Source organism: Scaptodrosophila lebanonensis, unplaced genomic scaffold (genome assembly GCF_003285725.1).
Source record: "Scaptodrosophila lebanonensis strain 11010-0011.00,11010-0021.00 unplaced genomic scaffold, SlebRS2 tig00000024-arrow-pilon, whole genome shotgun sequence".
In the NCBI taxonomy this organism is placed as follows: Eukaryota; Metazoa; Arthropoda; class Insecta; order Diptera; family Drosophilidae; genus Scaptodrosophila; species Scaptodrosophila lebanonensis.
In genome coordinates this window covers 15374242-15645029 of record NW_022060538.1, presented here as the reverse complement: position 1 = coordinate 15645029, position 270788 = coordinate 15374242, and the positions used below count along the sequence as shown (strand labels likewise).

Below are 270788 nucleotides of genomic sequence, written 5' to 3'. Positions count from 1 at the left end.
TTCCAGGCTATGCTTGTAGAAATTTGATACAAAACCAAAATCTCATTTCGTTTTGCGGCTTTCGCTGTTGTCACTAATCTCTCGGCTGACACTAGCGGATTATTTTCATATTTCTTTGTGCATAGTACCAGGGCATGGAAAACTAACTGGCGTAAAAATGTATTTTGTGCTACGGCATGCGCTCACTAAAGCGAATATACAAGTAGTTGGCTTCAGAATGTACGAGTAAGTACTAGAACAGAATTGTTGACTATCGCAAAATAATCGTATGTACAAATATTTACTGAGTATTAAATATCACTGAATATATGATTGAATTGAAGTGTTAGCGTGCTCAACACATTTTTGCTTAATCCACTAGCCAATGGTTATTGGGTGACTGATAAAGAATAGCTATCTATCCATAAGTATAGGGTACTAAAAATACGTAATACGTTTTTATATATTAAGGCAAAATCACCAATGGTAGACACTTAAACAGTTTTAAAGAAGTTCCAATTGCTTATTTATTTCATACTTGTTTATTTATTTGATGTGTCACATGAACCAAAAAACTAGACAACGAACTCATAAGCCTAGTACTCTTAGCACATGCATATACCATATTAACTAATTATGCAACAAAAGCTTCGGTTTCAGTTGCCCACCCAACACATTGCTATGGCTTCCTTGCAACTAGAACTGGTTGCCACGCTTGACTTGGTACAGAAAAGCAGTTGTCAATAAAATCAAAAATACATTTTATCTTAAAAAAAAATTGTTCGTGAAAAAGACAAGACAAAAACGAGAAACGATTTTAGTTCATGCAGCGGAAAAAGCAAAAACTACTCGTATCTAAAATTGCCTCGAACATCTTGTCATTGCTCAGATTTTCCAGAGCACAAAACAATTGCAGCTGACAGCAACAAAATGCAGGTGCAGCTTATCTATGTGATGAGATGACAATGGACAAAGCCTTTTTGTTGATAGGACTGGGCAAAAATTGAACTATGAGATGCAATCGGCCTGAAGTTATCTTTGGTTTCAAGTGGTCTGGCAATAAAATTGCCAATTTGCTGAGTCAGCCGTGGGTGCTACGGGGGTAAAGCGGTACTCACTGTTAGTTAGCATAAAGGTAACATACCAAAACATATTTAAATTAGTTGGAAGTGGCAATAAAGTTTTTAAGCTTCAGCGTTGATGGGGCTCTGTAGCAGTACAGTAGTGTTACTGTTAGTTAACAGTGGGTTAACATAGCTGACTCTATTTAAATCAATTGAGTGGCAATAAAAATCCAGCGAGCTTGGTAAAAAATAAATAGGCGAGGTTAAACTCACTTGACATAAAATTTATTGCCTTTTTTCTTTTGGGAAGTAAAGTGCGAAATGGCGGCTGTTGACAGAGCGTACATTTAGACTGAATCAACCCCCCGCATTCAATTGCAATATCAATACAAAGCCATAAACTAGCACATGACTTGCAAAATTGATAGAAAATTGGCAAGCAAACTGTTTTTAGTTTGCAAGTATTTTTATTTTGTATTCGGTATTGTTATTTCGAAGGTTCGTTCAAACATAATGAAAAGCGTAACATGCGCGCGCTCAAAGTGAAATTTATTGTTGCATACTTTTCGGCTCAGCGCGCGCCGGCGGACAAATGAAAAAAGCTGTACTGCACGTGATTGTTTATATATACATGCATACATACGAGTACATATAGGGCTTTGCATAAATGCATCTGCAATACAAAATATAACAGGCATTTAAATGAATCCTTTTGTATTCACAAATAGCTCAAATAATAATAAATACTATTATTATTAAATACTATAACAACATTTCATCCACTGTGTTATTTTTTAAAAGTACATATAAATATATTTTGCGGATTTTGAACATTTAAATACATATTTGTTTTGTTGATTTCATCAGAACAGATTCTTAAGAGTCTACTCGAAGAAATACACCATACAATAGACAAATAAATATATTGAGCTCTATTTTATTTATTACGGCAATGTTTAAAAAAATGACCAATTTGGTTCTGTTTTATGCACAATTTCCAATTTTTAAAAAGGATTTATTCAACAAGCAAACATTTAAAAAAGCCCTGACCTTCGTGATTTTTTTTTTTTTGTGACTGTTGATAGTGCCTTTATGAACTGTCGTTGCACTTGAATAGTATTACAATATAATATATACCGAATGAAGCGGTTTGTGCACAGGATCACTCTGAGTAATATTACACATTTGATTCAGTCCCTTTCCGGACAGTGATATCGTTTCCACATTAGCTTTTACGTATAATCGACGCAACTTTGAATTGTATTTATGCACGGCTCTCATACATTGGCATGTTCATCACGGCCTCTTTTGTTTGTGCGCACATCTAGATGTCTGCCTGCTGGAATTTTTGTTGCCCTTTTGTTTGTCGGTTAAACTCAAATATGCATTTTTCATGGACTCCTGCACAACCAAAAAAATTTCATTGTGGATTTTTTTGTGTACGCAGATTCTTCTTTTAATTGTAATAAAATTTGACTAGATAACTTAAATTGCATTTATTTTTGGCAATTAGCGTGTGCATTGCGCAGCTTTTGTGTGTTTTCTCTTTCACAAAAGTTGCATACATAGAAATAAAGCTTACGTCCCAAACACATGGTTCGCCCCGCTGTGTTTGCCTTGGAGCTGGCTTTCACTTTCCTAAATCCAATAAAACGGGACGCCAGAAGCATCAGTTGATGGACAGTGCAGGAAATAAATTAAAAGCAAGGGAATACATTTCGCTACTGCTGTTTGGCAATTAAATGAAAAACTTTGCTTTTAAGCAAAAGCATTTAATTGAATTGCTTTACAGACTCGCACGCGTCACTCGAGGGCCCGAACTCAAATCAGGGCAATTGCAAATGACATGAAACTTCCACTGAGTAAGCAATTGTTTGATGACTAAGAGAAATAAAACATTTACACGTATTTCTCTTTAAAATGTGTCGTAAAGGTATTTATATTTTGCAAATGACGCTGCATCCGAAGCCTTATTGTATTCGTTCTCTTAACAGACTGTCTTTCTTTTACAAATCTTTTGTTGATAGGTTGACATTTCATTATGTATACGGTTGCATTTAAGAAATGTATTCTTATAGTACAAAGCTCTTCTGACAACTTACATTTATTCAATCCATTATGCATGTACACATTAAGACAATTAAGGAAAAATAACTGACAACAACAACAACAAGCTGCAAGATGAGCAGGTAAACATAAATTGACAATTAATCAAATTGTTGGTATAATTAATTTATATGATATTGGTTATTTAAGATAGGCTAACCACGTTTGGCACCTGAAAGACTTAAAAACAAATGTTCAAGAAAAAGAAAGGCAATTTCTTAGTGCTGCTTTAAATATAAGCATGTATGTTTATACACATACACGTATAAATTTCTAGATGCTGTCTACAACAACTGTGTTTAGTTGAAAGCTTGTGACAGTTTTGTGAAAATCTTTGAGTGAGTTTAAGCACGGGGAAGCGAGCTGGTGGCCAAAACTATTCCAACAATTTTAATGTAAAATGCCTGCGTATATAGTATACTTATAGTTTGTCTACATAAGCCATGGCCATTGTTGCTGTTGTTGTGGCGCCATGTACTTTCCCATACACAAACACCAAAACACACATTTTTAATTTAATTAAAATTTATTTTAATTAAACAAGCGTCGCAAATGTCTCATTTACGCTTCAATAAGATGACAGGAGGTGGCTGTCTAGGCCATGACGGAAAGCGCCAAGAGCATTCAAAGCCACGGGGATGGGAGTCGCTATTTTTGGCATGTTTCCGTTGGCAGTGCAGCTTTTTTTTTGCATATTTGTGGCATTCTATTATTTTTGTACATCAGCCATATTTTTGTTGGCTTTTACGTAAGAATGTTGGCAGTACATCTTAGGTTGTTTGAATACCCCATACTTGAGAGTGAGTAAGTAGCAATGTAAGAACATGTGGAATCGAACACATGAAATCGCATCTAATCTATCTAATAATTTTATAAGTAGAGAGAAATACAAAATTTATTAAAATCGTTGATTCTTAAATGCTTTTAAATATGTTTTAATAGAAAAATATTTTAATTCTAATGATATGTTTAACGAACATGATTTTAAATGACTTAGAATTGTATAAAAGGTTCCAAAATGTATATTTCCACCATTTTAAAATACTTGTATAATGTTTCACATATTAAATGCAGTGAGTATTTATAAATATTTGTACGAAACCTGCACAGTTAACATTTTTATTTTCTTGTATTATACATATATACATTTATTGCTTAAAAGATGTTAATGTTATGATAAACGTGTGTATTTAATTTTTATCTTTAATGTTTATTTAATAATGCTTGTAATAATTTGAAATGGTGTACATCAGTGGTCGTTTATAACATATATAATATAATAATAGTAAGATTTTGAGAAGTTTAACTTTGTCGAATGAATGAATAATAGAACAACTTCATATCCAATAACTTCTCTATATGTATTCTATTAAAAATACCGTGAACTCGTATGGTGGACTCAAAAATTGTGATATTTTTAAAAAGACTTTATTTTAATAATACGTCCTCAGTGCAAAGACAGAGAATATTATGGTCGAATAGAAGGACTATAGCGTTGCTTATTATTTTTCGTCTTTATCTTTTCTCAGACCTATGTAATTGCGACATACAAACAGCTGTAATTACAGTGGAAACTGTAACAGAAATATGAGGTTGCAAGCTTTTCGTGTGTGTGTGTGCGTCAAGCTAGCGCTAGGCATCATTAAGTTGCACATAAGCCGCGTTTAAGCGCAACTAATTAGCCTAAATTTGCTGCCATTGCTAGCCACCTGCAAAGTATGCTATAAAATGTTGTAGATGTTGTAGTTGTTTTTGTTGCTGTTGTGTTTTGTATAAACAGTTAGCTGCGTTGCATCTACCGCAAAGCGCGTTGTCCAAAAACTTTTGGCGCTGCAGCTTAAAATGCACGACAGCTTCAGTGTAGCAAACGTGTTGATTGTGTTGCTTTTTCTGCTTCTGTTATTATTGTAACGGGTACTAGAGCAGCAGCTGAGGCTGAATGGGTGTGGGTGCTTGTTGTATTTGTATTTGTATTTGTACTTGTACTTGTGCTTGTTATTTTATTTTATTTATGACTCGCAGACGTTTAGACATGAATTTTAGTTAATAGTGGACGCAATCCTACAAACTTACAGTAGCAACACCTGCAGCACCATAAAGTATTCAATGTTATTTTCGTTAACAAGTGTAAGAAAAGTTTGCAATGCAGGCAATTAAATGAAAGTGCAATAAAGGAAATTCACGTGCGAGGCTAACCAAAAAGAGTATAGCCATAAAATGAGCACAAATACGGGCTCCCTTTTAAGGCTTCCTAGAGTTCGTTATAGAAGTACTGACAAATTTTTTATATTGGAACCTAAGCAGCCATGAATTGTTTTCAAGACTTGATGAAATTTCCATTCTGATTACATATGCATCGCCAAATACACTGAAGAATGGAAGTGAAATTTGTGCAAAATGTGCAGTCGTCCAAGACGGACGTCAGTGGTCGCCATCGCTGCCACCGCCCTACGCATTGGCAACTAAAATCAAACAAAATAGCAACTTTGTCCAGTGTTTGTCGGCGACTATGTCCTGGACAAGGCTAAGTTTTTTGTGTACGCGCACTCGTGCATGGCGTTGCATTCGAGCCACGCCTTCAATCCCGACCCCATACCTCAAGCTAGCTGGCTATGCAGCAAGCATAAATCACGTTCGCGCACAAGAAAGTTTTGATTTGTGAAATCAAAAGCTATTTGCTGCACTGCAATCAGCACAAACATTGTATGCACTTGCAGCAAGCCAGCCGGCCAGTCAGACAGAGAGTGAGACAGTCGGTCAGTCAGTGAGTATGAAAAACTTTTGCTTTTTGGCACTCCTCAGATATGGCGACCATGCCACGTTCCTGACTGCATAAGCACAACACAAAATGTCTTAAAATACCAGTTCTCTTCCATACCCCCTCTTTTTCGATCTCCTTTACAGAGTAATGTGTGAATCCAGTTCGCAGCTCAGAACTATGTCGGCAAATGAACTAGTACAAGTATGATAAAATACTACCTTGTTTATACCAACATATAGTTATGTTGTTATGACCTTTTAATAGAGGACTTAATGTGAATTAAATTACATTAAAGATGTCCTTGTTCGTGTAAAACTCGGCAAATTAGTTAAGTTTCCAACGATATTCAGGTCCTCCAAAAAAAAAGAGAGATAGTCAGTCTTTCAGAGGTCATGACGGGACACTTTTAAGTGTTTATATATAGCATTAATAAATACGATTGCTAAGCTTATTGCAATACCGAAACGAACCACCAGATGACACAGTTCTGACAAATATCCACATATATCTACAAGTATCTGCACAACATTTTATTCTTACTACATATTTCTTGCTGCAAAGTTTTTAATAGTTTGTTGGCGCTTTCGCTGATTTTGTCCGAAAAACTTTTAGCAGGGCTTTGTTGGTGCTCTAATCTTGCTTTCCTACTATGTTTGTATTTATTAAAATGACTTTTACTATTGTACCTATGTACTAAGTAAACTATGATTCAACGAATTTTCTGTACGAATGTATGTACAGGGGTAAGTAGTAAGTAAATATTCAAGCTTAGTTGCTTACTTAAAGAATTTAAAACTAAAATTTAATTGACAGGCAATTTAGGGATCAAAGGTATAATCTATATATATATATATATACAATGAAGTATATGTGTATGCATGTATGTATGTATGTATTTAGTGGCAATATTCAAAATAATCCAATCAACCATCGTTTTCTGGCTTATTTCTGCTCATTTTAATATGTTTGACAGCCACTTTTTACTCTGTTTGTCAGTGTTTCATTCGTAAACAAATAAAAAAGTAAAATCGAATTCAAAAAAATGCAGCTGAAAATGCCGATGAATGTGAATATTGTTTGCAAGGTCTTTGCGAAAGGGCATCCACATCTAGAGCCATCAAAACGGAACAAGAACGGAAGTAAAGGCTTCGGAAAATGCGCGAAATGGCATCCACATCTGATCCAAGAAACACTAACAGGGGGCGATGGACATCATTTGTACAGACGACAAAAGGTGGACTTTATATAAGTTCTTTACATCAATTTTTTGGTTGCCAATAAATGAATTACTTATGTTTTTGCAATTTTCTTTACTGATTTGTGACACAAACTTTTTAGTCAAAAAAGAAGAGAAAAAAATCGATGTTTTGATAATGCAAACAAGCAATGAGAAAAATAGTTAATTTTCAATTAGTGAATTTTAATATTTGGTTTTGCTTCACACTTCTGCTTCAAATATCAGTTTAAGAGGTTAAACTTTTAGATTTACTTTCAATAATTCAGTATGACTGTCTTTGTATAAAATATTTCACCAGAAAATTAGCTTCAAGGTTTATGGTTCAATAAAGGAATGTCAACTTTATATTTGCATGCTGGCTTTATTGTATGATTTTTGGTTATAAAAAATTGACATAAAAACAACCTGTCCGCCATAGCTTTCAACTTAGATAGAGGATATGCTGTGCCTACAATTTGGAGCATAAAGAGCACTGTGCTAACCTAGATTGGCATTAGAATACGAAAAACTAAGCGAGCGTGACTTTATATTTAAATTGCGCCTAATTCAAGTAGTTGCGTCAACTTAAGCTGAATTCAGCTTTTGTGCACCGCCTTTTTCCATGACTTATAATACACTACACTCCCAGAGTATATTAAGATTTGGCAATGTATGTAACAAGTATGCCACAATCCATAAAAACTATCTGCATATAAATCGCTCTACCCTCATTATCACAATATCTGTATTTAAGATAACAAATAATTATAATGCATAAATAATGACTATCGATTATTAAATTTGAAAGATGAAAATGCTTTGAAATTTCAACTCCAATTAAGGTCATAAATAAACTGTACTTCTTGAGCAAAATATTTGCCTCTAGATATGATTTGCGGACAAAAAGCATTCATACAGAAAATGTTACAAAATACAGAATACATATTTTTGTAAAGAACCGAAATGAATTGAACATCAATTCATTAACTTAAGGCATCCCAGAACAAATACGATATAGTAAGATAATAAGATCGGACTAAGTTGAGTCTGAATATGAAGATTCGCTTTTGTTAGAAGATACACACATAAACATTTTTCACAACTTATATTCCATTTACAAACTTACAGTTTACAACAATGAATAGTGATGTACGACCCTTGGAAAAAATATTACTATAATTTTAAACACCAAATGTGCGAAAATAAGTAAACATTTCAAAAGTCCCCAAGCATTGTCTGTCAGTTCATATTTATTGTATGTAGTTTTATTATTTCTTTAGAAAAACAAAGCTTTATTTCCTTATTCCTTATATATTAATTGATGTAATTTTGAAAAATCGCAAGGGAAAACAAATTATCAGCATTTGGTAAAGCGTTACACTTTTTATTCGGGATGTCACGTGAAGAATCTGACAAATCTGCTAAAGTTCGAAGACCACCTAAATTGCCTGTAATCACACACGCCTTTCTTAATGATCTGAAGTATGAGAAAAATGAAGAGTTTTCTCTGCCAATTGTGAAAACTATTGGTAAAGTTGCCGCCTCATCTGAAAAATTACAAGACGGACTTAATACCGATTCTCCGATGGACGGCAGTGAACTTAAAATGCCTAAAAAGGAGGAGGTGCATACTGTGCAAGCTAAGGAGACAATCCATTATTTATGGAACCAGCCGTGTCTAATGATTGTTTTCGACGAAGGTGATACCAACAGTGCTCGACATCACTTAGTGGAGTCACTGCACAATCCGTTTGCAGCCAACTCCGTGGCCACGGTGGTTATCCAAGAAGGCTTGGCGGAGCCATTTATGGAGCGAACAGTTCATCGCATGAGGCGATTAAATCCTGCAATAGCCCAGCATCCTGCGTATATGGGCACATTGACTAGGCTAAAATACCTCAAGGGTAAAATCTACACAGGAGATCCAAAGCTGGTGCCTTCCAGTGCCACGCCCATGGTGGTGTCAGACTTCACGCATGGACATATTGCCAACGGACCCACCGGCGTCATTACAATGCATACCTTTCGCACAATCCGAGAGGCGTTCCAGATGCATCGAAAGGAGATCAAAACGCCATTCAAATCCGTCAGCATTTGGAATAAGAGAGTGTCCTCTGTGTACGATATTGTAGGAATGACACCCTACGGTATTATCCTAATAAATTGCTATAATGTGGATCTGGGTCCAGTCATGCCGTTGGTCCAAGCGCAGCGTAATGCAGCGAGAGTTGTCAATGGCTATCACTACGAAACATTTTCAATTAAAAAGAAGCGCAAGATTGTCGTATTTCCGGTAGGCACCATTATCAATTGAATGTAATTTTACAAAATTCTATGAATTATATTCTATAAATAATACAAGAAAATGTGAATAATTTTGGTAACGTAGCATTCCAATTAAAGTCTTCTTGAAATCAAGGATTCACTCGTAGCAGCAGCAGCTTAGAAATAATTTAGAATCTAACTAACTAAAGAGCAGTCCACAGTCGGAGGAGTTCGCTCATAACATTTTTATTTGTTTTGTTTGTGCTTGGCCTCAAGGCACATATTCATAGAGAAAGCTTGGCACTGCATACAGCGCGTGTCCACAATAATTTGGCTTTATTTTTAAGTTCTTTTTTTGTGAGCTTGGCGTCGCACTGCGCAGCGAATGAAAGTATGCTAAAAGAAACTAAATATGTGTCACTTGGTCTGTTTTCCTCTTACTGCGTCGCATGGGCAGGCATTAAGCTCCGCTGGCCGGGCAGCTAAATTTGTCACATTTTGTGGCACTTGGCATATTTGTAGGCTGCACCAAATAATCAACTAAGCCAGGGTACATGGGCACCAAGGAACTGCGACAAATGAAGAAAGTTTCTTGAGTTTTTTATTATTTTTTTTTTTTTTAGGGTTTGCAAAAAGTCGTAGAAAAGTAGTTAAAGTTTAACTTTAGCTTTGCCTGACATAATTTCTGCGTGCGATGATATAACTTCCAGTAATAAATTTCCACGGCGACGTAGAAAAGTATGCGAAAGTTTTTCGAAAAGAGTGAAAAAGAAGTTCTCTGACACATATGTATGTGCGGCCAGAGTTGGGTCAGGCCCTAAGCTAATTTGAAATACTTGTACCCATTAAAGTACACTTTCCTCTGCTCTAGTACTTATTTAAATTAAACAAACTGAAAGAAGGGCATTGTATTAAGTGTAATGTAGGGAAGAAGAAATTAAATATTCGTTTTTTGATCAACGGATTGAAAGATTTTTACACTATTAAAATAATATATATTGTGCATAGACAGAATATAGCACAAGATAACGAAAAATTGAACAAATAAGTATACTTGAAGTTTAAAATATAAAGGTTTTTTGTACTACGATGTTGCGTATACTTCTTTGCTAATTTAGTTTTCCTACAATGAGATTCCATTATCAAATAAGACTGATAAGACTGATTCGACTACATCTAAATTATGATTTTAAAATCAAATAAATATTTTCTAGGCTGGAAAAACTTACTAATAATTAAAACACTGTAGGGCTTGTATACTTTTTAGGTTGATGAAAAAACATATTAAATCTGTTGAGTTTCCGTATTGCTGACGTGTCTTTGCCTCAAATTTTTTGAAAGCTTATATTATTAACAAATATTATGTTTTATTCTATTTTGCTTGTATCCCTTTTAAAGTAATAACTCACTTAAATGTTCAGATGGGGTACACATACATACACACACATGACTCTAAGCGTTTAAGCAACATTATACACACACTCATACTCTGATGCTAAAATACAATACAATGATCCATCCTCCTTTTGCCATCTTCCCTCTTTAGCACGTGCTGCTCAGATTCATCTCAGTCAGCCACAGCATTGCAACATTTTTCCATCTAAATGAGAAAAAATTGTGTAAAATTTGTAACCGAGGCATTTTGCTTACTGGCATTGTTGTTGTTGATGCCAGTGCTGGTCACGAGCTGTTTGTGCAAAATTCAAAGCTTGTGAAGTCAAGCCAAGTAAACATGATGTGCAGTGTCTAATTTTTTCTTACTCTAACCCTTGCCCCATGCTTGATTTTGTGATTGTTGTTGTTTGGCTTCACATCCCCAGCCCCATCGCACTCTACATACATGGAGTCGCACAATTTTTATGCATGACGCGTTTAATCACGTGATGCATATGATTTTTCTCCGCTGCTGCTGCTGCTGCTGTTGACGTCAGGATAGCACGGTCGGTGGCTGATGTCCCGAAGAGGGGGTGGGGGAGGGGGAGAGGATGCGGCCAAAACAGCTAGCGCTTCATATATTCATGCATACAATTCCATCAGCATGAATTATGTTTTGCATACTTTTTGCTTCTGATGTTTATGCTGCTGCTGTGGGGGTAAAAATTCGTACTCGTGCATACATCCATGCTTACCAGTTTATGTATTTTTCTTGTTGCTTATTTTGGGCTTGTTTGGGGTAGCAGTGTCTGCAGGCGTAAAAGAGAAGAACAAGAAGAAGAAGAAGAGAAATCTACTGGCTGCCGCCTGTTTGCATGTTACGAAATGTCGCCTTTCAAGTTTTAGAGAGGAATGGTCTCCCCATCTCGGCCATTACTCAACTAGACGCGTTTTTTTGCGAGTTCTAAAGCCCACAAGCCCACTCAAAAGTTGTGGATTAGAGCGTGTAATTTTACTAAAAAGAGCGCTGCGCAATGCTCGGCTGGGCTGCTCTTCATACACGCCACCAGCAGTGCCGACGTCTAGAGTGCACTCTGAAGGACGAGCGCCAGAGGTGCATGTCTGTTGGGATGTTTATGCCCGGCACTAACCTCAATTTTTAGACATTGTACGACTTTGGCAATCGAAACAAATCGTGCAAATCCTAAAAGATTTGGAATGGAAATAAAAGAAAGCAGCATTGCGGAATTTTCTTTCCTAAGATGTGTATACTATTTGTGGCATAGATTTACCACATATTTTCATTTCGCGAAAGCGAATCCAATAAACCGTGCATCCATTACTTATATGCTATTATCGGTGAAATACATTTCATACTTAGGTATGCATTAGAAAGAGAACTGGGAAGAAATCTATGGAAGGCTGTTGATATAATAATAACTGTATTTGCATGCAATTCCTGGTGCGTATAAACGGCTCAGCATGTGTCAGAAGAACGCCTGATGAGTGTATGTGCGGCTGTAAATATGTTTGTTTGCTTGTGTGGGTGCTATATTTTAAGTGTTTTGGTTTTGCAATGTGCTTTTAATTTCTCTACAGAAAATTCGCACGTAATTTATGAGCACACCCACACACACACACACATACACACAACACCAAACGCATTCACATCCACAGAAAGAGCTTCGCGCGCTTAACTTTCACAGTCCGTTGGCCACAGCCACGAAAAATAGTCATAAAAATGCTGGACGCTAACGCATTTGGTCCTTTTCCGTGCCCCCCACATCCCTGCATAAACCCTTACCACCTACACTCACAAATTTGGAACATTTTCACACTTTGGCGCCTTTTGCCTAAAACTGAAAATGAAAGCGAGCGAGTGGGCAACAATAAAAGGAACAAAAGCCAAAACTCGAAATATATTCAAGTGAATATTTATGAGCGACAAAAGTAGCATTTGTGCTTTGCATTTGCTTTCAAAATGGCGCGCATCTGCTGTTGTTGTTGCTGCTGTTGCTGCTGTTTCTGTTGGTGCTGTTGTTATCCTTACATATCTACAGTAAGCAACAGTCGGCCAAGCATCGGCCCGGCGTCCAAACTGTGGCTCGTCGTCGTCATCACTGCTTGGTCGGTTGCTGGTAGTTTTGTTTTAGCCGCTGTTGCCATTGCGAGGCTTTTAGTTTTCCGTCTCTTGTTGTTGTTTTGTTGTTGTTGTTGGTACTGTTGTCGTTGTCAGCATTTCCGACGCTGATGAGTTTATGCTTTTGGGCTATATTACTTTATTTTTGCTGTATACGTACGTATGTGGGTGTGTGGTTGTGTGTGTGTGTGCGTTTTCGCATCCAACTCTGCGGTTTCTCGGTCACACAGACGCCCCATTCATGACTGTCATGAATTTTCCGCAATTGATGGTCTAATTATGCCGCCAACACTAAATTTCATGACTTTTGTGGCCATGCCGGCACATAGTTCCTAGCGAATTGGTTCATGAGGCATAATGAGAGTGGGGGCGAAAGATGGGCGTGACAACCGCCTAGCCACATGTAATTTAATGGAAAACATTTGGCATTTGAAGCAAGAGGACACGATATTTGCATACCTTGTTTCAGTTTAGTTTTGTTTTGATTATGTGATGCTTACAATGTGTCGTAGATATGTGGAATTGGAGCGTATGTCAGTGACACCCATAAAGAATACAACTAGGAAGCGATCAAGTAAATTTAGCCTTGATTCCTTCTTGTAGAAATGTTCTTATTAGAGATAAGAATATTATTTTTTAATGCAAAAACATTTAATTTATCAAATGGCAAGATTTCAAAACAAATTCCAAGATTCCATAATTTGCCTGCCTGGCAGAAGTTATCAAATCAAAGCGGTGTAAGCATATTGTGTTTGGACAGACTGCCAAATTTAAGAAAAGAAAATCTTAGCAAATCTTAAATAACATTCTGAGTTACTCAATGGTGCGGTTCCCTTACAGTTTATTACGGGGTGTGACTGGTACATTCGGGGTACAACACTGTCCAATGATCTTAATCTGGCGATCGTTGAAACGGAAATCAACCGTCATACTAGCCGCTACAACGACCGGTTATTGAACCACCGCAACGGGCTGGCCAGGCCCCTACCTGATGAACGCTCAATAACTCGGCTCAAAAGAAGGTTTTAAGATTGTAATTGTTAGTATTTATATTTTGTTTATAAGCTTGTTAAGTTTGGCGTCCTTGTAGCTAACTGTTTTGTAATAGCCAACGTTGCAGGACGATTCCTTGCATAAATATATTAAAACACAACTTTAGATCCTTTTGGAAATAGCTTTAAAATGATTAAAAATCTATGAACAATTAGCAGCTCTCGCGAAAGAACTCTTGGAGTAGTATGTATTCAAAATAATTGAGCCAAGTAAGTAACGAAATTAAATAATTATTTGTTGAGCATTAGAACGATCTCCTATTTTTTTAGTTTTATTCGTTCGGTCTGATCCAACTGGCAATCAAAACAAACACACCCCGCCAGAGTTATTATTAGATACTTTCGTACATTTTTTATTGGCTTATGAAGTTGAATTTATGACGTATGTTTCTATTTGTGTTGAAGGCAAGTATTGTTAACACATTAAATAAATAAATAAATCCAGTTCTTCACACAGTTTGCTCGCTAGTTCCCAATGGAGCAGAATTTTGTTAACTATCTTGCTTTTTTATTCTCCCCGAAGAATAAAGCATTGACAATGTTTTCCCATTCGAAATATTTCTATAACTTTTTAAATTTTCTGCTTAGCATGTGGCTAAATCTGATTGGTTGCTTTGTTTTAACATGGAAATATGAATTTATACCATACATTTGTCGAGTCTTCTGAGTATGAACAAGCATAAAACACATTGCGACATGACTTTGTAAATACTCCTAATATGTTTTTCCATGCACAAAAATTTCAATTTTTTATATAGTTCGCAAGTCATTCAGTTAAACAGACAATTATTTGTATTTATTCACAAGCGGGTTTCTCTGAAACTCAAGTGTTACGCAGACAATAAGGTGCTAACTAATGGGGCTGTTTGGTTTTTTTTCTTTGGAGAACAAGTTGTGAAAATATAAAGAGAATATAATAAGTATTATTGCGGTCTTGGGGAATCAAATTGCTTTCTGGGAATAGCCCTAAAATTGTAGTTTGAATTTATTTGAAGAGTTCTTCAATTAATGCAAGGAATAGTTTTAAGTGCCTTACGTATACGTGTACGTTAACTAAGAACTATTTTTATACCCTGTACTAGAGTTGGGCACGGGTCGTGTTTTTTGTCGTGGCACTTCGTGCCACGCGTGGGCCCGCGTATTCGTGTTGTAAATACCGATTTCGTGCGTGGCCGTGCGTGTTCGTGTTGAGCCAAAAAGGCACGACAAAACACGCACGAGGAAACACGAAAGAACACTAAAATCGATGCTAGATGAAATAAATGATAGCTTAAATAACGATTTAACACTTGAATCAGAAAACGAAGCACCCAATAGTCAACACGACTTTTCTGAATTTTTGGACACTAATAATTCAAAAAAAAAAAAAAATTAAATTGGACAGGTCAAGAATGGATATTGAAATAGATGTTTATATAAGTAGTGTTGTTGATCCATGAATTTGTGTGCTAACATTCTGGAAAAAAGCAACAGAATTTAAAATGCTAAGGCAATTATCAAGGCATATACTCAATATCCCTGTCAGCTCTGCAACAAGCGAACGAGTTATATATATATATATATATATATATATATATATATATATATATATATATATATATATATATATATATATATATATATATATATATATATATATATATATATATATATATATATATATATATATATATATATATATATGTTTTTAATTTTTATATTTAATATATAAAAAGTTCGTGTTGGGCCGTGTTGGGCCGTGTTAAGAAAAATTTTCGTCGTGCGTGCGTGTTTCTAAAAGTTAATTTCGTGGCCGTGTCGTGTCGGGCCGAAAATAGTCGGCCCGTGCCCATCTCTACCCTGTACCCGAAGGGTAAAATTAGTTTTGTGCGAATGTAAATGTAACACACAGACGGAGGCATGGCAGACCCCACAAAGTATATATATTCTCGATCAGAATGACAAGCCGAGTCGATATAGCCATGTCTGTCTGTCTATCCGTCTGTCTGTATGAACGCAAGGATCTCAGAAAGTATAAGAGCTAGAATAACTAAACTTGGTATCCAGATTTTCCTGACCCCGAGAAACGGCAAGTTTGTTCATTTTTCGATACACCGATTTAACCATATGCTAAAATTGAATTAATTAATTAAATTAAATAAATTTTGTTAATAAATTTTTTTATGTGGTGGTACAGGGTATTTAAGAGTTTAGCCTGCTCGACCTTAGCATTCCTTTCTTGTTATATTTGATGTCAGTTTTGACATGTAAATTTATGTTAAGAGTATTTAAGAGTCATTCGCTAGCTATGGTAAAAGCTCGCCAAACATTGTACACTTTCGTTTTTGCCTATTCATGGTAAAAAAAAGTACAACTGAGTGTTTTTGGCTTCGTTTTGTCTGGTATATTTATTACCAAAAAAAACCGTCATTCTGTTTTGTCTGTCTATAACAAGTTTCCTGAGAATCTGTTACCAGTTCAGCTGATGACGACGATTTTGAAAAAAGCTTATCTACATATATTGTTTGTTGAAGTTAAGGTTTTAGTTTGTTTTGAAGTTTCTTATGAGGCGGTAGGAAGCTCGCTACTGGTGTTCGAATTAATAAATATGGATTTGAGTTTAAAATGTTTGCTTATTATGTCTATGATTATTTTATGCCATTTAATGACTGTGAATGAGGCGCAGGAGTTTGAAACGCTGCCTAATGCAAAGTAGGTCGCTCAAATTTATGTGAAGGCCGTGAAAAGTAAACAAAACTGGTTAACCCATTTTGATTTGTTTCAAAATACCCACAGTGCTGGTGTTCTATATAAAAAAACAACAATAACAACATATACACCAGATGGCAGTGGAGAATTGGTAACGTCGGCATCGCGGTTGATGCCATGGCAGCAATTTCAACAAAATCAAGCGCCAAATAGTGTCGTGAGCATTATTAAAACGGAAGCACAGAGGGTGCCAATACAAATCATTGAACCGGCCCAGCCACAGCCGGATCAACAACAGCAACAACACCACCAACAGCAACAGCACTTTGTGGCAGGTGAAGCGTTGAGGCCATTGTTGGAGCAATTGGTGAAGCAAACTGTGCCAAATCGGCAGCCAACACTACACCGCCAACAAGAGCAGCAACAACATCAACAGCAGACAGCCCAACAGCAGCAACAGCAACCGCCTAAAAACACTCAACTACAACAGCAACAGCAGCATCAGCAACAGCAACACTTTTTTGTTTTTGCCAATCCACAGAAGAGTCAACAACCTCAAATATTGCCCGAGTTCATTGGCGTCAACTTGCAACAGCAGCGGGCGGAGCAACAACAACAGCAGCAACATCCACACGAGGTGATGGCAATGCCAATTCAGCCGCAACAACAGCAGCAGCAACAACAACAACAGCAGCGACAACAGCAACACCAACAGCAGCAGCCACAACAACAACATCATCACCAGCAGCAAGGACAACAGCAAGAACAACAGCAACTATTCCAGCCCTACTCACCATTCGCGCCAAAAATCACACAAGTCGCGTTAAGGGCGCCTATACCAACAACAACAGCAACTTCAGCAGCAACAACAGAGCGCGATGACGATCTGCAGCCATTGCTGCCATCGTATGTACTGTAAGCATATTTGAACTACATACTATTTGCCATTGTTCTTATTGTTTTTAACAAAAACACTCCCTCACTCGCTTACCTATTTTAATTAGTAACCCTCCATCGTCGACGCCTGCGCCACCGGAAGTCTGCGTGCGTTGTTGTAATGCGGGAGATGTGGTGCCCTGCCGAGGAGACTGCTGCGGCACCAAGCCCCTGATTAGCTCAGCAGCTCTGAAGACAACAGTTGGTTAGCTGTCGAGCCGGAGACGCTTTAATTGTTTTATAGTAAAGCTTCAGCACAATATAGTACTAATGTCGAAGGAATAGTTGGATTGTGTCTCGACTAAAAGTGAAGATGAAAACCAGTTTATGAACCAGTATTAACCAGTAGCGAAGCGGTTTCCAAAACGTGATGAGTGTTTAATAAGTATTCAATATTTACATATTTATTTATGGCTTAATTTTTTGGTATTAAGTGTTTTTTGGCAATCAGGAAACATTTCAGTAATAGAGTATGTGCTGAAATTGTTTTTGCAGCCCTTAGAGAGTAGGCTGATATAATATTTTATAGTAAAATTCGAATATGTGTTTAAACAATTAACTTATAAAGTGGTTAGTACAATTGTGGTTGATTTAAAGGTTGTTATTTTAAGTAGCCTGTACAACACGAGGCTTTAAATGTGTATTTTATATTGCCTTTTGCGGTAAAAGGGTATAGCCGGTTGTCCATTATTAATGCATCCCTGGAATGAAGCATTCTTAAGTTTACATTTCTGCGCCTTCCCTCTGGAAAGAGGTCTTGAATAATCTGCCAAATCAAATGTGTAAATATTAATTGCTGGAGATATTTTACAGCAAACTTTCCTACTCTTTACAATTCATGAAAACGAAGGGGTTAGTTTAAAGATTCAATGACATTGTGCGGTTAATTAAAAATAAATTAAACGCAACCGTTATTAATAGGGGCAACGTGAGTTGGATAAAACGTGCTGCCTGGGGGTTGCACTGCAAATGTTCCCTGCCGATAACTTGAGAATGATAACGACAGCGAGTTTGTTCATGTGCGACAACTTCAGCTGCAATTTTAATTTAACAACAAGCTGTCGCATGTAGACAAATACACATCCACACCCACATCCTCCAACAGCCTGCATCAAAAGTTGTGAGCATGTGTGTATTAAAACGCAAGCAACAATATGTGTCTTATCTGTCATCGTGGCTAGGTCCGATGTCGCTGGAAGCGTTGTACTCCTTGCACATGAGCATGCTATACTATACTCGTATATGTTTGTTTCTGTGCTTGTCTGCGCACAACTTCAACACAAAAGCAGCAACTAAAAACAATTTCTAAAAATATAAAACAAACCACAAAACCACAACACTTCATGTTGAGTGTGGCATACACGTTGTTGTTGCTGTTGCCGCTCCTCAGTCACATATGAAATAATAAATAAAAAATGTTCAAAACCTCATAGCAATGAGTCTGCATGCAGTTTCTATGATGTTTTAGTTCATCTATGTGTGAGCTCATGAGTGTTTGTGGGTGTTTGCGTAAAAAATGAAAGTGTTGAAGTGATGGCCATTGTTTGATGTCAACGCTACGGCGGCATGCCAGTCGGTGGTAATGACTTCTCGTCCGCTACGATAGATCGTACATTGGTTTTGGTAAATGAATATTTAGATGTACATAATCCAAACGCTTTTTTGATCTGGATGTTTTGAAAAGTACATAGTATGTAGCTGTAGCTTTAACAGCTTATGATCTCATAGTAATACAAACGAGAGCATCTTGATCCATTTCAAAAAGAGAAACTTATACTTCTTTATCAAAGGTATTCAGGTAAGATAGAGTAAAAGAATTGAAATAAGGCAAGGTTGAAGCATTTATTCAATTATTAAAAAAATGTGGCTCATATACTCGTATATGGAAATAAGTTAATCATCTATTTTTTTAACTTGCTTGTCTTATGAACGCAATTTGGAGTGTGTTTGGAAGTACAAGTACAGTTGAACGAAGCGCTGATTTATAAAGATAATATACTTATCAGTATGGATCTGTATAATAGAACCCTAGTTAGTAGCAGAACATTTAAGCAAGAAAGAATAATAGATTAGCGATTTTTGTTTAAGCCCCAATAAGATGTGTGCTGTTGATTTAAATTGGCAATTGCATACAATATTGCATCGGGTTGTGTGCAGTACAGAGTTGAATCAAAGTGGCTCCTGGCAGAGCATGGACAGGGATTAGATGAACATCTATAAATTCCTTAAAAGTTGATCTATCAAAGGGGAATTTTACTCGTAATATAGGAAACCAATCATAGCATTCCATAATGGGGTGTTTAGAAGAATTAAATACCATGAAAAAAAAACATTTTTGAGGTAAACTCTTTACAGCCATGTGATTAATTTCTCTCATTTTAAGAAATGCATCTAATTCATATACTTACACATTTCTTTATAAATATACTATAATATTTGGATTGACTTTTAATGAATGATGTAATAAGTAGCTAGCAATATATGTTGGACTTTCCTTCCAAATGGATTTCTGATTATTAAAATGATTAATTTTAAGCATTACATATATTTTTTTAGTTTAGATTTAAACATCAAGTAGTTAACGATTTAACAATCACCTTAGAAAGATTGAACAATGTAAGTCAGTCATAATTTTTAATATTACTGAACAAATTCAAAACACCCATCCCATTTCGGTACACGTGCTGATGATATATATTTTTTTTGAACAAAGAATGGCAACTGTTAACTAAACTATAGTCAACAAAATCCAATTGAACTGTGCCAATCGATAACGTAAGACGGACTATAGCTAAAAAGCGTTTTTAGCAGTTGCTTGCACGTTGTGTGTATCGATATATTTATATATATATACATATATACTTATATACGTTTGGCATTTGGAGGTAAGTGGATTAAGGTGTTTACACTATAAGCATATTACTGCTGTTGCCCCAATTTCCGTGCAATTCGCTTAATAGGTAAATCCTTTATGCTGCCAATGGGCAATAATCAGCAAGCGTTGCTAATTAAATTCTAAACATTTGCCAGCAGCGCTGAAGAAGCAAGCACTAAAAATTATTTTTTATATGTATAAGTATTTGTATGCGCCAGAACCAGTCATGGAATCAGACCAGAGGCAGCAGCCCCTATATATCGCACGTACGTGTACATGGTGTGTATGTGTGTGTGTGTGTGTGTGTGTGTGGGTGTCTCTGTTTATTTAAATGGGTTGAGATGGCAAAGAAGTCTCATCTTGGGCTGACGGCTTTTGAACTTGCCTGTTGTTGTTGTTGTTGTTGCTTTGGCTCTGTTGTTTTGTATTCTAAATTAACCGTTTCGTTACGTCAGAGCGCGAGCTGCTGGCTGTGTGGGTGCCTTTTGTGCGTTGACAGTTGGGAACGTCGGCAACGTTGATGGCTGTTGTGTTTAGTTTCAAGTTTGTATAAGTCAGTCATGCGTGCCCGAGCGGTGGCAATTGGCACAATCAGCCGGCGACAACAGAGGCAGCAGCAGCAGCATCCAGCTTAGAACGACTGTCGGCATAGTCGCCTTGCCCGTTGCAAGTTGCCAGTCGGCAGCTGGAAGTTGAAAGTTGGCTTTGTCTTTTAGTTGCTTCTGCTTGCTGCTCTCCCTGATTGGCATTTACAATTAGCGCGCGGGTAAACAGAAAATCGCATGCCGTTTGTTTAAGCCGTTTGCCTTAAGTGCTGTTGCCAGTGCCTCTCTGTGAATGTTTCTAATGAACACAGCTGTTGCCAATGCCGGCCAACTTTCTGTGTCGCCTGAAAGTATGCAGCGCCACCACTATTTTCTAATTATCTCTTAAACTTGTAATGCGAAAAATCGTATTTACATATTCCATTTCAATCATGTTATCCTATGCTTGATTAATAATACCTTGCCAATCTCATACTCTTATCTTTGACTTTATTAAATTTTGACTTGACCTGCTGATTTATTTCTGTCAACGGGTGGTCCACACACGCACTCCCTTGCCTTTCAATTGACTCGATAACTTTCACTTTATCACTTTGCAATTAACTGGTGTTGTCAGAAAATTTTGCATTATTATTATTATTATTAGCTCGCTTGTGATTTATTTGTGTACCTGCTTGACTGCCGTTTGCAGCTTGCATGTCAGCCCGCCCACCCGCTGCTTAAATTTTGCAAAACATTTTCCAGTACACGCCTTGTCAACTGCGCTCTCAGCTGCCACTTAAATTTTCTTGGCCTTTTGTGTAGTCCGTTCTCTGTTTTGGTCATTTCAACGACAGCTTTTCAATAATTGCACAAAACTTGCATGAAAATGCTGGCACATGCTGTTGGAAAACTTACAATTAATTATGCTTTATTGCAGTTTATTATTTTTGTTGCTCTTGCTGTTGCTATTGGTGGTTTTGTTGCCTTATTGCACCTTTTCATGTCAGCTGGGTGCGCAAGCGTGAAGCTTAAAAAGTCTTCGATAAAATAAAAGTAATTAATGGCCATTAAGTGAACAGGCGTTATAACACTTCGATCTCTGCCTGCTTGCGCTAATGACCCACAATATGCAGTTGCAAGTATGAGTGTGTGAGTATCGGCATGTAAATGGCTTGCTTGCAGTTGTGTTTTTTATGACTTTTTGCACATTAAGTTATTGCAAAGATTAAAGTTGCCAATGGCCTGTAAACAGAATCAGAATCGTGTGAAAATGGGCCAACAAGCAATGTAAACTGGCAAATATGTTCAATAGTGAAGATATGTACTTGAAGTACAGAAGCAGAAATATGCTAGATGCACAGATATAGAGTTTTCTTGTTTTGAGAATCGAAAAAGGTGTGATCCATAAAAATAACGCTTCTAAAATTAATTAAAAAATTAAAATATTACAAAATGTTGTTTTTAGAATATTACTAAATGTTTTCTTTTCTTTGCCCTCCATAGTTATTATTAACGTTTGGGTTCAAGGTTCAACGGAAAATTTCGATCAAATATAAATATAAACGAACAGAAAACTGTAAGTTTAAGATACTTCCCCATAGACCTGTATTTATTTATATCATATTCCGTCTCCCCACAGTTCTAAAATGGTTGCTCGAGAGGGCTTTGCATTTGTGGTTCTCTATGTGTTCTTAGCTGGTGCCCTCGTGCGGCCTCAAATGAACATAAGCATTGTGGTGGACTCGTTGTTCTTTCAGGCCAATTATGCAGCTGTTATGGTGCTGACATATAAGTTTGATTTCTACATGCTGCTGGCTGCGGTTCCGCTGTCCGGACTCACGGTCTTTGCATGCACTAAGTGGAATATGGAAACGGAGCATCAGAATAGCATTCGAGTCTTAATCGGAGGCATGATCATGTGCTATTTTGCAGCACTCTCGGCCAATGTGGCCGCCAATGGGATGGTCATGCAATATGCGTTGGCCAAATTCGGGCAATGTCCGGCCAAAGCATGGCAAATGTATGCCGACCTGCAGTTGGCTTTTTTGCAATCGATCCCCATGAATGGGAAGAGTCTGGTCATGTGTCAGCCAAGGCATAGTGTTCGGTTGGTCTATCCACTATCCACCAAAAGCTAAGAAGGTGGGGTAATGAGGGGCATGGGAAAAACTGAATCAAATGAAATATGTATTACTTGGCATATACAAAGAATTAAATTAAATATAGCAGTTTGACCGCAATTGAAATGAACATCTAAAGCATCTAAAGCGAAAACCAATTCTGATATACGATGGTGATGAGTATTACATTTTGAGCAGCACAGTAACAGGTTTGGGTTGTTTTCTTCTATTGTTGTTATTGCTTTTACAAAAGATACAACTTCATCAATGAGAAATTGTTTGTTGCGTAAAGAATTTAATTAAATTGCATGCATAATCAAATCAAATTGCTTTCGCACTTTAAGCTTGAATTATGTTTATTGCAATGGCTACTTGAAAGCTTCTCATCTCCGTATGAGTGTGTGTGTGTGTGTGTGTGTATGTGTGTGTGTGAGTATGTGCTGTACTGACACTCACTAATGAAATTAACTGAAACTATTGGAACTTGACTCGTTAGCAAATTAACAAAAAAATGTTTGGTAATCATTTTTATTCGCTAATGAGAAGATTGGTTTTGCAAAAATTCTGAAATAGATAAATTGCTCTGAATGGCTAAATAAAAAGTTCCATTAATTACAAAATCGCACTCTTCTTTTCCTGTTGTGCCAAATAATTTTATGACGTAAGACATACAGTTGTAACACCGTTTCTTGGCAATTATAATAGAGATAAATGGGAAGGTTTTTTCGTCACGGCCGAAGCTACATATATAGTATGGCGCCTTCGGAGTTCGGCTCTTAAAAGATATCTCTAGAGCAGTGGCAGGAGTGGCGTTTAGGATTCATCTCGTTATGGCGATAATAATATAGTATCTAATATGTATATATACATATATATACATTGATCATATGCAAAATGAAATGAGTGATTTAACACGGTTTGAAATTTAAAAATTTTATATATTGTTACAAGGCTTTATTCCATTTAGCACGATTCATTTTGAATATGATCAATGTCTTTTTTGCACGACTTTTTTAGGAACCAATCTACGGTGTAAAAACAGAATCAGGTGTATATATATATGGACTTCCCCGGTGAAGAGAACTAAAATGCGTAAGAGAATATCTTTAAAGCTGTTGAAATTTTGGATCAGCGATTTAAATGCTTACTTTCCTAACTTAAAAGTTTGGCACGTTTTTCATTTTATTATGCACCAGTATTATTAAAAATTCACAATCACAAACTTAATGGGACTAGACACAATATTTAATAATTCTTATAAAGCTGTAGCTTTTAATAACATTTTTCTTAACAAGCAGGATATTCTTTGTTTATCAAATGTTGTTGCTTTCATAAAAATTGCAATTTGTCTATTGTTACATTTTGCTATTTATCTAGCATTTTGTAACAAATTCGTCGACTGCACAAATATCTCATGAAAATTTGTATTATTGTTCCGTATTAAAATATTATACAAACTTTTTAGGGATTAACTTGTCAAACCGCACTTGTAAAATAACACCCCTAGCTTTAAGGGCTCAGTCATGCTGTTCTACTTAAAGATTGTATAGTAAATGCAATATATATTTGTACATATGTGCGAGTACGTATTTATATATTTCGTGTGCAGGCAGACCACTTTATAGCCAATGTTTGAGACTAACCAAGCTGAGACAAGCTGACAAATTATGCGCTCAGTTAGTTGCGGTTGAATTGCATATTAAATTTAATGCGATTTACATTTGCTATCAAGCTGTTAAATACAAACAGCCGTACACACGCATTCTTATATAGGAGTATGTAAGTAAGTAAGTATGTATGCATTTGATAATGATTTGAGGCGATTCAATGACGCGCCGTCGCCTGGTGGGTTGAGGTTTTGGTTTCTAGTATAGCAAACGAAACCGCATCGTTGCAGTTTGGCCAACTCAAATGGGTTTGTATCTGTATCTGTATAGTATCTGTGCGAATTGTCTGCCGAATTGTTGCAAGTAATTTTGCGGTTACATTTCGAGGCACGTTGCTTTGAGGCCGGACTGTGTGCGGGAGTGTGGTGTGTTGGGAAAGCGTGTGGGATTTGGATTGGGACTGAGCAAATAGTTCGAGGCGGACAGTTAGATGGACCCGCTTTGAAATTTTGCAGCTTGAAAATAATTGAAATTGTATAATACCTTTAACTTTTTGCACACATACGCAAAAAATAAAACAAAAATATATATTTTTTTTTATTTTGGCTGCTGCTGTTGGTTTGTTTGGGCTCCTGTCCTTTACAGCAGCGACTTGTTTTGTGCCGTTCAGACGTAAATTCCCGCAGCAGGCAGTAAAATATTTTTACATATTTGTTTGTTTTTTCATTCTGGTGCTCAGAAAAACATGTCTTTGATCTCAAACATGCGCGGAACCTTTTTGAATGCAACAACAATAACAACGAAAAAGTTTTATAAAACAACAAACACAGCTTCAAATATACAAAAATTAACAAATAAAATGTAAGTACTTAACAACAATGCAAAAATGTGCGGTATTCGCCGCTTAAAATTTTGTTTTTATATTTTGGATTTTTCTGGATATTGCGCTGTAAAATCATTTACGTAAGCAGAATTGAGGATGATGAAGTTATTTTCAAAAAAGGGGGAGGATTTCGGGGAGAACGATTGGAGGAAAACTTGTACCGTTTGGCATTAAAATGAAATTCGTTAGGCCTGTGGGGAAAACTGCGCTAATTAACAAAAGTTGGGAGTTCGGCGAATAGTTTAAAAAACAGTTCAAAAACCAAATAATGTGAAATTTATTATATATTTTTATATAAAAATCGTCTGGCCGAAGTAAGAAATTTATAGGCTACACACACAAAGTGAGATTTAAACTCACAAAATGTCTAATGTCTAGATACATAAGTATAATATCAGATTTCAATGTTCGCCCGGAAGCAATATGTCGGATTTATCTATTTTCAGGAATGTATGTAGCAGGAATGTATGTACAGGGGAAAACATATATTAAAGAATTTCAATTACAATTTCTTTGTCATAACGCCTAACACTTTTCTTTTGAATAATTCATTTAAAAACAAATGCAGAAATATAGCCTTTCCATTCCACGACGTTATAATATGTCTTTATATACATTAAAAAGCGTGATAGGAATAATCGAATCAAATTACATTAATGTCTAATGAACGGCTCTGACTCAAAGGGGGAATTTTATTGGCCATATGGCCGGCTATCCATCGATTCAAAGGTATTTGTATTCAAAGGCGTTAATAGACCTACAAAAGCTTTAAAATAAAATTTCCCAATTAAAATGTTATCACAGAAATGAAATTAAGTATTAATTAATAAATAAACAGTAAGAAATATAGAACTGAATTATAGCCAGTCTGGCCAGCTATGCCTCCCAGCCGCGAGCAGTAAGACATTCTACTTGTACAGGAGGAAGCTGAAAAGAAAAGCTTTTAGAGAGCTTGGCCGAGAACAGGTGGAAAATATCATTGTACTATAATTGAAGTATAAAGCCCGAGAGTGATTGTGCAATACTTTGTCAGTTGTGCAGCTATTCAAGAGAGGAGAAAATTAATTTCTTGTTGGAGGAGCTGAGAAATAAAGAGCCATTTTTAAAAAATATTAGGCTGCAATATTTGACTATATTACAAATCCATAAACAGCCAACTTTTTCAAACATAATGTCCCGATTTGAATATTGTTTAATAATCTCTTAAATATGGCAAAAATGTGCCAATTAATTCTTTAAAGATTGCCACATGTGTTACAACTTTACAACCATTTTATTGCTCTTTGATCCTCTCAACAGGCACACAGAGTAATTAAAATGCCATCTTTATGCATTTCAATGTCATTTTGAACTTATTTATGTTATGTTTTAATTAATTTAATGCTTTTCACTTATCACAACATGGGACTTTACGGGTTTTCCCGCCATAAATACAAATTTATGGCACCATTCAAATGGCTTTGCTAAAGTGTGCAAAATGCCAATGAACTGGGCCGTGAATGGTCCAACTAAAATGTGATGGCTGGCAATCAGCAATCGGCAACAGAAAACAATCAACAACAATCAACTGACAAAATTAAATCAAGCGATCAGCCGGCCCTGCTATAAAAAAATGATCGATATTGCAATTGCAAAATGTACATTTGGTGCATATGTAATTCGAAACACATGTAAAAGCCACAAAAGCACACACTTTTTTCGAGCGGTATGTTTAATTACACACACAAAAGTTCAGTGGTACAAAGTGAGGCAGTAATTAATATTTTTATTAACATTTAATGTATACTAATTGGGTTATAATGAAATTACAACAAGCTGGCGATTTACTGTACAGTCGATGCCACAAATTGAAAATATGCAAAATATAGTGCACAACACTCGTAAAAAGAAACAAAGAAACAAAAAAAACAAAATAAAAACAAATGCATAGACTTAAAAGGCCATTAAAATTGAAAACGAATTCAAATGAATCATATACATACATGTACATATACATACGAGTATGTTCACGAAATACGGAATGTGTGTCAAAATAAGGCGCAATACATAGTCGCAACAAAATACAAATGTTGCGAAAGAGAGAGAAAGAGAGAGTCGAGCAAAAAATTTCAAATTTCAATTCATGCATCTGATTTGTTTTGTTTTGTTACGTTTCGGGAGCGTTCGTTTTGACGCAATGAACTTGACGGGCTGTGGGGAAACTTGTTGGTTGGCTTGGCTTATTTTTGAATACTCATATGCCAGCTCCGTCTTCTCTCCATACAATTTTTGGATGCAACTGCATGTGCCTGACCTGTGCCGACGCGACGTTTGCGTTTGCGTTTGCCGCATGTGTCAGTCACTCGCTCAATCGATTGGTCGTCAGTCTCTGACAGCAGGCGCCGATCAAACGGCGTCGTAACGACACGGAGTTGGCAGAGAATTCATTGTATTTGTTGTTTTTGGCCAAAACAAAACAAACCCAACGAAACGAAAAATAAAAAAACCCTCCGAACCGGATTTTGGAGCACGCAACGCTAAATTCTTTCTTTTTTCTGACAGCTTTCGTTCGCCTGCAATTTTTGGTTAAAATATAAAACCGCAGCGCACAGAACATTAGACGTATTGGAGAGCTCAAGCCAAACGGAGCAAAAACCGATTAGAATTTTCGGAGTGCAAATACTATATAAAATACAACATATTGCCAAATTAAAATTGAGTTAAGTCACAACATCATTCCAGAAATGTCTGCCAAATTCACAACTGAAATGGTAAGTTATGCATTCTAAAGTGAATCTCTACATGCCGGATAAATGAGTCACACAAGTCCATCAATAAACACATAGGAAGTTGCTTGATTCGAAGTAAATAAACGGTTTTCAAAACTAGGAAATGGAATGTTTTTAATGCCGGGTTTCCTAATTATTTCCATCTTTTAAATGTGAATGAAAACTGTTTATTAATTCTGAGCTCTGCATCAGTTTGTTTTTAAAATCCAACCTGCCAAGAAAATTTTGTGGAAAGACCAAAATATTAATTTTTGGAACCAAAACTAAAGTATAAAACCCAATAAGAACTGCTGTAAAAGAAGATTTCTTATTGGTTTGGAATTATAGTGCCCTTTGTTTTAAATAAAACAGTTTCGTTTAGCTCCTTTTCAGTAGCATTTTACTTAATACAAAAATATCTATATAAATGATCATCGTTATCGTAAAAATGTCGCTTGTTTTGACCCGTTTATCAAATTTTCGCTAACGTTTAAAGAAAAACTGAAATATAAAAGCTAACTTTTATTTTTTATTTCAACCCGATGTAGTTGCTGCTCAGCTGTTGCCTCAGCGTGCTGGCCAGTTGCGCCTTGGCTCATCCTCGCTATGTCAGCAGGGATTCTAAACATCGAGGTCGCTTCTTCGACTTGGAGGGCGCTGCCAGTGAAACTAGGCTGGCCTATGCTGGTCGACCCCAACAGCCCTTGCAGCTGAATGACAACTACAATCTGATCATGCCCGACTACTATGATCATCATCCGGCCGAGTCGATGCAGCTGCAGAACTTCGCCGATTTCCACGATGTTCAAGTGGCACCCGAAAATGATCTGGGCATGGATGAGTCACAGCATCAGCAATTCCTGCAAAGCACGCCGGTGCGCGCTCCCATGCCATTGAGTGCTGAGGAGCAGCGCATCCGTCAGCATGTGGAACCTGTTGATCCGAAGCGCGAGAAGAAGATGATGCTGAAGCTGAAGAAGGGCAATACAAAGCCCCGTGGTCCCGAATATCAGCAATGGGATCAGTTTGACTATGACCTTTATAGTGCTAATCCGGGTGATAGCAAGAAGTACAACCACGCCGGTTAGAGTGAAAGGCTAAGCGGACCTTGCTTGGCTATATTTTGACTTTAACAAGTTGTTGTTTTTTGTTTTGCTTTAACTTGAAATTGTGATATGATTTTAAATAAATTATTTATTTATTGTTAAGTTTATTTGTTTTAATAATTTGGAGATTGCTTCTGATTACTGCTTCGGAGTTGATTATATTTTAATACGAGATTGGCGCCTGTTTTCTTTTTTGCCGTTATTCGTAGGCGCCAGTCTGCCGCTCATCATTGTTTTATTTTATTCTTAGCAAATTCGTTAAGTTAGCTAATTGCTGACATAATTTGCTAAAGGCATTTTTGGTAGCTCCGTCATCTCAGTTAACAGCAGTGCGCTTCAATCCATTTCCAGATATTTACGGCTATGCAAATTTATTCGGCTTGCTCAGACGTCAATACAAATTTTGTTGGCAAACATAGCGTATGCGTCATTGTTTACTTATAAAAAATCAATTTAAAAAAGATTTGAAGACTTTTACCTTTTAATTCTGATTTACAAAATTTCTTCATTCCATTTAGCACGAATCAAAATAACACAAAATAAATAAATAAAAAACACACAGCTGACAAACAGCTAGAAAGGGGAGGACTTAATAGGATTTAGAGATGAGGAACCCTTTTTTGCATATGATTAATGTATTTTTTACACGGTTTTTTCTAGAACCAATCTAAATGTTGAAATTGCAAAAGAAATTTAAATATATTTTATATATGAAATCGGATCTATATTGATTAAATTAGTGGGTTATTACTATGGGTAGACAGAGTCAAAATATTAAGATTGGTTGCTGTGAATTGAAATGATTCCGAATTGCAGACGGAATTGAATAGTCCTACATGCTGATCAATGGTGTGTACACTTTGTGGATATATCTGTTGTTAGTTCTTGCATTGCCTTAAGTTTGATATTCGTAGTATAGCTTTGGGTATTCTGAGCTCTAAAAACATAACATCACTCACCCGGCATTCAAAGTGCTGGGTATAAAAAACGATGGCATTCTTTATCGCCAGTTTGAGTCACATTCACCGTTTTATTCACAAGACTAGTTTGACTACCAAATAAGTTCATATCGCCGTTTTCTCTGACGTCTTCGCATTCTGTTATTCCAGTGCCTGTGCTGACAGTAAAACACTTTTCAGCTTGTCAACTGCCAGCGGAGATGGCTCGAAATAATCGCTGCCCACCTGAACTTCCGTGTAAGGTGTAAGGCGCCGGTCCTTGGGACGTGCCGTTTTTAAAGCTACCAGATAGTTGGCGTAGATGGCCTTTGCTTTGTCAACATCGTCAGTGCAATAAGAGTTTTCTGTCAGGTGTGCGTGTCCCTTCGGCCTTACAACGCTTCCGCGCAGCTTATAGCGCCGGGTTGTTCCCGACTCCTGGTGAACGGACGCTGCCGTCGTCGACCGTGTGGGAAACGTAAATGCGACTGCTGGACGCTCGTAGTGGTAACGGTCGAGACCATTGGTGACAGTTAGCGAGAATGTGATGATTACCAACACCTACGAGAAAAATTGTTTTTTATTTTCTCCCCCTTTTATTTCAGTTTAATCATTTTTGCAGGCTATTTACCAGCAGCGTCAAAACATTATAGCGACTCGTCATCTTTGAGGTCCGTTTTTGTTGGATTCTAAGCACAGACTAAGTTTGCTGTTTGCCAAGAACATGGGGAGGCTGTAAAAACTTAGGCCTTGCTACATGTTAATCACATTTATGCGACGTTTCGAAAAATATTCTGCTAACTTCATACATAAACCGGTATGATTAGCTATTAATGAGTATAGAATGCACTGCAAAAAATGTTTATCTGAATGATAATAGTTCACAAAAATATTTGTATCTCTACTGATGGAATGAATAACTCTGGAGCAATAATGAAAAAAATCTCTAAGGTTGTACGTAATTATCAAAATTTATTGATTAATATGTGCGTCATAAGCCTGGCTGAAAATTATGACTTCAAGCCCCTTAAGTTGAACGTGGTTTCGGCCAGAGTTCGAGGTTCGGTTTTAAAACTGGTTCCTTGTATTTACCATGCCCGAGTTCGAGAACATTTTTAATGTCGGCTTGTATTTTTTACTCAGTTATTATTTTGAAAAATTATCGAGTAATTAAAAATGGTTGCTAGTTAATTTACATATGTCTTACACACAATTTAATTTAAGCTAATTAACATGATATGTTTTCATTTTGATAAATCTCAAAATCGATTAAAGGTCCAATAAATCAACGTATAAAATAAAACATAACTTGTTCATTCAGCCAACCATCAACATATGTATATATATACTGCTATATACTTTACTATACAATTTTATTAAGCAGCATTATTTCTTACAAGCAAGTGTATACGTAGTCTTGCAGTATATGTATAATCAAATCAACAAGAAATTGTTGAAGTTAGCATATTAACGGCTCTTTTTATTAAAGGTCTCAGAATGACCTAAGGACAGAAACGTTATGGCCAAATGGTTATTTCCACTAAAGCTCTTCTGATCAATAAAACATTTACGTTTAGACTTTGAGTTTTCGCTTAGCCACATTAATTGAAATGCTTATTGGATATTCAAACTGTTTATGTAAAATAGGTGACTGATAAGGAACGAAAACATGGCAATTGGAATGTAAAGTACGAGTATATGGATATATCGTAAAGTTATCAATTGTATGCATTGCATCGACTACGAGAATAACATTTCTATCCGACTACTACTTCTTTGTTTCGGTATATAAAAGCATAACAAACCTAAAAGCGCTGACGATGCTAAGAAGATAAAACTGTCAAATACTCAATATTAATTTGAATTATATGCAATTCTTTTCTTTTTCGACAAAGTAAGTTTGGTTATGTTTCGATCTAAATACTAAGCAAAATACAAAACTGCAATGAGAAAAATAGTGCAGCAGCAACTAAGATGGGATAGATGTATCAACAATTCTATAGGTTTATAACTGCGAGAGAATGAATAGTTTTTAACAAATGTTGACTTTTCATTTTAATTAAAAAGAAAGTGGCGCTTTAATTGACGTCCGATATTTGCAACTATGTATAACCACAATGTAAATGTAGTATAAGAGAAAGTTTTATTACATTTTGAAGAGTTTTTTTGTTGAGCGGTCGAATTTATATTTTCCGCTCCACAAGATTATTTTATAATGTCCACCTTCCGTGGGTTCTTTGGCGAATGTAAAAAAATGATAAAATTATATAAAATCAAAGGTCAACAGTGAAAGAGAGCAAGTTGAAAAGTTGTGCAACATTATTGCCAAAGTGAAATGTTTTGCCGCACGCGAGACAAATTGCCAATATTGTTAATGAGTGCTATAAAAAATCGACACTAGTTTATTACCAAAACTTTAAAATTAGTTAATAAGAGCTAAAAAGTTATCTTCGTCTAAGCCGAAGCTATACTATATACCTTCACAAACTTTATTTCTCCCCGGTCAGAGGTCAACATTTTTCTGTCATTATTCCTTCTGGGTGTTACAAGCTATACACCAAAAACACTAGACACTTATCACTTGATTGGTGAAGGGTATAACAACAAAAATTCGTAAGAAATGCGAGGAGCTCCTTAATTATAAGGATATCTCAGTAGCTGCGATTCACTGTAGCTATAGGTGCGCCTATTGCGGGGACGCAGTTCACCCTTCGCATTGACCTCGGTACCTGGGGGCTTGTACGAAGCAGCAATGGCAGCGGCTGCTCCACCACGATGATATGAGCCACCAGCATAGGCGCCAGTAGCTGTGCCCGCGTGCTGGGCACAAACATCCTGGGCAGGCTGGATGACGGCGCGGGCTGCGTGCACCAGTTGCTGATGACTTCCGTCCACCTGTCCAGGATTTAGAGTAAAAGGTTGGCACTGCCCATTGGGCTGGCAGGTGGTGATGAAGCGCTGGAAGTTGCGCGCATCGCCGGCCACATACTGTTTGTAATCAAAAACATCCAATTGGGCCGCTTGCGACTGCGCAAAGTAGTCGCCGACCCGGGCTCCAACAGCATGACCATTCGCAGCGAGTTGCTGTTGTTGTTGCTGATGTTGCTGTTGTTGATGATGCTGTTGTTGATGATGCTGCTGTTGCTGCTGGTGCGGGGGCCCGTTGCCATGACCGCCATCTTGCGTGCTTTGGCCATTGGACAGTTTCACGATTGCGTAGGGCTGTGGATTGTGAGCGGAGCTAGTGGAGGCGTACGACAACGCCGTGGAGGAGGATGTTGCTGCCGAGGCAGATTTTGCCGCTTGTGGTTGCGCGTAGTAGGACGCTGGCAGCGGCGTCTGAGAGGATTGTACTTGGTTATAGTTGTTGCTCGGCAGGAGAGGATTAACGTGACTAGTCGTCGGCAGTTGCTGCAGTTGTTGTGGTTGCGGTTGCAATTGTGGCGCCTGGTAGAGCTGTTGCGGCGCAGATTGCACTGTTAAAGGCGTCGCTTGTTGTAGTTGCTGTTGAGAATAGGGCAACCGATTGCTCTGCACACTGCTCTCTTGATGCGACACATAAATAGCCGGAGACTTGTGCATTTCCAGCTCATAGGCACGACCCTGCGGACCCAGAGTGTGGACAATCAACTTGTTCGGCTGCTGTTGCTGCAAAACCTGTGGTTGCTGGTAGCTGACCTGTTGTGGCAGTTGCAGTGGGTGCTGTTGGGGCTGATAGTCTGATGCCAAGGTCGTCAACTGCAGACTGCCCGTGTGGAAAGGTACTTGTGGACGAATATACTGATATTCTACACCAATAGTGGGAACCAGCAGCAACCCAATGGCAGACTACGAACAATTTTAGATAAACATATTAATTTCATGTACATGGATTGCGATTTTAAAATAATTTATTCCTAATATCACGACTATTGTTGTAAAATATATAAAAATATTTCTTCAACTGAATAAAAAGATACCCACTTTAAACAAGAAACTGATATACGAGTATATGAAAGTAGGAAAAATTTTGACCTAGCAATGGAAACTCTCACAACCTGTTTTATGTTTATAGACACTCAATGTATGTATGTTGGGCATGTATAGTATGCATTTTAAATTAAATCGGAAGTGCTTTATATAAACGTTCAAGCTAGATTGTAAGATGTAAGGTTTCCCAGCAAAACGTAAATATTTCAAACACATGGAATCATTAATTTTGAAGTCATCATCAGTTTTCAATAAAGATTTTTATGCGAGTAGTTTCTGTAAAAATTTGTGTAAAGCGAAACCGACAATGTATGTTATTTTTTGATTCATTAAAATGATTTACTGTTCCTGGATGTGCATGAGAGTGTTCGATATATTGAACTAAAAAGAAAAGTTATCTTATTGTTCTTCAGACTTAAAAGTTTATTCATTTTAAAAGTCATATCAAAATAATTCGCTTCTATTTCGTTTAATCTGCAAATACAGAACTGCTATACAGAAATGAAATAAATATATTGAAATGAATTAAATATTTAATTTGAAACAGATTTTCTTCCTCTCTCTTGTATAATTATTTAAAACTGCTTTGAATTAAGAAATGCTCCGAGACTTGTTTGAAACAACTTGGTTTAGGCAACAACAATTACCTTTGTGTATATTTTACAGTCTGATATAGATTAGTAAATGTTTCTATATGTCACTTACCATTAAAACAAATAACAACATTTTGTAGTTGTAGGAGAGAGCTCGCACACCAAATGTTTCAAAATTGTCGAGCGTTGTGCACTGTTTGCCAGTTGATTTTAAAATGAGGCATGCGACGCACAACTTGAACAGTTGGACTACGTCTCCATGTCACATGGAAATCATGTAAAGTTAAAGAGGAGAGGAAACATCGATGGTTAAACGTTGAATGCAGAGCCGGCGTTGGCATCTTCTAAGCCAAAACTTGTTTTGGGCCAAGAGATTTGAGTGTGTCGTTGCCTGAGCATCTCCGTATTTGTTGTTGATGTGCTTTGTTGTAACCATTTCCAACAATTTCATAATTTCTTTTATTTTGTTTTGTTGGTTTCGTCTGCTATTTTATTGCTGTTTTGGTTGTTTTTTTGTTGAGCTGTGAACACTTCAACGTTCGTTCGCTTGCGGCATCATTTGGCTATCACTCACGTATACGAGTATTTTGTCATAATTAAAGTGGCAACTTTATAATACAATATATGTATATGTATGAGTGTATTTGTTTAATTTTGTGTTTATTTTTTTGAAAACATCTTTTTGTCTTTGTAGACTTTTGCGTTTGTTGTTGCGGATTGTTAATGTGCGTTCGCATGTGCTTTTACTCACTTCACTTCTTTCACTGAACTTCAGTTGGCTCTGGCTTAATTGGATTTGTCTTGCATGATTTTTGTAAATTTGTCGGCAATATTATTGGAGCTGTCTGTTTGTGTGTTTAGTCGGGTCATCAAAATCTCTTTATAGAAAGTAAAAGTGCGATCGATCTTGCTATAAAGCTGACATTGTTTGTCTTAGATGGTCATTGTTAATTTAGTGTAAAAATTTGCATGAGCTTATGCATATATTTTAATTGCCAAATAAATTTAACAAATGTTCATCTTCATTTCACTTAGTAAGTAAGGTCTGTGGGTGTTGATTTGTGGCCGACCAGATAATAAAACATGTGCCGATGGGCTGTCTGATTTAGCAATTTAGAGGCCATCAAAACCAATTGCCTTTAGTCATCTAATCAGCCAAAGACCGATCTCCAGTCAGTTATATATATTTAATTTAATTTGCTTAAAGTTCTGTTTTCTATTGTTTGAGAGTGAATTTCCAAAAAAAAAATCGATGATATAGACGATTGATGTTGTTTATTTAGTACGAACTCAATTTCTCACCTTAAAAATCAATATTGCTTTAAGCAAATACTTAGCGCACACGACCCTGACACTGATCTTGTTAAGTTTTTGAAAATACCATCTCTGAACAGGTGCGGATTATATCTCATGTGAATTTTAACCAAAAATAGTTTTTTTTTCACCATCATTCACCATTACGCACTACATAAGACCATGCGTATAAAGAGTGGAATCATAAAAACTGAGGCATCGTTAAGCGACAAACCAAACCGGTACACAGAAGATGAGGTATATAGTAACTTTGATCCATTCATTATTAATCACGTTGGAATACCTTTTGGCTTTATGTAATCGAGTTCAGCGTAGTCTTTCGAATAAATGTTTGTTATAGGTAATAATATATTTAAATAAGCTTTTTCTCAAACATGTTTGCTGTTTTTTTTCTTTTTCAATTTACTCGTAGTAGTAAAAATTAAGTAAGTAAATTTTTTTTAGGCCAACACCTAACGTCAAGCTACGCCATGACACCGCACAAGCTGCCAGCGTTGGTCTGCTGTGGCATGAATGAGCTTTAGCTTGCCCGACTTCCGTTGAAATTGACATGCACGCAACAAGAGAACTGCATGGCATGCAATCAAAGTAAAATGCACTTGAAAGCCACTTGGCAAGCCGGGCCTCGTCTGCTCGATCGCCCCTTCAGCCATGCGTTTTTACAAACAAAACACAACAACCAAGCAACTGCCAACACTTGACATTCACAATACGCATAGAGAAATAAAAAAAGAGAAGGAGGGCCATGGCTCGTCATGTCACGCATGGGCTTATCATTGCACGCTGCACTTCATAATGCCAAAGTGGCCAATGTTGCGTATACGCAATATACGCCGCGACTTTCTTCAACTTGAGCAGGCAGTCACGCGCGGATGTTTGAACGCTCCCGTTTTCCCAACTCTGGTGTGGGTGTGTCTATCCGTTGTCTGCATCGTTGCTGCACGATGCGTGCAACTGGGCTGCATTCATACATACATTCTCAGGGTTAGAAGCCGCGTCGCGTTGTATGCAACACTGAAATGAGATAGAACACGTGATATGCGCGCACGGGCCATTGAAATTCCGTCTGCAGTCACATAGACTGTAATTGTACACTAAGAGAAATAGCAATATGAATGAACAAAAAGGTAGGCAAATGCCTGCGAAAGTCACTACGAATGTATATGTGGAAATGACCGTATCTTCTAGAATTTTAGTACTAGAAGAAACTCACCTTGTTTTGTTATGAAATACCCTTCAAACATTTTTTAAAATAAATACATTGTCACTTTTTTTTTTTGATTTGTAGACTTGAAATCTTCGTTGTATCGAACTAAGATATGACTCGTCGTTTATGCCATATGTTTGTATCTAAAGTATAGTATGGGAATCTTAAAACATAATCTGATGCATTTTGCTTCATTGCTTAATATAGAGAGATTTTTTTTGAAAGATTAATTAAGCAGCAACGGTTGGTTGGATTCTTCTTATTATAGAAAGAAAGGCAAGTCAGTCCAAGGAATTCTTTTCGCTTTGTGTATTAGCGTGTTTGTGTGTTCGCTTCAAGCTTTCAAAGGGAGAAATGCAGTTTGTTTATGTGATTTTGCACATGAAGCGTCAGTTTAGACACCTTTTGGAGGCACACACATCTGCATTCAGCAAATCAGTTGTTGGAGTAATTTTTGTAATGAGTTACTACCTACTTTTGGGCTTTGACTGCAGCTTAATTAGGCACATGTGCTAACTCAAATTAGTCTGCTGGAAGGTGAATGAACCCGCTGCCTGGGCGCTCAAGTTTCCGCTGCTACAACCCTTCTACAGTTTCAACACCCACACAATTGTGATGTAAAAAATAAATGAGAGAGTAAGAGCTTTAAAAACGTTGAATCGCAACAACAACAACAACGCAGGCACAAAAAAGTGCTAAAAAAAGAAAAATCAATTGCATAATGGCGCATGTGTTGCACAGCAGCAACAACAACAGCAGAAACAAATCGCAACTCTTTTTTTTTTTCATTTACACTCTGCTAAAAATTCAACCACCGTGCTCTGCCAACGGCCGCCACTCGACTTGCAACGATTTTTGTTGCAATGCTGCCATATTTTTTTTGCTACTGGAGACAAACAAACACAGCAATGACGTTGATGTTGAAGTCGACGTTGACGTCGACGTCGAGGTAGAGCGACCAACGAATGAGGCGACGTCTCTAACGAGAACTCTGGCTTAATTATTAACAGAGGCGCAGACGTCTGCATCGCACATGAGCACATATACCCGCACACACACACACACATAGCCAAGCATTCAAAGCAGCTCCAGATGACAGCTTAACTTTGTTTTGGGCCTATCCATTTCTAGCTGGCAACAACTTTTTCTGCAGCCCGAGAAACCAACAAAATGCTGGCAAAGCTTTCAAGCGTTCAAAACGTTTTAATAGGCTTAGAATCAGGAGCTCTACGAGCTGATTGCAAACTATCAAAACAAGGCCGATAAAAGTTGTGTGCAAAAGGCGGGGGAAGGAAATGTGGAAGGGATAAAAAGGAGTGGGAATAGAACATGGGCAGGGCAGAACAGAGCAGACAACGTGGCGAGACAGATGATACGCGGGAAGCAATGGCTGCTACTTTGCCAACAAGTCAGCCGCATCAGCACAAAAAGCAGGACCACAATAAAAATTTGTTATATGCAGTAAGTGTGAAAAATATGTTGACAAGTAGTCGTATTGCATGTGTGTTTATTACAAATATTGTAGCTTGATGCTGCAAAGAAAATTGCAGTTAAAGAAGTTTTATAAGACGCTATATTACAGAGAATCGGAGTCTTCTTAGCCAGCTAGTAAGCCTCTTTTAGAGAAAAAATTAAAAATGTAGAGAAGAAATTATTTCAAAATTTACTAGTTTTGTGCGAATATATGTAACACACAGAAGGAGGCGTGGCAGACATCACAAAGTATATATATTATTGATCTGGATGGCAAGACGAGTCGATATAGCCATGTCCATCTGTCTGTTCGTCTGTCTGTCTGTATGAACGCAAGGGTCTCAGAAAGTACAAGAGCTAGAATAACCAAACTTGGTATCCAGATTTGTGTTTTTTTCTGATACACCCCCCCACTCCCCCGCAATTCGTGTTTTTTCCATAGCTCCCGTAATTTTTGGCATTTTGTACTCTGATTTGACAAATACCGAAAGTTGTAGCCATAATAAATTAATAAACATTTTCTCTGCCGAAGTTCTTTCCGCAGCTGTTATTGTTGTTGCTGCTTTAACATAATTATAGACGCATAGACACGATGAATGCATGCTGTTGAAACTGTACATAAAAATGTCTTCACTTTTATATGTAGGTATGTATGTATTAAATATATTTAATCTAATTTAATTAAATAATTGTTTTTTTTTTAATAAAATTTGTTTCCCCTTTTTCGTGGAGAGTACAGGCTATTTTATTGTCGGGCGTGCTCGACTGTATCGTTCTCTATTGTTATTTATCAGAAGCTACTTTTTTAGAGGTTCCAATGATAAATTATTGAAATCAGCTTCTCTTAATCCAAACACTTTTGCTACTGACTGTACACCATTTTTTGCATGTGATACGCTCATGCTCTATATGACACGCAAAATGCTTTGTCAACGTATAAAAATACACGCTACGCACATAAATATGGGGAGGGAGGGGTACTTTGTATGTGCGTGTGTGTCTCGACTGGGCGGCCAGAGTTTACGGCACGTTTATGTCTGGGCCTTCATTATGCGCCTGTACAACTACGTGCCTTGGTCTGTGGCGCAACCTATGTGTATGCAACGCTTTTTACCAGAGACGTCAAGAACTCAACGACTGCGGCATAGACTTTCTGCTTCTGTCTGCTGCCGTCTGCAGCGTCTGTTTTGTGGCTGCTGCTTCTTTTGTTTGTAATTTTCTTTTGATTAATTTTTGTATTTTTATTTTCGGTCATACGCGTCCAATACGACTAACGAAGCTGATGCTGTTCGTGGAACTCTGCTATTGCTGCTGCATTCCGTACAGGGTGCTGCACAAACTCCATGTTGTTGCATTCACTTCAAGGTCGATGGCAGCGCCGGTTTTCTCCGCGTCTCTATGGGATTGTAGTTTGCAGTCGTGCACCTGCCTGTGAGCTGCAAAGTTCCATGCACTCGTTCTGTGGTCCTTTAGGCGCATCAATTGTTGCTGATGACGGCAACAATGCCAGCGGGAACAACAGCAACGGTAACAGCAGCGGCAACAACAACTGCAGAATGGTTGGTCTGCAAATCAGCGACCGAAGTTTATTTGCATATGTCGTCATCATCCTCACCCTCATCATCACAGTCGTCATTATCAGCAACGGCAGCAACGGCAGAGGCTGCAAAATCAACGCCAGCAGTGGCAGCATCGAGCATGATGAAGCACAAAATATGCGCCTAGGCGCAAAAAAAATAAACTGCCGTCGTTCCCTTTGCGCCACCGTTATGTGCGATGCAAAGACGGGGACGGCCACTGAGGCAAGTTGCGACCAAAAAAGAAATTAAAATAAAAAAACAACACGGCACGTAAAAAAAATGAAGAAGTATTACAGGCGAGACAAATGAGGACGGCGGTGACATGATAGCTTGCGAAGTTGTCTGCGCGTTGGCCGCCACCGCCAGCGCCAGCGCCACCGACGCCGCTGCCAACGCTTCCAACGCTGCTGCGGATGTTGCCGACGCCGACGTTCCTGCAAAATGCAGCGACATTGCCGTTGCAAGCGTTGCATTTTACGTCACTTTTTTGTATACTCCTTTTTTTAGCTGCTGTAGCTTTTGCTATATTTAAACACGGTGCGGGTTGTAGCTGCTTACTATATATACACTACATACATATATGTATGTATGTACGTGTTTGCGTATGCCTGGGTTAGTGTTAGTGTGTGTGTCAGTTTGCATTTTTTTGTGTTCTGTGTTTTTGTGCTGGCAGGCAGCAGCTCGTCAACCGTAGCACTTCATTTGCTTCACAACTCATTCATGTTTTGTGTCTTGTTGCAGGCTAGCGAGCGAGCCTACTCGCTACACCGAGAAAAACAATTGCATTTTAAATGAACAAATCAATCAAAAGCAAAACAATTAATTAAATTATTTCATTATGAGGTTGAAATTTGATTTTTGCCATTCTTGTATTTTAAAGTGCAGAATATTTTAAGCTCAGAATAAATAGTACCTCGAAAGGTTAAAATAAATAAATGCACTGAAATTATGCTACTTATTGTTGTGGCATCTGTTATGGTTGGTTTTTTATGGTTGATTCACCCGCCTGCAACACCTAAAACATAAAATTTTAATCTGTGTAAGAATGGTAAATAAAATCTCATTTATCTTACAAGTTTACTAAATCTAGAAAGTTTTTTCGTCACTTTTTTTAATCAGTGTAATCAAGCGAACAGGCAGTCATTTAGTCAGTCATTCAGCCGACTAGTCATTCAGTCCGCTAGTCATTCAGCCGACTAGTCATTCAGTCCGCTAGTCATTCAGTCAGTCATTTAGTCACTCAGTCTTTCATTCATTCAGTCAGTGCCAGATCGTCAGACATTGCCTCTAAGCTGAGGTAAACAGCAACAACAACAACAACAACAAGAGAGTCGTCTGTCACTTGTCTCGCTTTGGCTCATGTGGCCTCTGCTCGGCCTACCAGTCTGCCTGCCTGATTGCAAACACTGCACCGCACCAGCCGCTCACCTAGTTTCGAGCTCGCCACTGCCTCCACTGGCTGGCTGCCTCACTGGTTGCCTGGCTGAATGCACTTAGACATGTTGGTGGTGGTACTTCTGCTATTGCTGTAAAACCTCCCCAACTGTGCAATAGTTGTTGTTGTTGTTGCAGCTCCCTCGCGGCGGGTATCGCTTACAACAAACACTTGCAACGTTTGCAAAGCTTCTGCTCCGCTGCTCCGCGCTCGTTGCTCGGTCGTTGGCTGCTGCTGCTGCTGCGGTGGCGGCAACGGTGGCAACGGTGGCAACAGCGACGGCGACGGTGGCTGCTTTTCCTCGAGAACTTCTCGGCGAGTTCTCGACTGCGTGGCAGCCAGCAGGCCTCACAGTACGTTCGCGTGCTTTGCATACTTTGGTTGCGTTTTTTTCCCGTATTGTGCGCGCGCTTTTCACTGCAACGTGTGGCAGCTGCAACAACACATCGCCATTGCCTCGTTCACCAGCTAGTCAGTCAGTCAGTCATACCCGTACATACGAAGTGCAGTTAGCGTAGGCGCGATTTTTGATTTGTGTGTAGGCCTGCATTTAGTTTGGTTTGCTGGCTTTCCTTCGTTTGCTGCCGTTGTTTTATTTGTCCTTGATTATGCATTTATTTTGCTTGCAATCAACTCGTCTATGCGCTGATTTATAGGAGCGTGCAAAACGTGACGCCATCCGCAAATTCGCGATCTCCCGCCCACATCCTGCGAGTGTCTGCCAGGCAGTGTGTGTGCGCTTCAATTTGCATTTTCGCGGCCGCAATTTGTGAGAGCGTGGAGCGAAGCAAACGTTGCGTTTCCGCAGTTTTGGTCATTTTCGCGCCATTTTTTCGTGTTTGTCGACATTCGCCATCGTTCATTGTTGCCATCGTTGTTGTTGTTATTGGCCGTCTGAGCCGCACTAAGCCGCCGCTATTGCTGTCCTTGCTGGCCCTGCTGGCGTTGCTTGTTTGGCTCGTTCGCGCGTGTTGCATGTCTTTTTGGTTTTGGACCTCGCCATCCATAAATCAAACGGCATAATTGTGCGTGTGTGACCGTTGGTACGAACGAATGAACGAGCATCCTGCCCCGTCGGCCCCTCGCAACACACCGCTTGAATCTGAGCCCCTTGGTTGTCATCGTCGTTTGGTTGCGTGTTTGTATTGGCACCCATAGCAACAACTACATTTGGTAGGGGCGTGTGAGGCAACAACAAGTGGCGGGCACACCATGTAATGATTATGTCTTAATAGCGCCATCAACTTACCCCCGAAAATCTTACAAATGAAGTGTAAAAGCATTTGATTATAACACGCCCTTCTGCATCAAAGCCGCTTAACTTTGCGTATTGTGTGCAAGGATTAGCAGCAACAACAACAAAAGACATAGCACATACACAACACTCGACAAGTGATACATTGATTACTACACACATATTGTAAGTATATTTTCAAAGATTATGCTTGAAAATCAGTCTAAAGTATGTCAGTAAATATTTTAAAGTAGAAGCTGTGGCAGTGCGTCTTATTATAAAATGTTTCTGCTTATAATACATAGAATTGATATATTCCTTTTTAAACTGCAATTGGTTAAATATATGCACGTTCGTTGAGCTGACAACTGTTATGAATATAAGCTCACGGGAAAATGTATAATTCAGGCACGGGAAAATTTAATTTCGCATAGAACTTAGAACTTACTTAAATGTGGAGAAAATGTATTATAGTTTTGTGTTATTGTCATTTTGTGGTTAGAAGCAAAAGTAAACTTTATATAACCTGAGGTTTGTGCGAATTCTCTAAATGGCAGAAGAGATCCCCTGCGACACTACAGGTACATATAGTATAATATATGTATATGTCATAGAATATGGCGAGAGTGTTCTAGAACCTTAAAGGAACCTTCAGAAGGTACAACTATTATAGATCTGACTGTTTATGGTCGATATACTTTATATATCCTTGAATCTGTGGGTGAGCTGGTCTTTTCAACTAATTTATTTGTGAATAGACTTTTGGGCTTGATTATATAAATTAACAAAATGTGTCTGAGAATGTGTATTAATTAATCTTTAGCGCACGTCTTGCACCTTTCGTTGTCTTAATGTTGTCACATATGTACGTCTTTAGCGCACATGACCCCTTTCGCCTGCTTACTTTCCTCTTCTTTCCGAATCTATCGATAAAAGTCTGTGTCGGGCTGGCTGTGCATCGTTGCCACATCATTCCCACATATACTCGTATGTTTCATACCATATAGCTATCATAATTTTTATACTCTGTACATGAAATGTACAGGAGTATATAAGGTTTGCGAGAGGTGAAAAATGTAACAGGCACAAGGAGGCGTGGCAGACCCCACAAAGCATATATATTCTTGATCAACATGACAAGACGAGTCGATCTAGCCCTGTCTGTCAGTCTGTCCGTCTGTTCGTCCGTATGAACACCTGGATCTCAGAGATATATATAAGAGCTAGAGAGACCCTATGGGGGTTTTCCCGATTTTCCATTCGTATAATCGCCTATATCTCGGAGACTATAAGCCCTAGAAAGATTCCTTATAAGATTTCTTTTAGTTTCATATATTCGATCGATCCCTGTTTGAATGCTACCTATTATAAAAAATTGCAATTAAATAGTCAACTGTCTTACCTTTCAAATAGGTCAGCAATGAGTGATATAGTTTATTCCATTGAAAATTAATTGTCAAGTAATTGGGACTATTAATTGCATTTCATGGCCCCTTTCACAAAATACTTCCAAGCACTCTTTGAAAACTGCTTTAATTTACACTGCGAATGGCAGTTTTACATACATATATATATTCGAATATATTGTGCTGTTTAAGGTCATATATACTTATATTTATAATACATATATGTATATCAGTTATAGTCTACCAGTGTGTTCATATGTACATACTGGTATACCAATATTTGACATTTGTCAGAAATTATTTGACACACATTTGTGAAATTATTCGATGAGAAGAAAAGTCATCATATTAAATTTGTCAATGTTGATCTACATGTATTGGTCGCAAAAAGCTTTGATGGTCTCCCTCTAGGTTTTCTTTAGTTACATACAAGTATAACGCCACTGGAACTTATGATTGGCAGCACAATTTCATATATAGAAAGCATGCATATTGTTCCACGTGCAAACAAAATTTGCATTCCGAAACAATTAAATATATACATATTTTACTGTACCACTTAATGAATGTATTTTTATTATAATGTATTTCGTTATAAGATTCTTTTTCTGATATATGAATAGATGTGTATGTAAGTATTTGTGCAGTCTGTTCGAATACTCAATGAACAACTCGAGACACACATGCCCCAATTCTATACACTTTAGCAAATACTCTTCATCACATACATAAAAAGGTTTTTTTTCGCTTCTGAAATATTTTTTTATATTTTAAAGCAATAATCTCTTTCATCAGTTTACTTGTCGGCTTGAAAGCTTCTATGCAAAGATTTGTAAAATGCACGTTCATTGCACCAAACACAGGAAAGGAGGACAAAAACCCTCCATAAAAACTTCGCTTCTCGTCTTTGAGTTCCTCAAATTTGCATAAGAGGCGTGTGCACAAGTCCTATTAAAAATTTCAATTATGTGCAAACAAATGGAGGAAATGCAATTTCAATTAAAAACGACAACGAAAATATGATACGACTCAAAGCAACAGCAACAAAAATAACAGGAAGGACAACAGGAGCAAGAGGAAAGGCAAGCAAAGGAATAAAAAAGTGAAATCGAAGCCGTTAACATCGCACGCTTTGTTAAGCAGCCGAGGGCTCGGCTAGCTGGAGCATTGACAGTGGTAGGGGCGGACGAAGGATCAAGGGGTCCTGTTTAAATACTCGTATATGTGCGTGCATGTACTTGTCGCTTAGAAGGCTTCCATCAACCGCAAGTGCCTACCAACTGAGGTTGGGGGGCTGCATTTGAGTGCCGACGACTGCAGCCGACTGCAAATGCCAAGTGCAGACAGGTGCAGTGGCATTGACAGCAGACACATATAAACACACACAGAGAGACATATGCAGCTACAGACTGACAGATTGAGGTACGCATTGCCAGCTGTTCGAAGCAGTGCCGCCTGCATATGTAATTTTGTAGCCAACCTTGAGAGCGAGCAGTCAGCCAGGTGGAAATTTTTATTAGACATACAGTCTAGCATTTTCCGCATTTCCATTTTCTGTGCGCCTGTTAGCCTGCAGCTGTCGATTCCGTGCACTAAAGTCGGCCCCAAAGCTTCATATAATATTTGTACCCTGCATCCAAAGCAACGAAGTAGTATATAGAATTATTGTCAGTGAATATAGGGGATGATCAGTGTAAATAGGAAATATATAATGTTTCAAAATGAATTAACAGTTTTGTTTTTAATTATAATGTAACATTATTTAATACTCACATGTTTTAAAAAACTTGTAACTTCCAGTACAAATGCAACACAGATGGTTTAAAAGAAAAAGATACATTAAAAAGAAAGGAACACGCGGCTATCTAATTAGGGGAATCCTCAAATCTGGTACAAATCATAAGTTTTTAAGCGTATGGATGGATGTATAAAGCTTTATTATTATGGTTTTATTTTTATTGTATAAGTTTTAAATTAGTTTTTTTCTAATTAAAATTAACATTTACACGAGTATATTTATTTCATACCTCAATTAATATAGGAATCGAATTAAATTTATAATAAACGCTTCTGATTGCCTTTCGGCCAACTATACCTCGTTTTACAGACGTGAATAGACCTAATTAGCAATCTATAGTTAGAAAAATAGTTCTTAATGTTATATCTTCAGATATTTAAGTCGTTTAATCATCACCCAACAAATTATTTGGATTTTTACAAATTCAATAAAAATTAATTAAAAAGTTATCCTTTTCTAAGACGAAGCTATATAGACTGTTTCATGCAACAAACACTATTACTATTTATTTTTGTGTTAGGCCTTAAAGGCGTTACAAGCTTACACACAGCAAAATAATATACCCTTACATCTTTAAAAATTGGAATTAACGTCTGGAATGCTTTAATTACACAGTCACATTTATTTGCTACAAATATAGCTCTCTGATATAATAAGAAAAAGCTGCTATTTATATTTTTTACGGTCGTTATTCAGGCTAGGTTTTGAATTGGCTTACAATTTATGAGGCATATTTTGCAGGGTATTCCATATCCGACTTGAACACTGTGACTTGTTGTTTTTCCCTCCATTTTACATGCATTGCATTTGCATATATTCGTGTGTGTGCTTGTGTGAGTGTGGTTTGTCAACATGCTCACCCGTTTATGCATTGTGTGCCTTTTTTGTGAGCCTGCATTGTTGTTATTCCTGCTGCCCCCCGTCGCTGTTGCAGTTAATTGAAAATACTAAATTTCCACTGTCTAGACGGCAAATTATATGACAATTGTGTGCGTGTGTGTGTGTGTGTGTGTTTGACTTTCATATTAAAATTAATTACTTGTGCTGTTTGCCAAACTCACATAAAAAAATAAAAAAGAAAATATAGTAAAACATGCACCCGTTGCTATGCAAAAGCATTTAAATTTGGAAATGTGTTCAAAGGCAGGTGGCAAATATATGAAATGTTCACACCTCAAAGGCGTTTGTGAACTAATAATAACCTGCACATAATCAATGTCTTAATTAAACACAAACATATACGCTCACACACACTCAAAGGATCGTGCAGCCGGTAAATACATGAACGATAAAGTGGAAAATCTCATAAACCCGGTAACCGGAGATTGCACAAAATTTGCACAATAATTACAAACGGAAATCGTGCGCAAGCAAAACACCTTTTGACAATTGCCACAAGCTGACACGCATACGCACATACATGCAAATTATACAAACATTTACACACACACACATACACAAGCACAATTATTTAGCACTTAATAAACAATGAAATTGAAAATTTAAGACGCTTATCGGGCAATGCGACTGGCTACCTGAGGATACATCCGCATGTGCAAGCACACACACACATCTATACATGTACTGTTAGGCAGTCATGTAATTACACTGCGCGCCTGTTTGTATGCAACCTTTTATGCAGCTTTGGAATTGTTGACTCTGTTTGTAAGATCAACTTTGGCAGTGTAGCATTCATTAACTGTGCCTGCACCTTGTAGTTGTGGTTCTGCTCTAACTTCTTGTCGTGCTGCTCGTAAATATAGCAGCTGCAACTCTCCAAACCTGCCCTGCCCTGCCTTGCCCTGTCGTGTCCTGGCTAGTAGTGTCCTTTCAGCCTTGTAGTATGCAAAATATCTTCAACATTGACTTTACTGATTTTGCCTTATGCATTTTATTATGTGTTTATTATGCTAACAATGTGCGGTAGCTGCAAAGACGGGGGTGGGCGTGCGCATGACATGCTGTTAGGCAGCGGCGATGTCGGATGAGATTTGCAAAGGTTTGTATTCGACTTTTGTGTGTGCGAACAGCCGACGAAAATGCATTTGATTTAAAGAAATTAATCAAACATTTGAAGTTTATTCAAGGATTTTGAAAATTAATTCAACAAGAGTATTAATATTCTAACTTAAAAGAGAGGATGGTTTTTAGCTCAATTATTTATCGATTGGATACTGGAATTGGAAATTTAGTATTATTTAGAAATTTGTTCGTATTATTTCATAAATATATTGTGGATATGAACGTCAGAATTAAGACTGGCAAAAAATTCAGATTGAAATAGAGTTTGTGGTAGTTAGTTTTGAGCGAAAGCACGTGAGTTTGCCGGTAATAAGAACAATTCAATTATGACTTCAGCAAGTGGAGTCGCATAAAATTTCCAATGAACTAGCAGCACTATTTAATCGAACATAGGATGATTCGTCCATAAGAAGATCATTTTATTTTGAGATGTGAGGTATGCACAAAGTACCAAGTGTTGCGAAACTCACCCCATCACCTAGTACTTTGTTTTCTTAACATAAACTAAATATAAATATAGAGAAACAAAAAATACATTAAAACATACTACTATACATATGTACATATTCAATTGTTTTGTTTTTTTTGTGCATAATCAGGCAAAATTGTAAAAATTCGAATAAATGAAAAATATGTTGTACGGAGACAGTATGGTTTATATTTAATTCGCTGACTAGTTAGGTTTTGTAGTAAATTATTTAAAAATATGTAAATAATTATGATGGTTTAGAAGGATCTCAACTGAGCTTCAAGAGCTCCCAGGTACTTAGAAATACACTTAAATAAAATATCACACATCATGAATATCTTTATTAAATTTTTCTAATCTAATAATGGACTGCAGACTAATTTCCCCATTTTATAAAGTGCTATTATTAAGCGACATTAGTTATAAATGAACTCGTCGTCGGTCTTGTTGTCGCCTGCCAATTCATGGTGAAGAAGTTTATTACCCTTTTATAGCTGAAAATTCATAAGCCCTGCTGTTGCGTCCCACAAGAATGCTTTTTCCTTTGGTATTTTGCACCGCATGTGTTTATCAATAAGAAAAGCATGAAAACCAAAGACAATTAGTGCTGTCTCACTTGCTCGCTCACATTCACACACACACACGCATACACGTACACACAAGTAGAAGTACAGAGTCGACCTAGTGCCATGTCAATGCATAAATCAACGCCCAAGAGTTGTCTACAGAGTAGGACCTCTGTCCACCCACTTAATGACGATAACAGCTATGCGTGCTGGAAAATGGCATCTTCCAAAATGTAGCCACATTATTTTCATTAAGGCATTGTTTATGGGATTCTGAGTGTGTGAATGTCTGTGTCTTTGTTTTTCCGGTTGGCATTTACTTTAAGTTTGCTGTAGAGTACTGAGCGATGTCTGCGCACGAGTGGACACCTGATGTAAGGCAGACGAATGCGTATAGGAAATAGCATCAAATATTTTTGAGACAACCGCAACAGCTTGCCCTTGAGTGTCAAAGGGCACTCTGGGGCTGACTTCAAAACTAAAGGCTTAAAATTTGAGTATTCATTGATTTTTTTTTTAATATTATGTTAGGAGGAAGGTCCAACAAATTGTATTGGGGGTGTTTCTTTGATATATATAATTATTTTTATTATTCTTGAAGAATTCTGAATTCATCATATGAAAATTTAATTAATAAACCAAGTATGTAAAAAAACACATCGCTAATAACATTTTTGTTTGTGCGCCAGAATTGATTTATAATTTTTAAGAATCTTTTAAACAAGGCAAAGATATCCCGATTTTGTATTGCTTGAGCTTAGATTGCAATATTTGGGGTCTCGTAACACAGCTTACCTATTTAAATTAAAACATAATTTTAAACGTGTAACCAAACATAAATATATATGGACTACTGTGAGCTGGCTGGATTGCAGTGATATTTGCATTTAGTTTTTGACAAGCAAAATATTTTTGTCGAGGCCCAGCTTGGACTGTCTGCTCAGTCATTGTAAATAGTTAGACGACTTCCTTTTGTCTTTTGTCTATTGGCCGGGGGCGCAACGTCTGCTCATATGTCTATGCCTGTCGGCTGATTGCAGGAGTATGTATGTGTGTGTGTGTGTATGAGTGTGTGTGTTTAGTTCATCTGTCATTTTAAGTGGCTTATTCATATGCAAGTGGCTTCCGGGGCTAAACGTATTCAAGTGTTCTAGTAGCTCGTGTACATGACCGAGCATTATCATTAAGTGCTTATAGGCGACAATGTGAATGTGTGTGTGTGAGCTTGAACAATGACTGCTATTAACACAAATTGATATGGCTGCTGCCCAGTCAGTTATAAATGCGTTTTATACCTGCCTATGCATAAGATGTTCCAGGCCAAACAAAGCTATTCTCGTAGCATACTTATATGGGCGCCGGAAGTGCCAAACCGAATTAAGTATCAGTATCAGGCCTAACACTTAACCATAAGCCGGCTTTCATTCTAACTCCTCCCTTTTCCTTACTCTCTCTCTCTCTGTCTCTCTCCATTTACTTGCAGGCCATCAATAAAAATAAAAACAACCACCCACCCACTACAAAGTGTACAAAACGTTGCTATGAAGGCAACGGCCAGCAGCAGCAACAACAACAGCGGCAGCGCAGTCAGCGCCAGCAGCAACAACACCAGCGGCTATCCACTCAGCCACTTTGAGCCGCCAACGGGTTCAGCATCTGCAGTTGGCGGCAACAACAACAGCAGCGGCAGTGCCAGCTCAAGCTCAACATCCGCCTCCAACATTTCAAAACCCATCAAGCCCGCTCTTAAACTGCCAAAAGTCTCGTTTGCACCGCTGGACATTGCCGCGCCCTCTGCGGTGCTGCCCCACGCCACGTGATACGCGAATATGCCACATCACAACATCGTCTGCGAATGGCTGCGCACCATTGGTCTACCGCAGTATGCCGAAAGTTTTTTAGAGAACGGCTACGATGAGCTGGAGATATGCAAACAAATCGGAGAGATCGATCTGGATGCCATTGGTGTGGACAGTGCGGCGCATCGTGGCAAACTGCTGAAGAGTGTGCGCACGCTGCGTGAGAAGGGTGCTGCCATTGTCTATGTGCTCATCAACGATCCGAAGGCCTTGAGCAACAGCAATGAGATTCTCGCCTCGGACTGTGATACGCCTGTGACCATGAAGGAGCTGGAGGCTGTGATGAAGCGGCATTTGGAGGCGGACGGCATACGTCTGACAGCACATCCTTACTCGACACCGGTGAGTGTGACTCCCCAGGGGCCCTGCATAGTTGTTAGCTACCCTCTCTGACCAATGGCAAGCTGCTGGTCGCATGCACACTTATCTTGGTCATTTTGTTTAGCGGCTGCATCGTTGCGGCAATCCTCATGTGCGGGCCAATTAAACTATCCAACATGATTTTAATGCTTTAAACTATATATTTTTAAAATATAACTACCGCTCATTTTTAGAAATAAAGTTTCACATTTTAATGAACTGCCTTGTTCTGGCTTTTGCCGTATTTAATAATTAATTTGTATTTCAAAATTAATTTTCTTTCTGTTTCCCAGTTTTCAAGCAATCGTTGAAAATTTGTAGAATACATACGGGTGTCCATTTAAAATATTTTAATTTATTTTAAGAAACATTAAATAACAGAGCATTTTAGGTTTTAGAAATCATCAGGAATTTACAATACTTGTATTTACTTCACATTATAGCACATTTGAAATGCTAATTTGAACAAAATGCTTCTTGTTTCTTATTAATTTTATGGGCAGTGTTGCTATTCGGGTATTGTTATTGTTGTACAGTTTATGGTTGTAGTTGCAGTTTTTGTTGCTGTTGTTGTTGCTGCTGCTGCTGTGGCACAACGTGTGACAGTTGCCGCTTGTTTGTAATGGCCACCGTTTGGGGATTTCCACTGTGTGCGCTCTAATGTGAAATTAACACGATTTTAATTTAGTTAAACCGAGTGGCCGCTTGGCTAGCCACAGGCCTCCACTAACCATATACCAACCAACGCCCTACGCCCAACACCCTCCACTATCAACCCGTTAGTTGCTGGTGACTGTTTTGCATGGTTGTAAAGTTTATTTTATTATATGCCGGCTGCCCACCCAAATGTTTTTACATTGCGCTAATTTTGTTTATTTTTGTGGCAAGGCAGTTTAGATAAAATGAGAGCGCAGCGCGCTGCATACGAGTTAAAGGCCCCATAAAAATTTGGTAACTATTTAATGGACAGTCAATGTTGTGGACATGCAAAATTGGCAGCCAACACCACCAGGGACGCACCTAGATATAATGCTGAGCTCTAAAGTCGGTATAAAGCATGAGTTTTGCAAACAGTGGGACTAGTTCACCACAAAACAGTATTGTTATGAATTTATGATAGTACGTACTCATTTATTATGCCAAAAAGGCCAAAGTGCTGGTCAAAATGTAATCGAACAATGTTGCAAGAGTAACTTCATTTCTGTTTTTTGTTGTTGTTGTTTTTTATATATTCAATTGAAATTTATAATTTTAACAATAGTACGAGTATATATCTCTTATGATATTACTATTATGAGACTTTTTCCCATACCTACAATTTTATTAAAATCACATTTGAGAGACATCTGTTACATCCTGTCGAAATCATGCAAGTCGTTTTTGTTTCCTTATCTTTCGCTACAAGGATGCAAATTTAACGTTAATGTTCATCAAAATATCGTAACTAATCCTAGAGATTAATACTAATACAGTATTTGGCAGGGTTTTCCATTTACGTTATTCGACTTGTTCGCTCCACTATGACGCTTTGCAGGGACGCAATTGAAAATACATTTCGTTCATCGTCAGTTGCAACTTTTGTGGCTGTGATGAGCGCCACAAGCATGTCAAGCGGCGCATTCGATGTTGATGCCGCTTTTTTCCATGCCCAGTTTATTTGCAGTTTCATGCATTTTTTGTAGCTGTAGTTTTTTGTGTTTGCGACACAGAAAACATGTCACTGGTTCAGGGCCATTTGCATTCAAAGACTCGGAGAGAGAGACATAGATAAAAAATAAAATGCAAAACATATGTGGCTGCTTTATTTAAAGTTTTCTAAAGAGGGGCGGGGTGTGCTGACTGTGGTGGCACCCGGCTATTGAGCACGCGTACTGTTGACACTCTTTGACAGCCACCACACGCATTAATGTGCAACGTTCTCAACGACAGTTTATTATGCAGGCAGGCAACACTTCCGCACATGCCTCAAAAGTGATCGAGCACATACTCGTAGAGCAGGATGAAGTGCCAGACAAAGTGTGTGTGTGTGTGGAAAGTTTTGCAGAGGCTGCAGCTTTGCATTTTAATTAGGAATTGTTATGCGTATACTTTTTGGGGGCAGATAGGCGGCAACGCACTTAACATAGTTTGCTACCAAATGTTGTCAAATATTTGCCACTGCCGGCCATATTTTGTGTCACTTACCGCACCACATGTCGTATGCGCAATACCACGTCTGGAAAATTGAAATGTAACTTAAATGCAAGCAGAAAATTCTATGAAATGAAAATGCAGTGGAGTAAAAATTTGCCCGACAGGTGTCTGCACTCGTGCGCAACTACAAAGCGGTTAGAAAAGGTCCAAAGGATTGCAAATGGATGGGGTTTTGGGTTGGGGTATGGGACTTGTTAGCTTCTGGCCGCTGTCTGGGGCAACTCCAACTAATTGCACTTTGTGCTGATAAGGCAGACATACTATATATGAGTATCTACACACATATATGTATATGTGCGTGTGTGTTTATACTCTCCAGACAGTTGCCACAGACGGCATGACGCGGCACAGCGCGACTTGACTGACTGACAGTTGCAGACAAGTTGCATTTCAGCACAAATGTTTGCATGTGAATTACATGAATGCGACGCTAAATGAATTTGTACACACACATACACACACACACACTACATTCCTCAATGCAGTTGTTTGCTGCAAGCATTTGCAGAAGGGCTGTTAGAAGGATGCATTGCATCTGCATCTGTGTTGTCGCTTCAGTGGCTGCTTTGAATATCAAGCCGGCAAATGGAGAGCGACAGGAGGACGGACAGCCGCCAGCAGTGCAGACAGAAGCATACGCACATATTTAAGTGGCAACCTTACGCTAATTACCGGAAGATATTAACACTTGTGCAGCAGGAAAGACACAACCACAAAGCACCTCTATTCGAGCTTTAAATTAGAGATGGCATCGTGACTGATTTTGGTTTTATTCACTTAGTTTGAAATGGTTTTATTTATCGTTAGGTCGAGTATATGTTTCGAGGCAACTAAATTAGTTAGTTAATAGAGAATGGGGCATTATTTATCAGTGGGTAGATTATAGGTGTTATTGCTTTCCTTTCCTTTTAATTGCATTTAATCTCAGTTATATAGATTTCTTTTACGAGTTTTACGAATTCCCGTCCGTTGGCAGTTAAATGTGAAACTGATCTGGAGAAGCAGTATTTGCTCGTTCATGCATAAACTATTTAAAATATCGTTTTCATACACTTCCTATCTTCCTTTCGCATTCTTCATATATAGGAAGGCAAGCGCGGCTATTTGGAAGGCCTAGCGGCACATTACAGCAAACAAATCAACATGCCTTACGAGGATGTCCTGGACGCCATTGAACAGGTGCGCCAGTCCAAGTGGAAGGAGCGTCACGTGCGCATCTCGACGGGCCATACGTTGACGCGACGCTCGGCCGGCACCAGCAGCGCCGGTGGCCTCATGAGCTCCTCGGTGATGCCCACCAGTCATAGCCAGCCCTTGTATGTGCCCGGCAAGTATTTGGTAAGCAGCTAACGGCAATCGTGCACATTTATGACCCAGTTGAACTGTGACTTTATGGTCGAGCACAGTTTACGAGTCGGCCCCGCGTTGGGTCAATCCAATCGTTTGCCTCTAATGCGTTGCATTTGTTATTCATTCAGCCATCCAGTTGCCTGTCCAATCGGGAGGAGAATGAGATCTATAGCTACACACAGAACGATTTGGCCAATCGGATGGCACGCAATGCAATCGACTCCAAGTCGGCGATGAATTTGAATGGCATGCAGCACAGTTATCCGGGAGCGCGCACCAATTTCTTTTACGACTTCTCGGCAACAGGTAATTGGCAATTGGGAGTCGGCACTCAGTTGAGGATGCGGATGCGGATATGCAGGCAGTTATCTGGTTTTTCGGTTCCTTGGTTTTATGGTTTTTAATTCAATTACACCGGTCTGTGCTGAAACTTTGTCTACCCACCGTTTTATATGTCTATTTATCTATCTGTCTATTTGTTTGTTTGTTGGTCTTATGTATCTTTTCCAGAGGGGCGCAACAAAAATAAACAGCGACGTACAGTCTTTGCACGATTTCTGAACGGATTGCGCCAGAGCGGAGACGAACTGAATGCAACGGAGGGTATGCAGCTAAAGGTGAGTTTGTAAAACAAATACGAAATATTTGTCATTTGTCTCTGCTGTGATTATAAGCGGCGAGTATTAGGTTTCCATTTATTCCCGGTCATCAACTAGAAACATAATTGGAATATGAACGGTATGGTCTCTCGAAACGTAGTATACACAGAATATTTTTAAATTGACTAGGATAATAGTATAATTTGATATTATTGCATAGTTAGGGCTGTTACTCTATTATTATAAGGACTTATGTATTTGCTATTGGGAAAAAATAATGATACAGCTCTAGTTTTTAGTTTTTAATTTTCTTTTTAAAAACAAATTCTACTCATGTACCTACAACTTGTGCTTATTACATTTAATTAAAATATAAAAACTGTGCAAACCTAAAAATAAACAAACTGGGAGGATGACACAACAGGAAAACTTCGACATCAGGACAACAGCAACAACAGGAGCAACGATAGCCACAACGACGACAATGACAACAACCGCGATAACAACAAACACAGGCACTGTTGACTAGTACTACACGTAGAAAAAACTTTGTCGAGGCTAAGCCGATAAAAGGCAATTACCGTTAATTGCGTTGCTGTTGTCGTAGCCCTGAAACAAGCGTTCTCGGTGAGATAGAGAAACGCCTACAATGCGGACACGCAGCTCAGAGCAGAGAAGGACAAGGCATGAAGGGGCTGGACAGGGAAGGCTGGAAGAGAAGTCGGCTTGGTCCGGTATGTGTAAAATTGAGGCTTAGGTGCAGGATGCAAATGCTAGAGCGGCAGTAAGAGATAGGAACTGTCAAATGTATTTCAAGAGCAGGAGACTGTCGACTGGACAACGACAACTGTGTTGTGTAGGCGTTGCTAACCTTTTGTGCGGATGTCCTCACAGAGCATTTTCCCACTCTTTCTCCACTCTAGATCTCTAGTCCGCTCGTTCATTTGCACCTTTTCGCGTTTGTTTTTTGCGGTTGATGGCTTTGCCCCTGGCCTCATCGTCCTCAGGAAGGATGTCGCCCACTTTTGCAGATTCCCTACACACGATTGCGCTTTTTTCGGCACCCGAGCGCATTTGTTTTTATTATTTCAGCCGTGCCAAGTGTTTTGTAAGTTTTTATGCAAGGGCTCCACTCGCTGCCCCTGTCTTTGGTTTCTTTTTTCACTCCAGCTCCCGAGAGTTTATAACTTTTCGTGTTTTACGGTTGCTGCTGCCCATGGCTTTTTTGTGGTCCGGCTGCTGGGGCTTTCCGGACAGCCTCTGTTGTGTTGTGTTGTGTTGCGCTGTCGGTGTTCATTTAATATTTAAGCGCAATTTGGCACTGCGCGCGGCAACGGCGACTACCGTCTGGCCATGGCTTTAGAGCGGGTCCTGCCAGCCGGCGCTACTTTGTTTTGTGGTCAATTTTCAAAATGACTTCAACTAAGCGCTCGACATGAGAGTGTGCAGGCGACAATTGTAAAACACGGCTCCCTTCACAGTCCTCAATCTGTGAGTCGTCGTCGAGTGCTTTTGTGCTTAAGCAATTTTGTCCTTTGGCACTCATTACCTTGTTTTTTTCGTTGGTGTGACTGGTCCAGTAGTCTTGCATTAACTGGTAGCAGCTGTCACACACACACTTACATAGACGAAAAGGTCAGGTCAGCACGCATACTCGCATTTAAACATATTTGTGCATATTCTAAACTTGACTTGGCCTGTCGCTCATTATGCGGTCTGTTGCGGAAATGTTGCTTTAGGGAAATTCCGTGTTGCTCTTTCATTATGTGTATTTGCTGGGTGGGGCCATTTCATTTGACATTTTCATTTTGAACTTTTGTTTTTAAGCTCCGGCAATGACGATGACAACGACAATGACGACGACGACTTGCTTAAGCTGCTTTTGTTGTGAGGTGTCGATTTGTTTTATGTGGTTAGATGGTTGTGGGCTGCTTTTGAAGTGGGAACGCTGCTTAAGTTAATGAAGTAATCAAAAGCACAATATGCCTCCAATTTATTATGCTTCTTTCTGCTTTACAGACCAACGAACGCCTGAAGACCTGCGGCACCATGAAACGTCCGGAGCCTCATCAGGATTTTGAGAAGACCATACAACGAGTAAATATATAAAATGTTCAACAACTATTTCGCTTCATCGTAGAATTGGTTATGATTGTAATTACATTAGCTTTTTCAAGAAAGAAAATATGGAGGCCACATAAACATGTTGGGTCTTGGTACTGTCAGATTGTGAAGATCATATTACAGGTCCATATTTTGTTTCTTTAGATTTAATTGCATAATAGAAACGATAATGTGATTACTATCTTTAAACTTCCAATTAATTACTGCACTGCGTTTAGTAAATTTCACTTAATTTTTTGTTCGCAGCTGAAAACGCAGAAAGCCGCACAGAAGAAACCCGCCAGTGCACCGCTTGACATTAGCATGCACGAGCGCAGCAAGGAGGTGGCACATACGCATGTCAACGAAATGCCGTTAAATAATTATACGAAGCATCCCTAGGACACGGCCACCAGCATTGATGCTGCATAAGATTTACACATTTAAAATGAAAAGGAAAGGAAAGAACGCATATTTATTGAAATCTATATAAGCATACATATACGAGTACATATTTATACAATAATTAATGCAACCAGTGATACACCAGTTAAGACAGCAAAATGAATTTAAGCAGCTAATTAAACTAGTCCATAGTACACATTGAATTCAGTGAATTCAAGTGATAAGCAAGCACGAGCTGGTTAGAGAAAGAGATAGAGTGAGTGGGGGAGTAATCTACACATGCACACACATGCAACGAAAAACAATCAACGTGCACATCAAACTATAGCATACCACACTTTTTTGGATGCCGAACCAAATGCAACCGTTCTCGAAATTAAAATCAATCAAAAACTCTCTGTAGAATGTTGACAAAATGCAAAATTCCAACACGAAATTAAACAAGCTTAACGTTAAGCCAACACGCACGCACACAGCCACACACATACATGCACATACGCAGAGCGCGCATCATGGGGGCTAAGCGCATAGTTTTTGCATTAGAGAGAGAGAGAGAGAGAGAGAGGGAGAGAGTGAGAAAGTGAGCACCAATGCCAAACTTCCGTTAACCGCAGACAACGCAGACAGTGAAGCGCAGTCGGCATGGCATTTCCGTTTCAACTTTGCAATGCGCGCTGGCTACGTGGCTAACTGAACTCCACACCCGCTTCGCAGCCCCCCTCACCCCAGCAGTTCCATTCGGACTGTTGCATCGATTTTAGTCTTTGGTTTTTGAGGCTGCGGGCGCGTTGCACGAGTTCCTGCTGCCAGTAGTCTTTTTTGCATTTTAATTGCATGTTGCGCTCAAAAGTATGCAACGAACTTTTCGCACAGTCGCGTCTCAGCAAATGCGATTTGCATTTTTGTTGCCTCCTGCCTCGACCTCGGCAAAGCATTTCAAATTGGCTTTTAATGTTGTTTGCATTTGCCAAAAGGCGCAAAATGTCGATAGTTCATCGTCGTGGTTAGTCATGGCGCCATTTGCATGACCGACCTGGAAGCAAAGGCCAACCAACCATTCACACAGACACAAAAATGTGTGCAAAAACAAGTTTATTTATTTATTTGCAGCAAATGCTACAAAAATACTTAAACTATCAGCTGCATTTATTATTAAATTCCTTGTGCGCCTTATTGAACAGCCAAATTGAAACAGTTAGATGTTACGTGAGCTCATTTGCCACAACAGTCGAGTTCAACTGCAACGACATGGCCATAAAATGCTTCGAGGCTATGCGTGCGTGCCTGCTTTTCCTTTTCCGTTGCCGTCACAGATTTACACGCACACAGACGTACGCATATACGCGCATACTTACACAACCGCACAGTCGCGTTCATGCTTGGCGAGCGACGCATTAAAGTGTTGCCAAACAGCAATTAGCCAAAGTAGTTAGCTTTTTGTGGCAGCCAAAAAGTTGATGTTGTACATCCGCGTGTTGGTCTGGTGCCAAAAAAAAAAAAAAAACAAAAAAATCCAGACATTCCATGCATTTGAAGTAGTGTTGTGCAATAATATTTGTGCTGACTCTTTGCTCGTATTGTTGTAACAAAATAAAATACTCACTCACTGCACTTACAATTTTTGATTTACATACTATGTGTATTTTGTCTACCTTTAATTTATTTCTGAAATTGCTATTTATTTTGTGTAGGCTTTATATCCCGTGACAGCTTACGAATAATGTTAAAAGAAATAAGACTAATTTTGTAAAGCCAATAAAGACAAGTTGAATCTGATTTTAAATGAAATAACTTAAAATAAATAGAAATATACGTGTGTGCTTAGTTTTCCTGCTGCTTTTAGATGGGAAACCAAGGACTTTTTTGCAATTAATAACTTATAAAAATTAGTCAAATCGACTAGCGAGAGTTAGCTTCGAAATTTCATTATAGTTATCTGAGTTTGTTTATGGAACCAGTTATTTGAACCAGAACAAATGCGTCTGTGTGTCTATGTATGTGTGTGTGTAGTGCTTTATCGTCATTTTGCAGTTGCTACAAATATCACACTTAAACGTTGTAAATGTTTTATTTTTAAAGCTTAATGAATTTTTATTAAGGCCCCTTTTTGTATTCACTAGTACCCCTTTTTTCAATATTATTTTTATGCAATTGCCTTTGCCTCACATTGTGTGCCAAGCTTCAATTATCACTTTTTTTTTTAAATTTAATTAAAGGCAATAAAAAAATCTTTCAAAAATCAACCAGCAATAGTGAAAATAGTGCGCAAACAATGCGCAAAAAATAAATAACTAGTATAGACAACAACAAAATGCAAACAGTGAAAAAAGGTGAAATTAAATATAGGCGAAAAATAACAAAAATAATAGACAGGCAGTGAAGTGTAAAATTGTATGCCACTTTAATGTAATTTTTTAACTACATATATAAAATACAAACACAGACCCATACACTTACATATTTACAGGGAATCTCACACAAGTACAGAACAATAAAAGCAATAAAATGGCAGCTATAAAGTGTAAAATGTTAAATGTAAAATGCAAAGTGAAATTTAGTTGCACGCTCCTGTTTTAATTCCAACAGCAGCAGCAACAGTAAAAATTGTTTGAAAAATATTACGTATACGCATATGTATTTACAAAATATATTAAAATGTTTGCAGTAGGACGTGTGGCATGTTATATGACATTCTATATTTATCTACATATGAAATATGCAAAATATAAATGTATAGGAGAAGAAATGCCCATACAGCCAACAATCCGGCATATGAAAATTGACGGTAGCTGAAATGTATGGCAAGCAACTGGGCTTTAATTTAATGAAATATTAAAGTGCTGTCGCATTTGACACAGTTATAGGTGTGCGAATGTTAAGCAATTTATATATGTAAACCATAAAAAACATAAATCAATATGCATAATTATTGACATATATAGTTTGAAGTAGACATAAGAGAAACCCATTTGCAGAAGCGAAATGCAATTTAAATTATTATACCATATGTAGTTTCAAATTGTTTAGGGTTTGTTAGCTTAGGAATAAACTTGAGGAGAATGTGACTCCAGAAAGAAAGAAATATACAGGCTTATACCAGTATCCAAATAACAAAATATTATTGCTTATGCATTTTATATATGTATATTTAAACATAAAAAGTAACATAAAAACACGATTTACTTACTTTAATTTAAGCTGAATTAACGGGAACACCAGTTTGCTTTATAAAAAAATTACCCAAATTGTTCGTACTTTTATTCTATTTTTGTTTTTTTCTCACAATATGCCGCGCAACTATTTCCTAACTCCTTACTTTTTATACATCCGCGAATTAGTTGGCTATTTCAGATTGTATCGCCTAATTGTTACTAGAAATTTAGCTATGATAAGTAGTCTGATGGCAATCAACTTTGAGCTCTGGCTGATTTATGTAAATTTGACAGCCAAACAAATTGCTCAAAGCATCGTAATGAATGAATTGAAAATTTATATGGCCTAGTGCACATTTGGCCATAACGAATCATATTCAAATGGGCAACAAACAACAATAAATACTCAATACGAAAAGGCTATAAAAGTGTGTTCAGCAATTAAACATAAAATCAATATACAGTATACAGAGTATATACAGACAACATATACATAGATATTTCTATAAAGACATACATACTCGTTGCAAGTATAGTATTTATTTATAAGTTGATGGAACATGGATATTGATGAGTCACAATATTTACATTTTCAATAAATAAGCCGTGCAAAAAGGCAAATTGATATTTGCATAAATGCATATTTTAATTTACATATGTAAGTGTTTAAATAAATGCCAAATCAAAAAACAAAATGCCAATATGACAAATATTCTTTAACAATAATATTCGAAAAAATGCTGCAAGCATGTGTATCGAAAAGTAAAAAATATAAATACATTATAGAATATAAGAAGAGCATGCCAGCGACTTACATATATGTTGAAAAAATTACGTATATATTGTACACACTTTTTAAATAAATAAGCATTTCACAAACATACGTTAGTGCAGGGTGGAGATATTAGTACATACGATAGTTGGTTGGCAGCCGGTAATTGCAACAAAATGTGTATTAAGTATAAATTTGCATGTTTTAGGGCTCTTTCGCTGAAAATTTAATCAAAATCTTGTATGTTAAATATAAACAATTAGTGTAAAACAAATAAAGCATTTGAAAATGTTGTATTAGTATGTGTAGAAATATTTAACTTTTTCAAAATTGGGACAATTTGTATTTTTGTATAGATTTAATTTTTTAGTGCTTCCTAAAGTTGGAGTGAGTGTCCTCAAAGGTTGAAGTTAATTCAAAGTCTAAATATGAAGTATAGATGTGAATAAATATCTCCAGCTGAGTGTAAGTGTACACCAAATGATTTTGAGCACTCTTCAGTGGCGATCTCCTGATCAGTCGCAGTTAGTGGAATGTGAGTGAAAAAAGCTAAAGCCATAACCTATGGCATAAGAGCGGTCTTGGATAAGAACCGACATTTATGTATATACATATGCAGTTTTAATGTCTAGCGGTGTGCTACTAAAACGTGTACCTTGTGCTTTGCTAAGACAAATTTTTAAGGGTAATATTTTGTTTTATTTATACTCTTTAGATATATAGATAACAGGCTATAGGTACACACTTATATGATCAGTATGCCTAGACTACTGATCCCGCATCTTTAGAGCTATGGTACTGAAATTTAGTAGCGACGATATTTCTTGATGCACACAAATAATACATATCGAACCCATCCATTTCAGATTACTATAGTAATCATATAGCTGACAGGAAGGCAAGAGAGAACGCTAATTGTTTAGCTAATAACTATTCTTAGAATTTACAAATTTGTTTGAAATTTTAAAAGTAGATAATTGTATCGCTTTTGAATTGTGGACAATATTGACGAAATTCCAGCTTTTATCATATCTATATTGATTCGTCTTGCTAATTAAGAATATATATAATTTTATATTTGTACTTGTGTGTAAACTTTGAGTATAAAAAGGAAAGTTTTTGTTATGAGATAATATTGGGAAAAGATAGATAACTAGAACGGCAACAGTAGAATTTATAGTTCTCTATGGGGGAATTGGTTTTTATGTTGGGCTTAGTAAAGGGTATATAGTTTTGGCGCAGACAAAGATAACTCCATAGCTCTGATCCTTCATGGGCATCTTATCACTTCGTATATTTCGGTGCAACACGGAGATCATTTTGGATTCTTTTGTTCGTGAACTCCAAAAATTAATGTTTATTGTCTTAACTCCTAAACCTAGCTAAGTCGAGAATGTTGGAAAATCTTGGAGTTACATTAAAAAAATGCATTAACACGCAATTGTATGCACCCTTTTGTGCACTAGTTTCATCCAATAGGAGTACATGGAATTCTCGTGAACAACATAATATACATAAGTACTATATGTATGCATAACGAGATGCAAGACGACACTTGACTAGAAACTCATTTAAATTAATGAAAGCAATTTGTGAAAAACTAAAACTAAAGAGACAAAAAGTTCAATAGCGCCAGCAAACAAATACTATACCTACACATTAATATTCGTACATACAAGAGTACCTGCATATGTATATTGTCATACCTATAGTCGCCTCTACATACATTTGGCAAATATGCATGGATATGATTTGGGAGGCGTTCAAACGTGTCAGTGTAAGTTCAAGTGTAGCCTCATTGCGGGAAATGGGAAACTGAGAGCTCCAGTGTAGTTCAATGAGGGATAGGAATGGAAGATGGGAGCGGGGGACGAAGAGGCAAGTGGTCGGGAGAATGTCGAGTGTTGATGCCTGCCTGAATCTGGATCAGGATGGCTGAATGGTATGCGATGGGCACAAATGCCAACACCTTATGAAATATTCATGCTTCCTCATATGTTTTATGGCTTGTTGAATTTTGTTGTTGCCTCCACTGTCCGTTCCCGCCCCCGCCCCCTTTCCGTCCGTTCGTCCACCACTCTTCAACCACCCGATGTTGTAGTTCAAGTTGTATTCAAAGGCGGAGCCTGTTAAATTAATAAAGGGCGCTGCGAAGGGCCGATGCATGACAAAAAGTTGTATGATTGTTGTTGTTGCTGCTGCTGGTGGAGCTGAGGTTTGTTTTTCAACAGCTGCAGCCTCTCCACTAGACTGGACCCCATGTGAGTCCTGAGTTCTGTCAAAAATGGCTGGCTGGTTGACTGGCTTTTCGGCTGAGGTAATATGTTTAATTTTCTTTTGGTTTTTTTTTTTAGCTGGAGCATTATATTTTTTGTTTGTAGCGCGCATTTGCTTAACGAACTGTAAATTTTGTTGCATATTAGTTGTTGTTGTTGTTGTTTTTGCTTATGTGGGTCCATTCATGTAATTGTGTGTGTGCTTTGCGGCTTAAAACTTTTTGTTTTGATAAATTTTAATTTCCGTTTGCATTTTGTATGTTTTTCATAATTCATGCCTTCAAGTAACTAGATTGATGAGGGCTCTTGTGTATTTTGGCTTGAGATTTGGCCTAGCGCCTGTTTCAATACCGATACATATATATGGACACTGAGAGAAAATTATAAGCTACTTCGACGAAAGATACTAAAGTTGAAATGGCTTTTGAAAAACGAGAGTTTTTGTTTGACTTGCCAACTGATTTGAAACAGAACTGTGTCACTGATCTGTTCAACATTGATTTCGTTTAAATAAATGCACAAATTGATTGACCTGCCGTATTGGGGAAGGATTCTTCAACAATACAAAGGGTATCGCTGGGAACAGTGTTCTGCAGTATTCGATTACTTTGTAAGCAGATTGCTATTTTCATCAAGATGTATGACAAATTTTAAATTCAGTCTTAAAGAGGAACTCACTATTGTGCTCTCTTTTTGTTTGACTGCACCGTTGCTGCCACACACACACAGCCATACATGCTTATAGATATAATCGTGCGGAAATACCAGACACACTAAGCTGACCTCTACGTGGGCTACAGCGTCACATGAGCAGTATATACTATACCTACCATATATACCGGCAAACATATACTGAGTACAGAACCAAGCCACCCAATTGCCACAATCCCATCATCACCACCACCATTCCCTCTTTAGGACGGCCCTTTGCACATTGTTAAACAGCTGCCGTTGGCTCGCACCCTGTACCTTGCACCCTGCATCCTGCGTCCTGCGTCCTGCACCACCACCCCGCTTGCCTTGCATCCCCATAGGGCCATTGACTAATAGGATTTGAAGAGCGTAAAATTGGTTCGTTGTGAACATGAAATATGCAGTAAATCCTTTTGCTTGCTCCCGCCAACGCCTCAGTCTCAGCAGCAGTCTCAGCCTCGACCGCCCTTACTCGACACTCCACTCCTGGTCGATCGACAACAACACAGTTTATCTTTATTTTCACATGTTTTTCTTTAATATTTTCCCGAACTTTGCTGCAACGATGGAGCTTAAATATTTGTTGCAGCTTGCCATATTTCTCGCCAGCCAGAGTTGCCATATTTTCTGCCTTCTACGGCTGCTCTCCTGCCACTGACTTCTGCTGCCTGCAAGGCCAATGCACGCGCAGTTTGTTACAATTTCGCGGTTCGATTTCGCGCCGTCCCCGTCCCCGTCCTCAGCTTCTTCCTCGTCCTCGTCCTCGTCCTCGTTCATGAAATGTCTGCCAATGCTGCTGCATGGTCCTCTGCCTTGCGCTCGATGGTGTGTTTTATTATCACAAATAAAGCGCAATCACTGTTGTGGCACATGCCAGCGAACTCCGACAGCAACAACCCCACCCATTCACTGCCATTTGCCACTTCCTCACCCACATACATACACACACACACACACACACACACATACACACACTTCCACATCCACTTCTACTTGCCACTTGCATTGCGTTGCATTTTTCATGCGCTGCACTGCGAGTATTTCATGGTGGATTTTCCTCATGCGGCAGCGCTACATGAAATATTGCAAATAGTTTTATTCATACTCGATTGCGTGAAATATGAAAAATTCAAAGAAATTTGTAAGAGCACGCAATACACTTACAAAGGATGTGCATGAATGAATGGCTATACTTATACTCTACTCAGTCTGTATGTATGTATGTATGTATGGATCTGTATCTGTATGTTACTTAATGCAAATAAGATTTACTTTTCATTTCATTTCGCTGCACTCGCCGCCATTTTATGCATTTCCCTGTGCGCCCCATTTGCTTTACTTATTTACTTATTTGCTGCTACTCCTGATATTGTTGCTGTTGTTGTTGCTGCTGTTGCCTCTGCTTTAATTGCGATTCTTGTGCTAATGTGCCTGCATTTATTTTCATTATAGTTAGTACTCGTATTGTCCCTCCACTCTGGCTCCTTGCAACGGGTCATTTTTAAAATGGCATTTATGCGGGCGAGCGCACTCCAAAGCACGTCTTTGGCTGCCCGCCAGACAGTGAAAATTGCCAACAATATTTATTTAGTTGCGACGTCTTGCCGCTTTGAAGCAGTTGCCGTTGCCATTTTCAGTTTTTCCGCCAAATGTGACCATTATTCGGCGTCTGATAATGCCATCTGATATACACAAATTGATGCCAGTTGATGGGAAAATCTAATGGCATGAAGAGTTGAAGAGTTGAAGACACCCAAAACAATGAACATCAAACTTGCCTGTCCTTTCATTCAACTTATCAAAATATAAATATTTTCAGATTTGCAGAAAAAGCGACTTAAGTGCTTGTAAAGATTGCAGAAAAATCAGGATTAAAGGATTAAATATAGGATATGTCTTAATAAATAGTTAGCCTTTAAAAAACTTCCGTCGTTAGGTCTTACTATAGTTTTCAAGTTTCTACTTTTACTTTTAAAGATCTTTCTCACCTTTCTTTCTTTCTGTTCTATAGCATTCCATTTAAACCATTACCGGAAAAAAAAGAAGATATCGTTTTTCCTTATGAATAGATCATTCTTTTAACTTTGTATAAGGTATGTATATTTCATTCCCATACTAGTTTCGATCGACTGTATGTAAGACATGAGGTATATATAGAATTGTGCTATACTATACTAATCAAGAGTCGATATAGCCATGTCAGTCCATTTGCAGAGCTAGTATATAAGGACAAATCTATGGTTGTGGCTGCTGAGTCAACTTTGTATTGCACAAATATACTATAGAAGTATTCTTATAATTATGAGGCAGACTGAAGTAAGGCAAACGAATTTAATGTCTAACCATCTGACTGTTATATTATTTCTTGGCTTAAGTAAATATCTAGAATCAGTTGGTAGCATTTGGGAATATATTTGACTTTAAATATTGTATCCTAGCATACCGTCCATTTGATGTGTGTAGAAAAGAAAATCAATACCCCAATAATCATGTAGATTATAGTAACTAAAGATTAAATTAAAATCAATAACAAGATGTATGGTCAAATGATACCTGTTTTTATTTTGATAAAGCTTCCTTTTATTCCACTTGGGGATATTCAGCATGCATGTTTTGCTTTTCCATTTGCTTTCACATCAGACCATAGACAGAAACATTATAAATATTTCAAATAGCCAACGACACTTCAATGGCTGCAAATCTGTTGTAAATCTATTGAAATCTTAAGACTGACACCTTAAGTCTAAGCCGCTTCAAGACATTGCCTGTTCATTCAACTCCTAATGCGACAGGCGATGTTGGGCCAATGGCGGCCCAAAGCTTTTCTGACTTCCGGTGCTGCTTTTTATGATAAATTGAAACAAATAGCCACATAGTGCAACGTGGAGTTGGCCGTGTGCTTATCAGAAAATTGCGCTCAGCTGTTTATGAAAGCATAACAATGTTAGCTGCTAGCTGGCTGACTGCCAGTCTGTCCTTAAGTCCTTCAGTCTGGTTGGGGCCATTACAGCGCAAAGAAGCCAACATCAACATGATCATCAAACTGAATAGCTGCTGCTGCTGCTGTTTCTGCCTCTGCCGCTTCTTCCGCCTCTGCTTCTGCTTCTGTTGCTGTTGCTGTTGTTCACAACACATAATTCACAAGTAGGATAAACAATTTACTTATCGCTGCAGCAGGCCAGGCACAGGACACAAGCTGCACAGGACCGTCTTGGCGTGCCACATCAACGCGCCACATTGGCAAATAAATCATAATAAATAACTTGAAAAGCGAAACACCTTGGCGCATAAAAGTTGCACGTTGCTCGCATCGGAGAATCTGTGGCTGGGCCCTCGACTTCTCTATAGATAGATACACACAAACGAATATTGGTGTGCGTGTGTGTGTGCGTATGTCTCTCACTATACTTCTCGTATATACCGAACAAGTTTTGTGTTGAAGTAATTTTTATCAGGTGTCTGCGCCGGCGTCTGCTTACAGTTTAACACTTTGCCAACAACAACTGCGGCGCTCGGCTCATTTTTGTGACTGGTGATAAAAATTGATACATAACTTGCATAAATCAGGCACAAGGTGGCTGCGCCTCTGTGAGTGTGAGTGTTTGCGTTTGCGTTTGTGTTTGTGGATTTATCAGCGATGCTTGCCACGCATTACGCATACGACGTGTGTGCCGTGCAGGCGTCATTTATTAAATTGCTGCCACATAAAATTAGCCAACAACACACACAAAAGCGACACCCATGGCGTTGAAGTAATTTGTAAATTTCTGACAGACGCGCTGATAAACTCATTTCACAGATTTCTTTCGTCCCCTCGCCACCCGTCTCCCGCCACCCGCCACCCAATCTCTTTCTCTGATTTATGGCTGCAGATTTATGGCCAGCTTATTATTACGTACCACCAAAAAAAAAGAGGAGGAAAACACTACTTGTACATAATACTTGAATACGTATGTACTCTTTATACTTAACGTAGCATCACAACATGTAAAATCTTGTACAATTGCATCGAAAAAATGATGATGATGTGGATGGGTGCCAAATCGATTGTCTGCTTCAAGGCGCATACGCCTGCTGATTCAGTTTCGCCAGCTCCGGCGCCATCTTGCCTGTTGAGACATCCACCGTGTCCGCATCCTGTAGAGCTGCAGGCGCTTTTGGCAGACTGAAGAATTTCTGTAAATTAAATTTAGCAAAAATGAAATTAGGCTCCGGCTGCTGCTACTGCTGCTGCTTTGCATAATTTAAATTATAAATTAGTTGGGCCATCATCACTCAACCTACATCATTGCGTCCAAAATGTTCCGCCTCCTCCATGGTGTCTGGCAGCTTCTTGTGCAATGTCTCGGGCAGGAAGAGCGCCCCAATACCGCCGAGCAGAAAGAGGGTTCCCAATATATAATAAGGTGCACGAATATCTACCGTAGTGCCCAAGTAGACCAGATACGGTGCCAGCACGCCAATGGCGTTCGCCACAATGGTGCCCAGAGCAATGCCCGTCTGTCGCATGCAGGTGGGATATATCTCCAGGCACTGCAAATTAACCGTGAAGAAGGTGAGCGCATTCAGAAACTTAATAAAGGCACTCAAGTAGGTCATTAGCGCCTCGTACTGCTTATCGGAGGCATACATTATGATGGGCAGGCAGGTAACCGAAGAGATGAGGAAGGAGACCGAGTTGGTGAAGCGACGTCCATAGGTGTCACCTGCAAAGTGGAAAAATATTTAAGCAACAGTAATTAGTCAGCAATTTTATAGAAAATTATTTATTAACAAATTTGGGAGCCATTAAAAAGCAGCGCCTTGAAAAACCGTTTACCTAACTTCAAATCTTCAAATATTAGTAAATAAATAACGCTTTACAATTCCCTGAATCCTTTTACTTTTCTATCGCCAATTGTTTCTAGAACACTTATATAATCAAACTGATGTTTATGATAATTGTATATTAAAATATAACGGAGGTCTACAACGAATAAGTACAAATACAATAATTAATTAATTAACAAAATTTTTGGAGTTGTAAAGTTCTCAGTAACTACACGGGTGAACGAACAGATGAGTTATTTATCTCCGACATTAAGAAATATTTCATCTTTCGCATTCTAGAATTATTTATATTCTTCGATTACTTATCGATTGATGTATTTTTCCCCAAAAGATTCTGTTAAAGTCGGCTTAGAACTAAAAGCGATTAATCGACAACAAGTTGCTTTTGTATTTGCCGGAAATACTCACCCATGTATTTGCCCACAATATAGGCGGGAATTTCGACAATACTCTGAAACAGAAAGTTCAAAAACGGATTGCCCGCCATACGCGAACTGAAGAGCACCAATGTGAAATAGGAAACGGCTACGACACACCTGAAATGGGAGAGAATTGTTTGAAGTGATTCGAGTGCGGATTCATCAGTGCGTAGGTTAGAAATGCAAATTGCTTTTTGGTTTGCGTTTTGCGTTTTGTGTTTCACTCACCAGCTAAAGCCCATGATGATGGTGTTGCGGGCCAAGCGCCAGCCGCCAAATAGCGAGGCAATGCCGTAGGTAACATCCTGTGTGTCCCGTCGATAGATTTCCGCCAGTTCCTTTTCGCTCACATCGAATGTCCGGCCATTGAATTTGGCAATCTTCTTGAACTGGACAATGGCGTCGCGGAAGCGCCGCTTGCTAATCAACCAGCGCGGCGATTCAATGACATATCTGTCAGAGGTCATAAAAAAGGAAACGAATCAAATTGGAGGCAGTGAACAGTGCTTGAAGAATGGGCCGACCACAAAACTTTGAATTGAATTTACGATGGCGGCATTGATGGCATTGGCTTACTCTTACTTGGAGAAAATTAAAACCAGCGCTGTGGGCACACTTGTCAGCCACATAAAGGAGTCCCAGTGGCCCAGCCACCAGTAGAGTAACGGCATTAGAGTCGTGCCTACGGACCAGCCACAGCTCTGAAAGAAGGCAATGCGACTGCGATCCTGCCTAGGCAGCACGCATGTAATGATAGTTAGAAAAACTTCGCCATCTTAGCCGAACGACTAGGACTTTGTGCACTCAAACTTACTCCCGTGAGATTTCCATGCCAATAATTTGCGGCGATTGAAACAAACTATTTACGGTGAAGCCGACGATGCCGGACATGATGAGGAACCAAGTATACGAGCTGGTGCACACAATTGACCAGAGGCGCCCCACAGAGCAGAAGATAACGCTCACATAGTACACCGGCCGACGTCCAAATCTGAAAACGATAGTGGGAGTAGCAGAAGCGCAAATTCAATTACCATTTCTCTACTTTTCCGTTTCATAACTTAGTTTCTTCTACCCTAGACAGAGGCAGAGGCAGAAGCATAGCCACAGCCACAGCCACTGCCACTATTACTTTAGTCTCGTTCTTCGACTTACATGTCGCCCATTTGTCCAAACACAAATGAACCGACCACCTCGGTCACGCGGCCCACAACGAAGACATTTGTTACGAACAAATCCTTGGCGCACACCCAATGCTGGTCGGTGGGAATGCTGCTCTCGTACCAGGTCCGGTCATAGCTCCAGCCATTCTGGCAAGCTGTGGGCGAGAGTAGAAGTCAGTTTGAGGGTGTTGGTGAGGGTAGAGTGGAAACGGATGCTTCCCAAACATTGTGAGCCATGCAATGCATTAAAGTGCAAAGTTGTAAAAATTTATAAGCCTGAAAAGCAAATACAGTCGAGCTTCTCTAAAGCCAATTGCCACCGATTATCTTGCTATCCTGCATGAAGCCTAACTTCAATTTTTGAAAACATTGGCGGAGAGTGGGAGCAACATTTTCAAGACGAAACTTGTCACGTCTCAGTTCAGAGGACAAACAATATAAATTGAGTAAAAAATTGATAAGATCCACTTAACCAATCAGTTCCACATCAGTTTAAACAACGTTTTTCAACTGCTTGCCTTAAAAGTAATGTCTCGTATTTTAAAAACTTCACATAAGGCTATGTTTGAAGAACTAAATAGTGTAGCGTTTCTGTATTCTGGTTTATTTGCACTAATTGGAACGCAAAGTTTGATTTCCAATAATATCTCTAAATAAATAATTTTCTCTGAAATAATTTTAAAAGAAACAAATCATTTATAATATACTTATGTACAAGTAGTTACATAAGGCTATGTTTGAAGAACTAAATAGTGTAGCGTTTCTGTATTCTGGTTTATTTGCACTAATTGGAACGCAAAGTTTGATTTCCAATAATATCTCTAAATAAATAATTTTCTCTGAAATAATTTTAAAAGAAATAAATCATTTATAATATACTTATGTACAATTAGTTACAAGAAAGACAAATCTCTCTAAAGATCTACCTGAACCTGTGAAAGCTTTTTCCTGCGAAATAGTGCTTTAAAAAATACATTTAAAAGATGTATTTTCTTTTGTTTTCGTTTTTCGTTTTCGTGAATATTTCTTTTAACTATGGAATTGAAAAGCGCGCAATATTGTTATAATAAAGCTGAGTTCCACTGTACTTGTGTACATACGACCGAGCAAGTTGTATACATTTTCACTAAGGCAGCTAGATAGAAGGACCCTTCATGTCCATTGACCATTGTCTGTTGTCCGTTGGCTGTTGGCTGTTGGCTGTTTTCTGTTGCCTGATGTCACTCACCTGTTGTTTGATTCGTGCGCTGACTGACATTCCATGTGGACCAATCGTCCACCCCTGTAAAATTCATGTCGTACATCTCGCAGCTGCTGAATTTTTCGAGGCCTCGATTGTCTTTTTGGCTATTGTGTTGATTGTATTGGAAACGTTATCAATAAGTCAAACATCGGCGTCTCCCCCCCACCCCTCGGCTGCTACTCACTTGGGCAACGTGATGTGCCTCCATTCGTCTAGCGTGTAATTTGTGAGTTCTCTGCCCGGGACGGTGCACCAATGGTCTGGTATATTCAGGGCCAGAATGATGTTCATGTATACCAGGGCGCCGGCGAAGGCCAAGCCGGCGACAAACACATAGTTGTAGAGCGTTTGGTAGCGACCATGATTGCCGGCCTTCTCCATGAGCGCCTGGAACGGATCGTTCAGTTCGGACTCGTCATCGAGGTCCATTTGAAAAGAGGTCGCCGCCACAGAGCCAGCCGCCGATGCTTTCCTATTGTTAGAGTCCAGCTCGTGCATATCTTTCATTGTTTTGTTGTCGCCCATTGTTGTGTCAGATTGTTCGCTATTTGCGATTCTCCCTGCATAAAAATAACAGTGGATAAGGTATATTTGCATGCCAGCCAACCAGCATTCCAGCATACTCTATCTTTATGGCATATGGCCGAGTCGAGGTAAACAAACCATAACACTGTTGGTTGGGGGTGGTATTCTGTTCGCGCCAATTTTCAAGCAAATTCAAGATTTCAGCCTATATCGTATTGCTAACTCTTAAATTGATACTCGCTTTTTAGGGTCGCCTATAAACTATAAACTAATTTAGGTAGATTTGTCTGTCGTAAAGTTAACAATAACTGTAATTGCAGCTGCTCAAGATTAGACATAACAAGTCGGTCGTGGACTGATACGGGCATGGTTCTAAAAATATTGAATTATCAGTGCACGGCACGTTTCAAAACAGGGCAGATATTCTGGAAACTGAAGTGCCTGTATAATTGAAATTAGTCAAATGCTTTATAAGTAGTAGTAGAAAGTCTGTTCTTCAAAATATTGTAGACCTACGGAATGTGTTGTATTAAAAAATTATGTTTAACTAAAAACGTTCAATATGGCAAGCTCTATATAATCGAGTATGTGTACTAAAAATTATCACTCAATTAAATCACAGTGTGTGCAGCTGGCCATCACGTAAGACGTCTTATCTGTTGAGATTTTATTAACGATGCGATTTTAAATGCCACAGAAGTAGTTAATTTTTGTAATTGCATTCCTTGTCAGTGATCGGAATTGCCTTTTACTTTTCCACAATATGCGATTGGCTTTATTTAACGAATATTCTTTGAGCTTTGGAAACCTGCAGTTTATTTCAAAATAACATTAATTTGGAAAATAATGCAGAAGAATTCATTGCACTTAATAGCATATTTGTGAGCTAAATCGGAAGAATCAAAGCCTGAATTACCATTTATTCACTCCGTTTCTTGATTTTTTCTAACTCCCGAAGTTTATAAATGTACACAACTGTATTTGTTTTGTATTATTTATATACGAGTATTGCATTAAAATAGGCTTTTGCTGGACTAAAAATGTCCTGAACAAGTTTCTCTTTCACCATTCTATTTTTAGTTTTTGTTCCATTTTTAACGAAAGGGTTTAAATACTTACCTAACTTATTACTAATAATAGTTGTATAGTGTGTGCAGCGGCGTTTCACTTTTTGGTATTTTGGTAACCAGCACCGATTATGTTCTATATAACTATGTGTTGTGGCTGATGACGAAATCTAGATATATGTGGTGTATCTACAAATTTTTGGTTGCTATTGTCGATAAGATTCTAATTGATTTTGAGTTGCCTGATTAGGGCCAACTTTGGTTTCTATATTGCGTCGTTGTTTCCAACACGATTCACTATTCTTCAGCTCACATCTCGCATGCAAGGTGAAGTGGATCAGAGATCTTCGAGTTTCGCGAGCACTCATCAACCGTCGCCAACACTTCGCGGTGTTCTGACTGTTGTCCAAAGCCAGACCCGCTGTTAAAAGTCAAATGTGTTATGCTAGGCGGCTTATCAGCATATGAAGAAGACAGCGGGTATGAGCCATTGTAAATTAAATTGCTGATAACAAAGGTCTTTCTAATTACCTCATGCACACTTGTCTGACAATCACATATAAAGGAACACGTCAAACAGCCAAATGTTTGCCAAAGTGCATACAGAAGTTGCTGGATTTCGTGAGCGTGGCCCAATGCAAGTTCTTGCCAGACAGCCCACTACTTCTTACTATACTCGTATATGACAACTATATAAGATTAGAAATTGAGCAGGTTGTGTGAGTGAAGAGCGTATTTCCTTATCAAATTTTCACACAACGTATACGAGTACAGATAAGCCGACTGTGGTGGGTCAACATGCTAATCAGCGAGGCGTTGGCGCAGCGTGCGGGGGTTAATGGATTCATTAACCGGTAAACGGCTGCTGGTCACTCGGTTATTGGCGCGTGGAAAGTCATAAATATGAATAATTCTGAAAATCTGGGTACACAAATTGTGGCTTTGTCTAATCTTCAAAGCTGGTTGAATGAGTATTTACTTTACTTGATGAACGGATATTATGGGCATTAGAAAAAGTACAGTATGCAAATATTTGAGGGTATTTAGACGATAAGGCTGATAACGCTCGATTACATCTAAATACATCATTTCCGCTTGATTTAAAATTTACTTAATAGACGTTTATTCAAATACTCTATTTTATAAGGGAATTATCAGCTCTTTCAAAATGAGACTTGTAATAAATTACGAGATGCATAGAATAATCCACTATATACCATACTGCATTAAATATGCCCGATCAGCATGCAGTAATATCACGATAGTGCTCTTCTGCTGTCCATTAAGCTGCCTTTTAAAATACAAGAGGTGGAGAAGTACTATCTTAAATAAGAAATAAGTGCCAAGTAGTAGTATGCAGTGGTAAGAAACCACACATTTCTGCATTCAAAATTTCTGTAATCTTCGTGTTTGATCCTTGATTGTCGTGGCCTACAAGCGGCAGGGTATTGTTCTTGTATAAGTAGCATTCTTACTTGTTTGTTTTCGCCTTTATGGACAGTCTAAGCTAAGTGCAGCATGCAGTACTCGTATGTGAGAGCATTTATACGATAAGCAAGATACCACTAATTCGTTTCGTGTCGAGACTACGGGGCTCATAAATTTGATCGTAAATGTTGAAATACTTTTCCACTCTACTCGTACCTTCAACACAACTTTTCACACATTACTTAGGTCATTTTCTTTGATCTTATGCTGAATATTTCTGCTTGATTTATTATTAGATTTTGGAACCTAATATTTATGAGCTTTGCTTCCGCCGACTGATCATCTGGACCTGCTCATGCGCTGAAAAGCACGCGGAAACTGAGCGAAAAGTGTAGCGTTGAAAATGAGATAAAGTCAAAAGTATTCGTTCTCGTACTAGCAGTCTACGTAGTTTGTGCAAATGCAATAATATCAATTTTCATATTTTCATTTGCTTGTTGAAGAAAGACAAAAGCAATTTAACAATTTACTAAGGCACTTAAGCGAAAACTTAGTGCCTGCCTGAGCAACGTTCATAAACACAATCAACAAAAAAAAAAAAAGAAAAGTAGATTGAAAGTAATACTGTTTGAGACAACAACAAAAACAAAAACAGAAACAGCAGCAACAACAATAACAGAAACAACAACAGAAACAAGTGACAACGGTCGCATTTGTTTTAAGCGGTTGAGCTATGAATAAACATTATCTATATGCGTACTATATACGTTTGCATATTAAAGAAGTAGATCTGTTCCATGAGTGCTATAAATTTAATCAGCGTAGACTATAACGTCTCATGCCAGTGGCATCAGACGGCATCAGACGCCCCAACCCTGGAAACAGTCGCCGTGGAATAGTAGCGACTATTGCTCGCCTTCTCATGATGAATTGTCTTCTTTTTTCTATTCATTTATTTTTTGTGTCTCAGCATTTTGACATGATGGTGCCAAATGTATAGCTTATGGAATTAATAGATGAGTGTTAGGGGTTACCCTGACCGGTGCCGGCAATTCAGGGTCGGACCGTTGGGCAATTGATGTCAGCATAGAGCTTATGTACATTCAATGTCAGTGAAATTGTGGGAAAACTACTGAATTATAGCAAACGGAGAAATGGCGGTTTCTTTTGTGTGATCAAGGCTTCTCCCGACAATGCTATTTAGATATCAGTAGTCTAAGCTACATAGAAAAGGCCAAAGAGTTATGGCATTTGATTCGTGGCAACTTATGCTACACGTGTTTGTACAATTTCGGGATCATCAAAGACGAAACAACAGCGCTGGAGAGCGAGAATTGTCCCGGTTGAAGTAAACGGTTTTTAGTCTTAAGTCTTATTTCTTTGAGATAATTTACAAATGACACCCTAAAAGATTTAACGTCGCTAAGCAAATCAATTTATTCGTTATGCTTCGATGCTTAAATATTAGTTTATAAATAAAAATTGTAATTTCAGTTGCCCTTTAATTGACATGTTTAAGGCTTACTGGTATGCTGTCCATAAATTCAAATGCGTCCCATCTCCACTCAATGTACTATATTATTGAAACTTTGTATCGCTTAAAGTCCAGAGCGACAATGAATGAGTAAATGCAAAAAAAAAGAAGTAAGCTCGAATATAAATAGTAGGCTTTATACTTATATAGTTAGCGTCCAATGGCCATGCAGCTATGTTTTCTTGTAATACATATACATAGTCAAGGGTACAAGCTCAGACAAAAATGACTTGTTATTGAACTCCCAATGGCAATGAGCAGAGCAGAAAGATTCATTTGGGGGGGGTTTCGGAGGTTGTAGTGGCTAAGTTAACCAACACGATGTGGGGTTCATTATTATATTAGATGGGGATGAAGGCACGTCCCCTATTGAGGTAGAATATTTGAATTGAATATTTGGAAAGAAACCTAAGATTAATAAAGCTGTATAAGCTCATCATAAACTTCTATACACTATCACATCATATGCATAGTTGTAGCTACAAATTATCTTTTTATACTCTGTACATGAAATGTACTATACAAGAGTATATTAGGTTTGCGCGAGCTGAAAAATGTAACAGGCAGAAGGAGGCGTGGCAGACCCCACAAAGTATATATATTCTTGATCAGCATGACGAGACGAGTCGATCTAGCCCTGTCTGTCTGTCTGTTTGTCCGTCTGTCCGTCAGTCCGTCCGTATGATCACCTAGATCTCAGAGACTATAAGAGCTAGAGACACCAAATTTTGCACAAAGATGCCTTATGTGTGTACGCTATACGAGTTTGTTTTATTTTTTTGATTTTCCCCCCACTTCCCCCCTATGGGGATTTTCCCGATTTTCCATTCGTATAATCGCCTATATCTCAGAGACTATAAGACCTAGGAACACCAAATTTTAGTCCAAGATGCCTTGTGTGAATACGCAGAAATTGTATATTTTGGAATTTCCCTCCCTCCCCCCTCTCCCCCGCAAATGCGATTTTCTCTAAATCCCGCAATATATTTGCTGCTGCAGCACTGCTCAAGCGCCGCTCAAGCGCTGCCCAAGTGCTGCCCGCGGCTGTTGTTGATGCTGGTGCTTTGGTTGACTGCACATATGTTTACACAGACATGAATAGATGCGCGTAGGCATACATACACTCACACAGACGCAATTGCTATGTAAATGTGCAATTATACACCCTTTACGTGAGTTCGAATACCAAAAGAGGTAAAATTTATCAAATTTTTTTGTATTTTCCTAATTTTTTTTTTATTTTCTATAATTATTGTAACATATGTACAGAGTATTTCAAAGTCGGGACACCCGACTTTAGTTTTTATAGCCTGTACCCAAAGGGTGAAAGGCTATACTAGTTTTGTGCGCATGTATGTAACACACAGAAGGAGGCGTGGCAGACCCCACAAAGTATATATATTCTTGATCAGGATGAGAAGACGAGTCGATATAGCCATGTCCGTCTGTCCGTCTGACCGTCTGTCCGTCTGTCTGTATGAGCGCAAGGATCTCAGTAAGTACAAGAGCTAGGATAACCAAAATTGGTATCAAGGTTCCTATAAGCCCTAGGCAGAACGAGTTTGTTTATTTTTTCTGATACACCCCCCCACTCCCCCGCAATTCGTATTTTTTCTTATAACTTCCGTAATTCTCGGAATTTTGAAATCAATTTTGGTAGGTACATCCAGTTAGTACTAATGTGTCCGTGTGCCAAATTTCATCATGATAGGTCAATTCTGAAGAAAGTTATAGCCATAAGTAAAATCGCTGCTCATGCGCTGCCTCTGTCGGCAGCGCTACCCGCAGCTGTTGTTGTTGTTGCTGCTTTGGTTTAACTTTGTGCTGCATACATACACGCATATAAACACGCATATAAACACGCATAGGTACGTGATGTAAATGTATGCTGTTTAAACTGAACATAAACATGTATTCTAATTTAATTTAATTAATTAATTCATTCATTTTTTTTAATAATTTAATTTTTTTTAATTTTTTTTTTTTTTTAATTTTTCTTTTTTGTGGAGAGTACAGGCTATTTTACTGTCGGGCTTGCTCGACTGTAGCGTTCTATCTTGTTTTACTTGTTTACTTGTTAAGTTTGTCTGATGCCGAGCATTTTTATATTCCTGGTTTGGTGTGATATCCGTTCTTATTTGTGCTTTGTTCGGTTAACAATACTGTTGAGTTTTTTGAACAGTATTAGCTTACGAGCTTCATACAGTTTGGAATACGTCCTTCCCAATGCGGACCCCGCACCCATTAAGTTTCACATTTGTTGTACTTTTAAGATATGTTCATTTTTATTTGAAAAGTTTTACTTGATTTATGCATTAAATATTTCTCCATTTCGGTTTTGTTTTGCTGGGAAATTGCATCTAAAATGTACTGAACTCTGAATAATTAATGTGGCGGCGCTTCACGTGGATGTTTTGCTTTGCTTGTGTTGTCATAGGTTTTCAATTGTTAATTTTAAACTTTAATATTGCTTATAATATTCAGTTAAATTACATAATTTTACAATGTTAATTGGAAAGTGTGGTAGCACATGCTTCGTGTTGTGGTTTGTTGTTTGTTGTTGGCTTTCGTGCGTTTGCGCTTTCAATTACAATTTACAGTTGAAACACTTAATTGTATTTTGCTTTAAATAAATTAATTTAAAAATGCCTACATAGAAATATGTTTACTCTCTGGTTTAACACGTGCGCTTTGTTTTACTAACTCTTTAAATTTTATTTAAGTTTTTGGAGTAAAATATACAATACTTTCTAATTTTATTTACTTTTATTTAATTTAATTTTTTTAAATAGATATTGTGTCTTATACATGTATTTTATTTGAATGCTCTCAAAATATGTTCAGGTTTAAGTATGAATAAAAGCGGTTTGGAATTGGTTGTACATGAAATAAATAGATATTCGATATTTATATAGTCGCTATTCAATATTATCATATTTCTATATAATTTTGTGCTTTACTTTAAACTCCATAATGATATTTGTTTACCTAAGCTATAGAAATTAAAAAAAACGTCTGCGTTGTCTGACTAATTTCATTGTCTGTTTTTGATTATCGCTAAATAGCTGGCTAGTTGCTAATAAGTATGTATAATATATATGTATATATATATATATATTTATATATATTTATATAAAGATCTGTAACGTGTTGATAAATGGCATACAAGTAGTTCGCTCTATGCTATGTACAAGTCGCAGGGATATGCCAAATCTTTACACGAGCTATATTTCATTATAGGCTACAATTTTCAAAATATTGCTTAGCGTACATTCTCATTTTCATTTTCAATTTCCCAAATTTCCAATTTACAACTTTTGACGGATTCTCATGGTTTGCTTGCTTGTTTTCTTCTAATTTATACAATTGTTGGTTACATACAATATTCAACGTAATTAAAATTATTTATAAAATGGCAGTTTGGTGTTTTGTAAATATTTCTCTGCTCTCGCTTTTCATTTTATTTTATTTTTGATTTTTCATTTGAAGTTATTTTTGCATTAAATTGGTCTATTGTGTGCACCTCATGTGCTTTAAAATAGGAATCAACTTGAGTTTTGGTGGCCGGCCGGATGGGGGCCACAGGTAAAAATTTGTACAGCAACAAATGCAGTTGAAAATCAAATCAAAGCATATATATATATATATATACGAGTATATACGTAAAGAGCAATTCATGTTGGACGTCTCGCAATATCACGTTAGAAAAACAATAGAAAACAAAACAAAACGAACACAAAAGGCATAATAAAGTCATTTATCTGAGGCTAACTAATTCGTGATTGTAGACAAAAACATCATATATACTATACTATATAGATCTGTCTCTGTCTACATCTCTCTCTCTCTCTCTCTCTCTATATATATATATATATATATATATATATATATATATATATATATATATATATATATATATATATATATATATATATATATATATAGTTTGTACAAATATAATTAAATGCCAAGATTATCGGAGGAAGGATTGACTGACTAACTGACAGGCAGACAGGAGCACTGTCCGATCGACCGGACGACTGACTGTTCGTTCTGTGCTTTTCTCACATCGACGCCCTATACACTATACATTTGAACTTAACAAGCGCACTACGCTTTTCGCTCTTCGTTCCCTCTTCGCATCATCATCATCTCATCATCTATTCTTTTTCATTTGTTTTTCACCATCTCGTCGTTTAAACTAACGAATCACAGCAATTGAAATACACTAAACACAAATACAGCTACTTCCTATACAGACACACTCACACCCACACACATGTACATGCACATGCACACGCACATGTATGTGTGATAAGTAGACACGAGGATACTTGAGAGAACTTAGCACTTGGAACTAAACTAAAAACTGTATGTAATAAATGGGTTATTGATCCTTCTCGTCGTGCAGCGTAGTCGCCGATGATGCGGATATTGCCGCATTGCTGCTATTACTGCTGCTGCTCGTATTTTTGCGCAAATGATTGCGCAACATGACCAAGTTGCGGTTCAAGGGTAGATTACTAGATAGGCCCATGGTGGTGCTGCTGGGGCAGGCTGAGGCTGAAGTCGAAGCAGAGGCTGAGGCGGAGGCGGATGAGGAGGCCAAGGTGGAGGCGGAACAGGGCGCATGGGGCAGCGTGTGACAAATGTTGCCCAATGGAGCTGTCGCAATGCTGCCACCGCTGCTAATGCTGCTGCTGCAACCAACCATACTAGCCGACGCCACGGAGGTGGTGGGCGACGTTGCACCGCCGCCACAGCCCACGCTGCCGCCACCGTTGCTGCCCAGACCGACGCCGAGCAGCAACTCGTGGGCAAGTATGGTCGGCAAATGTTAAGTGCTGCTCTTCAACGGACCCGACGATAGCGAACTGCTGCTGACGCCCGAATCACTTGACTTCTCACTGAGTCCGCCACGTGTGAGCGTATCGTCGCCCATAAGTCCGCTGCCGCCAAGAAAGGACTTTTTGCCGACACGGGCCGGCAGCGTGGCCTTGAACGGATTATCTTTCTGACGACGCGCGCTCTCGACGCGCTTCATAATTTCGCTGGAGCACTTGGAGACGACATCGTCCAGACTGTTCGATTCATCTGTGGAGTTCACTGCTTGGGTGGGAGTCTGCGAGCTAGGCAGGGGGGAGCCCTCGTAGCAGCCGGAGTCGCGTGGGAAGTGACGACGTCCGAAGGGGGAGGCTCCATGTTTCTTATTAATGTTGTTCAGGCGGGCCTCGTCGTTCTCCGAACTGGAGCCGGCAATGTCCACGTCAGAGCCTGTTCGGATAAAATTTGTAGCTGTGAGTGTGTGTTGTGGTGTTGGCGTGGGGTGTGGATGTGGGTGTGGATGTGGGTGTGGGTGAGTGGTGGTTGTGGGGTGGTCGTAGTATAAGCGATTGTTGGACAGGTTTTCTAGTTGGGGTTAGTCAACACTTACATTCGATGTCATGGAGCAATTGCACGGCGGTTAGTAGCTTAGCACGATGCTCCTGATTCACAATGCCCAGATAGTCGAGGTCGGCCGGCTCGAGTTCCTTGAACAGTTCCAGATCCTCGTAGCTGCAAATGGAACGATAGGTGAAACAATCCAACAAAAAATTGTTGTGAAATTTGTTTCATCTACACCACTTACCCGTTGAGCACGAACACCGAGGTGTATTCCTTAAGTCCAATGCGCACCAGTAGATCCTCCACAGAGTTCGGTCCGTTGTTGCTGCTGCCCATGTTGTTACTGCCGCCAATATTGTTGCCCAGCCGTGAAATCGGGGCCAGCGTTTTGCTGCTCGAGTTCTTCATGCGCTGCTCGGGCAACACCTCCACGTTAATAAACTTAAAGTGCCCGACGCGTCCATGGCAACGGCCCTTCCAAATGCCCGAAGCATTCATGGACAGCACGTCGATGAGTTCGCCCTTCTGCAAAAGGGTTTCAAAGCGAGCCAAGAAAAATAAATAATGTTGTACGATATGTAGTTCTAGTGTCATTAAATGCACATACACTCAAAGAAAACACTCTATAGAGTTATAAAAACATTCATTTCAAAGTAATAATAACAATCTGTACCCCAATTCTCTTCTCGAATCTCAGGCTCGACAAAGCATAGACGATTAACTTTATCTTAAAGCAGACAAAAACAAATTAAACCTATGGAATAGTATGTCATGGCAGGATCAGTTTAATGACTAAAGATATATATTACATATATATGTGATGCCATTTTACAGGAATGTAGCTATTATTATTCCATACTATGTTATTCAATATTGTGTTGTCAAATTATTCGGGCATTTAGTTTTATTTGTATAATATACAGAAATTGTTACATTTTTGAAATTTGTATTTGAAATAAAGGAACCGATAAATCCTTCTAACTTCGAACTTTTATCAAAGTTTGATTTTGAACTGAACAATTGACTGTAAATACTATTTGATTGATTGTGTATTAAAACATGACAATGAATGTTTTTAAAAAAGCAACCATTCCTAGTTTGAATATTTTCAGTTTTTAATAAAAGCTTGACTGTTTCTCTTGAAATGGGATTCCTTTTTTATTCTATTCAAAAATGCATTTTCTTCGAGTGTAAGTAAATAAGTATGTCTGAGATAGATAGAAGCAAGCAGAGACACTTCCAAAAGAATCTCTCTCTAGAGTGTGTTTGTGTGTGTGTGTGGTTATAGGAGTGTATATGAGTGTGTGTGTGTGTGAGTGTGTGTAGGTGTGTGAGTGTGCACTTTTATGCACTTTTGTTGCGTTTCGTCTCGTCTCAAGTTTTCGCTTTGGCTTACCTTAAATTTAAGCGCCTCTTTGTCGTACGGATTTGGCAGGCTATCGACAAGTGCTTTGGCTTTGCAAATTGTGGCTAACGATGTGCGATCTTCGGCAGAAATGGAGCTGTGCGGGCTGCCAGGACGCACCAGGGCTTGAGTGCCTGTGTGAGCAATGCATGTAAGGACGAAAGCATGATGATAGTTTAGGTTAAAGTTTAAATATTTGGTCAGTAAAATGAGGGAAGTTTTCCCAGCAAAATTTCCAATTAATGCGCCCACAGCCAATTAGCCAAAGGGTAAAGCAATTTCTAGTACTGTTGTACACTAAACACCCACACCCACACCCACAGCCACACCCATACATACACACACACACACACCCATTCGTTTGGTTAATTAAAAACTTTTCAAATATTTTCGCACACGCCCATACACACTGCACACAGCCGCATATACGAGTACATACTAGTACAAGTATATAGTATGGACTGCCCAAAATATTCAAATATGCACTTGAAGTTTTAGCAAAGCACGGCTGCTAATCCTTGCTTTGTCCTGCCACATAAAAATGAAGTATTTTTTCTTGCACTTTTCAAAGTTGATGCTGCTGTTGTCGGTTCTCGGTTGTTGCCAGAGAGCTGTTGTTGTTGTTTTTGTTGTTGTTTTTTATTTACTCGAGAATTTGCGCATATAGCCAAACTTTTGTTCATTAAAAACTGAGCGACAGGCAAGCACTTTTGCCCTTTATTTAACCACGCCCCAGACATTGAGCTAGCTCTCCGGCCCAACCACCAGGGCCACCAACATGAGCCTCATGGCCAGGGTCTGCACTTGCCACTTGACTGCAGCAACTCAGCTGAATAGGTCAGGGGTGGGAATAGAGGTGGGCATGGGCGGGGGGGTAGGGGGGCGGTTCGGTGGTTGCTGCAACAAAAAAGTAAACTTTCTCATTGCAAAAGTGCATTAAAAATTCATTAAGTTTGCAAAATTTCAAGTTATTGTGCAACAACGAAAAAACCGCTCACGAAAACAAGCCACGAACCGCAGCTACAACAACAACAGCAACAACAACTACAAACACAACTATAAAAACAAAAACAACAACAGCTACAGCTGTTAATAGACCAATATGCACACAGCTCGGGTTGTTGGAGCCAGCAGTCTGGGAATTTTTATAAACAAAGCGAAAGCTGAAAACAAACTGCTGAGCCCGGCTAGGGAATGCGGGTGGAGTGTGGGAAAGCGACTGCCTTTGCTGCTGCACCGAAGCAAAGGCAAAATCAAAACTCTAAATTGCAACACACACACACACACACAGAGAGAGAGAGAGAGAGCAATATACACTCACACCCAAACACACAGAAACATAAACATACAGCCATTTCTCGTACTTACTTGAACCGGAAGCGCTGGGTAAACTTTCGACGGAACTGGCGGAACATGCAAACGCCTGATCGCTCATGCTGCCACGGTCGGTATTATCTTGGGAATTGCTGAAATCCCTTGATGTATCCTTTGTGGCAACAAAGTTTCGTCCATTCTCATTAAATGCGCCAATTTCCTTTGGTGAGCTACGCATTTCGCCCGACTGCAGCAGCTCAGTGAAAGTTGTTGGTTGGTTCGTTGGTTGTTCGTTAGTTGATTGTAGTTGTTGGTGTTTATATTGGGTTGTTTTTGTTGTTATTGTTGTTGTTGAACATCCAGGCAGGCAGGCAGGCGCCATCAGCATTGGTGTCGGCATCGGAGCATTTCAAGTTGCACATGTTGTGCAATAAATTGTAAGGCCAGCAGAGAAAAGAAACGAAAAGCAGAGCGAAAGTTTTGTTAGTTAAATCATTAAAAAGTTTAATAGTAACATACACACACACTTAGGTACCTATATATATATACATATATATGTAAACAAAAAAGCTTAGTCAACAGCAACAACTACTGTACAGTGGGTCATTGCAAATGTAGAATAATAGAAGTCAATTCAACGAGCACTTTTTATCGCAGAAATGCATTTACTTTCTAAATTAAACAGAATTTTTATAACTTTTAGTTGTTTTGAAACAATTAAATTGAAAAAGTCTGACGGACTGATTTCTTGATTTTTAAAACAAACTAGTTGCCATTATATATACAGCATTTGGAGGACATAAGTGCGTTAATATTTCGTTCAATTCGATAGTTACCACTAGTATTACACTCAAGTACTACTCCTTCTTACTTAAATTTGTTTCTATAAGCATTTCCGACAAAGTTGTGAAGAAAAATTAAGACTATCTGTTGCAAGTCCTCACAGCAACGATAATGTGTAAATTTTAATGATTTGTTATAATGCTTGGTATTAATTAAGTATCCTATTAATTCCCTTTTTAAACATTTATCCAATGTTTCCTCTTTAGTTTGTTTTAACTCTCCAATTAGTCTAAGCAATTTACACATAACGAAAATTAAAAAGGAAACTTAATAATTCTTAAATCATTATTTATAAAAAAAAGATATATATAGTCCTGAAACTTTAATGAAAACAACAAAGCCGACAAATAATGCCCAATGAACCACTGTGCCTAGTTTTGAGGCACATGCTGGCTACAATGGTTCCGTTATACGGGTGTGGCATTCGTTTAGCCGAATTTCTTGGAAGGCATGAGGCATAAGTTGCGGATTGGGATTGAAGGCGCTGCTGATAAGCAATGTGGCAGGCAGACTATGAGAGTTGGGCCGTAACTTTGCTCATATATCGTCAAGTCAATGAAGCCCCCAATGCCAGACACTTAGGATTGGGCCCACTCGCTCACTTGGTCGCTGCTGTGCGGCGGCTTGTCAAACTTTCTGCGTATACCTCCAACAAACAAACAAATGCGAGTAAATAAACAAACGATTCAGCGAATGAACAAACAAACATCAAAGTTGTCTGCAACAATTTTGATGGATGCAATCGACGTTCTCGTTGCTGCACGAAAAATGCTCAAGTGTACAATTTTTCAAAGTCAAAATGAACTTTCACTTTTGCTCTTGCTCTTGCCCGTTTGTTGTGGTTTAGGCCATCAACATTGCCAGCATTACCACCAATGACCATCAACGCCATCGTCGACATCGCCATCATCATCATCATCGTGTTAGAGGCGCGCATAAAAACTCATTAAACTGGCATTTGCATTTAGAGTGCATGTCCAGGCGAAAGCTCCGGGACTCCAGTTGAACGAAATGCAACCTCTCTTAGTGATGTAAATCGAACAGAAAACATTGAACGGAATCTGAAGTTTTTCCTCAAACTTTACAGGCAGTACTGCACAGGAAGTGGTACTGCAGCAGCTTTGTTAAAAATCACGACCTATGGTAAGTATATTACTACTACATATTAAACTATTAAACTATTAAACTATACAAGAATAAACAGAATAATAGTGTTAAGTAAAAATTACTTTATAATAGCACTGTTTTCTTGTTTATTTAGGGGAAAGGGTCCTCCTTAAAAAAAGGCTTACAATATAAAAGGATTAATTAAAAATGGTTAAAACTTGATATGTATTTTTAAATATATTTATATTTCCATGGTTACGTTAATTGCACATGTAATTGAAATGAAAATGAAGCTATATATAATGATAAAGAATAGTATGTTTTCCTATTATAATTATGATATTTAATTGCTTATATTCTTAGATACATATACAGTGTCGGAACATACGACATAAATGTATAAATTTCTCATTTCATATCAATCTAATACTTATGTGTGGTAGTGTTGGATTTAATGATAACTCTGTGTCGTCGAATATGATTTACAGAGTTGAATTGTTGAGGTTTATCGATTTACATAAACTAAGAGATTTGGTGAAGTAAAATTGTGTAACATTCTAAGAGAGATTTTTTCAACGCACATTTTGTTGGCATAGGAAAATCTAGACAAATAAATCCAATTCTCCAAATCTGATCGGAATGGAATGGAATGAAATCTAGAATGGACAGCTTTTTATGGAGCTTGTAAGTCGTACATTCTTCTGCAATTCTCAGGCCAGAAACAATGTTGGATCTTTTGCAATTTAAAGGTATTCGATATTTTGCAAAACACAGATGCATCCATGCTGCTTCGATGTGCATTTGCATCTCTAACAACTGACAGGCAATAGCTTTTCTGGCTCCATTTTTTCGCCCTCATGTTTCGGGCAAAGAGTTTTTCAGTTAGGCACTCGTATGGTGGAGTGTGGGGCGAGTAGGCGCATCGTTTTAGACAAATTGCAAGTTGACGGCGCTTAGATGGCCGAAACCAATCAGGCGTGTATGTAAATGCGACGGTTCTGGGTTCGAGCTAATTACATTTTATACACACACATACCCATATAGACACACGCACGTGTTGTTGTTTTTGTTGTGGCAAAGTGCAACAACATGAAATGCGCTTAAGCAAACGGAGGCAGGGATTTGCGGCCAATGGCTGTGTCAACAAAATTGACTGCACGGCGCTTAGCTGGCTTTGTTGTTGCAAAATGCATTTTCACTCATGCACACACTCACACACACAGACACAGAGAAATAGACACATACAGGAATCGGAGAGACAACTGCTTAGTCATTAATTAACTTACATGATGCACCGTAGCCTTCTGACATATCGTGTTCGCCTTGTGGGGCAATCCATTCTTTTTGGCCTTAGCAGCCAGACTTGGCGGCAAGCCGCGTGTGGCGCCAATGTCCTCGTAATCGGATGATGGACTTGGCGACAGCGATGGCGACTCCCCGATACCGCCGCTTAGGGTCCGATAGCGTGCCGTGCAATTGTTGGTGCCAATCTGCAATGCCAGGAAGTTTAAGATAGGGAATGAGTCGAAAGGAGTTGATTCAATGAGTGCGGGAGGTGGAGGTGGAGGAGGAGGGGGAGGGGGAGGGGGCTGGTTTCATATTAGCCAAGTCAACTTTGGAAATGAAATGGCCAGGCTGCTGCTGGTGCTCGTTTAGTTTGGCTTAAGTGGTGACATTGCCGTCCTTTTCAACAAAATTCGAGCAAAAAAGTCAACTTTTGGCTAAAAAGCTTTTCAAGTTTTTATGCATTGCCCAACCATTCTCGAAACTTCTAGCTTCGTTCGTGCATTTGCTTTCCCCAGCCCCACTGTTTACTTTATTTTTATTCCCATTTTCTCAATTTCCATTGCAGACGTAGGCGAAATCGAAATCCGAAATCCGGAATGCGAAGTTTGTTTGTCACAAAGTGCACTTAATCAATTTAGACGCACAAACGCACGTGGGTCCAGGACTTTGGCACAGAAGTAGAAGTTGGAAAAACAGCGGGCTTGGCAGGATGAAAAGGGAGGGGACTTACCGAAACGGCGCTTAGTCGTGAGGTAACGCTTTGTAAATCCGAAATGGAGCCCGCATAGTCGCCGCTTTCACGATCATGTGATCTGAAATTATATAAACGTACAAATAATATTTGTTATTCAATATCAACTTGAAAGTAAATCAAATCAAATCTGTGCACTAACTAGCACACAAATCTGACACTTCAGCATGACAAGCTCTATGATGCCAAAGCAAAGTTAAGCCTGCAGCTTTGGCGCATTGAGAAGTTTGGATTTCTACAACAATGTTGTGCTTATTTTCTTGTCGCAGGACAAATAAACACACCAATAAACATTCGCAACCTCAAAGGTATCAATATATGTGTATAACAACGGTCGCATACACTGCAATAGAAACAGAAAAAGTGGAAATCAAAAAAGCAAATATGAATCGAAAGAAAGCAGTTTGTTAATAAAACGCAAGAATTGAAGATAATGCAATATCGATTTGCAAGGCCGGACAAACTTATTTTGAACGAGCAGTATTTTGCTTAAACTTGACATTACAAATTTTAAAAACATAAATAAATAAACCAGAAAGACATTTTCTCTAAAATAAAATTAAACAAGCATATTTTACGCTTTCAATAAACGAATAATTAATATAATTCGAGTGAATAAAATGAAAGCGTATGGTGAAGAGAAATTTGGTAATAACTCAATTCAAATTATTTAGAGCTATTGATACAAAAAGTATATTTAGATTTTTTAAGTGTTTACTATATTGTATGCCCTGCCAAGATTAAATCAATGGAATTGTTGTTTATTTTGCGAAAAGTTGTAGATTCGTGTACAGTAGAGAACAAATATAAAAGTGATTGTATTCATGAGAGGCACTCATAATTGGGTTTCCAAACAAATATTGCAATTAATAATATAAATTGTTTTAAATGTATTCTCACTTTGCAATTATAGTAGATCTGTTCCTATTTAAGTGAACAATGCTGTGTTAATGTAAGTTCTGGCACGCGGCGCACTGCGCAAACAAAGCTCATATAAATAAATATTTTATACCTTTTTCTTTTCGAGGGTCTATGGCCGTTTGACTTTAACACTGTTGAGATTTTACTTTGGTTTATTTTCTCATTTTTGTTTGCTTGCTTTTACTTTCTTCGTGTTTTTTTTTTGTTTTTTGCTTGTTTGCTGTTTTTTTTTTTTTTGAGAAAAAAGTTTTCTCTTTTCGGCTACTTGGGCCCGGAGGCGCACCGGGCGTATAAGTTATTTCAGCACGTCTTTTGTATAGTTTCCAGTGCGTACGTGTGGAAAAAGGCTCGTAGGGTTGCCAACGCTGCTGCTGATTGACGAGCGACCGGCGTTGAAGTAGCAATAATGCCATTTCATTCGGCTGTTGGCTGGTTGATTGTGGTATGGCCAATATGTTGCATGTGTGTTTCGTTGTCTTCTTATTTGTTTTGTTGCTACCTTGACGCTGTTTCCCTATTTGTCTGTTCGTCTGTTCGCCTGTCTGTCTGTCCGTCTGTCACGTTGTCTGCCAGTCATTCTCAATGTTTGCCCATCGTTCTTTATTTCTGTTCTCCAATTTTTTTGTATTGTGGCGTGCGTAACAATATGAAATTGATGACTTTCGCTTCGATGCGTTTCGATATGTTGCTCGAGCGTATAAAACCGACGGATTCAGAGTTGAGGTCGTATTCGGAGTCCGAGCTAGTCAGCCCGTCATTCATTCATTCAGTCATTCATGTGGCTGCAAAACGTTGATAACAACACTAATGAAGTGAGGCTACCTTTTTGGCCTCGGTCGGTCAATCCTTTTACGTCTTTCCACTGATATTATTATTATTGTTGGTGTTGTTGTTGTTGTACAGCGCCCACCTTTTCAAATTGACAAATAAATTTGGGGGGGTGAGGGATTTTTTGGGGATAGTTGAGTTGTTTGATTGCTTTGCCTTTGCCTTTGCTTTTACTTTGCTTTGGTGGCCTGTGATTCGTTTGGTCACTCAGCCATTCATTGTGTGAGCGTGCGGGCAAGGACTTTGATATCTAACCGATTCAAGCCAACTATTAGTGTTGGGTTATTGTTGTTGTTGTTGTTATTTCTATAGCTGTTATTGCTTGTTTGCTGAGTTAAATGTTTGCCCTTTTCATGCTATGCTGCACACATTTGTGGCACATTTTTATAGTTCAATGAACAGCAGCAGAAGCAGCCGAAGCAGCAGTCGCATGAGACAGGTCATTTGGTTGGTCAGTTTGTGGGTGTGGGAGAGTGATGGGCGTTGCCTTTGAAGTGGACTAAATCGAAAAGGTTAAAGGGTTAACGCCTCAAACAGCCCACTTTTTATTGCTGACACACACACACACACTTGCACCTAATATTTGTGTGCCACACGGCGTATACGCTATATCTGGTATACTTAGTCACATTCTACGCCCGGGGCTAACAATAGCAAATGCCCTTTTTATGCACCATGAACAAAGTTTAAGCTCACAATTTGGTCATTTCGTAATCATGCCTGCCCTTTCTCGGCTTGTCTGGGGGAGTCGGGGTCGGGGTCGGGTACGGGGTACTGGGGACTGGTGTAGCAGCGCGTCATCCGTTGGCAACACTTGAGCATTTATTATTAATGCGCGAGCCTTGCCATTTGCCACAACCTCAACTGCAAATAATAATGGCAATCAACAAGGTAGTCGCCCAAACAGAATCACCCAAGCACACACACACACACAGATATACACATTTTTTTGTTGGGCTAGCTGACGTGGGGTGGAAACACTCACCTGGCATGCGTTAACGGTATTATTGTCGGTGGATTTGGCGGCTGCTGTGGCACGATAAGCCCACGTCGAGGTGGTCCGCGTTGTGGCAGTGAAATATCTCCGGCGGATCTTAATGAAATTACGCCAGTACTCTCGCGATTCGTGGAAAAGCGCACCCGGCCACCCTGTAATGAGAGAAGAGGCAAAAGAAAATATAGAGAAAGATGTAGCAGTAGACAACAAAAACATGGGGATTAGCGTTCAAGTAGAATTTGTTGTGCGACGCCAACGAGCAACAGCAACAAAATTATGAAAAATTAACAAAGTTATAAAAGTTTATAGTAGAACACGCAGCGAGACTGCCAGCGGAGGCAGACGGGCAGACCCCATCGGCCGCTTTATGAGACTTTATTTGACGCCTCCTGCTCCCGCACTGTGGTGCATTTAAAAAAGAAGGAAATGTAAATACCCTTTTCTTTGCAGATAACGATATGATTCAGTTTGTATTTTTATCAAAAAAATGATCGGATTTGTAGCATCGAATATTGCGGCGAAAGACGAAAGAGCTCATACGTACAAGTATTTATATGAAATCAACATAGTTTTGTTTTGAAACATAACAATATTTGATATTGTCCTTTATTTGCTTTTTTCTTCAATTGCTATGCATTTTATTGGCGATGGACAATTTTCACTCTCCCATATATATATATTGAAACCATTTTACAACAAAAGTTGATAAAACAGTCAATATATTTTTTGGTCGTGATTGCGATTCAAAACAACGTTAGATATTTGAGCACAAAATACATAAAGTTCTGTCATTTGTGTCAGTTGTATTTTTTGTTGTTGTCTTGCATACATATGTGAAAGTTTATTTCAATTTAAAACTAAATTGCAAAACCATCTTCAGATTGGAAAAACGGAGAAATTGGAAAAAAGTTTTGGACAGATTTCTAAATTATGGACTTGAATATAAAGATCAGCTTAGTTTTTTTTTGCAAATTCAATAAGTTTTACAATGCAGCAAAAAAGTTTTACAACGCGTAAAGTTTTCGAATTCGATATAAATTCTAAAAATTAAAGCAGAATTAAAAGCAGTTTAAAATTTTTAGTTCCATCCAGCTCTAATGCATTTTTAGATTGTTTCATTTTGCATGAATAATATAATAAAACTATAAAATATAATAATGTGAATAATGACATATTTTTTGTCCGTGTGAACCACTGTTTGGAGTTGCTGTTGCCTCCTCCCCTCTAAGCTATCGCTACAGCTTGGCGCCTTTATTCGCGAGAAGAGAAAAGAAAACTTTGAACATACAGCCATGTACGTATGGTTTGTATGTGAGTGCTATTGTTGTTGTTGTTCTTGTTGTAGCTGGTAGCTGCTGTTTTGGTAGTAGTATTATAAATTTAGAGTTGGGAGTGAGCGACCGTGCAATATCCGGAAATTGTAAAGTTTTTTGATTTTAATTTCGTTTAGCATGCAAGTGCCTCGTAACATGTTGCGCATTAATTTTGACTTGCATATCTAAGCAGCAACAGTTCAAAGTTTCCAACGAGATACCCATTGAGGGGCGTCCCATACGCCGACTGCGAAGATGCTAATGCGAGTCTCAAAATGTGTAGTACGCACCGTTGCACAAATACAAGATGCTTAACCTTTTATTTATTTTGTTGTGGTCTTATTTTGGAGGCCCCAAAAGTGCTGCGCACACCACACCACAACGAAAACTTTTCCCTTAGCTGCAAATTTTTTTATTTTTGTGGAAGCGCTTTCGCCCTTTTTCTTAGCGGTCACATCAAAGTGAAACGGATGTTGAAATACCAAAACTTCAGGCTCAAGGATATCGATGCTTGCTCGGCTATGGCCTCGACATCGGCATCGGCCTCTCTTAGATGTCTTGAGTGATTTCAATTGACTAAGAAAACAAATTTTGCCATTACAAACAAAAATGGGCCGTCGCTGACTAATGCACTGACTACCCCGCCGATAAAAGCGCAACTTATGCCAGAATTATGCAATGTTAAAAGAGTGGGAGAGACGGGGGTAGTAGGGAAAGGAGTCGAGAAATAAGAGGGGGGAAAAAGAAAAAAGTCTCAAGTCGTCGAAGGCGAAGCTGCCTGCAAGTCAACAGGAATTATGCACTTTTTTGGCCTGTCAATAAAAATAAAGTGAGTTCGAGTTAAAAGCAGAAATGCCAAAGGACATGAACATCGAAGTTGGGAAATCAATGCGCAAGCAAAATATATTCAGCGTATAATTTAATAAAGCAAATAAAAAGCAAAATGAAAGCCACAAAGAGGCAGCAACTTTGTGGTCGCTCCTTCAGCTTTGGAATTCTTCTTCGATTCTTGGGCTTGTGGGTGTTCAGCCCGGGGGCAACAAATCCACAGAGAAATCAAAGTTGCAGTTGGCTTTGTGTTTGGCAAAACGAAAGCATGTAGTGAGTCAACGAGCCGTGCAACCAGCTCCTTCCCAGCGCTTGCTGCGAAAGACGAGCACAGCGGGCGCAGGATTAACAACCGAAGACGAATGTGGCGCATAAATTCAAAAAGTGATTGTGAAGACGACGCTGGGAGTGGGGCCTGAAATAGTTGCTAGGTTGCTGTCCTGAGACGACAATGCGCCACATTGTTGAAGGCAAAGTGTATTTTTGACTTGCTCTGCTATCGGCAACTCTGTTCGCAGTTCAACTTGTCGTTGTTGTCGGCGTCGTCGCCGCTGCTGGTCCGCCTCTGATAAAGTGCATGCCAATAAGTGGGCACAAATGTTGGTGGTAAGCCGCGCGCATAAATCAAGCCATACGTTAGCTCTCTTTTAGAAATTGCAGCATACAGTGGGTATCGTCTATATATAACGTTTAAATGTCAAAGCTTAGCTACTTGACAGGAGAAGCGCGGAAGAAAGCCCAAATAAAATATTTCTTTTATAGATTTGGAGAACTTGATTATAATGGGAATGCAAAAAAAAAAATTAAGAAATTCTGTTTTCTTAAATAAATAAAATGTATAAAAATTTTACAGCTTTTTAAGGACTTTACATCCTAGTATGTGTATTTTAATTGTATGTCTATGTCACAAGAAAACTTTTACAATATTTGAGTTATGTGGATTTCAATAAATGACAAGAAAGAAGCTAAAGCTAAATCCTCCAAACCTACATCAAGCTATATCGCCAATGCCTTTCCATGCAATATTGACTGTTGGCGGTATTTCAATGACAATCGCTTTGAATAACTGCGACCAATTTAATAACGTAGAGAATGCTGATGAAGCACTTACCTGAATGGTAGCAGCCGGTCCACAATTCAAGCCTGCCATTAGAAAATCATCCGGATCGCTTTCGTAGGGCGGTTCGTCGTACCAGTGACCTTGATGATGCAGAGCACTAACCGCATAGTGAGCACCACCTCGTATGGCATCGTCATACATATAAGTGTCGTCTGCAAATGGATAGACTGTGTGTAGAAATGTATGTGTGTGCAAAACATATACAAATATACATACAATACAATACAATACATGTGTCTGTGTTAGTAAGGGAGTCTACAAATAATTGGCTTTGTGCTAAGCTTTAAATGCATGGGCCGTGCACATATGTTCACAAAGGCCAAGATCCAGAGGAGGAAGTCACTGGGAAAAAAAAAGTGCAACAAGGCAAAGTTTGGAGCGCCGAAAAATGTGCAACAACAGCAGTAGTGGCAACAAAATGGCTACACAATATTATTATACGCAACGTTGCACACAAAACTGCACAAAACTTGAAATGGAATTTTCCACATACGACCAGAATGAAAACTGGTAAAAAGTTGTTGTCGTCATCATTGTAGTTGTTGCTTTTGTTGCTATTGTTGTTGTCGTTGGTGCAGCCGTTGCTGTTGGATGCTGTGCAGCAATGCCGGAAACGGACATAAGATTTTATGCTCGCTTATGCATGTGACGCTTGCCAGACGATGATGCTGACGCAGACTCTGGCTCTGACGATGGCAATGAAGCCTAAGCCCTCCTCCTGGCCTTCTGGGTGCTCGTTGCAGCAGCATTTCAAGTGTAAAATTTTTCTGTTGCATACTTTTGGGTGCATGCAGTGCTTAGCATGTAATTTTAAAGCTTAGCATTTGGCGCCTTTTTTATTACGTCATTTGGTAGCAATTTAATTGAAATTGTTGAAAGTACGTACCCATGCGTCCCTCACCCCGACTCATCTGCAACAGGCCCTGGCGTATGTCGCGTAAAATCTGAAAAGAAACAGAACGAAAACATATACATATATAAAAAAAGGGCGCATATAAAAAGTACGATGCTGATGATGATGACGTGCATAAATATTACTGCTTATACAAGCTAGAGTTTATTAAAGCAGTCGTTGTTGTCTTCATCTTGCTGCTGCTGGTGCTGGTGTTGCTGCTGTTGCAGTCATTTGTATATTTTGGGGCACTTTGTCTTGCCGGGTTGTTGGACGACTCTAAGGACGTGACCGTTGTGCGCAATAAGGTTCGCAGCCTGTCTGTCAACATTGGCAGGCATCGTCAGATGTTTCATCTTATTAGCCGTTGCAGCAGTAGTACTGGTACTGGCAACAGTATCTAAGATGGTTGCTGTTACTGTTGCCTTTGTTGAGTTGAGCGCATTGCAATTTTATTTTGAGAGCAGGCGTTAAAATTACAAAATTCCATTTGGAAACTAAAACAATTTCAAAGCAAAAACTTGCCAGTAGCCTGGTAAAAATGTTGCTTCTACATTTATTGTTGTTGCTGCTGATGCCGCTGGCTTCTTGCAACATAATAGCGCAATGTGTGCTGCATACTAATTCAAGTCCATGAGCGTCGATGTTTGTGTACGCTGTGTGTGACGAGAAAGCATGCCAGGGCCAGCAGCGTAAAAGGCATTGCTGAAAAATTAGCTAAAAGCTTTTTGGACACATTCATACATACATGCACACATATAAAAGTATATATGTATATGTACTATACATGCACAATCACATTCGCATTTATATAGCACGCATTAAAAATGCATTCAAATAACATTTGGAATGCAATGGCAATACATTTTGTTCTTTCCTTCTTTCTTTCTACTCTCGAACGCTTGTTGACCAAAAGTTGGTTATCGAGAGAGTGTGTTGCCACGCAAATTGATATTTACGTTTATTCGAGACAACAGGAAAACTTTCTTCTTCGAGGCAAGTGCGATGAGTATATGTAAACAAATAGCTACGGTGCTTAATTACCAGGCAAAGAAATTGCAAACATTTGTCCAGCGCTTGTTGTTGTTGCTGAAACTGCTATTCCTGCTCATCATAAATATTTCATGTGCATGAAATTTTTCGGGCCTGCACAATGTTGCCACACAACGTGGCAAAAGGAAAATCATCTAGCAGCTAGCAGCCTGGCAGCCAGGCAGCAACAAAAACAGCAATTACAATTAGACAAACAGAAAGTTGTTTGCACAAGTTAAGCAGCAGTAGCAGCAGCAGCAGAAACAACAACGTGTGTCTCTCTATGTGTGTGTCTCCCTATGTGTGCGTATGTGTTTGTGAGTATGCTTTTCATTTATGCACAAAAATTATTGCCGTTGCTTAGGCGCACACGTAAATAGAGGAGCAGAGCATAACAGCAAGGCCCTCGCATCCTTGTCGCTGTGTATGCAAACACATACACACACACATACTCACACACACACACTCATAGATAAAGACAAATTGTCATGCAGCAACTCAATTTAAGCGCCTATGTGTGCACGGAGTTGTGTCTAGAACAAATTTTGCATTTTAGTTTTGGTACTTTTGGGAAGAGCATGCGATTAGCCTACAGTTGGCTTAGTCAGAATGCAAAGCCAAATGAATGCCTTTCACAGAGTTTACGGCTAAGCAGCACAAAAAGCATATTTGGGACTTAAGAAAGCATTAGACGATAGAGGAAACGCTTTAAAGGACTTTGTCTTCAATCGAATGGAAATCAAAAGCAGAGAGCATGTATGATTGTAACCTAGTAGGTGGGTGGAAACACAAGCGTGCCTTGTTTGGAAATGTTAAATATAGGAAGAGCTTCTCTGCTATTCTATGAATACAATATTTCCGGAAAAATATTCAAAGCTTTTTTGGAAACAATTATGGAATTAAAACTATATTTTGGTTCAAGTTGGACATTTAAAAAGGTTCCGCTACTATTTTATATACATTAGTACTTAATTAATTTTCTCAGTTTCCTTCTTTAGGATATTTGTTAACCATAATAGTAACAGTTTTGAACATAAAATTTGTATTGTTACCAAGACACTAAACACTTAAATTTTATATCAAATATAAACCCATATAAATCGCTTTAATTGTTGATTTACGAGCTAACGTAATCCGCTTCAATTTTAATTTAAAACTTGAATACTAATCTCTCTGATTGTGAGTCTTAATTTAATTGGTTCCATAAAAGCGTCATCATAAAACTATTCTGCTCTCCTATCTGTAAATAACTTGGACTTATCTCAACTAATGAGCTGCAAAATTATGTTGTAGCGTTCATAAACTTTACAACAGCTCGACCACGCCCCATACATATGCACACACAAACACAACACACACATACAGATAGAAAATAAAACAGGGGGGGGGGGGGGGGGGTAGAGAGGGAAGCAACACCTTTGTCGCTGCCGACATGGCCGTGTGCTCGGTAAATTTTCAAGTGTAGAAAATAATTTTTATGACAGACAAAAAGTTTATCATTTGCCACGTCGCACTTCATTGTTTTTGTTGTTCTTGTAGTGTGCGTGTGCTTATATGTTGTGTGTGTGAGTGTGAGTGTATAAGTACATGTGTTTATGGCTGCCTAGCTATGAAATGTCGGTATGCTCGACTCTTGGCTTGTCTGTGAGTGTGTTTTGCATGTTTTCGTACATTTGGCTTAGCTAGAGAAGGGAATGCCCTTTTCTGTTTTTTTTTTTTGTTTTTGGTTTTTGTTGGACCACCACCTGCTGAGCACGTCATGACGTGTGCGCGCTTTAAGCTAAAATAATTGCTGTTTTTGTATAAAATATTTTAATAGCTTTTTTAATTGCCTCGCATGTAAGCGTATTTTCATTTGCATACGGGAATTTAGTTATCTACGGACATTACTGGCAGAGAAAGTGAAAATTCTTGTCTTGCCTTGTCCTCTTGTTTGTGTATTTATGCAAATAAAATGCTCGGCCAGAGAGCAATTGAAAATGGAATAGTTTATATGTGTATATCTCTCAGGTATATTTGTATTCGTGCCTTCGTCTGCTTTCTTCAATTATTTTTATTTAATTTGTGAAAAACGGCAATAAGCAAATAGGCTTGATTTATTTTTGCAATTGCAATTTACAGTATGTTTATGTTTGGCTTGTTAGATGAAAATTTTATGTTTTGATTGCCCAGCATGACATACATGCCGTATACGTAATGGAAACTTGAGACAGTTTTGTTTAAAAGACTTGGTCAGTGTTCAAGACTTACCTCCTCGTGTTCACGTTGAAATTTCTCCTTTTTTCGCATTGCTTCTTGTACTTTTAACTGCAAGTTAGAAAAAGAAAAATTGTGAAATTTTGTATAGGTTTGTGCTGACAGATTGATTTGGTTTATTCATAAATAAATATTAAAGAATCAAGCAATTTCTGTAGCTCTCTCCCTCTTTTTATGCAGATGTATCTTTTTTAACAAACATTCAAAGTCTATTTGAAGTCAAGGTGTTGCCTGCCACGTCATAACTCGGTGTGAAAACAGAGGCAGGCGAATCTTGTGGGAGGCTCTTGGTTGCATGCATTATGCAGAGCACAACGATGGGCGCTGCAAGCTGTTGCTGTTGCAGCTGTCAAGCACCTACTCCCACACCAACGATGTGCTGTTTTCCTTGCTGTCTGTTTTGTTGCCGTTGTTGATTGCATTTTGTTGCTTGTTTTTAGTTGCGAGGCGAGCGGGCGCGCGCCCTGTCATTAATAATGAATGTCGACGGCAATGAACTTTTAAATGTTGCATGCATCTACATTTTTGTATGTGGCACGAGTTGTTATTATTGTTGTTGTAGTTGTAGTTGCTGTTGTTGGTACTGCCTGACATGCCATTACAGGTAAACGTGCTCAAACGCAACAGCCACAGCTTTTGTGCTGAAATTACATTACAAATGCAATGTGACGCAAGAGGTTGCAACGCGTTGGGTTCCTTTTATTCTTTTTCAATGAACATTTGTAGAAATTTAGTTGATTTTGTTCTTGTTCTGGGTTCTTTTTCGGTTCTGTGGGCGACTGTTATATTGCTAGACAACGTCAAAGTCACAGCTGCTGCCATTTCTAACGGCCATTTCTTAAAAGCGCATATATACATATGCACCTTAGATGTATGTATCTAACATGTAGTATAAATATTTATACAATCCACCAATCCACATCCATATTTATTACGTATACGTAGTGGTGTCGGCAAATATTTGTGGCAGCGTTTGTGCGGGCGCTTGTTTCTATGCTGCAGATGCTCGTTATATTTTGTATAAAGACTGGAGAGAGCTACGGATTGCTTAAGGTACAACATAAAAGTATTGAAGTAATTAGAATAATCATAATTAATTGCATACAAGTCTTGGAATTTTAGGATATACAAACTATGTTAGTTAGTCCATTACTTTCTTCAACTTACCCTATGGATTGTCTCCTCGAAACTTTGTTGTGGCAAGCCGGCGGCTCCGCCATTTATCATTTGAAAGTGTCGCAGGCGATCATTGGCCGCCTGTGGAGTGAAAAAAGAGCATAATCAATATCGGTATACTTAACAATAATTAGCAGGTCTAATTTAATAGCCAATGAAACAAAAATTGAATTTTTTGTCGTGCCAGAATATTTAATAATAAAAAGAACACAATTCCCAATAAATGAAGTTGGTCGTGCCCTGCAAACTCTAAGCTCCGCTCGGACTTGCAGGGCCATCCAAACAGACTCATAAATCAAAGGCTGACTAGGGCGTAGTAGCAAAGTACTTGGCCCTTTACGTGCTTTATCGCTATTGTTGTCTTCTTAACTTGCCGCATTCTTACGCGCCTCGTTTTGTATAGATATTTCACACCTTTCAGGTGGGTTTTAATTTTTAATTAATAACAAGTCAAGCAACGAGGGTCGAGACCCATTTGACCCTGCCCTGCTGTACGCAATTCTAAGTCTAATGCGTTTGTTTTCTTATCATAAATAACAAATCAGCAGCTGGAGTAGGAGCTGAAGAAGGGAAAGAAAAAATTAAAGAAGCGAAGCATGTGTTCGCTGCTACAGGTCGTTCAAGTTGAAGGGTCCTGAACACATGGTGCTGTATACTTTACATTTTTGTTTGTTTGTTGCAACGCTGTTTAATTATATTTTGAAAAATTCATCAGGGCTCACATACACATACACACACACACACACAAACATGATACATGCGGGCAACTTTTATGGAGGATACTGCTACTTAGGCGCATATCCTTAGTCATTTCCTGCGCTTATCTGTCCGCTGACGCTGCCGCCACCGCTGTCCCTTTCCATGTGTTTACCTACGTTGGCGGGCATACATTATGGGAGAGCTGGCTACCATTTCTCGGGTATGTTTATCCCTTTTCGTTACGTACATACGTTTCTTCTTTGCTTCGTTTTATTATTTATTTTTTAGCGTCTTTTATTTCGCCAGCGCCTCAGCTCAGTCGTTCTTGCCATGCTTTTGAAAAATTTATGCATGTCTTTGCTTATTTATGAGCGTCGTCGTCGTCGTTCTCGCCCTCGTCCTTGTCGTCCCACTCACTGGTTCTTTTCGCATTTGCTTGTTTAACGTTATCTTTGGCCACAGTTTCATTGCCATTGCCTTTTGTCATGGGCCCGGCGCAAGAATAGTGCAAAAAAAAGCAGAAAAATAAAAAAATATATGCAAAAGGCTGCTGCTGCTGTTCCCAAAAGGTTGCTGCTCTAATCAAAGGCGCTCAGCGCTCGCGCACTAACTTGACGGTGAATGAATCCTTTGTGTATGTAAGTGTGCGTGCTCGTTTTTGTGTGTGTGTGTGTGTGATAAAGTAAGTACAACATTACGACTATACTGAGGAAGTGGCAATGTAGACATAGCCGCCGGGCAATGGCAACACAGCAGCTTCAACAATTTTAACCTTTTCTTCGACGACTGCATTGAGGAGTCGCTGGTTGAGTAGCAGCTGCCACCACCAGCGTTGGAGCCCTAGTGGGCGCGCATAAAAATTTACATGTCCCCAGGGCTAAGATTAAGTGCGGCAGGCAGAAAAGAAGTAACAGCAAGACGCAGTCATTCAGTCAAACAGCCAGCCAGTCAGTGAGTTAGTCAGTCAGACGGAGAGACAGACAAACAGTCAGCAGACAATCAGACAATCCGACAGACAGTAAAGTCAAGTCAGTTAGTTGGCAGCAGTAACAACAAAAAAGGGTCATAAAAGACAAACGGAAGGAGCAACGCACGCTAAGGAAAAGGGCGAACAAATAAATTGAAAGAATTACCGCAGTTGATTTAAATGAAAAGTGCGGCAAGCGCAGAAAGGACAAACAATTTGCCTGCGGTCATAAAACGAAGCGCGAAAATGAGTTTCAAGTTGCAAATACGAGTATTGCGATTGGGTGGATGGGTGGATGGGGAACCAAGGGGATTATTGTTGCACAAACAGAAGTTGAACTTACCCTGGCCTGTGCACCATTCTGTTGATTGTTGCGATCCCGCCGATTTACAGTTTTCAAGCCTTTCAACAGACGCGCCAATGTTGTCCGTTTCTTCGTCTCGCGACCTTCTGCAATAGATGAGAAAAACCATCGGGAATGAGAGGAGATGGTGCATGGAATTGGATTAGTACGCTTGCGTAGGGACAATTGCAATTTTCTTACCTGCAGTCGGTGGAAATTCATAAAAATATGCGGAGCGTGGACTCAGACAGCTGCAGAAATAGAAGAAGAAGCAATTCAATTTATCAATCAGAGTAAAGATGGAAACGAAAATCTTAGCTGGAATCCGATTAAAGTATTAGATATACGTATGGTCTGTGAATATGTATCAATTATATATGAAAATATTCAAAAAAGTAAACTAGTCGAGCCTAGAAATAGCTGAATATCGATTGCATTGGCTAAATGAAGTTTATTGTTCATATTTTCTTAGCGAACAACATTATTATTTTTCTATATTTTCTAAGACTGACATTTGAGATGTACGACATAGTTTTGAATTGAACATTATTCAAGGATCTGGTTTATCAATTTCTGTTTGGCCATTTTTGAAATTTAAAACTTTTATTCCATGACTAATCTATCAGGCTCTACGAATTTTTCACATTAAATAGGATTTCAGATGATGTTTTTATATCTACAAACACTACACAAACGTTTCATTATCAACTCATATATTCTACTCTTTTTGAAATTATTGATACGTGTTTAGTAAGTTTTGATCCCCTCCTATAATACGGCATATAGTCTCCCATACTCACTTTTGTTGCACAAAATTTAAATGCGCTACGTTTGGCGGGAGGGTTTGATGCTGTTGGTGTGGACCTACGATGCTAGCGCCGGGCATTTGCATCCCTGACGCCGTCGCCTGTTGTCCTGGCACAATTGGTAGTTGTTGCTGCTGCTGTTGTTGTTGTTGCTGCAGCTGATGTTGCTGCTGTTGGTGTATGCTTTGCTGCGTTTGCAATGTCTGTTGTTGCAGCAGCTGTTGTTGTTGCGTTAACGCGCCACGTGCCACACGCGGCGCAAAGACGCCATAGCCAAAGCCGTAGATCTCATCCTCCTCCTTGTCTGACAAGCAACTGGAGGGCTAGAAACAGAATGCAAGTGGATTATAATTATTTCTCCGCTACAGATTTTCTCATATTATTCAACGTGCAACATGCAACAAATCATTTAAATCAATTGAAATAATAATAACAGAAATTGAATATATATATTTTTTGTTGCTTAAACACAAAAAACAACAACGACGAGCATGTCAAAGGTTAAGCAAAATGCAAAATATTTACAGTTATTTACATTGCTGATGTGCTTGTCCATGTTCTTATTTGTTTTTGCTCATGGTTGTTTTTTTTATTATTACAATAATAATTTGTTGTTGGCATAAATGTATTGTATATCAAAGTTTTGTGTTTGCCGTTTTGCGTGTTGACCCAATTTTGTGGGGCGATCTACAAGTTTATTGTTTTTCTGAATGTTCTGTGGGATGTTTTTGTGGCTTTTGTTGCAGTTTGTTATTGTTTATGTTGCTGTAGTGATGGTTGTAGTTTTTGTTGCTGTTGTTGTTGTTGTGTATACATACCGAGTACTTTCCTGGCACATAAATGGGTTGACTATGACTATTGGGCAGGCCGGCGCCATGACTGGAATGGCCGCGATGGCCATGCTGTTGGCGATGGGCAGCAATGATGCCCCCGCCACCGCCACCGATGCCGCTGAAGGCACTGCCGCTGCCGCCACTGCCGCCGCTACTGCCACCGGCAGGGTTGAGCGGACTGCGTTCCGCCCATGCCGCTTGTCTAGCATTTTCTAAAGCACTTAAAATATCTCCGAAGGGAGCCATTAACAATTCACAATAGACGGATGCTAGACCCTCTAAATGACCGCGTTGTCCATCCTGCAAATAACACACACAGTACGAATAAAAGTTTGTTGTCTTTGGCAACTTCTAAATGTGCATTGGATGGATGGTTGTTGGGTAGCTCGGGTTAATATATTGGGGGCCGGGTATTGGGTATTGGGGGGGTGGTTAGAGGTGTTGTATGAAATGCTAATGCATTGCACAGCTGGTGGTGCAAGACTTTACTGACTTTTCGAATTTAATGAGCAGTTAATGTTATTGATGTTTGGATGCTGGATGGAGAGAGATTTGGTTCGGTTTGCATTGGTTTACTTGTTTGCTGGTGATTGGCATTATGTTAATGGCGTTGCTTGCTTGGTTTGCTTGTTGTTAGGTTTAATAATTGAATCATTTGGTGTTGGTTGGTTTCGATTGGACAAGCGGTTAGTGGGCAGCAGGTGCGGGTTGACTAAACTACAACAAAACTAGCGGGCAGCTAATAGAGTCAACAGCTTAAATATGCAAGGCACTACTACATACGTGGCGTATGAGTGTTGGGTATATAAACAAGTGTACGAGTATGTGTATGTGTTAGTTTAAGCGTGTTAGTTGTTGCTATAATTTGCGCCTTAATTCAAATTAGTTTGGCGCTCGGCGCCAATTGGCGCAAATTATTAACTCGCTTTAGCTCTCAAAGCACTTAAAGTGCCGCAGCTATTAATGCATTTAGGTATACTTTAGTGTATGTGTGTGTATGTGCCGAATGGAGGCATAAATTATGGCACTGGTTTATTACGCACACACACACACAGACATCTGTAAAAGCCAAAGCAAACGACTCGCCTTTGGAGGGCGACTCTTGCTAGTGGCGTTGGCAAATTGCCAAAAACAAGACGGTGATAAAATTGTTAACAAAATGCGTAGCTAAATTACACACACCAGCACACTCATGCACGCACAAACACACATGCATATGCATACAACTAAGCAAAGTAAGATAGATGAGCTGGCAAAAACATGCGCCCAGTTGTAAAATAAAAGAATGAACAATCGTGCGAAAGCGTCAAGGCATAAAAGCGTCGAGTTCGAGCAGAAAAATTTATCTTTTCTCCTTGTAACATTTTATTCCCTCACATAAACGTTTGCGCTTCCCACCATAAACAGTTCAATCTATTTATAAAGAATTGCAGTTTCACAAAATTAGCTAAGGTTAAGTTAATTAAACGAAATTTCATCTTATTGTACAAGTAGAAATAAGAGCCATGTATTAAAAAACTATCTCATTGAGTATAACTGACACTAAATTGGATAGCAGTAATATATTCGTATAAGTTGACAAATTTGTTTAAGTACTTATTTATCTGTCCACCATCATCTAGACGATTTAAGGACAAAAGTATCAGTAGATGGCGTGAGCACAGTACCACAATTTACCAAGTACAGTCAATTTTTATATTGAAATAGCTGCATCAACACGGGACTTGTGAATGCCTTTTTGGAAAATATATTTATCCAATAACAGTTAAAAGAACTAACTAAAAGAAGAGCATTACCTCTCAGCTTCCTCTACATGATAATTTCATGATTTGTGTGAGTTTAGGAAATACTCATCATGTTTCAGCTGGAAGTAGAAGCTGTAGCGAGAATTGGCCTACTTGCGAGCACACACATACTTTTTCATTGCATATCTGCAGGGGCAACCATTTGGCTTAGTCGACAGAGCGAGAGAGTGATAGCAGGGGAGAGCGCCCGTTCAACCGTGTGCCGTGGCATTTTGAGTGTCGCTCAGGGCAAAGTTAAACTCTTGACATTGTTCCCCGGCTGCCGGCTCTTTGTGTCAAACGACGCGATGCCATCTACCTCTTCCTCAGCCTCGTCCCTGTGGTCCTCATCACCAGACTGGCTGGCATCAATCAAATATGACACGCATTAAATTCGCACGCACCTTACTCATGCGTGTGGCGCAGTAGCGGCAATGACAGCACCGTGGTAGCCGGCAAATTGACAGCCTCAACTGTCTAGCAAGCTGACTGCCTGCCTCCCAACAGCTATCTGGCCTGCATTTATAGGCGTCTCCTTGCTGCGCTGTGACGCGTGGCGCATTATAAAATGGCGGCGTCTGTTTTATGCTCTATTTATACATAGTTGAATTTTATGCCAGGGCTTTGCCTGTGCCTGTGCCAGTAGCTTTAGCATTGGCTTCGCCTTTGCGTTGCCTAGGCCCACCCATCTATGCCACCTATATACTTGTATATATGTACGAGTATGTATATATATTTGTGCAATTTGCCAGGAAATTGCTGCGTTTAGCGTAATTTTTGCTACTTATTGCCTCTTGGCAACGCGCTGGGAACGTCGCCGTCACCTTTTTCATTTGTAGCTTTCGGTTATAGTCCTGGTTGGGGGTACACGATGGGTTGCTTTCATTCTTGCTGGGTAATTTCACAATGAGCGCTCGAGGCATTCAAGGTGTTTGCTGTTTGTTGTTGGTTGGCTTCTTTTCTCTTTTATTTTTATTAAGTACACAATTGACTTTAAAAGTGTTGAGGTTGAATGGCTGAGGTTGTTTGTGACAATGTCGGTTTAATGCACAGTTGCTTGGATATTGGATGGTCATTAAATACTGAGATGAGTGTATAAGATGCAGCATATGGCGTAGGTATTTATAAGCAATATTGAAAATATGGATAAAGGTTGTTAAAATAAAAATGTAATATATTTAAAATACATTATTTAAAAAACAGGTGAATTTTCAGTTACTTTAGTTATTTATAAATTCAGTGGCGGAGCAAACTTCTTGTATTTGTGGAAATATGGGGAAATAAGTCAACATCTGCAACATTTTTGATTAACACTTTGCGTCGTTAAAAGAGTTCGTACCCAGTATTTTTCCTAATATTTGAACCACTTTATTCGGTTAGTACGAATTAAGTATCCTACAAATATCAGGTACATTCTTTTGATTTAAGTTCTGAAGAATATACTCGAAATGCATGTGATGGAAAGAGGCGTGGCAGACAACTCAATGTATATATTCTTGACCAAAACGATGAGTCGATATAACCATGTGTACCTAGTAGAAGAGCTAGAATAAACAATCTTATATTCATATTACCCGAAGCCACAAGTAAGACAAGTTTGGCTTTTCCTCTGCGATTTTTAAAACTACATTTCCAATTTTCCCGTCTCCTATAAAGTTGTTACTTGATATTAAAAGAGCTTATATTATATTGCTCTGAAAACTTTGGGGTTCGCATTTAGTTCTTTTTATTTTACAACTTTCAGTTGATTTTTATTTATTCGTATTCATAAAGTTTTTTATAAAAAAGGGTCATAAAATAAGCAACTATAATTATGTATGGGCGCATAATTCATATGCGCATCGATCTACACTTATCCATACTGTATATATTTATAATGCCCTGTGCACAAATTTATTATGCAATCGTTAGTTTATGGTTGGGATTCAGAATCAATTTCAGTGTCCGGATATATTCATGTTGATGGCTATAGATGCTGACATCGCCATCGCGCACTTGTCTCTCACATGATGGGGCAATATCAAGAAATTCATAAAGTCATTTGCAATTTGCTGCAAGTACAGAACAAATGAGTTCCGCTAAGGCCAAATGCGACATGACAGCGGCGTCTTCGAAGTTTTAATGCAGGCAGCAGGCAGTAGCCTGAAGAACATGAGGGCTGCGAGATAGTTTGCGCACTAGATAGATGCTTCAACAAATTCATAAATAAGCCAGCAACAACAAAGGGGTACACAAACTGTCGCAATAAAATAATTTATTGAAGTTTTGCAATGCCGGGAAATGGCGACAGCGACATCGACATCGATATTGATATCGACATAGACAACGACATCGACGATTGCAATAAACTTGTGCACACATGACGTATACGTTATAAATTTATTTTCAATGGCTTATAGACAGTAGGATCCCAAGCTATGTAGGCCATACGATTGGCAACTCTTGATACACATAACCCAGGCTTGGGCTAATAGCACAAAAATGTGCGAACAGCAGCAGCTATGACAGCAAAGATTGGTACGGAGACTAAGTACAAGACAAACAACATGGGCTTAGGTTAGTTAGAGAGCTAAACATGCAGGACGATGAAGTGATGCATGGGTTTAACGCACTCACGTAGCTGGGCCAAAGGGGAAAGTTGTGTGTGAGTGTGTTTGTGTGTTCCAGGCGAAGTGTGTTACGAGAATAGCTGCGAAAGTTTGTGTGCTAAGCAAAATATTAAGCGAAAATATGTTGGTAAGGATATTGACATGACTGCGAAATAAGAAGCACACACGAACTTCCACTCAGAAAAAATAAAACCAAAAAGCTGCAAAATAAACAAACAAAACTGAATAAAGAGATAAGTACGAAATACTTACAAGTATATTCTGTTACCGTTCATTTGGCATACAATTTGTGTATTTCTATTTTATGAGCACAAAAGTATTTAAAAAATGCTAAAAATATGTTTGAAAGCTACGAGAATTAAATACGAAAATATTACAACTCGAATTTGAATTTCGAGGAAACTCAGTCATTACTTTATGAGTTTTTTTTTTTTTTTTGCTCACAAATAATGACTATTGGTTGAGTTGTAAAATATAGCTCATAATTAATAATTATATTGTGAGGGAGTGAATAAAATTGAAAAATATCCATTATTTTGTATTTTAATAACAATTTAATCATAATAATGATTGCAGTCCCTGATTTTAAATACTTTTAATTATATAATCTCAGCTGAACTCAAATACAGTGAGATTAAAAAACAGCATCGCCAGCTTTTATATTAACATTTCGGTAAACATTGTGTACATGTGTTCTAACATCTAAGTACAAAATTAAGTTAAGTAGGAAAAGTTTGTAAAAGTTTACAAGAAGCGCTCTTCTTGAGGATCTTTGGAAAATAGGTTTTACAAGATTTCTTTCATTGGAATAAATACATTGTCTTTTAATGTTTTCCAAGTATGTGCTTAAAAACCCTTGGTATAGGCAGAAACTACAGCTAGACAGAATCTTTCAATATATTGGTAGCAATTGGTACAGCTTTTGAAGGTTTAACATATAATTGAAGAAAGGAAGACTAATATTGTGATGATATGTGGTATATACTTGTATGTAGTGGGTGCGCCATCTTTTATATATTAGCTATATTTTATGAAAACAGATACGTATATTACTCGTAATTCTATTTGATTTTTCTCCCAGTGCGTGAGGTTGCACAGCAATTGGGATTTGGCAATGACAGCGTTCAGAAGCTGAGTTTTCTCTTTGCTTAATTTTTTTTTCTGTTCTATTTATTTATTTATTTTATTTTTTTTTTGTGCTGGCGTTGCTTTGGCGAGCAAAACTTTTGGCAACGAATTTTGTTATTTCGGTCGTCGCCAACGATGCTGGCGTCGCACTCAAATGAGTTTGTTTATTTGTTTTATGTATTTAGTAATCAGCTTTTTGGCAAAACAAATTATTTGTGCGGGGCTCAGCAGCCGAAACAACAGCAGATTGCACCAAAACAGGAGCAGGCTAATAACTTTTGACATGTGCTTGTAAGTGGCATTAAAGGGCGCAGACAGTCGGGCTTTGCGTGCTGATGTGCTTCATGGCCATATAATAATATTTGGCCTGCAGGTTCCAGCGGTAAGCTGTGAACTGTTTCGTTTGCTCATTAAGTCGCCAGAATTTCTCAAGCTTGTCAATTTTTTGCGCAAACTTGCGCTCAACTGAACAGAATCGACATCCGACAACTGCCGACTGCTAATTGATGGTGCTTCTTTTATTGTTGCTGTGGCTGTGGCAGTGGCAGTAGCTGTTGCTGACATTGTCGGTCAGCGTTTAATGAGCAAACAAAAAGCACGCAAAATGACAAAGAAGAAAACGACGACGATGCAGCAACCGTCACGCCCATTGGTCAGCCAGCCCGTATTTGTGGAAGGGCTTACGAAGGCGCGGTCAACCACATATACATGTAAACAGCAATTAGAGTGACCACAGAACAAATACAGACAGACAGAGCGTATCAATTAGCAGAAAGAACAGCGAATTAAGGCCCTTAAAGTTGACACGTCCTTTATAAGCGCGTTCCCACCCCAATTCATTCAAATTTACAAATCCATTTGGCGCAGACAATGTCGCAACAATCAGTCAGAGCGACTTGTGCATCCGTTTCCGTCAGCTTGCGAGCGCGTAATCAGTTAAAAGAAATCAACTTGAAATCATCTGAAGCAGATCCCACAGCTCACTACCAATGTCAACGTCAATGTCAAAGCCCAAAGCCAACGCCAACACCAAAGCCAACGCTAAAGCCATAGCCAAAGCAAATGCACAGCAGTCAAGCCGAATGAAATGCAAAGATACAAACACACACACACAACACACATACATACTGCCCTTGCGTCTCTCTCGTTCCCTATAGTCTATAGAACGCCTTGCACTTAAGGGTTAATTTCATAAATTGTAGATCAAAGCATTTCAGCACAAATTGTTGGCGTTTCAATAGGCGAGGCATGGCCATCAAGCCTTCAAGCACTGGCATTTGCCCTGCAGTTGACAATTTTTGAAAGTCAGTGATTTGTAAATAATCCTTTTATAAGCACAATAGCTGCTCGTTAACAGCAAATGAGTTTTGACATGATGTCTGACCGAACCAAAGAACGAGCGACGAAACGACCGACCATCGTTCGTCAGATGCCCACCCGTTCAACCGCCTGCACACGCCTCCCCCACTCTCTTTGACTATAGACCATTACAACTTATCGTTGTGACAATCTGAAAATGAGGCACTGAATAATGCGTGGCCATTAGCACAGTCGGTGGCGTCGTCGTCAACATCGTCAGCGTCATCGTCATCGTCATTTTCATTGCCGGCAATTTAAGGCAACACATTTTGTGTTTTTGTTTAACTAAAATGTACAAAATTGTTAGTGTAGCTGTTGTATATAGTTCTTGGCATGATGTGTTTTACTTGTTGTTCCTGCCTGCTGCCTGCCTCATGTCTGCCGTTCAGCTAGTTTTTCGGTGTTAATATGCGGCATGCATGCAAAGTTTTGCACAGTTCAGAAAGCAACGCTCAAAAGTATGCTACGCTGCTTCCCATTAAGGAAAAAGGTATTTTGTACTACGTATAACACACACACACACACACACAAAAGCACACACACATATGCATATGCCTCTAAACGGCTATGTTAAGTTGTTAAAAAGAAAAACTTGCGCATGAAAATTCATTAGCGTGGCACATGTATCGACATGGTCGTGAAGGCTTTTACTTCATAGTACGAGCCGGGCGGCGGGGCGCAGCGGGGCAGACAACGGAAGTCGCTGAAATGTTTGACTGGCTGCCTCTTTACCCGCCTTCTGCCTGGCTTACCTTCCGCACCCGGTGTGCCTCGTTGCCTGCAAATATTTTCTAATTAAATGCTCATGTTTTACAATATGACGCTGACATTTTGCGGAAATGCCTTTTAATTTCACATTCGAGATGCGCTTACACATGTGCCCCTCGCTTTTAACCAGACACATCAGTTGGTAGTAGGATGGGTTTAGACAATCAAATAAGTTTTCCAAACTTAACAGACAAATATATTTTATGGAGGATTGTGTATAAAGTGCTTTGTGCGTTTTTATAGATAACATTATTCGAAAAGTTTCTTCAGCCATTTCTCATTATATTCTCTGAGCACTAGTTAAGTTCTTAGTTAATTTTCAGTGATGAGGGAGTTGGAGCGCCTGCCAACTTCAGATCCCAGGCTGCGTTCTTTCCCACAAGTGGCTGATCTTACGAATTAAGTAAGTCTTTCAGTGTTTGAAGCGAATAAATTTAGATGAAATGATCGAGCCGTTTAATTTAATATGTATTGTACACCTTAGTGGCAACAGCAGTGAAGGGTCATGAATTTGATAAGTTTTGGGTAGAAAACATTCTTCCAAATTTGATTTCAAAATTTGAAAATGTTATACGTCGGTCTGAACAATTATGTGCATTTGTGTGTGTTTCTCGGTGAGTCCTTGCTTTTAGCTCATTTTGTTAGCTAGGTATAGTATGTATATGTGTGAGTGTGTGTGTCTGCACATTTAAGTTTAATTTGGCAGAAATGAGTTTTAGTTTTTAGAAAACAGACGGCGCACAAAATTTTAGCTTGACTAGCAAATTGTTGCCACGCGCGTGTGTGTGTGTGTGTACGAGTGTGCCGGCTGCTTTCTTTTGCTGTATCATTTCCGCTGCACACAAACACTCATGTACCTACACACACGCACTTAACACTTAACCCTTTGCCTTGGCGCAGTTCCTCCTAAGCATTAGCAGCAAATAATTTAATTTCTCATTTTAAAGTGGATACGCCGCGAAATGTGCTTCAGTTTTTAATGCTTGCCCCTCCCCCATAGCCTATGTGTGCAACTATGTATGCGGGTGTGTGCGTGTGCTTGTCGTAAAAACGCTGCTTTCAATTTCGTTTTGTTAATGCGCTTAAAAGAGTCAGAGCAGTCAGCCAGGCAGCCAGTCAGCCATTCAGGCGGTTTGAGAAGCAGACATTCAGAAAAAGGGTTGTGGTAAGAGAAAAGCAAAATCGTATAAAAAAAATACGCATACGCAATGTTTGATAATTTGACTTGGATCGCATAAAATGGCGCATGACATTTAGTTCGCTGAGAAGAGCTTAGGGGTGTCGGAAACGAGTGACGAAGTAGCGCCAAGACCCCAAGGCACTTGTGCATTACATTTCAATTTCAATTTTCATTTAATTGCAATTCATTTGCATTTGCATTGTCTTCTCTGCACAGCATGTCTCGTTTCTTTTGTCTTCTGTCTCTTTGAGGCATGACGCCAAATGAAATCAGCCATAATTAGCATAATATTTCATATTTAATGTAATTTAAGTTGGCAAAAAAGGGCAAAACGAACAATTGACAAGCTGCTTTTACCTCGACGTCGTTTTTATATACGCAGGTTGACTGACAGCCATGCATTCAATGCGACTGACATGTGCAACGCAATTTAAATAACGCGTACACACAATGCACCATGCACAATCACACACACACACACAAACCTTTATACACTGATAAAAATAGATGAAACTACAGCTATTCTTCTTTTGAGAACAATTATGATATGTTTATACTATGTTAAGGTGTCTTTAATAAAAAGCTCACGTCAAGGATAAACTAAATGAAACCAAACTCAAGAAGGTTTATAAATATTTATGTTTTGAATATGAATGAGAGAGATTTAAATAAATAAAGGGTTTAAGTCATTGATCATGATCTTACTATAAAGACTTTTAATCGTATCCTTTAGACCTCGGACAATACTAGAGCTGTCTTCAACACAAAAGAATATGTACTTACGACTTTAAGTAGTAGTTTGATATTTCCTACAGAATTTCCAGGAAAATAGAAAATAATGAGGTACAGATTCAACTTTTATTGTAGTTATGCTTTTTCAGGAATAAATTAATCTTATACAAATTTTTGATTCTTCTGCTTCGGCTCTTAATCAAGGATCTCATATATCTGCCTATTTGCAATAAACATTTATTTCATTTTTGTAATTATTTTTCTCTGTGCATTTAACATTTATATATATGGAAGGACAGGCGTGTGACATATGCACGCACAGAGCAAACGCCCGGGCCTATGTAACCTGCAACGGAGCAGCAATGCCCGTTACTCGTAACCCGTTTACCATTTGTCTGGCTGTCAGTATTACTACGGCTTCAGCATTTTCGTCATCGGAAGGGTGCCTGGTGCACGTGCGCCTGAGGGCAGCTGTCTTTGCCAATTTATGCGTTCGCTGACGCAATTATGCGAAATTTTCGCACAACATGGCATGTGACGAGAGCGGTGTGTGCGGTGGGCGTGTCTAAACGTTTTGGGCGTTTTAAGTTTCACTTTTGGGTTTTCGCCGGTAATTTAATTACTTTTTTGCGGTAATGTGCCCATTGTTTTACATATTGTGCATATTGTTGTCCTAGGACCAACGTCATTTCATAAATTTTGTGCGCTTGAAACGCTTGAGGTCATATTAGCAGAAATTAATGTTGTTTTAATTGTAAATGAGTTTGCAGTGCAGTGCAGTGCTGAGCAAATGACTGTGGAAGATGGCGGTATTCAGCCTGCAGCTGGCTTAAGTGCGTCTAGACAGTGAATTTCGTAGAGGGATTGTGTGTAATGAATGAGCTCTTGAATTCAAATTGAAACAATTGCAGACACATAATGTTGTGTTATCACATGTTATCTCGACTCTAGACTTTGCCTTACAGCAAAACACTTTATTCCTAACTGGTCATGGGGCATAAGCTACGAATTATAATGTGTCCATACTATCTAAGGGTACCAATGAAGGGTGAGGCAACACCATTAGGTTAAACATTCTCAAGATGAAATTTGGTTCTGATGTCTAAATAAATGTTCTTCTTTCATTATTCTTCATTGATGTTACTAACTTACACATTCAAAACAATACATTACACTACTTTTATCAATAAAGTCGAAGTCTAAGATCTCTTATTTTTCTTAAATAATTTTCATATTGCTAGAAACTTACACACAATAGGTATAAAGTAAGTTAGTACACCTGTTTAGTTAGATAAAGTTCATTAAATTTTTACTTAATCAAACCTGCAAACTTACTGCACAGACAAACCTCAAGAGATGAACGGAAATTTAAAACTTGTCATTGCTTTTTAATAGCCTTTCATCTTGAACCATTACATTAGTCATTACATGGTTCATTTAGCTAAATGTGCGGCTGCCAAAGTAGGCGGCTAATTACAGCGAGTAATTTAGTGCTGTTGCCCATGTTGGCAATTCTTTTGCAAGCAAATGATTTATTTCATTTTTCAAAAACATTGTGCCGCATTCTACGTGTACATACTTACAACTATGCAAAGACGCCTTGGCAAATTGACATCAAATCGCACAGGCATACAAACTGCCAGACGCCAAATGGCAGTAGAAGGACAGTAGTAGGAAGTAGAAAAGTGGGCGTTGTTGTGTGAACAAGTACAACGGTACAAATGACAGACGGCATGAGAAAGTGCCAAAATGACTAACACAGTGTTTGACTGCCAACAAAAGGAATGGGTGAATGACTGGCAGTCAGAGGGATTGAGTTTCATTTGCTAGCACGAACGAAACGCAGTGCAGAAAAATTTGCCAAATTACATTTCAACAGCCTTTGCTGTTACTTTTTTTGTTGCTGTTGTTTTTTTTTTTTCTATGAATGTTGTTGGTGTTGCTATAGCTGTCATTGCTCCTGTGGCCAGTGAAAGAAAATCTCCACATTTGGCACATCAATGTCAATTCAGGCATCGAGCAGACAACTGACCACGAATGTGAGAAAGGCAGCAGGAAATTGCCAAAAGTGTATAACAGTCTACGTATATGGATATGGATATGTATGTATGTGTGTGTGTGTATGTAGACATAAAGTGAAATGAACAAAAAAGATTTCTATCGCTCGTTGGCGGCGCTCTCCAATGACCAAAGTTGCTTAATATGAAAGCCGCCCTGGTCAGCAGCTGAGCCATCTTCATGAATGGGGCCAAAACAAATGAGTGAGTAATAAATGTTGGCACGTCACACACACACGCACCCACTAACACTATGTGTGTGCGGGGGAAACAGAAAAGTTTAGGCACAAACTGCAATTGCCACAAAAACGAAGGAAGCGGAAAGCGCAGAGAAAACGTGAGAATGTGAGACGTGCGTGCAATTTAATAGGCACCGCCTAAAAGCAGGCAACAAATTTTTTTGTACGAACGAAAAACTTTGCTTAGGGTGGCTTGCGATCCATATACGAGTATACTGCAACAATTTATTTTAACTCGAAATATGAAATTTTAAGAAGATAAGCCCATGGTGGGCGTACAAACGTCAACTCAGTTATTCAAAATAAATTCAAGCATGCGCATAATATTTTTAAACTAAAAACTTGACTTAAATGCTGGTTTTATCTTTCCGAAACAGTATAATATTTGGTATGAAATAAGAGATTAAAGAAATATACTTGTACATATTTAGGGAAGGTATAATTTACTCATTATGTTATTGAAAAGTTCATAAAAAATCCGTTCTGAAAATAGTATTCAATCGTATACCATTGGTTTCTTTCAAGACCTATTTAATTTATTATTATATATAATATATATTATTATATAATATTCAGAATATTGGATACAAACACAACTTTCTCAGTACTATTTTTCTCTCAGTGCAGCTATTCAACTAAATGTTAATGGGAAACTAGTGAGGCTGGGGCGCAAAATGCTCCTATATCATTATTCTTGTTGCCCAAACTACCATCATGTATGTCACGGCATTGGGCTTATCAGATTTTACCCCACTCGACGCCATAAGTCCATGCTAATCTGGCAGGGCGTGCATGAGCAGCAGATGCTTCATCATCTGGTGGACAGGGGCTGCTGCAGCTTAAAACAATTTACTTTGATGCGTCAGGGCGAGCGGTGGGTGGGTGGGTGTAAGCGGCGGTGTGGAGAGGGAGACTTAACGGTAAAACGTCGTAGACGTTGCAAATCCAATTGACTTCATTTGCCCAACAGCAACTAAAAAGCAAAAAGACAAAATGATAAAGCGCAGACCTTTGTCCAGTGGCAGGACATGCAGCGTATACATAACTGTTCATTTCTATAATGGGCTGCAAAAACACACCCTCAAGCCATATACTATGTTCCAAGTTAACCGCACAACAATGGGCAACGGTTTTTGATGAATTCATGTTGATCGTATGTTTGTGTGCGTCTCCGTGTATGTGTGTGGGTTGGAATTTGAATTGATTTCGTTTGGAGTCTTTCTCTGAATCATGCACGACTTGCCACGAGCTTGTGTTCTCATTATGCCGCACATATGGCAATGTCCTCGTCGTCCTCATCGTTCTCGTCTACGTGCCACTTAATATGCACAGGCATGTGGTAAGACTTGGCTGACTGCCTGCAACAATTGCTGTTGCCTCGATTGGTGGTGGTTACAGTTGCTCCGCTTCTTTGTCTTTTGCTTTTTTGATATTTGCCCAATTTTGCGCATTTGCCTTTTATTTGATTATGTTTATTTTACTACTCGTTATTGCTGCTGCCTCTGTTGCCTCTGCTGCTGCTGGTGCTGCTCTTCCCCGTCCAATTTGGCATAATGAATTTATGTGTGCTTTGTTGTATTTGTAGTATTAAGGGGTGCTTGCTCGTACGATTATTGCGGCATCTGATCATCAGATATTTTGTTGAGGTTCTTGTGCATTAATTAGTGCCGCTTCTTTCCCCAATAGCCACACAATAAAGTTGCACAAAACAGTTGCCAACCGCATTAAAAATCATCGGCATTATCATTATAAAAATTATCGTTCAACTCTCGTTGTTGGCAAACAAAAACAAACAACTTCCCAACAAGCTGTCAACATTTTAATAAAACGCAAAGTAAGCAGCAACAGCAGCAGAGGCAGCAGCAGCATCGCAGCAAAAATATTTGTATAAAATTAAAAAAGCAAATTCCAGCCAGCAAGGCGGATTAGCGGGGACAGGAGGAAAGGGCAATTCGTTGAGCTGGCCAATAAAAGTTTCTTCATCAAGTCAACAGCACTTGGCTTGGCGGCGCCTAAAACTATGCTTAATTTTTTATCAACTGCAAGTCACGGAGATGACGATGACAGCACCAACAACAACAACAACAACAACAACGTCTGGACGTCTGTGTATAACCCAAAGACCAACTTTGGTCTGGCGTTGAGCCAAGCCGGTGATGTGGGCGCACTGGGGATTGAGGGCGTGTCAGTTTACATTGCTTTGGCGCCTGCTAAAAGCCGCGTAAAATGAGAAAACACAGCGCGGACTAAAGAAAAAAGTAAATGCCTGTCAAATGGCTAGAGATGCTACATTTGGCCTACAAAATGTCTGCCTGCCACATTACCTATCCCCACCAAAGGGCCCCACCTCTCAAAGAGCACACAAAAAGTTTTGAGCCCAGAAGGCGCGTGCAATGAACTTTGAAAACGAAATGCAAAAATAGACCTTAAAACGTGGCAAAGTGGGCGTGTGTAAATAGTTTGCTGCAGTTGCAGTTAAACTGAAAACACAAAATACACAAAAAAAGGAAAAAAAAAACACAACTTGGCTCGTCGGCACTTTGGCAGACAAAAATAGACAGCTACTGTTGACTAGACACAGTGGTCGAAAGTTATTTGTTCACTGGTGAAGTTGTATTCCTTTGCTACCGTCGAATTTTTAAAGGCTTGCCTTTTACTCTAAAAAAAAAGGTTTCGCTAATACCTTTTGTCAGGATTGACCGATTTGGTTGAAATTTTAACTAGATGTAGGCTGTTTCATAAAAATTGTGCAATGTAGTTTGGGATTTGTGGACTGTATGGGCGAACTTTCTTCAGCGCGGTGGAAAAGAGAGAGGATCCACAAATTAAGTTGAGTCAATGGTAGCTAAGTCGATTCCAGGCGGATAAATGAACGGACCGGTCTAGATCGATTTGTTATGAGTCGGAGGCGCCTCCTCACACGTTCCCACACCTTATTCATCCTATCTATCCTTTTTGCCCATCAGTTACAGGGTAGAAAAAACATTTTTAAATAATATTACTATGCCATCTAAAGTTCTGAATTACGCAGGACCACTGTGCTCTTCATGTACAGACGTGTGTTTGCGGGCACAACTACCCTAATGAAGCCAACACAGAAAGTAGGCAGTACAGAGACACAATGTCTGCCGAAAAGTGCATGCATGTTGGCTTCGGTGAGTTGGCAGCTTGGCAGGCAGGTCTCGCAATCTGTTCGCTGCCATCTGCGAGGCGTACACACACTTGTCACTATCCGACATTGTTGACAGGGGCGCAGACAAGGCGACGCCGCCCACTTGCATACCTGCGACTCTGATTGCAATTGCGCCGACAGGCGATGGGGCCATTTGACAGAATGTCTGTCGTTTTATCTGCTGGTTTTTATGTCTGTCGGTTGGCTTTTAGTGTCTGCCTGCACTTTGTGCGGCCTGGCAATGGGCAATCGCCTGACCTAGAAAGTGACAAGTGCAGTTGTCTATTTTCACAATCCCACACTCTCCACCTTACTCGCAATTTTTAGCGCTTTTGTTGCGGTATTTATAGACGGATTTGAGCCGCAAATCTGTTAAGCTGCTGAGTGCTTGGTTTTTTTTTGTTTTTTTTTTTTTTTTGGTTTTGGTGTTGCTTTCACATGGCAAATTAATGAAATTTTATAAAACGCACTCTCTCCTATTATGCTAATTATCCGAGTCAGTCACAGCAGTATAGATAGCTACGGCAAAAACAGAAGCAGCAATAAAATATTGATTGCGGATTTTAAAGCTGTTGACGCTACGGCTATTGCAAAATTATATTTTATATGCGGCATTAAAAATTCAAAAGTGATTATCCATTATGGCAACATAAGCAGCGGCAACAATGATTATATTGACAACGTTAGTCGCTTATGAGTACTTTGTACATACATATGTATGTATAAATTTGAATGTTTATGATTTTGCTGATGGAAGATGTGTACGTGAAGCTTTAGAATGGCAATTTGATTTTAGTGATTAACAATGGTTGCTGTATGTATATGCTTGCCTGGCATTTACAGTGAGTCGCATTGAGCTGTTTGGTTCGTATTAACCCTGACAATTTGTATTCATAAATAGGACTTTTGGAATTTTTTGTTAGAATTAAAGGAAACCCATGTTGTCTTTCAATTTATATTCCATTTCCATTCCATATATATTTCAGGGTAGGAATTACTAGATAAGTTATCTAAAACGAGTCCAGTCTTGTTTTTTTTTTTTGGTAACTTTTTACATTGATACCGGTTTAAGTTATTCAGTTAGAACTGTCCATTTCGGCAAATAAATAATTATACCTACATCGTTCTGACTAAATAGTAGTGTATATTTTTCTGCAACACCAAAAAGTATAATGATGCCGACATGAACAACTTAAGAGACCATTAAATAGTTTCTTCAGTTGTATTAAAAATTGGGTCTTAGGTAGGAATCACAATTAAATACTAATCAGACCGGTTGACAAGCATAATAATTAATTACTTCTTATGTCCATTCGCGACATGCCAAGCCACACTTTTATTACATTCCACAAGCGAAGTAAAATTCGCACAATAAAAATTAATATAGCACACTTAGTAGCGCAGCCCCCATTTCGCGGCTACAGTTTGCACATTGCGGGATAATTTTTACATTTTGGTTTTATATTTTTTTTGTTACTCACGCTTTTTGCACATTGACACTTTCCATCAAAAGCAGCAGCAGCACCAGTAGCCTCAACACTTGCGCATTTGGCTGTTTGTTTGTTTGCCACCCAACTGTACCCCTCGCTACCTATCATTGCAGGCCTGGCCAGCAATTTACCGCAGACAGACACAATTCAGCATAATACCATCAAGGAAGGCGAGGGAGGAGGAGCAGGAGCAGTGCTAGGCAATTCAAGCCATGTCGCGTCGCATCGTGGGCTTTGTTGTTTATCAACGTTGACAAATCTTTATGCGTTCATTTCATTTCTCTCACTCGCTATTTTTCATTAGTGAGCGTGTGGTTGGCTGCATTGTTGTCCTGTGTGTGTGTGTGTCTAAGCGCTTGCCAGCATACACGACAACAAAGGCATAACGGCAACGGGGTTTTAATTTATTTAAATGCTTATCACGAAAGGCTTAAATGTTGTTTTGCTTGTTGCGGCGGCGGTTAAAAGCGGATTATGAAAAAATGTGCACCCCTTTAAGTACTAGATGGGGTAGCGGGAGTAAAAATATAGAGAAAAAAATAAACAATCAAAAACATAAAAGCAAATACAGCAACGTGGCGTATTGTAGATTTTGTGGTAGCAAACATTTTAGGGAAAAAAAAGATGTACCGGGCCAACTAATTGCAGGGCAGCGGGTTGGACAAATTTGTTTCTTAATTAAACGAAGGCAGTGGCAAGCAGCTGAGACGCAAAACCACAAACCTACTCGTATACATACAGCCATCACACTTGTACACTGCAAAAAGTTCCGACAAAATAAAATAAAGTTTGTCTGAAATGAAAGACAACTATTTATGTAATAACTGTCGCTGAGGCAATTAAGAATCAATAATTAAAGCTGCGTATGTCTTCTATAAAATCTGATTGGCTAGACAACTGGTTGCAAATGCTTGTACATTTATTTCGTGACTCGACAAGAGTAGATTCTTTTCCCAAGTGTAAAGGCAACTTGTAGCCGAGAGAACCACAAGACAAGCCACTGATCAAAGTGAAAGGTACATATAGTATATATACGCAGACACGCCGACAAGCCGACGGACAGACGCTCACACATGTAGGCGGCAACGGACACGCAAACGCAAATAAATGAAAAGCTGCCCAAAATGCCAACCACAACAAGACAAAGCAGCAACAAGGACTGCCCCTTGTTTTGATAGAGGACGCGGGCTAAGGAATAATGGGACCCACTGCTTGCTCAATTAATTATTCAAGTGAAAATTTTCATATCCTGCGATACATACAAAATAAGTCAGGTCATGATGTTGTCGAATGGAGGCGGCATCAACATCGGCATCTCGACAGCTGTTGTCGCCATTGACCTTACCTCAAATGCTCCAGAAATTGTCGAGACATTGGAATGGGGCTTGAGGGTATGTGAAAGGGTTTGGGAGTCCGTCTTGTTTACTATGGCAAATTTATGGTTGCCAAATTGTTTTGTACCCGTCGACTCAGCAGAAAGGTTAGCATGGTGTGCATGAGCAACATATTTTGAAGCTCGTTGAAAAGTCAACATTTAGCTGAACAACTTGGCAATGGGAGCGGAAAGTTAAATGTGAGAGTTCTTTGGGCTGCCGCCTTTCAATTTGCATTGTGCAGAAACATAAACAAGTTGGGTAACAAGCAGGGATGTGCCTCTAGTTTCGGCACTGCTGCTTGGACACTGCTGCGCTGTTTTGCATGCCAAACGGCAAAACGGGCGAAAAAGGTTCAAGGCGTCAAGGCCCAATGTTCTGCTGCCCCTCTCCACCAGCTGGATGCTGCTCCTGTTGTTGTTGATGATGATGATTGTAATCCGGTTTGTAAGTTATGTGCTGCTTAATTGAGTTCACATGCACATGACCTGAATTCTTGATTGCAAAGGCCAGTGTAGCAGCAGCAAGCGAGTTAGCGAAGAGCTGCCTACACGTGTGCCAAGCATTCTAAAAACAAGGCAAAACCTATTTAAGCTTAAATGTGTGGCGCGCGCGTCAGGTGTTCTGACTGCTGATGAGCCAAGCACACATGCACCCACACACACACACACACACACACACACACACGAATAGACCGTCACACAGACAGGCAAACTGACATGAGAACAGGCTGCGGCGTTTGGTAAAGGACACTCATTTTAAAAGGGTGATTCATTGAAAAACTTAACAATGGGAAATATTCAAATGATGTAATCTATATCTATCTAGATATTTAGTACAATCGTTATAATCTGACGATTATTTATACTCTTTATACATGGAAATATTGCAACATGTATGGGCGATAAATGTTTCAAAGTGTAATTTCCTGATTTGTTGTTACTTTTAAATGCAACGAGAAGCGTCTGTATTGAAAAATATCCAACTATCCAAAGGATCAGTGTTGTTTATTCTATTAATTTGTTTCATCTTAAATTGATCGGTGGGACCGTTTCGGTGCCTCCAAAATAGAACCGTATAAAATTAATATTAATGTTTCGGACAGTTCTATTACAACAATCAGTTAAAGGCTTTTTAAATAGTTATATTTCTTCGGGTACATTTTAAACGTATCTTGGAAAAATATTATATTATATTTGTTTTTTTAATTATCCTTTTGACTTTAGGTGAAGACTTTAAGCAAGCTACCCTGTATTGAACCCCAAGTTGCCGGCGGGTTAACTTGCAAGTTGATTTCATTTTAACCTTTATCTTTGCTTTTATTATATAATTTTTTTAGTTTGCATTTGGGGCATCCTGTGCAAACGTACGTGCAAGGGTGGGTGAGTGTGCGCGCTGTTTGCTGGCTGCTCGCTGCTTGCTGCTTGCTCACGTGTGGAGAAGAAAAACAATCTCTTAATTTTCGTAAATCTGCACATCATAATTTATTTTAATTGCCTCTAAGACTGCTGCTGTGCCGAGGCTGGGCTCCGCACAAAATTTGTTGGCTGGCATAAAAAATGAGCTGGCAGGAAGCAATTTATGATTACCTGCTATATTGTTTATGGTGTCTGGTCTGCGAATTTACGAGTACATCCGCACAATTTGGCAAACATTTAAAACAGTTTACTCTTTGAGCTGCACTTGAAATTACTTTTCTTGTGCATACTTATGTGTAAAGCTATTTAAACTTTTGAGTCGGCCAAAATAAATGAAACTAATTTAGTTGAGATGATAAAATCCGAATGCAGGTGTGTGCACAAAAAACAAGACAAAAAAGGGCTTAAAATCATTTACCCACAACATAGGTAGGTGGCATCCGCTCGCCCACTACAGCATGCAGCAACTTGTACATAACCAAAAATATGTAAATATGCACCTGCTGCTGTAACTGAGACACACTTAAACTTTTGTAAAACACACACACACACACACAAAAGCAGACAGGGGGAGAGTGTATGTGTGTGTTGTGGCAAGTTCTGGGACGAAACTTTTGCCCAAAAACTGTTGCTATTTTGCAGAAGCCGAGCAAAGCGGGGTGGAAAATGGAGGTGGGGGTGAACTCGCAGAAACAACATTTGACAAATGTTGGCAAGACTGGCACCAACGACTGGGCTCCGGCCATGCCCATGAGGTTTCTCTGTGAGGCTTTTAATAGTTTGATGTATGAGTCTCATATATTGAAACCACACATATGCAAATTTCATAGGAGCGCAGGGAGCTGTGCAGAAAGAAGGGGGTAATGGGGTGGTTGTCTTGTTACTATGAGCAAGTAAGCCGTTTTATTACCCCCACAACCACACACGTGCTTTTATGTATGTGTGTGTGCGTGTTTGTGTATTTAAGCACATGTGTGCCTGTGAGTGTGTGCACATTAACACACATGTATTAAGTTTGCTTTTGTCGGCATAACATTTTACGCAAATTAATAGTGAGTGTGTGTGTGTGTGTGTGAGCACACTTTTGAAGGTGCCTGTCTGTTCGTGCGTATGTGAGTAATAGCTTTAGGGCACACAGACGCTCGCACAAACTCACACACACACAGAGAGTTAAATTTGTGGTTAAGAACGCCCATTTGAATTAAACAACTTTTAGGCTAATTTTAATCAAATTTAAATCAGACGTTCCTTAAGCACACATGGCGCATCTGTAGTACAAGTATTTGCTTTTAATATGTTGTGCGTGCTTTGCTTTCATATCGTATAGTGTGTAGACGAAAATGTCAAATATGGTTTGTGGGAAAGTGGAAAGTGGGGAAGAAGCCTGAAATTATGCAACAGTTTCTTTGTATCACATTTTGTCAGCTTCTTTCACTTTGTCAGTTTTGTTCTATTGTGTATTGCTTGCTCTTCTGTGCTGATGCGCCCAAATAATGAACACAGCGCAAGAGTTCAAAGCAAACATAAATAAAATTGTTAACATTTTATGCTGCGCCCACGCCCACACGCTCTCCTCACCGACGCCCTATGCCCCATCCTCTTGCTTATGCCGATGCTCAACAGCCCAACAATTGAATTTGCTTGGAAAAATCTAGAAAAGTTTTTCCTTTACGTTTGCGTTGCGTTGTGCACTGCAAATTAAATTCCCGTTTGATGTGCGCACGTTCCTCCATCGTTCTCGTCATCATCATCCAGGACTTTCACTTGCCCCGACAATTGTTTGAATACTTTTGCAGCGCATTAAATTAGTTTCGTTTGAGTTAACGTGCCTCAACGGCTTGCCTCCTACAAACACGCTTACTTATATATATATTGCTACAGCATGTAAACTTATAATCATGTCAGTCAGAGACAACAACAACAGAAGCAGCTTCAGCAGCAGTTACATGGTACAATGGGATATTTTGGGCAATAAGGTGGATAACATTTTCCTGATATTTGTTAGGATGTTCTTAAAAAGAAAACTTTGTTTAATTCCGTTTACTATGGAAATTGCTACTTGAAGATAATTTTTGAACAATTATTATTTAATACACCATTTGAACAATATAGCGAAACATAAAAGCATTACTGATATTGAGTTTTAATTGATTGAATCGGGACTAGATAAATGACAACTAAATATTCAGTATAGTTCAACATTTAAAACCCTATAATAATAAATAAAACATATTATATTACTAGAGACACTATAAATGGTATGGTTTAGGCCAATCTGACTAATATTGAGCTGAGCCTTATAAGTGAAGTAAATTCCAAAACTCATCGAAACAGTGGATAAGCCAGCTGTTGGCCACAGCTCCCCATCCATGGAGATCACATAAGTAGTCTACTGTACATTTGACATCAAAATTCCAGCTAACAAGAAAATGTTGTAGCATGTTATGCTCTTGTCTATAATGCGCCTTTGTTTCGCCAGTTGTCTGGGAGCGTGTGTTCATTGCTGTCAAAAGAAAGTTTTGTGCGTTGTTGCAAGATGCCTCTTTTTTCTGCCAGACAGGCAGATAGTCATTTCTGGAGTTTGATGGTCTAGCTTTTTCTTTTGTTGTTGTTGTTGTTGCTGCTGCTGCTCGTGCGTGCCCTCGAGCTAGTTGGAAAATTAACAACTGGTAGAATGGCAAGTTGGTAAAGCAATTGACTTTAATGTCAGTGCGTCTCAAAATTGAAGCACCATCGACTATGTAGTACAAAATTTTGTTTCTTGTCCAACCAATAATAAACGCAATAAAAGTGTCGACAAAGTGAAATACGTTCCATAATTTTGTGCAGCCTTTCTACGAACATTATAACAATAAATGTCAATGTTCAATGAAGTTGAAAGCAGCGACAACAACAAAAACAAAATGTGCGACGGCGACAATCAAAAGCCAAGCCAGAGGCAGAGGCAGATGAAGAAGTGAGGGCTGAGGCAAAGGCAAAGTCTCCGACTTGCAACACTTGCCAGATTTTTGCCGTTGCTGTTGCTGTTGGTGTATTTTTTGTCGTTATTGAAAAGCTGTCAGAGCGCGCACATGAAAAAGTGCAACTATTTTGTTGCATTGTAGCACTTTCCAAGGACTTCTTGTTGCTGTTGCAAGCGAGCGGGCGCGTTGACTTGTCAAAAGCTATTGACGGCGTAATTGAAAGCACAAACAGCTCTGTAGAAGGAGCAGGGCGGCAGGGAGACAGGGACATGAAAAGGCGCTGAATGGTATCGAGTGAAAAGTATTAAGGCTAGAAGCCAGCCATAGGAAATGCTGGAACTCTTCTTGCTTCTGGAGTGGTTGCTACATAGAAGTGGGCTAGCAGTTCTTTATATTTCACACCACATCCCGAAATCGAAAATATAGCGTCTTTAAGCTGCTTAAGTTGACATTCGCTGGCGCTAAGCTAATTGGAAATATGCAGTGGTTGAGTTTGAAGCTGATTAGGAAATACGAAGAAATTGTTGATAATCAAAGAAAGAGGGGCAGAAAGAAAGAAGGAAACCATAAATAATACAGTCAAGATTCTTTATAATTTACTTTTCCTACATGAACCTTTTCTTCAAAACTACGGATAATTAAGATTAGTGCTTTCGATGTTTTCAAAGGCTATAACAAGCCGTGTCTGTGTTTGCTGCTTGCATTCAACGTTGATCTTGCATAATTCAATGATTACTCATTATGGCGAGTTAATTGCAGTGATGCTTGACTGTACTTGACTTTATTTGTTTATATGTGGTTTTTATTTGTAACTCTAATTGAAGTGGTTTGAAATTTCAAAAGGGGAGGAAGCTCGCGCTGCTTGTCAACCCTTTGGGAAAGACAGTAACGGAAAATTATGCAATTTTCATAATGTGAGTCATGATTGCAGATCATTTGCGAAAGATATAACAGCAGGAATAACAGCAGCAGTGGCAACAACAAAGACAAGACGAGAAACCCTCGCGGCAACGTTTGCGGTAAACTTGGGGCGATGCCTTTGATTGGGGGAAATATCTGTTGGCTGGCTTTTGAACAAATTTCATAACTTCATTTGCATTAAATGTCAAGTGAATGAAACGGGCCTGAGGTGGGGGAGAGCTGATCTTAGCAACAGCATTGCAAATGAACAAAAATAAATAAATACAAAATATTTAACGCAAAACCATTCGTTGTCTGGCAGCGCCGCATGTCAACATCAAATAAATCACTAAACGTTCCGACAGTGTCAAATGTCACAAAATAATAAAAAGAGGAGTCTTTTTTATTTTGGGTGGTGTGATGTTGTCTCTCGACAGTCGTTTATGTATGTGCCTCAATGTGTGTGTGTGATAGGCGCGCAATTTGCGACAGGACAATGACCGGCACAACGGTTGCACGGCACCCAAACGACCGACCGCCCGCCCGGGCCGGCCCTTTTGTTTCCTGCCTCCTCATCACTTCATTGTTGACATTTAACGTGTTCGTGTTTGGCGTGACAAGTGACATGCCGCGCTCCGCGACCTGTAAGGTCTACACACGACCAACTGTTGAAGCCGAAGGATGAATGGGGTGGGGCAGGCGAACGAGGAGGAGGAGGGCTTTGCCGAGTTTTTAAGTATCGGCAAAGGGGTGTACGCGCAAAAAGCCGTTAGAGACGGCAGGAACAAAAGGTAGCGTATAATTGCATAAATATGCAAATTAGTGCGCGAATATGTGTGGAAGAGGGGGGGATTGGAAGTGGGTGAGGGTGAGGGGCTGGTGTAAGGGTTGCTGCCTGGCGATGTGCGTGTACTCGTATTTGTGTGCAACTTGACGCATTGTCGCCCCAATGTCAACGAGTGTCGCCGGTTTCGTTGTCATGCACACACAAGCACCCCCCCTCCCTCACACACACACACACACACACACACCAATTACACTCACCCACACTTGAACATTTTCTCACTCACCAACTTGAGAGCGCTGTAGTATGTACAGACATCTATTGCATACATTCTGGTCGACTCGGTATATGCAAGTATTTGCAGCCGTTGGCATTTTGTATGACGGAAATGTGTCTAATTTCAATACAAAACGACTGCGGGGCTGGGAAGATGACGATGATGACAAAGGGAAAAAGAGTGAAAGACAGAGAGAAAGAGCAGGAAAGGGCTCACAAAACGTTTGTCTTTATGCAATTGCACACACAATCCCACACACCCATCCAGACCACCATCCAGACCACACATATGTAGTATATGTGCACTCGCATATAAGTACGAGTAGTATAGGAAGCATTGGATGTGCCTTCATTTGGTAAAAGTTTTCAACTCAATGCACAAAGTGCACAGTCTGCTGGCAATTCTTTTAGTTTTCTTTCCTTAGTTGGCTTTTTCAACTTGATTTTATTTCATTTTTGGCAAGGCACCCTCCTTACAATTCTTTAACTTGTATCCACATATTTTTTGAAAAAAATAATAAAAATAAAAAAACGTAAACAAAATGTTATTTATTGAAAATTGTTATGAACTTGCCTGCATCGAGCCACGCCTTAGTTTTGTTCTTGTTAGTTTTTCTTTTTGTAGTCGCCACCTTTATCCCCCTCCCGATTTCCCTTCCTTTGGGGAAACTTAATTTTGCGCAAAAAAGTTTTGCGCTTATTTTTAAAGGCGCATTCCTTGGGAAATTGTGGGGTAAGCACATTATGACAAAATGTGTATTTAAGTGCAACATTTATGTAAAATGTGCGTCTGGCAAGTTTCTGGCTTTAAAATATGCAGCACAGGGGCATGCAACATTGTTGGTGGCATCAGGCGATGGCATAAAGTCGTTCAAGACAAAGTCGAACGACGACGACGCCGACGAGGACGAGAACGACGTTGAAAAAGCACAAAAGTTGGTGACGAACATTTTGTAAATGGTAAATTTTACGTGGGTGGGCGGGAACGGCCAGCTCGGCAACATTTGTTGTTCGCCGCACCTAACTCTCACTCGGCCGGGACTGGTAAAAGTTCAGGAATTAAGTTTACTGACAAACGTTTGCCAGCAGCCTGAGAAGCCCAAGTCAATGCAGTACAGTGGGTAGAATTCGATAATAGACATTTCAAACCATTCTGATTCGGAAGAATCATTTTCAAAAATTTCCAAAGGATGTTATTTCCAAACGTGTCGAATTTGCAAATGTATTGTAATTATATATATAAAAAACAAATAATAAAACAATTAGCTGGGATGCAAAATACTATTCTTGCAAATTCATCATGTTGGTATGTGCTTTTTTAAATAATTTTTAATAAAAAGCATCCAATAAACCACTTACCCTAATGAGTTGATGATGGTTTATATTTTAATAACGATCTATATGCTTTAACAATTAGTCGGTCAACAACTTGTAGTGATGAACTAATGATGGTCACGTTTTTAAAATAGAAATAAAATCAATTATAGTTTGGATCACAATTGAAAACTGTATAGCCAGAGTCTTGTAGTCGTACTAGTTCTGACCACTGTGTCTTGTGGAAACTTTCGCCAAGGCATTTTCTAAACTTGAAAAGCAGGCGCAAGTTGGATGTCTGGCTGCCTGGCTGCTTCGGTGCCGGGTGGGCTCGATCAGAGCTCGACTGGCACATGTGCGACTACTTCGTGCAACTTTTCTAATGCAATTAATTTTTGCACTCAACGACAACGCAAAGTTCTCTGCTCGTCGCAGAACCGAACGGTTGCATTTGCTTTCAGAAACTTGCTTGGCGTTTTGTTTTTCGCGCCTAAAGTTAGGGGAGGAGGAGTCGGAGCGAACAAATTAGAGTGCGGCACCATGTGGCACCCAAGTCCGACCATAATGCATGTCATAAAAGCGGCCCAGGCTCGAGACCATGGTTGGGCACATTGGTGTAAATTTGTCACACACACAAATTGCCGCCCGATACGGCAGCAGCTCTGACTTTAGGCATGACTGTCGTGCTTGCTCTGTTTGATGTAATTTAAATTTTTAATTAAGCTTACAAATTGTTTTTGGCGGTTTTCCAAATCCCTGACAGAATTTTGCGTGCAGCGTAATTTGTGCGTGCAAAAAGCAACAAAATGATGGTGTTAAAAGTTTTAATATTTACCAAAAATTGTTACAACAACCAACACGCGCACAATCATTCAAATGTATAGTACACACATACTTACAAACAATATAATGAAATACTAACTAAACTACTTCAATAGATGATAGCGGGCATGACAATGAGTTTGAGTGCAAATAGTACGTTGAAGGAACACCGAGTGTTGAAAGTTGAAGGCTGGCCAGTTCACTTACCTGTAAAGAAAAAGATAGGAAATGTATTTAATTTAGCAATTCATGAGGGGAGCTTCAATTAAAAATAAGAATCGAAATGTATTTGAATATTGATTTGCATCGTATATTCATAAATATCTTTGTATTTACTATTACAGTTCATTTTTCAAGGTTTCATTTTAGCCTTCATACTATAATGGTAGTATAGTACGAGTATTTGCCTTATGTTATAAGCAATTTTCTCAAATATCATGCATCGGTTTTTGGTTCATTTCGAATAGTTTGCTTGTAGCTGTTATATTTATTTACTATTAGCAACAAAAACGCTGTCTACATCAACTGAGCGAATGATAAAGAAATAAAGCTCAATCGCATACAACCAAATCACGGCCGTGGCAAATAGGAAAAGCAACTTTGATGAACATATGGCTAGACAAAAATATTTGCCTTGCATTTTCCAATTTTTTTCCCCATAGATGGTTTTTTTTGTTTAATTTGTTGCTGAACATTTTATACATTTTTATGCCCATTTTTCGGTTTCCTTTCTCTCAGTCTGTCTGTCTATATATGTGTATGTACTATATGTCTATATTTGTGCATGTATGTCCGTCTATGGACTGTTGATGCCGCCGTCACTTGCGTGCAAGTTTGTGAGTGTTATTTGTTTGGTTTGCGGTTGTGCGGCGGCATTTATATAATTTTTTTTATTGTTGTTGTTGCTGTTGCTGCTGCTGTTTCTCTGACGATCCAACATAGAGCGCGCGAGAAATTTGGGGGAAGGTTGCAGGAAATGCGCTGGCGGCGATACAGTTTCAATTCATGAATGTTAATATTTATGTTTTGATTTCAAACAACGCCACCTCTGAAATATTAATGAAATACAAACAAAATGTTAGCGCGACTGGCTTGAACATACCAGACTACACACAGACCCACACACATAGACACAAAACACATATACGCATGTATGGCGCAGGCAGGCAGGCAAACATAGACATACTCGTAGTTGAAATGCAAATAGCGCGACGATGTAGACGAGAAGGATATGCGCACACCTGCCACAAAGTTGGCATTAGCTGTACTAACCAAAAGAAAAGAAAACGAAGAGAAAATAAAAAGGTAAGGAAAAGAAGCCCCAAAAATCAAACAGCAGGCGAATAAGCGAGAGAGTAGAATGAAGTAAAGTTCTTTGTCAATTTGCTAGAGAGCTTAGAAGTGTTGCCTAAGTAAAAGATATCCAAAAATACACACGCACACACACACACACACATTCTATACACCTCATTTGCATACGAAGGTGTATTTGCAAGTGGGAGTTTTTTTTTCCGTTAAAAGTAAAAAAATTTATGCAAAGTCTATGTGGCAAGATGGCACATTCAGACTCAGATAATCAAAATGCCGCCATGCGCGCATAAGTATGCAATGAATGAGTGACTGGGTGCGTGAATAGATGAATGAGTGAATGAATGAATGAATGAATGACTTGGTGGTTGCTACTACCGTTACGTTTTGGTGGTTGAACTTACCGCTTTGGTATAACAAATATTTTATTTGAGATTAACGCTTGTCAGGCGCTACCGTCTGATTGTGAATTGTGCTTGGGACGCGAGCCGGACGACAGAAGACGGAAGCAGGGACCGAGGTGGCAACTTCAACTGAGATATGCAAAAATATGTGTACGCTACCTTCTTGCAACAATTTCAATTCGCTGTGTTGCACTTTGTTGTTGGCCAAGTGGCAGGCAAAGCACACACAGTTGAGAGCAAGAGAGTCGACATTGAAACAGCTGCCATGTGCCACACCTAAGTCAAGAGAGACATGTTTGTGCATGTATATGTGTATGCGTGTGCGAATATGTATATATATATGTGTGTGTGTGTGTGAGTGTCTGTAAGTGTGTGTTGTGGCAGACACGCAAATTTAGCTGCAGGCAAAAACACAGCAGCCAAACAAATGACAAAGCGGCGGTAACAGCAACATTCTCACAAGCCCACACACACACACACCCACACACACACACAAATACGTGTATAGAGGCAGACACAACAGCCGTCGCATCTTTAGCTGCAAAAAGTAAAAGTGGCTTGCCGCGCCCAACACTCAGCCACCATCCCAGCCTTATTGCCAACACCCTCTACACCGTGCGCCTCTCCTGCACGTTTTATTGATTTTCTCAACGTGGTCGCCCGTAACCGGCAGCAATGTCAGCAGCGCCATCGCCATTGCCATTGCCATCTCTGGCTCCATTGTTGGGCTCGGTTGTGTTGCATATGCGTTACCAATTCGGCTGCTTTGTCGCCTCTGCTGCATCTACTTGTATTTCTTTTCTGCGTACTTCCGGCGATTAAGTGAGCACCCTGGATTCTCGATAATCCTGCTAGGAGTATAATAAATATGATCTGCTCTTGGTATCGCACACAAGTAGATATCAGCTTAAGAAGCCCGAGCTTAGATGCTGTTACCAACAAATAAAATCAGAAAAATAAACACAAACTCGTTTTGCCTAGGGCTTAGGGGAACCCGAATGCCAAGTTTGGTTATCCTAGCTATTGTACTTGCTGAGATCGTTGCGCTCATGCAGACAGACGGTCGGACGGACGGACAGACGGACATGGCTATATCGACTTGTCTTGTCATCCTGATCAATAATATATATACTTTGTGGGGTCTGCCACGCCTCCTTCTGTGTGTTACATACATTCGCACAAAACTAGTATAGCCTTTCACCCTTTGGGTACAGGCTATAAAAATATTGATTGGCAAAGAAATTGTACAGCAATAAATAAAATGGATGTAAAGGGATTATCTATTGAATTATTTATTGAAGAAGCAATCCTAACTTTTTTTTTTACACATCAGATCAAGTACGAGTATATATCATAAGCTTTGACAACTTGAAAACATTTGACACACTTGATTCTCAAGAGCATGAAATAGTCGGCGCGTAAGTGTTCATTTTTTTCAATAATTTCTTTTGCTTTGCTGGTTTGTTTGTAAATTATTTAATGTTGCGCTTAAATTGTCCGGCGTAGCCGCTCTGCTGCAGTTGCCAGTTTTTGTTTGTTGCATGTGCTACATGGCTAACTGACTCAATGGGTGCCCCCTGGCTTTGTTTTTTTTCGGGCGCATTGCTTCAAAAACGTTTGGCGTGTCTTTGAACTTTTGTTTCGCTTTATATGTCTGACTGGTCGGTCGTGGGCTCTTGTTGTTGTTGTTGCTGTTATTGTTTTAGTTGTTGGTGGTGTTGCTGCAGCTTTTGCTTTCAGTTTCGTTTTGGTCGTTTTGCTGGCCATGTCCTTTGCCTGGTGTCCTTTTAACTGCTGCCATGGCCGTTCTCTGGTTCGCACACTTGGCGGGCTTATGTCTTTTGTTGTTTCATGGATTTTTGCTGCTTACTTTGCTAGCTGCCACGTTCGCTCGTTCGTTGTTGTTGTTGCCCCTGCTGCTGCTGCTTCTGCTGCTGTAGTCGAGTGGTATTTAACATTATCTGCTTGAGTACATGTTGCGGTATTTGCAGCAGACAAGCGACGCCAACGCCAACCTAACCCTGAAAATTCTTTGCCTGCCATTTTTGTAGCTGCTGCCGCCGCTGTTGGGTGCGTTTCCGCTTACAACCACGTTGTCGCCATCTTTTTTCTTCTTCCTCATCTTATTTGATTTTTTTTTCTTTTGCTTTTGCCAGCCGCTTTAGTGCTGCAAGCCGCTTATCTTTGGTTATGTTTTCTTACATTTTTGTTCATTGTTTGCTTTTGATTTGATTGTTGGCAGTATTGTGGGTATTTTTTATTTCTTGCTGGTTGGCTGCTTGCTCCCCAACTTTTAACGAAATGTCTACAAAGGATCAAGCATTATGTCTGACTGGAGGCGTGCGTGTATGTGTATGTATGTAAGTGAGTGTGTGTGTGTGTGTGTGTGTGGCATGACATTGTCTGGCTTGTAAAGCTACGCTTGTCACAATCACGACGCTGCATTCTTCAACGTCATTTTACGTTTGACTAAATGCACTCCTCAAGCTTGCCGGGAGCCGTTGCTTGAATCGGTGGATGGTTTCTTCTGTGGGTGGTTGTTTGGATGGTTGCTTGTACTTCTCATCTACGAGTATCCGAGTATGCGCCCACGGCAGCATTAAAAGCTAATTAATTATGTTTACAGTCAGATAGTTAGTCAGTCAGTCAGCGCGTCACTTGGCTAAGCTCACTCCAAGAAAGTAGATTGCCTGACAGCTGGTGAGAGAGGGAGTAAGAGAGAGAGAGAGAGAGAGAGAGCGCGGGAGTCAAGGCTCGCAGTGTGCAGGACATCTTCTTGCTGGTGATTTATGTGCCGTGCAACAGTTTGCTGATTGAAAAATCTACGCTAATGCAGACAGCTCAGATTGCCTGCCAAAGTATCCGTTTCAATAAACATAATTTATATTTAAAGTCGACCAGACCAACAACAAGAACAACAACAACAACTGCACTTGACACCTACACAACTGTAATAAGCGATGACGCCAGCAGCTGGTTGGATTGTTGGGTGGTTCGTTTGTTGGTTGATTGAAACCGGCGCACCACATAAATCTTCTTCGGTTTCATTTCAAATGCAGACAGATTGCAGGGATTTTTTATATCAAAGTGGCAAGAAAAAAAGAGAGGGTGGGAAGTTCTAGAATCATTCTCGTGGAGGGCGTGTTGGCAAGCGGGTGTCATGTTGCAATGAGTTGGGGAAAACGCAAAATACATATAGTACGAAGCAATAAAAGCGTCTGTAGCTGTTAGTTGGCTGTTTAGCTCAGAGAAAACTGGCTGGTTCTTTTAAAATGCAATTTAATCTTTATAAATAACTAAATCATATCAAATGGGAGTCTTTAGTTTTGAAGTTAAATCGGTCTTCTTACTTTGAACTTTTTGAGCAAGTTTTAAGATACAAGTCTATGATTTCATTTTAATATATACAAGAAGAAGTTGTTTCTCTGCTTGACTTACCGTTTTCATAGCAATTAAGAAATATTTGTGTCTTATTTTAATTTAATTAAATGCTTAATCAAATTTAATACCCAACTTGAAACACATTTGTACGTGTTTCATTTTGTTCTATTTTGTTTTGTAGTCAATCTGAAGGAACTTATAACGAGACCGATATGTAAAGCAATTATTTATAGCTGAACTATTACATATTTTAAATTTACTTTTCGCCCGATATTTAGTTTTGGTAACTAAAAGCCTTTTAAGCTATGCTTCGAATAACAATACGTCTAATTCGGTTTGCATGAAACCACTATTGCTATTAAATCAATAATTAAATTTAAATCTCAACTCGAAAGACCTACAAATTCCCCTTCATTCATATTTGCAATCAGAAGGAACTTGTACCGAAACTGAAAATTAAAGCTATTATTTATATTTGTTATTTAATAAAACTTAACTTTTCGCCCGATTCTTAAGTTTTTTATTTTCTTTTGAATATATCAAGCGTTGCACAATCAAAGTAATGTAAACTTGAGTTTATTCTCAGTATTCAATAAACTATTTTTGACAAAGTCAGACTGCGACTTTATTACAAAATAGAAGCATAATTACATATTAGCTTTATCTGATTAGCATACATAGTGAGTTTGTTTATGCTTGCGCTGTAAACACACATTAAAAACTTTTACAACGCGCTCACATGGGGGAGGGGGTCTTAAAAAATGTGTTGAATTCCAAATGCCATGCGTTGTTGTTTTTAGCAAAAATGTGCATGTTGCATGAGTTCTCCTCTTCGTTTTCTATTGACAATTTTACACTTTGAGCTTGTTGTAATTGGTGTTGCTGTTGGCAGTTTTACTTTGGCTTACATGTTTTGGTAGCTCGCTACTCTTGTTTTTTATTACTTTATTTGCAGCAGCATAACAAAAGCATAAAAACTGCGCGCACACATTAAAAGTAACAAGAATAATAAAAATGGCAACACAATTTCATGTCAATTGTCAATAAGGTGCAAATGAAATGAAAATATTATTCGGTTGCTTTCAGTCGTCACTGTTTTTGTTGCTGTTGTTGCAGTTGTTGTAGCTGTTGCTGTATTTGTTGTTACCGCCTCCATCGCATGTTGCCTGCTCAACATTTTTACATCCTGTGTGCGTCTGAATTTTTGCTGTTTCTTGTTTTTGCTACTTTTTGTTTCGCTTTTTTATGACAAGCAGCAGTGGCAATATAATAACAGAAACAACAACAATGCGGCAAGTATGCTGGAATTTATGCATATTTTATGTTAGCGCAAGAGCAACAAGAACAACAACAACAGAAAAAACAAAAAAGGGCGTACGTAAGCAAAAGAAGGGGCGTAACAGCGCATAACACGCATACGACATGTGTGACGGCGACAATGACGACGCTGTCAAAGTGAACGGCGTATGAGACGAAGAGGAAAAGAAGCAGCAGCAGCAGAGTTGCGTTGTTGCTATTATTGTTGTTGTGGTTGTTGGTGGCGCTGTTCAAGTGCGTGTGCAAATATCAACAATAAAAATTGTTTAAGTGTCATTTGTGCGCGACCGAGTTTGAAGTTTTGGATTTAAAGCTTTCGTTGTTCGTTGAAGACGTCTCTACTTACATTTTCTTCTAGTTTAAATAAAAATCACAACATGCCACTCGTGAAGCTCAAGACAAACACTTCATTTAAAAATAAACAGATGCTCGGGCTCATACACACACATAAAGACAAACAGACAACTGGTTAGAGAGACAGACAGTCCCACCGAACGCGCTAAAAGGAGTTATTACAAAAATGAAAATGATTTATTTAGTACTGTGTCGAAAATTAGATGCCCTTATTTCATTATTTTAAATGACTTTATATTTATAAGTGTACAATTGACGAGCACAGAAAAATACATACTTAGGATTTTAGCATGGCGTCGAGTGATTTAATCTAAGAAATACGTTGTAATGGTGTAAACAAAAGTACAAAGCAAATATGTAAATTAGTTATCAAGAAGAATAAGTCCAATACATTTTCTAACAATTCTTTTAACATTTAATTTAAATTCATATTTAAAAAGGTTTTCGCTGGTTCTTTATTATATTGCTTTATTGCATATTATAAACATTATAATATAAAGCATAGCCCTAAAACATCTTGGTCCGGTAAAAAACTATTTACAGAAAAAAAACAAGTATTCTTTTTACAGCTTTTAAATTAATATTTTTCTTTAATTTGTTTTGCTTACTTCTAAAGAAAATAGAAATAATTAGAAAGCACATGAAACGGTAGATAAAACACAAGGCACAACTACAGAGCCACGTCTATTGTCCAGCTAGAAACAGACTAAAGCTAGTGGCAAATTGCTTAAGTTACGAGTTAAAGCCAGATCAGAACTGCTCTGTATATGCGCTCCTTTCTCTTATCCTATTCTACTGCTACACATTTATTTGTTTAACAAAACGATTTATTCAAAATGCTTAACTTTCGACAAACGGGAACTAGAGCAAGGTTCTGATATATCTATTCTATTGACACATAGTAATGAGGGTTAAAAAGCTACAAACGTGTGATTAAAATTGTAATACTTTTTAGAAGGGTATAGAAGCACTTGAATCTCCAAGTGTGTACACACAGATATGCGCAGAAGATAGATGTGAATGGCAGACGCGCCGCTTTATGCGCCATTTGGTAGACAACAACAGGAACAACAACACCAACAACAACAGGAGCTGCACTTGAGCCGGCGCACATGTCGTCGTCGCCTCTTTTTTTTATGTTGCCATTCATATTTCGCTTTTACCACTTCTGCTTTTTTATATTTTTTATTTTGTCTTAGCAACTGCACTAATGAAGTCTCAAAGGCGCGATTAAAAATGTAACTTCTTGGGAAAGAAAAACTACGCAAAGCGCAGACGAAGAGCCAAAGTCTCACCCAAAAGAGTCTCGCAGCGCATGCAAAACGTAGATAAAAAGCAAACAGACAAGCGACTTGGGTCGGGAAGGGTGCATCAGGAGGCTGGTGGGTTCGACAGGGGCGTTGTGGGGGGCGCCGGTGGCGTTGGAGGCGGACATTGGCGTTGGCGTTGATGCGCTTCCAAAGTGCTGCTTCAACACTTTCAAAACTAAACCAAGAGGAGGAGTTGGAGAAAATGTAGATAGTCAACTGAGGGGCAAGGGTATGTGGCAAGCGGGGGATGTGACGTTACTGCTGGACTTCAAAATATAGTAAAGACAAAAAGCTGTAGCACATTTATCACAAAGTCGGCAGTTGGTGGTCGATTGAGGCAAAAGGAGAACAAGAAGAGTATTGTAAAGGAGTCAAGTTGAGTCGATGTTGCGTCTCTGATTGGAAGTTTGTTTTGCTGTCGTTGTTGTTGTTGGTGCTACTGCTGCTTAGTGGCCAAGGGGTGCAAGTGCTGGTTTGATATGGCTTTGTTGGTATTGGTGCTGTTATAGCTGTTCTTTTATATAGATTGCGCACACGAGACGCCTGACATTGAAAAATTTATTGCACGCTTGTGAGTTGGAGAGAGTTCAGTTGTAGATCTAGAGGTACGAATACGAATTAAGGAGAAAAAAGAAAACAATGGGTGTTAAATTGAGGGTTGGCGCACATGTCTAGGGGTTGTGTCAATCCTACTTGCCACAACAGGGTGGCTGATTGCCAACCATTCGATGTGTGTGCGGGAGTGTGTGTGAGTTAAAGATAAATACGAGCCGTACTGCATGTTATTGTTGCAATTATTTAGGTTTCATTTAACACCTCTAGTCAATGTTTTTCCTAAGCAGTACAAATAGTACAACGACTGTACTGAACAGCTGCACCAACTACATACTACATGGTTTATTTATATTTTCACACTTTCTTTGCATAGACGCAGCTCCTTTTACTCTGCTAAATTGAGGATTTGCTTTGCTCAGTTGCCAGTCATTTGAAACAAAATTAAAGGACTCTCGAACGATGATAAACGTTCTGCCTAAAGAAACCAAACGAAACAATTTAATAATATCCATTTACTTTTTTGTCAATTTGTAGTTAAATATACAAATGAAAAATTAAGATGCACTTTTCTGTTTTGAATGGTATTTTCTATTTAATCATTACTCTGCTTGAACAAAATTCCTTTCCTGTATTAGAATTATATCCCTAATATTATATATAGTGCAGTTGTTGCAATGTTTTACCTACGTGTAACAATAAATTATTGAATATGCTTCTGGCGCATTAAAATTTGGCAACTTTTTAAATGGCGTAGCGCATTACATCTTGCTGCGGACAAATATATATTTAAAAATTGCATTGTCGCGAACATGGTGCACAATTTACACACCTTTCGCCATGGCCAAATATATTTAACGCGCCAACGCAATTCGAAAGCGAAATTCCATACAAACGCCAACCCTGCCACACTTTTTAACATTCCCATCTCCCCGTCTCCTGTCAGTCCAGTAACTCATGCCCGAGCGCCATTCGTTGTCTATTTTTCGGCATTTAAATGCTTCACGGTGTGCGTTGTAATTCTGTTCTGTTCTGTTCTGTTCTCTGCTGTCTGTCTGTCAGTATCTCTGGCTGCCGTATCTCTCGGTCTGTGTGTCTGTCTGTCTGTCTGCTGGTTGTCTGTTTGCGCCTCTTGAGTGTGTTTTAATTGCGTTTGTATTACACGCACACAAACAAATATATATATATATATGTATATATACAAAATACGCGACATACAGCAAGCAACCATGGAAATTTAAAACCATTTACAGACCCCCACACCCTGCTGTGATATACAACCCTTTGGCAGCTCAGCCTAGTCCTGCCTGGTCCTGCCATTCGCCAAGTTTATTATATTTCATTTCATTTGCTTGATTTTCAGACACTGCGCTTTGCTTTTTTCGTTGTGTTGCTTTTTGCTAAATTAACTTAATTGTTTTTGCATGAAATTAATTTCGGCGCATAAATTTCACCTTTGAGCTGCGCCCGCTGGCCTAGCCCTGCCAACGCCTTCGCCATCACCATCATCACCATTCTCCACTAGCTGTCAGCTTAAAGTGTGAAATGCTACGCCTTTTGCATAATTTACACACATTTTTGCAATCCCTTGCCCCCCTTCCATTTACTCGACCAGAGTAACAACAATTTGTAATTTGTGAGCGCGAACGCGGACGCGTAGTTTTCTCTGATGCCGAATAAATATTTTGCTTCAAATGCAAAATTAATTAAAAATAAATTTTCAACTTTCGCAAATGCCTAAGTCAGCGCATAAATATTATCTTTGTCAACGCTTCCTTCCATTTTTGTTTTCCAATGCGTAATGAGTTCATTTATATGCCACATTTAGCATTTCATTGTTCTTTCATTTCAACTTGGCCATTGGCGAGAAGGGGACTAAGAACAGGAAGAGAAGGAGCCTGCACTGCATTTTGTAGCTGACTATTTTTAATGCCCTACAATTGGCAAAAAAAAATTTTTTTTCATACAAAGGCTCTTAAGCTGCAGCTAATTTGCATAGATTGTGGGTGGATTTTGAGGCGTTAGGTTTTAAAAGGGAGCTAATACTGATATTTAACGTATTTCAATTAAAGATCATGAGGAAGCAGCAGAACTAAGATTGTTGAGATTGAAAGTCCTTTTTGTTCCTTTTATTTTATTAAATATTATGTAGTAGTAATGCTTTTAATAAAAAGCCATGCTTCGACGTTTTCTTTCAAATTACTTCGATCCATTTTTTTCAGTGATGTTAAGTCTTTTCCAATCCATTGTGATTTACTTTTATCACTTTCTAAATAGTAAGTTAGTTTTCGGTATAAATTTGATAGCTTACAAAAATATTGCTAATATCTTATATTTTCGAATAAACTTCCTGTCGATTTTTGAAGTCCTACAGAATTGAAAAGACTACTATAATACTCCCTCCCATTGCCAAAAACCATCCTGAACAGCTGATGAAACAATCTGACAGTCTTTCCGTAAAAGCATAAAGACCTTTATTGTAATTGGCAAATTGGGGTTTTTATAACTCGTTAATACTATATTGATTTATCAATATCAATCAGATCAATAATTTTGCAATATTTTCACTTCACTTCGTTTTTACTTTCACTTTCGAAACTTAACTAAAAGAATGATTGTTTACTTTTCTACACAATTTGTATATAAAAATGTTAAACTCTTTACATTTATTATATAGTTTTTGTACCTTAGAGATTTGAGAAATGTTATACATTTTATAGTAAGAAAAATCGAACAATAGCATAATAAACTTTAATTTTAGGCTTTAATTATACTCTGTACATGAAATGTACAAGAGTATATTAGGTTTGCGGGAGCTGAAAAATGTAACAGGCAGAAGGAGGCGTGGCAGACCCCACAAAGTATATATATTCTTGATCAGCATGACGAGACGAGTCGATCTAGCCCTGTCTGTCTGTCTGTCCGTCTGTCCGTCCGTATGAACACCTGGATCTCAGAGACTATAAGAGATAGAGACACCAAATTTTGCACAAAGATGCGTTATGTGTGTATTCTATACGAGTTTGTTTTATTTTTTTGATTTTCCCCCCCACTTCCCCCCTATGGGGGTTTTCCCGATTTTCCATTCGTATAATCGCCTATATCTCGGAGACTATAAGACCTAGGAACACCAAATTTTAGTCCCAGATGCCTTATGTGAATACGCAGAAAATGTATTTTGGAATTCCCCTCCCTCCCCCCTCTACCCCGCAAATCGTAACTCCCGTAATTCTTGGAATTTCGAACTAAAATTTTGGAAATACCCCCAGTTGGTTATTATGTGTCCGTATACCAAATTTCATTATGATAGACCGATTAAACAAGAAGTTATAGCCATAAATATATTTGCTGATGCAGCGCTGCTGCAGCGCTGCTCAAGCGCTGCCCGCGGCTGTTGTTGATGTTGCTGTTTGGTTGACTGCGAAAATGCTTACACAGACACGAATAGATGCGCATAGGCATACATACACTCACACAGACGCAATTGCTATGTAAATGTGCAATTATACACCCTTTACGTGAGTTCGAATACCGAGAGAGGTAAAATCGATCAAATTTTTTTTTTATTTTCTTTATTTTTTTATTTTCTATAATTATTGTAAACATATGTACAGAGTATTTCAAAGTCGGGACACCCGACTTTAGCTTTTTTACTTGTTTTTTTATTATATCGCTGTAATGTAAATAAAATATTAAACTCCTAACTCTTACCCACAGTCATCCTGGCATTGGCTTAGTATTTATTTGTGTTCTCCCATGCTACAAATGCATTTGCTTATCTCTTTGACTACTGAGCCACACGTCCCCAGAACTCCCACATACGAGCACGAGTTCAGTTCCATAGCCGTGCGAATTTGCACATATTTTTCATTTAAATGGCAAAAAGATTTCCCCACCACATTCATTTGTTTCGGTTTCAATGGGATGTAAAAGTGACTCGACAGCACATGAACACACATATATATCAACGTGTGTACATTTACAACAATCAGCATAATTTCAGTTTATTTGTAAATAAGTAATATAAAAAATACAAAAAAAAAACAACGTTAGCGAAAAGCAAATGCTTTCAATTTATTTTCCTTTTTTGTTGTTGCTCTACTGCTGATGACATAAAGCAGCGGTGTTGACAAGAAGCAGTGCCAAAAAATAAATAAAAATGAAATATAAAAATGAGTGAGCGCGAAAAAACCTGCGCATTTAGACAAGTTAACAAGGATTTAAAAGGTTTTCTCTGTCAAACACATAACATGCACTGCGGCTGACAATAAAAAAGAGGAACGCGCGCAAATTGCGGGCCTTCAACACTTCAACGCTTACACTCACACACACATACACACACACTAAGCCAAGTACATATGATTAAATTTCCAAAAAAAAAAAGATGAAAAAATGAAGTAATACGTATGGGTCGCCCCCTCACAAACCCCTTCGAAGCGGTTCCACTTGTGCATATTGTGTGCGCCACTGGTTTTTTATGCCGCTTACTAAATTTTCATTTTGTAAATGAAATTTCAGCAGCAGGGCTAGCGGCGTCTTCGTAGCTTTCTAGTTCGTCTGCTTTCCATGATTTTCTTGATTTTTTTTCCCTTCAACATATGTCGTTGGCAGCTGCTAGACGACACTCACATATTTGCACATGCGACAAAGGCAGTTTAATTTAATTTCAATCATGTTAAAAGCAAAACATAATAATTTATAAAACTGTCAGCGCGTCAGCAATTTAATGCAAAAAAAAAAAGAGCAGCCAACACTTTTCTCTTCATACGCACACAAACACACACATACTATACATAAATCTCTATCTAGCTGATTTTATTTGCAAGAAAAATATATGGGGTTTTAATTTAGTTACTCTCTACCTTTGTAGCGTTACTGTTTTTTATGAAATGGGGTTATAGTTGGATCGGCGTAACTGGCCGGTGCTAACATTTTGGGGAACACAAATATATTTATGTACATATGTATGTTGTTCGGCTATCCACCCAGCACAAGTAAACGAAAACGAACTAGCTATCAATTGTTTATAAGACCGTTTGTGAACATTTATCTCTTCTGTTTTTACCTTCAGAATAAATCTTATCTCAGTTTCTTTCGTGTCTTTTAAAAAATCCTTTAAAGTACCAGAAGATATAAAGATAGTTCTTCCAAACAGTTGCAGAATTATGTTCTATTTAGTTCATGTCGAAAAATGTGCGCCATAGCGGGCATCTAAAACTTTGTCGGGTTGCTGCTCACATACAAATATACTTTTTTGTAAAGCGGTATGAACAACATTTTAGTACTGATGGAAAAAGGTGGTCTGTTGAATTATTGATGAAGCAGGGCAAGTTTATGTATATATATGTACATAGGCATACCGATATGCATGTACGTGTGAATGCGCACGTGCTTATATGCTAACACATGGCTTTTTTACAACAGTCGCTAACGCTTAGAATAAAACAACAATAGCAACAGCTTGAATATTGTATTTGTGCGCCGAAATTTGACACAAGGGATCAATTGATGGCTGTTGCCGCCCATATTTAAAATAAATTTATGAAATAAATATACATACTTGCAACACACAGACGGAACCTGTGGAAAAATGCCGTAATATGAACGTTTTCTTAAGCTTAATGGCCTTGAAAGAGCATGCAACGAAAGTAGGTGAGCAAAAAAGCTAATGGTATAGCATTAAAAAATTATGCCCATAAGCACCTTAATGAAACTCTTTTCGATTTTTTGCCATGTACACAACTAGCTGTTAATTAAATGAACATTCACGTACACCTAGTTACATAGAAGCAATGAGTGGCAGGCAGAAAAGTAAGCAATTTATACTGTACATACGTATGGGGTTAAAGGGTACATTAGTTTCGTAACAAAGTAGGAAAGCATGTGGGAGCAGCACAGATTCGGCAAACATTTGGGATATGTAGATAATAGTTTTGAAGTAAAGATGTGCCTGACATAAGAAATTTAGAGAAAAAGCTACCTAATAAGAAAATAACAATTAATAATCATTCAGGTTATCTTTAGTTACAAAGATCATGGGCAATCGTCTCAAGTCATTCGGACACACACATTCAAGATTTGCAGAGAGGTGGACATTATTTTTGTAAATAAAATAGAGTATTTTGCAGTCGATTGCATTTAACAATAACCTCCAATTTGGTTGCTACTGCCGCTGGTGTTATTGTGGCTGATTTTTATATAATTGCACGTGGTTCGGCACAGCGCAATGTGTATTATGTTGGTGGTTTATTCCCTCTCTCTTTTTTTGTAGCAGCAGCGCCTGCTGTGCATTCAAAAGCCACTTTGTGGCTTCCTGTGGAACGCCTCTTGGCGTGAACGCGTGTGTAAATTTGTGGGCGTATTGCTTTTGTTCTATGCAGAGCGGAGGTCAGAGGCACGCGAAGCGCTTTAACCGCCCAATACGGGAACGCTTCAGAAAATAGACTTTAAAACTCAAGCACATAATGGCATGTCATAAATGGGCTGCAAGAGTCATTTGAAATTTAAGTGTGGGCTGCAAAACTACGAGTCTATAAACATAAAATCGAGCCAAAGGTTGATGGTGAAGGAAGAGCTGGGAGCATAGCGACAACTTATCTAATCCTTTGCAGCAACTTTTTACCTTAGTCTTAACTATATACGACTATAGCAAAGGCACTGGACGATGTTTGCTGTTATGCCGCCTGTTTTTATGGGGCATCATAAAAAGTTTGTGGTAACTCCGGTTCGGTAGTGAGTTAGCTTGAGCTTAGCAAACAAAACAAACGTGTGCGCACGCCTAGAAATATGCTATGCATATACAATTTTAATGCTTTGTTCTTTCGTTGTTGGCCCCAAAAGCAAAGTAAAGTTTATATTGTCGACGTTTTTATTGAAATCGTAAAATTGCGACGACTAACACGAACTGTCGCGCACCCTTCCTTCTTCTCACTGTCTCCATACTTCACTCTACCTCTCTCCGTTGCTCGCTATTTCTCTCTCTTACACACATACACTCGCATGCACAATTTGCATAGTAAATTTATGAGACAATTACTGAACATTTTTGATTTAATGACAATTATTGTCATAATTCTCATAAAAATTGCCTGCCGTTTGGCGTTTTTGCGGCAGTTCGTGCGGCGGCTTTAAGGTTGCCCGCCTCCTCCAGGCCCAGCTCACCTCTCCGTTACACATTCTTCTGCTTTGCCTGAGCTTATGCTATGCTTTTTGCCTTCTGCAGCCAACACATGCGGCAATATTCGTGTCTCACCGAGAAATAAGCTGGGAACAACAACAAAAAAGTTTATATTTATGCGTTTTCGTGGCTCATGAATTTTGGAGCATGCCTCTTCGTATTCTTCTTCTGCCTCTTCTGCCTGCTCTTAGCTGGCTTTATTTCATTTTTGTCTTGGGCCGAGCCTTGGCTTTGCATGTGCTCGTAAAATGTCTGGCCCACTGTTCGGGCCTTTAGGGGTTGCTTTAGTCTACGTTTAGGCTTTAATTTGCCATCGCCTGTTCAAGTGGCCTCGTCGCCATCGTCGCTTTTTTGACGTTGCGTTTTAATTGTTTTCTCTCTGCCGCTTAGGTTTTGCATTGTATTTATGTATATAAGCATGGCCCTCATACTTCAATTTCAATTAATCAGTCACGCAATTTCCTTATAAACTTGTCTGCTATGATGCCATAAATCAACGATTCTCACTATATAGTATTCGGTCGCTTCTGGCCTCTGCAAAGCAGTTACAATTCAATTTCGTGGCAAACTAGTTCGCCACCGACAGAAATCGATGGTTCCAAAGGAGGACAATAGAGAATTTAATACCTTGACTGCCTGTTCTATAAATGTTTTCCAGTTAAGTAGCAAGTTGTCATGCAATTTTATTGAAATATTTCCGCCCATTTTGTAATAAATACAGCGAACGATTGATAAAAAGCAACTACCTAAGCTTTCATAAATAGAATAACAATGAAAGTGGGGAAAGTGCATTTGCATGCAAGAAAGTTCGTGGAACGGCTGTATAGCTGAAATAAAATTCTTTAAGTGCGTTGGAGTGAGTATCTCAGTTCTTTTCTTTTCTGAATTCTTAAGGCAGTTCGCTTTGGAAACCTACGTCAGCTCCAGAAATTAAAAGCTGATTAGCAGATTTGCGGATTGGTTCTTCGTTGCACCATCTCATCTGACATCGCACTATTTTCACTTTAAAACGTGTTCCATTTCTGCCTTTCGCAAAAACGCGTTTTACCAGTTTTGCATTTTTTTCTTGCAATTTTTAATTACACAGCAATTCCAGCAGAAGCATTTTAGTATAATTGTTATACCCCAACACATCTTTGCGTCTTTATGTTCAATGCTTAATTATTTATGTATATGTCTAAATATAAATAAATAAATAAATATGCGCATTTCCAAATAACAATACACTCTGTCTAGTTCATGATGTGTTGGATTGGTGGGAGTTTAATGGCATTAGGAAAATAAATGCAAACATTTACTCTTCTTTTTTATGGAAAACATTTTGAAATGACATACACATTTTTTCTCCGACCACCTCGATTATAGCATAATTGTTGATTTTTTTGTGCATAGGAACAAGAAAAAAGTAGGCAATAAAAAAGTAAAAAAAAAAAAAAAATGCGTGTGCGCGACATTAATTAACAAATCCGCGTGTTGTGCAAACATTTGCATTGCAAATGCTTTTTGTATATTTAAGCTTTATTATTATTAAAACAATTGTCGCTTTTGCTGCTACTGCCACTGCTGCTGCTGCTGTTGTCGCGTAATGCCAGGGGCAGTAAGTTTTGTGCATTTTTTGCATGAAAATGTCATTGATGGGGGGAAAAAATGTGAAAAACGAGAGAAAAAGAGCGGAAAATGCAAAACCACACCACGCATAACCGGTAAAGCACACAACAACATACAAACTCGTACGCTGCAGCTCAAGGGTGTCTGTGTGTGGGTGTTTACCGTTTTGCGGTTAAACTGCCGGAGCAGAGCGACACTCAAAGCCGCTTCGCATCCGCCATCGTCTGGCATCAATAACCCGACACTTATAAAAATGCAAACAAATTTTGCAGCGCAGGTGTCGTTTGTATGTGTACTCACAGCCAGGATCAGGATAAAGCGCTGGGGATGGATCAGAAGGAGGAGCAGTAGTCACCAGTCAGACAGCCAGTCAGCAGGGGCACTCAATTTGTCACATTTGAAATACGATGACAACACTGGCAGGCGACAGATAGGGAGACAAACAGATGGCAAGCTACGAGTACGACGATGCAACGCCACGCCACGCCACGCAAAACAAAATCAAATTGAATTTTTATTTACAAATACTTTGCACTTCAGCAAACGTACGGCGATGCGCTTCATAGAATGCGGTAGCCCTCAGACCAGAGTTGCAATTGCATTTTGCATATTTAGGGTTGACGACTAAAACAACAGCTAGCAATGTAAATGGATGTGGCGGCTGAAATGCAAAACCCATTGCAAAGTGAAGTGCTTTCTATTTTGTTGGCCAGGGTTGCCCTTAACGTACAAATAGACGGCTATAAAATAACCAAAAACTCACAAACTCATTAACAAGCCACTCAATGCGCAACGCACCCACACTCGCCCACTTTGTACCGCCACGTCCTCGTCTCACCATTCTCCAGAGCAGCCAGCAACAACAAGAAAATCAACTTAGAAATTATGGCTCCTTAGTGTACAAAACAACAAAAACAACAACAACAGTAGAAGCAAATTAAACACAAAAACAAACAAAACAAAACAGAACAAAAAAAAGTGAAATCATAAAAAACGTAAAATAAATGTAATAAAAAAAGGCGAACAATGCAATTTTCGGGGCGTATGTGTAACACAGGCCACAAAGGTCATAAAACCATATCAACGCCATTAAATGTACAACGTGCGGGAGCACAGGGGGAGGTTGGAGGGTGAAGTGGAGAAAAGTAAAGCGGGCGGTCCTCTGCACATGTGTGTAAACACCTATGGGCGTGCGTACGCGTATGCGTTTGCTTGTGTATGTGTGAGTCTGCTCAACAAAAATCATAAAAAAGTGCTCAACAAAAAGTTGGCAGCAAGACTTTGAGGGGTTGGAGTGCACCAAAAATATGTATGTAAGTATGTATATGTTCGTTTGTGTGTGTCTAATAGACTGACTACCACCTTGCCGGCTGCTGCTTGCCTGCTGCCAATCTCCAATGAGACCCATGCGGTTGCCCGTGCGGTACGTGCGCAAAGTGTACCCGTCTGTCTAGGCGTTTAGACAATGTAAACGTCAGATAACCGCAAAAAACTAAACACACTAAGGCTAGAAGAGGGTTACGCCACTCTGAGCTAACTTCAAATAGACAGTGGAGGCTGCGAGGACAGAGACCCTCAAGTGCAAGCATAAAAATGTTAGTTTTTCTTTACGCTCGTTTTAGAAGCTAGCATGTTAGAGTTTAGCTGATATGCCAGCGAACTGGCCGGGCTAATGCAATAAAATAAAATGACATCAATATACAAAGTTGATGATTAAACACAATTGGATAACACACGCATTTATTTTCCACTAATTATTTTCATCGGCATTTCCTTAAATTGCCATAATGATGATGATGAGGACACGAATATTTAAAATCAAAGACACATCCTGTCGTTTCGATCATAAATATGTGAGAGCGCTGAGTAGCTCGAGGAATTTTGAATAAAAAACTCGGTTCATTCTTCAAGAAATACAAAGTATAAACCCCATTCAAGTATGATGGTAATTTATAACAAAGTTATATTCTTTAATATACGAGTATATTTCAGATTCATAGTTATTTTTCAGACTTTTGTAGTATGTTTAAATTTCGCTGTTTAGTTGCATACCCAGTTCTTGCTACTTTGCGTTGTCTCTATTAAATAGACCACTATTTCATCTGGCGCAGCATAATAACAATGGCATGGACATTAGGTCGTATAATGATAACGTAACGACAATGGCAACACCAGTGGCAGCACTTAACTTCAAATGTACTATCGCTTGGTGCTTGCAGCTTAATTAACTTTTCTGTTGGCTGCCAACCATTACGGCGAAATAGCATTGCAACAAAAACAACAACAAAATACTGCCATACATTGATCTGATATACGTTTTTTAGAAAAATTATCCATGTAGCTTATACCCTTTTCAGATTCAACAAAAACGTCACTTTGCAGAAAAATTGTGCTTCTTGTTTATACCTTTTCGAAATCGAAGCGACAAAAATCAAAGTATAAATAAGTAAATGCCATTTGATGTAAAGATTTAGGTTAGCCTAGAATGAAAAAAGACATATCCCAAAATTCTACAAACAGTGCACAAAATGTGCCACATACACACATAGAAACCTATTTGTATGCATATGTGGGCTTAAGTACATTGAAAATAATCACAGTGTGTAAGCGCCATAATTCATGCCATACTGTTGTCAGCTTGGCAGTGGGGAGTAGAATTACAAGCAGCAGCCAGCGTATGCAAAGTTTTTTTGACTTGGGCGCATTTTCACTTTGCACTTCATAAAAATGAAAGCATTTAATGGCAACAGCAGTTTTTGTATGTAGCTGTAGCTGGACCCGAAAAGTTTCTAGCTTTGAAATTAATGTGATGGAGATATTATATTATATTGCATTGAAATTTAAAGTAGACAAATGGCGTGCGGGAAACACGAAATTTCCTCTTTGTTTATGAACCCTTAAGCCCGGTTGGTGACTGCCCCAAAAACGAAAAGCCTCTTTAAAGTAGGCAACAAAATTTTATGGCACCCACATAATAAGAGCAAGAACAGCAAATCTTATTAGAAATCATAAATAAAATGCATAAAAAAGAAATCTTTTTGTTTTTTTTCGCATCGTTCTTGCCACGCAGCTTAGCACTAAATCAAAAGCAATAAATAAAGCGCGCACCAAATACATAGAGCAACAAATTTTTATGACCACAAACAACAAGCAGAAGCAAAATAAAGTTGCGTCAAGACATTGAGACGGGCGGGGGCGGGGGCGGTGGTGGTCAGTCAGGAAGCATAAAAGCAAAGCGTGAAATATGTCAAAAATGCCAGCAACAACACAGCAACAACTTGTCAACATAAACTGTTTGGGGTCGTGTCAACAGCAACTCATACACACATCCACGCAAACAATAAAAGCAAAATGGAATGAAAAGCCAAAAAGGAAAAGCGCCGCCACAATGCAAAGCAACAGCCGCCAACTATTTGCACAAGAAAATATGGCCAAAAGTTTACAAACAATATGGCAATCTGCCGGTTGCCAGCCATAAAGAAAACAAAGCGGCAGACCCTCGATTTGTAACTTACTCGTAGATGGACCAGACTTTTATTGTACGCTCAACTTTTCTATAAAGCAGAATAGGGAAATTAAAATTTGTGTCATTTGATTTAAGAAAAATAAATTTTTTTATCAATGTTAATTTGGAAAGGCATCTGTTATTGGATTTTGAAGGTAATTGAAATTTGTTTAGCAATATTTTTAATTCCATTTGCTGGGACACCATAAAATTAGAAAAAAATATGAGAAACTAAATGGAAGACCAAAAGTCAAACTTCTCTAACAGACTTTTGGAATGATGGGTTCCTTTACGAGTGACTGTAACGTGCCCAGGACCTATAAAAATCAAGCTTGACCACTTTTTTGCATGGATTCAGAATATTTTGAAGACTTCGCTGAAGAATCTCTTTCAAACCCTATAATAGGACGTACTTCAAAAGATTCTACTCATTTATAAGTCGATTCATCTGGATAGCGTAGTATTTAGTACATAGTATTTATATATTTCATACTTTATTAACCACAGAGTGGGATGCCAACTATTATATTATTCCAGCGGTCTATGTATTTGCAGCGTTAATATGTATTAATATAAATTTGTTCGTCATTCTTAACTTATCAACGCATGTATATATGTAAAATATTCTGAATAATACAGAAAAAAGAACTTAAACCTCGAGTTTTCTACTTGCTGATTTTGTTGTTCCCTAAAACACTTGTTACCTGTATTTGTTTCAAAGAATTTCTTTTACCTAATGTAGGTTGTTTGTAGCTTTATTAGTCATTGACTTTTTTTGGAAAGGTTATATAACGAAAATCATGGACCCGCCCAGCAGCAACAAACGGCAACAACAACTGACATTAAACGCTTATTAAAGGGCCAAATGACAGATTACAGGTGAGAATATTGCTGTCGCATATTGTTTGCCTCGTACAATGGGGCGTAAGCGCTACGCATACACACAAACACACATACACATACACACAGACACACATAGCAAAGGGGGCGAGAGGCAACAAATTGACACATTAAAACAAATGAGGCCAATGCGGCCGACGAATTGGCAGCAAGGACAACGAAAACGTCGACGACGCTGGAACACCAACTGTCGAAGGCAAACTAATGGCACCTTGTTATAGTTCTTTGCACCAACAACAAATCTGTAGCATACTGCGAGGAGCCTTACTGTCGGGGTGAATGTGAACTCTGATTTTTTATGGCACTTTGTGCTACAGAAATTAACGCCTTGCTGCAAATGCGTTTTCTTTTTAGCTATTTTTAACTTTTTCCAGCCAGCACCAGCACCTGCCAAGTTGCGTTGTGGAGTGGAATGCCACACACATTTTCTGAAGTCTGAAAGTTTGTCGCCGCACGCATAAATCAAGTTAATCATTTGCTGCAAAAGTTGGCCAGCTGTATAAGGTATTGCTGTCGCTGTTGTTGTTGTTGTTGCTGCTGCCACTCTGACTGGCTGCGCAAATTGGACATTTATATTTTTCACAGCAGCAGCAATAGCAGCCACACATACATACTCGTACATACAAACAACAACAATTTCATACTTGCTCTCCAGCTACTTTATACTCCTAAATTATGATGCGTCAAAAGACATTTTGTGTGTGGCGCAGTTTGTTGTTGTTCCTGTTGCCGTTGTTGTTTTGTATTTTTGTGGCTGTATTTGGTATGCCGTGAGAATTTACGATTTTTGGCCTTGTGCTTGACGTTTTGTTTTTTTCTTCTTGTTCGTGAGTCTTGGAAAATTATGTTGGCCCAGCTGCTTGATGGGTGTATTAGTTGAAATAACTTACAACAGAGAAATTAAAATTTATTTCGCTTTTCATTTAGGTTCAATTCAAGAACTTCCGATAGACATTTGTGGCATAGAGAAAGAATCGCTTACCTGCAAAAAGAGAAGGGATGGAAAGTTAAAATGTGGTTCATTTCAATACTACTTAAAAACATCTTAGTACAACAGAATTTAATATAACTTATAAAGAGTTCATCTTTACTGCTATATAAATAAACGTATTCGCTATAAAAACATTTTATTTATTGTAGTCTCTATCCTAGCGTTACAAGTATTAGATTACTTTTAAATTAGTACGATAGTCGTTAAATATTTAGATCGATATCAATCAATATACTTGTACCATTACAATACATATACACGTATGTGTCTCGTATATACTTGTATGTACCTGATATGTATAGTGCATAAGTTCTAGGAAACTTGATCTATATAGAGATTTAAAACAAAAAACAGTCCTGGAATATTTTCTAAAAATTTAAATGTAGTGCCAACAGTCATTGAGTTGAGCGCAACAATAAAACCTTGCTGCTCGGTTTGAATAAGGACCAACCAGTGTTAGGTGGTATGGCTTTGTGGTACAGCGTTTGTTAAAACGGAAATGTTGGAAATAAATCACACCACTGACTTGTATCATTCTGATTAAAAATAAGTTTACTAATTAAATAAATGCTTTTAAAATATAGACAGTGGTATACTGAGATAAGTTGGTTGCTTATTTATTCCATGCTCTGTACCCGGATTATAAAGGTTTGTGCAGGCAGAAGAAGGCATCGCACACCCATTTAGCAATTCTTTCATAGGCTATGCAACGTATTAAGCACTAACTTGACAATAAAGATTAGTTTGCATTGTTTCAGATAATAAAATTAAGTTTTATGACAATCAATATAACAAAACGAAAAGTTCATAAGAATCGTTTGTATAATCAAATTTGATTACGCATAAATGTAACAAAAAAGAATAAATTCTCTAGAGATATTCAAGGATTGCAGAGCAGAGCAGCAAAACTTTGCAGCCCACAAAACTTTTGGGATAAAAACTGCGTTGACAGTGTGGAGTAAATGAAGATATATGTATATACGAGTAAGTCTAAAGTCTACTCTAGTGGTGTCTTACATATGGATGTATTTGTGTGTTGCTCATAAATAAGGGAAAATCACTACAACACATCCATAAAAGAGCAATGCCTACGACTGAGCTTAAATAAATAAATATGGAATAATTGTACATGAAAGAATGAGAGAAGGTATTATCTATAGAAAATAGCTTGTGTAAACTTTGGAGTCAAAAATAAATGAGCACAGGTACAAACGAGAAGGAGAGAAAATCAAATTGAAAAGTAAAGGAGTTTGTTGTCCTTTAAAGAACAGTTGGGGCAGCAGCTGGGTGAGCATGAAGCGCACAGGGCAGCAAGTATTGAACTTTTATGCAATGAGTGAGTGGAGCAGCAGGTGCATGAGCAGCATATGATGGAGCCAAGTAGTTGTGGGCGTAGCTAACACACTGACAATCAAACAAATGCGTGACGCGACATGCTGGCTCTTGCCCTTGCCCTGACCAGCCGGATATGCTGCAGCTGACGTTCTGATTGTATACATGTGAGTTTGTGTGTGTGTGTGTGTGTGTGTGCTCTGTGCGACAGGAACAAGGAAAAGCGCAGGTAATCCTTTGGGACTACAAGCAACCAGACACAGTCACAGGCAGCCATCAGCTTGTCAAGCTATGCTCCACTCACCTCTCAAACACACTCACACACACACACACCCACATACATACAGCTGACGAACCACTCGTTTTGCACAAATTTAACAAAAATTCCATCGTAGCCCAGAGGTATCACAGAATGCGGGGGAAGCTACTCGCCTGGGTTGCCTCCCCGACTCTAACAGCTGCGATTGCGAATGTGGGGATGTCCTTTTATTTCTGGCAGCATTTTATGCAAAAATCTACAGTTGCGTGACTTTGTGTTTATTTTTGGGCAACTGGCGAGCCTCGAGCCCCACTGCAATTCCAAACGCTTGCTTCGGTTACTTCTGTGGTCAGTTGGCTCTTTGGTTGGTTGATTTCTGGATGGGAAGGGGATTACGATATACGTGTAGGGGTGTGTGTGTGTGAGTGTACCTGACATGTTTGTTCGCCTCAAGGTATGCTTCATTATTTTTGCAAACTTGTTCTTAAACGTGTCCACTTACTGTTTTGTAGCTTTAAATGTCCGTGAGACCATTGTTGTTGTTTTTTGGTGGTGTTGTGGTGCTACTGTTGTTATTTATGTCGGAGACAGAATGCTGTTTGCCAACACTTGGCAATTTAAAAAGCGCATGATATGTACAAATTTTGAATCTGGTATATGCAAAAACCGTATTCTTGCTTGCATATTTACAAAGGTGCACAACAACAGTGTAAGCTTGATAACTATAGTTATAAGTATGCACACACCCAACGGATATCCCCACGAGATCCCTTATGTAAAATATATAATTTTATAAAATATATTTCATATTTTATTTACACGTCACAACCATCATGACGGAACGCATGATAATAATTTAATAATTGTTCTTAGGACATTTCTTAAATAAAGAATAAAGATTTAAAAAAAATATATATTTAATTTAAAAATTTTGTAAATTGCATTGTATTTACATAGATTTAAGTGTGTTCAATAGATGTATACTTTGGCTACCATATAGGTAGCAGAATCCTGGTTTAATAAATTGTAAATAAAAAATAACATAAAAAAATAATTTTGCAACTTAACAATTAAGGCTGTAATTTATTTACTTTTATACTTTTTCTAGAGACCCTGTGTCTGTTTAATAAAATTTGGCTAATTTTCTCAAATTTCCGGATTAAATAATCTATAGTTCAAATGCTTTTTCGGTTGGCGCTGATTTAGCTTAGGCAGATACGACTGTATTTTCATTTTTGGATCGGCATTGTTCTGAGCTCGTTTATTGATAATTAGTTTTATGGACAGACAGGTAGGCAGGCGCTTGTGGCATTCAAAAAGCAATTATTGTCAATATTCGAAATTGTCTGTGCCTGTGTGTGTGTGTGTGGAGGGGAAATTCAATTAAAATTCAAACTTACAGATGCTGACAACCACACAAAGCCATTTTTGCAACAACGGCTACAAAACTACAAACTACAACAACAAATTTACTTAGCTTGGACAAAAACAGAAGGGGTGGACTCAAAGCGACACTTAAAGATAGGCGCAAATTAGTGATACAACGCCCCAAACACGCACACATATATAAGGAGTTTGTACACCATAGTTGTACATCACACCATCGTCTCTCGCATTAGGAGCAGCAATAAACAAATCCGCTTAGCTTAGCTTCTGTTGCAATTTTACAAAGTGCCAAAGGCGACAATGGCACCGCACCCACCCATCATTATCGTCATCGACGCATTCCAAGGCATTCTGCAAACTTGAACTAATTTTCAAAGGCTACTCAAAGGGGGCATTCCTTACACACACACACACACACATACACCTGTATATACATATATACATGACCGGTACTTATGGTTTGCGTGCCGTTTAGTTTGTGTAGCACTTTTCCAAACGATAGAAAAGCAATTCACTTTGAAATTTGCACCTGTAAACATCGTCAAACAAGGACTTGGACAATGCCATCCTTGGCCGAGCACTTGAATGCATCGCAGCAAAGTAAAGTTCTTCTAGTGTAGTATAGTATGTATGTAGAGTGATATTATTTTCTATGTGCTTCTGCTATCATTGTTGTGTTTGTTGTTGTTGCTGTTGCTGTGCTTTGTAAATCGCCTTAGCTGGTAATTGTGTATATGAACAAACAAGCCAAAACAACGACAAGATAAGACATGATAGGCAAGCAGTCAGGTAGGTGGGCTCCGCAAGGCAGGGAAGACAAGCCCAGCCCGGCAGCAAGACCAGCCCAAGGCAGCTGCTGGTCAACAACAACAACGGCAACGGCATCGACAACGACAGCAACAATAAAAATGACAACAACTGCGAATTGCGACTGGAAAAGCATCCGCATCAGAGGCAAGACAGTGGCATGGCCAAGTCGAAGCGCTCGTTAGTAACGCCTTCTGCACAATGTGCTGACTTGGCTTGTTTGCTTGCACTGCTACTGTACTATAAGAGGTTTGATCAGAAAGAAAAGGAAATGTTAGGCCGATGAAGCGAAAGTTGCTGCGCTTTCCAATAATGCTAATATGTTGCTAAAAGCTTTTAATGTTTAATGCTGATTTGCTGCTACACAGAAAAATTGCTGTACCATAAAGGTGCTGAGAGTTCTACATATGGCAAACATGTTTGCGAAAGCTGATCTTATCAGAATAACAATAACTAAGCATACATAATAGGTGAGCGCAACTTATAAACTGTAGAAAAAAATTAGCTCTCCTCTTATCTAGTAGTGGGAACGTAATAGAAATTGGAACATAGCAAGCTTAATTCTGTTAAAAGAAACAATTTTCTTTTGTGTTTTTTATAGACACCTACTATATAACTTCACTATAACTTCAGTATCAACCCACGCCTCCACTTTTTCGTTTATGGTACACAGCTACACACTTCCATGCCTGGGCTACGTGTGATTGACCAGCTGCACGTACCATGGCAGGCAAATGCAATCATAAAATGTGTCATTATATTAAACTTGCTCTGAACATTCGTTGTTGGAGGGCAGTGGGTGCATGTGAGTGCATTTTACGCTTATTGAAAAGCACCTCAAGTATGCACCGATGCACACATTGAAATAAAACTTAAATATAGTTGTTAAAAGTTAACAGCACAAGCAGAGGAAACAGTTGAGGCGTGTCTAAATTTGTTCCTGTTAGCGCACTCAAGAAAGTATGCTATGGGTTTTTATTTCCCAACTTCCCCTAGTCCCTTTTACTTTTTGTTGCTGCTGCTGTTAGCCATTTTTACAACTTGCACAAAGTTAAATCGGAAAAGGTAACGAATGCGGCAGGCGGCAAGCGAAAATTGAAAATCGAAAGTTGTAAAATTTTATGCCCAACCGCACAGAAGCGAGTGACAGTGGCGCTCGGTTCCATGGTCTTTAAATGTGTTTATTTTTTTAAAGACCTCTAACCCTCAGCGAATTGCTGCCTTTTTTATTTGCGTTAGCCAGGCATCTAATGGCTACAATTGTCAACGGAAATCGCCGCAGCCAAAGCGCTCAAATGTTGTTCAAGCTGCTGCCGCACACACACACACACACACACACACACACACACACACAGTCGTACACAGATACTCTCATACAGACGATGCTGTAGCGACCCCTAACATCAGTAGCGGCAACATCATCGGCAATCGACGTTTGCAACATTTAGCATATTCACTTTCATTTTTATGCTTCTCTCTACACTCCACCCTCTGTTCCGCATTTCCTTTTTATCCTGGCAGAGGGCCAGAGGGCCCATTCAAATGTATTTTGGCTTTGTTTCGCTTTGTAATTGATTTTCAACATTCATTAGTCTTGCTTACTTTGTCCACGATGCTGCCCACTCTTTTCCAATATTATACTTTCATTTCCATTCCCCTGTGCCTTTTATTTCGCATTTTCGCTTTCCACAGCAGAAAATATCATTTACTTGGGCTCCCAATATCTTGTGCTATTATACTATGGGATAGGTGGCCTAACTTTACAATTTTTCAATAATATGTTTAATACATAAAATCATTCTTCTTAAATTACATAAATTAAAGCATAACACCTTAAAAATAATATCATTTGATATATTTGCTTAATATGCTGCTATTAGCTTTGAGAAATTTTGTACTATTTTAAAGAAATTCGACGGCTTGTGCTAAGAAAAAATAAAATCGGACACAAGAATATTTTACTTTACCTTCGTCTGCTTAGCCCATTGTATGTTTGTTAAATGTTTCAGAATATTTCGCTTTAAAACATTCACCGTTTTTCTCCTCCCACAATACACACAAACACACATACACACACATTATATACTACGTTGCATGCTTTTTATGCGCAATTGTTTGAAATTTTTACTTTCGCATGTGCGACTTGATTTCCGTTGCAAATGGCAAATGGCTGCCTGCAATCGCACGCCGGTATTGTTGGCACTCTGTAAGTGGGGTTGGAGGGGATGTTGGGCTCACATTATAAGTGATATTGAAAGCGTTACGTTTACGTGCTCTTTGTATTGGTGTATTGGTATTGGGTAACGTTTTTATATTGTTAAATTGTGCGTATGATTTATATTATATTCTACTTTTATTTTCAATGCCATTTTATGTGCAAGGAAAGGCGACAGGCAGCATTAATGCTGATGGCTTCAACTTTTCCTTGTGACCCCAAGGCACATTTGCATTATTTGAGGCGTGCTGGGTCATTCGCATGATGGCGATCAAGTGAGTTATCAAGAAATTAAAGCATACATTTGTGCGCACTTATGCATAAGAACGTTTACAAGAAAAAAAAAAGAAAAAAAAAAACAACGCAAGCACCAGAAGAACCAGAACTAAGCCACTAAAGGCTGGAACACATAAGTTATGGCATTGCGACAAAACAACAAAAATTCACTTGAGATAATACACATAAAATATGCCAAATATGCGGAAGGAAGTCAAAAGTAAAACAGAGACAAAAGGCAAAATCGCAGGCGGCGGCAGCGGCAGTCCGGTCGAGGCTGGCTATTAACGCAGCGACATGTTTGCATGCTTGGGCCAAATAAACTGAATGAATTTAGGCAAATCTGCCAAAAATAACAGCAACAGCAACAACAATAGCAATAGCAACTGCGCTAGAAGGCGAAGGCAACAAAGTAATAAACCGAAAGGAATGCGCGCTATAAAAAGAAGAGCCGGAGAATGAAAAAATCAAGACACTAACTTCAAATGCCTGCAAAGTCCCAATAAAGGCAGAAAATGTAGCAAGAAGCAAAAAAAAGAGCGGCGGCAGTAGCAAGATAAAAAAAAAGTATGGAACAAATTGTTTTCAGGCATTGACATGCCAAGAGAAACAACAGCAACAGCAACAAGAACAACAACTGGCGTGGAACAGGCAATGAGGAGGCACATGAAGGCAATGGCAAATATAAATGTCGCCAACGAAAGCAAAAATAATAAAAAATACAAATAGATTTTAAGCAATTTCACTTGTGAGCGAGCGCAATAAAAATCAAGAATATTTCCAATGAATGTTACCGCAATTTCATGGAAAAGAAATAACACGCACACATGCACAACCAACAACCGACAACAAGGGTAGGAAAGACTGAACTAGTTCTGAATCTAACAGTAATGTACGTGGATTATTTCAAATGGAATGTGCATATTTTGTACAATATATAAGGTTTTCAAAACTAAAGTTGATTGATACAAGAAGTTTTCTTTACGAGAAATTTTCCTTTCTCGAAATTGAGAATGTTGTTGTAAGTAATGTTCCCTCTCTTATTGCTGACAATATTAATAAATATATGAGATCTTGCATCAAGGTTTATAATTCAGTCCGGCACCGATTTCCAAGTTTTTTTTCGATGTTTAGTAATTGTATATATAAATTTGAATATTTAATTATTTAAGAAATTTGAAATATGAAGTCGAATAATATAAGCAATTCTAAAGCCGCCAAGAGACTCAGGATACTTCGCAAAAGCTTAATTGGTTAGTGACAGATGTCGGAGAAGTTCTCTGCTCCTGTGTGAACCAGCTGTGCGTTGAAACTAGATCATCGAACTAGTTCCTAATAAGCAAAGCGTAAAAGAGCTGCAATTGCCACGTGGAGGGAGTGCTATGAAAATAGATACACATGAGAACGGAAAAGTAAAACGGCAGCAACGATGGCGTGCGCTGATAAAGCGTAGCTATTGAAAGACCAAGGGGGGGACTGTCGGGGCATGTAGCGGTGGAACACCGATTAAACTACTTTTTTTGTGCACTCTTTATTTGTGTGTGTGTGTCTGCAAGGCTTTTCAATATGCACAAAAAAAATGAAGGAAAGGGAAAGAAAAGTTGTAGCATGCAGCAAGGCAGGAATATCTCTATAGAGGCACGATTATTTACACGCGAAAGGGATATCGAGCGGGCAGGCAACAACTACAGAGTAGTTGAGCGTACTTAAGTGTACATGTGTGTCTGTGTGCGAGTGGAGAAATGGTAAATTGAATTTCACGCAAAACGAAAACAGACCTAAAGCAACTGTATGGGCGAAGCTCGATTCGACTCGACTTGAATATAATAAAATAATGCTTGAAGAAAATTTACGCCATAAAAAAGAGGGCGCATGAGATTTTCAACGTGCAAGTCTGTCTGTAGGCAACTTTTGAGGCGGCTTTGAGGCGCACGTGCTCCAAAGCAAACGCAAATAAAAAATGGAAATCGAAAGCAATAAAACGAGGCACAATATGCGCGCGTATACGACAGGTGAATGGCAATTGCAAAAGTAGACGGTGGATGGCGAACAGCAGGTGGGATAAGAAATGCGATAAGGATGATGGCAAGACTGCCTGCCACTGCATACTTACGGGTGCGCCCTCGACTGCATTTAGTTGACAACAGTAACAAGGGCTGATAAAGCTATTCTGTATATGGATTGAGAGAATCAAGAGAAAATATGAAATGTAACAGGCTGCTGACTGATTGACAGCAGGTTGAATGAATGCCACCGTTGTGCACTGGTTATTTGGATTTTGGGGCATCCACTAAGAACTTTTCAATTTATTTTCATGTGCACTTTTGTGCGTACCAACAGCAACAACAATAATAACAGCAACAATAATGACAGCAAATGCCTTGAATAAATTCAACTCAAACACAAATCGAAAAGAATGTGCTGACGCCGAAATTGTAACTTTGACGTGATATTTAAAACATCTTATTAATGAGATGAACAAAAATAAGATAAAGTAGATTGCAAGAAGATGGATGCCCCAAGATGGTGCCCTAATAGTTTATATTTTTATGTTATTTGGGAAAATAATGATCTTAGTTAATTTAATAATAAATATTGAGCTTTGTTCATCAAGTTTTCAAACAAACACGAATTTCTTCAATAATAATCATGTTTCCTTTTTCGGTGTGAAATAAAAACCATCGAGATGGGTCTTATGCACGCTCCTGGCAAAGGAAATTCCCAATCAGCCCTCCCTTGAAGACACACTGTACACTCATAGATAAAGCTGAACTCTGAGAAAGTCAAAAATATTCTGATGCCTTCTAAAATTGGCATCATCCTGCTTGATTCACATGACGTTGCTCAGGTCCGTTTCGTCAACGGCAACAATATCCTGCGCATGAAGTCAGTGGGTCAAAAACCCGACATCCCCGAAGACCTGTACCACAGCTAACTGGAAATATGGAAACATTAGAAAAACCTACCATGCTTTGACCAAGTGTTGGAAAATAATAAAGAAATGCTTAAACAGCGCACGAAGCCTGCGAAAAAGGAATGGAAAGAAAGACACAAGGAAAAGCAACTGTTGACTTTGGCCAAATTATTGACAATGTGAATGCCGGCACTGCGGACGACAGTCAATAAAACGAGACGACGCCTCAATCTGAGCTGACTGTCTGTCCATTGCGGACATAGATAAATGGATGGATGGGTGAGTGGGTGGGTGGGTGACAGAATGGTGTCCGGTAAGAGAACTCACCAATTTGGGCGTAAAATTGAAAGCAAAATGCGCGGAAGCACATTAAAAAACTGTCGTCTTTGTCGTTCTTGTTGTCCTCGTTGGTGTCTGCCTTTGTCTGCTGCTGACTTGATTAGTTGTTGAACTTTATGCAGCTTTTTATAGCATACTTTTCTGCGCATTGCCAATTCGGTTGACAACGCCTGGAACTGTTTTGCGATTGTGCCGGCTAAGGTAAGCCGCATTTGCATTTTTAATTCCTTTTGCATAATGCCGACTGTGACGTGTGTCAGTTGTAGCTGTTGCTGTTGTCATTCCTGTTGTTGTTGTTTCTACCGCTGCTGGCTGTCAAGTAACAAAGAGGGGCGCCATCGCACAACTTTGTTAAACTAAACGGGAAGAAGCGAAAAGCCCAGCGCGAAATTGCCTTGTCAGTTTGCATTTGTTGCCATTTCAACTTTTGTCAAGGCAACCAAGGCACCCCAGTCAAAACCAAATATACACACACACACACACATCCACAGACATCTATAATATATGTATAAACAGTCCCAGCTAGCCTTAAAGTCCCCACTCAAACTTCAAGTTGAATTAATATGCCGCAACAGCATACAATTGCATGCCTTAAGGCACACATTTAAATAAACAAACTAAACGCGTAGCATTCTTGCTGTCATACGCTGGCCCAAACTTTTTGTCACATTTATAAATATTCATAAATATCTTCAACATATTTTCTATATGATTGCGTGGACGCCAGCCAAGTTGACAGTTTATATTACTTTTTCAGGGCATAAATAATTGAAGCCTGTATACTCTTGAAAGCCTTAATTAAGGGAAAGTCCAATTAAAATGAATAATATATTTCAAATATAATTTTTGTATTTAAATAATGTTCTTTACTTTAGTTCCGATTTCAGTAAAAGTTTATAGTTCAATTGCAAGAAGTGATGATGCACTTAAAGAAAAATTGCAGCCCTTTTTTCAGCTTGATATAAACACTACTTAGCAAAAATGACTAATTTTTTCTCTTTTTAAAATTTTCCATTTCCAAATTAAAGATAATTCGAGTATGTATATCTTGAGTACAAACTCTCACGGTGCACAGTCCTATTTTGTGTCTATAGGTATGGCTTCCCTTAAGATGTTACAAGCAACTGGCTTAGCTCATAATGCTCTTTCGCAAGGATATTAATAAAAAGTGAAGCGCTTGTGGTGCTTTAACAAAATAGCGCCTTGTGCTCGGCGTCTTCAACTGTCAAACAAGCGGGGGCGCTCGCTCTCCCGCTTTCTGATAAAACTCATTAAAGAGTGTTTGATAAAACAAAGAAACAACGACAAGAAAAAACCAACACCAACAGCAGTGAAGCAAAGTTAAGAAAAGCAAAGCTGGCTCACTCCGTTGCAACTCACTTTCGTTTTTCTTTTTTTGTTGTCGTTGTTGTTGTAGTTGTTGTTGCTGGTATTTCGTACCAAAAACGCTTACTAATGAAGCTGAACAGAAGAACCTTCTTGCGCACTGATCTCTATCAAAAAGTTCTGGTCTGCCAGTTGCTTTGATGATATGCCCACTCGCATTGCCTTATATGGATGGTGGTATAAGGGTGTATAGTACTTGTATGTGTGTGCAGGCTCAGCTGTCCAAAGCAACAACTAAATTAAAATTTACAGCACTTAAAATGGAAACGTGCCTGTTTTATTAAATCAATTTTACGACGAGTAGGACGAGAACAGAAGGCCGAGTAGGCCGGCATTGGAAAATGGATTTTTCCTTTTTTTTCCCCCCACAACTAACATTGCTGTGCTGTTGCTTGAATTGCTGCTGTTGCTGTGTTGTAGTAGTTGTTGTTGTTTTAAAATAAATTAGACATTTAATGATGACCGCAGGCTGTTTGTTGATTGCTCTGCCGCTGCCGTTCCAACATCAGTTCGTTCTAAGCAAGTTGCGCACTTTCTATTTAAACTGAGATTTATTTAATTTAATTGATGTCTATCGGAATAGATGAATGTAGGGCATTCGGAGTTTAGGGGGTGGTTGTACTGCAAGTAGATTGTAGTGTCTATTTCAGATACCCTTTAAATAGAAATTTGTATATGCCTATTAAAAATTACCCAATCTTAAAATTTAAAATAATAATGGATAAAATATCGTTTTAGCTGTCACCATAAATATAAGAAGCAATTATTATTTCTTATGAGTTGCAAGTAGCGGTAAAAAGTCCAAGATTTATCGATGGGGGTAAACTAATTATTTTGAGATACAATATTCTGCCACTCCAGTGCCAATAAACAAGTTGCAAAGCTCTTCGCAATGTGTAAAGAAGCTCGGGATACATTATTCTTAATACATTCTGCAGAATATCTTCTGCGATGGACGTAAAAAGACATGCAATTACAGTCGCCTTATTAAGAATTAAAATTGTTCCTCTCCAAGTATACGTTTAAAATTTCTTTTCTCTTTTTAAATTTTTGCCAACAGCAGCGATAAAAATGCAAACAACATGAAGAAACGGGTATTTTTTTGGTCCCCTTTCCTTTTGCTGTGTGTTGGGTAATTGAATTGGTAGACGGAAAACATAAAACCCAAGACAAATGCAACTCCATAGCGATTACTTACTTTCACTTGAGTGCCTCAGACACTTTTGTGTGCAGGCAGCAGTTGAACTGGGACAACAAATGACCGATCAGTCTTAGACTAGACTTAAACAATAATAGCAGCAACCACAACAACAACTGTCTGCTAATGAAAATTGCAAGAAAACTGCGCCCCTACGACAAAGAAAGCAAACAAGAGAAGCGTTAAGTGCACACACATGTGTATGTGTGTGTGTGTGTGTGTGTGTGTGCGTCTGTGTGGGACAACTCACATTTGAATATGAATTTCAATTTATGCGCTGTGCGCCTTGAACATGTCAAAGCGGCGTGCCCCAAGGACACCGTGTGTGAGTCACACACACACGCACACACACATACATGCATAGGTGTCGTCGTTGTATGAGCTAACAAATTGTAGCAGTCAACAACCTTTTTGCGTCTGCCTGACAGCCAGCCAGCCTGTTAGGCCCACTGCTTGACGGCCTCAGTTGTCTAATAAGCTAAAAAAAAAAAAAGCACATGTTTTATGTAGACAGACTCGAAACTATTAGGCATGCACAGTCATGTGCGGGTGTGTGTGTGGGCCTTTTAAAATTTTCTTAAGTTTCACGCACACACCTCTGATATGCATAAATTATGCATTTCAAAGTTCAAGCAACTTTAGCAAAGTTCAGGTGCATAGGCTGCTCATGCTCTTTAATATGAGCCTGTCACCTTCTCTTTAATTACACATTTATTTGAAGCATATAAAGCGTACGAGTATGTGTGCGTGTCGGTGTGAGTGAATGTCCTCATCGTCTGCTTCAAATCATATTAAAACTTTTTTCCCGAAAGACAAAAAAATGAAGAAGAAATGGAAAGAATTAAGAAAGTTTTTGCGCCGCAAAATGAACCCCAAAACACTGACATGCGCTTTGTCTGACTGACTTTTGCATTAACAGCCGCAGGACGCGTCTACAGGACACCCTAATTATTATGCTATATGCGTAGCAGCACATAGACACACACACACACACATAGTACCAGCTATAGCACCAGTCATAGGGAGGCAATGGCCAGACATAGCAAAGCAAAATACAGAGTAATAATAATAATAATAATATAAGACGTAGTCCAAAAGCTCGCGACGGCAAAACCAACTTGAAATTGGACTTGGCATTGTTGCGGTATATTTTCTATATACTCGTACATATATTTTTCTTATTCCCTCGTTGACTACCGCACGCATTTTCAATTTCAATACAAATAAACCAAACCTGAAATTGGCAAGGGCAGCTCAGCAACAATTTGCAAGGGAAAAGAATACAAAACAACAACAACAAAAAAACAGCCAACAATAAGAGAAAATATAATAAAAACTTTTGCTTTCAGAGCGAACGCTGGCAACGCACGCCTGGGCCCAAGACTTTGACTACAACTATGTACGACTGTGCGTGTGGTTAAGTGTAGTTGCAACAGCAACAAAAGCAATGTGGTCAGACACTTGACCGGTGAGGCAGTCAGTCGCAACTTCAATAGCAATTAAGACACAGGCACTTGCACAAAGATGGCAGAAAAAATCTGTGAGCAATAACACATTTCTTTACACCACCGACAAGGCAACAATTTTACGCTTAGCTCAGGCGCAGCTTTTCTCTCTTTTCTTCCTTCCGTCTCCACAATGTCTCGTTTTTCCTCTTCCCTTCCATTCCAGCTCAATAGGGCTTGCAAAGGAATAGAGCTAATGTGCACATAGTCAGTTAGAGAAAGCCTTGCTCCTACGCACACAAAAACGAAGTGACAGAGGCACAGTGGTTTAATGTCGTATTACTTATTTGCACATCATATGAAAAGGGAGGGCAGCGATGACGCATAAATCGAACTACAAACTTCCCTTTTAGTGAATATTTAAGATTGCTGATCGGCGGGCTTCCGTTTTCTTTGTCAGCTGTGATTTTTTTTAATTTTAACAAAGAGATTAATTATTAAAGCTTCCTTAAAACTTTTTTATGTCCAATGAATATTATATTGGTGGTATTGTAGAGTCTCCTTTATGCAGATTTTTCTACTTAAACATTTCAACCTCTATCTCAAAACTTATTCTCATAGCCTTTCATGACATTCTCGTATTATTGGTTCCTCAATCTCAGGAGTGTGCCTAAGTTAAGTCATCAACTTTCTATAATTTGTGTTTATGTTATCTTCTTCAACTTCTTTATTAGCCGATAGAATCTACTCCATATACATATACAAGTAGTTGATCAATCGATAAACGGTGCAAATGCACTATTGGTACCAACATTATTTCATGTATACTATATATTGTTTCTGGATCACTATGCAGTTAAAAGATACCCTTACCTTAGTCATTGGCTTTCGTTGCATTGCAATGCGCAGCGGTTTCGTGTAAATAAAATAACGAAAAAGAATATAAAAAAAAATATATATATATATATATATATATATATATATATATATATATATATATATATATGGCGACTGCGAAAAATGAGAAGTAAAAATTATTATTTCACGTTTAGCACGTAACGCACATAAATCCTTTTAAATAAACGTTTGGCACGTTTTTTGTAATATTTTTTACGCTCTTTTTTATGCCAACGTTGATGGTGACCATGTCCAGGACGTTTACGTTTGTCCGCAGCGTTTTCCTTCTGTTGGCCTTTCTTTATTCTTCCTCCCGTTTTTGGTTGTCAGGTAGCAACCAGCACTTTGGCATTATCCCTTCGTTCTTTTTAATTTCTTTGCTTCGATTTTTTTTTTTTTCTGTGCTGCACACTTTGGCGTCGTCTTAAAAAATTACTTAAAACAGCAGACAGCTGCAGGAGAAACTACGGAAGGACAACGAGGACGTGGACGTGGACAACGACTGCAGCAAGGATTAAGGAACTTTACTGACGCGGCTGTAGCTTACGCTCAAGTGTATATGCAAATGGCTGCCCTGGTTGGGCGTTGCAATTAATCACGCTGCAAGGACATTTAGGGGCGTGCGAAGCGGTGGCTTGGGTGTTTGGGCGATACGGGCATGGCAATTGATGCTGTAACTAAGTTTTAATTGAACCGCCGGCCGCGCCATGAATCTTTTGTCTAATGAGCCGCTGATGAGTTGTCGTTTTGCCTCACATTTGCCTCAGATTTTTCTTTTTCATACCTTCTCTCTTGCATTGAAAAGTATATTGCATCTGGCATGCAAGTTGGTAAACTTTAGAGGGAAATTTGTTAGATCCAATTTAAAAACATATGATCAATATAGATCAGTTTGGATAAATTTACATTTGGTACGTCATTATTTTTTTCCTTTTTTAAAAAAGGCTGCTGCCGTAAGAAGCATTAAAATTACAAAGCGGAATCAACTGGAAATCTTATGGTAATAGCAATATCGACGCTTTTAAAAGAGAGTTCTTGTATAAAAAAATAAATTGGAGAAGCTTTTTGTATACGCAAATGATGTAGGAATAGTCAAATAATTATGAATAAATAAATAAATATTATAATGAATTGGTCGACAGTTGTGATCAGTTGACTGACAAGTTGCGAGAGATAAATCAGAAACACATAACTTATAATTGGGATAAAAAATGAAACAAATTTCATGGAATAACACACGTTTCCTCTCTTATACACAGGGCAGAGTGTCTGTCTTTAAGGTGCATCCTCTATCATCGTCTCTGCAATTTTTTGTAGCATACTTAGCGGCGGTGCTTGGTTAATGTGACTTTTGGAGGCACTTGACATGAAGCCAAGATAAGCAGCTGCCTTGCGCCAACGCCATCGTCTGTCCCAAATTGTCGTCACTAATTGCACGCTCTTACTTTTGGCACAACCATTCATTCATCATCAGGACAACTTGAAAAGTTGAAGGAAATTCATAATCGCCAAGAAAATGGAAATTAAATGCAGCAAACTTGGAAGTCATCTTAGGAGTGGCGTCTGCGTCGGCGTCAGCGTCGACATCGGCTGCTGCTTCTGCATTGCAGATAAAAATGCAACGGTCTTCGTAACGACTGACACGTGAGAGGTTTTTAACACGTACACATAAAAATTTACGAGCTGTGTGTTGTTGCCTCTGGAACAATGCTTTTTTCTCTCTCCATCTTGCTTCTCGGTACTTCGTGTTTTGCCTTTTGGCTTTGGCCATGCTTGGTGATTTATTTGCTTGGTGCCTGAGAGTTTTTGGTTTTCACTTCTTTTGGTTTATTTGCCGGCTTTAATTTTGTGCCGGCCGCAAAATCACTTTGCCGCCTGGTCGGGTCACTCCACTGATTGCTGGCTGCCGCCTGCCGCCTGCTTGCCAGCCAGACTTCCTTGGGTGAAGGTGCGACGTTGTTGCACGCGATAACGCGCACTTGACGGCAACCGCAAAAGTGGATGCAGAAGTAAAACTGAAAGCAATGCACAAGGAAATGCAAAAAATGACACGAAATCGTTAAGAGTGTGCAGCAGTAGACGAACAACGGCTACCGGCTACCTAGTGTAGTCAGAGGCGGACTAACAAGCGTGCGCTGGAACAGGCAACGGAAATGCTTGCCATCCCCTGTAAGTATGCAACGAATGAAGGCAAGTGTCGCCATCGCAGCGCACTGATAAGCAACGCCCTGTCTCCCCCACGGCCAAATGATATGCAAATGTGTGAAGAGATGGCAACAGCCGTGGCCGTAGCCGTACCAGTTGCCACGCTAGTAACGGTAGCTACGTGAAAATACGTGGGCGTGCGACTCATTGCCGGTAAGCGATACGCGCTGTAAACTCTTCCTCGCTACCCTTTTGCAAACACTCAACAACAACAACAGTAACAACAAGTACGAGTAGAGAGCAGTGCCGCCTTGAAGTGCAACTGTTATGATTTATACAACTGCCAACGTTGTTGTCCTCATCAGTTAGGCAGCAGTGCTGCTTTAAGTGCTACAAGTCTGCATGTTCAATGTCAATTTAAGTCTATAGTATATATTTGCCTTTTTGCTAAAACGACTGTAATACTAAGGATTTCTATAAATATTTGTGTTGGAGACCTATGTTTCATAATCTATGATGTCTGAGTAAATTATTTTAAAACGCCTAATGATAGCATAAAATATTTTAAAAACAGAACTGATCAGCATTTTTAATTGATAGAAACAATGGAGAGCCATTAATGGATATTAAATGAGAGTGTGCAGGATTTGTTAACACACAGACTATGGATCACTAGACAAAGAGAATGTTTTAAGGGCATGTAGTCTTCGGCGCATTCAGGAAAAAGCTCTTTATACTATATTCTTTTTGAATAAATCAATAAAAAGGAGTTTTATCGAAGCACGCATGTAATATAGACTGTTAGCCTCTGGTGAAGCTGACTGTATTTCTGTAATACTTTTTTATTTGCTGTACAGCGCGTTTATCGCGCCCACCGATGACAGCGATATAGCAGGGATCAGCGACAGATATAGACAGCCCATACAGACCATGAGAGCGTGAAGGCAATGGCGTTGGAGCTCGCATTCGATCTGGCGCAGCGCATAAATTTCAATTTTCAATAAAACGCTCGTAAAAAAATGCGGGTAATTTGAGTTTTTTTTTTTGTCGACACAACACGCACAGACATACTCACACATATGCAACCGCGCCACTCATCTGTGTAGTCACAAAGGTTTGCGGCAGGAGCAGAATGTCGCTTTCTGTGCTGTATGAGTATGTGCTGGCATTTTGTGCCCAGGACGAAGGATGTAGCGCATGGGCAGGACGACACTTTTTATGCGGTTGATTTTAAATTGTCTACTTTGGCAACCATCGCCGCCCCACACCCCCCAACATCCACCCCTCGGCCAACCTAACAAAAAAATGTATAGTAAAAAATGTCATATGAAAAATGCATAATAAATGCGCTTGATTGGTGGAGGAGGCGTTTCACAATATACGAGTATATATGTGGTTTATAGCGGTGAGGCGTGTTCACACGCCTTAGCTTATACGCTATAGCATTTTTTTTTTATTGAGGATGATTGATTTTTCTCAGCAATAGCCTGGACGTTTCTTATGAAATATGTATAGTAAAAACGGTATGCAAAAAGCATTGGAAAACTAAATAGACAGACAAACCGTTAATGACAGTACGGTACACAGAACGTTGTTGGAAAATGAATTGAGCGCAAATAGCTGAAGGCATTTAGTTAATTAAAAGCATTGTACTATGCAACATAATTTCAAATTATTAATTATGATTGCTGCTTGTTTAAATTGTTTGGAGCAAATAAAATGAAATGAAACATTTCATTTTTGAAGAAAAGTCATTATCTAGAAAGACATCTAGAAAACTCTGTTGCAGTTGCTCTTTAAAACTTAACTATAAACACATTTTATCAAAGACATCTTCATTCAAGTATTTTTGTTTTTTTGCCATTTCATTAATTAATGCAATTATAACTCAGAAGATGTACATCTTTTTTATGCTATTTGTGGGTGTTTCTATCTATTTTGTAAACTCATTTGTAATTCCTCAACAACGTTTAAACATTTGAGTCACATATTTAATTTAATTATTTATTAAAATTGTTATTATAGAGTATTTTGCTTTAAATGTTGGAAACATGTTGAAGCTTTCAGTAGTTGGAACTAAAAATGTGCTGCATAGTGTTCTGGTTAAATGGAAACACAAAATATTGCGCTCACTAATGTTTGTCAAATAGAATTAGGTTTAAATAGATGCCAGCATATGTGCGCACATTTTAAATATTTAATGCAATTCTAATTGTGCAGCAACTAATTTATATCCACACACAATACTCTACTATTTAGATAGGCCTAAATTTATGCAGGCAAACATTTGCCATAACATTTATCACCATCGGTCGCTTTTGCACATGATTTATTATTTTAAAATGGAAACTATATTAGGGTGTGTGAGTGTGTGTGTGTGTGAGTGTGTTTGAGTGTGTGTGTGAATTAATTTAAGTGCAACGTCGAAAAACCTCTGAACAAGCCGCATTTTGGGAAAAACTACATATGAAAGTATATGAAAGCATTAAATTGCATTTAAAACTAATTAAAATTGTAGACAACCACTTACGCTAATAAATTGAACAATGTGTGTGATTTTTTTTGTTCCTGTTTCAAGTTGATTGTACAAATTGTAATGAGCTTACCTGCAATTAAAAGAAGAATAAATAGTAAAATTTAATACGTTTTGCTTTTAATTTTTTTGTTTTGTGATTTTGGTACAGTGCTGCAAATGTATAGCATTGTTCAACAAAAACAATGACCAAGCTCGAACCTGATGTCTATGTCCAAGTGCATGCAACAATATTTGCAGTTCATCAACACAAATATAGACAGGGGATGGACGGACGGACAGACAGACGCTGTTCGGTCGGTTGCAAGTGCTGCCCAGTGCTGTCAGCGCTCACTGGCTGCACTTTTTCACATGCCGCAGGTAATTTGTTACTCATGACTAACGCACAATGGCCAGACAGTGAGCCAGTACATACTATACATACATACATACGTGCAACGTTTGGTTTGTTTGTGCCTCAAGTCCCCACTAAAAGAAACGTAAAACTAGAAAATGCTCACATAAAAAACAACAAACAACAATCTCATGGCACGTCAACAAAGCCCCAAAGGCACAACTCACACATATGATCTAAACTGAACTGAACTATAGCTCTACAGAAGGCAATGGGGAAGAGGAGCAAGGAGTGGGAGAAGGGCGTGAGCCGAAGAAAAGGGCAGAAAAGCAAAGCTGCGTAGCGCCAACCAAAAAAGGCTGTCCAGTGTCATTGTTGTCGTTATAGGAGTAGTTGTTCTTGTTTTTCCTGATGCTGTTCCTGTTACTGCATCTTTCAATTTAACCCTTTTTCCGTTCAATTCATTTTCGTTGCGTCTATAAAACCGAATCGAAGCGAAGGCAGGAAAATTGAAATGACATAAAATGAAAATTCCAGTATGTGTGTGCACAATATAAGCCAATGTCCATGGGGAAATGGTCACCAAGCACGAGAGTACACGAGAGCACAGCTACAGCTACAGCACCAGAGCAGGGCACACCAGTCCAGACCGGACCAGACAAGACTATACCCAACCAAAGCATAGCAGCCCATGTGAAAACTAATGAAAAAGGCCAGCAAATAAGTAATGGGATAGGGGCAGAGACAGGGCCAGTGCCAGTGCCAGGGGCAAGAGCAACAAAAAGGGGCAAACTCATCTTCCTCGTTGCCAGCATTGTCAGCGTCATCAACCATATGAGCGACGAATCCACGATGACTCCACGGCGCCGACGTTGACTCATTGTCTTGCCACAGTGGTTCACAAATAATCAAGTTAGAGCCAGAGCAAAAATTTATCACAAGTTGTCAAAATGCTGCCGTTTGGGGGCATGTGTAGTCGTACGTGCAACGTTCCAGCTCTCGTCTTTGCCTCTGACTTTGCTCTGTTTATGATTCCATTTAGCGCCCGCACGCCAATTATAATGACAATGAATAATTATTTGTGCAAAGCGAGAGGCACAAAGCATGAATGTGCGGTAAGGAGCGGGGCGGCCGTCTCCGTCATTCCCATCATTTCTGCCACCAACACCCGTAATGGCAGCTGCAGCTGCGCCAAATCGGGGCGTAAATTGCTAGCAGATTACTTTTTGTGAAATTTTAATGAATGTATAAAGACGTACAAAAGGTCTACAGATGTGAAAAGGAGAAAGGGCAGCACAACTCTGGTGTTTTACCATTATAGTAATCAATGGCGCCTTTGTTGTGCAAATGCATTTGCGTTTTCGGCAGACGACATTTTCCCTCACTATACAAGTATAATTGATATATTCTTCTCTACTAAGTTGACCGCTTAATTGTTGGTTATGAATATTTTAGCAGGCTTTTCTATGCGGAGTTTGACAACGGAGCTTTATTTCTAAATGAAATGCCGCGGTAGCAAATTATTTATAGTTTCTTAACAAACACTAAAGAAGATTTGCTGGTAGAAGTAGAGGAAGGTCTTTTAAGAGAGCTTTTGTGCCGATTATTGTTTAGTTCAAAAAAGACTGCTCCACTGCACGCATATCGTCTGATTTAGCTCAGTGGGAATTGGGGATAATTGATAAATTAAAAATACTATTTTTATGAAGTCGTTTTGACACGATGCAGGAGTTTAAAGCGAATTCAGTGAAGGTACGGACGGGATTTCTTTGAAGGAAAATATTTTGAAAGGTACAATATTACTAGCGTACTCAGCTAGCGTTGGTGTGCCACACAATGTTAGTTTTAGGACGCCTTCCGTTCGGTTTCTTTTATCGGTATATATTCTTATTGGTTACCTCTTATGAGGTAATTTATAGGGAAAACCAAAATTCTTGAACAAATTCAAAAAAGGTTAACCGAGCGACTAATATGAAAACACAAAATTTGATCAAAATCGTTTGAGCTGTTTCAGACTATATAGGGAACATACATATGTATACACTTTCATTTTTATATATATGATATCTTTTGCAAAAACATTCGGGTTATAGTATGCATTTAATTTTACAGTTAATCACTAGCAATAGTGAGGTGCACTTTTGTCACTTACATCGACTGCGTTTCATCAGGATATATGTATTAATTATTTCAAATATTTTTCATCCCTCTGATAAGCAAATATAATACTTAGTAGTTAGAATTTTGTGTAAATGGCTTCCACTGCGAATGCAAATTGTGTCGGCATTAACAATGGTGTGCCGATTACATTAATTACACATGGACCCAATTCCAAAATGTGCACCCTTAGTTAAGAATATCAGGAACGACGAATACAAATGACACCACAGAGGAGATGCAGGACAACGATTCGTTTTAATTGCCAAAAATTTCTACATATGCACAAATTAGTGTAACAATTGCAATCCAACTGCAGTTGAAACACCCACCTCCCTACACACGTTCATGTGTTCCGTTAATGATAATGATGATTATGCCAATGCTAGCACGTAGGACAAAAACCCTCCTGCGCTCTTCGACAATTTACACATTAGAGCACAGTCGCCGAAATATTAGTCTGAACAAAAATTTGCCGCCGGAGTTGGAGTTGAATGGCGGTGTATCGTTTATGTGTTGCTGATGCTGGCGTTATATCAATTACTCAATACCAAAATGACACTCGGACAGATACCATTGACAGCCGATGCTGCCGCCCGCTGTGTCAACCACCGCACGTACAATACATACTCGTATAGGAGTATGTGTACTCGTATACTTGTATACTTGCAACACAGTCAGTGCATTTTGTGGCATTGAAATTGAGCATTGAAATTGATGAAATAATTTTCGCAGTGACATTTTTGGTTTGCATTGAAACGACTGATAGATGAGGTGTTGTTGGCGGACTGGCCTATGCACAGATGCGTGCTACAAATTGTCCTGGCACGCCCATCGCCGGACTAAACCACCCAACACTACGAGTACAGCAACGACAGCTGTCGCCATATGCGTAGAATTTGATTTTGGTTCGATAATTTTGGGCTTCGCATGTGGACACATTTTGTTGCGCCCAAGGGTGGCACGCAAATGGAATAAAATGTCTCAATTATGCTTTCATTAACAGTGAAGTTCTCTACCAAGCTGAACTTTTGGTTTTTTTTTTCAGCTATATTAATACATATTTAGTTAGGAAGTGTGTAGTACTGAAGTTATAATAATTTTCAATTTTTAAATAAGTATTTTCGAATTGGTGGTATAGTTGAAGATTTACGCGAAATCTGGACTATGACTATAAGCTTGGATCTGAGGTTTCACTCGGCACAGCTTTCATTGCAACTCAACTTTCAAAGCCTGTAGAACACCAATTAATAATGAAAAGTGTCTCTATTTTTCATATGTGGTACCATTATGTATTGACTTGGTATTTGCATAAACAATTATATAAGTCTTTATTCAAAATGATTGCTTAAAAGAGTTTTCCTTTATGGAATCGAATATCTTAGCCGATACATTTTTAGCATTAACAGCAGCTGCGTCATCTGAGAGCAATGAGCAGCACAGGTGAGCAGAGTAATGGTTACCCCAATGCTATGAAAAGGCATTTAAAAGCACCCTTTGCTCCACCCAACACTAAAATCTCTTACTTGGCGTCGCCTTGTTTTTATTTGCTTAAATTTTTTCAACGTATAAACGTCTTAAAGCTTCCTTACATGTTTTACAAGACACATACGCCTTTTTTTGAATGACTTTTGTTGGTTTTTTATAAAAAAGTGTAAAATATGTGTTTATGTTCCATTTGTGTAATATTGTATACATTATGTTTGTGTGTCTTTTGTTCGTGTATGGGGAAGTATAAAATGATGTATAAAAAAATATGTGTTTAGCGTTGGGCTTCCACAGCCCTACTTAGCTATGCTATACTTAGCTATACTACTATAATTTTTTTTTTTTGCTTTTTTACTAGTTTTAATATTTTTAGATTTTTTTTTTGTTTTATTGTTTTTTTTTTAATTTTTATGTTAATTTTATTTTTTGTTTGTGTTTATATTTTTAATATTTTTGTATTTGTTTGCGCTAAAGTTATCAACTAATTCTTTGTGCCTTTGCAGGTTTTAGTGCTTTTTTTGCGACCGTGTATTTAGTAGATGTTTTATGTATTTTCCATTGGTCTGCTACGACTGAGCATACTTGTTTTGTGAATGGTTCAATTAAGTTCAGAATCTTCTAAATGTAAATTTCCTATTTAATTATCCAACGTAAAATTTAAAAGTGTAAGCTTGGCGCAACCTCAGCAACTACGTTTATCAACTGCATTAAAACATCGAAAATTTTTTTTGGACTTCAGCTTTTGCAATTGTCTAAAGGCACAGACTCTTGAGATAGATTCCCAAAAGCAGCTCATTTAGATTGTTTCTATATATTCTGGCGAAGGCCTATGCCTTCATGTGGCTCGGCCACAGATTTAACATTGGCTGAGCCTATGTTTGTGATGGTGCTGGTTGATGTTGTTGTCGTTGTCGGTGTAGTTGTAGTTGGTAGGTGGGCTGTTGTGTTGTTTACTAATGTATCGCGTGCTTTAGTCTCCGAGGTTTCCAAATCGTTTAATTTGTCGGCACTTTCATTTTCCACCTCTTTCACTTTTTGCTCCAAGGTCGAAGCCTGCTGCTTATCACCAATATCGTTCCACAGAGCCACCACCGACTTATCAACCATGGACTTCAGATACCTGGGGGATGCTAGCTCACTGTTCGAGTTCGATGACTTTTCACTGGGAAACTTGCGATCCAGTTCGGCATCGGAGTCAACCGATGGGTGTGCCAGAATGGTCGGACCATCATAGCCATCGAATATTGAATCTAGATTTCGGGTCGACTCCAAACGTCGATAGCATGCTTGAAAGATGGCTCTGATGCGGTCGAAGGTCTCCGGATCATAGACCGAACGTGCAGTATTGGTCTGATCGAAGGGCTCCTCAATGCACAGCTCATTCCATTGGTGAACATCGTTTTTGGCCGCCTTGGATGCTCGGCACACCTCTATCGGCAGCACGCCACCCACACGCACCGATATCGCAAACTTTCCATATTCAAAGACACTGTAGTAGTGCAGAAAGTTTAGCAACAACTCACCCAAGGTCTGAACATTCTCCGACGGATACGGATTCATAACCTCATTCATGTCCACATAGCCGAAGTCGCAGGGTTGCATGAAAGCAAACTTCTCAGGATACAATTTATGCAGACAGGGCAACACTGGAGGACTAACACCCGCTTGCAGAAAGTGTATGACCATGAGCATCAGCGAGTAGCTGGAGATGGTCATGTTCTTGGCATTATTGATGTTATGGAACTGAGCCCACTGCTTAATGGTAATTGCCATGGGACGCACGCGCCATTCCAACTGCGAATAACAGTAGAGCAGATGCGTATTTCGAATGCCCACAGAGTTATTGAAATTAATGTCGACCTCAACTTGGCGACGCCGATCGGTGAAGCGCAGTATTGGCACTCGAGCCTCAATCAAATTGAAGTCCTTAAATACGTTGGTATTTTTGAGAAGACCTCGCATTAGCTGCAAATGATAGACGGCCTCCATGCGCGGATCAATGTTGGGATTTGTGCAGGCCAGCATGCAAATGTCCATGTCCGAGCATTTTGAGCCAAAATAAGATATTGACGATCCCACCAGATACAGGCCATAACGTGGATATGTAGCCTATTTAATAAATGATGTTTTAAAACAAAGGGGGAACGGCATCAATCACCACTTACCATGGTTACTGTGTAGATAAAACGCCATAATCTCATCTTTGTCTTGTAAATAGTGCGCGTTTGTTGCGATTCCAAAAATTTCTTCCATATACCCAGTGTTAAGGGCTCCCACTTAGCACGGCTGGGCATTGAGCGGGGAGGCCGCTTCATTTCCACTAGATCAGCGCGTTGCAGAAAGCGATCAGCGGGCGTATATCCAAAAAAGCCATGCAAATAGCGATTATGCATGATGCTTGGTAGCTCGTCCTCATACACATCGTCCTGAGGGATGTGCAGGCAATAGTACCAACATGATAAAATCGTATACATATTCTGCCTAGCCGACCATACAAATGAATACCCTTCACAACTATTTATAAAAATATACTTTGAAGACTCCAGATCAACATGAAATATTAATTCTTTTTTGATTGCCGTAAAGCTTGAAACACTAATTGTGATTAACAAAAGCATTACAGCTTGAATAACAGATAAACAGACAAACCTGATGTGAAGGGTATACATAGTTTCTATTCAACGATTGCTTACCATTATTATATTGGCTCGTCCAGAGGCGCTTACAGTACCCTTGCAGGAACAAAGCGATGCCGTACCAGACAAAATAGATGCCAGCGATAAGTCATCCTTGTCAATATCTATTCCCGCATCTTCATGAGATTTGTCGGCGGCCACAGCTGCAATTATTTTGGCAAGATTGATCACACTATCAGGTATCGATGGTTCTGGCTTATAATCACTCTTCTCACTCTCTCCGTGCGACGAGTATTTGTAGCCATTTTTAGGCTTTCGTTCACAATCCTTCAGGTATTGCATATCGCCATAGGGCACCAAATTTGGACCATCCAAATTCGGGACCTGAGCGCCTGCCCCGGTAGCCATGCATTGCACCGTAATTTGGCGCACCAAGGACTCAACGGATGCGTCACTTAACTCACTGTCCGAGCTCTCGCTGGGGGAACTGGGTGCTATGCTTGCATAGGACTGACCATCATCATAGTCGCCGCATATGGAACTGGCATGTGACATTGTGGGGCGAACATCCTGGTCGGAGTTCTCCTGCTTGCAGACATGAGAATGGAGATCATCTAGAACAAAATCTGTATTCGATGTGGTCTCCATGGCATCCGAAAATTTGCCATTTCGTTGCTCATAGTCCGGATGCAGGCCGACTTGCTCTCCTTCTGATGTAGCGCTAGTAGTGGCCCCTATGCCGCCTGCCGCATCGGACGGATCCATAGCACCAGTAGCGGCATTGCAACTGCCTCCGCCAGCACCACCACCACCACCTCCAGCGTGTTGTTGATAGTTTAGGAAGTGCTGATAGTTAAAGTTCTCCATGTTGCGCGATTGATAGTAGCGCGAGTGCTGATGCTGTCGCGACTGTGGCTGAAAGCTGCGCACATCCGAGAACTTGGATAGGCGACGCAGCGATGCCTGATTGCCGCTGCTTATAGGAACGCTGATGCGGTGCTGCGACGTCTTGTCCTCTGCACCGTTTGGGAGATCGTTGTACCGCACACGGTTGCGATAGCTGCGCTGTGGGTGGCGCGTGCCACCAGTTCCAGGTGAGTTGATCGAGTTACATTCCTCGTTTATGGGACGCACAGCGCGCTCCATTTGGGACTTGGAGGACGAGGTGGACAGCGAGCCGGATGAGTTGGATGAGCGCTCTTTAAGTAAATGTCCCTTGGATCGCTTCTCACTTAGACGATCCTGGGAATAGTTTTGATACTTGTAGCCACGACCATTGACACTGCTGTGCTCACTACCGTTCGGCTGCTGATAGCGCGGTTGATAGGAACCACTCCCACGCGGTTCAAACTGCTTGAATCGCACTCCACCTCCAACTGCACCATTGGCCGCAGAGCTATTATAGAAAGTCTTCGACTCGCGGTGAAACGCGCCGCCCAGATCTGTGGGACTACTACCATAGCGTTCGCGATACGGACGCCCATAGGCGGTATTCACGCCACCATAGTTGCAATGGCTCTGATGCCCATTGCCGGCGCCCGCGTTGTTAAAATTTTCCGCCGCTTGCTCCGCTTGCTGTTGTTGCTGCTGCTGCTGAGCAGACTGACTACTTGGCATATTTGTCGACGAAGTTGTAGATGGAGCTGTATGACGATTGGAGCGTGGCATGCCCGGTCCGGATGCATGTATTCCACCTCCAGTTTGATTGTAATAGCCCGGATAAATGAAACGTTGTGGTGTGCTGTATGGATGGTCAAAGCCAAGCGGCATCAACGGAATACCATATTGCGAGGCGTAGCCTTGATTAAATGGATAGTTGCGATCAAACTGCCATACGGCATTCTCCGCATGCCACAATCGCCGCTGCGGTGCACTAGGCATGTAGCCCGAATAGATGAATTGCACGGGCGATATGTTGCCACTGCTACCTCCACCTCCTGGTCCAGCGATGCCACCACCACTGCCACCTCCACCGCCAGCAAAGCGATCAATGGGCGAGTTGGCGCCCGACGAAGTATGCGGTGCGGCTGTGCTGCCACCACTTATGGCATTCGGCAAGAGAGGCAAGTGGGTCGGTGGTGGTGGGGGTTCAGTACGCAACTTACGAGGCGTTATAGACGTTGGAGTAGGTATGTTAAGCGTTATGCCCGCCAGATCTCGGCCAATGTTATAGAGAAACTCCATAGAGTACTTGTAGCCGCCGGGCGGACGCGGATATGTGTTTAGCAACGGATTACCCGATCTGCTATCATCAACAGCTACTTCCTCCGGCTGATCTTCGGATAGGGATTCGGTTTCGCAATCCTTACTTGGCATAAAGCTCAACTCACTATTTTCCGAAATCGGCTGGAATTTAGTTGACGTTGACATCGCATCCATCAGGGTGGTGGTGCTGATACTGTTGTTTTCGCTCAGCAGCGTTTCAGGCGTTACTGTCACCGCTACAGCTGGAGCGCTGGTTGGCATTTTTCCAATGGCAGTGCTTGTTATTACCGCTATCGGTGGCGCAGACGCTGTTGTTATAGACGTGCTCGTTGATGCGGTTGTTGTTGTTGCTGAATTTGTTGCAAATGCCGCTACCGTCACCGTTGCCACCGCTGCAGATGCTGCCGCTGCTGCCGCTGTCGTTGTTGTTGTCGTCGTCGCCGTGCTAGCTGCACTTGTCGCCGCTGCCAGCGCAGTTGACATTGCTACTTGCGGCCAACTACGACAAGGAACGACATATAGTTCTATGTTAGACGCAATTACAGAATTTTCAACCCAAACAATTCTGTATTATCTAAATGGGCGTGTGGTTAACCAAATTGCTTGATACTTGTGTGTTCCTTTTGTGCTTAAAAAAGCAAATAATTGACAAAAATAAGTGAAGTCGAAAGAAATTATCACCGCTTGCCGAGTTTTTTTTTTTTGTCCGCTCGAGATGACTGGAATTTTCTGCGTGTGCCCCAAGCGAAACGTCACTCGATAATATTGCACAAATTTTCACTTCAACGCGTAATTTATATTCATTTTGTTCATTATTAACATAGTAATTGGATTTTTGCCATCTCAGATGTTGCTAATAGTATTATTCCACCAAAAGCCAAAAATTTTCCGCAATACTTCAACAATAGCACAACGGGCTCACTTCCTTTTTTCATAGGTCACTTGTCAGTCTACGAGACAGTGTTGCAATGTATTGCAAACTAATAGCACAATAGATGCAAGCAGTGTTGGTAGCTGTGTGCAAAAGCAGCAGCACACGGATAACGTAAAGCTCTTCTGCTGTTTTATCGATAACTTTTTAAAATCTACTAAGGGCTATTAGATTTTAGTATTTTGTGGTTATTTCAATCTAGAATCCGTATTTGATGACTGGAAATGAAACATTCGTGCTTACTTGTTATACTCTCTATATGAAATGTACAAGAGTATATATTTGGTTTACGCTAGCTGAAAAATGTAACTGTGAATCTATGTCTGTTTGTCCGTCTGTCCGTATGAGCAAGTGTCAAGTCAAAGACTATAAGCTAGAGCTAGAGACACCAAATTTTGCACAAAGATGCCTTATTTTTTTATGTCCCCTCCACTTCCCACCTATGGGGGATTTTCGCCATTCGTATAATCACCTATTTTACCAAATTTTATACCAAGATACCTTATATGAATACGCAGAAATTGTGTATTTTTCAATTTACCTCCCTCCCTCCTCTCCAAGGTAGTTAGTGATATTCCATAACTCCCGTAATTTCCGAACCAAATTTGGCAAATGCCCCCAGTTACTGATTATGTGTCCGTGTGCCAAGTTTCATTATGATAGGAACCTATAGCTATAAATATAATTGCTCCCCAATCGCTACCAGCAGCTGCAAACATGCACTCATAGATAGACACGAATTGACACGTATAGACATGCATACACCCAAATAGACACAATTGCTTTGTATACACGTGAGTTCGAATACCGAAAGAGGTAAAATCAATCAAAATTTTCATTTTAATTTTCTTAATTTCTATAATTATACTAAATATATGTATGTACTTGTTATATTTGTTATTTATCTAGGATAGATGCCGGAAAACAATAGGAAGCATTAAATAATATTAAGGGTTTGTAAATATCTCAAAAGTTTCAAATTTGCTTACGACAATTGATCTGCGTATTTAAAATACTAGTCTGCATGCCATGTTGGATGTGCCTAGCTTGTATGATTCAAAAGTTATTGGTAGTATGTTTGGTGTTTAGACTTTATACTGTAGTATGACATTGCAACATACAGGTATAGGGAAAGAAATTACATAACTAAAGTTATTTAATTATATTTTTTCTTTCCTTCCTAGTTTGCAGAACTAAACGATGAGGGGTCTTCTGATTCATACTTGTAGATATTATTGTTGCTGTATTGTAGATTTGTTCGTGAAAGTAATTTGTGTAGTAAAGGTGTTGGTAAGCTAACATTATGTCTGTCAACTCTTTTTATTATTATTTACCGCAAGCAGCAAGCTTTGTTTTGCCGTCAACTTTCAGCATATTCCTAAAGGCTTTGTACCCCAGTGGGGCCCAAGTACCACTTGAGCCAAATTCTTTGACGCATTGCGTTTTCAGTTGCGAAATACAAAAGGCGCGTTGTCACTCACTCACACATTGAAAGGTTCACACGACGTGAAAAAGAAACTCATTGAAGTTGACACATTTTTCGTCACTTGCCAAAGCAACCAAAGCTAGGATAACAAAAAAAAAAAAAAAAGAAGAAATATCGTGAAAGGCTGGCGCGTTTTCAACACTCGACATAGTTCTTTTTCGACAGAGTGCGACCCATTTTGGGCGCAAATACAAAGAAACTGATGCTGCTACGGCCCCTGCTTCCAAATTACATTTACAATTTGATTTGCTTATGTAAATTATTGAAATTACCCACAAAAAAGTAACCACAAGTAAGATTCGATTTGGCGGCTTAACAAAATGCAACCAACATAACAAAAAAGAAGCAACAGAAGCAGAGGAGAGGATGAGATTACGAAAAATTCTATATTGCCTTGCTCTGTAATTTGAAACAAATCAAATTTATTACCCAGACGTAAAGACGCCAATGACGGTGCCAAGGCATTGGTACTCTGGCACTGGCAATATTTAGCGACCAGATGCGGCGAGCATATGAAATGAGTTGCCAGAGACCTTTCGTGCATATTCAGATATTGCGCACATATTCTAATTAGATTTATTTGCCCGACGAGTATTGCGGCATAGAGATTTTACAATTTTAAATTTTCTTCCTCTTCATTTTTCGCCCCTCTGCTTTATGGTCAGCAGAGCAGGGGGGTGTCTGTCCAAAGGGGTGGCTTTCAATGCATTAGATGCGAATCGGCTGATAAGCATAACCTTAGCCTCGGCCTCAGCTCAGCCATCCACGTGAAAAATCAGTGAGTCATGCTGTATTAGTGGCCCATGCGGGCTGGCAGAACGTGTGACGCGTGTTTCAGATTTTCGATTTAGCACACACACCATACACACTCACACACACACACACGTACACATATCTTTACTTTATAGTGTATTCTGTGTTAGCTACAGCTGACTCATTGGCAAACTAAAAATTAGCCTGGCTACGGCAAAAAAAAGCAGTAAAGTTTCATATTACATGCAAGCAATTTGCCAAATAAACTGTCAGCAAGTAAAGAGGGGAGTTAGCCCACAAAAAAGAGGATGGCATTGGTTTTAGCAACGGCTTCATCGATTGAAAGCTGAATAATTCACATACAGAAAAGGAAAATAGCAAAATACGTATGTGCGTCGAACAGTAGGCCATATTTCCCGACTACGCGGACAAAATTCTAATTCATTGGCATCTTATTTTGCAGACAATTTGTGGCGAATTTTGGGAAAATTGAAATTATATTTATTCTAAACTACAATTGTATTTTATCTCAACAATGCTTTTAAATCATTTTACAGAGTTCTTGTTGATTTGTGTGACAAACAAAGTCAAAATCAAGCCCGTTACATCGTGTGCTAACTCGATCCAGAAATATTGTAAAATGATTTGAAATAATCTAAAATTTTGATTTGCAAGTGGGAATAATGGAGCCAATATGAAATACGTGTATAATACATCATATATTTAAGTGTACACGAATGACATTGAGAAGCCATTCATGTATTTGAAATATCGAAAAAAAATGGATCACAAATTTGTGTGTTTCTATTATAAGTTAACAATAAAGAGTTCAGGTTATAAGACCTTTTCTACTAACTAAGTAGAATTAGATATAATATATAAGGTATTTAATGAGTGAGCGGAAAAAGTTTATCAAAAACCGATGAGTGCATAGAATTATCAATTTTAGCTCCATTGACAAAGCTTTTAGTTTTTCGAATCTATCTTCAGGAGATGATACCTTGAAGATTCAATATATCGCTTGCCTACATATTTAAAAGCATCATATAATAGAATCGAGTATAAAATTGTTCACCACTGTACATCATCTCGGTCTGGTGTCGTTGTGGGTCTCGTTCTCTGGCGTGTTCCCCAGGGCATGCACAATAAATAAGTTGCTGCTGCTTCTGTGGGACGACTGATGGGTATATACGAGTATGTATGTAAGTCTGTGTAAGTGTGTGTGTGTGTGGGTCACGGCGGGGTTGGTCGGCCTACCTCTGCTCACATTACCTACCCAGCTACCTACGCATTGGGAATGGCCGTAGGGGGAGCGACATTTTTGGTTCGTTGGTGGTTGGGCAATGGCATCGCAATGGCAAAAGAAGAAAAATTGAAGCAGCTGAATTATTTCAACGCATTGCTTTTAATTTTTATCAACCTAATCGTCTACGTAGTCCTCGTTGTTGCCGCTTGGGCGTCGCAAATAATGCGTGACAGCTAATTAGATTAAGTTAATTTGGCTTTTATTAGCAATCAGACCTAGAGCAAGAGTGCGCGCTTAGAAGAATTTCTCGATTTGCGCATTTTGGTTAATAATTATATTAGGCAAACTCCCGGGGGCGGAGCAAAAGCAACTGTACATTGGTGATTGCGTTTCATGCCGAGCTCTTGGCTGTCAAAAAAATGAACTGACAACGTCCAGTGTACCTGTCTGTCTTCTTTTTTTTTTTTTTGCCGCAATGCAACACTGCGTAAGTGCGTGCCCTGCTATGTGAGGGAATATGTCGGCCGTTCGTGTGTGTGTGAAAACAAATAATTAATAATTCATGTAGTACAATTGACAGTGCGCGGCATGGCGCCTGTTTCAACTCTTTGCCATCCTTTTTTGCAATTGCTATCTTTGTCGCTCTCACCCTATCTCTCCATGCGTCTCTCTCTATCTGTCACTCATTGCTTGTCATAAATTTACAATTACACATGCGCTACCGATGAAGTTGATGTTCCTGCTGCCGTTGCCACTGCTGCTGTTTCTGCTGCTGTCGTTGCCGTTACTACTTGCCTTCTACGTTTTGTTTTTTAATTTAATAAATTAATAAAACAGCAACGTGACAACACTGGCAACGGCATCAAAGTGGCAAAGTGTTGCCATTTGCATTTTTAATGGAGTTGCTGCGTCGCGTAAAAATAATTATCAACTGAATTGATGATGAGACTCAGCACACATACCATCGCATACACATATACAGACACACTCACACACACACACAGTGTTCTCCGGCCTGCAAGTGGGACAGCGCAACCAAGTCACTTGATTGGTTGAGTGTTGTAAAAGGCAACACAAACATCTCTTAATTGAATTTCTTAATTTGCGTGCAGAAAATTTTCCGTGCCAACTTTGTGACTTTCTAATGAAAGTGCCGTCCAGGCAGAATAAATGCGAAAATGCGAAGCAAAAAAAATGATTTTGTTGCCTAAAAATTTCACTCTCAATTGGTGAACGAAAAACAAACTTTTAATTGCATGTCCGCAGGCACAGGAAAAAATGAAAAGAAAATGGACAAACTTCTTCTTCACCATTTAGGCATAAAATGTAGAAAAATGCATGCCCGAAACGCGCACTTTTATTTTGTTCCACGTGCTTTTTCGTGCCCGACAATTTATAAGTGCGGCAAAAATTTTACTTTTCCTTTTGGCACACTTCGGTACAATGGACGGCGTGCCGTGCGCTTCCTCTTCCTCTACTTGGGCTGGAGCGGGGACTATTGCTGGTGCCCCTGGTGGTCTGGTGTGCGCACCTGGGCGTAGTTAACCCCAATTACAGCGTAAAGCCGTGTAGACAGACTGACACACACACACACATATATACTCAGACAGACAAGCAACTAGCAAGCGCGCAGTAGTTAAAATATTTAAGCAACAACAGAGCCCGCCAAATGTAAGGCAAAAAATGCAGTGCGGCAAGGAAAAGAAAAACGAAAAAACGTAGGGAAAATGTAAGTAAGATGAAATGTTGCCGCAGGCATTAAAATAATAAGGATAAGGAAGCGGTTGTTAACCACGAAACCGCTCAAAAATGAATGAATGAAAGGCAGACAGTAGTCGGCAGTCAGAACAGAACAGAACAGGCAGCAGTTATCAAAATGGGTAACTGTGTGAGCGAATGAGTGAGTGAGTGATAGAGCTGGATTGTGAGATCGTGGGCCGTCGTGTTCATTATGCGCTTCCTGTTTGCATAAGCCAACCAACAACTCCTGTCCGGGGAGTCGCTAGTTGTAATTGTTCTGCTTGTTATTGCGGCTAGCACAACGAAGATGCAAGGAAAAATAATGAAATCAAGCCCAGTGCGCCATTGTGCGTTAAATTTGGAAAGTTTCTGTGATGCCTGCGGCTATTTAGCAAAATTTGTACGCAAAAAGTGAAATTTTTCAACGATTCTCATTGCTGCCGCTGAAGCGTCCATTAAAATAGAAAGATTTTTAATTATGCAACAATACAGGCGCGATTTGAGCAAACATCTCAAAATATAGACAGTAAATAAAATATGGAAATCACTTTAACTTCAAGCAAAACAATTATTTTATTTTGGAAATTCGAAAAATAAGCAAGAAATAACCATTCCTATAAGCAACAAGGGGAAAAGGGGAACTCAAATACTTTAATTAGTATGAGTGTTTTAGAAACGTTATAGATATAAAAAGAGCCCAGTTATCAATTGGATATCAAAGGAATTCGTCTGATTGTAGTTAAAAGCTATGAACGTTGATCAAAATTTAGCTTTCAATGGCTTTTAAAAACCGCCTATGAATTTGAAAAAAATCCTTTGCATGTAATAACTATATGTACTTAGAATAATGGACAAAAAAAGCCACCATATGCATCAGCTTTATAACCTTGATACTTTTGTTTCCGCGAATGTCCAACAATTTTAAGAGTAAGATAACGCAAAATTGTCTTTGATTGCATTGCACCCATATCGAATGACAATTGAATCATTTGACTGACGGCTATAACTGCCATCGCCCTTCTGTACACTCTATTACACTTTGGTTATAGGTCTACAACTATTACAAGTGTAGCAACGTGCAATGTGAGGGCAGAAATAGAAAGAACGCATGCAATTTCGTGGCAATTATAACTTCAATGTTACAGTCTGGCAAATTTTCCATATGAATAAATTTTGCACAATTAAATGTGGGCACACAAACAAACACACACACACACACTTATCGTACACACACGCACATGTCAACACATGGCGACAATCAACTTGATTCACAATTAAGCTAAAAATAAGACCGACAGAGTCACACAGTCTTCATCTTCATTTCCATCTTCGTCTTGGTGGCAGTCGGTGAGTGCGTAGGTAAAATAAAATTTATTGTCAAGTGCAGTCAGTGCTTCAAGTTACCAAGAGCAGTGGAGGCCCAAGGTGTACACAATAACAAAACCGTGACGACAACGACGAGGAGGACGCTGCTGTCGCTGTCGCTCACTGGGCGGGCAGCAATTGCCAAGGCGCGACTGTGACGAGCTGAGCAGAAAAAATCAACAACGCAATCTTAATGAAGGCAATAATTCAAACAAAATGCAAAATTCCCTTAACAAACTGTAGGAAGTCAGAGAGCTCAGGCAGCCATTCAGTCAGTCAGGCAGTCAGTCAGTCACTCAGTCATTTACTCACTCACTCACTCAGAGCCATTCAGTCACTGGGCTGGGCTGGGCTGGGCAGCTCTGCCCCATTCATTTTATTTCATTTCAGTTCAGTTCAGACCTGCCGACACAAGAGCCAACATTGAGAAATTGCCGCCTAGTGTCGACATTGTTGTTCTATTGCTCTTGTTGTTGTTGTTATTGTTGTGTGATTTTGTTGCTGTCGTCATTATTGCCGTTGCACGCTGAGAAAAATTCCTTGTCGAAATTAAATTTTTATAAAATCAAATAAAATTCAATGCGTGTCAAGCTGTCCCGTGTAGGCCGTGAAGACCGTGTGAGTCGTTCGGGCCATGTGGCCCAACTCCCCTGACGTTTTTCATATTAATTAGTTTGTATTTTTGGCATACGAAATAACAGAAAATTGTTTTACATTTGCCGGCCTGTAGCATATTAAGTGGCAACATTTGTCAATTTGTTGTTTTGGGTCAGCTTTCGGGTCGTACCAAGTGGACGACAGCGCCTCAAGAAGCCCCCAGCCCAGGGCATAGTGTGTAGTTAATGGCTGCACATTTGCCTAAATAATGAGACACCGGTGTGTATTGCAATGAATTCGATTTGGCTTGATTAAAAGCATATTTCATTCTGCAGAGTGTTGAAAGTGTGGATGGATGGACGGATGTGTATTAGAAGTATTGGCAAAATGTGTGATTAGTGAAGCAGCTGAAAGGCTAATCAGCCAAAGCTGTTGCAGGCGATTAATGGCGCTATATTTAAATTAAAAGATCCACAATGAAAAATAGGGGTCAAGCTGCCTAGAATACTAAAAAAACTACATTTGAGAAGTATAGAGGAAGTATTGTAATTTAAATAAGTGATATAACAGAAGATATTACTTTGTCTGTCTAACTATAACTTGTTTATTTTAAAGTTCATTTGATGTGTAGTAATACCAATAGTTTCTTGAACTAAAGTTTCCTACATAGATAAATATTTATTCACAATTTTGGGAAGTATTAGAATTCAGTATTTAAGTTTAACGAAGTCCTTTTTACATACATAGGTTCGTCACTTGTCATATAATCTGTAGTATTTTCTTAATAATTAGTCAAGTTCCAGCAGAAGAATTACTTAACTTAGATATAAGTTACTTAAATACCCCGTACCGATGGAAAATTTTGGAGTACGTTTCTTGGGGGAATCGTAATATACGGATAATTCTGCGAGTTTGTCCGTCTGAATAAAAACATTTATTTCGGAAGAGAGTATGTGGGCTCTTTTTATTAGGCAACACCCATGCTATAGAATCCTGTCAATACTTGTAAACGTATTTGATGTGTAGTTGTATATCTTTATTTTCAATGTTTTCTAAATCGGTTTCTACTGAGACATGTTATCAGTGAATGCGATCTTCTAATTCTTTTGCTTCCTCCGCTATATATGTATATACAGTATAAAAACGATATTAGTACCAAAAAGACACCTGTTTAAGGGGAGTCTTAGCTTTCAACGATTTTAAAAAGTTGTGAGCACTTCAGAGTTTTAAGTATAACAGCGTTTGCAGAATTATTTCCTCTAGAGACATCAGAGCTCTTAAAAGTTGTATAAACATTTTAATGAGAACTATCCATCAACCATTTGAAAGACGCTTCCCTTTTCTTGTATCTAAAATGCAGATCCTGAGTGCTTCAAGCTACTAAATAGCCAACACAAGCACTCTTTAAACATTGCATAACTTTTGAAAAACTTTCCTTAAAGCCAGCACGCACTTCGAGCCCACAAAGAACTGCCATTAAACCACTCATAACCCAGATATTATTTTTCTGCAAAACGAAAACAATAAGTGGGGAGGATTACAACGTTGACAACGACGACAACAAAGAAGACGCCAGCTTGTTGGCCATACTTATGCCAAATGCGTTTGCGATTTGTGTCAATAAACGCAGCGACAGCACAGCACCGCGCAGCACAAGTAACAGTAGCACCCGTGGCAGAGAAAGAAATTTCTATTATCTGGGCAAAGTGTGCGCGAAATTGAAAATCGCAGTCTCCTACCATTGCTGACTACTCCCTCCCTCTCCCCAGCACCTTGTGCTCGTTCTGAATTTTCATAGCCGTGGCAGTTGATAAACTCTAATATGACATTGTAGAGCTGTAGTTGTAGCTGTAGGTGCTGCAGAAGCAGAAGCAGTAGCAACCAGCTTGCAACGAGCATGTCGACATAGTCATGTTGTCAATGCGCCTTGGCTTATGCTAGCATTTTGTAAAATTGCATTGCTAGCTGCCATTGCTGCCGCTCTTTCGCTGATGCAGCGCGTTATTACAGATGGGCAAAAAATGAAATGAGATAGACTAGTTGCCTGTCATACTTATGTACTCTATGTACATACTCCACAATATTGCTAGTGAGCTGCTTTAAAAAAGCACGGCCGCTTGGATCGCTGCATTTGGTGGCAACTTTTTGAGCCACAACAAGTTTACAAACACATTGCGGTTTGTGCGCAAAAGTCAATTACCATTTTAACTGGCAGTCGATGTTGTGCCCCATACTGACAGTCAATCAGTTGGTAATCGATTTTGTCTGACTGTCTCTCTCACTCTCTCCTCCCATCACCCAATTCTCTGTGCCCGGCTTGGTCTGTTGCTTGAGGTTAACAAATATTGCAACATCCCTCCCACTCGCCCACTCACCCACTCTCTATGTGGCTGTAAATTTTACGCACAATTTTCCTTCGCCAATTGCGCCTTGCAAAATTGAATGTAAATATTTATTTTTATTTGCAGCAATCGGGGTTTCGCGTAGCCACACATGCAATTTGTTTGTAGCATCAGCGTTAAGTTGTTGCTCGACATAATTAGACGTCTGTCTGTATGATTGTCTGTCTGTCTGTCCGTTTGTCTGTCTGTCTGTCTATCTGAACTTGTCTGACTCTGTGACTGCGAGCACTGATTGCTTTGCCAGCCGTTGCTGTTGCAAATGATAAACGAACGAGTTTGCATAGATTTGCAGTTTTTATATAATATTTGTTCATGCAAATTGCTGGATACGCCTTGGGGCTGCCAGACGCTTCCCTCCCCTAGTCCCACACAAATACAATTACACATACGAGTACACTGAACAAATTATGCTGAATTCAAATGCATATTAATTTCAATTTAAAGTGCATTCTGAAACATCAAGTTCTAAGATATTTTTTCAAGCATTTTCTATTTTCCAGAAAGTAACAGCAAGGCATTGAAGCTCAACATAATTCCTAAATATGATAGGTTGAATAAAATAATTAACTAAAATAGAATTGAGAGTCATAAATTAAATACATATATATTTTGTAGTTCTCTAAATATGCAAGAAAGAGTCAATGGGTATTACAATTAAATTAATTTCCAAACAAAAATAAACCAATATACATACATTAAAAGAAAAAAACTTTTCAAGGCTTTTTGTCTCTTATATTTGGTAAAAGTTCCACATAAATGAAATAATTTAATGACACTGCACTCGAAAGTTCTTATTTGCACTCAATTTTATAAAGCACTAAATATTCATTTGCAGTGGCAATTAGAGTGTGAGTGTTTGTGTCAGTGGGATTTGGATTGGGACTGGGTTTTGTGGGGGCGTCAGGGCATTCATAATTGAATTTTCATGTTTTCTGCGGTTAGTTTTTAAAAGTGTTCAAAAACAAAACACGCAACGCTTCACCCGCTCTAGGTTAAAGCAATGTTGGGTAACATAGTCGCGCCGGCCAGGAACCACAACTGGTGAAGGCAGCACCAGGCACTGCCTTGACGGCCAAGCCAAGCTGCCTCTCCTTCGCAGTGCCTTGTTTTAATAACATAATTGAAAAACAAGAAAGGAATGCTAAAGTCGAGCAGGCTCAACTCTTAAATACCCTGTACCACCCCACAAAAAAAAAAAATTTTTTTAATTTAATTAATTTAATTAATTAATTAAATATAAAATATTCCATACATACATTTACATTTACATGTGCAAAAAAAAACTTCCAAAAATTATGGGAGTTATAGAAAATCACGAATAGAGGGGGAGTGGGGAGTGCATCAAAAAAAATTAACTAACTCGTCATTTCTCCACCAAAAAAAAGGAAAATCTAAAAAATTTATTTAAAAAAAGTTTATTAATTTAATTAAATTAAATATAAAATGTTCAACACATGCATAAAATAAATTTACATCAGCATCGTGTCTCTCCGTGTTTATATGCAGCAACAACATCTACGGGCAGAGCATGCCATTTTATTTATGTGCATCATAAAAAATGAACAAACTCGTCCTTTCTCGGGCTTAGGAGAATCTGGATACCAAGTTTGGTTATTCTAGCTCTTATACTTTCTGAGATCCTTGCGTTCATACAGACGGACAGACGGACGGACGGACAGACGGACATGGCTATATCGACTCGACTTGTCATTCTGATCATTAATATATATACTTTGTGGGGTCTGCCATGTCTCCTGCTGCCTGTTACATACATTCCCACAAAACTAGTAAATAAAACACATCGTTTTATGTAAAAAAAAAACAAGAAAGGAATGCTAAAGTCGAGCAGGCTCAACTCTTAAATACCCTGTACCACCCCACAAAAAAGTAATTTAATTAATTTAATTAATTAATTTAATTTAATTAATTAATTTAATTTAATTAATTAATTTAATTTAATTAATTAACTAAATTAATTTAATTAATTAACTAAATATTCCATGCATGCATAGATACATTTACATTTACATCAGAATCGTGCCTTATGCGTGTTTGTGTACTGTACATATGTATGTATGTGTGCATTGGGCCTGGTTATATGGCTATAACTTTCTTTCCAATCATTCTATCATAATGAAACTTGGTATACGGATATACAATTACTAACTGGATGTGTCTACCAAATTTCAGTTCAAAATTCCAAGAATTACGGGAGTTATAGAAAATCGTTAATAGGGGGGGAGTGGGGGGGTGGATCAGAAAAAATGAACAAACTCGTCCTTTCTCGGTCTCAGGAGAATCTGTATACCAAGTTTGGTTATTCTAGCTCTTATACTTTCGGAGATCCTTGCGTTCATACAGACAGACAGACAGACAGACAGACGGACAGACGGACAGACGGACAGACGGACAGACGGACATGGCTATATCGACTCGGCTTGTCATGCTGATCAAGAATATATATACTTTGTGGGGTCTACCAAGCCTCCTTCTGTGTGTTCCATGTGCACTCGCACAAAACTAATATACCCTTGTACCCTTTGGGTACAGGGTATAATGACTGCGCAACGTGGCACAATGGAAATGGAAAGCAGGCCAGAGCTGAGCAGGCAGTGCGGAGCAGACCGCAACGGAACAGGCAGCTGGCTCTGATTACCAAAGCATACACGTGACTCCGATGTCAGAAAATTGAGTGGTCGGTCGATAGGGGTGGGAGGAGTTTGGTGTCGCTTGCGTGTTACGCCTTGCTACGCCTTGTTAACATGCGTTTGTCCTTTTGTAAATGCGCCGTTAAGTGAAAAGCAGTACAATGCACACGAGCAACAACAGCAACAACAACAAATATAATGGCCGGCCTTATTACCGTAAATCAATAGAGCAACACACCCGACAAACACATTCGTTCCAAGCGCAAGTTTGCGAACAAAACTGCATGCCAATATGAAGGGCTAGCTATGTTTAGGGACCTTTACTAGATAGAGGACAGACAGGAGGAAAAAATGAACTTGAATGTTTCAATTTCCTACCTGAACAATTTCCGTGTTAATCGAATTGTTGGGCTGAGCGGGAGCTGCATAGTTTTTTGGATGTTTTGTGATTTATTTTTTATGGATAGTTTACAAAAGCGATATCTGTGCTCGTGTCGTGTTTGTCGGGTGTACTAGCAGATTTATTGGCAGACACTCGAACTAATAAAGCGTTGCGAGATTGAAAAATATTGCCGTGTAATTAACTGCAATTTTCTCGAAATCGATAGGCGTATACTACTCGAATGATAGTAGTATTGCAAACAATAGCTGGAATGTCTTTATCTGCCAACAAATTTACTGCCAAGCCACCCCTCACTTGTGTGTCAGTCGACTGTCGTCGTTTGTCGCGCTGGTGTTTTTTTTTTTTATAAAATTATCGTGCGTTTGCAATTTCAGCTGTCCATTCTACTAGAGTTCCGCGCTACCTTCTCACCCATTTCGTACCGTTACTGCCAGCCCCCAACCGCCTCCCACCGGCATTACGCTTTTGGTGAATAATGAGCATTCCTTGCGCTGTGATGTGCTGCAGCACTGGCACAAAATTGAAACTATTTTGCATAGCATTTGAAGCATTTTAATTTGAATTTCTTTGCAAGTGATCAGCCAAGCGCTGGCAGCTGCTGGACGAGCATCAGCATCACCATCACCATCAGCATCAAGCATCACCTAAAGGTGAAGCAATAACAACAACAATAATAATAATGGCATATCTAGTTGGTATTGGTGCTGCAAAGGCAAATGGCAACGGCAACATTAAGGATAATTGTTGTAGTTAGTACTTTTGAATTTATAATGTGCTTCATTTATTTCCACTAGTCCATTCGTTTCTTTGCTTTCTTTTTTTCATCACCACCTTGTCCTTGTTCATAATGAACATTTTTTTCCTTTGCATATTTCTAATGATAAAAATGCTGATTATGCGCTGCTTATTGCTTTTCAGCTTTGTGTGGCATCGCTTTTGATTGTGGTCCAATTGAGGGCTGATGCAAGAGGCGAGTAGAATAAAAGAGAAAAAAAGCAAATACTAATTTTATCAAATGGTGATCCACGAAAATGTTCTGAGGGTGGCACTGGAGTGAATATGGTAATGTGCAGTAATTGATGAGGTAGTGAGGTGGTGACATGTAGCTATCAACATTTCTTTTGACTGTCGTATTGATTAAATAGTTAATTGAAATGGAAAGACTGATGCCATGCTTCAGAGCTCGTCTTATTCATATTTTTCTCAAAGACTTTGACATAGTGCAATTTATTTAAAACACTTTAGTGTGATAATGATTCATAGTAAAATTTATTTGATATGTCTGGAATGCGATGATATTTGATCGAGTATTGTTTCAAGTAGAAACGACTATTGCTCATACATTTTATTTATTTAAAACGTATTTCAAGGAGTTTGTTAAAATTGCCCGTTTTCAAATAAGTAAAATAAGTATATCTAAAGTAGGTACCTTTTAAAATCCTAGCACAATTGTTTTGTTATACTCGTAAGTATCAGTTTACTTACAACGTTATGTTAAGTTACAATATAGGTCTTCTTGATATATATTACGAATAATATAATAGCATCTTCTGTCTGTTGCATTTCAGCTTCTTTGCAACTTCATTCAATTGCTCATAATACTTCCTCACTCATAGTTTAACTGCCAATCAACATGGAGTATCAATTCCCAGCCAAACTAATTGCAGTGCCGACATGTTGACTACCGGCTCAGCGAGAATACTCGTCACAACAACACTATCAACAAAACAAATTGTGAGCTCATGCCAAAATGATAGACAAATGCCAATGGTAACATGAAACTCGCGGAACGCACGAAAATTGCGCGCTTTATAGTAAAAATTGCATAAATAAATCAAGTTCTAATATTGCACTTGCCCTTGCAACAATCTATCAAAACGGGCAGCGATCGGACAAAGCAACCCACCGCGCAGACCAGACCTCAGACCCCAATATGAACGTGAACACGAACACCAACCGCAACAGCAGCAACAGCAGCAGCCGAGGAACGTAGTCAATACCAATGCCAATGGCGATTGCGATGACGATGGCAGCCATGGCGTGAATGAGCGCGCACAAAATGGCGTTTAAAGTCATAAACGGCGCCATAAAAACAGTAAGGATAGGCAAAACGGAGAACATGGGCACCCAGAATAGAAGCTTCGGGTAAACAACGTTGGATGTGGCGCACAGTGGTACAAACAAAGGCTGAAGGATATTGGATGTAAATGAGTTCCATTTTTTAAGCACAAGCGCGTTTGTTCTTGAACAATATGTTAGGCAATTCATTTTAGGGAATAGCAAAGGAAATAGACAGTATAGACAGTACTTATACTTCTTACAATTATTAAACAATGTAGACTCTACATAGTTAGGGTACAAATATTTGTAACGAGTCTTTTCTATGAGTAGTTGTACCGAAAGTTAAGCATCGTGACGGTTTTAACTCAAGATTGAACTCATGACATATACACTCCCAACTATTTTGTATATTGATTTTAGAAAACGGTTTCGAACCAAACAATTAAATTCATAGGACATGAAAGTAGATATGCTACAAACTACTTGAGTTTATTAAATTCTCAGGACATAATTATTCAAAGGTTGTGTGGACTCGTATGTTTTAAAGAGTCTCTAATCTGTTCTTTTCAAATAGAATAAGCCAAGCAGACGAATGAGTTTGAAATTATATTTTATCTACGCAAATTAAATAATTTACCCACTGTGCAGCAACTGCGGCAGCAAAACCAATCGATGGCTAGCAATAGATAGCGTACACAGATGAAGGCTTGTCGAGTTGGCAGCCGCTGACTAGTTCAACGGGCTTTGGAGCTACTGTTTGGTGGGTCGACGGTCCGCTTGCAATGTGTAGCGTGGGCGGCCTGCACTTGACAATGCCAAACGATTGTTGTTGCTGTTGTTGTTGTTCGTGGGCCTCTGTGTGTGCTATGTCTCGTGCCTGTCTGACAAACTGAATCGCCTGTCTGTTTTGGCGCTTAATTCGTCACTAAATGAGATTTTTTTCGCTCTTTCTCGCTAAATTTGATATTGTTGTTGTTGTTGTTCGTGTGTTTATTGTTGTACTTGCTATCGTTGTTTTTGTTGTTGTTGCTGCTCCTGTTGATAAAATTGCCAACCAAAATTGCTATTTTTGAAGTTGCTATTGCTGTTGCTCATAGCCGCAGCACCAACAGCAGCATTTGGCATAGTTGGCTCTCATGCGATGGCCGACACGGACTCGGCATGCCCGTGTCCATGTACGCGTCCGTGGCCGTTGCCTGGCGCCGACAGTTGCAGCCACTTTGCAATAACACAGCGTGAAATTGCAACGCCAAATCGAATCAGTCCGCACGGGAAATTCGATTTTTTGTAGTGCTGTTTTTTTTTTTTCAATATTTTTTATACTCTTCTCTTCCTTTTTTTTGACAATCAGACAGCAACAAATGTTGGCTAGCACATACACACATAAACAATGCAATTTACCATGCGAGAAATCTATTTTAGCGCCCTGCAACAATGGCGCGCAAATTTTTGCAAAACTGTTGCCTGTCCGCTCCGAAGAGCAGGAAATAGGGTAGAGCAATATATAGTTGGAACAAAAAGGTACGTGGTTTACCTGCCAAGTGCCAAACAGCAACGTATCTGAGCTAGCCAGCCAGCCAGCCAGACAGCCAGCCAGCCAGCCATCCATCTATCAACAACTCAACGCTTCACTCACTTGCCAATGCATAATGAAATGAAATTAGAATTGTGCTCCTGTTCCTCTTGTTGTTGCTGTTGCTGTCGCTTTGCATAGCAAGTGTAATAGCACTTATGTGTGTGTGTATGTGTGTGCTGCTGCTGCTATCAATCAGCCACGCCCACAATACGCCAGCTTTGTTCCATAAATTGGGTATTTATTGTTTAATGGTGTGGTTGCTAAAGACATTTGAAATTTGCTCGCCTAGGGTCCGAGGCTCATTGTCCTTCCTGGCCATTGTCTGCAGCACACCACTTTCTTTCATCTGCACAATTTGTGATTAAATCAGACACATCTCCTGCCGCCAACAAAGGTGCGTAGTGGATAGGGATAGACAGTTCGTTGAAAATCGTAGGTATTTGTTTTGATTGGATGTGCCCGCAGTTTGTTCTATGGAATTGTAAATTTAGCGAAGGAAATCAATTGTTTACATTAAATTTTCAAGTCGAAACTGCGAAAACTAACTTTTAACAAGAAGTAGTGGTATGATGGAATAACAGAGAAACCGGCCTGATCTTTAATAGTTACTCAGTGCAGGACCAATCAATGGACGTCTGGATATGAAATATTAACCATATATATTAATATTCATATTTCAAATTTGTGTAAGATAAGTTGTGTTCAAAAATTCCCTCCATCGATAAGTTATCTTCAAGTTTTATTAAATTATAACGGATTTGACGTCACTCTTGAGAGACTCTAAAGTCTTGAAGGATCATTTATTTTGCAGCATAAAGAAAATTTTTGACAGTTTCCACTAATATGCTACAGAAATATGTACATACATACTATACTAGGTTAGTGTAGTGCTGTGCAGGATCCAAGAGAGGCATCAATGGACGTCTGGTTTTGAATTATTGTTAAGCAGCAAATTACAATAAGGTAAGGTCACTAATAAGTATTTAAAATTTGCTTTGAAAATATGTGCCCAAAAATGCCCTCTATCGATAAAATATCTAGAAGTTCAATTGGATACCTCAAAATATAGGAGAAAAACACATGCAGCCAATAAATTTTTCACTGATTCGAGGTCACTCTTGAGAGATAGTCGCAGATAATTTATTTTATGAAAACATTTGATTGTTCTCACTAATAAGTTGAGTCGGAAGGTAACACCTTGTATAGAAGCACATGAAGACAAGCGGTTGTTCAAAAGCTACTTTAAAATGCATTCAAACCATATGACAATTATGTAGAATATACATATATCTGCATAATGCAATGTCAACTCCAAACCAATTCAGAGCAATTTAAAGTGGTGCCAAGTGGGCCTAGAACCACATACCGCATACCATACCAGCACCTACATCAACAAGAACAATAACAATCAACATCAACTACCGTTGGAGCACGTCAATCAAGGCTTGTCCAAGAGACATCAGTGCCAACAACCGTAACAGCGACAACTGCTCCATAACGATATGCAAAATATGCCACAGATCTCGTTGCCTGCTATTTCTCATCCTCCTCCGTCACGACGCGTCGTTCAGCTCCTACTCGTACGTATATAGCAATTGCCAACCAGAAAGGCAACTGCAAGCGACTGTCGTTTTGCGCCCAATTACGCCTTCAAATTGAGTGATAAATGTCTAGAAGATGGCACATAAATAAACTTGAGTAAAATTTATTACGCAACCCACACAAAGACTTCATAAAAATGCAAACTAAATGAACTATTAAAGCGGCGGCAAACATGAGAAACGGACAATTTTTGCCAAGCTTCAGCGCTGCTTGTTGCCATTGGCTGAGGCATTCGAACCAACAAACCGGCAAACAAACAAACAAACAAACAAACAAACCGAGCCACCGAACGAGCAAACAAAGAAACAGTACCAAGCAGCAGCAGCAGCAGCAACAACAACAACAACAATAAGAACAACAAGAACTGTGCAAAGGGGCCAAGGGGGGGCAGGCAAAGGAAGGGAAAGAAAAGAAATGCAAGCGCAGACAATTGAATTGAATTACGTTGAAAAACAAACAGCGCGTTGAGTGGCAAGGAGTGTGAGGAAGGTGGGGTGTGGGGGAGCGCAACGGCAGCCGTGCTGTTGTGTGAGAAAAAATGCAAATAAATGCGCAAATAAAATGTGCAATCAACTGTTTGAGCCACTCGCGACTGCGCACACGAAAGAGACGACGACAAGGCACAAAAAAGCCGTGTAGGAAAAAAAGAAGAAGAAAAAGAAGTTTCAAGTGTGAATGTTGCGCATGTGCAGCAATCGAGCCGGAGAACACTGCGCATCAATTAGGCCGCCAGCATACGGCAGCACGAACTGCCCCATGCCACAGAGATAAGGCAGAGCCAGCAGCAGCAGCAGAAGCAGCAGCAACAGAAACAGAAACTATAAACGTAGGCAGCAGAAGCATCAGCCGCACACACAAATGAATAAAACGTTTAGATAAACAAATCCAAGAATGCTGAAATGCTGTTAAAAGGTACAAAATGAAGTGACCATTGCAGGCCCGGTCGGTCCAGGCCAATGTCGAGTCCCGGCCCAATGCGCTGCCACGATGCTGCAACTGCGACCGGGACTGCGACCGGGGCTGCGACCGGGGCTGCGACTGCGGGACTGTGACTGTGGCAGCAACAATTTCAATGAACATGCGCGCGCACAGTTGAAGAGCAAACAAATTTATTACGCGCCGTTTGAACAGCGCATAAATTTAAGCGAGCGGCGCAGCGCAACCACACTCGCTACAACAACAACAACAACAAAAGGCAGAGTCACGCGGCTCCAAGATTAACATACTCGCGGCCAAGTTAACTGAGTTGGAGTCTGAAACGATTCCAAACCTAAGCCAATCGATCGTTCAATACGTATATAAATTTAAGTGTACACCAAAAGAAAAATCACAATATTCCACATTTTACAATAATACCTCAAAAATTGATTCTTTCTAACGGAAAAACGCTATATTTTATTAGCAATACAAAACAACAAATCTTCCTAAAGGAAAAATGCTATATTTGATTGACAATGCAAACAAAAAAAATGTTGCCCAGATTATGCAATTAATCAATGATCTAAGTATTATTCCCAATTACCTCTCGAGCGCTGTCCGCGATCAGCAAGAGATAGTCTTAGGCATAGGTTGGATTACACTAGATGCGGGAACAGTGCAGACATTGCGTTTAATTTGTGGGACACCCATATATAAACTACCGATTCAGTCGTTTATTTTTATATACCTCTTTTTCAATTAGTTATCTTTCATATTTTTATTGATTTCCCAATCATTTTTTGATGCTTTTTATTCAAAACGAACTATGAAACTATCTGTGTCTGCTTCGAATCTGTGCCTTACACCACAAACCGTACACCAATTAAGAAACCTAATGGGTTCAAAATATGTCATTTTAATTAAGAACGAATTTTTGCTCTTCTCATTTGGTTTTCCCTTTTTGGAATAGATGATGATACTTTTCTCCAAGTGTAGTACAAATGTGTATACAAGTATGTTCGTTTGTATTTTGTGAGCTTGCGTGCAGCGTGCGTGATTTACAAACAGCGCCACATTTGGCGAACATTACGAGAACTTGTCTCAAAACTACGTAAAACGGTTTAAAACCGAACACGAGCAATTTGTGGCTAGTTGGCTGAACGGCATCATTCGAAAAAGTGGAGATTGGAGAGACTGGCTTTTGGCTCCAACAGCTGCTGCCCAACCCCGGTCTCGCCATTGGCCACCCGCTGCTTGACACGATGCTGCGCCACATTTTTCATTTTGGAAATTTATGTACGCATTCAATTGATTGTTGATTTTGGGTATGGCGCGCCGTCGTGAAGTTGAAATCGCGGCATATTAATTGACAAGTTGAAATGATTTTTGATATTCGGGCACTATATACAAAACACACCTTGAACGAGTCCCATAACTCCAACAAGTTGTGGGATGCTTTCGTTGTGGTAATTCAATATTTTTTTTCTCTTTTCTTTTATTTCCAGAACTGTCAACTCCTGCGCCATTTACACTAATTTCTAATGTCACACAATTTATTTATTTTACAGACAAAGTTACAAGAGAGAGAAGTCTTTAGGTTCCACTGAAAATTGCTGTCTGTTTCCACTGATCCACGGCCATTAAGAGTTTCTTCAATCGTATACCCTTAATAGTCAAGCTTGCCTATGTACATATATTATGTGAATTGGTAAGAATTGAGTTGCTAAAAATCTCAGTCTGAATTTATATCCAATTCTCGTGAGTACCAAATGGAAAGCAGTTTAAGAAGTCATTAGTCCAAATGGTATGATTATTTAGTGTAAGTGTATGTGATGCATACATTATTCATCAATATAGCCACATATATCGAGATGAATGGATAAAGACATCTAACTTTTCTAAACATAGAGCAAGTTTATGATAAACCATTTATAGTCTCCTACCATATATAAATATGCCATGTGTTTTAATATTTATAGAAATCTGTTAGCTATACCATAGAAATTTCGTTCGGGCTGCGACAACTTAGCGATCAATTGATGAGATAACCATATATAATTTGGCAGCTATAGAAAGTATCCTGAATGCTGTTAGAGCATGTAGTGTTCGGTGTATCGGAATTGCGTCTCTCCTTGTTTCATTTAAGATTCAACTTGTAGCTGCGGGACCTCACACTTATTAAAAACATGCAGCGCTGTGACATTTCGATTTATTTTTATTGATTTTCGAGCCCAACTGCGCGACCGCCAATGCGACGTCTCAAAAGACTCCCAACTCCGACGCGCTCTCTGAAATGCAAGTCAGGCGCCGCTGGCACGCAAGTGATCATCACACCTTGATAAAGCTGAAGAGCTCAAGAGCTGAGGAGTCGAGGCACCGAGGAACCGAACAGTCAACAGAGCAACAGCCTATGCCCAAAACATATCGAATTTTATTGAAATGCAGCAATGCACATATATTTGTGTGTATGTGTGCGTGTGTGTGTGTGTGTGTGTGTGCGTGCGTGCATTTGTTACTTTTATGCTTGATTTATTGACTTTATTTTATGGCCGCTTGATTGGACACTAAATGAGTTTTTAAACTGCGTACGGCGGGCGGGCCTTATCAATATTGAAGTTTTGTTCTGGAATGTTTCCCTCTTTATACATACATTTATATACTATACTACCTTGTTGGTTTTCTGTTGCCGTATTGTGATTGTGGTTGGAGGCACTTACATTTTTAGCCCACGTTTAAGTCAGACAAAACGATTCGATTTGATTGTGAATACATGAGTATGCGAGGAAACTTACCTGCAAGAAAAAGAGAGAGAAGGCAGAAAATGTTAATTAAATTGTCTTGATTTGGGTTTTATTGCAATAAAAGAAATGAGGGTACTTATTGAAAAAATGTAAATGGCTCTGCTTATAATGGTTCATTAGTATCGGTCCCAAATACTTATACTATACTCCGATGCATGCAGTCGAACTCTGAAATGTGATAAACTATTAAACTGTAGTAGAAGGTATTGAATTTCCCAGGCACCTATGGAACCCGTTAAGTGGCAGCGAAAAGTGTCACCTTCAGACAGATACTCAGACTTGGATACATATTGTTAAAGGTATGTCTATATACATTATATATATGTGATATATGATATACGTCTATATACATTATATATATGTGATATATGATATATATCTTTTATTCCGTTGAGCACCTAATTGCCTTATTTGAATTAAAGTCAACTTTTTATTAATTTCTAGGAGGAGCAGAAGAAATATGCACAAGGATATATAAGATTAGAAAACCATTGTTGACAAGTCTGAGGCGAGTATTGGTTAGATCTCTTAAATCATCATTCCCTTTTAGAGAAGTGCCTGTCGATGCGGAACTTAAATTAGTTACTGCATGCCATGTTAAAAACCTACTTGCTCTGCCTAACTGATTGCGGTCCTAAAGAATTTAAATTAAATCAAATTGGAGCTTAGCTTTCATTCATGTTGCTGCCCACTTGCTTGAAAACATTTATACGAGTATGCCTCCCAGTGCTGCAATGCCACTCAATCTTCCACAAACATGTACATGCATGTACACATATGCATTCAAGGCGTCTGTCTATACTTCGAACCCAACTCATTTGAATATATGCCCACGCATTTAAATTACAAGCAAACATCAAAGTCGTGCACATGCCCAGGCATCAATGTCAGTTTAATAGGCCCAACAAGATCTCATGTACCATGTTAACTTAAATTAAACATAAATATCGCAAGGGGCAGGCAACAATAACAACAACAACAACAAGCATGAATAGCAAAAATAACATAAAAATAAACTGTCTATCAAATAGAGCGGCGTCTCTCTGGTTCTCTACTATTTCTCTTTCTTGGCGCAAATGACGCAGAATTCTTTTTAATTAAACGTAAAATTAGTTTAGCCAGACGAGAGAGCAACAACACGTAGCACGTCTTGCTATAAATCATGAAATCCACTGGCAAATGCACAGCAAACAACAACAGCAACAAAAAGAAGAAATATGCGCACGTAATAATCATTTACATGAACACTCGCATAAATGTCACGACGTTGCAGCAGCAACAGCAAAAATTTTATAAATAACTCCAAACTCGAACTAAACTAATGCCATTAACTTGTTGGACTGATGCTGCCTCTGCCTCTGCCTCTGCTGGTGATGTGGCTTCTTGCCTTCCAGCCTCTGGCAGTCATAAATTAATGAATTTTTATTTGCTTATGCTTATGCAATGGAAAATTGCAGGCACACCGCCGCCGCCACCACCGCCACCACCACTATCCATCTATCTATAATAATGAAAGCATATCCTGCTTAAAAGCGCATACTAGCTGCTCCGTCACAGCTCCTCCCTGCCGCCTGGTTGCCAACATGAGCTGGCCAGGTGGAAAAATTCAATTTCCAGCGTATGGCGGCGGGCAAGCCGTTGGAAAACAAGTTGCATCCGCAATTAAGTCATCAAGTTGCAATTATTGCCATAAAAACGAACAAAATGCAACAGCGGTGGCAACAGCGGCAGGCTAGGCGGGCAGCATAGGCGGATGGTAGCGAGGGAAGTGACTGGGACGGTGGCTACGGCAAAAAATGTGGCCACGCATGAACGTGATGCTGGGACAGAGACGAAGGCGATTCAGACTGCTGTTGCTGCCGTTGTTGTTGTTGTATCTGTTGCTAGGGTGTTGCTTGACGCAGCGGGAGGGCAGCGACGGTCGGTTAGTCGTGAGAGCCACCGAGCCTTAAACAAACAAAACATAAAGCGACTGCAGATACATATTGCAGTTACAGATACACACGCGGCTAACTTGCAGATAAATTATTTTTTTGTATCAAAATAAAAGAGCAACAACAAGCATAAGGCCAGGCGAAATTGCAACTCGCAGCAATCAGGCAACGCCGGCATCGTCAGCAACCAGTTGCTCTTTGCCTTAATTAAAAGCTGCAGCGCGTCGGATTGTTCCACGCGCTTCTCAACAACCAGGAATGGGGAACGAGGAGCGCGAGTAGCGACGACCCACCAACGATTGCTCTTGTAGTTGTAGGTAGTCTCTGTTTTTTTTTATTTTTTTATTTACTTTTCATGCTGCGGTCGGCTGGACAAGTCACCGTTGCTGAAATGACACTACAATGTCTTGGAAATGAAAATAAATACGAGCGTCGACCACGACGGGCCAAACCCAAAGACAACGAAACGACAACATGAGGATGCAACACTGCAACAAAAACAACAACAACAACAACAACAATAACACCAACGGCTTACGGCAACACCGGCTACATGTTACACATTATAAAGCAATGCGGAGCAGTATGCACACTGACAAAAAAAAGGTGATATATAGATAGTATGTAAAAAAAGAAACAGGTACAATAAAAATAAATAAATAATCAATAAACCTAGCTATTGCTGATTAAAAGAGAGATTCAATTTTAGCCATGATTAATATTATTTGCGCTCTACAAGTATGTGAAAAGCTGCAGAGTTTAAAATCTGAATATTCTTCGACAGAAAATTAGTAACGAATAAAAACAAAGATTACAAACAAATTATATACGTAGTAGAATTTAAGGATTCCTTATCTATTAGCGGTTATCTGCATCTATTAGAGCATTTCTAAATAGTTCATTTTACAGTGCATGCTCAAGTGCAATGGTAATGGTTCGGTTCGTCGTTTCGGTATCGGGGAATTGAGGCCGTCATTTGCTCCATTTTGTGGCTTTTCTTTGTTTGTTTGCTTTTCTGATTTTGCAGCGAAGCGCAACGCTGACAATGACTTTGTGCTTTTTTGTGGCCGGCACATCGCCGGATGATGATGATGATGATGAGATGTTGCCGGTGCCGGTGCTGGTGCTGGTGCCGGGTTCTCTGTTTTATAAATCTCATTTCAAGAGGATTTGTGTGCCTGTCAAAATGTTGATGTTTCACAAAACACTTGGCCGTATGGCTGCTATGCTGCTCTTGCTGTTGGTGTTGTTGTTGTTGTATGCATTGCTCTCTGCTCGATTTCAATCATGATCGATTTCAGTTTATTTTACTTTACGACTTTGGCCTGCTTGGCATTTTTTGTTCTCCCTTCATTTACTTTTGTATGCGCGGCAATGATCAGAACTTCTGGCATTCAAGAGACAAGAATTATACGATTTCGTTGCGCATTGGATTACCTGGCTTGAGTGATGACTGACTTGTGGTGGTATAGAGATGAGAATGTTGTCTGTATATACATATGTAGGTAGGTTCTGTCGTTCATCGCTACTTCAGTGAGGCAATCTCAGTCGCACGGCTTCTTCTTAATCAACTCTCGAAGGCAAATTACAACAATTTGTCTGGCGTATGCTTAATTTTGTATGAGAAATGCCAAAATTAAGATAATGCTGCCATACTCGTCCATAAAATGCCATAACAAAGGCACACAAACAATCATCATTATCGAAATGTCATAAAAGCAAATGAGCGGGCATTATTCAATTTTAAACAGCAGCCAGCCAGCACATCGGCAGCAGCTTTTGACCATAAAACGAACAAACAACGAGCGCTTTTTTCAACTTCCGTGCCACAGCACAGCTGCGAAACAACTTAATACACTGGGCAACAGCAACAACAACAACAACAACAGAAGAAACAACAACAATAGCTACAAAAAGCAGCAACAACAATGATCGACTAAACGCCAGCAGCCACAAAATGCATGAGAAGAATGCGATTTCTTGCAGCCAAATAAATGTTTCAACTGCCACAAATGCCCTTTCACTTGAAGAGGATATTGCCGAAAAGCCAACATACTATACAGATACACAGATACACACGCGTGCATACATACAGACAAAAATTAAGTATAATTACTGACAGCGGCCCGCCGGCCACACAGGCTCAGCAGAATACGTGCAGGAAGGCATAAAGGTAGGCGCAGGCGCAGGCAGAAGAAAAGACTCTTGGCATTCATCGAAAAGACTCAAGAGGATTTTGAAGTCTACGTTTTCATTAAAATTGCTGGCGCTGTAGCTGGAAATTGTTTCGAGGTCGCTCGCTGCCGCCGTTTGCAATTTTGACCGAATGAGACAATTATAAGCATGACAAATGAATTTCGCGATTAACCCTACAGTTGCTCTCTCAAAGATATGCGAAGTTTTAAGTTTTGCATGGGAACATAATCTGCAATATTAAAGAATATTCAGATAAATTTTACTTTATTGCGAAAATATTGTTTGCGAGTTCTTGCTCTGATGATTATTTAAGATTTTGACACGTTTAATTAAATCTTTCACATACAACACTGCAGCATATAAAATATTCCATTAATGTATAGTATATACATTTGGATTTGAAATTTAGAATTGATATTAGATAAGCACTTAGTCTTAGTAGAACAAAATAAAATGAAGATTTAGAAGTGGTTCGTAGAAAAATACATAGTTCGGAACTTGTGGAATAGGACAATCCTCTCTATTCTTTCAATCGAGCAATAGAATCAAGAACCTTGTAATATTTCTATCTATAGTACATTAAATTTAAAAGTGGTTCGTAGAAAAATACATAGTTCGGAACTTGTGGAATAGGACAATCCTCTCTATTCTTTCAATCGAGCAATAGAATCAAGAACCTTGTAATATTTCTATCTACATTAAATTTAAAAGTGGTTCGTAGAAAAATACATAGTTCGGAACTTGTGGAATAGGACAATCCTATCTATTCTTTCAATGGATAGCATTTCCATTTTTCTTTTTAATTCGATCTATAGGATTTCGTCTCGTTTTTGGCTAAGCTCATGTCATTATTGAATATTATCTTAAGTCCATATCGAGCCTGTTACACAGATGCACAGTTGGGATGGAAAAGGACACAGGAGAGGTTTACGGTTAAAATTGTTTGAGCAGGCAAAACTGTCAGTAAATTGCGGCGGTGGAACGGCAGCTGGCACACACAAAAACACACACACACCACACATACGCACATGTAGACAAACCAATACCAACACACCTTTACGCAAATTTGGCGTTGGTGTTGTTGGACTGAGTTCATATGAATAATTACATCAAGATTTTTGCGCATTCTGCGGTTTGACAGCAGCTGCAGAGCAGCAGTTGTTGATGTTGCTGCTGCTGTTGTTGCTATCGTTGTTGTTGCTGCTGCTGTTGTTGCTGTCGTTGTTGTTGCTGTTGCTCTTACAGCAGGCGGTGGCGGCCCTCGCACTCATTCAAGGTGAATTTCAACAAAACCACAGTCGGCGTGACATGCGACGACCACCGGGAATGCTGCAACAGCGACAACAGCAACAACAAAAGTAACAACAGCAACAAGGATCTGCGTTTTCATGTTATATATTTTAATTTAATTTTTATTTCCAACTCTTTAAAGAGACGAGTAGTCAAGCAGCCCAGACACGGCAGCCAACTGCGTTTATTTTAAAGCAATTTGTTGTGTTTGCACATTTTTATGTTTATGTGCGGGCCAAACACATCACGACGGTAACGTGGTCGTGGCAACAACAACAACTACGCAAATTGCCACACAGCTTCTGTGCGGCGTTTATGAAATTTCCAAATATTCATATATGACCCCTATCATGCAACAAATAGCGGCGCGCTCTGTTATTGTTGTTGCTGCTGATGCTGTTTTTTTCCAGCATGCGTCGCATTTCTCTGACGGCGCTATACTTGATTTTTTGTACTTTTTGTTTTTTTGTTGCTGTTGTGGTTGTTTTGGGTTTTTATTTCTGCCGCCTTCACATTGGACAGCCCGGCACTCCTGACTGCCTTGTTCTACTGACTTTACAGCCTGGCAAAAATATTTTAAGCCCTTCGTTTTGTGTCTTTTATGTGAATGGGTGTGCGATGAAACATTTTTGGTTGGAAAGCATAAAAAATTTTACATATTTTTGGCATTGAACTCCTCGGTCGGCAGACAAAAACGCACAAAGACATGTAGACAGACAGATGAATTGTGCCAATAGACACACACACACATACTATATTGCGTTTTTTATGTGTGTGCAGCGAAAGCAATTTCCACGAAGGTGATTCAGAAAGTGGAAATTCTGGCAAGGCTATGTAGATAATGTTCAAAATAATAAATGGACCGGAACAGTATTTAAAATGTTTAACTGGATTAATGATATAAGGGGACTACTAGGCAGAACTTTTCAGACTTTTACTTGATTTTCACAACCAATTTAGGCTTCAAATTAAGTTAGTTAAGTTAAGGCAGTTCTTAAATTAAATTTTACAAATATATTTGCCAGATTTTAGAAAACAAATATGTGCATAATTGAAATACGTAGATTTGTTTGCTTTTGATGTTTTAAGAGCTGCCGCATAACAATGATTCAAATGTTATTGAAATTTATAGTAGCTCTGGCGGTCACGGTATTATAGTAAAAATATTTAACCACAGATACTATTGAGCCACAGCCTATTGAGTAACCCTAATGCACATCACATTATGCTATATTCGAGTTCACATACAAATGGGCATATTTTTGGCAGCCGCAAAATGTTGCACCATTATCAACAGCAACAATAACAACAACAACAGCAGTAGGAGCAGCAGAGTTGGCAAAGAAAAAAAGCTTTGCATGAAATTGTTTTCTACATAACGACTACAAACAAACGAGCCAAACAAACAAAAAAGGAGTAAAACATAACGCCGGCACACAATTTCAGTTATGCTGCCAACCAACAAAGAGACAAACAAACAAACAAATATCAAAAAGGAAAAAAGAAAAACCAACAAAGTAAACAATTTGTTTGGTGCCCCTGGAATTCATGGACTTTACTCCTTTTTTGTTTTTGTTTTTGGTGCAACGCAACACAAATAAATTTTCTGGTTTTGTGAAAAAATGCATAATGTAATGAAATGGTGTGCTAAAAGGATTAAATTCATATTGCGTTTATGTAAAAATCAAATGGAGGCGGCATGGCCAAATGAGCAGCGACCACAGACAGACACAGGTGCATGTGTCTTTCGCTTTTTGTTAGTAATTTAATTTGAATGTCAGGCAACAGTGACTGCGAGATCGCACTTTCGGTTGAAAGCTTGGCAGGATAAGGTTGATGGCAGTCAGTTCAATTTGCACCCTGCTGAATTTTTTATGCGTTTTGCACGTGTTTGTGTTTTAATTAACAACAAATGCTGAAACAAGTGCCCTGTCGAAGGAGAAGCAGCACCCAACAATAAAAATGGCATATTAAATTGCGTATGCGCGGTGTGTGTGCCCCCTTTCTTATACAATATACAATATAAAAAGATGTATATATACATATATACTAAAGGTATATATAGGTACATTTGCGTGTAGTCGTATACTGTTGAAAGTTGTTTCATTAATTGTATAGAACGACACACAGGCATCGAGAAGAGAGCGAGCGGCCCACCAAACTCAAGTGTTACTGGCGATGCCGCTTCACGAAAATCACCTTGGCGCTCGTAAAAATGTAACAAAATGTTTACCAATTAAGTAAACAAAAGTTACAACAACAACAGAGGTAGCAGCAACACCAACAGCAACAGCAGCAGGAACAACAGATGGAGCGAACGCTGAATTAATTGCGTGGGAACATTTTAGTGCGTTTTTATGCATTACGACAATGAGCCTAAATGCGAAGGATATAGTGGGTCGGTATGTGTGCAGGTTTCAGATTGTGTGTGTTTTTACACTCAGAAAATGGAAACACTTTCAATCAAGTTTACTGAGACACTTACATGAACAGACTTTGTTTTATATACAAGTAGTCTAGGAATTGTCGCCAGTATTCACAAAAAGTATATATTTATATATAAAATAAATAAAAGAAGAATCGACACAGACGAATTATAAATATATTTCGTGTGTTCGAAGTTAGTTGCTGCTGCCTGTTTAATTCGTTTGCATAAGCCTAACCTTTTCATACAGTGAACATTTTTTTTAACAAAATGTATTTTTAATTGTTGAGTATAGCAGGCTTTTAACCAAATCAAAATAAGCTCTAGTTCATCCAACCATCTTGGAGTTAGTTTGAATAATGGTTAACTTTTCTATTTTATACTAATTTGATTTATTTTTATTTTTCCCCTTTTACGACACATCTTTCCAGAGTGACTTAAAGTATGTCTGCTAGATTTTAGATCCGGGAAGCTCTTATTTCGTTTAGTGTAAGTTTATTTGCATTTGCGCGCATTAAACGTTAGTTTATAGCCTGCATAAAAACTCTGGCAGATTTGGCAGGCGTTTGAGGTTTGCCACACATAAGTGTATGCATGTGCGTGTGTGGGTTTGTGTGTGGGAGTGTTAGTGCCCCATAAATCAAGCGACATAAAACTGTTTTGCCCTCTAGGTGTTGCATTGTAGACAAGTTAACAGCCGCCTATTGTGCGTATGTATGGCGTGGTGTGCGTGTGCAAAGAAATTAAAATTTTCACAAAGTGTTGCCTACTTTTCGGTGCATGCCATTAAAGCTCATTAACAGGAGCGTCTAGGCGTCAAATGCCATTGATGAATGGTTTTGACAACTATAAAAGGAACCCCAGTGGAAAGTTTAACGATGAGGTAAGCAATGGCTGGTGGTGGTTATAATTCAGTTTCAAGAGTACCCACAAATCAGGCAATAAATTATTGAAGTTAGAATTAAGCCCGACTTCTGCAGCTGGCAAATCGACACTGATTTCATTAATCACACAAGGCAATACTTTTGCAATTTCTCGCCTGGTTCTTACTATTATCATGTATTGCTGGTTCCAACTTTTCGTCATTCTCTCTTCAATTAGAATCGTGCCATTCATTATGCTCGCTTGAGTCCCTGGATTTACATAAGCAATTAAGGCGCCATAAATGCCAAGACTGTGGGCCAATCAATAAAATTAATTATTAGTTGCGTTGCCACTTAGATTATTGATAGCATTATCATATTATAATGGAGCGCTCGAGCTCCCAACTGTGTCATTTGTTATGCGACAACACGCTTTGCCCTTTGTTTTTGCAATAATTTGTCGGCCTCAAAAGCTGATGATATCAGCTTATTTTTGTTTTTTTATTTTCCCTTCTCTGCGCGCCAATTAACGTTTAGTTAAGGCCATTTATAACTATCATACAAGTATATTGCATATTTTATACCAGCATCTGGCACAATGTAAAAGCGTTCATCTAATTGGCTGTGGAATGTGGGCTGTTTGGCAAACCGATTGCTTGACACCGCATTAATTTGCCATTTTAATTATTAATTTTTTGTTTAAACATACAACAACAGCATCGGCACAACATTTTAAACCTTTAGGCAATTTTCACATTATATTAATCAGCTTAAAAAGCGGCAAAGAGTCTGCCGGTAAATTTGTGGTCGTACATGCTTAATTATAAAACCCTTTTCCGCGCACATAGTAATAATAATAATATGTGTATAGCTATAATTGTAATATAATATTTGGCTAAGAAAAAAAAAACGTTTGCAAAAAAGACAATCGATAGTTAATTAGTTTTTGCGTGTACGATAGAGCTATATATTTTTTTTGTGCTCTGACAAATTAATTTAAAATTTTGTACACCCTTCACTGAACAGTGTAAGGGTATATTGTTTTTGTTGCGTAACATTCACAGACTTCGACCTATTGCTTTTAAACGTTGTACCGAGGTTTTGGGGGGACATATATATATTATCTGTGTGGTATTATATTTCATCATTACGATATGACGAATCTGTTTGTTTATACAATTATTGGTATTAGGTATTGAAAATATTTTTGTCATATCTGGTGGTATCGCATCAATCGTAACAAGTAACAAATGGTTTGGAATGAAAGGTAAAATAGTATGAAAACAGTAGTGTGTAGTGAAATAATGTCTTGTTTTAAAACAGCGTCAAGGGTATATAGCTTCACCGTAGTCGAAGATAACTTTTTAGCCAGTTTTTATAATTTCATTCAAAGTAAGTATAAACACATATAAGCTTTATATAATGCGATAGCCAATAATACATTTTTTAGTCCCCATAATATGCGAATGGCTTTATGAAATTACAAGTGCAATGAGGAATAAATAATATTTTGAACAAAAACTAGTTTTGAATAAAAAACAATTGAAGGCGCGTCTGAATTACAAGTATGAACAATTTACACACTTTTAAAACATTGTCGTTCATTTAAAGTTAAAATACGAAGACGCATTTAATTAAAGGAATTTAAATATAAGTAATATTGTATTAAATAGGCTAACAGAGTTTGAATAGAAATGCATCCATTTCCGAATTGTAAATGACTTTAATTCAATTCACATTGTTGGCTAAGATTCCATTACCCTCAACCGATGGCTCTAAATTCATTCAGTTCATTCCGACAGTGGTTCATTTCCCTCATTCGTATTAATTTCGACAGAGTTGTAGCCACATGGATTGCCAGCTCACAATTACACTCATATTTTGCAACCAAAGTCAAACAATTTCCAATTAAGCTAAGCCCTTCAAATGAAATTGCGCCCAAAATGCAACAAACAAAAGCGAGAGAGATAGAGAACTCAAAATACCACATTCATTGCCAAACTCATTGCACTTGAGATATATATTTAAATTAAAAATATTTGATAATCAATGCAGCGGGCAGTAGCAGTAGCAGCAGCCCAGCAGCAGCCCAGCAGTACTCCCTGAGCGATCAGAATCAAACATTTCGCCATTCGCTTCATTGACGCTCATCATTTTATTTGTTTAGGCCATTGACTGTGTAAATCGATATGAAAATTGTGCTCGCCTTTTACTTTTTGGTGTTTATTCTCTCTCTCTGTGTGTGTGTGTTTTGTGGCTGTGTGGGGGTTTTTTGTTGCCACTCATAATGAAAATGGTTTTCACAAGTGGCCACTGACGTTGAAAAAAACTGGCTAAAAATTGAAATAAAATGTTGATATTTGCACACGTAATATGCGCTTAATGCTCAAATGCGCTTTCAATTGTCCAAATTTTTGAACGTAACGAGGCTTTCCGTATTCGAATTGTGTGGGCTTGATCAAATTTGAGTGGCTGGATGAGATAGTATGAGGGGTATATGGTTGGCAGTCAAGTGCGCCATGCCGCGTCAATGTGCAAATAAAAATTGTTTTACAATTGTAAATAGAAATACAATTTTTTGTGGGCAGATGGATGGATGGGCCGGAAAGCATTTTCAAGTTGTCTGCTGGAAAATAAGTTTTGCAATTTTAATTTGCTGCATAAAGTTGCTGCTGCTATTGTTACAGTGCTGTGCTGAGGTAGTTAATAGACAAGTGGAAATATTTAAGCATTGTTAAGCTTGGCATGCGGCATGTGCAAAAATGAAAATTGAGTTCTGAGCAGGAAGTGCCAACGAGCGCTTTGAACTCGCACCGGTACAAGTCACAGCACAGCAAAGTGCAAAGGCAACGCAGAAAAAAAGAAGGAAAATATGAAACGTGGGTGTTTCTTTATGCTCCATAATTATGTCATTTAAATGCAACAAGCTATGAGCAGCAAGCAGGCGGGCAGACTTTGCCACAAAAAGGCAGAACGATAATTCATAATTAAAAACATGCGAGATGAGACGATGAGCCAGCGAAATGAGCCGGCAAAGCGAAGCCGTTAAGTCAAACGAATACAGAGCATAAAGCAGCAACTGCAACAGCAACAGCCATAGCAACAACAAAAAAAAACGTACAGCGCCGCCTCAAGATACATGGCCAGCCTCCAAGGCTCCAGCTTCAACTTCCAAGTCCAAATGCTGGCATGGCGCGCGACTGTTAATTAAATGAGCGCGCAGGCAAACGAGCAAACGACCGACGACGACGACGAACTGATGCACTGACAGACACTGAGGTACAACGGGGCAATGGGACAGACAGACGAACTTGCTCCCTGCCTGCTTGCCTGCCTGCCTGCCTGAGTGGGTGTGCAGCTAAATTGCTAAATGAGAATTGCCAGCCAGCCTGCCTGCCTGTGCGACTGCCACACATGTATGTACACTGAAAGAAAACTGTTTCATTTTCGTTTCTGCAATATTGATCAGGATTTACTTTCTATACTATAACGAAATGTAACGACTTAGCGAGAAGGTAAAATAAAAAAAAAAAATAAACATAAAAAATTACCAAATTGAAGTTGTTTTAAGAAAAAATGCATTCTTGAACATTCTTCTTCCCCCAAAAAGAAAACTTCCGCCTCTGTTTTGTTTTCATGAAGAAGAGAGGAAGAGCAACCCACTGCTGCAATTTAGGATAACATTGTTTCGCCAGTAACTTTTCTTATGACATTTTTATCACGTTTTTAAACGTTCATTCAGAGGGATAAACAGATTGATGGACATTGAAAGTAGCCTTATTTAAATAAATATAAATTCATGTTAATATTATAATTTTAGGTTAAATGCATAAATGCGTAAATGTACCTAAGTTGCTTTTTGCAGATTGTAACGATCAGTATTGAGTGAGCTCTGAAATTGTGATTTCAGTTTTTCTCTCAGTGCATGTCTGTAAGTGTACAGTAGTTGGTGCACAAAGGGTTAATAGTGCAAACTCCATAGTGCCACTGACTTGGCAGCGTTAACTAACTTAGCCTTCTAATTAAGGAAGCTAGTCAGCTCGCAGACCAAAAGACCCGAGCAGACTAGACAAGCCGGCATCGTGTGGCATGGCCTTCCTGCCCGCCTGCTTCCCCTGTCTCCCAACCGGCCGCTTTGCTCCTTTTTACATTTTGTCGCTCATTAGTTTATTGCCGAAAAAAACACAAAAGCTCGCACTCCGCCACATATGTGAGTGAGTTCAACTACCCGGGAACTGTCGTCTATCCTTTGCTCCGGATTGCTTTCAAGCGACAGCCAACACACACAATTGGTAAAAAGGCTTTGCCACGCTTTCTTCTCACTCGGCACGTCAGGCATTTGCGTCTTTGTATCGTTTACCCATGTCGTCGCCTGCCAGCCAGATAGTCAGATAGCCAGGCAGGCGGAGAGGCAGAAAGACAGACAGACAGATAGTCAGCCAACTAACTAACTAACCTCTGACGCCGATGTCGACGCCTGCCAGGCAGGGAGCCATCTAGCTAGTAGGTTAATTGCGCGGCCCCTTCCACCTTTTACGCTACTGCCGAGTCGCACTCACAAATGCAATTTTACTGCATTTTCATGCTTTTCCAATTAGAAACTCTTGACGCGCTCTGAAGTGTTTCGTTTGGGGCGTTGCCCACCCAAACCGACATATCCATCCATCCATCCATCCATGCAGCCATCGCACGCGGAAGTTGCCACTTATTGTGGCGGAAAATTGATTTTACAAGGTGCAGTTATACGATGTGAGCCTGGGTATGGGTATGGGCTTGGGCATGACACTTTATTTCAAAGGCCTTCAATGTGACAAGAATATTGTCAAATTACGCATACGCCATGTCTTGCCATTGCCCAATCAAATATTGCGACGCCTGCTTGCACCAAATATACATAAATCGCTCACTCACTCACGACCCCACCTCCACTCTCCCCCTTGCTCTTGGCCATTGTCATGGTACGGCGTGTGTCTTCGACGCGTTGACAGTTTGGCGTCCAGAAAGGCAAACATGGGGCGTTGATGCACATATGTCACAACGTAACAACATGAGGCCAAGCTTGTCGCTTCAGTAATATAAATTTTGCAAAAATCAGCAAGCTGTATAGCTCTGTGTATCCGTGTGTGTATGTATGTATGCCTGAGTGTATGTGCGTGGGTGACAAAGGCAGGGTACAGACTTGGGACAAACCAAGTGCAGACAATGCGCGAAGGAGCAGCTGCTGGAGGATGTGCAAACGACAGAGCTCAATGGCCACAAACGATGACGACGCCAATGACGTTGAAGTCGTGGTAAGCTGACATAACATTCAGAGTCCACGATGACTGAAAGGTGTTGCAAAGATGTTGCAAGAGAAATGAAGGCATGTCAATGCAATGGGAGTCAAAATGCCGCACCATATACGACTAAAACAAGCAGCAGGAAAATACGATAACAAAAAATACAAAAAACAAATATTTAAAAACAAAAAAAAATGTGGTCAATGTGACAAGAATCTTACAGCACAGTGCTTCGGATAAAAGGGTAAAATGTGAATTTATTAGGAACGATAAATAAATTAAAGGCTATACCATGTTATAATTTGTTTATATTAAAAAGTGGTTCTATAGTTGCTTGTATGCAAATTATTTGCAACATACGTACTTATGATTGAAGCCAAAGGCTATCCGAAATGTCATATAAAACCGATAAGTAGCTGTACTTTGTAGTAATTGTAATTTATTGCTATTCATCTTAATTTTGAATAAAAATGAATGACAAATATGAAGTTAAATTTCGCTAAATCCAAATATTTATGGAAGTATAGTTTAAACTTTAAACAAATAACTTACAAAAATTTTATGTTTGTTTTTTTATGGACCGGGGCCTGTATGTATGTATGTATTATATGTATATATGTATTGTATGTATTAACTTGTTAACCTTTTACAAACGCCCCGGTTAGCAACTTATTTAGAAAATTTGCTGTGCATTTTGAAGTGTGATCTTTCAACGCATCATACAAATTTTCTGACTTTTAAATTAAATCCGACTACTGTGCAGCCAGGGCAGAAATGGGTGAAAAAACATATTGTGCCCAGCTCATAGTTTGTCTGTTTTGGCATGTGTCAGCCTTGGACGGGCGTTCTCTGTGCTGAAATTGCTTTGCGTTGCCGGCGAGCCCGCCATTCAGTCAACCATCCAACCAGTCTGCCATCCAACAGGGCAGGCATCTAGACAGGCATCTAGCCAGTCATCGAGCCAGCAACATGTCCATCAACAGGCACAGCAAGGCGCCTGCCGCTCCTTCAACCATTATACTCTCAATTCTTTTCAGTTCCATGCCATCCTGTTTTTGTTGTTCTTGTATTAATGCCAATGCTGTTGCTGTTGTTGTTGTTGTCGTTGTAGTTGTTGGGGAGGTGTGTTTTTGGTTTTTGCAATTATTTTCTAATTAAAGACGTGCCCTGCAACGACAGCCCACAGAGACGTCGCTATTTGGGCAAACGATGGACAATGTGTCGCATTTAATCATGCAATCGGGCCAAAAAGGGAGGGGGAGTGGGTTGGATGTTTGGGCGGTTTTGTGGTGGGCATTAAAGCCACATGATGTGTGGCATGTGCTGGGCGACATGAACACCATCACATAATATAAGCAAACACAACGACGACAAAATGGGTCAATTGCAGTAGCTTACTGACAGCGACAACAACAACAACAACGACAACTGACAACTGGCACAGGCTTGACGAGCTTATTCTCTGGCTGATTATGCAAGCGTCCAGCTCTCAGACCACTTCAACAGTGGCATGAAAATGAAACTGAAAACTGGGAGAAAAACAAAAAACAGCTCAAACGAAAGCTGTGGAAACTGTTACATGTGCCATATACGAACGGTCGGGTTTGGCATTACTTATTAGCCCATGCTAGCTGCTTAACATTTTTTGTTTTTGTTTTTTTTTTTCTGTTTTTGTTTTTGGGACAACAGCAACAGCTTCCAGTGTGCAGCTTCAACTCCACTCGACAAGCGAAGTACTGGCTACAACTATACCAGCAGCAGCAACAGAAACAACAACAACAACGGCAACAACTGCGACACAGCACTTCATTAAATATTTAAATGAGCATCCTGTTTTTTGTGCCACGCCACCGCAACAGCAATACACACACACACACACACACACTCACACACAAAAACATACAAACACGCCCCAAAAAAGAAGCAGCACCTACACAACATATGAGCTGAAGTTTCTGGCAGCGGCGGGAACGGCAGGGGGAACGGGAGGAAAGCAACAGACGCTACACAGACAAACGACAACCGCGATTGCTGCTGCGACTGTTACTGCTGCTTCTGCTTCTTCTTCTTCTTCTGCTGCTGCCGCTGCTTTTGCTGCCGAACTCCTGCTGCATATGCAGATTCATAAGCAGTTAATTAAGGCCGAACTCGGGGCCGTGCCGAGAAGCAAAAGCAATGCAAAAGTGAAAACCATACACAAATGTCTTCCTACTACCTCCCGACCGCCTGCTTACTACCATGCTTGCCTTTCAAGGCAATCGTTACAGTACAGCATCCTTAAAAATGAAAACAAACAGCAAAGGCAAAACAGATCTTAGCAGAAACGGCACCAACACATTTAACTAATGTTAAGAAAGTGTCCAAGAATTTGCAAGAATTTTATTTTAAATTTTGAAAAGAGTACGGACTTCTAAAGTAATGCCTAAAGATTTCAATGCCTAATGCAAAAATGTTTACCCTATACTTATTGCTGCCTATATACTGAGTGGCGTTTTGAACAAACTAATGAACAATTTTAATGTTTCCAGTTTAGAAAATATCTATTGGTTCATATCTCTTTAATATCCGGGTAAGAGTGGGGGAAGATAATCTTTGATTTTATTGCTATGCATGTATCATTCAACCTTAAGAGAAAATGTAAACACCTCTATAAAGGCTAAGCAACATAAAGTTATCAGGATATCAGTTGTACAAGTACTTCTCATAGGTTTTTATTGTATTATTCGGACAGCTGGTTAATCATTTGGTGTGACCAAACTGACTGATATTAAGGGATTTTTACGATGAAAGTTAAGCTTTCGAAAGAGTAAATATCATTTTCCAAATAACTGCTTGAAACAATCATTTCCAGCAAGTCTTATGCACATTTCAATGATTTTCCAAAATGAAATATAAAGTCGAGAGTCGCGAAATTAGTTATAAAAGTATTTCTCATGGGTTTTCAATTATTAAAATATAGAAAGCTTTTCCGGGTGGCATTAAAAAGAAGTTAATCTTTCTGGAAAATGAATATTACGTTTTCCTAATACCTGCTTGCTTTGGGAATGTATGGTATACATATACGATTATACATCAAGAACATTTTTCAGAAATTTTAGTTCACATTTCAACGATTTTTCACTGTACTACATGGTAGAAGGCAAGCCGAATTACAAAGTCGAGAGTCGCACAGCCGGGCAACATATTTTACACATTTCATTTTCACTGCTGCACGAATTTATTTGGCAATAAGAGCAGCGCCAAACAGCCAGACAGTCAAGTCTGCCATCCAGCCAGCAAGGCAGCCAGCTAACCAGTGAGGCAGTCAACCAAGCAGCTTCAGCCAACTTCAGCCAACTACAGCCACACAAAGAAGAAATAGGCGGGCGGCAGTCAAGAAAACGGCGCTATGTTGTATTTGCGTTATGAATACGAATATACGAGTGTGAATATATAGTAGTATCTTGTGTATGTGTGTGTGTGTGTGTGTGTGTGTGTTTGTACGTGCGTGGGGTTCTTTGCATACATACATATGTGGATAATGTATGGTATGTATGTGTGTTTGTAATTTCGTACAAGTGAAATATTATTTATAATTTTTAGTGGCAGTCGGGTGGGCGTAACGGGCGCTGCGCTACGCCGTAAATTATGTCATTTTAGACAAGTGCGCCACAGCGAATTCTTTTTAACATACTGTACAATGGTGAGGGAGAGGGGGTTGTGGGTGGGGCAGTGGGGTGTGAGAATTACGGCTTGTTGCGAATTGTTGTTGGAATTGGGTTGAGCACTTGTGAGGGGCAGGATAGGGCAGGGCAGGGCCGAGCACACAACCATTATGCATTTGTCTTGCTTGGGGTTCGTCAAGTGACATGCCATGTGAAATTAGTTGGTGCTGAGTGCTGCGGAATGCGTCGAGTGGGTAGCAAGAGGGAGGGAGTGGGAGATATGAAATGAAATTATATGAATGGGAGTGCTTACGCGTAATGCGACAACTCTTTTTGATAAAGCGCGCAACAAGCTTGGAGCATTTTAATTGCAGCTATTTCTTTTCAGGTTTTGGGCAAGCACATTTTTTGTTTTGGAAATTTTTTCGATTCGAGTATTGTTACTAATTTGAATTTATATTTACTAAAGATTGATAAATATATACAAATTAATATTGAATCTAGATATATTCAATTTGTTTGTACATGTTAAGAGAAGAATTGTTGAAGAATCGTTTCAAAGTCTTTTGCGAAATTTGAACTAAATCGAGAGCTTTTCTCATTCACATATGCCTTCATAAAATAAGTGAAGAATAGGATACTTTTACATCCTTATTATTTTTAAATGCAGAACTAATACACTCATTCTCCCTATACGAAAACAACGTCTCGTTTTTCGTATCGCTTTCGCACCTTTGGCATATCTACCCATCTTACTAAATTTCACATCTCACTGCTGGTCCCATTTTAAGACCCCCATCTCAATTCACCACAATCCGACATATATGCCCATTAAGGGCAACTAAGTCCCAGTCGTTGTCTCAATCCTCACACCTCCGTCTAAGTACCCAGTGTATATAATTTCCACTGGAAGCCTATGCATGCATAAATGCAAGCCATAAACAACTGCTACAGCATCGGCATCGGCATCAGCATCAGCATCGACTCGACAACATCTGCAACTCGTACAGGTACTAATGTCAACCAATTCATTTCATTGAGTGCAATGCGTTGGCATTGCCCGGCAGGCGGACTCACTCACTGACACAGACTATGGCTCTGACTCTGAGCCGGGCCCTGGGATGGGATGGGATGGAATGGGATGTTTGGTTTGGTTGACTGGCTCGCTGGCATTTAAGGCGCATGTTTTGCTCTGCCTTAGCCTCAGGGTCAAGTTCAGCCGAGGCACAAACACCAACACCACAATAACAACAACAACAGCAACGCACCGAGGTGGACAGAACGACACTGCCTGTTGGCAAAACAACTACAAGTAAGCCAAGAGATACGGCACAGGAGTGAAGTATAGTAAGTAAGAAGAAAAAAAGAAACATTTTTAAATAAAACGATGCAAAGCGTAGCTAAAGCTTTGCATATCGCATATCTAAATGAGGTGATGATGCTGCACATATCAGAACAGATACAACAAACACAACAGCGCACATACAAGCGCTCATATAAATATAAATGTGCACTCTAAGAAAAACGAGTTGAGTTTAAGACAAACAGTGGATAAACACTGAATGCTTTGAATTTGAAAAGGAAATTAAAAAACTGTTGTGTAAAATTATTTGCCTCTCTCGCTTGCAGATTATTTTTCGATAGGAAAATCCAATATTAACTTAATATCATTTAGCAGACTATAAAATAATCGTATACTATAATTAAGTACATTCGGATGAGTTTCTTTTACATATTTCCCGATAAGTTATATTATACACTTTTATAATTTGTTTAAGATTTTTTTTTACAGACATGAAAGAAAGTTCAAAGTCTGTGGAACGAAGATCATTCTTTCTTCGAGTGCATATACACAAAGCCAGAGCTCAAATGTCCACTTGAGTGGGAAGCACATGAGACACTCGGTCGGACGGTCGGTCTGTCGTTCGGTCGGCCTATCTGTATGTCTGGCTGATTGTCTCATCGTCCTGCTGTCCCACACTGAACATGAAATGTTTGCGCAACGTAACAACAACAACAACAACAACATCAGCAACAGCAACTTCCACGACGACGAACTGGCAGTGCCAATTATGAAAACTGATATGCTTGTGAAAACCCGTTGATGAGCGCGCTTCAAAGTGCGGCCAGTCGGGCGAGTGCCTCAGATAAGGAAGTGGACTGTATGGACATATGGCCGCACGTATGTATGTACTATACTACACTCGTATGTTTGTGTGTGTGTGTGTGTGTGGGTATGTGGGTATGTGTGGTTGTTGGTTGAGCAGATGAGCAGACGGCGCTTAAGCACGCAGCGCCTGCAGTTTTGATTGCATGCGGATATTGGAGAGCCTCGCGCGTGGCAACTGAAATTAATTAAGCAGCTGGGCAATGCAATTGTCCTGCTCCCCTTTTGAGCTCACCTCCCCCTTCCCCCAGCCCACCAGCTCACTCTTATCTTAACGCTTGCAAACTGCAACTGGAGCAGCAGGCAGCAGGCAGTAAGCAAGGCAGACAAGGCGGCTAATGAAAATGTAATATTGATGGGCATCATGACTGGGCGTTGACTCATGCTCAAGTGGCTTATTTGCAAATAATTAGATTGAGACACACGCCAAATACACACATACATACAGACAGACGTAAATGCTTACGCCCTTCGCCACTGTCTTTGTCGTTCTCGTTGCCTGGGCTGATGTATCACTCGGATTTGTCACTGGTACGGGCACTGAGCATGAAATTCGGGGGCGTGCCGAACAATGGGGAACGTTTCATGCATTTCATGTTATTTGCAGATAATTAAGCACAGAAAAGTTCAGGGTTGAGTAAGTGAATGTGTGTGTGTGTGCAACAAATATAAATAAATAAAATTACTGTAGCTGTTGTTGTTGTTGCTGTTGCTGTTGCGTCTGCGTCTGTAAAACATAATTCACTTTGCATATGCAGGCAGCGAGCGCATGGCAATACAGAGGACGACAATATTTGTTGCCCCTGCCACCAGCAACAACATGCAGTTGTTGTTACCGTAAAATACTCAAAATGCCGAAATGTCGCCCAGGCGAAATTTATGACCCAAAACAGCAACAGCAGCCGCTCAGCCGCTTCGTCGGTTCAACTGAAAAAGGGGAGCAGTTGGCGTTGTTGTTGCAGTTGCAGTTGCATTTGTAGCCGTTGCATTTCGGGCTGCTGCGACAATGTCAGAGTGGAGGCTAAAGTGAAAGAAGAAGCAAATAAAAATAACAACAAATAATAATAAAAGCCATGACATCGACCACGAACAGCGAAGGGCAAGAGCTTTGGCTGGGGGAACAGGTAAAAGGGGTCGACGACGACGACGACGTTACAATTTATGCGCAGAAATATTGTTGAAATTGTTGTTTGACTTTAACAACTAAATTTTCAGTTGTGTTTTTGGTGTGGGCGAGTGTAGGTGCCAACTGCAACACATATGTGTACATACATATATAGCACATGCATATGCACATATACATATATACACGAGTATATACACAGACAATAGTGGCTGCTGTTTGCATTGTGTGCTGCAAGACAAAAGTGCTCTAAATTGGTTTTTGTGTGAAATGCTACTCCTGCTGGCTGAGGTGATAAAAAGCCCTGCTCTACATGCAGGTGCTCGCACTTCAACTTCAAGTGTTGGCCAGCGGGAGAGGGGAGAGAGGCGCGGGCGAAGGTAGTGCGAGTGCCAGACACTTTGCTAATGGCTAGCCATGATTTGTGTCGTTCTAATGGCCACAAGTATTTAGTGGGTGCGGCGAGCTAGTCTAGTCTCTACTCTGCATTTGCAGTTGCATGATTAGGCCCGAACATGGCCATGGTGACAGTAGTTGGCAGTTAACTGGAATTGCTTTATGGCTTAGACGACGACGTTACGACAATGGCAGCAGCACACTTATGGGCGCATCGTGTCATATGAATGGCGGCAGGAGCTTAGACCGGCTTGACCACGTGTACGTCGCCATTGACAATGGATGTGTGCTCATGGAACTGAACTTGAAAGCAATTGAAAAAAGCTAAAAATCACAGAATTAAGGGAATGGACTAAAAGTTGATGTTTTGAAAAATAGCCATGGAATGTTTTTCGTTATTATGAAGAGCATTTTTAAATGATATGGCGTGTTTCCTTTTTACTTTTTTAAATTATTTGCCTTCGTAATAACCTGATCATAGATCAGACTTTTTACGTCTACATCGTTGTAAGTTGTTGTTTTGTATATATACTCCTAATTCTGTTTTTACGCGTTCTTTTTACACGATTTTGATATAACACGGTTTGAAAATTAAAAATGTCATATATTTCTTTAGAGATACGGAACTAATCACCTATTTTTGCATATGGTCAATGTCTTTTTTTACACGGTTGTTGCTGGAACCAATCTGTCGGGTGAAAACAGAATTAGGTGTACATAAATAAATAAACTATGTCTAAGTACTATGTACAAGTAATCAGACACCAAAAGGTCTGAGGGTCTTTCAGAGCGCTTCTTTGAAATATTAATAGCCTTCGTTAGCGGTCACAGTTACAATTCATAACGGAAAGCTGTGTCATTATGCAAATCCTTCTCTGCTGCCCACGGTCACAAATCTTGCATGTTTAGGTCGCCTCAATCACTCAGCTCCTAAAACGCTTACCATTTATATCCAATGTCATACACTACTTCGCAAACCATCTCCGTCAATGCTTCAAATTACCAAATGAATCATAAGAAGCGGGAGGAACAGAGGAAGGACCACCACAAAGTCGCCTCAGTTGTTATGGCTAAATTGTCATAGAGGCGGACAGAGGAGACAGATAGACAGACCGGCAGACTCGAGTGAGTACGTGTGGCAAACAGGAAATAAACACGAATGCGATATACAACTGAGAAGTGAGTGACTACACCTACCCAAAAAAAAAAAAAAGAAAGACGCAACGCCTACATACGTAGAAGCGTTGTCTGGATGTTTGGATTTCTGGTTGTCTGGTTGCCTATGGTTCATGCAAAAATAAACGTCGTGGCCGGCACCCACATTGTACCAATCTGCCCCTCCCTTCTATCTTCTACCGCCGACGACTGACTGACCAACATAAATGGCGCAAAGTTGAAATGTTGACAGGCTCACATTCGTTATGACGTGCCATGTGGCATGAGCCGTAGCATATGCCTCCTTCCTGCTGCTCCTGCTTCGGCTGCTTCAGCTGTTGCCCACACTGGCTGAGCAATGGGCACGGTTTGGGTAAGTAAGTAAATCAAGTTGTAGGTAAGTGAGATTTATGCTTATGTCGTTTAGTGTAAGCAACAGTCGTCGACGACGTCGTCGCACTCATCGTTGTTGTTAAGCAGCCCCATGCAAAATATGACAACATTGCTGCAAATCAAAGGCACCATAGCTCGTAGCATCGTTGGGAACAGCGACTACTTCGGCCTAAAAAATGCATTGGCAGGCCAGTTCTCTTGCCAGTTCTGGCCGTTCCGGACCGGCCCGGCCCGGGCCATGCCAAGCCTTGCCCTGGGGGCGTATGAAATATTTTCTGCATTCGGAGTAAGCCACTGGCAGGTTAACTTCGCTATGCAAAATTTCAATGCGAAGCAATTTTGGGACTACAAGAATATCGGCATTAATAATTTAATAAACTCTCACTCAAATCAGCCTGTTCGTCACTTCATTGTTTGTTGGTCTAAAATATACACATTTCAACTTTTTTAATTCATGCTGGCAGAGTACAAAAATAATAAGAAAATCATCTGCTATTAAAGCATCGATTAAATGATATATTTCTTATTGACATGACAAGATAATCTCTGTTTTCTCCAGTCAGCTTCAGTTTTAGAGAGGTACTTTTTAATTTGTCTCAACATATTAAAGCTAGCCATATATTCGGACGATTTTTTATTTCATTCATCACAAGCCTTGAACGACTTAGAATCAGTTCAGTGCAGTTTCCGCTTGCTGCGGTTGCTGTGGTTCGTTATAGAGATCTCCAACTGCATGTGTTTGCAACGAATTATGTGTGTGCGCGTTTGCGATTTGTGTCTATTTGCACAACATTTGAGTTGCGAGGTTTTTGGGGGACCCACTTTGACATTTTGCACGTTTTTTGGTAACTTGTTTCTAATCGTTCCATGTTCCAGTTACATGCTTGTTAATTACAGCAAACAAGCGGGCAAGTTAGCAGACTGGCAGGCCTACAGGCTGAAATTCCTGCTTATGCATGTCGAGGCATGCAACTTGCTGCTGCACTTGTCCCATGTTTGATTTATGCACATGGACACTACGGCTGTAGTCGTTGCTGCTGCATGTTCTAATTAATTCTAGGTGAGCAGGGAGTCGGTTTAACGGGCACAGGCAGTCATTGATGCGCCATTTCTAAAGCCAAAACCAGACTCACTCCCACTTTTGCCTTTTGCCTTCCCTTTCATTTAGTTTTTTGTTTTGTTTTTTGTATCTCTGCTTAATGTGTCAGCGGCAGGCGCTTTTCACCTTGCTGGCAGTCACACCCACAGCTAACCCCAAAAGGAGTGCAAACAACTTTCACTTGCTATTGGGGCTTAAAGAAATCATTTACAGCCGCTTTTCCACGTTCAGAGCAGCAGTCAAGAGCACAACAAATACGAGTACGAGTATAACACCAGTCTACAACTATAGATTTAAGCGGGTAGTCCTCGGTGCTATAGCACAACCAATTAAAAGCGAAAACGTTGCAAAATGAAATTGAAAAAAGAAATAGTTGATGACATTAATTGACATTTAGCAGCGACGGGCATATCAATGCACTGGACAGCACAATCACCCCAATGGCCAGAAGCCAGTCGACGACAATAACAACAAAAATAGCAGCAACAATGTCGGACGCGTAGGCCTGGGCCGCCTTTCACTGTCGCCATATAAGCCCCCATCGACTTCCCTCGTCCTGTCACACACACACACACACTCACTCGCACACTCACACACACACACACACACAATCAGAGACAAACACACAACACAGGCACATGCACGCAATTGAACAATTTTGTACAGTCTGCCAATTGGCTAATGTCAAAAACTCTACAGGCAGTTGTCAACGGCGCTCGGACTCCCATCATTAGCGTGGCACAATTGTGAAATGTGTAATTGCTTGTGCTGCGACAACAACAGCAACATCAGCAACAACTATGAGACGGGCAGACGACACATTGACAGCGAGTTATGTCAAGTCCTCCAAGCCTGACTGTAAGTTTGACAATGGCGCGCGATTTGTTTAGCCGACTGCCGTAGACTGTAAATTTTCTCAACTAGCCATCTAGCCATCCATCCAGATAGCTAGCTAGATAGCCGACTGACTAGGAGACTAGCCTCCCAAATAATAAATAACCAATGAGAATTGAGAATTTTGTAACATAAATAAGCAAAAGTTTGCAACAAATTGAAAAAGGCTGCAGAGAGCAAAGAGTGCAACAGGCAACAAAGTGCAGGGGCAACAGCTGAGGAAGAAGAATTGGTATAATTGGTTACACGAAACTTTATTTGTGCCGCACACGACACACACTAAGAACCGAGAAACCGTCAACTACCCCAACCAGGGAGCAATGCGAGCTATTGACCAAACCAAACCGAGCCATGCCAGGGCGAGCCAGGCCAAGTGAAGTGCGCGACAAGCTTGGCCAAAAAGATTTATAAGCGGCTGTCAGCGCGCAACAGCGGCTGCAGCGACTAAAGCAGCAGCAAGTTGAACTGCAACTGCGGCAGCTTGCTTGGCCGTTTTTGATTTATAAGCAAAATGTTGCCGCGCAAAAGTATTTATGAAACATTTCAAGGCGATGGCCAGCCGGCTAGCTGGCCAGGTAGGTAGATAGGTAGGCTGGTAGGCAGGCAGGCAGGAAGGCAGCAGCCAACTGCAGGCTACTTGTGTAGGCAGTTGACACTGCAGCAGGCAGTGAACAGGACCCACAGTAAGTAGCTGCCATGACTACAGTAATTGCGGCGGCATGTGAAATATGAGATAAACCCCAAGTAAGGCGAACGCACAAAGCCAACGGCTACAGTCAAAGTTTTATGTAACGAACAACCCTATGCGGTCCCCATTTACAAAGAAAGTATCGGAGAACACATTTGAAAATATAATTGTATAATATTACTCTGTTTAATGAACTAAGTACGTGAAGTTTCCACAGCCTACTTCTTGTATATATTTTTATGAGAAACTTATTTTTAATATCTATAATGAAATTCTTGTGCTATTAATTATTGCATATCAGCCTTCTCAGCAGCGGTACGCATCTGCTTTCTATAAAATTTCTTAGTTATCTTTTAAGAAATATGTAATATATAAATATGTATTTAATACTCTATGACGAACTGTTGCTACACAATCGTTTTTGTAGCAAAATCTTTAAAGCGTTCTATGTAAAATCTTATAACATGTCTAGCGGTAAGCAGAAGCTAATGCATGTTAAGAAATAGAAGAACCGTAATTGTTAAATTATTTCAGTAACTTAGTAGCTTTTAACTTAGTTACTTTTAAATTCAGGACCTAAGTGCAATCCTTATTTTGTGAAAAGCTGAAAATTGGGCCAAATAAAAAGTCAAAATCTAATCAAATCCAGAAACGTAAAAACCGATATTATTTCTTTTTCAAAAGATTGTTCCTCCCCTTGTATTTATATGTTTAATTCGAAGTGTATTTAAAACTACAACTGAACGTTAAAAAGCATAGAGAAATTTTAAAGCACCGCTGCTTTTTCACGAAAAACCAAAATACTCCCTTTTCAACATGTTGTTAAAATCAACTTAATCACATTTTTACTATGTTTTATTTAAAATGATGTATTTGCAACTACAACTGAACCTTAAGAAGGATAAATTATATTTAAAGCATCGCTGATTTTCCACGAGCCTCATTCATTGCCGATCAACTACAAAAAGACTCACTTTTTAACTTATTGCTTAATTCAACCTAAACGCCTTTAAAAACTATTTATATGTTTTTTTTAAACTGCGTTTGCATCTACAATTATGCATTAAATGGATATACAGAATATTTCAAGCACCTCTATTTTTGGCCCACTTTGTTGCCGAGCAACTACAAATAAATTACTTAATTGTAGCTCAACTTTTGCACAAGTTTCTTTTAAAGAAGTGCTCCTGTAGAACTAGTAGAAGAGGCTGCAGAAACTTTCAAGCATGTGGCAAGTTGTTTAGAATCCCAACTAGCCAAAGACTGGCGACGAGAACAACGCCGCCAATGGGCGACGCGCGACAGCCGACGACAGCATTTTGGTGCCACTTCGCGGCATTCGAAATAACTTCGCGCAATTGAGCATGCCGCCAGTGCCGACCACGTTCACGTTCAAATCCACATCCACATACACATTCACAAGCGAGCCCATAGATGAGCAGCAGCAGAATGAGCAACAGCAATAGGAACTGCACTCGCTGCCACTTGCTGGCCAAACTTGGGCATTCTATTAAATTAATCGTCAATTATCAACGGACCAACGACGATGAGGATGACGACTACAACGACTCCAACGACGACGACGACGCCGCTGCCAATTCTATGTGTCAAGTAGCACTCCTGTGGGAGCCAGCCTCGAAGCTCAGCAGCTGTCAAAGCCCAGGCCGCCTGACAGGTGATAAGGTAACAACAGCAGCAACAACAACAACGACAACAGCACCAACAACAAACACAGTGCAACTTTGGAGCCTGGCGTGACAAAAGGCACTTTCCGATGACAACAACTACAATTACAACAACAACAACAACAGCAGCAGCAACAACAACAAAAGCAGCAGACAGAAATGCGCGCGCAAACGCAAACGCAAGCACGTTCACGTTCGTTCAAGTTAGTTCTCCCGCTCAAATGCTAACGGCAAATCAATTAAAATTCATGTCTAATTAAGCCATTTGCCGGTGCTGAGCAGGCACAATGCATGGCCTCCAATTCGTCCGATTGGCTCCTCCAACTGTTTGTTGATTTTCCTCCCAAACTAAAATTGGCAGGCAACCCAAAAACTTTGCATGCAGTCCGGAACTTTCGAGGCACTGGCGGCACCCCCGCTCGAAACGTCCTTTAGCTAGCTAGCTGGCTTGTTTTACTTTACTTTTAAATGTGTTTAATTAAATAGCAAGCGTAATTAAATTGCAATTAAATTAATTAAAAGGGAAGCAGGACGCATAGCCTGCTCCCAGCTGTCTACTGTCTGCCGTCTGCAGTCCGTTGACTAGCTGACTGAGACTTGTCGATAGGGCCGTCGTGTGGTTATTTGAAAGGGGGTTGCACATGGACTTGAAACGTTTGGACATAGGGTCGATACTGAAGGGAGGAAAAAAAACAAAAACGCAAAATGTGTGGCTCTTGGCTGATGCCCACCATTGGATACTCCTTGCCATTGGCCTCATTCTTCTTTATTTTTTGTTTTTGCTTTGCTCTTTCTGTTGCGTCCACAATTAGACTGTATTTTTTATGAGCAATGAATGGTTTCGCAGTTTTACTTTTTGGTGTTAAATGCTTGATTAAGTTTTATAGCATTGAAAAGGCTATGCAAATTTCCTGCTGGATCGCAAAGCTAAAGAGGAAGGGAAATTCGGAAAATTGGCTGCTTTGATGTCATGCCATGGGGGCGCACAATGCTTATATTTTAATTAGTGCAATGTGCGCGAGATATGAATTGTAATTAGGAAGAAAAAAATAATGTACAATGACTGTGGCAATGTTTTTAAAGACTCAATTGATTTCAAATTTAAATAAAAAATTGAGAAGCGCTTCAAGTTCTGTCAACTCGTGGCAATTGCCTAAAATGTCAGGCGACACTACTCAGCTCGGGGCGGATATCAGTGAAGCTCTCAAAAGCGATATAAGAAATGTAGGAGTATATCTATTTTATACCAGGTAAGTCGGTTTATATTTTAAAACCGTCTTGACTTCATTGGAGCTACAAGTTCTTGGGATTCAATGCAGTTTTAATATCCAGTTTTTTCTTCATCTCTATTGTGTTTATTTGTCTATTTCTATATTAATAAATGCTGGTTGTTCAAAAACTTATCTTGCACATTTTTCCATAAATTATGTTTACGACGGCTCAGAAATAATATAATAACAACAATAAAGCAACATTACACGTAGACTAAGTGTACAAATTGAATAGCGGCAATTACTTGCCATGCTACGCAAAATTGCAACTCAGAAAAAGCCCAGACACAGACACCGACACAAACACCGACACCGACATCAACATCGACGATGAAATCAAAATCAAAATGCGCAAAAGTCAAGTTCATAAAAATGAAATCATGCCACAGCTCAAGCAGAAGATCAAAGAGGACAAATCAATAAACCCAGGCGCGCTCAAGTCAAAAGCAGAAATAACTTAAAGTCAGCCAGCCAGGCATAGAAGCCGAGGCGACCAAACGAATGAACGAATGGACTGAAGTCCGGGCGAGGAAGCGCAACAGAGCGCATTGGAGCGACCCCAAAACAACTTGACCTGGTCAAGGCTACAAGCACATAAAATAAAATTATACAACAACGACACAAAAGCCACAGACTGTTGTTGGTGATGGCGTTGGCGATGCTGATGATGTTGATGTTGTTGTTGTTGGTGTGGAAAGGCAAGAAGAACAGCAAGAAGAAGAAAACTAAAGCAAACTGTCTTTTGATCTATGGCAACGGCATAAACAGCAAGAACAAGAACAACAATAACCTTAGCTTGCCAGGCAATCCAAAGCTGATGAGGATGATGACGATGATTGTGCAGATGAGCCGCGGCTGAACTCAATATGAGGATATGCTGGTGTGTGTGGAAGTAGAGCAGCGAACGAGGAGAGTAAATTGGCATAAGAAATCAGAAATCACAGAAGGTTGCTCCAACAACAACAACAACAACAACCATGACAACAACAACAGCATCCACAACTGTCGAGCTGTCCGCGTATGGCGCACACACCGAGATAAATGGCAAGCAGGCTGACCAAACGACAGACCAACCAACCGACCAACCAACAAACCAACCGACCGACCATGCCATGAAGTCCACAGTCCATTGCAATATTAAGTAAATATACAAAACGTTGTCGGCACGGCGCACAAAACTAATGATGTCGACGATGCTGCTGCTGCTGCTTCTCCGACTGCTGCCGACTGCGCTGATAATGATGCGGCTGCTAAAGTTTAGGCGTCCCTGCTCAACTCAACATTCATTCCCAGCTCCGTCTCCGAGTTGGCCCAGCTCGGCTGACTCGACTCCACCAACTTGGCCGTCTACGTCGTGTGCGCATTGCGATATACACACGCCAGGTAATAAATTTCATTTCTCAGCTGATATGGGCAATTAAGGAACAATTTTGCAGCTGAATGAGTAATAAATAAAAATTGTATGCCACAATGCTGCGATACGCGCTTACAGTACGCAAGATACAAAACTGCAAGAAGTCGTCGTTTCAGATAGTTTTCGGATAAAAATACACACAAAAACCAAAGGAGCCAGTCACTGATGCCAACAGCGGGCAGCAGTGCGGATGGAAGCAAGAACGACCAATCCCCCAGCCACGCGCATCATCAACTTCCAAGACCTGGCCTGGGCACAGCCATCAATGAATGAATGGGGCAGGGACAGGCAAAATTCTGATATTGCGACTGCGACCGAAGTTGAAGGAAGACTCATCAGCATCAGCACCAACGCGTCGTGTTGCGTTGCGTCGCGTCGCCTCGCCTCGCCAGGCCGCTGCTCCTGGACCTCTCAACTACTTTACTCTACTCACTACGCTACTACTACACACTACTATAGAAGGCTACGGGCTACATGCTTGCCCTTTTGATGAAAACAACTCAATGACGTGATTTGTGCGCAACGTTCGCGAATGCGCCGCCAACGACGTTGAGAACTCTGATGCAAAGCTGAAGCCGATGCTGATGTTGATGCTGATGCTGATGTTGCCTCTGCCACTCATATATAAATCACATTTTGCAGATTGACGTGCAAATTCTTTAGCTCAGGAACTGCTGTCCTTGCTCTATCTCCGCTTACACTCAACAAAATTGGCACAACTCTCGAAAAAATCGCGAAAATATCAACCTTTAATCCTTTCGGCTCCACTTCGATGACAACGTAACGATGGCGCTAGACTGGAGAAACCCCTAAGGAAGCAGACAGGTCGGCAGACCTAAGACGACAACCTGACGGCGGACCCTTCAGGAATTATCGTAGAACAACATCACATGGGACACAGCTAGACAGACGGCTCGAAATGGATGGAAAGTTCTTGTAGAAGCCCTAAGCTCCCAAGTGGAGTAAAAAGGAATTATTAAAAAAAAAGTTATCATCGAAGTTACCAGTTCCCATAAAATTTAATAATTTCCAATCCAGGACAGAACCTAAATAAATAACTACATGAAAAAAAGTACAACTATATGACGATTGTAAAACAGCAATAATAAGATCCGCTTAAGTTATTTTGAAACCACCATTATTTTCAATAATTTATGTTGAGCGATTCCAAAGATTATATCTACTTTTGGGGTAAATAACGATGACCCATGTAAATTTCTTTTTAAAAACTCTTTTTGAATGCAAAGTAAAAATTGTTAATAAACATTTTTTCAAGTGTACGCTTAACTGTGTAGGTCGTCGCTGTCAGTCTTGGTACTCTGATGGCCAGTTATAATTTGTGTTGCGAAATGTTTTTGCATAATAAATCAAGGCGGCTTAAATCGAAGCTGCAACTTAACGTTGCCGCCATCGCTGCTGATACTGTTGCTGTGGCAGCTCCTGTCTGATTCATCCTCAGTGGCAACATCAACTGTGACCATTTTTCGGCAACTTGTCTGCTTTTTGGCATTATTTTAATTACAGACTACGCGCAGCCGCTGTGAACAAGAGGCAAAGGCATTTTTTAAGAGCAGCTCGAACGGATTTTTAGCAATTGTTGCGACAGCGGACGAAAACAAACGAAGAGGCAAGCAGACCCATTGCTACACATACATAATGGCACATGATATGTCGCTCGGTCTCCTTGTCTTGTGTGACTGTAAAACAATGGCTATGGCACCAACATGGCACTCGAGGCGACGGCACCAAAGGCTAAAGCTTCTGCATACAAAAGTGAAGTTGCCGCCGCCGTCGTCGCTTTAAAATGTACTCCATTTTACTGTCAAGTATGGTCGGGTTGACATTTGGAACTCTTTGGTTCTCTGTTGCCGTGCCATGCCATGCCCTGCCCTGCCCTACCAGAATTTTTATCCGTTACCTTTCCCTATCTCTCACATCCTCCACACCGCCACACCTCTACACCCCTACACCTCTGAGCGAATGTGGCTGCATACTTGTAGTGTGTGATTGTGTGCGTGTGCTCTGCTACATGTCGAGAATTTTAATTTAAGTATGTAAACTGACATTGAATAGTTCCCATTCGAACCGGTGCCTGTGCCTGTGTCCTCTCATGATCTCCCATTCTTTTGTTGTAGTACCTGACTGGTTGGTTGGGATTGAAGTGAGTGGGCGATGCATTTAAACAGTATTATTTTTGGCTTATGTGCAATTGGATTCTTGTAACAAACGACATTTTCAACTCTGCACTGAAAGGAGTATGGGAATAATTGCTTTGCAGGAATCACCGGGTTGGAGAAATTCCACTATGTCTCTGGACTCGATTGCAGATAAAATATTTAATTTTTCATTTAAAATGCGTCTATTCCTTATAGTTCGAAATAAAAACAAGATAGAACCCTACAGTGGGGCAAACCTTTTTAAGCCCTACACTAAACAGACTATGGGAATAATTGCTTTGCAGGAATCACCGGGTTGGAAAAATTCTACTATATCTCTGGAGTCGGATAAAACACTTACATTTCATTTAAAATGCGTCTATTCCTTATAAAATGAAATTGAAACAAGATAGAACGCTACATCAAATCAGGCGTTCATCCAGGCGGACGGTCATGTCTAGATCGATTCGTCATGCTGATTAAGAATATACAATATACTTTATGCCTCCATCTTCCTGTAGGAAGGTGGTCATCATTTGTGTTGACTAAAAACGTATTGTTTCCTTTGGGTGAATGCCTTGTTCAATCAAAGTTTTATTGTGTAGCAGCAGTTTTATTGTCCCCACACATAGTAGCCACAGTCAGGGGCTATCCAACTAACTTTATCAAGTCTAGACTTACTTACTGCTGCTACTACTGTGCGTTACACAAATTACTGGATCAACGGGCGGTGCTCATTAGAAGTTTCTTTTTATAACAAACCCTCTGCACACGACTACGCTCCATATTTGTGTAAGACTATTATACCATATAATTGCATTCTCACTTACCGGTGTCGAATATGGATGCGCTGTCAAACGCACGCCATCCGTCTCCAGCTGTTCGCGCAGCACCAACTCCAGTTCATTGCTTGGTGGGGTCTCGCATAAAATCTCCATGCTGCCCGATAACGAATTCGGATCGTTGAGCATGAAATACACCGAAGCGGCGCCCTTCTCACGCAAAGAGCGCACACTCTTTAGCAGCTTGTGTCGATGTGCGGGATTCTCCACACCAATCGCATCGAGGTCGGGGTCACCAACTTGTTTGCAAATTTCCAAATCGTCGTAGCCATTGTCGAGGAAACTTTCGGCATATTGGGCAAGACCCAATGCTCGCAGCCACTCACAGACAATGTTGCTGACGGCCATGTTGGAGGAATGTCGGTTACAAAAATGGTACTTTAAGTGGACCTGGCCGGCTTTGGGGGGTCGCTCTTCTATCTGAGTGTTGGCGGCTCACGTGTGCGGCGCCAATTACCGTTACAAAATGGCGTCTATTAGTGTGCAAAGAGCTTACACGATGTTCTCGCGCGTCCGTGTCACGTGCTAAGTGCGTTTGCACAGTCTGCTACTGTTGAAGACTTGGCCTGTTTCCTGCTCCTGCTCCTGTTCGTATTATTGTTGTTGTTGCTGTTGCTTTTGTTGTTACTGCTACTGTTGCCGTTGTTGCTGTTGCTAAACATGCAATTTCCGCTGTAGCTGCTGTTCGCCTTGTTGTTGTTTTTGCTCCTTGTTCTTCGTTTTTTGTGTTTTTTTTTTTTTTTTTTTTTTTTTTAATAGTTATGTGTAATGTGAGTTGCGCTTGAAGCGCCTTCAGATTTGTGCTTTTAAAGTTCGGCGTGTATTGTTTTAAATTGCTTGGCGTTCTTAACACACATGCATACGAGTACACTGTAAGTCGTTAAAATTTAATGCGCTCGCGTACACTCATAAAAATTTATAACGCATTTTTGCATTTTCATATCACACACGCGCCACACGTCGTCAGCATCGCCATCATCCGCTTAGTCTTAGTCCTGGTTCTCGACGCTGTCGTCATCATCGTCAACATCATGGTCATGATCGTTGTCCCTCGTCGCGCATTTAAACTGTATTTTAGCGCATTTCAAATGTCCTGCTTAAACGAAGAGTTTTCCGCAGTTGTTCTTTTCTTGTTACTTCATCGCGCGGGGACTCAGCGGCGTGTCTCAGCCGGCACTGTTCATCGCATTTGGCTCGAACATCTACAAGTACAGAGAACATCAAAATCAAATGTGAGAGTCAGCAAAATGTTTTAAATAATTTAGGAGATTGCATAAATTTCAATTGTGTACACACCCGCATTAGCATAGATATACCCACACACACGCACACACTCTCATATATACACATATATAAATATATAACCCTCTGCTCAACCCCCAGAGTCAGGGCTAGATGTTAGATGAAATGTTTGGCCACACTACTAATGGCAAATCAAGAAACCCGCGGCATTTACTGCTGCATTTCAAATCGCAAGCAAATGTCTATGAACGGCGACGACCAGATTCAAATCAAATTCAAAATGCTAGAAAATTAATTAAGCCCATGGCGTTTGTGTGAATAGCAAACCGCACACGCACTCCAGCACCAGCACAGTGAGAGAAAAACTTAACTCAATGAAACCATTTATGATTAGAGCCAATTTGAGCGTCTTTTAATTTTAGATAATCGGTTTAGGAGAAGTGGTATGAAATAATTGTAAATAATCCATATATTTTATGTATAGTTAAAACTCAAGCAGTTGGAATAGTAATCAAAATATTTAGAAGAACTTTTTATCTTCACAGCAAGATCAAGAATAATCAGTAATGATGAGTTGTACAGAAAATAAAGAAGATTATTGTCTTTTCCAAGAATGGATGTATTAAAGACCAGTCTCTTCAAAATTATTCTAATACTGAGCTCGATCCGTTCTTCACACTCGAGTCGTTTTTATAGCTAAGTTTCGGTTAATAAGCTAAATGCCTTTTACTACACTATATACGTTTTATAGCTTTATATGACAAGTCATTGTAAGTTATATTCCTTACACTTTTTCATCCAAATCCTTATAATCTGCGCTGAGACCTGCCAATTTATGATATTATCTACCTATAATACGAGTAAACAGTTTGTCTGCATACTTTTAGGCTTTTTATCAGACTTTTCTCCAAGTGTAGGCTTACAATCTGAAGCACTGCCGAATATTCTCAGCGTTATCAGCTGCCACTCGCTTCTGTTCGCATGTTGTCGAGGCATTCATTCACTTCTGCATTGCGTTTAGTTTGTGGCGGGGAGGTGGAGGAGGTATTGCGGCCTGCCAGAGCGCATAGTGCGTGCACAAATGCACACACACACACACATATATATACCCTCATACCCACACTCACAGCCTATCTCACTTTATCATAAGCGCGCTGACATCGACGACATCGGCATCGTCATCGTCATCGACTCCCATGTGGGTCGCGCCTTTGACTTTGCAGGCATCGCTGACGCATTTTCACGCTTTAGGAAATCTATGAGGCGTTAAACGCAAACTAAAAGCTTCAGCTACTCCAACTACAACAACAACAACAACAACAATAACAGCAACAACAACCACTGCATCAATGTTTTGTGTGTTTGTGTGTGCCTGTGGGAAGTGCAGTTTTTGGGTGTGTGCTCCCACCGCGCTCATTGATAAATGATTGATTATCAGCGCATGTTCATGTGTGTTTCCACGCGTATGTATGTATGTATGTCTGTCTGTCGGTATGGCTGCCTGTCTATATTCCAGACGCGTGGGTGTGCGCGCCTGTGGTTTCTTTGGTTAGCACAAAAGTTTAGTGTTTGCTTTTAGTTTATCTTTAATGGATTATTTTAGTGGTTGCAACGCTGGCAACAGCAACAAAAAATCATTGCCATAATCCACAGCCCCCTGCCTTGGACTCATATAATTTATGTGCTGCCTGCCGTGCGTTGGCCATATTTATATAAAGTGCTGCTTCTGCCGCTTCCTCTGTATCCCTGACTAAGCCACTTTTTTTCCTGCTGACTTGCCTTGCCTTTGCCTTTTGTTTGCCAGCTGTTTTGTTTCATTTGCTGCACATAGATCAATCATTGGATGCCATGCCGTACAAATTGTTTAATGATGAGCAATTATTCACCAATAAAACTGTCCAGCAAATGTCATGAATTAAGCTTTTTTTGCTGTTCGGTCAAAGAGTGGTGGAAAAATATTGAGAAATGAATTATACATAGATGGATAGGATATACGCGTATATTGCAAGTAATTGTAAATTGCAACTCAATACCTATTAAGTAAAGAAAGGTGATCGAATCAAGCAAACTAAAAGCTAAATGTTTGTTACTGACTTACTTAGCTATTTTTTGGGATTTTATATCTCTTCTTAGAAAAACGAGTTTTTTTTTCAATTTCCACTTTACGAGTACTAACATTTGGTAGCCCATGTTGAAACAATGATCACGGTAATAACTGTTCAAATATATATTCACAAAATCCATCACAAATCAATTTACCGAACAAATACTCGAATAATTGAAATTTCAAAGCTATTCCTGTGATCTGGAAAAATAGCTTAATAAAGCGTTTTCTGTGATACACTCGAATGGTTTGAAATGAAGAATTATTATTAAGCATAATAACAGGCCAACAATTGACGACATTAATTATGTGATGCTTTAAAAATACAAGTAATTGAAGATACTTCTAAAAGAATGTCACTTCCATCTCTTTTGATTCATTTCTTTCTGAAAGAGGGGCGATTGTTTTTTATTACATATTTATGCTTATTATTCGATTTGAGATAAGTGTTTGTTAATTATTGAACATAATCATTTCTTAATTTAATTATAAACTTGACTACTTAATAAATGGTTGCTACTGATGTGAAAATAAAGGACCTGAAAACAATTTGTTATTGAAATTGAAGTTCATTTTTCCACATCAAAATCGACTGAAAAATATCTGGCTATAGAGCGGCCTTTAAACCTTAGCGCATAAATCTGAGACTGCTGCTATTGTTGCCATTGTTTCTGTAGCTCTATTAGTTAATACTGTTGTAGTTTCTGTTATTATTGCTTGCATGCAATTTGCTGTTTTTGGGAGCGCCGCAAAAGGCGTAACTAATGTGAGCGCACGTCCAGCGCGTCGTGCCAAGTGCACGCAAATTAATGAAAAATGAAAATGGTATAAAAATGCCATAAGTTAAGCCGCTGTCACCGACATCACGACGACAACCACAGTTACAACAACAACAATAAAAGAAACAGCAACAGCCATAAACCCTTTCACTTCTGGCGCGACCTATTGCAGCATATTTTGGGTCAAAGTTGGTGTAAGTTTGTGCATGTGTATGAGTGTGTGTGTGTATGTGTCTGCTTGTGAAGCGGAAACTAAGCGTCGGATGGCTTTAAAAAAAATTTTTAAAATTGTAAATGCTTTGTTTTAAAAGCCAAAACGCCAACGCAGTCAGCCAGAGCACAGCAGGCGCAGCCGAAAATTGTTGTTGTTAGGCGCAGGGAGCACAACAACAGAAACACCAACAACAACCTTACATATATATAGTATATAAATAAAAGCAAAATAAAATCATTTGTTGACTTGTTGCTGTTGCCCTGGCAATGGTTGTTGATGTTGCAGTTGTTGCCTTCATTCAAGTTGCTCGCCAGCGCCCTCAAAACAAAAACAAAAAACAAAAAAAAAAAAAACAAAAAAAAACTACAAATTCTACAGAAATGTTTGTGGGCGTCAATCGCATTATAAATTGTTAAGTTTAATTTGTTTATGGCGCGTCGTTTGTTTCAAAATGTATGGCACCTTATGGTTGTTGTTGCCGTTGTTGTGGGACGCCGTTAAACGGTGTCATTCAGACATAATATGAAACAAGCGGTTACGTTCGCGCGGCGTGTTGACTTTTCGACCTTTCAAACAGCCAATTGTGAGTATTGCCAACGAGCAAATCAAATTAAGCGTCAATAAACTTGCGGGCCAATTGTTGTAGTTATTGCTTTTGCTTTTGCTGTTGTAGTTGTTATTTTATCTGTCGTTATTGTTGTTGCAACACTTCATACGACAGCGACGACGGCAACGCCAACAACAACGACGACGACGGCAACAGCTGTCAGCTGGCACTTGCGGTGTTTTATCTGCGGCACTTCATCGTCCAATGGTCCATTGCCGGTGCATACATGGCGTATGCGCAATTGGCATTTAATTAAAATTATTTGCGCAGTCGTTTTGGTGTTTACTTAACCATTTATTTATTATTTAATTTTTGCATTGCTGCTCGCGCAGGTGTGCAACGGAAATGTAGCAACAAAAATGTTCACACGCCCGGTAACGCGCAGCTGCCTGGCAAGAAACTCCAAGACCAAGGCTAATTAACATGCGGCATCGTCGGTCTCCGCTGTTTACTTACGCACTTGGCCCAGCACACACACACAACTACAAGCTGTCTGTCAATTTAATTATTGTCATTAGCTTGAGGCGCAAATACACACACACTCATACAAAAAAAAAAGACAAAGCCAGTGAAAAGGGAACGCAAAGAATGGCAAAAATTGGCCAAATTGTGTGGAAAGGAAACGACTGCCGTCTTGGCAATAAAAATTAAATAAGCAAATCAAATGAGAAACGTTAAGCAAACACAACAGCTAAAATAACAACAGCTAGCTACTTCTCTGAGGGGGGCGTCTTCATTAATGATAGGAAGTAGGCAAAACATTTGACAACATAAAATTTTTTGGCGGCATCTCAAGCAACTGCCGCGCTTCGGTTTCCGAGCCGAACGAACAAAGACCATTAATACCGACGGCTAATTAACTTGTTGTTGAGCTCGTAAAATAGTTTGGGCGCTCATCAAGATAATAAAGGCCAGCGCCCAAGTCGCCGATGAAGTTGCTGCCCCAGCTACTGAGGCCGGCACCAACATACTCGTACGTTCACGCTCGCGCTCGCGCCTTTCATGCCACAATTTTTTATTGAACACCCTAGCAAAAGGGCATTATGCATATAGTCTGCTGTTTGTAGCGTAAAGTAAAACGTTAGCTGATCACAAGAGATATGTAGGAGAAATAACATAAATATATGATATAGCCTACACAATCCTAGACTAGATAAAATGGTAACATAGACTATAACTAAATGCAAAGGTATGACATATATTATAAATATTTTCAAGTTTGAAAGACATTTACTGAAATGTATTGAAAAAATTTTCAATATTAAGAGACATTTGAAAATTCAACACATTGCTAAAAAATACATTTTTAAACAAATCAACGATCGTCTGACATATACTTTTATTTAAAATTTTAAACGCTATCTACTGAGAACAGTTATGGAATGCAGCTAACACTTTTGATAGGTTCTAGCCACAATTATTGAAAGAGTATTGGGTTTTCGGTGAACCAATTAAAGTATTTCTCCGTTTTTTATTTATATATATTTTTTTTGTTTTTGCTTTTTGGTTTTTGGCTTACCTTACACATTGGCTTTAATTGCGACCAAAAGTGAAGTTGGCCATCAGTTGCAGACATACAAACATATCTCGCTTTTGAGTGCCTTTGACTACTGTCACTAAGCAAACAGACAAACAGAGGGACACATTCACTCACACACACACACACACACACAGCCACATGGATAGCCACACATTGCTGCAGTCACTTTTGGTAATTAGATTTTGAAATCGAGATAATGAAGTGGACATTAAAATTTTACAACCCGCAAGGCACACACAATGCTTGAAATTGAAAGCGAATGAGTGCGCGCTCAATAAATTAATTACAACCTGACTTAAATGTCAACCTAGTCAAGCGAACGCTCGAGGGTGTGTCCACATACATACGTACATACATACAGTAGTATATAGAGTCCCAAAGACTACCTTTGGAGCTCTTGTCCGGGCTCTAGCCATTTTGACACAATGTGAAGTAAATTTATCTGTCTAGCTAGCTGTTTATGTGCTAACCACTTGACTGTTTGCTAAATACCCACATGACTCCACAAACGTACAATCATACAAATATACCCTACCCATGGACACAAGACTCTAATTAAAACCGCAGTTGTTGTGCTGCTTAAATTTAAAGGCATTTTCAGCAATTATTAGCAGGCTGCATTCAAATAGATCTGCACTTGCAGAGCTGGGCTATGCATATGGGGAGTTATGCGCTTAATTGCACTTTAAAGTTCAAAATTGCCAACTGCCAGTTGACTTTTGACTGCGCCCTAAAAAACCAACAGCAACAGCAATAGCAACAGGAACAACAACAACATTCTAAACTCATTGAGCAGTTAGAGCAAATTGAAGTGGCCTGCTGTTAATGCGGCTGATTGATGTGGTTGCAGCTGCTATTGTTGTTACTACTCGTACTATTGTGATGTGCTCTAACTGCCACAAATAAATTGGGTTAAACAGTTTTCAAGTGTGCGCAGGCAGCATTCTATGCAAATTGGCCCGGCATAGTACGGCTTAAAGCCTAGTGCACAATCATTCAAAGTTTCCAGCTGTGATGCTGCCAACTCTATAAACCCTGAGATGGCACAGTGGCACAATTTCTGAAGCCCATCATGTTTATTAATTCGAAGATTTTCTGTTGGCATGTTCCAAAACTTTTTCAGCTATTTTGTTTCAATTGCAAATACTAATAAACAGTTTCAAAGGCAGCCAGTCTCTCAGCTTGGACTGTAAGAATTTGACTTTTCATTAGAATTAGAATTTTCACTTTTTGCTAAGGACTTTAAGCATTTTTTGCACCATCTTTAGCCTAGATTAAACATTTGCAAAATAAACTAAATAATATTTCCATAGCTGTCAAATATTTCAAAACTTCTCAGGAAGAGCTTGGCCAATGAACTTTTAGGCGTCGAGTAAATACGTTCAACATATTTCAGAATTTGTTATTATTTTGTTGGTCCCACAAGGTAAAAATGTTTTCGGCTGCGTATTAGGTTTTCATTAGTTTTTTCTTTTTATAGGCTGTACCCAAAGGGTGAAAGGCTATACTAGTTTTGTGCGCATGTATGTAACACACAGAAGGAGGCGTGGCAGACCCCACAAAGTATATATATTATTGATCAGGATGAGAAGCCGAGTCGATATAGCCTTGTCCGTCCGTCCGTCTGTCTGTCCGTATGAACGCAAGGATCTCAGAAAGTATAAGAGCTAGAATAACCAAACTTGGTTTCCATAAGGCCGAGAAAGTACGAGTTTGAGTTTTTTTTCGATGCACCCCCCACTCCCCCGCAATTCGTGTTTTTTCTTATAACTTCCGTAATTCTCGGAATTTTGAAATCAATTTTGGTAGGTACATCCAGTTAGTACTAATGTGTCCGTATGCCAAATTTCATCATGATAGGTCAATTCTGAAGAAAGTTATAGCCATAAGTAAAATCGCTGCTCATGCGCTGCCTCTGTCGGCAGCGCTGCCCGCAGCTGTGGTTGTTGTTGCTGCTTTGGTTCAACTTTGTGCTGCATACATACATACATACATACATACATACATACATGTTAAAACTGAACATAAACATGTATTCTCATTTAATTTCATTAATTAATTCATTCATTCATTTTTATTAATAATTTAATTTTTTTTTTTAATTTTTTTTTTTTTTAATTTTTCTTTTTTGTGGAGAGTACAGGCTATTTTACTGTCGGGCTTGCTCGACTGTAGCGTTCTATCTTGTTTCTTATTTAGCATGAGAACTTTTTGAAACATTTTAATTTACAACCACTGTGTGATGTCGTCAGTGACCTTTTGGCATTTTACAGCCAAGTTTATATTGGCAATCCCACCAGCTACTCAGACTCAAGCAGCACAGCAATAATATTTTTTTTAAAACACTCAAATAATTTTTCATATTTAACTTTTTTGTTTCTTTTTATTTGTTGGGTATATTTAAGCAGCGACTAAAAAGCAGCGGGTGGTGGCCGGTCATAGCCTGTCATGCGGTTTCATGCCGTGCAGGTGGTTTAAAAACTTGCGTTACGGGTGCTTAAAAAGTTTCCGTTTTGGGAGCGTTGCGATTTGAATTCATTTCATTTACTTATTTGGCGGCCTTAAGCTTATTTTCTGTTTAATAATTTAACATTTTGTTATTCTCATCAATTTGTTCAAGCAACCAAACAAATGGCGCTACAGTTTACTAAACAGCCGCTTATAAATCATCATCAGAGCCCGATACACCACCGATATAATCATAGAAAAAACACAACAACAATGGACAGATGAACGTGTTGGTTTTGTTCATTGTGTAAACAATGAAAAATGTGTGATATGCCCTCATAATATTTGACAGTTACACATCATCATTATCATCATCACCAATATCATCATCATCAGCAGCAACATCATGAACAGTTTCAGAAAAATATGGGAAAGAAACGAAATATGTATATCCATTCATAAATATTGCATTATATGTGGGCATTGATTTTTCATGATTTATTCTGTTGCTTTGCATATGTTTTTGTGTTGAAGGGCTTTATTGATTTTAAGTTGTTCCAAATTAATAACGGTATGGCATTAAGAACTCGAACGCGAATCCCCCCCAGGGACGAAAAAAAAGGCCAATTCTTGAAGCTCATTACTGGCAGCACCCAAAAATGCAATAAATTCACATTAAGCCGATCACATAAAACGCCTGATTGCACACGTAGCTGCTGCTGCCTCTCTGCCTCTGACGACGCGATGCAAAGTCATAATAAAACGCGCCGAAGCCAACATCCGCTGCCCATTTGCCGTTGGTGTTGCTTTTGTTGTTGCTGTTGCCGTTGACAGTCGTAAGGCTGCAGCTATCAATATTAAAAGCGCTTATTTGACAGAAATATGACAAATGCCTGACAGCAAAGCTGAAAATAAACGCGAGCGCACAGGTTTGCCGTCTTCTCTCCCCGCCCTCCTGTTTCCGTGTCGTCCTGCAACCATCCGATCGATCGACCAAAAGGACCGACCAAGCAACCAACCAACCAACCAGCCAGCCAACCGTCGAGAAGTGGCAAGTCATTAGTAACAGGCGAGAGCAAATGTCAGAAATGCTTTTTGGATTAGTCAATTCAAATTGCGTGTGAGTATTGAATTGTTGGCAGCAGAATTGGCAGCAACGCGATGCTTTGGCAGTTGCAAGTGCGAAATTTAGCTGCCGGCTGTTGCCTTACTGCTCATTGCTGCCTCTTTCTGCCCTGTCTGTCCCCTGTGCTCTGGGCCGCATGCTGTGCAAAGCTTTTAGAGTGCGACGCTGCCGTTGACAACGCACGACACGTGCAACAACACTCACGCAATTTGTGGCGCCCTCGCTGGTTCGCAACGAAATAAGCGTCAAAAATGCGTTCAACTGTCAAAAAGCGTACTACTACTAGCTATGCCTGAGTGTGGCTCCCAATGCCTCACCCCCCCACGTGGGTGTATATTCGTGTGTGTGTGTGTGTGTATCGATGTGTGATTTTTTTTACTTATTGGCAACATGCAATGAAGCGTGCCGCGGTTACAAAGTAATCAGAAGTAAAATTCCACAGTTAAATTGTAGGTTATCAGTACGGCCTGTGGCATGTGGCGCCACCCACAAGCCTGCCTCCATAAGACGCAATTCTGTTCTAGGTGGGTGAGAGTTTTTAAATAGATTTAAGGCGCGCAGCATTGAGTGCGCTGCAAAGCTAATGAACCGCTAGAGTTGGGAGTGGGGTGATGGTTTTTCTAAGTATAATGAATCATAGAGAAAGTATGTATGTGTGTTTCAGACAAGTGATGAATTAGATGGTTCTTGTAGCGCTTTCTCGATAGCACCTTCTTATAGCGTGAGCTTACAACACTAACATCGACCGACATGGTCTAAGAATCGCGCAATTCTTCCAAAAACAAATTATTGTTTCCTTTTGATTAATTTCATTTGAAAAACATTTGTCGGCCTAAACTAGCGAAATGTTCGTTATGGAACCTTCGTAGTTATCTGACGGTATGGCCATTGGAACGAACAAACCTCTAAAAGTTAAAGCTTAGTGCGAATGTACAGGGTAGTTCATATGGTAGTTATTTTCTTAATCATATATTATTTTTACAGTGACAGCTCTTTCCCGCTGAAAATCAACTTGTCGGACGAATCGGATGATCGTTGATTAGCTTGGTGCGGGTCTTGGAGCGGTGGCATCGTTTGCCAAGTTTTCTTTGAAAATGCTGCTGGAAATGCCTTTTCGGTCTGTAGAACTCCCACAGAGGCATGATAAACGATTTTTTGTCGCCGAAAATTGAAGGTGTCGGCTTGGGCGATCTTACGTTTCAGGAGGACGCCACGCCAACCCAAACAGCTCATGCCACACAGGTTCGGTTATCGTGGAACTAGCTCTCTCTAATGCCAAATGGTCACCTCGGTGCTGCGATTTAAAGCCGTTTTGTGGGGTGCCGTGAAGGACCAATGTTATGCGAACGATCCATTAACAATTCACGGAATTTAATTCAGGCCTTTAAGGCGAATATCGAGCAGGCCAGAAACCGTCACCAAGGTCTTAAAAGATGTGCCATTGCAAAGCTAGCCAAGGCAGCCACATGAATGCAATATTGTTCTATAAATAATTTTAATAAACTTATAAGAAAAATGGATGTATTTATATATTTTTTAATTTTTAAAAGTAACCCTAAAAATCATATCTTCATATATTCTTGATCAGGATGACATACCAGACTTGGTATTCATATTTCTCCAACCAGAACAAATTTGTGTCATTTTCCTTGCCCACTACTCAGTCTACCGCTATAAGTCGTTTTTCCCTAACTCCGTAATTCTTGGAACTATGTATTTACACAAATTTGACACTTACATCCTGTTAGTGTCTGAGTGTCCCCATGTGTAAAAGAACTTTATAGCCCGGAATGTAATATCTGCCGGCAGCTGTTGATTTTAGATTTATTTCGATTATTTATTTTTAAGTTGATTTTAATTGCCAACAACAAATATTTATAAATGAAATAAAAATCCCTGCATATTTATCGACAAGTGGGACCTTAAAAATAATTGCTAATTATTTCTGTTGGATTTTATGGCGCCTTATCATGAACCTTTGTCAAGCGCTCTTCTGCATAATTTCAGCATTATTTTTAAATGCATGACCAAACAGAGAGTCAGTCAAATAAACACACGCTCTATGCCGATTTTACAAAATATTTTTATGGCGTTTAATAAAATTTTATTGGTGGGGCGCATATTTTATGATCACCCATGCAGCGTGCAACAGCTACTCCAATTTGTCCTCTCTGTTGCTGTTGTTGTTCTTGTTGTCTGCTGATGTTGCTGCTGCAGTTTATGAACTGCATGCCAAGCCGCTTTATGTCTGCAGTTTTTTGCGTATTTTAACGCTTCATTGTCAATGCAACTGACAGCTCTGCGCGACGCGACAGGACGCGGCAAGGCGAAGGAGGCGAGGCAGGGCAAGGCAAGGAGTCTGCCGGGCGAGGCACGACGGGCCTGCTCGGTTCGTGTGTTGTCATCAGTTGCAACAATTACTTAAATGCAGCTATAATTTTTATGCAGACGGGCTGGCAATTTACCCGCCCAGTCGTCCAGTCGAACAGTCGCTCAGTCAGCCGAGCGCGCTTATGGCTATTTTCACAATTTTATTATTATTATTAGTACGCCTACTATAATGTATGCCCACATATATACTTGTATATACATATAATCATATATTCATATGTATCCACACATACATACGTACACTATTGAACAAAATAAATTTACCAAAGAGCACAAAATTGCATTGTAGAGTATTGTGAGGAATACTCATCACTATGCCATGTTTATGGGCGCGAACTATAAACGTTCCTGTTTTAAATATCGAATCTTTCATTAGACAGTATTTTTTCACTCCAGCCAGAAGTGTCAGATAATGGTCAGGTAATGGTTCTGTTTTTTCTTCAAAAGTAAACATATTTTGATAATTTTAAACGTGTTAGTTAGACTGGCAGCAGTCTGTAGGAACACAAAGATCTCGGAAAGTAAAAGAGCTAGAATGACAGCAGCATCCAAACCAATTTTCAGACAAAAATGTATATATATTATAAAGTGATCTGATTTGGAGTTTATGTACTTTAGTGAAGAGGAAAATACTAGTAAAGAATTGCATCTAAAAGAAGTTGCAACTAATTTATTGTTTGTTCTATTAGCATTCTTTCGTTTTGAAATATTTTGGTAGATAACTCCAAATTTCTAAAGCTAGTAGCAGATTATTAATTTTGAGAATGACCCCAAGATCACAGCCATATGTAATAAGGCAATTGGTTATTAATGCTTAAAGTCACTTCCAGTGCGAATTACTATATAACCTCACCATTCTATGCCAATTGGAACACATATAGTATGTCCTGTTTAATTCGAAATACTATTTCTCGGAACGAACCATTTTATTTATGTTATTCTGCACATTCATGAAAACGTGAGAATATTAGTTTAATATTCCAGGGAATAAAATCAAGAAAGGTGATGTAAATATGATTTCTAATATCTTAGCAGCAGATGATGATTTACCAGATTTGGGCATTTTGCTTTTTATTTGTTACTCTATTTTGCTGAAGAGTGTGGTTTTGTAGCATCCATGGATATGTACTCGTATGTTTTAAAAATAACATTTGGTCGCTGCAGGCTGCGTGTGATAAAATAATTGCATTATTGCTTTTCATTTTGTCGGTGTCAACGTCATCATGGTTGTCGTCGTCGTCAACGTTGTCATCTTTTTCGCCGATTTAAAAAATATTTGTGGTCCATTAACTTGCGGCATTGTTATAATTTTTATCCTTTTTTTCGTTGCTGGCTTCTGTCCGTTTTTTACTTTACCCATATACTTGACATTGCACCGCAAGCGCTTATTGTGTGATTTTATTTTATTTTATATATATATATTTTTTTGTTCTGTGTAAGGTTTTTAAATGAAAATAAAATGTAAATAGTGTACGGTACATTTAAATGGCTGGCAATTGTGCGCTGCATTGCACGCTCATTCATTAATTAAGCTTGAGTTGGCTAACAACTTGCCCATAAATATTAATTTGGCATTCAATTTAGCGGCAGCAGATGACAAAAGGAAGTGCGCGTGAAGCGGAGCAGAGTGGAGAGGAGCGACAACTTTCATTGATTAATTTACCATTTTGTCAATTTGTCATATTGTCGCTGGCGTAGCTTTTTCAATTTCCCGCGCCCCATAAATCATTGGCCGCTTCTCAACTAACTGGCTCCAGCAGCAGCAACCCCATGATGATATAAAAATACCAGAAAGTAAAATGAAGCTAAAGAAAATAAAACATTTTTAACAGCATCATTTTGGCATTGCCTTTGATTGCCAAACAATGGCAATTAACCCATAAAACGAAAATGCCCACGTACAACTTTGTCTGCTTGTTCTCAGCCAGCCCCATCAGCCAATCAGTCAGTCTGTCAGTCAGTCAGTCAGTCAGTCAGTGAGTGAATGAGTCAGTCGATCCGTGCCTCAATCTGTTGGCCCCCACCAGTCAGTTCTCCAGTCAAATTAATTTAAATTCAATGCTTTGATTTTGCTTCAGTTTTATGGCGGCTTCAGTTGCGTTTTTGCCGTTTTCTGTTTAATTTTATTTCGCTCTCGGTTTATGTTTTTCTTCGCCTTTACTATCGTTGTTATTGCTATTGTTGTTGTTGTCGTTGTCTCGATTTGCGCCAAGAAACGCGAAGAAACGAAGTTGCCGCTCATCATCATCTTCAGTTTCCAATGAATAATAAAATGTGGTGGAGTTCCCTCTGTGGCAAGCCGGCTGCTACAGATATAAATCAATTCCAGAGAAGCGACAAAATTTACATGCTGATTTGCCTATATGTATGTATGTATGTACGAGTATAGCATAGGCATATACATATGTATGTCTCTCTCTGTCTCAGTGTGTGTGTGTGCCTGCATCTCGGTTAGTTTATTGAGATTTCATCGGAAGTTTTGTGCGCATTGTGTCAAAGGCGCATGCGTATGGAAATTTATGGGAACGGTAAAAGAAAACGGCATTGTAGTATTAATAAAAATAAAATAAAGTCAGAAAAAAATACGAACAACTTATCATTGAAATCGTGCCGAGCAATAGCGATACAATTCGTAAGCATTTAGGTTTTAAGTGGGGCTTGATTAATGACTTTAAAAAGCAGAACGACCGCCGCTCAATGGGGGGTAGTCAGTTGGGTTAAAAATTAAAAAGAAATAAAGCTTCGAGTTATGGACGTTAAGTAGAATACAGTACAAATTCCATTGAAGAAAAACATACATATGTATGTACATACGAGTATTATTGATCTCAAAAAAAAATTATCCATTTTTAAATCTATAAAAAAGAAATATATATACCATACACTATTACTCGTTCCAAGTTAACTTTAAACACGATTAGCGAAATGTATGTAAGCTTAATTACAAAAAAAAAAGCCTGCTAAGAAGTTATTCTCGTTTGTGATCACTCGTTTATTATTTGTTGCTCTCTATACTCTCAACATTATTTTATTAGAAAGCATATTTTTCGCTTTTTGTCATTCAAGCTACAATATTCCAATATTTTTATAAGCAATAAAGTTTTTTATACTCTTACATAAACTTGCCTTAAATCACATATCGTTTATATGACCGGTATATGATATACTGATCTGACTTGCTTCATCTGTGGGAGGAGAAGTTATTGAAACAGATAAATAATTATCCTTCATTTTTATAAATAGGTTTTTGAAATACATCCTAAACGATTTCTACTGTAGTTATAAAAGCAAGTTTTAATCATGTTGGGAGGTGACGGCAGCCAAATCGCTGGCAGTTTAGATTGAGCATTTGATCTAACCTTGATCACACAAATAGATTCACATTCCAACGATAGTTCATCGTTGCGCCTTCACCACGCACGCTTTTTACCTTCGCCCTCTGTCAGAACTCAAGGAACCCATTTAAATTTCATTACCTGCCAGTTTTTAGTTCACAACTCATTTCCAATCTGTGCTAGTCCCAAAAAACAAGAAAAAACTCCGAACACTAGCTCAAATTACAAATGAAAACACATTAGACAAACCACATAAGAGAGGAAGAGGGGGAAATAAAACTGAAATTTCATCATTCTGATTAGCTTGTCGCCGTTCTTGTCTAAAAATTGTGTTATATGGGCTGGCATATGCCGTAAAAACGTTAAAGAAACTTTAGCCATTAATGAAAATTATTTTAAAGAACCTTCCTGTGTGTACGATTATAAAAATTTTCCAACTGACTACAAATGACGCACGATCAGATAAAATAAAACTAAAAACTCTGAAAATGTCTTGTCAAAAACTGGCGCTGCTAGTGCCCGGCAATATGACAGCGGCGATCACAGCCCAGAAAGGACAAGGTAAAGGACTGAAGGCAGGCCTCGAACCAATGTGCTGGCGGTGTTGTTGCTGCTGATACCCACGCGACTGTGGGTCCGTCCAGCCAGAAGTGTAAGCTGATCCTCGCCATTGCCACAATACAACGAAACACAAGATACAGCGGACAAAGACAATGAAATTTCAGTTGAAATGAAAAATTGAAAAAGGAAAGTGAAGCCAAGCCAATCCAAGCCGGAGCCCGAGGACAATGTCTGAGAACGTCAAATGACAATGTCGTCGACTCGACAACAACGCACAATTACACAACTAAAATGCACAATATTAAACGAAATTATACTCGGCACTGAGAAGTCCCTCTCTGTTCCTCTATCCCTCTCCGTCTCTCGCGCTCCTGCTCTTTCTCTCTTTTTTTCTCTGCTGAGGAGCTGTGGCAGACAAACGACACAACAAAGGCCGTCGGCGGCATAAAACAAAAGGGCCCAAAGGCATAAGGCAGCCAGACCGGCAGTGGCAGCTGCCGCTAACCTCGCTGCCCCGAGCAGCGCAAGCCCGAGCCAGTTTTGTGTATCATTTTTCTTGACAGGCAGCTACTCGCACACACACACACACACACACACACACACACACACACACACACACACACACACACACACACGCACGTACACTCATTTGGTCCTACACAGATATACCCATAGATACCATCATATGTACATACATATATATTATATAATATATGTGTGTGTGAGAGCTGCTTTGACAGACATTTCAGTTTCGACGCTGGCAGGCACTTCAAAGTGCAATTGCTGCAGCTAATTAGTCTTTAATACGTCTCCTCGAACTCACACCCCCGCAAACGCACACACTAAATTAGTCTAATTTTGTATAGACACATTAATCAGCAATGCCACATGTTAATGGCTCTCTCGGAAGCCCATTTAACAGCTCCCCTTCTCCTCCACTGCACTCCACATGTTATGATCTCCACATAAATTTTGATTTAATGTAGCCACCCAAAAAACGCTGCAATACATAAGTCATTACTCGGAGACAGCAGAAGTTCGCACATGCGAGCACTACACTGAGAAAAATATTTAAAAATATTACAGCAATTTGAGTCGAAGAGAGTGTGACAGCTAGGAAAAATGCACTTTCACTTAAATACAAATTGCAAACATTTTTGTGTTTAAAATATTAAAAGACTATACTATTTATATAGGGAAGGAAGTGAAAATTATACAAACTGTGCAGATCGAAGGGATGTGGAGCAGAGCAATGGAGTCGGTGTGCACAGAAAAATGCAGCAGGCAAAGGAAACTAGCCATCGATTCTTTTACTAATTTAAGTTTTAGTTTGATTACAAAGGTTGCAGTTCGCTTCTCTGATCTAGGTCTGGAAACCTAAAAAGGAAGCAGTCGGCTATGATTTAGGAGAGTCAGCTTTCTCTCCGTGTATTTCTGGTATTCATGTCCTGCGTGTGTCTGGCGATGAAGAAGACTTCATCATTTAACGATTATTTCTAGCAATTTCAATGCACTCTCCACAGTCGCACACACACACACACATAGACACACGGACTTTTCAGAGGAATACAGTCTGACAACCCTAACCCTATTGGAATGAAAGAGCCGGACTCAAGCCCGTGCCATGCAACGTTGCAAAATTTACGATGCCTGTGACACAGTTAACTCATGCTCGACACCAAAGCATATATCAAATGTATATGTAGACACATTGGCACGACTTTGCGGAGTTTGTCGAGGGTAAAGGCGTAAGTAAGTATTACCTGCCAGGCAGGCAGGCAGGCATGCAGCCCAGACCAGCCAGACCAACCAGACTGAGCGACCGGCCGACCGACCAACAAACAACGATCCAACCAAGCAGCAAACAATAACGTGAAATATGTGCGGCGTTTTGCAATTCATACGCAAAAATGGATGAGCGGCATGTTTGAATGGTCGGCAGTTGGATACGGTAGCGAATATATACGTACATATGTGGGTTGAGGATATGCGAAATAATAGCAACAACAAGAACAACAACGACGATGACAAAACAAAAAAAAAGACAAAATAATACTGAAAACGTCGCACAAGGACAGTGCCACAATAACACATTGTACTATGTTGGGGACAACAACAGCAACAACGGCAACAAAACATAAAATTAAAGTGTCGTCGTGCTTGGGCGGCACAAGAGAAGTGCCAGCCAGGACATGCCCATGTTGTTGTTGCCGGAGGGCGGTTTGGGGGCCACATTGCATTTAATCTTCCAATTGAGTGCGTGCGTTCGCGTCGCTGACATAGATAAACTGTTCACATTCCTGGTCATGTTCATATTCCGGCTCCTTTCTTCTACGAGTACAACACACCAATTCTGTTCGTTGCCAGCATTTTGTCTTGTTTCAATTTTTTTTGCTTTTAAAAAACAATTAATCTTTATTAGTTGGTCGCACTCACTGGCTTCGGAATCCAATTAAAAATGACTTTTTGCGTATGCAAAAGCGGGACGCCCTTCAATCAAATGCTCACGCCTGTCTACCACGCCTCGTGCCAACATCATCCTCCACTTTGGTTTTGTGTGTGTCGCCCAAGCAATTAATCATTTTTTTAATATGTATGTATGTACGACGAGTATTTACGTTCATACATACATTTGGTTAAAATTTTAGGGCGACGCATTAAAAGTCAATGCGTTCTTTTCGGGGCATCGTGCTAAAGAAATTGTGCAATATCCGTAAAATGCGCAAAACTTGCCATCAATATGCTACGCTCGGATACGTCCATCAAAAATGCACTGAAGCGTAGATCCTTTCGTGTTTTGTGCCGCGCCTGTTGTTGTTGTTGTTGTTGGTGCGTCGGCAAAGGATTCGTTACGGATTTATTGGCAGCTTGGGCACGCTCGTTCCTTTTTTATGTAGTTGTTGTTGTAGCTGTTGTTATTGTCGCTGTTGAGCCTGTGCCGAAAATTGACTTTCTCTGTTGTGGCTGTGATTTTTCTCTCTCTCTCTCTCTCCATCTTCTTCCTGAGACATTGTTCGAAAGCGGTTCCCAAAATTTTTGTGCATAGAAATTGCTTTTTGGCCTTGTATTCTAGTACAAACCAACAATTTTTTTGTTGGGCAAATTACTTTTTAAATTTGGTTCTTGTTGTTTTTGTATTTGTATTTGTATTTTTGGGTTGCTGACAAAGTTTGTGGCAAAAAGTCAAGTAATATTGTAGGAAGGCCAAGCCAAGCGCCTCACAAATTAAATTGCCAACTCAACAAATACGGCGGCCACAACAAGAAACTGAGACAGGAGGGCCCTAATCCCGAGCCATCATCAATTGAGGCACTAAACAAATCGCAAAGTTGCTGCGGCAAATATTATTACAGCCTAGAAAGGACTTTGCGCGTTTGTCTGCGGATTGGCCGCAACACTTGAAAGGCATTAGTCTGGGGCAACAACAATTCCAGGGAAAAACTCGCACGACAATGGTGGAAAAGCGAACGCTAACAATAAATAATTTAACCCTATGCGTCGAAACGTCTGGTTCGGTTCGGTTCGGCTGGGCATTTTTTCCTCATTGGGGTGCAAACTGGAAGCGAGCAATACAATGGGCAAATGAATGCCTGAAAATCCCTAAATACTGTTAAACAGAAAATAAATGAAGTTGAGGCGAAATCCTGAGCGCGTTGCTTTGGCGCAAGACAAGTATTGATGGCAGGATAAACGGACAGACGTACAAACGTACCAACGACCAGGCCTTGCATTGAAAATCACAGGGTTATTCGCAAAACTAATATCAGGGGGAGAAGTGTACATGATCAGGGTGGCCGTTCGACTCTTAATGAACGACGCTTCGAACGGCAGAGCGCGACTATTGAATACGCTTCCCACTTTAATTATTTATAAAACCAATTTATTATAAAGCAGGTGTTCGAAACAACTATATGATGCTAGAAGTGCAAGTACTTTTAAACAGTGACAAATACATATATGCTTCACACAAAAAATATGACAAGATTTTGGAACCCAACTTCCATCCTCTGAGAGCTATAGTGATTTTTGATATCCACATATGAAATTCGACCATCTCGAATAATGGCGATTGGAAGAGCCGACCTGATTTGGAAATAATTATTGTGTTATAGCATGCATAGGTATTGGAAATAATTCAAATATGCTTTCTAAAGAAAAAATGATATAGTATGGACACATAATGGTTAAGAAGTAAATCCATAAACTTAGAATGAAAGGTTATGTTTGTAAAGCATGATGTAGGGAGTAGAGTTCTTAGCTTCTCCGACAAAAAAAGAAATGCAAACTATCCTATACTTTAGCAGAAACATATAAAAGGCAGCGAATGATGATTTTTTAAATAACTGAAATGACGAGACAGTAGTAGAACCACATTTTTCGCTGGGGCCGCTCTGAAAGAAATTTGGAGACTTTTTTGAGGAACTGTCCACCAATACAGTTGTTCATTTGACTAATTGACTCGACTGGCAATTTTCACTGTCATTACTTTCTTATATAAAGTTTTATTATGATAATATGATGATCATTTTTATTCTTTGGGCTTGGTTGAGCAAAGATAAGTCTATTAGCAGATCTATTTATGTTACAAATAATGCCACAAATTGAACTGAATTGCCCTTGTCGATTTTAATTTAGGGTATGCAATGAAAGCAACGTGACAATGGTCACAGAATTTCAATTCACTTTTCTTTTCTTTTTTTTTTGGTGGTGGTTGATTCTACTTGCATATGCGCGTTGTTGTTGTTATTATTGTTGTTATGTCTGTCAACATTTGCTGTTGCTTATTTACACTACTGTTGCACTCTACAGTGCTGTCCGTGCATTTCCTAAGTCTTCCAAAATTAGTAGTCTGCGCCTGTTACAGCCATTCAATTGTCTGCCTTCCAGCCTTGCAGCCCCCTCTTGCCCTTCACTCACACATACATACAATGTTTATCAAAAATATTTGCACTACTACTTTGAACCTCTGCCCATACAAATTTGTTGACACTTGAATGTTTGTTTAGGTCCCTCATTCGGTCGTTAGTTCTGTGGTCAATGTTTGGCTTCTGCCAAAGATTTTGCTTAAGCTGAGATGTCAATTTGGCAGCAATATCTAAGCCGGGTTGCCGTTTTATGTGCATTTTAATTCGATATTTACTTTAAATCAAATTCCATATTCCAAAAACTCTGTATAGAGAGGAAGCACAAAACATTTCCGCACATATGCTCTACAAAATCAAATCGAAATTGTTGCTCAAAAAACATGCAAAAGTAAATAATAGTTATAGTTTTTGTATTTCAGGCATGCCAAACTAAAGCCGGCAACTGGCAAAACAATGCCGAATCCTAATATGAAACTTTATAAATCGACGGCCGAGGGTTAGAAAAAAAGCGTACAGAGAATGAGGTCAACTGGGCATGTTGTGCAAAAATACATAGTAAAATACATTTAAATACTACACACAACATGCAACTGAACAATGCGCACAAGTTGTTAAATGTTTTCTAATATAACACGCAAAACGCCAAAATGTTTGGCGTGGTCCAGAGCCTGCAGCTTGAAGCGGCCAAGTGCAGTACCAGTGGCTGGTCGGAGGAAGGAGATTGGCAAAGACAGTACGATGCAGATTTCGAATCAGTTTCCAGGCAGGCCCACCACCAGCACAGCACTTGGCACTGGAGTTCGCTGTGGTCGTCGTGCAGTAATGCCGGATTTGTTTCTTTCATATTTGGGCTGCAGTTTCTATTTCACGTTTTGGCATTTTTTCGCTCCCTTTTGGTTTCTACTACCATTTGTGCAACAGCCGCCGACGCTGCCGCCCGAAGCCTATAAAAGTTTATTCAACTTTTTTGTTATTTTTCACGTTTACGTGATTGTAAGCTTTTCTCTCATTTTTTTTTTATTTTTTTTACACTATGCATTAACAACATACCAGTTGCATGAAGGGGGTTAGGCACAACAACAAGTATAGTGGCAATTTCTCTACTTTTTGCAAGTGCATTGAGGCAAGGTTCAGTTTGTTGCTCTACATTACTATAAGTAGGGACTCCTAATTTCATAGTTATCTTGTCATGACGGATAAAAGAACATCGTAAGTTCTAGTTTCAAAAAGCGAGTTATTCCTTTCGCAAAAATACAGAAAGACTTGATGGTCTGGCTTCTAGACATGATAATATTTACTATCTAAATTATGGGATTAGGGCTTAGCAGACAGCAGTTATTTATTTATACGAATACCTTAAGATATATACATATATATTATTTTAAAATATATACATATATATATTTCTATATATAAGGTGTAGTTTTGAATACATAATGTATTTGAAATCTTAATCGAATACCTATCAATCACTCTTTTTTATTGCAATGCAATAAAATATTAGGAGGCGTATTCTATCTCATTTCACATCCATTATACAAATCCTTCTCTGTAGTGCAAAGCAGCTTCGTTATGAACCAAACCTCAAGTTATTTATTTTTTTCTCTCTTAGTTTAACGTGGATGCCATCGGTAGGTCGCTTTTGGTTAGCGCATTGCATTTTTTATGAAATATCTATAACATTGCTTTTTATCCTTTATTTTGTTGTTGTTGGTTGAACAACTACTCTGCGAAATTGTGTCAAATACTGATGCTGGTTGCGTTTCGTTTTCATTGCCCTGGCAGCTAGTTTTAAAACAAATTTGCTCGTACCCCTACTTATGGAGGAGAGGGCATTAAATGTTATGGTCAAACTGGCGTGCCGTAGTTCTTAAAGCTTGCAATTTTTCTATTTAACGGTAAAGTGTAAATTTCATTTAATTTGACGGCACGTTGATTGTTCGTGTAGTAGAACCGGTTGTCAGGGTAATAAAGTTATAGAACAAGGCACGCCTGCAAACTAATTAGATCAGCATACACAGATATAGGATTTACTCACGCTCCGGCCTCGCGATCCACTTGCCAATTTGTTGTGCTTAAAAACTTACCTAAAATAAAGAGAGAGAGAGAGAGAGAGAGAGAGAGAGGGAAAGAAAAATGAGAAAGAGCAGGGTTAGAAAAATGATTTAATAAGCAATTAAATTATTTTAATAATAATAGCACTAAACCACAACGGCAAAAACTGCACATAAAATTGCAATTTTCCAGCAAATTCATAACAAAAATTATACAAAAAGCAGCCGCAGGCGGCACAAACTGGCATTAAACAAAAATTAAGGCCTTGACTGTGGCAAGTAAAATACAACAACAACAGCAAAAAGTGTGGCCAGGCATCGCACTTGCTGCGGATGCAACATACAGTGTTCATTCCTCAAATGAAACACAAAGACAATGCACATTAAAAAAAAACTCCACTAAATCCAGATGAGCTTGATTATTACTCACTAAGTACTATAATATATATTTAGGAATTTATAATCAGCTCTATATGTATATAGTAGAAGTAATCGCTAAAAACTTGAAATTTCGACACAAAATTCTTTTGTTTGTTGAAAATAGAGTGGAATATTATTTTTGATTATTTTTTAGTCTTTAAAGAGGTTTTTTCATGATAAACAAAAACCATTTCCTAGGAAAATTAAAAATGTAAAGACATTGAGGTTTCTCAAAACCTTTGGCTTATGCAGACTTTGTTCTATTTTTATTTAAAATGTTCAATAGTGAGCATTTCAGAATAAATGTTTGTTATCTTTGTTTATTTGATAAAATTAAATTAAAGACGATGGCCTGCCAGTTCTAACTATGGCTGGCCATTGAAATACATATATTATAATAAAAGCTTAAATGTTTTTCGCCTCAAAATTAACAACACATGTAAGTAATATTTTAGTTATACTACAAAATTGATTTTCATTTCAAATAAAAGATAAAACTCGGTAAGAGCTTGTTCCAACTGCAAAGGTCTGATGTAGTTCCAAGATTAAAATGTGGACTACAATATATCATAACTTTAATGTCTACTGTAAAGAAAAATCAAGCCGAAATGGCAGCAGCATCGCCGTTGATTCAACAGCTGCCAGCCAAACTCATCGTCGTTACAGTCGTCTTGATCGTCTTAGTCGTCATCGTCATCCTCGGCAGTGTCAGCTGAGCGCATTGCTAAGATAGCGGCAGAAGCAGCAGCCGAAGTAGTAGCAGCAACAGCAGCAGCAGCAGCAACAACAACAACAGCGGTTGCCTGCGCCCAACTAATGCCATCAAGCTGATGCATATAGTGATTAGAGTGGACGTACTAGCTGCCTGCCTGCCTGCCTTGCTGACTGCCTGACTTGCCGACGATGGCGTTGCAGATGACGACGATAAGTGCAGTTTGCAGCGTAATAGAAAAGTTGCCGTCAGTGGCAACAGCAACAGCAACATGTGCATGTGAGTGCGTGTGTTGCTGCTGCTGCTGCTGCAGCTGATGATAATGATAGATAAGTGTGCGCCAAGTGTACTACGTAACTTTACTCTAACTTCAAAAGCTATCAGCAGTTAAATCGAAAAGCAGTAAGCCAAGTCAGCCAAAGGCAAGAGCACCAACAACAACAGCAAAAAACGGAAAGAAAAAAAAAGGCAAGCAAGCAAGCCAAGAACTGTAAATGTTGCACAGCTTAATGACAAGAGCGAACTGGCTAGATAGCTATAGCTATGTCTGCTGCTGCTTCTTCTTCTGCTCCTCATCAGCGTCGTCGTCGCCATTGTCGGCGTCTGTGCATCATTAGCAATTGTGGGCAGGCAGGCGGCATGGGAAATATTTGCTATAAATGCATGCAGCAACATTAAGTAGAACGCATTTTTGCAGTCAACGCTGACGCCAACGTTGACGCTAAAGCCGCCAACGCCACACGCCACTTCACTTGGCTGGTCCTTTAGTAGCTCCTGCTGTTATATTTGTTGTTGTTGTTGTTGTTGCTGCTGCTGCTGCTGCTGTTGTGCCTTTTCACAGCTCAACGCTTGCGCGCATTTGTAGCTGCGGCTTGAGAAAGGGTTCTCCAACTGCCACTGCCACTGCTGTGCTTTATTTTTTCCAAGAATCTTCAGAGCTATTAAGGAAAAAAGCCAAGGCTGCCGCCTTGCCTGTAAAATAAAATTATTTTCTCTTCGTGCTCATAATTTCCTTTTCTTCTTCTGTTTCTTTTTTATTATTATTTTGTGTGTGTGTGTGTGTTTTTTTTTGTAAGCGCTGGAACAGTCAACAGGCATCAAACGGCCGGCATTCAGCAACTTTCAAGCTGCTTTTGGCCTCAATTAGTAAAAGTCTTTTCCTTATTACTTTTTGCATTTCTCCTATGTTTTGTTAATGTTGTTACAACGAACATTTCGCCCGGCTATGATTCATGCATTTGACAGCGCCATAGCCTTAGCCATCGCCATCGCCATCACCATCTCCATCGCAATCGCCATTTGCCTTTATGGCCAACATGGTCTGGTATAGTAACGTCTTTAATTTCTGCAGGGCTTTATATCAAATGGCCATTTGGCTTTTATGTGAACGCCCACTCAATGCATATACTCGTACGACCACCGACAACAGCAACGACCACTTTTATTTATTGACTATTTATTTTATTTTCCGAAAAAATATGTTGGTATGTATGTATATGAAACCGCAATGAAGGCGCTCTCGTTGCGTATTATGGCCATTTAGTTGCGATAAAAACCAAATTTATGCAGCTAAATCTTTTTATACATAAATGCAGTAACGCGTAGTTCGTTGCAGCCATAACAGCAACAACATCAACGACAACAACACAAAAAATTCTATTTTCTCAGGCAATAAAAATGTCAACAGCGGCGCACAGACCCAACTGGCCAACAACAACAACAAAAACAGCAACATCAAGCGACAAGCAACAAGGGGCACCAACTGGAAGCTGCAACTCTGGGGGACTGTCGCTCGGAACGCTCGCTCGTCTGGTGATTTATGCATTTCGCATGCAAAACGCTAATCAGTGGCGCACCCACTCCCCCCTTTTGCGATCGGACAGCAGTCTGCATTACACTGCCGGCTGCCAATAAAAAACACACATAAAAACGCAGCAGTCGCGCACAGTGGAACAAGAATAAACAAATGCATGTTCATGTTGTCCAAATAAATTTGACACTGAATGGAATTGGGAATAGTTGTAAAGATAAAATTATTAGATATATATGTAAGATTCTTGTAAAAGGCAGGGGAGGGGGTACACTTACATATCTTGAGACAGGTCTAAAAGTATTCAGGTCCCTAACACACTTATTTGAATGTTTTAATTTTCTTAATATGCTTATTTTAATATTTATGATAATTTGTTGATAGAACAAAGAAAAGTATCTAATTTCTTTTCCTAAATTGAATTAAAATTATGAATGCCAGTCAATAAACATATATTGAGAATTTTAAAACGTTGTTAATGTTTTCCTTTTCTTTTATTATTTTGTCAACTATTTTACTTGTACTTTATTATTTTTAAGATCACTTTGGTATTTTCTGCATTTTTTTTGAGATCCTTTTTATTGCTAATAAAAGGTAATGAAAAAGAAGATGCTGCAGTAAAAGCAGAACTAATTGCCCCGGATAATTACATACCACTTGCCAGACATCATTAGAGAAATAAAATCGCATTTCCAAATTCCCACTACCATTCTGTAAACACGCACAAATCAACAATCTACGATCATTATGGAGAGTTCCTGCAAGATCTAGGACTACATCAAGATCTTTTTTATCCTGCCACAATCACAAACATCTGCCAATTCTGGCACTCAAGCACTCCTCCCTCTAAAGACAATTTTATAATGCTCTTAAAGTTTCTAATTCATAAAATTTAATGCAATAATAATACAAACTTTTTAAATATATGCAGAACGAGGATAAATATAAACATTTCAAAACTGTTTCTTTCTTTACATTTGAAAAGCTCTGATAATTGCATGTGAACGACACCACTGTGCGATGGCAATGGGGAAAGGCTCGGCATATACTAAGGCTGGCAGCTTGCAAATCCGGCAATCCAGCAATCCAGCGGCCAATGGAGCGACCAATAATACAAAACTCAAACAGCGTTTAGCCAAAGATGACTAATGGGGCGCTGGACCATGTCCAAGTGCTCAAGTGGGCTGGTCGGCTGGTCGACTATCATGCCGACTGGCAGCATGTGGAGGCAGTTAAATGAATGTTAAAAACAACAACAATAGCAACTTGCACAACCCGCAGCATATACAAGTATTTGCATTATAAAATTAAGCATATTCCTCGCACTGCGGCATAAATTTGCATGCATTTGGCAAGTGTTGAGATTGACAAGCGGCCAGGGGAAGACGCGGATGGCGAAAAAAAGAAGAATTTAAAACAAAAGTGCTACAAATATATAGTACATCTGCAGCATATTTGTATGAGTGTATGTGTGTGTGTAAGCTTGTATGATGGTGCTCAATTAATTTTACTTTTTATACACATGAAAGTTGAATGGACATTCCATATTTCCATCACAGTTGCTGCCGTTCAGTATTTTGCGCTTCAATAAGTTTTTAACCCCAATTAAGTGACTTCGGCCATTTTCAGGGTAGTTTACTCGTTGTTGTTGTTGTTGTTGTAATTGAAAAGTTGTTGAAATGTACGCATATGCCAAGCATAATTACGAAATGTGAGCGAGCATTATGAAATTGTTAACTTTTAAGTGCTGGAGCAAATAATGAAAGCTGCGATATAAGTGCGAATTCTACTGAGCTGCTTTTGGCCCTAATTATAAATGCCAGTGGATATGAGTAACAGAATGGGCGTAAGAATTTATAATCATACTAAATATTGAATAGCGTTGCTTTGGCTTCCAAATAAATCTACAACCTTGATTTTCTTTTGCGTAAGCCCCTGCTTAACCCAGTTCTGGCAACGAGAAATTGGACACACAATTCCCACAATCATTTCGATTTTGCAAAGTTTTGATATACACATAAGCAAAGAGTATCCATAGCCTTTCAATCCGATTAGAAACTGTGCAGATTTAATATGTATTACCAAAAATTCACACGCACATACATGCATACCCATATACCCGCATGCTCAGCACTTGCCACAAAAAGCCAATCAAAACGAGAAATGCAGCAAACGAAAATTGCAAACCATAAGCTCAAATCATAGCTATGTATGTCATAGCTATCTACCGTACCGGTATGTGTGTGTGGGTGTGGTTGTGTGCATGCACTTGACCACAAAATTAATTAACTAAAATACTTGCTCAATAACAAGTTCAATGCAAAAAGGAAAGCATGCACACAAATGGCAAACGGCAAATACATAAACAAACAAACATACGAGTATATATATATACCAATAAAGAAATGTGGCTATATGTTCACATTATAATGCGCAAATGTCATTGTTTGTATTCGTGTGTGTGGGTGTGTGTGCGCTACAAAGACCCCCACAGCACCCACTAAGAGAGTTATCAACAACCGAGAAATACGAGCCACACATGTGACCGAGCGGCTGGCCGGCAACAACTGCGACAAATGTCACTTAAGCGCAATGTAATGCTGTAACTATTTGTGATACACACATCCACACACACACACATCTGTACATACTAATATACATTTATCTACATACTAGCTGTAAGTGTAAGTGTGTGTACAGGCAATGCTCATGTCCTGCTGCCACAATTAACTAAAAGCGCGCATCAAATTACACAAGCGAACAGCCTAAAAGGACAAGCTAACAGATATGGCGAGTGACAACGACATGAAGCGGAAGCAACAACTGTTGGTTCGGTTGATTGTGTGTGTGTGTGTATTTAAATGTATACATGTATGTATGTGTGTGTGGGTGTACGTATGTTAAGTACGTTATTGTTATTTCACTCGAACGCTGGCCAACAGCTGTGCTTTTGTAGTCAGTTTACTAATTTAAGGGACGTTCAGACAACGAAACCCATTTCGCAATAGCCCTAGGTACCTCAAAGGACTTGGCAGGATTTCTACTCATTCGAGATCGTTACAAGCCAGAAAGTCGTTTAAATTGGAGTAGTTTTTGTACCGATTGTTCATATATACATATTATTTATAATAAACTTGGTAGCTATTATAACTGAAAAGTTATAGCTTAAAATGATCATGTCTAGTTGTATGAGCATCTAGAACTCTTTCAACTTTCTTAAACAAGAACAACTTGTTCTTCGCAAGCGCCATCAACACATACAAGTAATTCTCTCAACAACATTGCACCTAGATGTGTGTAAACTTGTGACCCCATTTTAGAAAAGTTCATTTAATAAATCTGATTACAACATATAGTATACTATGTTAAATATGTATGTGCTGTTGTTGCATCAATATTCAGAATCCTTCAGCTATAGTTAGAGACCTACTTTTCCTGAAGCTAATGCAATTTGCTGCCACGTCTGAACCTAACTTTCAGCCTGCCAGTCAATGCTGTGTGACATTTTACACAACGCGCCATTTTGTTTGTACGCCTGTGTGCGTGTGTGTGTGTGTGCTTTACATGTCGCACGTGTGTGTATGTGTGGCTTGTGTGTGCAGCAAATGTGTGTGATTGTGAGTGCCAGCTGCAATTTATGTATCTTTTAGTTTACAAGCCCGTGCGCCATCCAAACGCCATCCTCACGAACATTTGCTCGCCTGGTCATACACAGATACAGTAGATGGTTATTATTATGCCTTGGTCATTGGATTGCATTTGGTATTGGGGCGGCAGCATTTGCTTGTAGTCGGCCATGTACAGGCCCAACGCCCAACCTATGTACGATTGGGTGCTGAGGTGCTGGGGGAACAAAGGGACTGAGCCATCGACCGCCTCAAACAAACGCCCCAACTCATTGTAAGCTACTTAAGATTTTGCACAGATTATATTATATGCTAAAATAGACGCGCAAATTGAGTGTGAGTTTTCCAAAGATAATCTTTACAAGCAATTTAAAGCTAGACAAGTGCTAATATAACAAGCCAAAGTCGAAGGCAGCCTGTGGCGTAGGTAGGATGGACAAGAGGTAGGTGCATGCTAGGTACATGGTAGGTAGCTGTGTGGGGACTCGGCCAGGTAGGCCAAGTAGTACAATAAGCAGCGAAATTAAAGCCTTAAGTACTATGCACAGCGAGCACAGAACTTGCTGCACAAAAACAGTGAGGCGGCGGCAGAGACGACGAAAAACAAAGCGGGCACAGACTCGACCTGTCGACCATATCACGTGCGATCAACTAATTAAAGCAAAAACCGTAAAAACAGGAAGCCGCACATTAGCCTACAACAAAGTGAGCCTCAAATGCGGGCGAGGAAGATAGAGAGGGAGAGAGAAGAACGAGCGGACGAACGGACGACCGACTGAGAAAAAGGTTTTTACTTGAATGATTACAGTTACGAGAGTGCTCGAATGTTTTTCCTGAAAAATTAATGAAGAACGGCAGTCTAATAAATGTAGTAGAAACTTCCTGCCTACCAGCCTGCCTCAATCAATTATGAATAAGCTTAAAATTACAGTTACAATGTCCATTGGTAGGCTAATACACACGTAGTATATACAAGTAGTACGTACCCAGGCCAAAGCCAAAAACAGTCATGGCACGTACAATTGGCAGGCTGAGAAATTGAGATTTAAGAGTTCAAGAAGCTGCCAAGCATCTGCGTACTTATAGATACACGAGTACGAGTACAATAATTTTATATAGGCCTGCCAGCCGCACGCAGCAGGTTAAAGTGCATAAACTAAAGCGATGGAGTGATAGAGTGATGGACTGATGGAGTGAAAAAATGAAAGCAGGCGACGGCGACGGCGATGGCGACGACGATGGCGACAGTGAAATAGACACACAAAATAAAACACACACACACACAAATATAAGACGAAATCGAATTCCAACGGGCGTGGCTGGCTGGGAAACTGAAAGATTGAAAGATTCAGACACTGACAAACTGAATGACTGTCTTACTGACTGACTGACTCACTGTGTGTGGCAGCGACGACAGCCGCACAAAAGATAACGTGCTACCTTCTTCCCCCCGCCCCCTTCCCCCTTTTTTGGATATTGACGCAAATACTGGCTGTGGCGCAAGGTGGCTAACATCCCAGAACCTGAAGAGATAGGGAGAAGTTAAAGAAACCCGGGCTGTCTGTCTCCCCTCGTTACCTTACCTGAGCGTCTGCCGCCTGGCATGCGTAGATAAATTGAATTGAATGAGGCGCTACTGATTGGGTTCCCAGTTTCCAACTTGGCGGCCTGTCAGTTGCCTTTAATGTTACAATCGTTTTTCTAGATGCCTTCCTTCCACTATGCTGTAGCATAGTAGGTGGCTCGTTCAAAAATTTTTCAATTATGGTTAATCATGCAAATGTTTGTCGCCTGTGAAAATGTTTTACATAATGCAAAGTGAAATGCTACTCCATCCTAAGATGTAGACTAGCCTAACAAACTGGTGGATTGGTGGACTGGCAGACTGGTGGACTGGTGGACTGACAGACTAATGGCACTGACAATGCGTCGGAATTGGGAGCAAGCAATGCATACATGAATAATTGTCTCTTTGTGTCTGTCTGGTCAGAGCGCATGGATTTACAGCTGCTATGCTGGCTGACCAGAATACAAGTAAGTCGATGAATAGGAAGAGAAGGTGGAGGTGGTAGCACAGAACAGGTAACCAAACAATTTTTGCTGCTTCATTTCACATGCCAAGACCAGAATAGTCTCTACTCTGAACGGTGAGACAATGAGAGAAATATGGTTACAGTCCACATTCTGTAACTGTTTGTGCAAGTTTGCCTTTTGCTACGTTTTGGGATTAAGAACAACCCTGAAACGTGTCGCATTATGCGTAGTTCACACAAACACACGCACACTTACACACACATACCCACAGAGAATGGGAATGTGTCCCAGACATGGCCTGTGACGAGTGAGGGTGCTCACCAATATAGCATAGGCATATTCAATGCAAAATGTCGCCGGACGTTTTGGTAAAAGAATTTTCTGGGGAAGTAACTGGAATATTGCTTAATTTGTGTGGTGCTGGACAGCCAGCTCAGGTAGGTTTGTGTGTGTGTGTGTCCATGACATGAAGTTGTAGGGCATCTTTTCTAACGGATACTCAAGATGGGTAGATAAGCATTCAATAGGTAGAGAATGCAAAGAAAGATATAGTGCAATAGCACACTAAATACTCGTGTGTATGTGATACCAATGGATTATGCACTTCACATCTTGCTTCAGATCTACCCAAATAGTGTAAGGGATAAGAAAAACGTATCACAATCATTCAAAGTTATTTAAAAACTTTCTCAAAAACAATGCTTCTAAAACATTTTAGACTTGATTTTCAGGATCACTGATGGTTTAATGCCCTATACCCGAAGGCCAAAAATGGGATAAATGATTTGTAAAAAGTAACAACGTAACAGGCTGAAGGTTCTGCCTATAAAAAATATATATTATTAATTAGAATGACGAGAGATCCGCCTGTTTTTCCATCTGTCAGAATGATTTAGAAAAGGGCCTGTACCAGAAGCATCAAAAGGATATATCAGGCTTGTGAAAAGTAACAATGTAACAACCAGAAGCAATTATCTTCTTAATCAGAATAACGAGTGAAATCGAGCAGCCCATATCCGCCCGTTTGTCAGTCGGTCTGAAAGGATATATCAGGTTTGTGAAAAGTAACAATGTAACAAGCAGAAGGAAACATCGCCGATCCCACAAAGTATGTATATATTCTTAATCAGAATGACGACACAAATCGATCTAGACATGTCCGGCCGTCTGTCTGGATGAACGCCCAGATTTCGCAAACGGCTGATCCCACATTGCTCAAACTTTGTTTGCAGAAATTCTGTATTCCCAGGCAACACGAGTTTCTTTTTGATGCTATGTGGTATGAAAACTAAAACACGGCCTTGTAAAAAGTTGCTACAAAAAAAACAATCTTGTTGTCGCGGTAATTAGAGTTCGTACGAAAATTATATGAAACTACATTCTTATTTTGAAATAATCTTATAAATATGTTAGTTAGGAGTGTTTGGCTATGCTTTTCTTTAAAGATAAAATTTAAGGCAATATTGTGATGCATGTGAGGAGACATTTATATTTAAACACACACACACACCCACACCCGTATACCGCTTGTTTTCCATACATACAATGCATATAACCCTAAAACTATGGACCTACAATTTCATTCCAATGCGTAGTTTTTGTGTGCGTGTGCCATTTGGTCATAAATCCAAAAAGCTACCCAGCTTAAATTTTGGTTTTTCAATTTTTGAATGCTATGCTGCTCCCTACACATCCCCTAACACCACCAACGCCACCGGCACCACCACCACCACCACCACAACATATTCCAGTCACACTCCACACCCCTTACACACATAGTTGTGCGTGTAACTGTAAAACGTGTTACGAAATGTAAATGGCAAGGA

General features: G+C 39.4%; 8 protein-coding genes across 13 annotated transcripts; 4 read left to right on the top strand and 4 right to left on the bottom strand.

Moving 5' to 3' along the window:
- The first annotated feature begins 8439 nt into the window (after positions 1–8439).
- LOC115621543 lies at positions 8440–9492 on the top strand. The gene has a single exon (XM_030515208.1). It carries the CDS (start codon positions 8520–8522, stop codon positions 9438–9440), a length of 921 nt encoding a protein of 306 aa, XP_030371068.1. The 5' UTR covers positions 8440–8519; the 3' UTR covers positions 9441–9492.
- A 10714-nt stretch (positions 9493–20206) lies between these two features.
- On the top strand, positions 20207–23233 carry LOC115621558. The gene is made up of 3 exons (XM_030515231.1): positions 20207–20466; positions 22487–22559; positions 22623–23233. Exon 3 carries the CDS (start codon positions 22630–22632, stop codon positions 23119–23121), a length of 492 nt encoding a protein of 163 aa, XP_030371091.1. The 5' UTR covers positions 20207–20466; positions 22487–22559; positions 22623–22629; the 3' UTR covers positions 23122–23233.
- A 5083-nt stretch (positions 23234–28316) lies between these two features.
- LOC115620356 lies at positions 28317–29428 on the top strand. The gene is made up of 2 exons (XM_030513559.1): positions 28317–28343; positions 28889–29428. Exons 1-2 carry the CDS (start codon positions 28317–28319, stop codon positions 29426–29428), a joined length of 567 nt encoding a protein of 188 aa, XP_030369419.1.
- A 3590-nt stretch (positions 29429–33018) lies between these two features.
- On the bottom strand, positions 33019–40973 carry LOC115620355 (chromatin modification-related protein eaf-1). Its single transcript, XM_030513558.1, has 3 exons — positions 40815–40973; positions 33595–34212; positions 33019–33372 (listed from the first exon to the last, which is right to left on the bottom strand). Exons 1-3 carry the CDS (start codon positions 40971–40973, stop codon positions 33019–33021), a joined length of 1131 nt encoding a protein of 376 aa, XP_030369418.1.
- Positions 40974–51264: 10291 nt separating this feature from the next.
- On the top strand, positions 51265–58316 carry LOC115621624. Its single transcript, XM_030515320.1, has 6 exons — positions 51265–51651; positions 54949–55200; positions 55341–55518; positions 55723–55829; positions 57831–57908; positions 58182–58316. Exons 1-6 carry the CDS (start codon positions 51280–51282, stop codon positions 58314–58316), a joined length of 1122 nt encoding a protein of 373 aa, XP_030371180.1. The 5' UTR covers positions 51265–51279.
- A 10825-nt stretch (positions 58317–69141) lies between these two features.
- On the bottom strand, positions 69142–76213 carry LOC115620683 (carcinine transporter). 3 transcript variants are annotated; one of them, XM_030514051.1, is made up of 10 exons: positions 76104–76213; positions 73052–73427; positions 72853–72971; positions 71617–71779; positions 71276–71452; positions 71044–71193; positions 70690–70914; positions 70451–70578; positions 69497–69918; positions 69142–69388 (listed from the first exon to the last, which is right to left on the bottom strand). In XM_030514051.1, exons 2-10 carry the CDS (start codon positions 73390–73392, stop codon positions 69269–69271), a joined length of 1845 nt encoding a protein of 614 aa, XP_030369911.1. In that variant the 5' UTR covers positions 73393–73427; positions 76104–76213; the 3' UTR covers positions 69142–69268. The 3 variants fall into 3 exon arrangements, with proteins under 3 accessions (XP_030369911.1, XP_030369910.1, XP_030369912.1); XM_030514050.1 differs by lacking the exon at positions 76104–76213 and adding an exon at positions 74512–74849; XM_030514052.1 differs by lacking the exons at positions 69142–69388; positions 76104–76213 and adding an exon at positions 74512–74849 and having other exon boundaries at positions 69506–69745; positions 69843–69918.
- Positions 76214–82198: 5985 nt separating this feature from the next.
- On the bottom strand, positions 82199–237836 carry LOC115621929. 3 transcript variants are annotated; one of them, XM_030515773.1, is made up of 17 exons: positions 237083–237835; positions 104510–104824; positions 103686–104014; positions 103087–103136; positions 102886–102992; positions 100868–100957; positions 99695–99751; positions 96407–96464; positions 95512–95687; positions 92248–92411; positions 89493–89574; positions 88762–88965; positions 85580–85772; positions 84203–84345; positions 83051–83331; positions 82856–82977; positions 82199–82695 (listed from the first exon to the last, which is right to left on the bottom strand). In XM_030515773.1, the coding sequence occupies exons 1-17, from the start codon at positions 237440–237442 to the stop codon at positions 82259–82261; spliced, it is 3168 nt and encodes a 1055-aa protein (XP_030371633.1). In that variant the 5' UTR covers positions 237443–237835; the 3' UTR covers positions 82199–82258. The 3 variants fall into 3 exon arrangements, with proteins under 3 accessions (XP_030371633.1, XP_030371634.1, XP_030371635.1); XM_030515774.1 differs by having other exon boundaries at positions 95512–95672; XM_030515775.1 differs by lacking the exons at positions 82199–82695; positions 82856–82977; positions 84203–84345 and having other exon boundaries at positions 83103–83331; positions 237083–237836.
- On the bottom strand, positions 176845–182051 carry LOC115621927 (poly(A) RNA polymerase gld-2 homolog A). 2 transcript variants are annotated; one of them, XM_030515772.1, is made up of 4 exons: positions 179713–182051; positions 179504–179649; positions 178976–179236; positions 176845–178919 (listed from the first exon to the last, which is right to left on the bottom strand). In XM_030515772.1, exons 1-4 carry the CDS (start codon positions 181910–181912, stop codon positions 177618–177620), a joined length of 3909 nt encoding a protein of 1302 aa, XP_030371632.1. In that variant the 5' UTR covers positions 181913–182051; the 3' UTR covers positions 176845–177617. The 2 variants fall into 2 exon arrangements, with proteins under 2 accessions (XP_030371632.1, XP_030371631.1); XM_030515771.1 differs by having other exon boundaries at positions 179504–182051.
- Positions 237837–270788: the final 32952 nt, after the last annotated feature.

Bases quoted from the DNA above. Each gene is read 5' to 3' on its own strand.
- LOC115621624 (XM_030515320.1), top strand. From the start codon at position 51,280: ATGCCACATCACAACATCGTCTGCGAATGGCTGCGCACCATTGGTCTA. The intron at 51,652-54,948 runs GTGAGTGTGACT...CTTCATATATAG, and splicing joins CACATCCTTACTCGACACCG to GAAGGCAAGCGCGGCTATTT. The intron at 57,909-58,181 runs GTAAATATATAA...TTTTGTTCGCAG, and splicing joins TTGAGAAGACCATACAACGA to CTGAAAACGCAGAAAGCCGC.
- LOC115621543 (XM_030515208.1), top strand. From the start codon at position 8,520: ATGTCACGTGAAGAATCTGACAAATCTGCTAAAGTTCGAAGACCACCT.
- LOC115621929 (XM_030515773.1), bottom strand. From the start codon at position 237,442: ATGGCCGTCAGCAACATTGTCTGTGAGTGGCTGCGAGCATTGGGTCTT. The intron at 103,137-103,685 runs GTGAGTATGGGA...CTATTTCTGCAG, and splicing joins TTAAATTTTGTGCAACAAAA to CTGTCTGAGTCCACGCTCCG. The intron at 82,978-83,050 runs GTAAGTGGTGTA...TTCCATTTGCAG, and splicing joins TCGGTGTTCGTGCTCAACGG to CTACGAGGATCTGGAACTGT.
- LOC115621927 (XM_030515771.1), bottom strand. From the start codon at position 181,912: ATGCCAACCAGCGCTCCAGCTGTAGCGGTGACAGTAACGCCTGAAACG. The intron at 179,237-179,503 runs GTAAGCAATCGT...CACATCCCTCAG, and splicing joins GACGAGCCAATATAATAATG to GACGATGTGTATGAGGACGA. The intron at 178,920-178,975 runs GTAAGTGGTGAT...TTTATTAAATAG, and splicing joins TTATCTACACAGTAACCATG to GCTACATATCCACGTTATGG.
- LOC115620355 (XM_030513558.1), bottom strand. From the start codon at position 40,973: ATGTCGCTGCATTTTGCAGGAACGTCGGCGTCGGCAACATCCGCAGCA. The intron at 34,213-40,814 runs GTAATACTTCTT...AATTGTTCGTAG, and splicing joins CGTCCTCATTTGTCTCGCCT to TCTGCCATTGGGTTGCTGCT. The intron at 33,373-33,594 runs GTGAAACTGTCC...GATTACAAACAG, and splicing joins ATCCACAGCCCTACGCAATC to TATGTGGCCGGCGATGCGCG.
- LOC115620683 (XM_030514051.1), bottom strand. From the start codon at position 73,392: ATGGGCGACAACAAAACAATGAAAGATATGCACGAGCTGGACTCTAAC. The intron at 71,453-71,616 runs GTAAGTCGAAGA...TATCGTTTTCAG, and splicing joins TTTGGACAAATGGGCGACAT to ATTTGGACGTCGGCCGGTGT. The intron at 69,919-70,450 runs GTGAGTATTTCC...TCCACTTTGCAG, and splicing joins TATTGTGGGCAAATACATGG to GTGACACCTATGGACGTCGC.
- LOC115620356 (XM_030513559.1), top strand. From the start codon at position 28,317: ATGTCTGCCAAATTCACAACTGAAATG. The intron at 28,344-28,888 runs GTAAGTTATGCA...AACCCGATGTAG, and splicing joins CCAAATTCACAACTGAAATG to TTGCTGCTCAGCTGTTGCCT.
- LOC115621558 (XM_030515231.1), top strand. From the start codon at position 22,630: ATGGTTGCTCGAGAGGGCTTTGCATTTGTGGTTCTCTATGTGTTCTTA.